The 220,923-nt window shown below is 33.5% G+C and overlaps 11 protein-coding genes across 18 annotated transcripts; 5 read left to right on the top strand and 6 right to left on the bottom strand.

Annotated features, from left to right (window-relative positions):
- The first annotated feature begins 3,206 nt into the window (after positions 1 to 3,206).
- Positions 3,207 to 65,712, top strand: LOC135133884 (zinc finger protein 260-like). 2 transcript variants are annotated; one of them, XM_064062411.1, is made up of 8 exons: positions 3,207 to 3,285; positions 59,186 to 59,253; positions 59,300 to 59,770; positions 59,821 to 59,993; positions 60,041 to 60,242; positions 64,121 to 64,301; positions 64,355 to 64,725; positions 64,775 to 65,712. In XM_064062411.1, the coding sequence occupies exons 1-8, from the start codon at positions 3,213 to 3,215 to the stop codon at positions 65,285 to 65,287; spliced, it is 2,052 nt and encodes a 683-aa protein (XP_063918481.1). In that variant the 5' UTR covers positions 3,207 to 3,212; the 3' UTR covers positions 65,288 to 65,712. The 2 variants fall into 2 exon arrangements, with proteins under 2 accessions (XP_063918481.1, XP_063918482.1); XM_064062412.1 differs by lacking the exon at positions 3,207 to 3,285 and adding an exon at positions 56,433 to 56,924.
- LOC135134611 (52 kDa repressor of the inhibitor of the protein kinase-like) lies at positions 9,762 to 14,071 on the bottom strand. Its single transcript, XM_064063333.1, has 3 exons — positions 13,861 to 14,071; positions 10,521 to 12,708; positions 9,762 to 9,861 (listed from the first exon to the last, which is right to left on the bottom strand). Exons 1-3 carry the CDS (start codon positions 14,069 to 14,071, stop codon positions 9,762 to 9,764), a joined length of 2,499 nt encoding a protein of 832 aa, XP_063919403.1.
- Positions 33,259 to 52,006, bottom strand: LOC135133885 (oxidative stress-induced growth inhibitor 2-like). The gene is made up of 5 exons (XM_064062413.1): positions 51,815 to 52,006; positions 38,363 to 38,429; positions 37,728 to 38,002; positions 36,222 to 37,283; positions 33,259 to 35,076 (listed from the first exon to the last, which is right to left on the bottom strand). Exons 2-5 carry the CDS (start codon positions 38,412 to 38,414, stop codon positions 34,660 to 34,662), a joined length of 1,806 nt encoding a protein of 601 aa, XP_063918483.1. The 5' UTR covers positions 38,415 to 38,429; positions 51,815 to 52,006; the 3' UTR covers positions 33,259 to 34,659.
- Positions 65,713 to 67,881: 2,169 nt separating the features above from the next.
- On the top strand, positions 67,882 to 118,031 carry LOC135133947 (oxysterol-binding protein-related protein 6-like). Of its 5 annotated transcripts, none has more exons than XM_064062512.1 (10): positions 67,882 to 68,083; positions 86,271 to 86,591; positions 101,596 to 101,890; positions 107,320 to 107,534; positions 107,580 to 107,756; positions 107,807 to 107,987; positions 112,150 to 112,379; positions 112,447 to 112,708; positions 115,602 to 116,281; positions 116,879 to 118,031. In XM_064062512.1, the coding sequence occupies exons 2-10, from the start codon at positions 86,292 to 86,294 to the stop codon at positions 117,335 to 117,337; spliced, it is 2,799 nt and encodes a 932-aa protein (XP_063918582.1). In that variant the 5' UTR covers positions 67,882 to 68,083; positions 86,271 to 86,291; the 3' UTR covers positions 117,338 to 118,031. The 5 variants fall into 5 exon arrangements, with proteins under 5 accessions (XP_063918582.1, XP_063918583.1, XP_063918581.1 ...); XM_064062513.1 differs by lacking the exon at positions 67,882 to 68,083 and adding an exon at positions 81,083 to 81,178; XM_064062511.1 differs by lacking the exon at positions 67,882 to 68,083 and adding an exon at positions 85,756 to 85,998.
- A 6,712-nt stretch (positions 118,032 to 124,743) lies between these two features.
- Positions 124,744 to 177,426, top strand: LOC135134758 (E3 ubiquitin-protein ligase AMFR-like). The gene is made up of 9 exons (XM_064063588.1): positions 124,744 to 125,315; positions 157,208 to 157,465; positions 157,530 to 157,682; positions 165,646 to 165,986; positions 166,041 to 166,151; positions 166,298 to 166,461; positions 166,510 to 166,625; positions 166,679 to 166,920; positions 176,117 to 177,426. The coding sequence occupies exons 1-9, from the start codon at positions 125,040 to 125,042 to the stop codon at positions 176,274 to 176,276; spliced, it is 1,821 nt and encodes a 606-aa protein (XP_063919658.1). The 5' UTR covers positions 124,744 to 125,039; the 3' UTR covers positions 176,277 to 177,426.
- On the bottom strand, positions 165,592 to 170,050 carry LOC135134759 (putative ankyrin repeat protein RF_0381). Of its 2 annotated transcripts, none has more exons than XM_064063589.1 (3): positions 169,900 to 170,050; positions 168,503 to 169,845; positions 165,592 to 166,492 (listed from the first exon to the last, which is right to left on the bottom strand). In XM_064063589.1, exons 1-3 carry the CDS (start codon positions 169,906 to 169,908, stop codon positions 166,438 to 166,440), a joined length of 1,407 nt encoding a protein of 468 aa, XP_063919659.1. In that variant the 5' UTR covers positions 169,909 to 170,050; the 3' UTR covers positions 165,592 to 166,437. The 2 variants fall into 2 exon arrangements, with proteins under 2 accessions (XP_063919659.1, XP_063919660.1); XM_064063590.1 differs by having other exon boundaries at positions 165,592 to 166,486.
- Positions 177,427 to 177,560: 134 nt separating the features above from the next.
- Positions 177,561 to 195,893, bottom strand: LOC135134760 (putative ankyrin repeat protein RF_0381). Its single transcript, XM_064063591.1, has 2 exons — positions 195,797 to 195,893; positions 177,561 to 178,614 (listed from the first exon to the last, which is right to left on the bottom strand). The coding sequence occupies exons 1-2, from the start codon at positions 195,803 to 195,805 to the stop codon at positions 177,610 to 177,612; spliced, it is 1,014 nt and encodes a 337-aa protein (XP_063919661.1). The 5' UTR covers positions 195,806 to 195,893; the 3' UTR covers positions 177,561 to 177,609.
- Positions 195,894 to 198,631: 2,738 nt separating this feature from the next.
- Positions 198,632 to 202,033, bottom strand: LOC135134371 (putative ankyrin repeat protein RF_0381). Of its 2 annotated transcripts, XM_064063025.1 has the most exons (6): positions 201,928 to 202,033; positions 199,616 to 199,916; positions 199,151 to 199,552; positions 198,986 to 199,027; positions 198,877 to 198,936; positions 198,632 to 198,831 (listed from the first exon to the last, which is right to left on the bottom strand). In XM_064063025.1, exons 1-6 carry the CDS (start codon positions 201,946 to 201,948, stop codon positions 198,797 to 198,799), a joined length of 861 nt encoding a protein of 286 aa, XP_063919095.1. In that variant the 5' UTR covers positions 201,949 to 202,033; the 3' UTR covers positions 198,632 to 198,796. The 2 variants fall into 2 exon arrangements, with proteins under 2 accessions (XP_063919095.1, XP_063919094.1); XM_064063024.1 differs by having other exon boundaries at positions 199,151 to 199,916.
- Positions 202,034 to 204,266: 2,233 nt separating this feature from the next.
- Positions 204,267 to 205,726, bottom strand: LOC135134316 (cyclin-dependent-like kinase 5). The gene is made up of 3 exons (XM_064062958.1): positions 204,936 to 205,726; positions 204,717 to 204,871; positions 204,267 to 204,659 (listed from the first exon to the last, which is right to left on the bottom strand). The coding sequence occupies exons 1-3, from the start codon at positions 205,528 to 205,530 to the stop codon at positions 204,513 to 204,515; spliced, it is 897 nt and encodes a 298-aa protein (XP_063919028.1). The 5' UTR covers positions 205,531 to 205,726; the 3' UTR covers positions 204,267 to 204,512.
- A 113-nt stretch (positions 205,727 to 205,839) lies between these two features.
- On the top strand, positions 205,840 to 206,403 carry Dad1 (Defender against apoptotic cell death 1). The gene is made up of 2 exons (XM_064062959.1): positions 205,840 to 206,149; positions 206,209 to 206,403. Exons 1-2 carry the CDS (start codon positions 205,942 to 205,944, stop codon positions 206,337 to 206,339), a joined length of 339 nt encoding a protein of 112 aa, XP_063919029.1. The 5' UTR covers positions 205,840 to 205,941; the 3' UTR covers positions 206,340 to 206,403.
- Positions 206,404 to 213,945: 7,542 nt separating this feature from the next.
- Positions 213,946 to 217,605, top strand: LOC135134112 (non-lysosomal glucosylceramidase-like). Its single transcript, XM_064062719.1, has 13 exons — positions 213,946 to 213,985; positions 214,049 to 214,350; positions 214,408 to 214,496; positions 214,864 to 215,044; positions 215,098 to 215,254; positions 215,306 to 215,429; positions 215,482 to 215,962; positions 216,010 to 216,132; positions 216,181 to 216,422; positions 216,471 to 216,741; positions 216,790 to 217,036; positions 217,083 to 217,271; positions 217,319 to 217,605. Exons 2-13 carry the CDS (start codon positions 214,190 to 214,192, stop codon positions 217,514 to 217,516), a joined length of 2,463 nt encoding a protein of 820 aa, XP_063918789.1. The 5' UTR covers positions 213,946 to 213,985; positions 214,049 to 214,189; the 3' UTR covers positions 217,517 to 217,605.
- The last annotated feature ends 3,318 nt before the right edge of the window (positions 217,606 to 220,923 follow it).

The raw sequence follows: 220,923 nt of genomic DNA, 5'->3' as shown, positions 1-220,923 counted from the left end.
TAAAAACCATTCAGATTAAAATAAGTATACATTCAATAAGTCACAAATTACAACTAAATGAATACGAAATGACAAAAATTTTTTAATTACTGTGATGATGGTTTTTTCTTCTGTGGCATATGTTTAGAGATAAAGGATAGAGATCCAAACAGTGTCAACACACCCCAGCGCTTTCGTGGGAATCGAACCCACACCGTTTCGGATGCAATGAGTCTAGCAGGAGCTAGCTCTCACTGCGCCAAAACGGCCGCGAAAGAAGTCGTTCAATAAATGTTACTTAAGCTAAAAGCTCCTGTAAGTCTGAGTTCGCTTTTCTAATTACTGACATCAAAAGTGGGTAGACAACTGTACTTAGAATCACAAAAACTGGATACATTTCGATGCATGTGTCCGTAATCGGTGAAAACAGAAAATTAAAAACGTGGTGTCGTTTACAATATTGGCGTGCTTTATTTTTAATTTGATAACATATTTTAAATAATGAAGTGATTGAGACAAAAATGGAATAATCACATAAGTAGCTCCATCTGGATACAGTGTAACCTAGATGCATCTCCTGCCGTTGCTATAACAACAGCGTAAAATCAATAACCAAGTGATTTAAATTCTGAAAATAATATGCACTTTTATGACATGACATAAAATTGATTTGATAATGTCTGTAATTTATTCGTTATACATCTTTGAACTTTTCTGTAGTTAAAAAGTTCACTGTTTCAAAATATTAATAAATAGCTATTTAGTTATAGTTAAGGAACTTCCTTGACTACTTTTCAGCTGCATTTTTAGTGCCTAATTTCTATGACAACCCTATGAGCTAGGGATTTTTTACATTTGCGAGTATGTAGTTTGTATATTTAATGTACATACATATTTGTTTTACAATAATTATTTTTCTCCTTACTGATAATTGTGAAAATTTTGTGTTAAAATAAACCTTAGCTTATTACTTTTTGTTAAAATTTCTCATTTAGGTCAAACTTATAATAATTATTATTATTGAATTAAATTAAATTAGGTTTTTATTTTATTTATAATTAAATTATTAGAAATAACTAGAGATGTACCGACTGTAGGTCTGGCCGACTAACCGACTAGCCGATTGTTCGGCCAGTAAAAACCGACTAGTCGGCCGACTGTTCGGCTTGGCTAAAACCGGTTTATAAATGCGACAGTGTGTTTTTTTTTTTCTATTTCTCTGGCTACCTTAACGGTTTGTTCTATTTTAATAAAATGAATAACTAAAGTTCCTTTGTTTTCCAAAAAATGTGTTAAATTTGTTTGGATAATTTTAACATTTTTTTTTTTAGTAACTCAGTACAAAAATAAAGAATAACACAATTTAGGGCCAGTTTATACAATATTTTAACTGAGTTTAAGTTGATCGTGCATTTAACAAAGTCATTAGCGACGTCTGATTGGCGTAGAGTCGGTCACATGATACTTTAACGCGGGGTTAAAAATTAAATCGCAATTAAATATTTAATTGAGGTCCTGTAAACCGGGTTTAATTGTTTTATATACTATATTAATTTTAATAAAAAAAGCCGACCGATCGGCTGTTTAGCCGACTAGTCGCCGACTGCAGCCGACGATGAAAAACGGCCGAACAGTCGGCTAACCCGACCGGTCGGCCACTAGTCGGTACATCCCTAGAAATAACTGATGTCGATGTGACCATATAAAAAATGTTTCATGTATGTTGAATATTATAATATTAAGTATATGATACCAAGAAACTAAAGACGACTTTTTATAATATTGGTTGTTAAAATCTTTTTGAAAAAGAATATATTCATATTAAAAAATAAAAAACAATATAAAATTTTGAAATTTAAAGGAGATTTAAGATGCGTAGAGAAAAGTGATAAAAAATTATTTCGACAAAACTTCCCTAGCCACTGACCACAATCAGACATCAAACAAAGCCAGTTCCTTATATGATTTGTAAAAGTTGATTCAGCAAGTTGAATTTTTTTATATTAAATATGTTATAAAAATATAAAAATTCAAAATTTTTGGCCAGAATTTAGTACACAACCCTCACTACCATATTTTTAACATAGGTAACATTAGTCAAATATATTTTAATTTTTGTACTTTACGTGTTCCGTCATACACAGAGTAAATTTTACTGTATTTAATGTGCAAGTGTTTTTGCTCCTTGACATTTGGTTTACTTGTATCAAGTTGCTAAAAATAGAAAAATTATTGGAAGAACATTAATTTTTCTAGTCATTAGGTGTTTATGGATCTCAAATCCATTAATTCCTTAGAAATTTCGAAGCCACGCCCATCCAGACGCAGTGAGTCTAATAGAACATTTGTTGCCATTACTCCAAAACGGTGCATTTGTAAAACCGCAATAAATTTTAATACAGCTCTATTCCTTGAAAATGCATACTGATTTTTCCACCTAGACTTTAAAAACTGTTTTAAAGTCTAGGTGGAAATTTTCAAGGAACATTAACTGCAGGTATATTGCAGAAATTTTTTAACGTTTACGGTAATATTAACAAAACAGGAGTATACAGAATTTCATGTTTCCTGTAAAACTGTTACAAGTGCATTTATGTGGTGTATACGATGTACTAAAATAAATCGTGGATTTTATGTCTGCTGCAACGCTAAATAGAGATGCACCTCGACGGACGTTACTATGACGACTAGTAAAAATCAATTGAAACCAACGATTTTAAAATATAACTGATAGTATAACTGTGTAGTTTTAAAATAAACTCATTATAGAAACAAAAAAAAAGTAGAAAATGCAAAGATTACACACTACACAAAGTGTACAGGATGTTATAGTTCACTGAAAATTTTGATATATGTATCATTAGAGTGACGGTTCTATACTTTTTCTACGATGTATACATTGTAACCAATTAATTAAATGTAACATGCTCTAGTATTGCCCTACACATAAAGTAAAGCAATTCTCTGTTAAGATTTCTTGAATTTTTCCTCTATATAGTCTGGTCCATAAATTGAAACACGTAACAGTGTATCATTTCTCATGATGTCATTTTTGCCTGTATTATCCTCTCCACTCTCATTCCTACAACTTTCCTCGAAATTGAATATAGCCTTTTTCCTATATTAGGAGCTGGTAGTAAAAACTTGCCGTCTACACGACACGTGTATATCCCCATTAAAAGAATCGATTGACAACAGTCTGTTGTTCACCGCAGCCTACTTAGCAACGGCGTATGAGTCAGCATGACGTCACCGAGGAGGGTCCAAAGAAGAAGATTCAATTTGTAGTAGATGCAACCTGTCAAGGTAAGTCCGACGACTACGAAAAAGTGGGCGTAGTCAAATTACCTATCCATGACCACTATCTTTGAAGATTACGTGAAAGTAACTGTATGTAGCGGATTTAATTTATTTTACTCATGGTTGACTGCTTCATTAAAAACATGACTCGAACTGTTATGAAAGTGGCATGTTATTAGAAGTAGTTTCGTCTGCTAAATATAATTCGTATGTAACGTGTACAGATGGGTTTTAATGGAATTCAATTGTCTTTTTATCAGTAAAGACCGTAATTGCTAATTACTCATCGTAATTTGTAATTTATGATGGTGGTTTTAATTGGTTAATTGTGAGTGAAGCCCAGATAGTGATAGAATAATCTGCCAATGGTCTAATAAATTTTGTTCGTGTTCGTGAGAAATTAATCGCGAAGTAGTTTTTCCATTTAGTTTTGAATGAATTGTTTCCAAAAAGTTTTACTTAAGTGATTTATGTCATTGTTTTAGGGTTAAAGTTTTTTCTCAGTTCATGTAAACGCATAACTTTGTCATAATATATCATTTTTATGTTGTGGACAAATGACACACAGAACTCAAGACACCCAATTTGCAGTTACAACTGACACAACAGTCATTGCATGTGAAAAAATCGACTTATTCGTAAATCTTGAACCTTAAGCACAAGTTAGCCAGCAAGAACTTATCGTAAAGAACAAACGTTTAACGATTGACTGATAATACCTACCCATTTTATGTCATTGAACCTTGATTACAGGTACGCCTTTCTCATTTAAATTGACATTGTTAAATCGTCTTGAATGATATGCATACAAGGTATGCATGATATATTCTGTAATTCTCGTCTTTATTGTGTCTTGTTATGTATTGTAATACTAATAAGTACACGGATGTGTCATAAATCACATAATGTTTTTTCTTTTCAGAAAGTTGTTTGTTTGGGGAATTTAAATAAGTGCTTTATCTTATTTGTGTATGTAATTTGTTATATAATATTTGCAAGGTTTTTACATCTAATATGATAAAAGATATGAGTCGCATTTATGTAGTAAACCAAAATTATTAACAACACAGTTTTCTCGGATCTATTTGGAGGGAACGAGAAACTCTGTCAACAGCTGTTGTTGTCTGATTAATTCTGTTGCCGCAGAAGATGACATGAATTGACTAATTATAAAGTGCGTACGCAATCGAAAAAAATTAAATAATAACGTTTCATACACAATGTAAACGATGCTTATAATTCTTTGAGTTCATTAAAAAATTTAAATTATTACAGTGCACCACGTTATTAAGTTACCACCAACATATAATAACGATTAAAATGTACAATGAAGTGACAGACAATAAAGTACAACATACACATGCAGGTTTAATCGAAGATATATTATCTACGTGTATCTAAATGCTGGTGTAATGAAATATTGTTTGTGCTAATTTAGGAATTTTCTCTATTAAGGTATTTTAATTCGAAATCAAAATTACGTTATATTGATACACTTTTATTCTTGTAACAAGAAAAAACACTATACTTTGAATGAAGAAAAGTCAAAATTTGAATACATTTTTTTTTATTTCCTGCGCGACAAGGGTTACTTAGTAGCCTTACAGACTCCCAAAATAGGGAAAGTAAAGTTAATGAGTATATTGCACTCTGGACATACATTTTGTTAAAATAGTTCTAAAAGATAATTTAAAAAACACAACTTAACAAAAACAAATTACAATATGTAATAAGTACCTGAGTATACACAACAGATTAAAAAAAATATGTATTTCTTATTTCAAAATTGTTCTCTTTTTGGCTTTTGAATGCATAAAACTTGATACAATATTTGAAATATCTATGCTTGTGACAATTTCATTTTCGATCGAAACAATAAATAGTGAACATAATCTATGTTCGATCATTGTGCTCCTTAAAAAAATTCTTGTTAATTTTGTGAAAAAAAACAGGTAATTCCATTATGGAATTAATTTTTCCGAATTTGTCAGTTCGACCACCACTTAATCCCTTTAGCTATAACCCAACGGATTAGGACTACCGGTCAGTTCGACCACCACTGATAATTAGGGTTGGGGGGTGGGGACTACCTGAAAGTTGGGGTTAGGCGGGCGGTATGTATGTATAGTAGTGCAGAAGTTGTAAGGTTATATGGCCATCATAAAATTATCCCATTGTGTCGAAGTTAAGTTGTTTGCAATAGAAAAGGTTTTGAGGTAGTAAATAACGTGTCCACTGCAGCTCAACCGGCTGTTGTCGTTTCGTTCACGGACGGCTCTCACTAAATATCTAAATCCACCACTTCGTTAATCGGCTACTACCTGCAGCCGCAGAGGGTTCCGATATAACCAGTCGCTTTGAAAGCCGACCGTGTTAAATGTAAGCAAGAAATGTTTAGAATACGATTTATTGCCAACCGGTAAGGCTAGTGCGAACCACACAAAGGGGGTATTTATTTGCGGTCAACTACTTTTATGATGGTCATATAACCTTATACCTTTTGGACAAGTATACTTAAGGTTATATTTTGGACTTCAATTCTTGGAATCCGAGGATATGATTGCTTTTTTTAATAATGAATTACATTATTTAATGCCTGCTGATGCCAGGGTTGTCCAGTTTAGAGAATAGTTATCTAACAATTATTGTGGTGATATTGCACTGTTTCCGCCTTCACTTTGGGCTGCTGGAGGCAGCTTTCCACACAGAAGAACCAACGCTTGTGAATCATTTCATTCCAGGTTCAATGCTTCTTTCTATAAAAGTCATCCTAATATATTTCAATTTACACAGGTACTCTTTATTTTTCAGACAGAAAATTACGTTAAGATTAGAAGCGTTAACTTAACTATAAAAAATCCAGAAAAACTGTTCAACGCAAAATTGACTTTGTGACACAAAAACGTAATGAATATGTCGGACAAGTTATATCTCGTTATACGTTTGTAAAAAGTGTTTCTCATATGTATACTAACTTCATTTGAGATACACCTGTTAAAACTTTTATGACTTAAGCGGCTTAAGCCAAACAACCCTTATAAGTCAAACTGGCTATTGTAAGCTTTGTGGACCCGAACCGTAAGATTATTACTGTCCATTGTTGGCATAATGTAGCTGTGAACTGAGTTAAGTAATACAATAGCCAGTATGAAAGATGATTTAATTCTTGCCAATTGATTTTCGAAATCTTAATTGATTCAATGTTATATTGTCTTTTTGACATTTATAAATATATTTGATTAATTGTAATCCATTTTTTGCGATATCTTCTTTGTTTGCATGTTTTTTATAAAAAATATTGGCCAAATTTGACAAATTTTTATCATCTGACTAGCAGACCCAGTGAATATTTTAGTAGTTAAATAAAAAATTAAATCAAAATAAATAAATAAATAAATTATAATTAAATTAAATTATAAATTATAATTAAATTAAATTATAAATTATACATAAAAATTTATCGTAGGACAATGATATTATATTCAACAGCCATCTTGAACCCTGCCTTGCGTATCTGTGGATGAAAGTAAAGATACTAATATCGTTACTACAAAATGGGGGTTGGTGGTAGAAGGGTGAAAATTTAGGGTTAATTGTATTTTTTGAAGCCAAATCTTAAAAAAATAAAAATAACAAATTTTGTCCGAAAAATAAAAAAAAATTACCTAGAATAAAAAATAGTTTACGACCTATTCTCAGACCTACCGAATATAGACAGAAAATTTCATAAAAATCAGTCAAACCGTTTCGAAAGAGTTTGGTTACACACACTGTGACATGAGAATTTTATATATTAGAAAACAATGAATTTACGATGTTTTTCTTTCCTTTTCCGGCAAACCCAGATGTTGTATCGCAACCAGAAAAATAATACAGAAATGCAACGATATTTTTTAAAGATTCATATTTGAAACTATTGGACGTGAAAAATAAATCTTTTACATTTCTAGAACTTGGTTTGAGAAAATAAATGTCATAATTATTTGAATTCAATTGATTCAAAAGGACCAAAATATCTTGACCCACAACTATGACAGTTTTATTGGTATCTCTAGCAGTTTCTATCGAGATCTTAATTATGTTAGCATCAGAATCTTCTTCTGCTTGTTTACAGGAAAATCCTTGTGACTGTAGATTCCAAAAGTTTCTTTTAAATAAATCAATTCGTCACGATTCTCTTCAAGTAACTCAGTCTGCACGTGTATTTTTATAGACGATGTTGTTCATTCTTCTGATGGGCTAAAATTTTCCGTAGGCCATTCAGGTATGTAAGTTATCTTAAATTAAAATAGCAATAAATAGGCACCTATGCATATAATTTAAAAACTATCCTACAACTTTAACAAAATATTGTAGATGCCTTATAAAGTATTAAATGTATTAACTTATTTGGTTGTTAATAGGGATGTACCGACTAGTGGCCGACCGGTCGGATAAGCCGACTATTCGGCCGTTTTTCATCGTCGGCTGGCAGTCGGCGACTGGTCGGCTAAGCAGCCGATTAGTCGGCTTTTTTTTATTAAAATTAAAATAGTATATAAAACAATTAAACCCGGTTTACAAAACCTCAATTAATATTTAATTGCGATTTAATTTTTAACACCGCGTTAAAGTACCATGTGACCGACTCTACGCCAATTAGACGTCGCTAATGGCCTTGTTGAATGCGCGATCAACTTAATCTCAGTTAAAATATTGCATCTGTAGGAACAAGAGTTCCCACAAAATCAGGTGTTCTACCTGAGGGCATTCATAGTAATTGTAAAAATGTAAATACTTCCGGTCTTTCGTCTACCTGCCCTACGCTCCTACACACTTTCTCTTCTCGCTTCTAGATTTTTCTATACTCCTTCTTTACCTACTTCCACCTCTTCGAAACCGAGCTTACCTGTGTACCATTTTAAAACACCCTTCCTTCTTCTCCCTGACACTCTCGAACAGTAAAGAACGAAATAAAATCTGAAAACCGTACCGTCGCTTTTAACTCACCAACAATACCCACACATCAACTGGCCCAAAATGGTGTTATTCTTTATTTTTGTAGTGAGCTACTAAAAAAATTAATTATCCAAACAAATTTAACACATTTTTTTGGAAAACAAAGGAACTTTAGTTATTCCTTTTATTAAAATAAAACAAAATTTTAAGGTAGTCAGAGAAATAGAAAAAAAAACACCCTGTCTGTCGCATTTATAAACCGGTTTTAGCAAAGCCGAACGTCGGCCGACTAGTCGGCTTTTACTGGCCGAACAATCGGCTAGTCGGTTAGTCGGCCAGACCTACAGTCGGTACATCTCTAGTTGTTAATTATAGTAGTATATTTCGATTTGCAATTTTTTAATTTATCAATGTAACATGAAATATTACGTTTTTCGAGTAATTAACGTGTACATTTTAATAAATAGCTCCAAATTTTACATAATAATTAAAAAACAAATTTTTGAATTCGAGTTTTTTCGTTTTTTTTTGCATTTCCTGTGAAAATTTGCCATAGTAATGTATAATTTTTTTTACACCTTCAGAAAGTAGAGATTTCAGCGAACAAAAAGCATACCGATTTTTTTAAAAAAGCAAAAATTTTGACGTGAAAATTTTCGATTGAAAATTAGAGTGGTTTTTCGATATTAAATCAAAATAAGGAAAAAAAATAAATATTTTGAATCAAAAAAATTACAGTGAGTTTGGGACATAAATAGGTAAGTTTTCACCAAATTTCGTGAAAAAAAAAATTTTTTGTGGGAGATAAAAATAAAAACCAAAAACTCGGTTATTTGCATTTTTCACATAAATTTTGAGGAAAGAAAGTGTAAATACAAAAGTTGTAGATCTTTTTATTACCTACAACTTTGCCATTTAACTTTTTGCCGGAAATCGTGATAAACCGTTTTCTACCCTTAAAAGCTCACCCTCTTCCCCTTCCGGACCTCAGATCGCCCTGTTCCCTTTATTTTTGTTACATTTTCTTCCTTTTCCAGTGGGTATCATCCTGTTCTAATTTTTTTTCACTTTTTACCATTTTCAAAGGCTTATAACATGTCCAGCTGATTTCAAAAAAACGGGACAAGATGAGCAATTCAGGTTCTCATAGATCAATGAAAAGCAATGGGAATATGACGTTTATATAACTGTAATTTTTCCCTTTTTTTTTAAATCAACTGTACATGTGATATGTAGGAGAAAGCGAGGCAGGGTGGGTAGCTTTTTGGAAAATATTATGCATAATTCCTGTTTCTGTGTTAGTTATTATCAATATTACCTAAACGTTTCCGTTATTATGCATAATAACTGAAAATTTCAGTTATTACGCATAATTCCTAATGTTTCTGGTTATTATGCATAATAACTGATAAGTTTAGTTATTACGCATAATTCCTAAAATGTCTAGTTATTATGCATAATAACGGATTTCGGATATTAGCTGTAACATATATAATAAACATGTTTGTTTCCATCTTTACCCTTTACTTAATCCTCTTATCTACTTAATCCCTCAGGTCGAACACCGTGACGAACTGACCGGTGGGTTTTATGACCACCCACCGCTGTGGTCGAACTGACATACGCCCAATTTTTACATATTGACTAAAAGAAAGTAGATGTTATCGTGTTCGAAATATCTTCGGAATATTTCACGTATAGTGTGCTAAGGAATGTAGTGGTTTTACGATTATGACTCCTTTACTACCCTTGTCAACGAATAATACAACTTATTTGTTGTATTTGCCTGGTAGGCTTTTCCTGAACAGGTTCGACTTATCTTTAAAGGTATTAGTGGAGTAAAGTACTTTCTGTTCGTAAGTTAGGGGCTTGGAAAAGTCAAAACAAAAAAATCACTATAATATGCTTGAGCATACTATAGAAGTCTTTATACTAACTTCATTTGAGATACACCTGTTAAAACTTTTATGACTTAAGCGGCTTAGGCCAAACCACCCTTATAAGTCAAACTGGCTATTGTAAGCTTTGTGGACCCGAACCGTAAGATTATTACTGTCCATTGTTGGCATAATGTAGCTGTGAACTGAGTTAAGTAATACAATAGCCAGTTTGACTTATAAGGGTGGTTTGGCTTAAGCCGCTTAAGTCATAAAAGTTTTAACAGGTGTGTCTCAAACAAGGGCGGATACAGATTTTTTTTCTGGGAGGGGCACAAGGGTGAGCCGGGCAAGGAGTATCTTCATAGACTTTTTGGGATTAATTGTAAAATAAAAACATACAATACTTAATAGAAATATAATTACATGTAACTTAATGACAGTTTCCTTTTATGTTTTCTGCTGAAGATATCAAGGACTTCTTCAGCGTTCATCGTGGATGCAATGTCTTGATGGATTTGCATTAAAGCCAATCCATTCAAACGATCTTCGGTCATTCTGCTCCGAAGATATGTCTTCAGTCTGCGTAAGGTGGAGAAAGATCGCTCGGCAGTGCTTGTTGTCACAGGAAACGTGCACAACAATTGACACAGGGTCCTAATATTTGGCAGCGCCATTGCTCTTTTATAGGCCTCTGCTGGAGAATTTGGAAGATTTTCTCTCATGTGTTGCCAAATTTGTAGCTCTCCCTTCAAAGCTAAAAAACAAGGAAGGTCACCTTTGTACAGTTCGGCACCTTGCAAAACATCATCTACATCTTCGTCACTGAAGTTATGCGACAGCAACTTTTGTAATTGTCCGATTCTTTGCAACTGAGTTCTAGGGAATCTAGAGGACATTTCTTTTAACAAATAATCCAGAAAAGGAATGTACACCGATACTCGGTAATACTCTTCAACAGATTGAGTCTGGATGTTGGGTCTGTTTGTTTGGCGGTTGGTTACTCTGCGGACCGTGATTTCTGTCCCAATTTCATTTGCCAGGCCCTCAACCTGATTGAAAAGTTTTTTAAATGCATCCGTGTTAGTTTCACGCTTCGTTTGGAGACTGGCTGTGGTCGTATCGAGAAGCTTCATTGCAGAAAGTATGTCAATTTCAGTGGCTTGTAATGATCGAGATAAAGGGAGTGTGATTCCCAAAATATCAGCGAGAATGACCAAGCTTACAAGAAATTCCGACGAAGTTATGGCATGAAGCAGCGAAAATGCAGTTGCAGCACGTTTGTCCCCTTTATCGGCCATTTTTTGCAAAATTACAGGAAGACACGGCAAGATGTCCAAAAATGTCAAAACCGCTTCATGTCTTTCCACCCATCTGGTCTCACACATTTTCTTTAAAGTATTTTGTTTTTCCTTGGGCAGATGAGCTTGCATTTCTTCTTTGAGGAGATGTGTTCGTCCAGCTGACTCACGGAAAAAGGTTGCTACGGTTGAAATAACCCCCACAGCATTTCTTATGCTAGGTACTGTGCAGGCTGTACTGATGGCCAAGTTGAGCCGGTGGCTTGCACAATGGGTATAAAAAGCTAAAGGCTCAACATTGGATACACATGCCTGAACACCTTTTATTTTACCGCTCATATTGGCTCCTCCATCGTATGCTTGACCCCGGCACAATGTAATATCTAGGTTCAGGTTTTCCAACGCCTGTAAAATATGCTGAGCAATGTTTTCACCAGTAAGATGCACAACTTCGACAAACTTAAGAAAGTCTTCTTGGATTTCACATGTAACTACATCGAAATAGCGAATACAAATGGACAGTTGCTCACTAATAGAAACATCTGTGGTCTCATCAGCTATAATAGTAAAATATTTAGATTTTTTTATTTTGTTTACTATTTTGTTTGTGATTAATTCCCCACAGCTATCTATCAAATCATTTTGTGTCGACTTGCTAATGTAGGAAGCATTTTTCGCACAATTGTTTACGTGATCGAGCAGTATCTCATCTCCAGCATCGATTCGGAATTTCAACAATGCTCTAAAGTTGCCTTCTCCAGAAGAACTTTCCGATTCTAAATCACCGTCATCCCTATGTCCTCTTAATGGTATGTTTTGCATTCCACATAATATGACTGTTTTTATAATGGGTATGAGTTTTTTACGATTCTCTTCAATAATTTTTCTTTCCTGAGATCTCATTTGGACAACAACGTCCATTGACTTTCCTTCCATCACCATCACGAAATTTTGAGATATTACCATATTAGCTTGCTGGTATTTCGTGTTCTCGTGGTGTGTGATTGTTTCAATAGCTTTTTTATATGTTTTCAGTGGTTCCGTCACCAACTTCCCTAGCTTCACATCATTTGTGCCCGCTTCACGCCATCCAAAAATAATGCACACTTTGCACAGTCCGCCACCAGCAATTTTGCTGTATGATAGCCATTCATGTCCCTTTAACCAGCTCATTTGAAAAGACCGGTTTTTTTTGCCCTCGCGAACCAATGGAAATTTAAAGTCTGTTGTAGGTTGCCAAGCATTTTTCAACCACTGGTATTTTTCTTCATCTGTAAGAACGTTTGAACTGTCCTGGTTGCTAAGTAGTTTACCTATAAATATAAAAATAAAATAAAATAAATAAAATAAAAAAATTAATTAAGACAGAAACATTATTATAGTGCATGCGTTAACTCGAGTAGGGTAGAATCAAACAAGTAAATAAATAAGATAAGATAAGATCTGGCGCGAAAAAGTTCGGGAAAATCTTAAAACAATTTTGAATTTAAATTTTATTTTTCAACCCTATCGTAACATAAAATTATTATTAATTTTAAAAAATCTCTTTAAAATTCTCAAACATTTTTGGTGGTTTGGGCACTTTTCAACAAAAATTTACCTCGCACAAACTTCATTATTCTGCGCAATGCATGTATAATCTTCTGTTCATAACTCACTGCCCAAAATCACAATATTTACGTAAAAGGACAGAAAAGAGAAAATATATATCTTTTTTTATAAAATGGACGTTACATTTTTTGTGAGATTTAACATTACTAAAAGATCAGCCCTCGATTCTCCTTTGATAACCATTTCATAAAACCCAACACAATTGGGGCCCATCACCCACCCACCCTCCATCACGCAGTGAGTGATTTGTGACGGTTTTATTGCCGTAAAAACCCAAGCCTGCTTCACTTGTGAAACCGGACATGCCATCCCTTTGTCGGCAGTTATTCTTATTAGTGTGAAAGGAAGTAATACTTTCCACTCTATGAAATATTTTTATTTACCAAATTTTGTATCGACGGCTGTCCAAATTTATTATCCTACATACGAATTTTTGTTGAAACTGCCTACAAACTTGTATGACTATTGAGCCATTGAGGCACAATTATATTTAGAGTAAATTCATGTTAAAATCTGTTATCAGTAATAAGAAGGTATTGCCCATTTAAATTTCTTCTTAAAATAAACGCTTTTTAGTGAAAAGTACGCCATATTGGATGCGCCGTTTTAATTAATTGAATTCTGACTACTAATTCGTGATCAGTGACTTTTAAAATGGATTTTCACCAGTTTTTGTAAATATTGAAACATATGTATCGACTTTTGGTAAGTTTTTTTTTAGATTTTGACCCACTGTGCTACGTACCAAATCTAGCTTGATTGGCCCAGTAGATTGAATTACTCAAAGTTTTATAGAAATGAAATCGGTGTTTTATCGATGCAAAATGGTAAGTGATCGATCAGCCGATACCTACCTATATCACGTTCTTGAAACATGTAACTAATAGAGGCTGATGTAGTTGTGGCCAGCGAGGATGCTGAAGCAACACCAACACCAGTTGACTCTTCAGGTTGCGTGGGCCGAAGGGTTTCATCAGAGCTTTCATTCTCTACATCGTCAATTTTTCGTTTTTTTGTAAAGAAACATGTTATGCTCTTCTGTCTTTTTTTGTTTTCGTCACTCATTATAGTATCACTTCACGTCTTCTCTACAATCACTGAACTACAAAATAAAGTTTATTTATAGTACACAGACCACAAGACAAGGGCACAATCGCTGTAAACTGGTACGGTTATCTGACGGCTAGACGCTGGACCAACCTCCGCCCACGCGTTTTATTCTTATTATTCTAACGTAATTACGTAATTATTCTGGAAGTTCTGGGGGGGGCACGTGCCCCCGTGCCCCCCCCCTGAATCCGCCCTTGGTCTCAAATGAAGTTACAGTACTCATTTGACGCAATTCTTTCTCAGGAGCGTTATTTAAAACATCTGAAGGCAAAATGTGAAAAATTCGGTAAATCTGATTGAGTCCAAAACTTCTTTTTTTTCACTAAGACCAGGACTGCAACCGAAAACACGAAAACAGAAATTTAGAAATTGGCGAGTTGGAATGTAACCGGAATCAGCAGCAAAGAACAAAAGCTACGCTACGAACTTGACAGAATAAATCTAGACATATTGATATTGATAGTAACAGAAAATAGTAATGGAATTATCTACGTACGTAGGAGAACTGAAGAGTGGAAAAGGAAATAATAGGAATGGAAACCGATTAATCAAATATGGCGTGTAAAATAGCTTTATAATTACAAACAACTTCATTCAGCACAAGGAACAAAGATATTCACAGATTTACGAAATAAAAACCTACAACCACTAACAGATCAGTTATAAGTTATGGTACCTATTAACAGAAAGACATAATCGGAACGATCTAAAAGACGTAAGAGTAATAAGAAGACCAGAAATATATAGTGATCATTACCTGCTGCTATCAAAAGTAAGGAAAAAACAACAAATGATGCGGGACAAACAAAGAACAAAGACGTACATACAAGACAAAAAGATTATATAAACTGAGGGAGAAAGATAGAGCAAGTAAATATGAAGAAGTTGTTAGTCAGGAAATTTGAACAATTCAGATTAACGGTAAAGGAGCTGAAGAATTAAGAATATATTTAAAAAATGAAAAAAAAATACAAAACAGCAAAATGCTACTGTAAAGAACAAAGACGATAAAATGTTAACCTGTGATACTGTAATCAAAAAAATAAAGAGAACACACGGACGCAAATGAACAAACAGAAAATCAAGATGAGCCAAGAAGAAATAGAGAACTGCGAAGAATTGGAAGAAATAACTAAATCTCAAAACAATAGGAAAACTCCAGAACATGACAGGATAACTGCAAAAATGCTGAAATATATGGGACTAGAAGGTGAAGAGTTGTTAGAAACGTTATTATTCAGACCTGAGAATAAAAAAAGATACCAAAAGACAGCAAAATAGGAATCTTAACGCCGATATGTAAATCAGGGGATACAAGAAATTTTAATAATTATAGAGCCTATAGAGGAATGACATTACTAAGCACAGCACTCAAAGTATACAAATGAATCCCTTACAAAAACATAAAATGCCTTTCGTATTGATAGAAGTGTAAACGATCATCATATATTCACAGTCTAACAAATTATTGAAAAAATAACAGCACACAAAACTAAGGCATACATTCTATTCATATATCTCTAAAACGCTTTCGATCATGTATGGAGGGATAAAATATGGCCCGAACTAAGGAAAAGGGAAGTTAACAACAAACTTAACAATCAATAAAAAGTCTACTTATATACAGAAAAACTATGTATAAAGCAGAAACTGAAAATCAGAGACATTTAAAGCACAAAATGAATTGAGGCTTGAAGCAAGGGCCTGTTTAACATCTTTTTGGATGAAATACTTAACGGGAGCTCCAAAAACCTAAATAGGATACAGTAAGTTCCAGCCAATAAATATAACAGAATGCGTGTTCGCTGATGATCTGGTAATTATGGCGAGTACACATATACGACTACAAATATACTTAAATTTTTGGGACGAAATACTTACAAAAATACTAAAAAGAACAAAGTAATGATGACAGGTAAACAACAAGAAAAAATACATTTAAGCATGAACATCTACAGTAAGCAACAAATTTCAAATACCTATAAACAAAAATTATTGAGAGTAATGGGAACAAGAATTAGGCTTAACACAAGGCTGGAGAAAACATTAAAAACTTACCACATTATGAGACAATATTTTATCAATAAGAAAGAAATCTCAAAGAAAATAAAAAATTACAACATTTAAGACAATATTTAGACCGATATTAACGTACGGGTGCGAAAGATGTATACTAAATACTCACATGAAGCACGAAAAGTCAAATTCAAACTACAGAAATGAAATATCTAAGAACCATTAAAAGAGTAACTAAAAGTGATTGAATTGAAAACGTGGAAGTCAGAGAAAGAATTAAGTACGGAAGCGATCCTAGAATATATACAACAAAAACAGCTGAGTTGATGGGGACACTTACGAAGAATGGAAGAAACAAGATTGGTACAAAAGATATGGGAGACTAAAACAACAATAAAACGAGACAGAGGAAGACCAAAAGATACCTGGAACGAGACAGTTGGATATAATCAAAGTAGTTTTATTTGTGTTACTGGTCGACCGTTTCAGTGCTAATCGACGTATATTTTGTGCCGGTCATTGCTTTATTGCTTATAACATTTATTTAGAACTAATAAATAATATAGCCATCAACGCTCTGTTTTCGCTCCTGACTTATTAATTTGATTATATTTATTTATAAAGAAAAGACGAAAAGCTTTTACGTTTATCGTCAAGAGGAAAAGATCCCTTGGTAGAGAGATGGTTTGTTTTTGAGTAGAAACCGTTTTTGGTCCGGCGTCAATTCATCTGTATACCCAATATTCTTTGTCACTTTTTAGAATATGACCACAATTTTCTCTACAATAGTAGTGATTGTTTTAAAATTAAACTCTGTGCTCTGTGTTGTCACCGATATCCAGAGTTGTCACCAGTATGATTAAAACTTACCAAATAGGAAACCTATTTTATTCATTTTTGCCTCAAGGGAAAAACGCCAGAAGCATAAAATGTCAGAATGTCGTCTAATTCGTAAAAAAAAAATATTGTTATAACTTTGTGAATGTTTTTATTACTATGACGCACGACGACGCCACTAAAAACCATGAACAACAAACAACAAGAAAAAGCGACAATAAAAACGCTACCAGCAAATAATTTATACTCCAGTTCAGTAAATTTATCGTCCGCGGAGCCATCTGACATAAACAGAACACGACAAATTAGTTAATTGCATTATCGTGTTGCATTGCCTTCCTACTACATTTACTATTACAACCAGCACAAGGTTCACCCCACATAGTGAACTTAGAACATTTTTGAATTATTTCCTGTAACCTTGTGTTCAACTAATTTCTACGCTGAGTGTAGGCACCGTCCCACTCGCCACGGCACTGTCGACTATCTCAAGAAAAAAATATATTTTTGTAAAAATCCGGCACCACGCACCTTGTTCGTTCCACAAAAAAGGAGCCGATAAGTTCACGGTCAAACTTTGACGTTTCTTGCAAAACGTGGCGAATTTTAATCTAGATGTATTATCATGAATGGAAAAAGTAAAATTCTAAGAACGCCCATGACCCTATATAAATTAAATTCGACGATATTTACATGCGAGCTTGTGCGTGTTATGGGAAGAATAAATTAGGGGTTGAAGGGAAAAATGGGGACTAAAATTGGATTATCTCTGGAGGGACGGGGTGGTACTGGGTGGTACGTGACGGTGGGGCATTGATTTAATAGAACATAATAATAATTAATATTATGTGGATAAGTTGGCTTTGTTGATTACTTTATCGAAAAAACGTCAGGTTGATTATGTATACATTCGATTTGTCAAAAAATCAAAAAATCTAACTTGTTTTTGAATATTTGTACATTCTGGAGGAATGGGAAGCCGTTTTAATTAATGACTTCACTATTAGGGAAAAAAAGTTACCCTCTGCCTGAAAGAAATACTAAAAATTTGAAATTGCTGAAATGGTTTGAGTGCCTGGCAATAGAAAAATCATAAAAAATGGAATTACAATAAAAAAAAAGCTCAGAACCTTATTATTTCAAGAACGTGTTCTTATTATTCAAATTGAATATTAAATGCTATTAAACATGATATTCAGATAATGAAATTTATTTTCATTGAAACCGTGTAGGATTGCGTGGTGTGGAGGCTTTCAAGTATCAATGAAATAAATAACATATTGTGTAGGTATCCTTTACTTTCTTTTTTATTATGATTTTTGACGTTATTGAGTTTATACTACTTACGAAGAAATATTTTCATACTCATAAGAGTCATAAGTTATTGTGTGAGATAAATTTTATCTTTTAAAGTATTCTTATCCACTTGTAGAACATAAGGTTTTTGGTTTTTCCAGTTGTGCTTATCAAATGAACAGTCTACAATCATGTGCATAAATTAAAAGAAAACATGTTGCAAAAAGGTGAAAATGACTTACTTTCCTAGATTGGTTGCTTTTATTTAATACAAAAAAAAAAAAAAACTACTCTGCAGTGTTTTATCTAAGTAATCACTAATCAGCTAATCACACTGGATGTCAACGAAACAGGTGTCGGTGAACTTTAGGCACGTAATGCATAAAAAAGTCCTAAGGGTGTAATTCAGAGGTTAATTTGTTAGCTTTAGGTCCAATATTAAATAGCCTTTGCATTAATGAGCTTGTAATATAAAATATTGTTTTAACAGGGTCCAATAGCTAACATTTTGGTCATTTTAGATACCGGAAATACTGGTCGTTGTGAAATTTTAGATGTATTTTCTCATCATCCTCACTAAGAATGTGATGACGTCATCTCAAAATTTCTCAAAATAAACCCTAATTTTTATAAAACCGCACGCTTGTGGTTTATTAGTCTGTCCTTATTTTTTACCTTCGACGTTTAAATTTTTCAAAAAAAAAAGAAATTTGCAAAATAGAATTGTACAATTTAACTTTGAAATAATGAAGCGACTGTTTTGAAATCCTGCAAAATTTTATTAGGAAAAACCCTCCGGGAACTCACACAGGATGATGGTGTAACTTAATAATCCACATTTACATTTTATTTTATCGTCAAAAACTGAAACTCGAAAATATATTTTTTTTAAATTTTGGGCTCCTGGTGGTCTCTTTTTGAAACAATTTGAAAAAATCTCAAGGACACTTGGCGTTTTGTTTGTAAGAAGAGTTTGAAATAATTTTTGGGGTCTCATGGTTTGTTTTGTGTTTGATCGAATATGAAAAAAAAAAATGGGCACCCCCGTCCTTTTGTTTTTCCGATTAGTGATTTTGAAAAATCTCGGGGACCTTTTGGGTTTTGTTTCTGGAGAAGTTTGAAAAAATCTGTGGGACCCTTTCATTCACTTTTAAAATGTGATCTAATTTTCGGAATTCTTTCTCTTTTATTCTTGGAACAATTTCAAAAAAAGGGGGGATCTGTGTGTTTTTATTTTGAAAGAATTTGAAAGAATCTGAAGGGTCCTTACTGTCTTATTTTAAATGTGAAAGAATCTTCGAGGTCCTTTATGTTTTGTGTTTGAGAGAATTTGAAAAAATCGTGGGTGGACCTAGTGTCTTTTTTAAATATGAGAAAGAATCTTTGAGGTCCCCTGTGTATTTTTTTTATGAATTTGAAAGGTTCTTCAAAATTTCTGTATTCTGTTTTTGAAAGTATTTCGAAGAACATTGGTGGATGTTGGGTCATTACAAAAAATCTCAGAATCAAATTTTATAATTGACTAAAAAACTGAACTTTTTTTATTATCCGTGCTGAAGGGCGAGGCAAGTTGTGTTTAAATAACTGTAGACAATTTTTTTTACATTTATAGGCATAAGAAATTGTTTCGTTGTATTTCAGAGAAGTTCTGTTCAATTAATTTGAGAGAAACTTTTTAATAATATTCTAGTCATTTTAAAGTGAAGAGATTGACGCAGAGTTTGTTCCTACAAGATATGATTAGAACATTTTAAAGACAGTGTTTTTTTTCATCTTGGGTGATCAGGGAGATACGAATGAATGTAAAGTCTTAATAGTCTTTTTATGACCCGAAATTTTTTAAGTATCCACAAAATTCTGAAAAATTGTTAATGCATGTTGAACCTTATAATTATAATCATTTCAGAAAAAAAAACATCCTGGAGCACATTATCTCTAAAAAATTAGTCAAAATTTATTTCCTAGCTCTTGAAGTATGTACAACTCCAACAAATCCCGCTTCTTTGAAAAATTATAAAATTAGATTTTGCGATGTTTGTTTTATGATAACTGCTATAAAATAATGACCAGTGGAATAAATAACACTCCCGCAGCACCGTGAGTAGTCAAATTGCACAAGTATGGGCAATCTAAAATACATATATGTAAAGTAGATAACCAACGGTAAAAAATGGTCTCTCAGCAATAATAACAAGCTTCAACTTCAAGTGTTTGTTTTTACATCGGAAAAATGTTTCATGTAGAAATTTGTTTGCTTTAAATGAATTTGTCGTCTCAAAACAGAGAACTAAAATGATTAATTAAGCTATACCTAGTGTTCATTTTTTTGTGAACATTTGGTCGTTTGGGGAAAAAATCCAAAACGGATTCGTACACCACAAGTATAGGAGTATATTATTGTATAACATTTAAAACATTTTAAAATAGAATTCTTTGAAATGATGTCATCAAATTGTTGGTGGGGATGATTAACCAAATTTTGGTTAGCGTTTCACTATTTACATAATATTCCTAATATACATACAACAACAACAATCGGTAGAGTAGTTTCGGAGATTACTTGTTTAATAAACAGACTACTTTTTCGTACTCTACGGGTCATCAAACGTCGAGGAAACATAAAAGTCGATCCATCCGATGGACTCAGTTATTACACTTCCTCAGCTTACGCTCAAGAAGTGAAAATTACTGATTTGGTTCAATGTACTAGCTTGTGAAAATAATAATAATTGTATCCTACAAACAATCCAGACTTGTTTCCAAATCTTTTTATAGATGTAAGAATCCTTATTTTCCCTTCACCTGTGTGTTGCTTCCGCTGAGCGATAACTTTCTAAGTTAAATTTAATAAAAAGCTACCTCAGATCGACTCTGGGTTAGGAGCGACTATCTAATTTCGGATTTTTTTCTAGTGACACTAAGTGTTTCTTTCAAATTTTTTCGAGATATTCGGAAAGTTTGGCGCTATAAAACATTATATTATATTAGCATCCTGTGTTATGTAGTTATTCTACATTTTGTATATCCGCACGGCACAGCTGTTAAATTTAGAACGTTTAAATACATACAATTATTTCTAAAGAGCAGATTTGTTCATAGATATATACAAAATTTTATCAAAATATGCACATAGACATGCACTGAAAAATAACAATGATAAAATATGTATATAATATGCCTTAAAAAAAAACAAATATTTTCAAAACGCCTCACAATTTAAAACGGTGAATTAACCAGAAAGGAGTCAAAATAACTCTTGCACCTGTTAGTAGTTATAAGGCCAGTATTTGTAAAATATGTAAAACTGAATTTCTTGACCTAAGCTCTTTTTAAAATGCATCCTTCCTGAACCTTTGTTAAAATCGACACAGATGTTCAGTCCGACACATTATTTGGAACTAGAGGTCCAAATTACGTTGTTCGTTGACCAAAACAACAAAAACCCCGAAGCGACCCATGTGACCCTTTTCACCCACTAAATTCGACACTTCTCCCTAATTTACATAACCCAGCTCTCCCAACTAACCTTTTAATTGACCCACCCGTACAAAAACCTCAATTTCGTATTCCGCTGTCTCCGTGGGCGGCTCCCAGCAATTCCTCTCGACAAATTACAGAACGAAATCTGTGGCAACAGGTCCTCTTTCCCCTGATTTATCACGTCGACGACGCCACAGAAAAGCAGCACCAAACCTCGTCAACCTCAACGTCCTTATCGAAGGCTGATGGGCGTCATCGAGTCGGACTGGCTGCCGTATAAGGAATCTGAAAGTGTTTTCGATCTTCTGTATGTGGGTTGAATAACATATGGTCAGATCGCATATGGTGCTGTCTTATTACAAGCCATACGTTGCACCTCTTACGTGTATGAATGACTGACGATAGACGTGGAGCTCGTTACCGTGCTTACCGAATGTAAATTAATCAAAAACAACGCCCAAGAGCTGATGCCTGACGTGCTCGTAGTTTATGGTCTATGAAATTGGAGAGCGGACGGAAGAAGATGGGAACGGATTGAGGCGTCGAGAGGAGGCTGGGGATAAACTGGGGCATGGTATCGATGTGGATTTTTTTTTCTTTTGTTTGGAAGTGGAGAATTCGGAGGGGTCCGGTGAAGGTCTCGAACTGCGGGAAAAATTGCGAAAGACGGACAAGATAATAATGGATGAGTCATTGTTACAAGAAAATGCACGTAATGTTTAACAAAAACTCGTCGGATTGCGATGTGACAATACGAGTTCTTGCACGCAACCAATTTAGGCTTTGCTCGAGCATGAATAAGCAATGGAGAAATCTACAAGGAACGCATGTATTTCGAAAATAAAAACTTTTTTTAGTATAATACATTACTAAATCTTTGTTTATTTTTCTATCCTTTATAAAATCAATTTTAAATCAAACGTTCTTCCGTACATCTTTCAGTATTATTGCGACTTCTTGTGTTCTCGTGTTCATACCTCATGTTTCTTGAGTTAATGCAATTTTCATAATAATAGTGATAAACCTTTAAGCAAAGTTTGCCGCTTAATCCTCTTCAAAAGATTAATGTATAATATAAAAAATAATAAGAATATATATTCTAACCTCTATAGTGGCTAACATAATAACAACTCGGTTTTGGATGTTAACGCCGCATTTGACATGTTTTGTGATAATATTTATGCAATTTTTAATGATTCCGTACCGAGAGTCAAAAATTACACTTCCAAATTGCAATAACTATTCGAATCATTTCTGGCGATTTATCTAAAAATCTAAATACCGAACTTTTCAAAATGCGCTACTTCTTATGAACTGCAAACTAACTACAATTTATTTTGCTTATCTTGTCTATAAAGTCGATGACGTCTCTGAAAATTGAACAGTTGATGCTGATTCAAAAATTCTTGCTTCAGGGTCATAGAAGTCACAAGTAGGTGTTTTTTCAACAACTTTAAAAAACTGACATTTTTAGATTACTAATAAAAATATATAACTTTATCTAACACAAAACTTTAATTTAAAATAAAGAGGATACAAATTTAAATTCTTCTAAAATTATTAAATCACATTTTGAAAAAAACACGTAACTACATCCTGAATAAACTGTATGTACGTTGTTACTTTCTGAACGTAAGCTAAAGAAGTAGAGTCCATCGGACGAATGATCGCTTTAAAAATTTTACATAGTAAATGTTATTTAAATTTTATAATATAACATACTCCTACATTTGTAGTTTATGAATCCGTCTTGATTTTTTTTACTAGATATCCCGATTAAAAAAAATCAAAATTGTATAAAAACATTTTATTTGAAACTTCAAAACTGAATGCTCTAAAATCTTGTAAACGTTTTAAGGTTGTCGTAAACATGGTAATCAAAATTTATCCGTTTATCTTTCCTCAATAAATTGATGACATTCTCTCAAAAGTTTGGCTAATAAATCTTATCTAAAAATTGCAAAATATTATGAGTCTTTACTTGTGGCTTATTAATGAATTTATATTGTTTAGAAATGCTTATACAGGTTGATTTAAAAACTCACATGTAGAAATGTACTTCTGGGGCTACGAAAATTCTGTCTAAATAACCATACACCTTTTTTTTTGTCATCGATATTAAATGAAGTGAAAGCTATCATACTGTATGTTAGATCTCTACGTCAGTGACGTAATGAGAAATTTTGTGTAGTGATGTATTAATATAATTTTAAGGTCGGTAACGCGGAGAGGTAATGTAAAATATCTATATAAATTTATTATTAACTGAATTGAACTGAAGGTTTTTATTTTATTATACTTTATTTATGGTTTTTATCTGAAACTATATGGGTTTCGTGCATTTTGTAGCAATTAAATATATATTGCATTTAAGTGTATAACAACAGTATTATTCATTTGCGTTGATTTTTATCCTGCTTTAGATAATGATACACAATTTATATAATTTGTTCCTAGTATAGTTTTAATTATAAACACGTATTTCAATGATGTCTGTATTGCATAACACAAAAAAAGTAAAAGAAACCTCCCCACTATAATTTAATAATTTGATATATCAAAAAATATATCTATGTATATATATTTATAAAAATAGTATTCACAATCGCTGACAAAGTATTCAAGTTTACACTCACCAAATACATACAGGTTTGTAATTCACTTCTGTCCCCAATTTCAATACTAATAATTGCTTCCCTTGTTTAATAGAATGATTTTTTGGACAGCCAATATAAAATGAAAGAAATGAATTGTGCTTTATTGTGGAAAGTAAACATCCAGAAAAACTTAGACAGTTTTTGTTCAACACGTTCACTAATATAATGAACGTGTTGAGAAAAACCGATTCAATTAAATATAAACTCTTTAAAATAAGACCGCAAAAATTCTGGAATATTTAGATCTCATTCCTTGTCACAGATCTGCGAATTGCATCTAGCGCGTTATCACTACTACAACTTTTTATAAATAATAGTGAACCAAGTAAGTTGTATTTTTGTTTATAACGTAAACTAATTTTTGTCAATATAGATTTGAGTTGCATTTCTGTAATTTTAACCAATATATTAAACACTTATTAGTTTAGTGTCGTTATTACCATATCCAACTGTGTTCGTCCCCTCTGTCCCTGCCCAAACTATTGAGCGCACGATTTGTAAAACTTCTCGCGCCCACTTATTTAAAACGTGGAATAAATTACCTTTTGTTTAGGGCAAACTTATCGTGAATTGAGTGTGAAAATATTAACAACAAGAATGAAATGGAAAAATAACGTTAGACAATACATGAAACAGTAAAATCTTCCATTTTTAAGTGAATTAAAAAAATTCAACAACTCTAATTTACGTGCTTTTTTTAATTACCATTTATGTTTAATACTTACACGAAGAACCTTGAGACTGTTATGGTTAAAGACAACGTCTGCAATCTCGAATTAGTGATCTAATGTGGCGCCTGTCGTCCGAGATATCAAAAATCCAAATCATTAACTCATCTAAGTTAAATTAGTTTTGCCTTAAAGACTTTATTGTTCTTCAAGTTGAAATTATAGCAAACATGGATTTTCGATTTGTTTTTGAAGTGAACTGTATGCACCACTCAGATTACTCTGTCTGTGGTGGTGGTATAATACACTAACTTTACTGAAAGCGGAATCTATCAGAGAATCATCTTTCAAGCACTCCCTTGCTTTTGGGGTTGTTTGTAGACTGATTTGTTTACAAGAAAACAGAAGCAAATGGGGTTAAGTGATGGCAACCAGCAAAAATTCAGTGGAATTAGAGTATTTAATTGCAAAAATTCGGACATGCCAATTATATGAGGCAAGGTTTACTTTTTGCTTTCGTGTTGTGCAGTTGCATAATAATTTAAACAAGTCTCTATTACTAAAATTAAACTAGGAATAAATTATGTATCATTATTTAGGATAAAAATAAACGCAAGTTAATTATATATTGTTTCTTTTTTTGTGGCAAAAAAATAATGAATTAATTAGTGTATGAAATGATATTTTATTATTTGCTTCATTTTAAAGTCAGGTTCACATTTTGAAACTTTACTTTCCAAAGTCTTCTACGTCAGTTCATTTTAGTTCAAAACTACAATTCTATAAGTTTTGGAAAATTTTTAGTGTTTAATTTATATAATAAACAATGTAAGTATTTGATTTTTTTTTCAAAAATTTGCTAGTTTTAAAGAAACAGTAATATAAATCAATTACCAACACAGTATTTAACCAATTTAGACGCGTATAAGTACATCGCTGTATTATCTATGGTCTGTCTATTTATCATGTCTTATTAGTTTTGTCACTATAATTTTTTTGAATACTTAGAAAATACAAATAATATGATGTTTAAGAAACAGTAGTCAAAAACATTGGCCAAATTCACATTAATAATAAAAATCATCAAGGAATTCTTCCAAACAATAATATGTATACATTTTTTAAGAGTTACTGCCCAATTGTTACTTAAAGATATTTGTGTTTGACCATTTTTGATTTTTTCCGTTATGCATGTATGATTCACTTACGGTTTTGTCTGTACTGTTATATATATGGAAAATAATATACCGGGCATTTTTTTTTAAACTGAACATAGGCCTATGTTCAGTTTTAAAACGACGCTGTCAACGCAATGGAGTTGTAATGTTGGTTGCAGTACCGTTGCAATTGACTGCGTCGTTTTAAAACTGAACATAGGCCTATGTTCAGTTTTAAAAAAAATGCCCGGTATATCATCTAATAATCTTTTTGCATATTTGTGCAGCTGCGAGGCATAGAGCTGTTTACACTAGTCTTAAACACTTTGGCACCAAATTCCAAATAATCATTTCGAGAAAAATATTATTATAAGTGATACTGGGTTAAAACTGAACCGTAAAACAGAAAAACTAGAACAATATAATCCAAAAATGTTACCACATTTTAATTTTTTAGTTAACTATTTTGGTAAGATTGCAGCCACTTCATGCTAGTTCTATTTGATTTAATTTTTTTTTGCTCAGATAAACCAAATGTCTACAAAAATTTGCGAAAATGATGAACTATTTTTTTAGTACCCTCAGCTGTTGCCTAAACTGTTAACTGTCAACGATAATAACATGAGTGTCAAGTTACCGTGCGCACTTTGAAAGTCAAGTCCGTTATTTCTCATGGAAATAACACCAGGCGGCAATAGAGAAGAGTCGACGAAAAGAACGTAACCCAAATTATGAAACTGTAATTGTGGGTGTACAAGTTTTACGCAGCCTTAGAATTAAAAACTCGAAATTAGACGACCTGTGGGTATAAGTAATAACATTATGTAAATTACCTTACAGTCAAGTTATTACCCTAAAAATAAACAAATTACACTTTCGTAAATTTACGAGAGAAAAATCTATTTAACAACACTGTAAATTTTATGGCTGCATTTCCTGTTTCATAACTTTTTTTTCTGAACTAACGCGAAACCCGTGTCAGGTTATGTCGTAAAATTTTCAAGTGACCTTTTAAAGAAGGCTCGCAACCATGGTGTCGTGTAAACTGAATCTAATATTTTACATAGACGGTCTTTAAGTGTTTTAGGCACCCTTAATAACTGAAAGAAACTTACAAGCCCCTTATATTGTGTTTTTGAAATACGATCTTGGCGATCCTTACATAATGTTTTTGAAAAAACTGAAAAGAATCTTAGCGGCGCGGTGTGGCTTTTTTTTTAACGAGAAAGAATCTTTGGGGCCTCTGTTTTGTTTCTGAAAAAATTTGAAAATATCGTGGGAATGTTTATGAAAAAATTTCAAAGAATCTGGTGGAGGCTTTCAGTTTCTGTTTTATAATAACTTATACAAATTTGTATAAGAAACTGAACTTGTCTCGTTACCTGTACTGCAAAACCGTTCTATCTAATATGTTTTAATTTTTTTACAAGAATCTCAAAAATTGGATTCAAAATTGTGTATGATGTTCTAGTTAATGGAGACACCACTGATGAGTAACCTTTAACTGCAATCTTAAACGAGTTCTATTAAATTGAATTTTTCAACAAGTCACAGTGAGTGCGTAATCTTCCATTGCCCGAAGCCTGTATATATTTATATATACTGATCTATAATGTCTTCTGACATTTTTATGGAGAAGCGAAAATGAAAGCTTAAAATTGAGTGCTTATATTAAATTAAAACGGTAGGGTGGAAATACCCACTTAGTTCATCAGATTCAACAATGAATATTTGCCTTTGGAATTCCATATTTAAAAAGGAAAGTCGTAGGACGAGATGTGACGATTTCAATGATTTAAAAAAACGTACCAGATGAAAACCAGCAGTAGAAAAAAAGCGACCAATATACAAATATGATATGTCAAAAAACTTGAAACATCGTGACGATTTTGAAATATATCGAGATATATTTAAATAAAAACTAAGTTAAAGTTGATTTATGTATAGCAACACACTTAAATAGATTCTTTTGTATGTGCATATTTTGAAGAATAATTTATATCCACCCAAGACCCGGCGAATTCTTCCTGCCAAATAACGGAAAAAGAGAAAGTAAAACTCTCAGGCATGATTTATTTCCTAGTTAACTTCCAGGAAACTGGTTCTTGTTTGTTTCGTGCATCCGCAAGTTCTAAACACAACAGCAAAATTTATGATTCCTATTTTTCAACCAACCTGTTCATATTTGACTATGTTTATTGATCACCTCCAACTCCACTAACAAAAAAGCAAACCATCTTAATTGTTCTCAAAATCATTACTTCTCTGCGTCCATGTATGGCAGCAAACAAAAGTTTCGTAATAATTATTCAACACCCACAGCGTCTTAGTCACCAATCGGTGAATTTCAATGAAGAATTTCCAATTTCTTGTTTACCCGCTTAGTAATTAGGTTCAGCGAATTTCTAGCACCTTGACTTTTCGTGCCGTCTATCGACCACTTCGACTTCTTATGTAAATACTTGTCGAAAATACAAAGAAAAATCCTCAGAAGAATTTTAACCTTTGAGAAGCAACAAACGGTACGAGAATTATTTATGCAAATGCGGCGCAACAACTTTATTACACGTGCAATGCACTAAACGCGATTTTATGCTTCAATTAGGTTTTATGGTTAGTTTGTTCGATGTGGAACGCTGTTTGGATTTACCAATTAGGCAAACAATTATTTATCACAAGAAAAGAGGTAAATGGATTCCCGTTGGTAGAAGCGGTCGTGGTGTGAATGACTTTCTGAAATGGTGTTTGATAAATAATAAAGAATCTCCGAGGTTTCATATATGGCATGGTGTGGAATGAAATCGTCGTAATGATACTCCATGTAATGATGGCAAGAATCTGGGTCAATTGAATGATTTCGTTTTTATGGGTAAACGTCGATTATTTATTGGGTTTGTTTAATTCTTAATGGGTTTCCTTTATTACGGTAATTTGGCTCTATGAAATATGTATGACGGATTAATGGCTTGTTTAAAGTTTCCCTAAGCTAGAATCGAGGTGCAAAAATTGTAAAGAATGAACTTACAGTTAGATGTGAGCTATTTGTAAAAATTGTGTTTCTAATAAACAAGGTTTCGGTACAGTTATGCTGGCAGAATTTACAAAGAAGTAGTCAGTCTAAAGTCACTAAAAGTAAATTGTAAATTTTCAGGATCAAATTTTACGTCTTATCCAAGAAACCAAATAATGAACTTTTTTAAAATATTTGATACGACAATAACTACTAATCCCCTATAGAAAACTGATGACGCAATCTCAATAAATTTATTAATTGTTTGTCCATCATTGTATATAATTAATTATATTGTTGTTATTTTAATAACATGCTGTTGATTTTTGCTGGACAATTGCTTATAAGGGATTTCCTAAAAAAGATGAATGTACGAACAGGTTTGTTTTCACTTTCCAGAGAAACATTCCATTTAAATCCATTTGCCAAAATAATGATTATGTAGGTATATACATTTTCAATTTACACGTATGCTTTATTTAACTATGTTTATACCCATGAGAAAGTGCCAGAATTTTGGATCAGCCTGAATTAATTAAGAAACACTATAATTTCGATTAAAATGCATTGATTTTGTTTTAAAAGAAGGTTTGTTAAATTTTTTGATCCCAGAATCGACTAAAATAAAAAAAAATCATTAGAGTACACAATATAAAAACTTTAAAATTCGATTAATATAGTTTTAAAAAACAATGAAACCAAAGAAATAATCACCCTAATTAAAAGAAATATACATATATAAGTATTTTCCAGAATGTAGAATATAAAATATTAAAAGATAAAGGAAACTTATAAATATACAAAATAAAATATAATAATAAAATACAGTCATAAAAAAGTAATAGGCAACCATTATAAATAATTATAGGAGTATTTAATATCACAAATCACTAGTCAGGAATCACTTTCGAAACTCATCTTTACTATTTCTTCATCGGACAAAATTGTAGAATCCCATTTCTCAATATTCTTTCTTCCATTACATTTTTCAAAAGTTGAGTAACGTCTGGTAGAATTTTTTAAAATTTCTTGATGCAGATTTGCCTTAAAAAGGCTATTAAGGAATCAAAAGACAGAAAAAACCTCTTTAAAAGATTCTGGTTCCTGTCTATTCTGGAAAACTTATGCATATTATATTGCTGCTGCTTTGAAATATGTTTATTTCTAGCTTCTTGTGGTTCTTCTATTAACTATCCAGTAGGAACCAAAGATGATAAAATAATAATGATTCTATGAATGATAATTGATAACAGTGATAACTTTATGCACCGTCATAGACATGTTAAACGATGCAAGCGTGTCCACAATTATTTTCGCCAATTTCAATGGTATAATTTCCTTTAATTTTATTTCTTCTCCATAAAAAATTGCTCTTAAAATCACACAAAGTATATTAATCAATGCTTCCCGTATTCTGCTGAAATTTTGGGATTATCGAAAAATCTTCTTGCAGTGTTTTACTAGAGAATTCAAATATATCTGAAAAGCACATCAATTAATTAGCTTAAAATAAAGCATATATATAATTATATAAATACAATTTCTGTAAACACATTTATTGCAAACATTTTTACAACTTGCTTAACCGATAAAACACCTTCATTTACTTTGTTAAATATTTCGTAAAGGGGTCATCAATAGTTTTCATATTTTGGGGATCTTATATTCAAGCTTTAAAAACACATACTCTATTTATAGGCAACGTGGGGCTTTTTTATAAGTAATTGAAAACATACAAAATTATTTTAAAGTTGACAAAATTTACAACAGTATAAAAAATGTTTTATTTAATTTAAAGTACACACACACAAGCTATATAATAATAATAAGTGCATGAGAAAATACTTACCATGAGATATACTTGGGTATAATTTCAAAGATATATTTAACACAAAGCTGAGGAGAGAATGAAAAATAGCAAGTATAGTTTTGGAAATTTCATTGTCCCCTATAAAATTTTATTGGCAATAACGAGACGAACAGTAGTACAATAGCAAGAGATATTTACAACTTAAGTTGTCGCGTGCCGGTAATCCACAGATGGTAGAAAGCAGAATAATCCAGGTCCGGACAGGGACCATCGTGACTCATGAACGGAAATGACCATTATTTTATGAGTACAACTACCTGCTAAATGTTCTCAGACAAATTCGAGTAAACTGGTGTGAGCCATAAATATTTCTTACTATTGTACTACTGTCCGTCTCGTTATCGTCAATAAAATTTTATAGGGTAGAATGCAATTTCTAAACTATACGAAGTTTGTACGCTCTCAGACAATGTGAACATTTTTAAAATCAGCAATAACTGTTGGTACACAACATTTAGACATTTAGGGCATCTAGACCTAGAGAAGGCATTATTATTGTAGTTGTATTTCCAGTTTCGGCCCACTGTGCGATCGTCAGTAAGTCAGTATAATTATATGTATTATGCTTATTCTCATCAAATGAGGTTTTTTCACAAATTATTATTAACATGTCGTTATTGAAAAATACTTATGATATTCACTGCGTCTCAGACGCCAGGAAATTTCCGTTTGCAATTTTTTCTTCAATTATATTTCTTATTCTCGAACTTATTTACACAAGGGAGCATTAAATTCACTTCTCTTCAACAGCAACTTTTTTAAAGAAATTTTTAATGTAAGTGAGCAATTCGTATTCTTTGCTATTTAAAAAATTCCTGATAAACGGGAAATTTAAGATTTTAAAAGTGCATAAGATTTTGAAAAATTAATGTCAGTGGAATGATGGTAGAAAATATTTTCCCTGTGATATGTTAGTATGAGTGAAGTAACACCTTAAATGTCAAGCATTTCAAACTAATGTTATGTGGTTGAAAAACTTTGACGTAACAAACAAGAATTAAATTTGGGTTTGGTGGAGAAAACAGTTATTGTTAATTCAGGAAATTAATCTTACAGATATTATAATCTAATACTTCATAATCATCATGTAAAAGAATAGGAATACTTCATTAAAAAGTCTTTACATGCAATTTTGTTTCTTTTAGGAATACAAAAGTTCATTAGAATTTCCTACAGGGCAATAAACATTCAATAAAATTTATTAAACATGCATTGCATTCAAAATCAGTTTGTGGCAAATTATTGATTAAGTTAATGAAAAGTTATTTAAACTTAAGTTAGTGATTATTGATTAATATTTAAACATTGAAATAAAATTTTATTTAAAGTTATTTTGTGGTTGTTACCTTTTTCCAACAGAAATCGAATTGGATATTTCAGTAAAATTTTATTTATTTATACGATGTTTCACACCTTTCACACATTGTAGTGGATTGTGGAATTTGCCGCCTACATTTTTGAGGGTAATTTGTTTATTTCAAGATTAGCTGATGTGTTTATTTGGTTGCATATATACAAGAGTGTATTTAAATAAAAATTTTAAAAAGTATGATAAAATTGTCTTTTGTCATAGACTGTGAACTCTTGTACACGAAATACAAACAGGATAATAAATTTTATTGAAAAGAAGTAGATCACACAATAATTAATTCAAATGTAAAATCTCAAAACGTTCACCCTTGTGCTGAAGCGAGACATATTATGTTTCCCTTTCTTTTCTTATTCTCAAAATGTTCTGCAATACTGTTTGACTCGCTCAGTGATACTCCTGATTCGTGGACTTTTTCCACTTTTTCCTTGAAATCCACGTCTTCAAATACTGAAACTGTCCCACTTGATTTTCTTTATTTACACTACCGACTACCGGTATAAATAATTTAGTTGAGGGTTATTTACGAGAAACTCCTAGCCTAAAAAATTCAAAACACAACCAATATTACAATGTGTTATTGATGCCGCTGGTTTTTACTTTACAGAGGTCATCACAAAACTGAAATCATAAAATAAAATTTTTATCATTTTTTTTAAAGGGCGAGGGAATTTCTGTCGAAATAGCCTTCGACCAATATCTGTACAGATTTGTATTGGTATCCCCCCCTCCCTGTAGCAACGTTTTAAAATTATAGACATTCACGACCATAAAAAACGAAATAAAATCTTCTCTTTTATTTATATATGTTTTGTAAATATCTACAAATAAAAAAATAAACAACTTTTTTCCAACAAAACAACTTGGTGAATTTCATAATATAGGACAATTATTGCTCATCATTAAAAATACGGTACCATCCTACATCTACAACGGAACGATAAAAACTAACTAAAAGTTTAACAAAAAATTTGCCACTAGCTTGCATATAAACCCTCATCGCACCAACATGGCCACTAATTTTGGCGGTAAAAGCTCATCACAATCTATATACAAATATAAAAATAATATAAGTAAAATAACTAACAGTTAATAATCAACTTAAGTCTAACAGTATAAAGATAAAAACAGCAACAATAAATTGCACTTACAAAAGAAATTTAAAAACAATATTCACAATTACTTATAAAATCCTTAACAGCTAACACTGGAATGATGCAAAATGTAAATAAATGTGATTTACAACTCCTTGTGTTATCACTTGCATTTAAAAGAAAAAATGTATAGAAAGCACCTATATAAAACAATATTTAACATTTTTTCTTTGTCAAGATAATGCATTGAAGGAATAAAAACGCTTTACGTATCACAATCTCAAAATCTCAGAATTTGATTCAACTCCATTTTGAATAAACATTATTAAACAGCTATATACCGGCTGTCTAAAATTTTCTTCCCGAAGCAATAGCATTCATAGAAATGTCATCATTAACACAAAATAATTTGGAGTTTAAAAATGCAACTGTTTTAGAATCATATTTAATTTTGGAAAATTACCATCAATAACAAAATGACATTTTTTGCTTAAAAAAATCTGAAAAAGGGGTATTGCCCGAGTACATTCCCAGACACTCGCTACAGGAACTCATCACGTACTATAGTAGATGGTGCTCTTAGGCTGGGGATATATAAGACACCAAGCACGCGACACACGGAAGGTATTTTTTTATCTCCATGGGCAATTCAGACCACGACTGCTGTAAAAATGAATATTTTGACTTCATGGCGTCTTGTTTTTAAGTTATAATCACAATAATACGTTATTATGATCTGTACATATGGTTTGAGCTCCTAGCTTGTGCCTACTTTTTAACATAATTCAATTCTTATTATTCTTATTGTTAATGTCATTCCACGTAGATCTACAGATTAGGCCGAATAAAAAAACCCTATGTGAGACTGTTTTTTGGCATTAGGATTATTCAAAACTCGATAGTTCTTTTTTTTTGTTTTTTTGACAGAAATTAAGAAAAAGCCGCGATCACATTGTCACTTATAACACGAAAATTTAAAATATTGTCAAAAACAATCGCAAACCCACCCCAAACTATCATAAACACTTATTATCAACATGAAACCCACAAAAGTGCCAACAAATAAAAGTGCTACATAAAATCTGACATTTACGTGTAACGACAAACGTAGTTGTTGTTCTTCCTGTACAGCTCAGAAACAACAGCCAAAGCACCTCCTGGTATAAATCTAACGAAATTATCTCCAGCCAGCGGCCCGATGGCAAACAAATTGTCAAAACCATCGACGTGGTGTGTCAATTTATCAATTTTCAGAGTGTTGGTTTTGCAGTCTATAGGGGCGTTTTTCTTCACGCCCAGGTTGTAGTCTGGGGGAAGGAAAGTCAGGTCGGGGCGGGACCCTATCAAGACGGCGGCAAAAGAAACCCGGATTTTTACAATGTCGCCGCTGGATTTCGATGTAAGAATGACTGATCGAGAGTTTTCATCGATGTCAGAGAGTTGGTATTCGGGGTAGGCTGTGTAGAAGGGGTAGGTGGAGCCGCCATCTTTCATCATTTGGTGGACCTGGCAAAAAAGAAAAATTTATAATTATTAAAGTTATTGCATTATCTTCACAAGTTCTCAAAATTTTCCAAATTTTTAATAATGTGTAATTTTTCAGTTTCTTGAATAATTATGTTTTTATTCGTATTTTGAAAAATTTATAAGTTATAAAATTTCGAAACACCTCGAAATTTTCAAGAAATGGGAAATTCTAAAAATCCTACACAATATAGTCCCGTTTGAAATCCTCAAAATTAAAGAAAAAGTCAATTGAAACTTGTTTTAATTTCAATTTTATTATATTTTAAATGTTGAATTGCAATAAATAATTTCTTATCAACGTGAAAATTAGCAATTTCTAATCATTTTTTAAACAGAATCTACTGATTTAATCAAGAAATTCTGCTGTTGATCCCTTCCATATTCTTTCCTCCATTAAAGTACTGTATTATACACTACTAGTACTCGTATGTATTAGTACAATAAAGTACTTGACCTCCATTATCCCGTCAGGTAACCAGTGATTATAAAGGAACTTTTAATTCTAAATATTTATAAAAAATAAACTAACATAAGGGACTTCTTGTAATAAGTTGCCAATTTATAAATTAAGAGAAGGCTTTTAACAAACCAAATCAACAAATCGTATATTTCCCAAAGCGTTAAAAAAAAACACGGACTTGGTCCGCATTCCTGCGATCCCGTAATTTCACAAAATGGGAAGATCGGTTTCACCTTCCACGAACAGAGGGCGCTTTTGTCTTATATGGGTAATCCAAGATTTAAAAATGCCTTATAATTACAATAAAATTTGTCGCTTTAGCAGTAATCGAGTTTCAGAGTCGTCGTTCACGCATTTACTTTGATAAAAAATATTTTATCACGCAGAGAACGATAAAAATTAACATAAAATACACAAAAACGTGAAAATCATGCACAAGCATATCAGATGTAGTGCATGAATCACAAAACAGAGATAATGTTTTCGTGACAGAGATATTTTTATCTAAATACTTTATCTATATACATGATGTCAAACGTAAGCCGACAAAAATAAATAAAAATAGTGGCTTATACTTATTAGAGTTGTTCTCTGTTTCTGTGCGGTTTTAAATTTGAACTATTACTCAAGTACTGTTTACAATTTTTTTCTTATATGTACTTACTTTATGGTACTCTGGGTACATATTTTCAGGCAACTGCTTGTTCAAATCCGCCGACTTATTCCTGAAGACGTGTACCACGGGCACGTTTCTGCCCCTGGTGGCAATTACAGCGTCGGCGGCACTTAGCCCGGCCCCCACAATCATCACCGGTTCCACCTCCTCCACCCCCTTCTCTCTGATATAATGGTCCAAATAGTACTCCAGGCTCCTCAGATCGTGGAACAGCCAGCTAGGATCTTTCTTGGTTTTGGAGAAATCCAGTCTATTCGGCAAATCGCTGGCACCGTTCGCCAGCACCAGGTACTTACAATGGTACGTCGTGCTTTCCCCCGACTCTACGTTCCGGGTTTCCACCGCCCAGTTCGCCCTCTGGTCGGGATCACAGACTGGGCTGATTCTGAAAGGCACACGCGAAGCACTCTTCAGCTCTAAACTACGGGAGTTCCTCAGGCTATCACTAGAAAAACTATCACATGTAGAAGAATCACAGCTTAAACTGACAGATCGGTCCGTGTTTCGTCTGGCCATGGGTCTGTATTGGGCAACTTCTCGGATTTTCCTGTCTGGGCTTAGGCCCTGACAAAGCGCTTCTCGGGGTCTCTTACAACACCGACTGGGCTTGAGCTTTCTGTGGCCCCTCGATAGAAGGTAGTTGAAAGCGTCCGAGATGAGGCAAGACTTTGGGCTGGGAATTGCCTCGATTTGTTCGTATTCCATGCGGATCGCCAGGCTTTGGCTCTCGGACACGTATATTTGATCCATTTCTTTCAGTCTTTCGGTTCGTTCCCTCTCCTGGGGGTCCCGCCGGGGCGGGATGAGCGGCGAGATGCCGGTGACGAGGGCGTTGTTATTGAAATGCTTTGAGAGGTTCATCTCTCGGACGTAGTTGACGTAGTAGTTGGCCACGTTGCAAGCGAAGGCCCGCTTTTCGCCGGAGTCCCGCGAGTGGAAGGGCAATCCGGGAAGTGCCATCCACGTTCCGAGGGACAGGGTAAGGATGTACGGGTCCATCTTGTGCCAGGAACCGCCGGGTGGACCCTTACCCAGTACTACGTGGTCGATCTACAATTAAAAAAAATGTGTTGAAGGAATAAAAACTAACAAGAGATGCAAACACATGCGGACTAAATATAAATCTATGTATGTACTAAGAAGATCTTTAAGTAAATCTAAAATAGGTTCAAGCATTTCTGAATTTTTATATAATTATTTTATACAGGGTGATTTTTTAACCTGAAATTTTCAAATATGTTATAAGTTCTCAGTACGAGAAATGGAAAAAATTGAATTTCCTTTATTAAAGTGTCAGCTGTCCTGAATCTAAAAAAATGTTGGACAAACCCTACGTACTTTAAAATCGAGGTTCCTATTTAAGATTTCACCTACAAGAGGAAGGGAGGGGGACTAATTTTTTGCACCAAACCGCATCTTCATCTACGTGACAGTTCGAATGGTAAAAGGAGTAACGCGCTAATTGGAACCATCTGTGGATATTCTCTCACCTACCTCCACTCCAACCTTTTTGAACTCCACCAATGGCTCCATCTCTATTCCGATGTCGGCACATGGATGCAGCAACGAGTCCAAGAGCAGCGACACCGGATTGGTAGACCTGCCTTCGATTCCCTCCGCTAGATGGCCCAAATTTTGTTTGACCAAGCACTCGTGCAAGCCCGACCTCAGTCTCATTGACAACATTTCGTCCGGATGCTGATCCGAGACCAGAAAAGGAAGATTTCCAGAGAGCATATAAGACAGGGCAATGCCGCTCGGGCCGTTTCCTGGAAAGTGACGTCGTCAGAGGTCACGGAATTCACTAGAAGGTCACGGCGAAGGTGATGATAACGATTGAATGAGTTTTATTTGTTTATGAATTATGGATGCGGATGAATCAGAGATATGTTGTAGTATTTTGTAGTAAAATGTTGTGTAATAGGACGCAGCTCCAATTCGATAATAGCTTCCAGTGGAAACATCGATTTATTTATAATTCGGTTGTTTGTCGGATGGAGCGATAAACATATTTTTGAATTGCGCTTGGTAACAATTCTTATCGTGATATGATGGTCGAAGAAGAAATGTTGTGTAAAGGGTACTTCCGTTTTTTTTTTTTGGTGTTGGTGAAAGATATGGCTACCTACCTACGATAACCACTTCCTTGTAAATAACGTCACTGGGATTTCCTGACTTCATGATTGCTGTTTTAATCTGGAAAAAAAAATTTGAACTAGTTTAATTGACGTTGATTCATTCAAGAAAGTAAAAAGTGGATTTGGATGGTATAATTTTGTGTTTCAAGGTCGGTGCAATCAGTAAACTTCCCGACTGGTGGGCAGTCTGAGAAAAAGCTCTTGGAAGAGATCCAAGTGAAGTAAAAGTCAATTGCTTGTCTAGCGCAGTCGTAAAAATAAATATATTTGAGGACACATTTAGCAAAATAGTCGGAACTAATATCCAAATTTGTAGCACACAAACGAGTTGCGGTATGTACAGGATGGTCTAATTTAGGAACATACACTGCATAGTATTGACTTGACTCCACGTGTTCAATTTACAAATTTCTTAACAAACAGAAAGAGAATAAATTACGCAACTGAGTTAAGAAAGCTGCATTGTTTATAAAAATAAATTTGTGGCTACTTTTGAGTTATTCAATGACATATATCGCAAATTGTAACTAGGAGGTTATCATCTTTTTAGGCTTTTTTAATCATATTTAGAACTTGAAAGATAACTTACACTTGCTAAGAGTATTCTTTTGTATTTATTTTAAAACGTCAAGTGGGCTGTTGTTTTTAACCACTTATATGATATGTTATAGTTATGAAGACTATATGTTATTGCCACAGAGCTCTTATTGCCGTGTGAATATATAAATATAATATAACTCTAATAAAGGTTAATAGGCTAATAGCGCGAAATTTGAATTTCTAACTAACATGCTGAAGTGTCAATAATTATTCTAAACAAACGTAAGCGAATAAAAAATAAAAGCAGGAAACCGATAGTTACTTTAGAAGTTTCAAACAATTAAATAAAGTTACGTTTTCGAAGACTTTAGAGTTGCCATTTTTATTTAAACCGAAATGAAAATAAGAAAATGACATTGCGGCGTTATAGTCATTCAATGGAGTGCCTGTGCAGCTAAAGTCACTAGATAGATTAAGTACCGCAATGCTCCTCCATTTTGGGACAAAAAAGCGGTAAATTTAAATGTTATTTATCTGAAATCTGAATTTTTCAAGGAATGCAAAAATATTTAGCCAAGAGGGCTATATACTTTGGCATATAATGAAAATAACAGACATCAACATATTATATTATGGGAGGTAAATGCTGAGAAGGTAATTATTTTTTAAACAAACAAAAATTGGAAATTTCCAAAGTTACCAGGTTTTGGGAGAACAAGAATATAAAAAGGGCTGGGAGATACGTAATGCAACTAACAATAAACTAATTATTATTTATTTTTTGCAAGATTACGCATAGCTACACTTCTGCTGCTCATCGAGTCACCCATTTTGGTAAACTCCTTCGCCATATTTTTGAGCAAAAAGTATAACCTACTTTTTATGTACAATTGAACAAATTTTTCCAGAATATTATGGCACAACTATAAACAATAAACTTCTAACAAAGGGTACAAAAACTATACACGTGCTATACACCACAGAACTCAATTTATGTGACGTAGCAGAGAATGCGTCCTTGAAGCACTTCTACCAGTAAACTTTTAGTAATGTACAAAAGACACTAAAAAGCGCCACCATTTTGGGGCAAAATTGACATATCTCTCTCTAACTCATGGGCCTAATGGATTGATTTTTTTTTTTTTTTAATTTTTTAAAATTAATCTATCTAGTGACTTTATGTGCAGCGTTTAAGCGACGCCATCGCACGGTTGGCCGTTGAAACAGAATCCCAACCTGTCAACAGCGTTACTTATTTATAAATATCGAAGGCAATGTAAAACACTTTTTTAAAATAGGTATATGTGATACAATTGTGTTTTTTTTAACTCAATCTGAGAATTTTTAAGAATACTAAGTTTAAAATGTAGAGCATTATATACTTTGTCAAAAAAGTTTTATGATGATGCTTTTAAGTAACTGCATGATCCAGATTTGAAAGACTTCAAGTTGTTAAGTGACCGTAGTAATGTTGACATCAATAATTTTTTCTTTTGCACTCACTTGTAGTTAAATTACAGCATGAGATTATAAGAATGTTACATGGCTGAAATATAATTACAACTTAGTGTTACACAAATGATACGTTACACAAAAATACAAAGTAAATGTTGGAACTACACGTGAAACTTCTAAATACCATTTCTCTGTCAAACACATGAACAAAGTGTAAGTTTAATTAATTCTCGACATTCCACAATTTCTAGAAAAAGACAAAAATACATAATTCATCTCAAAAATTTGTTAAAGTACATCTCAGTTGAAATTTATAGCTTATTTTATGTTGCCTTATCTGTGTTTTAATAATGTATCCATATTTTTAACCTTACGGGTTATCGTAAAAAAATAGATTGTATTAGAATTTGCAAAAATAATTTCAAAATTTTTAAAAGACGCAAACGTGATCACAGAACACCGATTGAAATTTATTCATTCACTCATTTCAGAACGGTGATTTTATGAGTCTTATGTAATTTTTCTGTTAGGGCAAAACAATAACGTTATAATTGGTATTACATTGCACGTGGCCAAAATAATACACTCATGGCAATGAAAAACTTTTTTCTAGAAAAAGTTTAGCAAAGATAAAATGGGTGTATTTCACTTCATTGTCTGTGTCATTGATGTCTATATACAATGACAACACACTGTAACATAACGAGAATATAATAAAACCAGAGCAATAAAACATGACATTTGATGTTACATAAAAGCAATGTTAAGTTTTATTACATGATAATTAAACTTGCAATGTTGTGTTACGTAAATGTAACAGTATTGTATTTGTGTTATAATACCTTGCTGTGCTTATCATATGAGCATATGAGCAATTTTCATAAGAAGTTACGTCGTCAACATAGTGCGCAACAAAAAAAATGCCAGTTTTTTCTTTTCACTTTAAAGCAAAAATTCGCCAAAATTATTCTTGCTTTGTCTTAAAGCTGTACCGCTGTACCACGTATATACAGTTTCTTATATTTACCAAGTAGGCCAACAACGAGGTAGACGTCACACTTGTTCGCGCGAGTTTGAACCAATCACAATCAAGTACCTTAAAATGTGCTTGAGTGCAGCTGATTTTTCTTATATGCGTTTTTTACATAAATTGGGAGAAGTGGCCGATTATTTTAAATCTGATTCGCTGAAAGTGCCCCGAAAGCAATACAATATCAAATATCGAACAAAAAAGAAATCCGATTTCTACTACAATCCATAAATTATGGTAAAATAAACGTACGTAAACGTAAACACATGCAAAAAAAAGGTGCAATACACATTTTATATAAAATTCTCGTTTTATTCACAATATTTATTTATAACATTATCAGTATAATTTTATATTTCTTAATGAAGCCAAACACTAACGCACTGTATTTAAAATTAGAATAAAAAATTAAATCCGAAGTGTGTTAGTTATTCTAGGCTTGCACCTGTGTATAATTTTTTAAAAGAACTTGTCATTTAAAAATATGTCACACTTGACAACACAATTTTACCTTTATTGCAGTTGCGATACTGACAATAACAAAAATAATGTAAATGCATAACCATATCGCAAGCAAAACTGATAACAGTCACAAATTTTCCTTTTCGGTTTTTTACGAACAAAAAATGACCTAGTTTTGTCAACCACAAATGACATTAACGAACAATGTAGCAATAACGATAATGATCTCCCATTACCTTTGCTGACAACTATCGATTAAAAGCTATTCCTGCCCATAGCATAAAATATAAATAAGGTAATAAATAGCAGGTTCCAACAAATGAAACTAATGTCAAATACACAATTGAACTTGAACTTTACAAGCGACTTCCACAAATGAACTACTTAAGCTAATAAAAATTGTTATCACAATTAGCTTAATTAAAGTGTGAAAAGTTTCCAGAGCGACACCAACTCATAAACATGTCTTAGTATCCTCAAAAGCCAAAACTGGAAAATCCCGCAAAATATGAACAGCTATTTTTAACGCAAAACTATTCATATTTTCGCAAAATGGGGACACATGGAAATCTACTTTCCACCAAAAGTCTCATTTGAATATTACCCAAGGATATATTTAAAATTTTGTGTTGTCATGTCATCCTTCATTCTAGAATGTGCGGAAAACGGAACGATTAATTTTTTAAAATGCAACTACTATTTTTAGAAGGACGAATATGCCGGTTGCTGACCTCAGGAATGTTCGTCTAGACAAAAAAGTATGTAGATATGGGGATATACATATTTCTTGATTATAAATAAACTACGCCGATGTAGCAATAGTTCACCCGGTGACTGTCTTTCTAACGATAAAATAATTATTATGTGGATGGCGAATGGCCCAAATTTGCACAACGCAGTTGCAAAAATGTGCGCTGCTCACTTTCTACAGCGAAATTTTGACGACTTTGAGGTATCGATCATTACAAAAAAAACGAACTGAAATTAGTCAATTATATTTTAATGCTAAATTTGATTTTAATTTATTGAAATAAATGGAAATAGCATAAAGGAGTCAATGTCAAAAATAAATTCATTAATATTTATGAAAGCTTACAGCGATTTTAAACTTTTTCCGCTAAAAACGACATACAGCATAGACAGTTTAGATTATGCACAAAAACAGAAACAATTCCGAAATGGTAAATATTCTTATCAAAATAAGACCGCACAATTCATTGACATTTCATGGAAAAGATGCGTCCTAGAAATTTCAGATGATGTTGTCAGGGCAATTTTTGTATGTTTTGTCTGCTATTCCGCCAATCTTGTAATTACATATCTTATCAAGTTATTGTTACATGTTAATAAAAGCTAAAAGTCACAAATCTATTTAGATAGGGCGGAAGATTGTTCTCCATTCAAGTACGTTATTGTCTGACTCCAAAGTGTTAATACAATCTACTGTTGACAATACATTTACGTGTTGAAGAGATTTATCAATTTTATCTAAAAACAATTAACTTTTTTAAAACACTATCAAATACCTGAAGTCATATCACGGTTGCTCTGTGCGTGTATTTTTTTTTAATTTCACTTTAGTTTAGAGCTTTATCTAGATAACGCCAATGCGGTTGGCGAAACGCACCAGCAAATATTTTGTGTATTTTTTGTTACGAGAATAAACGTTACATTATTATAGCACACCAAGTGATCAAAAAGATTTCTTCATAGATCTAAAATCTAAATCTATCACCGGCTTATACAACACGTCTCAGCAATTGATTCCTTTCTAGAATGGGTTTATCGTTTATAATACCCGTGAATAATAAATTGCATAATGATTTTCCGATATTTTACACTCAGAATAATTAATTTTTCTGTGGCATGTTGCATAAAGCAGCGTGAATCACTATGAATCGTAATAACAAAATTTGCTGTAATTTGCCGAAAACAATGGGAAGGTCGTTTATTCATTCTTGTAGCGGTTTAATTGTTATATTTCCTTCATTCTGGAATCCATGATAAAAAAAAAATTACTGAAAGCGCGCAATTATTATTCTATAGGGAAAATCGATGCAGTGGAATAAACAAATGGGTTAATAATATCAGCAAATTATATTTAGATTTATAATCTCAATTTATTAATGTGTGTTTACTTTTATATTGATCTGATTAGGTGAAAAATAAGTTTTTAAAAATAAAACAGTTAAATACGCTGTTTTACACATCGTACGAGTCAAAACAAGTCCGAACTTGCAAAAAAAGACAGGATCGGTTTATCACCATGACTTTGACCTGCTAATTTTTAGATTTTCCTTTTTTACAGTTCAATCCTCGTCTTTTAAGGAAGCAAAATTTAAATTGTCAAATGTTACCATGTTATGAGATCTCACTACAGTGTCAAAATTAAAGCACTTCTTGATAACATCTTAAATGGTACTTTTATATATAATGTATGTAGTATGTACATACAAATATGTATTATACGTTTACTTCTAAAATAATATTTAAAACAGCAAATTTTATTATATTTCGTTATCACGCGTTTTTTAGAAAAAAATGTTTCATTTTCAAATATATTCCATTTAAAAATTACGCATAGAAATTCAATTTTTTTAAACGGAATATCTACATATCATATTTTAACATGAAAAGGGGATGATAAAAGGTGTTTTTCTTGAACAGTTTTCAAATGAATTACATTTTATGTAAAAAAGAGGTCATTGAAAAATTGATAAAAATACAATCTGTAACTTTTTTTTCTATAAATTCGGCACACCTGTATTGTACCAATAACAATTTTTGAAACATAATCAACTTCTAACATTCCACATTCTTTTTTTTTATTAGGTACACAAAGAAATGCGTTCGCTAATTAAAATGTTTCCACTATAAATAATTCGCAATTAACATTATCAGTGTCAATTCACAATTGGCGCCCGAATGTCACGAGGTTATCTGAAATGTAAAATATTGACAAGTTTTCCGAATAAGTGACTTTAAGATGTTCTTGATAATACGTACGCTATTAGATAAAAAAGAATTGAAAACACACACCTTGATAATCAAACAATGCAACATAAACGCAAAAAAGAAATCATTTCAAATAAATTCAATAGTGAATAAAATGACCAGGAATGTTGCAGGGGGTAATCAACACTGCAATAGAATTATAAACACTTAGTGTAAAATGCACTGATAAATAAAACAATGAACTTGATTCGTCGTAAATTATCCCAACAACAATACAATTATTTTTAATGAACAATAACAGAAATAACAATTACAAGTTCTGTAATTGAAGTAATTTATGACGAGATCCATACAATCAAATTTGGAAAATTTTGACAACACCGTTATGGTTTACCAATTGCATCTGGTTAATGTCAAAGTGTTCGAAGGGTTAGAACTGAAGGTTGTTGCCGAGTAACAATCAAAAAGTCGTTACATGTTTGTGTAAGATACCGACGGAAATTATGAAGCATTAAGGAACGCAAATTGCTACTTGCAAGCTTCAATTAAATCGTTTTATTTGAGGTTGCCTCATTTGAAGAAAAATAAAATTGCAAAGAGATAAATATACCACCTATAACAATAAATACATGCATGCTAACCTTGGAATAGAACGGAATTCGTGAGAATTGAAAAGTTGGTTTCTGAGAAAAAATTCTTAATTACAATATTATTTTGAATACAAAAAATCAGTCTTGGTTTTAAAAATCGTTTACGTGAGGGATGTACTGCAGGCTGTTTGCCAATTAAAACAGGTTTGATCAACCTGTTGAAGCCACGGGGATCGCGTGTTTGAAACTATTAAAATTTAGGCAGTGATAAAGTGAAACTCCAACATTTCTCGTACTTCAACAAATTAATATAATTAAAAGTATTTTACGTCCTTGTGGAGTGTTTCATACAACAGAGAGAATTTTCAAATTTTAAGTATTGTGAAATTTTGGCAAGCCATCTTGACGTGAATTGCCATCATTTTAAAGTTTTAAAGAGTGAATTTTGTTCCGTAGCGTTTTCTATTTTCTATTAACGTACCTATAGGGTTAGAATGAGATAATAATCAACATTTACGTAAGTAAATTTGGGAAAGTAGTGACACTTATGTTGAATATTGTACTAAAAAAGTAAAATCATGAACACTTTTATTATTCATTGTACAACACGTGAGTGATAGTTACCAGTAAATAAACTGCAGTGACTAATTTTTTCCCACCAGAAAAAATTGGTCTAAAGAGTTTAGACAGTACTTCCCTCGCTGTCGGAAACTTGACGACTGCATGCCTATTGTGTTTTTTTTCTCATTACATTTTTGTAGTGGGAATTTAAAAAAAAATTGCGATGACGTCATCAACATTTTTGCAAGGACACGTATATCAGTTGGGATAGATGTAGTGTAATACTAAGAATAAAATTATTATATTCTCAAATTTTCGGGAAAATGAATTGGGTCGTTTGAATATTGATTTGTAATAATCAATAAAATAACGAAACAATTTACTCACGTATACCTACGTATCAGAGGAAACTGAAAATCGTGTATGTATAAACATTGTTAATTTAAGATGACAGGCGTAACAGCATACGTGAGAGCCAAACACAGAAACTGTAAACAAAACGACCGTCGGTTTTATTGCTTCGACTTCCGCTTATTATATAAAACATTGGGTTTTATTTTAATTCTTGACGGTGAAATTCACAATTGGTTGATTATAAACATGTCTATTTCACATTCGCGGAATCAAGTGAACGCATAAAACAAATGCAGGTCTGTAATGTTAAAGTCGATGTAAATAAGCGTGCTACCCTTATGTTTCAACCGAGTTTTTCCTTTAACAAATTTTGTGTCTACCAAATTGGGTTGGTTGGGGTGTAATACTAATAATAAGTGTTGCCTTTAATTTAATCAATAAAATAAATTGACTTCATTAATTTTTTTGAACCACCTCTTAAGAAAATCTAAAAAATATGAATGGAATGATAAATCACAAGTACAAACTCATCGTATTTTTTGCATTTTAGATAGGATTTATTCAGCAAAATTTAAGGGTGACGTCATCAATTTTTTTAGGAGGGATGAACAAATACATTTTGAACAAAAGTTTACCATGCTTATAATAACTTTAAAATATTCCCAAGATTTCAAAGCATTCGGTTTTGTAATTCCTGATTAAATCGATAAAATAAATTCACGCCTTCATTAATTTTTTTGAGTCACCCTGCATATGCAAATCCAAAAATATGAATGGAATGATAAATCACAAGTACAGACTCATCATATTTTGTACATTTTAGATACGATTTATTCGGAAAACTTTTGAGCTGACGTCATCAGTTTTTTGTAGAAGATAACCAAATATATTTCGACTAAACATTTATTATGCTCTTTATAACCTTAAAGCATCTGCAAGATGTCAGAGCATTCCGTTTTGTAGTTCCTGATTAAATCAATAAAATATATTTACGCATTCATTAATTTTTTTGAGTCACTCTGTATATGCAAATCCAAAAAATATGAATGGAGTGATAAATGACAAGTACAGGCTCATCATATTTTGTACATTTTAGATATGATTTATTCGGCAAACTTTCGAGCTGACGTCATCAAGTTTTTGGAGGGGATAAGCAAATATATTTTGACTAAACATTTATTATGCTCTTTATGACCTTAAAACATCTGCAAGATTTCAGAGCATTCGGTTTTGTAGTTCCTGATTAAATCAATAAAATATATTTACGCATTCATTAATTTTTTTGAGTCACTCTGTATATGCAAATCCAAAAAATATGAATGGAGTGATAAATGACAAGTACAGGCTCATCATATTTTGTACATTTTAGATATGATTTATTCCACAAACTTTTGAGCTGACGTCATCAAGTTTTTGGAGGGGATAAGCAAATATTTTTTGACTAAAGATTTATGATGCTCTTTATAGCCTTAAAACATCTGCAACATTTCAAAGCATTCTGGTTAGCAGATTAAAAATTAAATTTCAAAATGTTTTATAATTTTGATTTTTTTTCCAAAAATCTGGACGTTTCGGGTGAAAAGTCGATTCAGAGTTGTAAACTACATGTGTAGGACTATGTTATTTTATACAATTGAAAACCCATTTACTATGTACAATTTTGAAGTGACGTCATCGCTTTAGTGGTGGGGATGATTCGACAAATTTTGGTTAGCGTTTTGCCATCTACATGATATTCTTAATATAAGTACAAAATTTCACAACAATTCGGAGATTATCTGTCTAATAAAAATCCGTGACAACAGACGGACAGACGGACAGACGGACAGACGGACAGACGGACGGACAGACGGACAGACGGACAGACGGACAGACAGACGGAAATGGGAGACCTATTTCTTCGTCTTCTAGGGGTCATGAAAGATCGAGAAAACGTAAAAGTAGAGAGTCGGCCGACGGACTCGATTACAATACTTCCTTTGCTTACGCTCGGGAAGTAAAAAGAAACGATGCATACATTGTTAAACTTAATCTCTGTGTAAATAAACAATTTTCTAATGCGCTATTACGTAAATTGCATTCAATATATTCGAAAATCGAGAGTGTCGTCCTCGGACAAGGTCCTTCACGGTGAAAGTTTAAATAGTAAATTATCTTAGAGTTGGTTTTACCAAAAAGTTTATCGTAACCTTACAGTAATGTGGTTACTTTTTAATATCGATAGAAATTTGAATTATGACACCTTGCAATAATTAAGAATGTAGCGTCATTTTTTGTTAGATGCGTTGTAATACAAAGCATGAATTTCGCACCTTATTGGTATGCAATTCTACAAATTTACTGATTAAATAATTCCCAATTTAAAAGTCAGTTCTGATTTAAAATTGTTAATCTATTAATACTGTTTTTCCCATTTTTTCCTTACGCTTTCCTTAGTTTTTATTTTTTTTTTCTCGGAAAGACAAATCCAAGAAATGTTATAATTTTAAGTCAAAATAGACACAATAAGAAAAAAAGGGGACAAAAATCTATTTTATCTAAGTGAAAAGAAAACCAAAAACATGATGCATGAACAAGAGCAGAAAGTACACAAATTATATCAGAAGGAAGAAAAAAGATAGTTTAAAGAAGAATACTAAAAAATAGGTAGGTGGCATTATTAAAAGCTATTGAAAAAATCGAAAACACAAAAGGATACAATATTGAGTGCAACAACAGATAAGATAACAATCAGTAAGAAAAGCAAAGAAGTTGATAAATAAAAACTATAAGAAATGGAAAACCGCAGAGATAATTCTGATAAAGTCGCAAATGATACAGTATCTAGGTTAGGAGGGAATAAATGCGTAATGTAAAATAATAGAAACAGCAGCAAAAAAAATACCTGCTGGACCAGCCAGTCGTTATTGCACAAATATAGATATAAAACAATAAGAAAAGTAATGGACATATAATGAAGGTACCAAACGAACCATTCCAGAAATATATCATTCTCATAGATTTGTACTCTATTATTAGGTTATTGTTCAAAGATATGGACTACACTGAGAATAACAAAATTTAGTTTGAACGTTTTAAGATCACCAAAAGAATTAGGTAAGGTGGAGTTCTGAGTCCTATATTATTTATATTAATTATGAACGATTTATTCAACAATATTGAATACAATCCCAATAGATGGAATATCTGTATGTATACATATGTAAGTAAAAGTATAAAAACACAGGTTTGAACTGTCAAGCTATTACGAATATACATAAATTTCATATATGTATGCAAAATGAATTATCCACGATTATCACAAAAAAGCATATTTCATTGATAACGAACCACCGCTTTTTTTTTTAACATAATTTTTGTTGACTTCGGCATAAATGGTTGTAAAATATCACATTTCACGTGTAATAATTAATAATCCGTAATTCCCACACATTTTGTAATGAAAGAGACAAGCGAATCAATACTGTATTTACCTCAGCAGTTTATATTTATATCCACAACTTCCCTATTAATATCCTGTATTCCCATCAATTTTTACTAAAAAAAGATACCTACTAAAATAGTGTTTGTCAATAAAATTCCAAAAGAACACTCTTACATTGCGCACTTGCTAACTTACTTAAAATTTTTGACTAAAACTGTAGCAAAAAAAAAACGTTTCAAAACTTAGGTTTAATGTAAGCCAATCGAAGAACTGCTAGCTTCAATTTGACTTTTCTTTTTTCGTATCTCTGGTACAAGTAGCAATATACAGAGTGACTCAGCTCAGGTTTTAAAAATAAAGTCATTGAACTGATAACACGTCTTATCATTTTTGGTACTTACAGATTTTCATCTGTAGAAAATGAAATTCCAAGAAATTGTTGCACAACAGTACAATTAAATAATTTTGTAGCTGTAATAATGTTTATTTTTTTTTACATAACTACAAAGCAAACTAAAAAATGTCCAAAGCATTACAGTCGTCCATTGAAAATTGTTAACACAACAAAATATTAGTGTCTTATCTCGGTTTCTTCTGGTACAACAAACAAATACGCAATACGTTAAAAAAAGCGTTAGACTTTCGGATCATAAATGTAAAAGAATGTATGAAGAATGTACATGTATGAAAAAATACAGTTCAAAGTGTAACGATTAAGAAAGCTTAATTACCATGAGTAGTTTCCACAATGTATTTTAAATCATAAACGAGATTAAAGGTTAATAACAAGATAATGAAAGTTTTCAAACCTAGCAGCACGCGGCAAGAACCCGCAAAATTCTAATAAAATGTGCCATCTAATGACTCAGACTCCTGTCCAGAAAGTAAATAAACGATTTTCCAACGTGTTCCTATTAATTATTATTTATTTTTATAAAAAAAAAAACAATCCTTGAACAACACCCTTGACGTTGAAAGCTCGATTAATGTCAAATTTTTCTCGGCAATAATAAAAAAATACGTAAAAATAGATTACAGTGACCTTAAATGACGAGTAATTATTTCAGATAACAAAACTGGATTTACTGTGACGTGTGATAATTATACAAATTTTCAAAAGGAAATATTTCCCGATGAATTGGTAGCCTATTGTAGTACTATCAGCTAAGGCTGTTTATCAATTTAACTCCATTCTAAGCTTTTTCAGCGGTTCTATTTCTGCACATCATGCAATCGTATCAGTTTCACTAGGTACCTACTCTGAAAAATATAAACTTTCAGCAGTTTAAGCGCATTTATAATGTTTTTAAACTTTAAAACTTTTTATTTTAATATAAAAAAATGTGTAAAACTTCATTTACCAAAGTGTTCTAAATTTGGTAAGTAGGATCTCATTACTTACTTTACATTTAGACTTATGTGCGCTACGCGCACGACACGCTTATTACGAATGCATTTTTTAGTTAAATTACGTGTCTGTAAAAATACCCACAAAGTAAATTACATTTTGCAACATTTTTAATACTAATAAAAAAAAAGAGTAATTATGTTTCGTTTCATAGTGTCTACGAATTACACCACATGTCATGACTCATTAAAAAAAAAAATTAAAATAACTGTATGAAGGTTTTTGCTTATTTTCTCATTAAAAATGGTCATCCTTGGACAATATTCTTCACTTTGAAAACTCAATTAAGCTCGATATTCAAAAAACCGCCATCACAAGATTACATTGACCTTAGTGTGGTAATTTTTTAACAGCGACAAAAATTCGATTTATTGCACCTTGTAATAATTAAATATGCAAGTGTCAATGACGACCAAGGAAATGACTACTTCGGTAATAATGATAATAACATCAGGTGCTAAAGCTACCATCCACCTCACTTCCTGAGCTTTTTCAGCGGCCCCATTTTGCGCATCATGAAACCGGATCGGCTTCAGCACACATGTTCCGACAATATCAAATTTCAGTGGCAATTCCACAACATTTTCTAATGATTTTGTAATGACACGACAAAGCCGATCCAATCAATAATGCACCTCAGCAATAATTCATAGCAACAGCTCACCTATCAATAATCTTTTATCCTTCACAATCTGTCCTCAAAAAAAAGACCAAATCCCAAAAGTCGTTAAAAAAAAACGTTTTCTGTGACGAATTCCAAAAATTACACCGTTGTCGATCGCCACACACCTTTATCTACACTCTTAAAACCTCGCAACTTCCCTACAACAGAACAGCGACTACTACTACTACAAACTTTAGTCATGCCGGGCCGGCAAAGAATGGATTTTCTGCGCGCGCATCCATGACACTATAAATTACGTAAAGAGCGTCGTTAAGGTGAGGGTCATAAATATATGGCGTGTCTATGGCATGAATGTGAAAATTGGGTTTTGCGGGTACTTTGCCGAATGATGGGAGATAAGAGGACAAGCCCACTGATTGTAGAATGCGATGAATAAAACGCGTGTTTGAGCTTGTTCTTGGCCTTAAGACTCAAAGAAGCGCAAATTTTGGTTGCGCAATACTTTTTGTTGTGGCGTAACGCGAGAGGAGTCACATATATTTTTTTTTTGTAAAGGTCGGAAATTAAAATTGTGCGGAAAACAAGCAATTATTGCAATATTTTTAAATGGCCCTGGGGCTAATTTTGGAGAGTATGTGTAACACCAGCGGATGGATGTATACATGATGGTTCAATATAAGCGTTATGGGAAAGATAAATAATTATCTAATGCATATATGTGCGGTGAGTGGGTTTTATTTTGGTAGGGTTTAAAATTAACTAATAACGATAACATGGATTTTGGAAAATTGGCAGATTCATGTGTTATTTTATTTTAGCATTACAGGAACTTTTCCTGGAATCTTGATCACCATCAAAGTGTTTTTTTTATCAATTCTGAGATTTGTAAATTTTTGGACTACCTGGGTTTTCCAGTTTTTCATGATGTCGTGGTTACTTGGGTTTCAATTTTTAGATTTTTCGGAAAAGTCAAAGTGTTTGTATGTTAATTACCTACTTTTCAAATTTTTCTCGTACTCTCATTATTATTTTACAAGGGAAAAACTAGCAATAAAAGTCAGCCAAAAAGTTCCACCGAGTTGAATGGGGCTACTAACTCTTACAAGAAATAAATATGTAAATTTTAATAAGAAATTAGTATGTAATTACACACTAAAAATTTGCAGCGTCACTGTAACACAATTTTAAAATATTTATGTATTCATATTTTCTTTGATGATGTCATCGACAATAATGCACCTTTTTCTAGAATTTTAAATTGTTGTCATGTATCATTTTACAACAAAATGTGCGATACTGTATATGATTAGAATATAAATATTTAATAATGTTACATTAGTAAGAAAATCTAGGGTCAAAGACTAAAATCTTTTATTCGACTTTGAGATGTCATTTATATTAGACATTAACAAAAGTGTGATTCAACTGTTAAGATGTTAGAATTTATATAGTTCGATATAGGTAAAACATTAATAATAATATACAATCGGGGCCAGAAAATCTTGGACTTCATTTTCCTGCCATTTTGAAAATTTTGATGTAGCCCATGCTTTATTGTCACTTTGATATTTGAAGTTTAAAAGATTTGTCACGTCGCATCCAGTGTTAAAAATGACAAAACTAAAGAATAAGGTTACAATTCTTAAGGTGTTTCACATTCTGTGACAGAGGAATGAAACTGACTGTACAATCTATGTACAACAATGAGTAGACCCTTCCAGGTAGAAGGGTCGTAAGCTCCACCCCCATCATTTTGAGTCGGTCCAAGTACCTAAAACGACCATTACGAACCCACATTCCGACATCACAAGTTCAAGTTCGTACTGTAAGCGTAAGAGAAGTAAAGTGTTATTTGTTAACAAGGTGTTTTTAATTCAATCTATCAACATTCGACTTTAACGAGTCAAAACACTGACGTTCAAAATTTTCTAGCCGCGCCTGTATATAACTGAAACTGGAATATTGCTATGCAGTCTGGAAACCTTTTATTTATCTACTGTTACTACGTGCTGCAGAAAAGTATTTACTTTTTTAAACATCATAGCTATCGTCTTTAAGTCTCCCCTCATAGGGAATTGCTTACAGAATTCGAGATATCAGCTCTGTATAGCAGACATCACTAAGTTGCTCTTACATTTTCCTCAAATGCTGGCTAGATTAAATTTCATTGTAAAATCTAGAAATGTCCCAACATTTATTAATCTTATTAATCTTATTGTATGTGCTAAGAGCAACTTTTATATGAATGTACCTATTAATTATATGTTTTCCAAATTGTATCCAGCATGACGTATCAGATAAGCTCAACTACCATGTCGTCCTTTAGTTTTTCGTGTAAAACATATCTCATTTTCCAGTGAAGATTTATTTATGACATGTTCAATCATTGTATCGACTGTAAACATAGAATTTTTGTACACTAGTAAAATTTTACAACCTAAAAATTAAAAAGTCTAAGCTTCTAATCAGCAGACCAATAAATTATAGAACCTCGATGGAGGCTTAGTGGTCGTCACACGTTGAATAGGATGACATGTATTCTATTTTATAATTGATGTGGTCTCTGTCACTAATTGTTTTTGTATGTCGATATGTAGTTGATTTTTAACACGGTGAAATTATTTTATCTTAGCATTTAGCAATGAATCTCTAACTTTTACGAAAATTTCAAAATGATACTCGTCACTAGTTTGATGAGGTTCTTTAGCAGGTTGTTCAAGTATTTTTGGCTTATTATGGAGTATACAAAAATAGTGTGCTCCAATTTTAATAATTTTTGTAACATATAAAAAATTAGGATTTTCAGAATTTTGATCCGATCTTTTGATCCTGACTTTGTTTTTTTAATGTCATTAATTTATCTAGTTAAGCCCAACACAAAAGGTTTATCCATTTTTTGTCACTTACTTTTAATTAGAAAACGGTGATAGAGAAAATAAACGTAACAAATATATGAGAACTGATAAGACTTTCGTTTTCCTTTCACTATTTTGTTTCGTTCTTTTGTTAACCGCAATTAATTCTACAATTTTGTTGTATTTAAAATTTTTATTTTTAAACTATGTAGATGCTAAAATGTAGTTCTTACCAGCCAATTTAACAATATGGAGAAATCTTCTGGCTGCCTATTTCTGGAAGAAAACTGCCTCAGTCATTTTTAAAATCTTTTTTTTTTTTAGTAATTGACAAGGGAGTCAGTGGCCGATTTATTTTTAAGTCTGATTTCACCTGCCACTAACGAGATAAATTTGATGAATATTTTCACTCTCATTTTCAAAATTTTTGGCAACAAAACTGGCTTAGCCCGTATTTACATCTTATTGGTCAAAATTTGAAAGTCAAATAGTTTCACAGGTCGAAATAGTCAGCTTGCAGTGTTTTTAAATAATTATATATTTAGAGAACTTTTAAAGTTATTTAAAATTAAAAGTACTAATAAGAATATTAATGAACATCTCTAATTCTTAGAAGAGTCACTGTGTATAACGTAAACAGAAACTATTATTCAGCATTCTAGAAAACATGCACCTTCAACTATTTTAAAGTTATTTAAGTATGCCTTTGTAAATATGTTTACAGAGATATTTAAACATACAAAAATAAATCATTTTTTGCATTTGTACTTTGCCAAACTTTTATACGTTACAAATATTTCTAACCATTTTGAACACGGTTTTATTAATTTTATTAACAATTGTAAATAAATTTAACTGAGGCTACGTGGAAATAAAATGCAACATAAAATAAGTTTTTCTCAGCAAAAGTAGCTAAACTGTAGGATTCTTAACTTCTGCTGACAGAAATCAGGTATTGACACGTTTAAATACAATTAGAATTCAGTAATTTTAATATGCGCACCAAAAGTAAACATTACCAAAGCGCATTAACTAAAGTAGGATACCGATAATCCACGCTTTTATCCGCTACATTAACCAAAAACAATGTAATGATATCGAGATTTTGACGTTACCTAACTAACACTGACACAAGTTGTGTGGCTAAATAATTTCACTAAAAAACCGTAACAACGTCGTAAAACAGTGAAAATATAGAAACGACGTATTGGCAAAAACATGCTTAAATTTCATTCCTGAAACAACTGCTAACTGCAACAAAGTATCCTAGTTAAATATGAGGAGTGTTATTTAAAAACCAATGTTAAATTCAAATTCATGAAACAGGACATCGAAATATATATTTAAGGAACAAAGATGACAAGTTCTATTCTATGAGGGAATTTAATAGTTACTTAATAAGTTTATAAATAATGTTGATTAATAAGTAGTAAATAATTACCAACCATAACCATAGGGATTCTTTTAATAATATTTTTCGAAGTTTTGAGCTTTTAATTTTTATTAAGCTTTCATGACTTTCATCTTATTATGATTCAGTATTTGATTAAGCCAAGTTCGTGTGCCGTCATTTCAAGGACTCGTCGATAATCTTATAGTTCTTGAATATTGCGTAATATTACACTTGGATCCTATTACAAAACAATCATAACAACAGAATTAACTTAAGCTTTATTTTTTCCCACAAGTTTTACCTAAATCTTGTTTACGTCTGTAAATCGTCTAATAATGGTTTATTATGCAACATTTTTTTAATTTGCAATATTAAATTTTTCGCGTTTCGAAAGTGCAGTGTTAAATTTAGTAACTCGCGCGGCTATATTTGTAAAAACAGCTGGCAATACGGAAATGTGAAAACTATACGACCATTCTAATTCTGCCAGAAATCCTGAAATACTGACACATTTTACAGCGGAGCTTTCTCTCAAATTTCTGAAACCCGAGGACATTTTCTTACAATAAAAAAATGGTGCAGACGTTTTTAAACCAATGGAAAAATTAGCGAGATAAGTGATAATGATAACAAACAATTAGATATAAGAACTGCAATTTCATCGTTAATGGAATCTTTTCAATTAAAACTAGAGTAACTAAATGGCACAGCTTGTAATCACATAATATCACGAAACTTGTTTTAACAAATTGAATTGTATTGTACGGTTGATAAACGTTAATTTGAAAAAAACTGACACGATCGCATGTGAATTTTTCTGCAACTCATTGGATGATATCATCCTTAAATAAAAATAAACAGTGTGAATAGTGGGCAAGATTAGTTGTGAAGAATATAAAGAGTAGGTATTGTTATAAATGTGGTTATGTAACAGACAAGTTCATACTTGTTTTATGTGTTTTTGAATACATTTCGTTTGTCAATCATTTTTAATGAGCCTGAGGCGACGGTCACTAATAATTCGGAATATTTTTGCTTACGAATAGATAAGTAATTTAATGCAAAATATGAAATATAGCTGATGAATTATTAAGCACATTGTTATCGTGCTTTGAATATTTACTGCTGCGCCAACAGTGTTTATACTTTTTTTAATAAACTAATTGGGTTAAGTACCTATGGCTTAAATGTGCCGAAGCACTTAATAAAATTGATAGAATCGTTTCGTTCGTGTTTGTCTCTTTTGTTCAAGTATCTCATAATTTTTTTATAATTATTGCAACATAATGATTCTAGTGCTTCGCCGTTTACACAGAATATTTGTTCGAGTTAAACAAAGCCCAACTCTCTGTGATACACTATGTGTACATTTTAAAATATTGCCCCGCTATATGCAGATAGTGCTTAAATTTATGGAACCTGTTTCGAACAACGACCTTTTTATGTAATTTATTGTCACCTTTACAGCGTGTAATTATTCGAATCCTTCTTGCACTTATGCAAAATCGCTTGAAAACAAAGAATACAGCCTCAGGGTTTTTTATTTGTCCGGTGTTATTAACCTTGATATACAAAAAACTGTCTAATTTCGTTTTGTTTTATGGAGATTTTCAATTATTTTAATGAAATTTTCTTCACAATACTTAAATTGGAAGTCATACTTTTTTGGAGGGATAAATGAACCAATTTTGATCAATTTTTGATAACCTTAAAGCACGCTTAAAATTTAAGTAGTTCTGGAGAAGATTTCTCTGACATTGCTTAATAAAGACAATAAATAGTATATGTTTGTATTAATACCTTTAAAGTAGTCAGTTACCAAAATAACATTAGCTAACGTTAATTGAAGATTAAAATATGTATTATTTTCCATCATAATAAATCAGAGATATTTACAACGATTCGGATTATGATCTTTGATCGGCGGAGCAATTTTAATTAACACGACTAATAAACAATAATTATTACGACTGACTTAAAATATAGGACAAAGAGTGATGCAATGTCACAGTAAATTTCCAGAAAATGAAACGTATCATAAGCGTTCTTAGGAATCTTTTCTCAAATTTAGTACTCAATAATAGGAGTATATTTTTTTATTTTACGATGTTTTATAAAGTTATTATTATTAAATAAAAATCGAATCTATAATTTCCAGTTCTGTTGAATACAAAAAATCAAATCTTAAATGTACCTTTAGGGTTTCTAAACTGAGTCAACATGCAAACTATTTCAGCTGGACCTGCATTTACATTAATATAATACCCAGTAAACACGCAAGTTTACATACTATATACTTATACTTTATCTTTGTAATTTTTCTTATCTTATTAATTAGTCAAATTTATGTAGGTAAGCATAATTTAAAACTACAAACCATTTGCGACTCTTTTGTCAGAAAAGGATTAGCCAATCTCTAAAATAATCCCCTAGCCCTAATTGTATATATTTATCACTTATCAGTTTATTTCCAAAATGACGTTTCAAAATTCAGGTATGATAGTAATTCTAGACAAACGCTATCTTTGTAAAATAGTGTTAATTTTGGGTTTTAACATTAACTTGTCAAAATTTGTTTTGAAATTATGTACAAAAGACAGAAATAACATAATTTAAATAAATAAATAAATAAATTAATGATTAAATAAATAAATAAATAAATAAATAAATAAATAAATAAATAAATAAATAAATAAATAAATAAATAAATAAATAAATAAATAAATAAATAAATGCCCAAGACTATCGCGCCAATCGCGCCATCTATTGCTTGATACTCATGTACAGTTCCTACACTACATAAGTATCTAATAAAATTTTATTGGTATTTCAAAGTTGGACCCACAAAACCATGAATCACAAATTCAATGCAACCCTGGATGTTTCTAGCCCACTATACACGAGCGGCACGCTCCTTTTATTGGCGTCATTATCCCCCTGCATTCTGCATTGTCCGATAATCCCTCAAAGCAGCGGTTGTAAAATTTTACTAAATAGATACTGATGAAGTGTAGGAACTATAATAGAAAAAACCTTTAATTTTTTTATAGTTGACGTTTACCATATAACCTTACTTCATAATGTCATTCTTGACATTTCGATATTTGTTAACAGTTTCAATATGATTTTTTTGTGCCGTAACTGTGCATAGACCTTTTTTAGTTTCAGCAATGAGACACGTACGACTTACTGGTCAAAACATAAAAAAACTAGCATCATTTAAAAACCAGGTAAACCATCATATCCTGTGATTTTGTTATTAATATTGTGTTCTAGATCGGCGGCATTTTAAGAGAACTGAACAAATTTGACAAAAACGAGAAAACCGAGGCTGTGTCTTACATCCAAAGTTATATTGACAATGACTCGAATGCTGGTTGTTCAACTGTTGAAAGTGATTCGTCTAAACAAATTGCAAGAAAAAAGAAAGTTTCAGAGAAAGTTGATAAGTACAAGGTACAAAAAAAGAAATATAGGATGAGATTTTCTACAAATAGGAAATTAAGATACTCAGACGGTGGTGTTTCTGTGAGGAAAATTGTTTTTAAGTGTAAAGTGTGTGATGGCAGTGAGAAAACGAGGAAGCTTATGTTGAAGCATTTGCAAACTCATGTGGGGACTCCTAGATCATGTATTAAATGCAAGAGGACTTTCAATGGGAGTGTACCTTTTAAGTGGCATGTTAATTATTATTGTAAACCAATTTTTTATGGCAAGTGGAAATACAAATGTAATTTGTGTCCAAGGGTAAGGTTTTCTTTAATGATGGTGATCTTTTTTATTGAAGCTTTTTAAAGGAATTTATTTCAAAAAGAACTCTGGAGAGTCACATACAAGGGCATAAGAGGAATAGTTGTGCCTACTGTGATAAAATATTAACACGAAGGGTGCAATTGGTTAGACATTTGTTAGAAGAACATTCAATTAAACTTGAAAGGGATACTTATAAATGTGATTACTGCGAAAAAAGGTAGTTTTTATTTGTGATTTTTTTACAATCTAAGGAGTCTGTTTCAGGTACATAAAAAAATGTTCTTTATATTACCATTTAAGGCAGCATCTGCCTGATAAATATGTTTGTTTAGAATGTGGTAAAGTAAATAACAATACTGAGGAGTTTGAGGAACACAAGAAACAACATGATCTTCACAAGCACTTTACTTGTTCAAAATGTGGAGATAAGTTTTCACGGAGGCAGCAGTATTTGTATCATTTGAAGGTAATTATTAAAAAAAAAAATGAAGGTGTATTTATCGTTATTCGAATGTACTTGGACGACTTTTTTAATCCGTTGTAAAATATGCAGTTAATTAAGTTGATGTAGGCAACCAGTTATACACCAACAACGAAACTCAAATTACAAAATATCCGCAATGGTGCGCTGATATTTTCAATTTTTTCTTTTAAAGTTTGGTTATTTTGTCTTAATTTGAATTTTAATTGTATTATTGAACTTGTAAGTTGACAAAAAATCATTGTTTTACAAATATGGAACCAAATTCAAAAAAATGTATTTCTGTCCGGAAATCGTCATTTATTCAGTGCATTGTGAATCGTGTTGGATGTAAAAATCGTTTATGTGGTTTAGTTGCGGTAATGAGTGACGTGAGTTGCAGGATATTGTGTTATTTTAATGAATAATTAGTGAAGGTTGGCGACATTTCATAGCTTGTAGAATAGGAAAATCTGTCGATTCGTCTGAATTAAATACAATTTTAGAGTTTTATCCTGCAATCGGCGTGGTGGATACAACATCGAATAAAATTTACCAATTGTCCTCTCCATAAAGTTGATGACGTCGTCGTCACAAACAAATATTTAAAAAATTATCGCCTGGGGTGCAACATGTATTTATTTTTCTGAATTACTTACACTGCCTGCATTAAAATTAATTTTTTATCCTCGTAAAAAATTATGACATAAATTGCACCAACAAAATCTCACGTGGAACATGCTGCTTTTCCTGTGGTTTAACGATCTATATGTTACTGAACTGTAAGTTCTATCACGGTTTAACGGATATTAAAAAAACCTGGCTGGTAGGTTTGTTGAAGTTACGTCATATATTTTCTGGAGTAGATGAACAAATAAATTTTAATTATTGTTCTATAAGACGAAGACAATGTTGATGTATCTCCAAAATGTGATAGTTGTCAGTCAACTTAATTTTTGAGAACAACCTGTGCACATCAAGTTAGAAATAAGGGTAGTGTCCTAGTGTGATGTCCTAAATTTGAAATTTCGCTCTGAGAAAAAAAAGAACGTCGCGAAACCGCGTTGAAAAATTAAAAATAATAAAATTAGTTAATAACGTAAGCAACACCGTCGACTTTGTAGGGGTAGGGGGATTGGAATGTTACACAGGTAGATTTTTAAGAGTCCCTTGGTCACTTGTTTTTTTGTAAGTGCAGTGTAAACACGTGTTACTATGAGTACGTTTACAGCGGGCGCTTAGCCCGCAACCTAAACACCAAATTCGATCTAAGTGAGTTTAGTCCTCATGCTGTAAACGCAGACCGAGTAGTGGACTAATGGATAGGACAAACTTTGTTGGTTTGTCTATGATACGGACTAAGCTGAAGAAATGACGGTGTAAACGGAAAGGGACTGACCCAAGCGATTGGTACCTACTTTACCGACGCGGCTGCTATTTATCTATTTATGTCGTATTCGGTGTTCGCTAGTGTCGAATCGTTTGTTGTGAAATACCTTTATTTATTCATAATTAATACTGTTGTTTTAATTGCTGTTAAATAAACACCGATGACTGACGTTACTATAACCTCAATATAATCTTTAATAATACGTGGTGAGATGGCGCTTCACAAAATTTAGGCTAGGGCTAAATTCGACCTAAAAATGTGGTTGAGCAGCTTGCATTATTGCCGATATAAACGCAGACTATAAAAGAGTAGTACGTAGGTCGGATTTAGGTGAAGGTATGGGTCAGTCCACTACAAGTTTAGCACTGTAAACGTACTAATTTAGTTTATAATTTGATAAAAAGGGCATTTGTTTGAATAAAAATGAATCGCATTCGACGCCACAGTCCTCCGTAATGAGCGTAATTAGTCCAATAAAAGTTTATAAATGATTTTCTAATCTCAAGTGTGTAAAATTTTGACTGCTCCATAAATACGTATAATATTATTTGTTTTTATTGTATGTAAATTCAAAGTTAATGGTAATATTTTTAAGTGTTCATGGTTTTAATACAATTTAAAGGTAATAGTGGAAAATGTTCCTGTAAAAGACGTGGTTGCAAATTCACTTATTTGATCCATTTCGTGAGAAAGGACGTTGGAAATTATCGTTTGTTAAATTGATGCCACTCTGGACTGGGTATTTCATTTTGTATTAATCTGCTACTTTCTTACCAGCCTAATTATTCTCTCACAACTGGAATTTGAACATTTATTCTCTAATTATTATTTTGATTTTGACTGTTAATGTGTGGCTTGTTGTGTTTATTTCATATATGCTTTGTTTTATCTAATGTGTGATTTCTTTGAGTCCACTATGTATAATCTATGTACAGATTTTTTATTTAATTTTTAACTTGAATTAATGAATAATTTAACATCATGTAAATTCTTTGTTGTTTGAAATTTTTGATAGAGTATGCCGTAAGTAAATGTTGTTTGTTTCATTTTTTGTAATTTTGTAATTCAAATACTCATCCACAAAGGCATAAAATCGCGAAGCGGAACATGCGGTTTCTAGCTAACGTGAAAGTGTAGCTTGGTTAAATAGCTGGCTGTTTTGCGTAGACGGACTAGAGCGTATAATATGCGGCAGGTTTTTGGGTACAGAGATGTGGTGTGTGTTACACCGGTCAATAGAGTAAAATCATTGAGGAAGGTTGACAGACTACGACGAGAAACTTAAATTTCGTTGTGTCAGTTTAATGACGATTTCATTTTTATTTGTATGTTTAGATTTGTGATATTCAGATACATATTTGTACCGATTTGTAATATTGGATTTCACTTCTGAAAATTGCAAAGGGTTTTTGCAGCTGGGGAAATAATGGAGGAATAAACAATTTCCCCTCCGAACTTTGCATATTTTCTAATCTTGGTATTCCGCCATAACGAAAAACATCCAACGTAGGATTCCATTTTGTTGACAGTTCAAGTTGCGAATTTTTCGCGGTTTTTAAAAATTTGTACACATGTCTTATTTTGGCGGAATGTTTAGTTGTATTAGTAGTTTCAGACAGGACTTACCTGTTTGCAACCGACAAACAAGAATCAAAAGTGTTGGAGACGGGAAACCTGCATTTTCGTTTTCTGCTGTTTATTTTAAAGTGTTATTAACAATTTACAGTGAAGATTAATGCAGTGAATTTAGTGACGCTAAGTTAGAAACTATCTTTGAATTGGTAATATTTTGTCAATTTTAAATGTAGCAAATTAAAAATTGCATTTCTAAATTTGAAACTATGGGGAAAAAACGGGTTTTGAAATTCATATTTTTCTGATTTACCTCGAAAACAGTGATCCACAAGAAGGGTAGATGTTTTTGAATAAAATACCACGCGGTGAAAAATTATGAGTTGTTTAAAAACATCAGTTGGCAATTATGTTCCGTAAGAGTTGTTCTCAATGAAAGTAATACAATTTTGATTTGGATCTCCCTTTTCGAAGGCTCTTTTCCGAAAACTCTTAACTGATTTCAATTTAAGTCAGAAAAACCAAAATCCGATGCTAACTTCAGCGGCTTGTGGTATTAACTCTTATTTGATTCTCAATACTAGTTCGCTTTGTAATTTTTTACATTTGTGCTGTACAGACTTTATTATTCCAATTTTAAATTCTACAATTCTCCTAAGAATATTTTCAAAAATTTTTATCATTTTCTGAGACGTTTGATATTAATTCAGTACAAATACTGATACGTGGTGAAAATAAGTTTTCCACTATGACCAATATGACTTAAGGCACGTCATTATATCTAGACGCCATACAAAATTTCAATAAATTATGGACCTGTTTTAGAAGTTACGCTGCCATCTTCTGGAACTAAAATCGGAATAGAATATTTACTTTTATTTTATTCATGAATTATAACACGTTGATTTTTTTATCAATTTAGAGACACAACCAATATAAATGCATCACCTGCAACGAATGCTACGCGTCCAGACTTAAAGCCATCAAACACAAACAACAAGGTCACCAAGTAGAAGGCCTAAACCCTCGCTTCATATGCCCCCACTGCCCTATAGCCTTCCACAGAGAAAGTCGCTTCCACATCCACATGAGAAAACACACAGGTAATCGTTGATACCCTGTAACACCTTTTTAATAATAATAATTATTATTATAGAAGAAAACAGAACCGTAAATTGCAAATACTGCAAGAAAACTTTCAACTCTCCTTACGCCTACTACAAGCACTGCATCACCATCAACCACGAGAAATTCAGCCCAGAAATCAACGATATTGCTTGCAACAAGTGCGGCAAACACTTTGCCAAACGCTACGACTTGCGACAGCACATGTATCGCGTCCACAATATATCGAAACAATTTGTTTCTTGCCAGCACTGCGATTATAAAACTGTGCATAAGTGTAACATGGATCGACACGTAGCTCTGCATTTTCGTAAGGAAAATCAATACACGTGTGAGTATTGCGGAAAGAGTTGCGATAGTATTGCGAGTTTGAACGACCACATCACATATAACCACATACAGGTAATGTTAACTTAGAAAAAAAATGTGTTTTATATAGTTGTTATTTTAGACCAAACAATTCAAGTGCGATAAATGTGATAAAGCGTTTAAAAGAAATTCTGAGTTGGTGAGACACCAGGATAGCCACTCTGATGAAAGACCTCACGTTTGTACTTTATGCGGTAAGAGCTACAAGAGGCTGAACCATTTGAAACGACACGAACAGCAAGCACACCAGATTGTTAAGGAAACACGAAGAATTAAGAAAGTGGTGACGGAACCGGAAAGCTCGACTTCTGAAAGTGGTGTAGATCAGGTCTCAAACACTAAAGTTGTATTGTTGCAGCCGCATGAGCAAATGTTAAACTTTTCGGGAGTTCTTGAGATAAATGGAAGTGAGGCTATTAGTGAACATTTTGGTTATTTTTTGGCGGATAGGGGTTGGAATCTTGATAATGAGGATTTGAATAAGGTTTACAGCGATGTTTCTTTAAATTACGGTAATCACAATCTGTGTGGAAGTGAAGGTCAAGAAGACGGAATGACAAACATTATAAACAATGGAAATATTGCAGGACAATGATGATGGTGTGTTTGTTAGGTCAAATGAACGATATACAGGGTGTTTTGATAGAAATGAAATAGGTTATATAAAAATGTAGTTGTATTTTTTTTGTTATTATTATGTTACAAGACGAATGTATTTTAAGTCAAGTTTTTTTTATTAAACATGTTCTTGTATTTATTATTGAAAATAAGTTTAGTTTTTAAGCTTTTTCAATTAATTATATAATTTAGTCTGCGTATTTTATACGTTTGTAATAATGGTGAAAAGAAAAAAATACGCAACTATTCCACTATGTCGGCAAAATTGTAGTGGTTATGTTAAGTTTTTGACAGTGTCAAGGTTGTTATTATTATTTTTTAGTAGAGAATGAACGACAATACTTTTCTAATGTCTGACTTAATTTTATCAAAGACAGTGAACAATAAATCTTTGAGGATCAATGATTTTTATTTAATATTTCTTGCTCTGACTCACAATTCGTATCATTTTTTAAAATTATTATCTGTGTAGGAAATAAATCACGTAACAAAGAATATAAAAAAACTAACATTTCCTTACTGCGAACACGGTAACTCGCTAATTAGAGGTTATCTGTTCGTACCTTTCAAAAACTTGATGACGTCATTTCAAAATTTTTCAAAATAAATAATTTTTTGGCCCGATTTAGCGAGTGTTTAAAAAGATCTTGTGTCTAACTCCAACAAATTCAGTGACTGCCCTTCAGAACTAATAAATTTTCGCGTCAGATGAATTTAAGTTATTATTAGAGAGCGGATTTCTGTCGGGCTAGACAAGGCCAAACTCGGTACGGCTCGTACGGGATGGGAATTCATTGCAGTTACCGGCTGCACTTCGTTTATTTGAGATTAGAATAACGCTGCTTCGTTGCACTCTGCTGTTAATTCCAGTTCTCATTTAGTTAGCCGTTTGATTAATAAATCGTTAATTGTATTTATGGAATCAAGTGACAATTAAATTCAGTGATTACCTATCACCCGCTACTGAGTCCCGGCGATGCAGCGCGTCCCCACTAAAATCGTGACGTAGCCCGACAGAAATCCGCTGTCTAGTTATTATTGGTGTTAATTCGTACCTAATGCTGACATATTTCGACAATTGGAAACTGGATTACTTTTGATGGAGTGATAAATGTATCATATTTGGTTGATAAGAGTTAATAAGTTACGTTTCATTGTTCTAAACAGTAATTTGTGACCCTCTAGGTCAACGGTTTGAATTGAAACTTGAAAACTGATCAGATAATGCAGATTTCATCTATCAAACCGTGGACCTTGTAGTTGATTTTTGTCACTGATACAGAAGTTAGTTTCAAATTTAAATCTGGAACTTACCTAAGTAGACTGCATTTATTTTACGGTGGGCCACTGAAGTAGTGAATTCGTCCTATATGAAGCAAATTATATATAATTATAAAAAAAGAAAAATCGACTCCAAATCTAAATCACAAGCTAACTTCAGTACGGTTGAGATGAGTGTAATAGCAGTTTTTAATAGTTAATATAAGGTCAACGATGTTATAGCACGGTTTTATAACATTCTTACAACGAGGTAACAATATTTCCCTCTTTTCACAATCATACAACACTATTATAATATTATATAGGTATATTAAACACACCATTTTACCGTTAGGTATATTACAAATCGCTTAAAAAATATATTTTACTATTTTTGGAGTTAAGATTTTATAACAACAGCGTGTCCATGGTAGAAGGAGACATGGTATAGGCATACGCATCAGGTGTGACGTCAAGTGGGGTGAAATTAGCGCGAAATTTAAAATACAATTCGTTATCCGACAACTAATTGACGTATTGGACAGAGCAATGACAACTCAAGCTGAAATTCCCTAGACTTCCCTAGCGAAGCTCACGAGAGTCACAAGGTCGTTGATGCCACCTAACGTCACAAATGGATGCGCAGACCATTTTTAAATTGGTACATCGGATGCCTATACCATGTCTCCTTCTACCATGGTGTAAGCTACGGGCCTGACCTAGATTTAAACTTGAAGAGCTATCCTTTTAATTGTAAATTGGACGGCACTTAATTAAACAGTGGAACTTGACAACTGTCGCACCCCGCGTGTCCATCTCACTTGAGGTTATGTTTCATTTCCATTGCATTGATTGGTTGACGAACACGAACTTGTATAGATGGAACCGTTCAAAATTATCAAAAATTACCACTCCTTTGATAATTACCACATTATTGTAGTTTAATTTGTATAATGACATCATTTGAACATTATTCTCATAACAATTATATTTCAAATATACATAAAATAATTCTTGATCACAAAGTTTCTAGAGCGAGGCGCCCACTTGTCTAAAAATCCATAGCTTTTGCATTTAATTTTGTCTGTGTCAATTTAAATAGTAATTTGGCACATTTGTTGTCTCATAGTTATAATACGCAAACATCTTTTTCACCTTTCGTGTTTAATTATTAGAGTAAAAAAGAAAACAAAAATAAACCTGGCTCCACTCCTGTTTAAAAAAACTAAAAGTACCCCAGTGCTGCCAACCGCGCGCACTGAAATTCCCCGCCTCGAAATCCCGCAACCTGCATTATAACCTTGGCGCTGAACAGCGATGGTCAAGTAGAATCATTCTGTATAAAAAGTCTCGTCAACGTCGCGATAGTGGTCGGGTATTGTGTTTTGATTACAGTGCGAGCTCAAAATAATGCATACAACAATATAAAGCATGATAAACGCGGCGTTCCATTGTGCAAAGTCCCTCTCTGCATTGTTCACCGAATTTAATTGGTCTTATTGGATTTAACAAGGTATGCCAAAAGTTGCTCATTTACTAATTTTGTTGTATGAGGTAATCTCCACCGCCACCACTCTGCCAATATTAACACCTGTTAACACCTTTCCTCGAAGAAATTTCTTGTTTTCGTCGAGATCCTGCGGCCGAATTGCTTGATTGAAAAATCGTTAGCAGTTAACCTAAATTTTAATTTGATACCTGCAAGATTCAAAGGGGTGGATGTGCATTCGTGTGGGGAATTGCGTAATGCTTTTGGCAATAAGCGATTTTTGCGGAATCCTCGAGCCAAATTAACAGGTTAGTTTAATTTAACTCTTCAAGGTAGCCCCCTTTCGGCCGTAAATAAATATTGTGGGTTAAAGTTCGCTGTGGTGATTTGAGCACTGTTTTGACAATACCGCATGAATCATCTTTGTTCTTTACTCATTTATTTTTATCGCTGCATCAGATCAAGATACTGGACTTTTAAAAACAAGAATTATTTTTTATTTACTTTCGGATTAATTAAAGGTGTGAAATCCTAATATGTTGCAGTGGAAGTTCGCTTTTTATAAGTGTTAAGTGGGTCTTTTAAAACACTACCACTTGTCACACTTAATTTACACAATTTATTACGAGTACGTAAAGTGTGACGTTTATGGATAAGATAATTTACGAAATAGAGGGGAAGGAGATGGAGTGATAGGAAGTTCGGGGAGAGTTCGAAAAGTTTGCCGCCGAACGACCGGTCTTTGGGGTTTCTTTGAGTTATTCGTTTTGTTCGGCTTTATGCATGCATATTTATGTTTCAAAGAGTGTTTGCTTTGTTCGGGAATTATTCCACTTTTGTCTTATTTACTTTTCGTTTTGTTTGGGTGTTTAATTTGGACGCTGTATGCCAAGGGCTTTATATAAGGGACAACGATGGTATCTTTGCGAGAAGTTTGATGAAAATGATACAGCAAAGCATACAGCCTGTTCCATCTGAACTGATGGGTTAGTACCGCAAAAAATGCATTGTATGTTACAAAGTATTATTGTTGAGAAATACGTTGCTAAAATTCCAGTTTAAATCTTCTGGGAATTCTCCTCCTAGATAAATCTTCTATTTGTGATCGAAAATGTAATCATTCCAACCAATTTCCGCAGATACGGTAGTTGAGGCCATTTTTGATAAACCTTCAACACGAATTTACTCGAAATTTTGTTATGTAATCAACTGTATATTTTGTATTCTAAAAGACGTCGGAACCTTGTCTTCACTTCCGGTGAAATCTATGCTTCGATCAGTTTTATGATGTTCCTAAATCAGTAACGGAACAATTACTTTGTAAAGGTAGATTATCATTTTAAATGACTTTTTTGGGAAAGTAACGCAAAATTAGTTTGTTACTAGAAACATTATTTTTATTATAACTTATAAGGTGATTATAAAAAATCATCATGTCATGATTCATGATTGTGACTACTTGTTGTCACCTGTCATAAATGTCAATCATAATCTAACTTCCTTAAGCTTTTTTAGTGGGTTTGCCACCTGATACGTAGCAGCCAATCATCCCAGCTCGGACGATAGATTGCTACCTAACTCATGGAAGTGGCAAATTCGTACAAAAAATATAGTGACAGTTATAATCACTGTGTATATTATATTCAACTTCAAAATTTAATAACGGCTGACTCTTAAAATTATGTTTTTTACTTCCCGAGCGTAAGCAAAGGAAGTATTGTAATCGAGTCCGTCGGCCGACTCTCTACTTTTGCATTTTCTTGACCTGACATGACCCCTAGAGGACGAAGAAATAGGTCTCCCGTTTCCGTCTGTCTGTCCGTCTTGTCCGATTGATGTGAAATTTTGTATTTATATTAGGTATATCATGTAGATGGTAAAACGCTCACCAAAATTTGTCTAATCACCCCCCCCAACAAATCTGATGACGTCACTTCAAAATTGTACATAATAATTGGGTTAAATTGTATAAACTAACACATAGTAGTTTATGACTCCGAATAGAGTTTTTACCCGAAACGTCCAGATTTTTTGAAAAAAAAAAAAAAATCAAAATTATGAAAAATTTTGCAATTTAATTTGGAATCTGCAATACCGAATGCTTTGAAATCTTGCAGATGATTTACAGTTATGATAAGCATGATAAATTTATATTCAAAATATATTTACTTATCCCTTCCAAAAAATTGATGACGTCAGCTCAAAAGTTTGCCGAATAAATCCTACCTAAAATGTATAAAATATGATGAGTCTGTACTTGTGATTTATCTTTCCATTCATATTTTTTGGATTTGCATATACAGGGTGAGTCAAAAAAATGAATGAATGCGTGAATTTATTTTATTGATTAAATCAGAAACTACTAAACTAAATGCTTTGCTCATCCCCCCTAAAAAATTGATGACGTCACTCCAAAATGTTGCTGAATAAATCCTATCTAAAATGTACAAAATACGATGAGGCTGAACTTGTGATTTATCATTCCATTAATATTTTTGGGATTTGCGTATACAGCGTGACTAAAAAAAATTGTATTTCAGGAGCGAGGGAAGTTCTGTCGAAACAACTTTCGATCAATTTTTTTTAGGATGTGATCTCCTTATTTCAAAAATGCCCTAGTTTATGAACATGGTAAGGGCCACAGTGTGTAACTGTAAATACTTAATTTTTACTTCCTGAGCGTAAGCCAAGGAAGTATTGTTGTTATAGGGTCTAGTCGGCAAATGGCTACTTTTATGTTTTCTCGATTCATGACTCTTAGAATATGAAAAAAATGGGTCTACCATTTGTCTGTCTGTCTGTTTGTTTGTTTGTCTGTCTGTCTGTCTGTCTGTCTGTCGGTCTGTCCGTCCGTCCGTCCGTCCGTCCGTCCGTCCGTCCGTCCGTCCGTCCGTCCAATCGAAACTATCGGACAAATTGTTGTCGATGCATTTAGAAATATTGTGCAGATGGTAAAACACTAATCAAAATTTGTCTCATTTTTCTAATCAACAAATTGATAACGCAACAGGAACGTTTTGCATGGTAAATGCCATTTAAATTTTATAAATGAACATACAGTTCTATCACTTGAACAATATGTAATAAAATTTTATTGGTATTTCAAAGTTAACCATGAAGGTTGGACACATCTCCGGGTTAGACCCATAATACCATAAATCACAAATTCAATGCAACCCTGGATGTTCCTAGCCCACTATACACTGGCGGCACGCTCCTTTCATCATTATCCCCCTGCATTGTCCGATAATCCCTCAAAGTAGCGGTTGTAAAATTGTGGTTTATGAATCTCCTTGGATTGTTTACTTTGCGTATCCAGATTTTCGAAAAAAATGCATGTTGTATTATAAGATGTAATTACAGTGTGAAAAGAAAGCAGAGTAATGGTCGATTATAGTTTCCCCAGTTCTATTCGGTTTTATAATAGTACCCCATTGTGTAAAAGTGAATTTCCTTAACAATAAATCACTACTGGCGGTGATGGGACAGTCATAAATAAGGATTTGACCATGTCGTTAAAGTTGTTACAGTACAACAAACCTCATTTGACATACACCTGTTAAAACTTTTATGACTTAAGCGGCTTAAGCCAAAGCACCCTTATAAGTGAAACTGGCTATTGCAAGCTTTCTGGACCCGAACCGCAAGATTATTACTATCCGTTGTTGGCATAATGTAGCTGTGAACTGAGTTAAGTAGTACAATAACCAGTTTGACTTATAAGGGTGGTTTGGCTTAAGCCGCTTAAGTCATAAAGGTTTTAACAGGTGTATGTCAAATGAGGTTATTTTATAATGGTAACAGCATGGTTAAATCCCTGCTTATGACTGTCTCATACCGTCAGTAGTAATCTATTGTTAAGGAAGCTAACTTTTACACATCATAAAACCAAATTAGAAGTGGGGAAACTGCAGCTCAGTTGGTCGCGTCGTGCTAATAATACCAAGGTCGCGGGTTCGATTTCCTCATGGCAACTTTGTTTCTTACACTGTTTACGGGTTTTCAATTTTTATCTGTCTCTTGGTCGAAGATTTTTTGAACGAAATAGTGTACTATTTAGAAATGCTAAGTATGTATGTTTAAAATTTACGAAAATGACAAAATTCTACTTAAAATTTGTCAGAGTGTTCCCTTCAAAGATTTAATAACTCAACTCAAAACGTGTTTAAGTAACACTGTTCTTTCATGGTCGTTTCATAAATCACCCCTAGTTTTAACTTTGGGTAGATGAGTTGTCTTAAAAATATTGTACAATGAAAGTTTGCAATTTATCATTTGACATACTCCTAAACCTTTATTGAAAAGCTGCTCGTGTCTTCAATGATAATGATGATTTTGGAATTAATCTGCAGGGTATTTTAAAACAATGTTTATATTTATATTCACATCATATGTATGTTTCATTCATTATTAGAAACATTATTCTTCATGTGGTGTACAATTTTGTAGTTTTTTTTTTTTTTTTTGAAATAATTATGGTTCGTTTAAAAACTGTTAAACTTTGTTGATACATTTTCACATAAAATAGTCAGTGAAATGTTTACGAAATACATACATATAAAAGGTTAATTGACTTTAATATTCGAGAGTAATTGACTCGTTGTTTACAGCTTTGAAATGAAATAATTATCACCTGACCGTAATTAAATTATTACTTGAAAGTTTTATTACAGTGTATACAATATTAAATTTAAAGATAGACAAAATAAAGTTTTAATTTTATTTTCAAAATACGGAAGACAGAAATTTACATAAATACAAAATTGTAAACAGTAGTAATCAGAATGAGTGCAAATTTATTTTTTATTTATATTTAGATGGGTTTTTTCATGTTACTAACTGTATGAGTCTTTGGCAGTTGTCATCATTTGCTAATTCAGTAATATCAAGTGTAGGTGCTTCAGTCAAGGCCAACTTCGATTGATAATATTTTCAGTGGTGTGACATAATGTGTACCTTTGAATGTTCTGCAAAATTTGGGTGTAATCGTTAAATAGGTACATTGATTTTTGCTGAGAGATAATGGAATAAATTTTCCTACGAATTTCTTACATATTACATATTAGATATATTTTGCAGGACACGTCTATTCGAAAATATGAGCATACTTGTTTCTTGTGTGTTTTTTTTAATTCGAAAAAGTCACTGTATTTCCAGCATAAATATCCATCTAATCTCACTGTTGGACGAATCGGGAAACTCAAAAATAATTTTGTTTTACAGATGTATTTTCTATGTGTGTATATTTGTGAAACTCCACACTTGGCCAAGCCCAGTTCAAACATTGGTGTTTTACGATTTGTAACTGTTTTCGTTTCACCAGAAATAGAAGTTTTTTAATGGTGGCTTATCTTTTATGGGTCTTTTTGTGCAATATAGATATTTTTGGTTTCTTAAAGTCCAAATATTTTTTTATCGAAATTATATTCGTATTTAATAACAATTTAATAATCTCAAGATTATCATTAGCTTTATGTTTTTATGTACTTGGTTTGAGAAAATTGTTTTCATGATTGTTTGTCTTTTTTAGACGTTATTTTTTATGGTTATGATTTTAACGAGATTTAGCCAACACATCACGCACATTTTAATTAATAAAATGTATGCTTTTAGTACACACTGGTTTATTTTTATAAAAAAAGATGAATCAACAAATTACAAATTACGACAATTTTTTCAACATGACAGTGTTTTTTTCGTAACTCTTGAACTAAGCGACACGGTTAATTTAGTCGGTAATTTACAATGCACTGGTGGCAACGCACATTGTTATTTCATATTTATTTCTAAATTTAGAAGCAAAGTATGCACATTATCATTAATCCCACACAGTCTGTCGTGGCGTTTCAAAGCCCCCGAAAAATAATTTAGAAGATCATGAATAAAACCAAAAGGATAATTTCAGATGTACGACACACGCAATTAATCTATACAACAGTGTGGCAAATTTTTATAAAATAAATTGTTGTGTGGGCTTAAAAACATTTTCAAATAAAACGACTCGGTACGAATTCCTTGAAAATTAATAACCTCAGTTTGCGAACTGTGTTTTTATGATTTTTATAATTCCAGTTTGCGTTATTAAAAGCGAGCAATTCGATCTGGACGTTGAAATGTTTTAAATTGAATGAAATTGATATTGATTGCTGTTTCGGAAACAGCAAGTCCGAGCGATAATTATTCGTGTTATTATTTGCATGTTTTTCCAAATGTTTTATCCGTGTTTTGTCATCTCATAGAATTGAATTGGTATTTCTACCAAGCAACAGCCAACATTTTAGCGTTTTTCGAGTTGCTAACTGAGTTAGTGGTATTTCCATGTCTTCATGATAACGTTATCTGGAAAACATAAAATTGCATTGTTAAATTCAAGAAACCTAGTTATTTGTAAACCTTGAAAAATCCGAGATTGCTTCACAGTGATTCATTTAGTGGAACTCATTCATAATTGTATAGTGGTGATGCGCTTGTGATATTTATTTGTTTACTGGTTTACTGAGATTTACTGAAACCACAAAAAATAGTGGATACTAAAATCTTATGATGTGATTATGGGGGGGTTAGACCGCACAATAGATGGATGGGTTAATGAAAGACCATTGTAAATGACTCGTGTCTTCAGTGAACGTATAGGGGCTGAAATAAAGTGCTAAATGTTTAAGGGCACAGTAATTTTTAAAAGTATGCCCCTGGCCCCAAGTGGCCTGCCAGGACAGTATTTATATAATTCCTTGAAAATTGTGTACATATATAACGCTTACTAATTATAATTTTAATGTTTATGTCAATTTCTATGTACGTAAATGTAAATTTATTTTTTAGAAGTTTTTACTTTTTTGTTTATTTTAAATCTGATTGTAACACTGAAATGAGATATATCCTAAACAATGATCCCTTTATGATTTATGGTAAGGGTTTTTATGTTCACTGTGAGAGCTATAAAAGTGATTAACTCTGTTTCCAAATATTTCTAGAAGTAGGCTAAATGGTTATTACTATATTTAAAGTTTAAAAATGTAAACATCTTCATATAACGAGTACTTGTCAAATTTATGTTGAAGTTGCATTGTGATGCCTAAATTAAGGAGCCATGATCCAAAATTGACGAAAAAGTGCTTAGATAGATGTTTTAATGAATAAATGTCATTTTTTTGTGTCTTTTAATGCGAGTTAAGGATCTATTGAGGCTGCTATCGATGTAATCATAATGTGGAATGTATGATAATTTATTATGTAATAGCGCATTCAGACCTTTAACGAGCGATTTATATGTCAATACATACATGATTGTCCATAGTATACATCGGAAAAGAGGGGCGATTTTCTAAGAAAGCTTACTATATCTATAGCGTTTTCGCAATTTAAAAAAATATTACTTATTATGCAATTCTTCCACATCTTCGACTTTACTAACAATCTTTAAGTTTTTTAAATTATTCACGAGTAAGTTAAATACATTGAAATTCCTTCCCAAATCATTAATGAAAACAGATAAGAATAATGGTCCCAATATAGACCCAAAGGCACATACGTTCACGACCGACAGTAATACAATTTTTGAGAACTTGCTATTGTAAAACTATAGATTTAGAACAAGTTAAGTAAAAATGCAATCCCGGGCTATGTTCGCACACAGTGGCAGTTGTTTCTCTGTTGATACGGCTGTTGTGTTACTTCTGTACTGAAAGTTTATTGGTTGTAAAAACCGATATATGGAAATGCGAAATCTAACAAGGTCAGCAAGGAAACAATTGGATCTGCCGATTGTTTGAGGTTGTTCGGTGTTTACGTTTGCGTGTGAAATATGCTGCAAGAGATAAGAATTCGATTAAATCAGAAAAATAGTTGCGCTATTTGTGGCGGTTAAATTCTATTTCATAATTTCTTCGGAAAACTGAAATGCATCGTTCGTGAAAATTCTATTTTATAATTGTTACCTTATTTGGTAGCAGCTTACTACATGACAGAGTGCATTTAAAAAAATAAACTCTGCATAATCGTAATAGATTTCCGAGTAGTAAGGACTATTTTTTGCTTTTGTGTTTTTGAAAAGAGAACATATTTTAAATTTTTGGAAGTGTGCCATTAAAATTTTTCTTGAGTTATACATTTTTGTTTCAGTGTGGCAAAATTTAAAACAGACGTGAAGACGATTGCTCTAATAATACTACATCGTTTTTATGATTCCAGGTAGAAGAATTACTCTATAGCAATTGTTACCACAGTGGGGCACATTTTTTGGCGTTCCAAAGCTACGCTTAATGCCCAGAATCAGCATGATTTAAACGACAAATTTTTGTTCAAGATAATTATAAAACTGCTAAAAATATATAAAAAAAAAAATAGACTGCGCTGTCCCTTTCGTAATAATCATATGTCATACATGCGTTTATCAATCACAGTCATGCGATTTTACTAGATTTTTTACTTCCAGGCTCAAGCCAAGGGACATTATGTTTAATGAGATCATTCACGGATGTCTACTTTCATTTGTTATGTCGACGTATCACAATTTGTAGAATACGAAGATGTCGGTTTCCCGTTTCTGTCTATTTGTTGACGGTTGCAGTGAGTAAAATTTATATATCTTTCCTTGCGAAAAAATGATGAGGTAATTTAAAAATTTTGTTCAGTAAATCTCTCCTGAAATCTAAAATTTACAATTCATCTCCTCTAGAAAATGGATCAAGGTTATTTAGATTGAAGTTTCCTCGCCTCTCAAGTACAACCCAACAAATCCCGATCGTTTAAAAATTATAGCATTTTATTTGATAACCTGTATAAAATAAAAAAATGTAGATAATGATAGTCATACTTAAGAGAAAGCTCCATGAGCAGTTGTTTTGTTTATAAACGGTTATTATACAATTTTAGATGCTTAGAGGCGGATTCATAAACCACAAATATAATCCTATGTTATTTTATAAAAATTTGCTCAAATCTTCGTAAAGTTTTGTGGATAATTGGATATACAGTGCATCTTTTTTAAAAGTGGCCATAAGGATTCCCATGTTAAATTTTAACCCCATTTTAACTTTGGTTAGGGTGAATACCCAGAGATGATTTTTCCGGTGAAAATACTCTTAAGAGTTCTACTTTAATTTCCACTACCACTTTTTGCAGTAACTTGATAATTTGTGCTTTAAAAAATAAAAATTATTTTGATTAAAAAAAATTGTATATCATAGAAGGTTTTGACTTATCATTTTAACTTCTCATTTTTGATAGCATAATTTTAATCTAATCATAATATACCTTTGTTGCACGTTTTAGAAAAGAAACAGAATTATGGAATCAAATATAAATGAAAATAAAACATAATTTCATTGAAATTTTTGTCAACGATCGAGAAAACCTGTGTTTATAAATCTGTCATAAAATTTTTAAATTGTGTACTGTGGCATGTTGACGAATTTCGGTCACTAAAATCCAGTAATCGAACCAGTAATCAAATTTTAGAAACGCCAGGTATTTTATTTATATTTTTTTTTAAGAAATAAATCGACAAAAAATTACCCAAATTACATTCAGTACAAATTTCAACTCTGAATCTTTACTCAGACATAAGTCATGGGAATCCCTATGGCTACGTTTAAGAAATATGCACTGTATATTGTTTGTTTACTACTTCCAAAAAATGTATTTTCAATTCTTATTAAATCAAGCAAAATTTGATGATGAAGTTTCTATTTCCACCATCTTTTAAATTAATTTTTCTTATTTCATTTTAAAACTAATTAGAATAAAGACCTGTATATGATCATTATATATATTTGCCTGTTATTCAAATTAAGTATTTTTTATATTTTGTATTTGTGGAGACCTCCATGCTCGCTTTCCTCATTTATGGCTTTGAGGTAATAACTAAGACCAGATGCTCATTAAAGCTTTAATTTTTTTTTAACTTTATAAAACAAGTTTGTAATACCCGATTCGTCTGAAAGAACGACGTTGGGGGCTTTGAAAAATTGCTGTTTTTAACTTAATGGAAAAGAATTGTTGGACTAAAGACAAGGTCATTTGAGAGACAAATAAAGTGCTGATGCCGTCTGCTCGAATTCACTCTCCGTTTTATGAATCAGATCGATTCGGCTATTTTTCAGAGATGCAAATTTTTTCGATAAGATCCTTGTTAAGAGTTTCCTTTGCGTGGTAATTTGGTTATTCAACAGCCTTTAGCGAAGGTTGAAGGGAGCTTTGTTCCGAAATATGAGTTGAGAGAGGAATGGCACAAAGAGCTTAGTTGTGTTTCGTGAAATATTAATTCGCACGTTTTGGATTGATACTGTGATATTTTGTTCTTTGATCGGTTTGTCGGACGACTAAATTTTACTGCGAATTAAAAAGCTCGTAGCATTTTTTTTTTCAGTAAGATTTCTTTAACCCAGACGTTTTTTGCTCTAGTCATTGGGAAAAGTAATAAAAGGTGAGGTTTTTACAAATATGGGGAGCTCAGACTTTATTAAAAGTCATAACGGCTTAACAATTAAAATTACCAAAATGAAAATTTTTAAAAATTCTTTCGAAAATTCTAAACGTTGCACGAATATATTTTATTGAATTAAAAAAGGTGTACAGTTTTGTGTGTTTTATATTTCAGAAGTATTGATGTAAATGATGAAAAAACAAAAAATATTTTTTTTAATTCTAAGATTTTTGAATGAGATTTAAATTGTCGTCGTTTTGGTATAATAAAAAATAGATAGGCCCACAGGAGAATTCTCCGCTGCTTTCCAACGTGAACTCATTTTGTTATGCCTGATAAAATGACTAAGAGAAATGTGAAAATAATTTCCAAGAATTAAAAAAAAGTCAAAACTTGTCTTGATGCTACTTAAAAGGTATAATTTTATACAGCGTATATCATTGATTACGGATTTGGAATATGTTTGTTCTATATCTTTAAATAACCGAAAAACACGGCGAAAACATATCTAGATTGTTTTTAATAAATTTAAGAATTTTCCATAGATTACCAACTTGAAGTAATTTTTTATATACCACGAGTAATGGGAAATATTACAAAAAAAAAAGTAAAAAATAGCTTTATTCGACTGGAAAAGATTGCTGATTTATAAAGAATTCTCGACAGATTACGAATTTGAAGTCATTTACTTATGTTACACCTGATCAAATACCTAAGAAAAATGAGAAATGGGAAAATTACCTATTTTCAAAAAGTTTCCAAAAAACACAATAGGTTTTATCCCAAGTGGAAGCAAAGAGGGTTATATATGGAGAATTTTTCGTAGATTACAAATCCAAAGCCATTTTTGGTCTACTTCTTCAAATAATCGACGAAACTGAGATAATATTTCTAAAAATTTTGCAAAAATCATTTAAAACAAATCCTTTCCGAATGAAGCAAAGCACGATGTAGATTTATTTGATATCATTTTAAATAACCGAAAAAAATGGCAAATATTTCTCAATTATGATTTTTAGTAAAATTACTTAAAATTTGCGGTGTCACGTTGATATTAATTCAATTTGATTAATGATAATTTGCATGATAAATCTTAATTGAAAAATGTAACCTTTTTTACGAATGAATGCTATTTAGAAATGGCTTATCTAATTTAAAAATGTGGGTAATATTTGTAGGTTGCAGTGTTACATTGTACATTTCAAAATTCATTATTATTTCATCACCACAAAAACTTGATAACGCCTTTTTTTAAATAATGTAAAGTAATAAGCTACGGAAGTTCTGTGTAAATAACTTTTTCTGTCAAAAAAATTGTGATACATCGCTACAAAATTAGGTCACTTGCCCGAGATGTTCGTGTGATCACGTTCTGTGCGAATTCAATTTAATAATCGTAAGATTACGATGAACTGGCGTCTGTTACTAAGTTATAAAAAACTAATACATTAAGGCTGTTGCTACGCCGAAATGGGCAAGAAATAACACCGATCGGTTTTCCATAAGTCTAAATGGCTTACAATGATTACGTAAAAAACTAGCTCTTTACTTCTGATAAAACATGATTCATACAGATTGGTTAAAATATTGATTACGATTTAGCACTGAATTACAAATTAATTAATAAATAAGAAAGCAAGTGTTAATTAATAAACTTTGTTGAACGTTTTCTTTCAGTTTTATTAAACACTTTTAATAAAGTTAAGTAAAGAAGCAATTAGAAGCCACTATTGTAGTGTTCATTCATTCTTACAGAACTTCGGTCGGGCCTGCTTTTTATCCACTTTAGTGCAGCAACAGCCTTAAAAATACTTTCATTCAAGATTGATTGCAAGGATAGCACTTTGTTTGAAACTTTTAGCGATACAAATTTCAGTTATAAAGATTTTTACGCGACGCGACGATATTGATGTCCCTGAATAAATTCTCATTCTAACTGTTTAAGTAAGTAGAATTTGAAAAAAATCGACCCTTTATAGAATAGAATTTAAACATTTAAGGCATTGTTATTACTATTGTGCACTACGTAACCAAATTATAGTTTATATAGTTGCAGATCTATGAGGTTTATTTTTATCAGTAGACATCCTTCCGATCGATTCTTGCAACAAACTACCTAACAACTTTCAAAACTTTGATTGATCAAACCAATATCAAGTGGCGAAAAATGTATTACTGTCCACTTTACCAAACTCGTCGGACATTACTAAACTTACCGTCAGTAAATTTTTAAAAGCTGAAACTTCTATCATAACGACAATACAACTAAATTTAGACTCTCTTTGATCATCGAGCAATTAACATTATTCCTTGTTATTGTTAGAATTTTGCCGTGATAACAGCAATCAAAAGGTTGCTCCATAGCGTTAATTTGCTTCCATGTTTCATAACGTCCTTTCCAACAGATAAGGTGAAAAACCTCCGTAACGATTCTATTAACCTTTTTTATTTCGCGTTTGCTATTTGTCACAGTACACAGTCACCGGAAAAAAATAATGACCGATAAGACACACACCAAACAAAAACAACACTGCATTTGTTGAGGAAATTTACAATATTTGTTCATTGCTATTTTTGCGTCTTCGCATGGGTGTGCGGTTCGGTAGATATTATTTTAAATTTTACGAGCCACGTATTCCGTTTTTTCCCCAAGTACCGCGTTTCGTCGTAATGAGATTCCCTATAAAACAAGGGTGAGATCTTATTTAAATTTTAAACTTCCGTCGGTTGGGGTGAAGGGTTAATTGTGCGCAAGTTGGATAACATCTTGCATGCGGCCTCAACTACAGAATTCTGGTTGCTCGAAACAATGTATTGTCGGAAAGTTGGCAATGATCTTCTGTTAATAAGGAAAGTTTGGATTATTGGAACGTTTATTTTCATTATAAATTTTGTGTTTATTGATTTATTTGCTTATTTTTGGCATTTGGTACGCTCAGAGGTGATTTATTTCACTGGCAGAAAACCAATTCAGGATTTATGGAGATGCAGCTGACGAGTTTTTTTGGTTGTTTTGGGTTTAAGTTCTTGCTAAACACGGCTTGATATCGCTTATTAATTAGTTAGGTGATAGGGGTGAGTGTAAAAGGGGGTAAGTGCTTATCGAATGTTCTGCTAACAAAGTTAATCAATCATAATTAATTAAAAATATGTATTTAACTTAGGGACGTTTTATTGATTTAAATTCGTTAAGGGCGTGAAAAGGGCGTTAACACAGGAAGATATAGTCTTTAAATTAATTTTTTGTGATTAATTTTAACGAGGGAAAATAATATTAATTAATGGTATGCAGAGCGTAATTATAAACAAAGTAGGAGTATGTAAACTGATCAACATAGAGCTAGAGGTGTATTTGCGAATTCATCTTCCTCAGCTTTCACGGTTTTGAATGATGTGCGCTAAGAGCTTTAGCGACTCAGCGTGTGTATCAAGTTTGGAAATTATTGATGAAGATGCTTTGGTTAGCGTTTATGAATATATCTTGATGGTTGTTGTGTTTACGTCTGGTGAAACTATGACGTGGAACGTTTTTCTGTCTTTGTTCAAAGAACAAGAGCAACATCATTACTTATTACTTTCTTTGTTGTTAATTATTTTAATGAGTTTATACGTATAATAAACATTAATTGCGGCAATGGGTGTATTGATTACATAGTATTGTTTTTCTCTTCAGTTCACCTTAGCTTTTGTGTTCTATAATTTTTAAGTTTCTTTCTAATGATTATTTTTCGTTGCATATAGTTCCCTGTACATTGTTTTGCACAAAAGTTATTGGACGTTATTAGCGTTATATTTAAATGAATAACCTTAAGTGATCGGGAAAATAAATGAAGAGGTGCAGTTACGCCTAGTTCAGTTACACGCAGATAAACCGATTTTTCTCCCAAATTGAATAGAAAATATAGTGGTTGCGTACGTAGCGAACGCCTCGGTTCAATTTTACGATCTTCCACGACATGGGTCTGTTACAAATTGGACATTAGTGATAAAGTGGAAATGCTACGTAATTATTGTATAAAAAATTATGTCGGTGAAGATTACGCAGCAATAATTTTCGCTGTTTTCACAGTACAGCAGTGATGAAGGTTGAATTTAATGTTTGCAACTGCACGATTTTCACAGTTAGCACTAAAAAGACTTGTTATAATAGTGAAATGTTGTTGCTTGTTTGTTACCTTAAATTCTATTAACGTAGCTGGTTTGAATCAATTTCAAATATTTCAAGAAATATAGAACATTTTAATATATTTTTTCTGTTAACGATACTATTTGCAAGGTGATGAAAGTTGACATTTTTCGGATAGCAATTTGTTTACTTCCCGAGCGTAAATCGAAAGTTCCTAGAATATGCAAAAGTAGGTATCCAATTTCCGTCTGGCTGACGTCTGTTGACGACTTTATTACGCAGATAATCTCCGAAACTACTGAATTGATTGGTGTGAAATATTTTCATTTATTAATCCTACCTTACGCATTCTAACGCAGAAACTACACAACCAATTGACCTGCATTTAGAATTCATATGTTGATCCCTTGTAAAAGCGTGATGACGTCAGCTTAAAATATTATTAAATAAACTTAGCTTGAAATTTATATTTGAACAGTCTCCTTTACATGTTTTTTACAGCTGTTTAGGCAGAACATCTCAAAAAGATTAGTGTTGATCGAATCGGTTTATGTTATTGAAATACTTACTGTATTTCCGAAATTCCGTGTTACACTGCACGTATAAAAGCGATGTACTATCCCTTCTAAAAGTTGACGACGTCACCAAACAAATTTTATTAAGACCTCACTTGAAACATATAGTATATATTTTTGTTTTACAGTACAGACAGGTATTATTGCCAATAAATAAAATTTCAAATTTTGTAACTTATCTAAGAAAATAGACTTCTTACGTGATTGCATTTCAGCGGCGATGAAAATTCGGTCCAAGTATTTTTAGACCGATTTCTTAACTCTGTAGTTTGTTATTCAAGGTCAATAAAAATTACCATGCCGTGATAATTTATCACTGTTGGACTTGGGTCGGTAATTGAACGATGTGATATCTGTGGTTGCAAAGTTCATTCAATTAGTAACTGAAACAAACGCTCAACAATATACCACTGACGACGTGTCACAGAATATCACCGTTACAGATGCATTTTTCAAAATGAGACAAATAGTAACCATGAGTCTTCCTGTAATCAAGCGTATTCTTTATTTTTACAGGAGTATGTTCGACATCTAGATTAAGGCTTCTGCAGCAGAACTCTGATAAAATTTTTGTATACTTGGGGTTCTTCCCGCCATTGTAGTTTGCACTCGTAATTTCAAAATTTTAACATGACGGATAGGTTTTTAAAAAGTTACATTCTTTTTAAATATAAGAACATAAAACTACATTGTAGTACTTGTACGTTATAAAGCCATGCCGGCCCTTGTAATAATAGTTTTCTTTGGCTGTTTCCTTTTATATTTTGAATTAGTTTTAATTTAGCAATCAAAGTTAGTTATTTTTAAAAAGTAATTACCCCATAATTATTTATTGTTATGGTCAATGCGATAAAATCAATTAAATATGGCATATTTTATTGAATTTTATATTCATTTTGACTCACTTCTGATTTAATCGAAAATTTTAAAATGAACCGTCGAATCTAATAGAGGGATGAGGTTTATAGATGAAGTCTAGAGGAGACGGGTAGATAGACGGACAAAAAATGTAATAACAGTAGAATTAAGTTTGCAATATTTGCTGAGACATTGAAACCTTTCAAACATTATAGATTCTTTCTAACGTAGCACAATTATTATTAGACATGTGCGTGCACTATTTTATAAATGATATCATATAAAGATAAACGTGTTTAATTTTAGTACTGGAATACTAAATAAACCATGAATGTCCTGTGAGTAACAATAATTAAAACCGTGTAATATTAATTGAATAATATATTTACACACGTGTATGTCCATATAGATAGGAAAAACTTGTTCATCGTAATTTATTAATAAGTACTAAATTTTTTTATGGATGCCTTCCCAACACTCTTTATGCTAAAATAAACACAGTTTAATACAAGCAAGAATAAATAGTCTTTAAAAAATCAGGAACGTTAATTATTATTAAAAACAAGGTGAACAGATTATATAGGAATGTTGGTTTATTGGGATTCCTGTTACTGGACACGATTTAGGTTAAGAAACATCGGAGATCATAGGCGGCACTTGGCTACATAGGATTATTTTGTCATACGAAATATGGTTTTCCAAGCTTGTTTTAAGATTTTACTTAAAATTTTGTTTAATCTCACGTTTGTACGTTCCAAAATTTTGAGGTTCACTATATTGTTGGTCTTTAGTTGAAGTCAACGTGCCAATAAATGAAACAGTTTCGATTTAATTGTGGAAAAGAACAAAATTTCTTTAAGTAAACCACATGTAAGTTAAAATCAAAATTGCTTATTGAAAGCCCCCATGTGTTCATGCACATCTGATTCATAGAATCTTTGCTCCTTTCGGTAAGCAATCGGAAAAGAGGTCAGGACTGTCAACATCATTAGTATAGTCGTAAGCGGTTTATTGTTGACTTCCAAGAAACAGAAAGTCAATATTCACTGTTCGGCGGACTCTAATCGTTTGTAATGGGAAGTTTTTCGCCTTTTTTATACACGCTGTATATTGTAATTGAATATTGAGGTCAGCTGTTATCATAATTACAACTAAACGACAAATACCGGTGGCTATTTAAGTTTGGTATAAAAATTTTAAGGTCAGTTGTACACGTCGAGATGTATTTGTCAATGATGGCCGTAATTATGCACGAAACTTGTTCTAAGCTATTAATTAATGGGATGTAGATAAAGCCGTTGCAACACGAAATCGAATTTTTAAGACATTTACTCGTAATGTAAGCGTTTCTCGCAACACATCGTCGCAATTTTTCTTAACCTCGTAAAATCAGCTTTTGATAATTAGTTGTGAATGAAATTAACATGTTTCATTTCATCCGAATGTCATGTGTCAATTTTTTACCAAAACAAGAAGTTGTTTATTTATTTTAAAGCTTCCAGAAAACAGACGCTCATTCCACCATCTCGAGGAAGTCACAAATTATGTAAGCGATTTTTTTGAAAGTCGACGGTTTCAAGTTTCAATTCTCTACGGTTTCGGCCTCTACTGATCCATAAAATTATATTACCCAGAAAAATTAAAGTTTGCGTTTAGTCGTCGGTCGTCCGCCTAATGGACTCGATACTATCAATTAATTTTGTATGCCAGTGTGAATAATTTATCACTTTTTCGGTTATCCTCATGTACGTCCAAGATGTAAATAAACTTATCAAGAAAATGACTCCGCGGGTCACTAAACTTCATTGAAACTGCTACATAATTTATCAACTTCGTTTTGTTTCCTGAATGTTTGAGAAACAAAATAGTTGTGGACTGGTCGCGGAATTCGTCGGATTAAAAATGGTGTCCTTGTGAGAAATAGAATGACAAAATGCTCGCGTACACCTTCATGGTAGCGCAGAAACCCGCCCTAAAGCTGCGGTTACACGTGTGTGGTATCCGCCGAGCCCGTCTGGTAAGCAGTAAACGTTGATGCACAGTAGTATACAAAAATTTTTTTGCTAATAGATTTTTAAAATTTTCCTATATCTAGTTTAATAAGTTCGTGAAAACGAAAACAAAAACAAAAACAAAAGCTTCTCAATATTTACTGCTTTCCACACACGTTCCACGAGCACCACGCACGTGTAATCGCACCTTAACCTCATTTAAACTTTTTTGCAGTGCCGTAGAACCCGCAGGAGCATGGCCAGCGGTGACAAGAAGAGCCCCCAACTTAGTAAAATCAAAGTGAAAGTTGGTAACAGCACAGTGACAGCCAGCGACTCCGACGCTAGCGTGGAAACAAACAGTTTGAGTGCGGAAAGCGCAACCGAACAGAATAATGTCCCGCAAACGGAGAAACGGCGCAAGAAAAATAGAAGAGGCTCGGAATGGGAGATAATGGAGGGACTGAAGGACGGACAACGTTTCGATAACAAGCCGAACCCCTTCAATGGCTTCTTGCACAAGAAGAGGAAGTGGCCGTTGAAGGGCTGGCATAAGGTAGGTGACAACCGAGACTTCCTAAATTTCCACAGAATAATATTTGCACCACAACTGCTGCACAATGCTTGCCGTGTCCCTTGGATAAAGATTTTTGGTGAAGTGACTGCTTTATTAATCATCTATTTGTATCATTCAGTTGAGAAAATAGTAAAACTAGTACAACAGTATCTAACTGTCATTGCAAATTTAAGAAGTATAATTGAATTCTAACCTAAAAATTTAGAATATACTTGTCGTTTGAATAATAAAATTGGGATGTTAATTTCTTGCTTAATGCGTTGTATTGTAATGGCGTTTGTATAAACATGGAACAATATGATACAGTAGGTCATGCCATCGAACCAGTGGCGGCTCGTGACTATTTTGGTTGGGTCGGCCAGCAGTGAGTAACCCAAAGTTTTAAGACATAGAATACAAGAACCAGGGACCTCAAGTCAGTCATTATCTATAATTTGCTTCCTGTATGGTGTTAATTCATATAGTCCTAACAACTTGGTAAAACAAAATAAAAAATATTCTTCAAATAGGTATAAAGTAAAGCATATACTTATACAATATAAGCCATCTATAATAATAAAATAACGACAATAAACTCAAATAAAAATGAAAATAACATTCAAGTTATAAAGTAACACATTCTAACAAAAAATATAACATGAAACGTCAACAACTATTTATTAGTAAAAAACAAAATTAAAAAAGTAAATTAGAAATTTTTATAAACCAATTCAATGCGTCTTTGTTTTGTATTGGCAAAGTGGTCAATTACTTGATTATAGAACTTTTGATCTTCCGTTAAGTTTGTAAGCACTTCTTTTTCTATTGCTAAAACGAATAATTTGGATAATCGATTTTGACTAATGGAGTTTCTAGTAAAATTTGTAATTCGCTTTAAAGCTGAAAAACTGCGTTCAACAAATGCTGATGTGGATGGTGGTATATGATTAAAATTAAAGACAGAAATAATTTCGGAGGCTTCTACATTTTCGTAAGTAGCATCATCAGGAGCAGGGTTGAGAAATTAGGAAGATGGCAAAAGAGCACGGTAACTCAATATGTCAATCGTACCAGACGACCAGAGGCAAAACTCTTTTTCTGAAGTTTTTTTGAATTTATTGTCAACATCATATTCAAAAATTAAACAATATCAACAAAATAGTTTGTTTGTTGACTTGCTCCCCGTCAGCCATTCATAATTTTCATACCATGCTGTATTAATTATTAATTATTAATATGCTATTGCACCGGAGCTGACGTTATTATTGCTCCGTGCTTCGATTAAATGTTGCATGCGCGGCTCCGAACGGGTCATTTCTTTTATATCCCAGGAATTGATCATCGTATGTTAAAAGTCGAAAGTCATTATTTAATAGATGTGTAACAGCATCAAAATTTAAATCAGTTACTAATTCTCTTACCAACTGTTGTCATTGTTACTGAAATTAGAAACAAACCTAAACCAATTTCATCCACGTGAAGACTGCAGAAATTCACAATATACAGACAGCGGCCGGCCGGTGCTGGTAGTGGGGAACCGCATGGAAAAGTGCACGGCAGAAGTGGAGTGATGAAACGTAATATTGTACGGTTTCATCGCTATTGCCTTCTAACTTATACAAACAGAAGGTGATAGCGCTATAACAACTTGATGTACTGCCAAAAGGCCGGCCGATTTTAGCAGACATTTGACCAATCACTGCTCCAGGCGCGTTAATCAGAGGGTATCAGACACGTATCAGTCTTTATAGCTATTTCTCTTTAATTCCGCTAAACAGAGAGCGATAGCAGATATGACATTATTCGACGTTTATTCTTGTAGTCGGCCGGCCTCAGCTGCTGCTCCTCGCAGTAAAAATATTTAAACTTCCCGGCACGATTTGTGCTTCCGAACGAAAGTGAATAAATTAGATAACGCTTTTTGTAATTAAAAAAATAATAACAACAGTAAAATCAGGTGATTTCAAAATAGCTTTAAATTATATTCTTGCGTTTAAAATAAAAATGAATATCGCAAATTGACAAGTTCGGTGACAGACTCGGCCTGGCCTAACTGGCCCCCCCTGACGAGCCGCCACTGCATCGAACTATTGACTCCAAGGAAAACAGATAGAAATATATATTAGGAAAAGAAATATAGCGAAAAGCCGGAAATTTTCTCGAGACGGCTTCATGTGTGAAACGTCTGATATATTTAGTGGCAATATGGTTGGCAACTCGCGTTCGTTTTATTCCCAGAAGCACTGTAAAGATAAAAGCAGTAAAAAAGAATCTAGGAATGAGCGATTGGAAATTGTGTTATCTCGACTTAATTACAGTGTGCATTGTAATCAATAATTTATTGCTGAACATTCAATAGCGTCAATAAATAGCCGGGATCAGCATAATTTGAGGATTAAGTCGGTATTTGAAAGGTGCATCGTTCACCTTTGACATTTTTATTTTTACATTTTTTTGTGATTCGTTTTTCGTTTTGTGGTGGGAGGGATGCGTTGAGCCTTTTTGCTTGGATTCTGTGGTGTAATTCTATTTAATGAATAAATTATTATTTTCGGTTTTTCCATCAAGTACTTGACAATGTATCTATCAATTACTGAAGAAATAATTAATGTGGAGGTCACGATCGGTATTGTTTTAAAAATAACTGTAATCGTGCATAATTGATGGGATTTAACTAATTTTACTTTCGTTGTACTGGAGTTTGAAAGAAGATTTGTTGCTACCGTGTCATGTAGACATAGAGCGTTTTTAAGCGATTCTAACGTGTCTTGTAAAGCGTTTGCAAGCAATCACTGTACATTCATCAATCTACATTACGTTAGGTATTTTTGTCATTTACTTGTTAGTTGTTAATTAGATTCGGAATTAAAGTGAATCCTGAACGTTGAGTATTAAAAAATTAATTTTACCCTTGGATATTCTCAAGCGTCATAGACCTCCTACGACGGGCTTGTTTGAAATTTTGTGATCAACTTAACTTCATAGTTTTATCAAGTTTAAATCATCCATCTACAATTAAACAGGAAACAATCATACATAAAATAAAGATCACTCTCTATAAATGTAGTCTTTTCACCATTACGTAACGTCATGCAAAGATTTTAGTGAATAAGAATTTGCATGTCTCACAGTCTTAGAAAACTTATTGATAAGTTGGATGTCGTGCGAATTGAACATTTGCACTCAGATGCCATTTAAAGACGTTATATTTTATTTAGAACTGCATGATATATATAGTTTTATTATATGCTATGTTTCACTCGACTGCGCTCACAATTACATCGACATTACTATTTGTGTAGGAAACAAACATTACTATGTAGTACAATGATGGCCTTTTTAGATACACTATAAAATTAATAGTAGCGTTTTTTAGCCTTTTTCGGAAGGGCGATTTTTTAGTGTTATGACATTTCAGAATAAGAGGTAGTAGTTTTAAAGTAATTTTGATAAATCATTTGAGAGCTTTATTAATGTAGGTAAACTTGAAAATTCTTGACTGGCGCTAAAGTTATGACGTGAATTTTATCTTATAATATACGTATTTTAAAACAATTATTGCTAACTCGATTTTTTGAAAAAAGTCCAAAATTTTACATTTTACAATTTAACTGAGAAATTACAAAACCTATTGCTCGAAAATCTTGCATTTTAAGAGATTTACCTTCAGGATCTTTTTCTTCTCTCTGAAGTTTCCAATCTTTTCCTTCATTTCCATATGAAAGCGAGTAAAACGTCGACACCTTGCTGACTAAATAACTTTGGACAATTCTCTTGTATTTTTTTTTTTTGTATTTTGATATGCCCTTTTTAAGTTTTGTAATCCAAAACGTTATCACTGTTTTCGTTCTCACCTGTATACTCCAAAATCCAAAATATTTGCTGTTTTATGTATTTCTGGTTCAGCCCATAACGCTTCTATTTTTAGTGGTTTAAAACATTTTATATCCAAAATTTAAGTTGAAAAATGTTACTCAAATTAGACCACCATTGCTTTTCTACTGTATCTTTGTTATTTTATTTCATTTATTTTCACTCTAGTAAATCTTCATCTGTATATTGACTACTTAATTTCTCTTTGGTGATCGTATTATTATTTTTCATCACATTTGTTTCAAATTTTAATATGTTGAAATCGAAAACGCCCAAATTATCTGACATTGCTAACACAATAAAATTTAAAAATTGCCATCTTCTAAATTTAATTAATGTCTATAAATTCAAACTTCACTACTGTTATGAAAACAGCTTTCGTTCTGAATTGAAAGCCACGATTTTTTTTTACACTGACATTAAATATCGAACTTTTGATTAACACATTTTGAAAATATTTTAGAACGCATTAATCTACACTCAAACTGGTCTTCAAAACAATTTTTATCGATTTTTTTTTAATTGCCAAATTTTATAACTGAACCTTTCTTTCGGACAATTCTTTGAAAAAAGGCCTAAATTTTCTACTATTTTTGGCTTAGTTTCTTGAATGATAAACATGAGATTGACTCTAACTTGGTGTCAATTTTTTAGTTTCTGTAGTTTTTTCACAATTTTTAACCCAATCTTGCCAAAATGCGTCACTTTTTTTGTATCGTACACTTTTTCGTCGATAATGAAATAACTGAAGAGAGCAAATTTGCCTCAGCAATTTCACAGTATATTACTGAAAATTTGCAGAGTCACATGCTGTCGATGCATTATATTTTTCAAAATTGCCTGCATAGGTGGTCTCAAAAATTAATGTATGAACTGATTTATCTTCTCATTATCTCAGAAAAGGCTTACCTAGTGTTTCTGAAATTGTTGGAAATTAGTTATGTTCCAGTTCGTGTACATTATGTTTATAATAAAACAATACGTTTATCTTTACTAGGAAATGTTGTTACAATTTAAAACAATACTTTTCGCATACATACATACATCGAACTCCGATTAAGGTTAATGTTAGAGTTCAAAACTTTCTTTAATATTTTGTTATTGATATTTATTACGAACCGAAACAAAACAGAAAAACATGAAAAACGGTTTAATAATATGCATATTTAAAACGATTATAACATAAATAAGGCAGAAAAAAACAACTTTTATATTACAAATAAGGCAAAAAAAAACTTCTCAAATTTAAAGAATTACATGGGCGTAGAAAACAATACTGCGTTGCTTAATCCAACCAACAAACCGGATTGTTGTTTAATCCTCGTGTAAATTGAACCGTTTCGTTGCATTATTTATAATTTTTTTGTCCAAATAACTTTTAAAGTCGTCACTGATCTGACTGGTTTAAACGATTAAAAGATTCTGTAAATTAACCAAAAAAAAAAAAGAAAAAAATTCGAAGGGCGTCACTCGACCCAACCCTAACAGGGCCTGGCGTAATGAAAATGAGGGGTGTGAAGCAAATTGCTCTCATTTTTCCCCGCAATTTTTTATGAATTTTAATAACAGTAAAAAATACTTTTACATCATGATTTTATGCGTTACGACACCGTTTCAGAAATACCCGCTGATTTGTCGACTGAATGATTTACACAAATGTCAAATACCCGTAAAATATTTTTAGCGCGTTGCGGCAAAATCTGATTTATTTTTCTTGTGTTAATAAGACGCGAACGATTCGTTGCCTCAGAAATGCTTTTTATCGGATATACGGTGGAATAAAATCGTGTAGCAAAACGGCGTAACAAGTTTTGTTGGACGAGTTTTCTTTTATGTAGTTAAAAAAAGCTATATAACAATTTGCCATTCACTGTCACATCTACCTTGAAAAGTAAGTTTTATTTTTCCATCGTTGTGAGTTTATTTGAGATGGGTCGGACTGGTCGTTAAAGTTATGGAAGTCGATTTCGTGGAATAATTTTCTGACAGAGCAAGATTAATTGATTTCGTCTTGAACGTTAAGCAGTTTTTTCTGAACGAATTCAAGTTTGTTTTGGAGAGCAGTGAATGCAGTTGTTGTGTTTATAAACAGTGTTCTTTGTTGTTTGTTGGTTTGATTAAATTTTAATTGGTGGGTTTGTTTTGCGATTATTATTGTGTTTATCTTTGGTTTTGAATTGAACTTGTTGGTGTTTGTGTAGGGTATCATTCATGGTATCACTGTTTGTGGAGTTTTAAATGTTGTAAAACCACATTGTAGTGTTTATTAACATTTTAAAGGTACAATGAAGTTCGTTACAAATGATCAGATTTGTTCGGAGTAGATATTACTAGATAAATTCTTATTTGTGGTTCAAATAACACAAACAGTTGCCAGTTCCGGTCCTTTTCTTTTGAAAAGTTCACACAGTTTACGAATTCCAGGTTGATTTATTTCATATACAATATGTTACATTTCCTTGGGTTATTTTACTGTCGGAGCAATAGCTCCGCTTTCCTGTGTGGCTGTCGTCTGTCGGAAATTTATTGCACAAGAAACTCGGAACTACCCAACCGATTAGTCTGCCTGTTTATCCCTTCCAAAAAGTTGATGACGTTATCTAAAATCTCACCTGACTTGACTAATGCAGTTTTGTCATGTTTTAATAGTGCACTTTTATTTTCGCCTTTACGGATAGGAGTTCACCTAAAAAATCGGTTGTCTGTAAAGTCGGTTTACTGACGATAGTTGAACGTGACAACGTCTTAAGAAAATAATTTATTAAAATTTCTTAAATTTTGATTTTATTATTTTAATAATATAATTAAATTTTTTCAATAGTCACTTAATTATTTTTGCAAATTAAATTGTAATTTGTTATAAAAAAGTAATAATTTCAAATAATTCATTATAAGAATAAACAATGATTAAATTATTGTTTGTAAATCTTACATTTAAAATTTAAAATTTGGAAACATTAAGATTTTCGTAAATCTAGTGTTTAAAAAGCCCGCCTCAATGGGTTTGATATAGGAGAAAATGTTCCCTTTCACGGCTGGCTGGTCCAACCTGTAATTTCAGACACGTTGTTGTGATATGTGGAATATTTAATATTTATGTTTTAATTTTTTTAAATCATAGCTACGCTCGAAAATTATTTCGATTAAATAGTAAAGCCATCGATTTTTTACTCATCGTGAAATAGTTCTGTTAACTTATTGTTTTAATTTTGTCGCGTTCTCGCTTGCACTTCAAGCCTTACATGGAACGCCTCAGAGCGAGGTAACGCCGCATGAGTCACATGGAACGCCTCAGAGCGAGGTAACGCCGCATGAGTCATGTTTTTTCGTGCGTGCAGCCGGCTCAATCGAATTATAAGACGTTGTCACGTCAAAAAGTTTACAATCAAATTTGAATTAAAATTATAAAATATGAAGTTTTATTTATTTTATGATATCCCCTACAATTAAAAAAAAATGAGGACAAATTCCGTTTCTTTGAACAGTTATAATTTTTTTTTTGTAATAACCTCCATACAATAAAAAATATACTCTATACAAATGACAGTGTAAGAAGTGAAATGACTCCCCATATATTTTTTGACATCCTGTGAATGTGTTTTGACGCCCGATACATTTTTTTTTGTATTTGTCTACGACATCCATTTTTTTTAATATACCGTAAGTATATATTTTTTCAGAAATTCTTGGAGAGCGTGTTTGTTTAAGTTATTAATGTATCATAATCTGATCACCCATATTCAGCCACTGCCTTTGATTCGAACGCATTATGTTACAAGAACACAGTGAATTTGGTTGTATGTATTTGGTTTGGCGCGGAATGTAGTTCGTACGTATGATATAAAACGAACACTCGGTTAACAATAGGGTATTCCACGATTTTTTTTTAATGCACTACACGAAAGAATATCGTCTACAAAATGCGAAGATGTGGTCAATATTTTTTTTTTACTTTTGAATAACTCAAAAAAAAAAAGTTAAATTTAAACTGATTTTTTCCCGCGGTTAAGTTGTGCATTACGTACGTCATGATGACGTACGTAACGCTGACCAATGGGATCAGCGTAGCGATGAGGCTCATGCTGCTTTAAAGTGAGACGACATCGGTATTTAGCCATCTTGAATTCTTGTTTGGTTATGATAGGTTCGGTTTATTTATGTTTGGTCGATCTTAGTGTTAACGTTTTGTAATTTGCTCTCATTGAAGCTTAAAATAATTTAAAAAGTCAGTCGTTTCCATTATTTGACATTGTTTGTTTAAACACGGTGAGTAGAATTGACCGTTTAATATTTACCACTTACCAAAACCTTTTACAGCGACTTACAACTTAAAATTGTGTAGGAAGATTATCTGGGAAAATACGGCACAGAATAAATAGTCACAATGGAAAGTGAATATGAGCAAGCTACTTCTACCAATCTCCCTGTAGTTGATGATGTAATGATATGTAGATTTGTATTATCGAAGAAATGTGAATTTTCTGATACCAGGTGTTGAAAATGTGAAAACCGAACGGTAAAGTGTACAACGTAATAATGGTTTGATAGTAATTATTCATTGTTATAGTGGAGCTCGTGCAACTTACGGCGACGATGCTGTTGGTTATGTGCAGTTGAGACGACACGATGAGATTTGTACTGTTAAAGCTTTGATTGCACCAGAACATAAAGTTCGCCTAAAAGGCTATGAAGTTTCAGTAACAATAAATGAGTCTGAACAATGCATAATTGACTCAAAGTGTTATGACTGTGCTGCAAGTGAAGGTATGAATGATTTTATGTTGTATGAGTGTATGTATTACGTCTACTTTTCAGGTGGTTGTAAACATGGTGTAGCCTTACTGTTCTGGTTATACAGACGTACCTTGGAGCCTTCAGTGACTTCTGTTGAATGTTATTGGAGGAAGTCTACTCTGTCTAAAGTTGGCAGTACTATAAAAGGGCAAAGAATGAGAGAGTTGTTTAATTTTCGGCAAGTTCCTTCTTTACCAACAAAAGGAACGGCATTTTTGGACAAAGTAATTTCTACCGCATTAAAATCAGATAGTCATTCAATTCTTGCTACGATGTATAAGAGTGAAGTGAATATTTTGGAGAAAGCTTCGTTGTACCATTTATGTCTTTCTTACAAAAAAACGACTGATGCACCAAATGCAGAAGACTTCATATCGTTTTGCCAAAGTAATTTAAATAGTGAAATTTGCAAAAGTATCAATACTTTAACAATATTGCAGTCACAATCTAAAGCCTGGTTTGATGTTAGATATGCGAGAATAACAGCTTCAAAACTGCATGAAGTTGCTCACTGCAAAACTGTTGATGGAGCTACAACTGCTGCAGTTTTGGCAGCATCAAAATTTAGAGGAACAAAGGCCATGAAAAGAGGCCTTAACCTTGAAGATGTCTTAAAAGTCATAGCTGAGGAGAAAAATATTAAATTAGAAAGAGTAGGAATGACCATAAATGATATGTACCCAATATTTGGTGCCTCGGCAGATGCAATGTCTGATAAATATTGCGTTGAAATAAAATGTCCAATAAAGACCAATACTGTAAAAAATTACATTACGCCAGAGGGTGAAATAACTCCTAAACCATATGCACAACTGCAGCTGCAAATATTTCTTAATAAAAAACAATGGGGTTTATTTTGTGTTGCATCTCCATCTTTTGAAACGGACAGAAATGTGACTATAAAGGAAATTCCTTTGGATGAAAATTTTTGTCACAATGTAATGGAGCAGGCACAAGCTTTTTGGAAAAAAGCGATTTTTCCAATTTTAATTAACTGATGTTTTCAATAATTATACTTATTTATTTCATAATTATTTCTTATTCGTTTCAATAATAAATAAATCTAAATCCTGTTATACCCCAATCCCCTAGTATCAATGAGAAAAAAAGTTAAATGCTTTTATTTATACAATTAATTTATTGTTTCCAATAAAATACAAATAAAAACCATGTAAAAACTATTGTATTAATGGACCTTGCAAATTTATCAAACCACAAGCAACAATTACAATATGATCCAAAAGTGGCACCAAATTATGATCTGTGGTAGCATGTGGACCCAACATTCGAAATTCTCTGATCCTACGAAATAATCTTTCAATGTGGATCCTCAACGCTGCGACAAGTTTCGACTGACGTACCTCATCCTTCGTCATTTTTCTGGTGCTTGTCACGCTGGGAGGTCTGACTAGATTCACCTTTTTTTTCTGGAAAAGCCCTGCTACTTGCTTGAAGCCCCTATCGGTCATTACTGTTGTATTTTCAGGTACAACGGTCAAATACCCTGATTGCTTAATTAGTTCTACATCTGATGTGCGACCTCCAAACCCTTCTGATATAAAATTAATTAGCCCATTTGGAGTACTTGACACTAAATACTTGCATGTGTTACAAGTTTTATAATTGCTCCAGGTTAAAGCTTGCTGGTAAGCTGCACTAGGTCTTTCAACTTGTATTTCGAAGCAATCAATGATTGCTTCAACATCTTTATAATACGTCTGAAACTGCCTAGGTAGAACTCGCTGAATTTTACTTTTCTCAGGCCAAAAAATTAACTCGTTGAGTTTTGTAGCCATTTTTGGCAATGTTTTTGAAAATATATTACTGACACCACTAGTGCTTAATGCAAAATCTGTCCCTAATCATACAAATTGGTCATCTGTTCGTATTTTCTTAAGAACGATATAAATATGTTCTACAGGAACTTCTAATTCTTCCTGGAGTAATTTGATGAAAAAAAAATTCTGACTTGGGCAAGCCCAGATAAAATCTGCTATTATTTTCAATTTTGAATATTTCCACTTTCACCAATAGTTCTTTGGATATCATATTAGTTTCATGCAATGACTCCGATGATGGTTCATAAACACTTCCACTTTGGAGTGAAAGGGAGGATGATGACAATGATGTCGATGATCCCTGAATAGGTTTGTGGGGGCTTTGATATATTTGTGACGATAATGATCGAAGAGTGTTTGTGCTTTTATCTGCCACTTCAACTGAGGTCATTGATGACTGATCTTTTGTGCTAACTCTTGTCTGAGTTGCTTTTCTAAGAGTTCTCCTTTTTGTTCTTAAAGGAGAAACTGATTTTTCTGGCGATTTTGCACTAACAAACATGCCAGATGGTGAAGCCACTGTTTTTAATTGCAGTTCTTCTACATCCTCTGAAGTACCAGGTACAGTAGGTTCAGGAAACAGTTTCCTTCGAAGCCCTCTACTGTGCTGTTGTGTTTCCATCTTACGTTTCCTTGAAGTTGGTGTGAATTGGGACGAAGTTTCTTTCCTCACTATGCTTCTTGGAAACACATTGTCTTTTAACATTAGGCGTGTATCCATTAATTTGAAATGAATCCAATTTTCAGCATCCTTTTCCAACTTTATTAAAGAAAATTTGTTAATAAGGTGATACAAGTAGATACCGACATACAAATTTTTGAAAAATTTACTATACTTAGGTGCATCAAAATGATCTTCACAACAGTACAAACTTTTCCCAGGTATGTATGTTCTTCCCACAGCTTCAAACCATAACTTCCTCCGATCCACTTTTTGGGGAACAGTAAAAAATAATTTTTCTGGATTATTTGTAGAGTTATTATCACACCCAACGAAGAAACACTGTTTCGCCATCGTGCCAATTTTTTCTATTTAATTTGTTTATATGTATTTAAGGAATAAAACGAACAGGCCAAGTTGATCAAAAACACGTGCACACTCTGACCTACCTCAATATAATAAACCAGCAGGTTTGGCAACACAGCATCACTGCCATCGCTTCAAAGTGATTGGTTACACTTTTAACCGCGAAATACTGCAACTTTGAGCCGGTCTCTCACTCTTCTATTATTTTGACAATTTTTTTCAAAGCGATTATTTTTTATAAATAGTTCAAATTTGTTTTTTGTACATGTATTTAGATATTGTTTCAGAATGTTTAGTTAAGATTTGATTTTAAACTTTAGTGGAAAACCCTATTGCTCCAAAATATGAATGCATTGGTAAAGGGCAACGCTACGCCTGTGTGTATTTTTCCATTTGAAAATATTCCGATCGACATGTTATTAAGAATAGGTCAATTCTCGCCCGTGCAATGTAATATTAATAATGAAAGAATAACGTGTACCGTTCTTCTTTTAAATAAAAAATTATATAAATAACAGGGGTCACAACTTAAGGAAAAATTGGTTTAAAGAGTTTAGACAGTACTTCCCTCGCTATCGGAAACGTGACGATGGCATGCCTATTATGTTTTTTTTCTCATTACATTTTTGTAGTGGAGCATTTTAAAAAATTTTTGGGATGACGTCATCAATATTTTTGCAAGGACACGTATATCAGTTTGGATAGATGTAGTGTAACACAAAAAAAATAGGGCTAAGCGGTTGAAATTTATGCGCTGCGTATGGACCACGGCAGACTAGTGGCTCGCAACCGATGTTATGCATCGCGAAGAAAATTATGAGAAAACTAACGTTAACTGAACGTCAATTGATGATTTTAAAATCCATATCCACAACATAATAATAATAATATTTTTAATAATTTTCAAGTGTCGGTCTCGCTGAAAATAAAACTATTTCTGTAAATTATTAAAAATGATGCACAATTGGAAAGCGAGAAATTCGGCAAACTTTTGAGGTGACGTCATCAATTTTTTGGAGGGGACAAGTAAATATATTTTGAATAAAAACTTATCGTGCTAATCATAACTGTAAATCATCTGCAAGATTTCAAAGCATTCGGTTTTGCAGATTCCACTGCAACTACTTTTTTGTACTGTAGGGGTTATGAAACGTCGAGATATTTAATACGAAAGTAGTCATTCCTCGGAAGGACCCTGTCATACCACTCATTTTCATTAAGGAGTAATAAACACCTATACAAAACTCGCTTGACATACATACACCTTGTAAAACCCTTATAATGGACTCGAACTGCAAGGATTATTACTGTTCATTGTTGCCATAATGGAGCTGTAAAGTTTTACTAGGTACATGTGAACTGAGTTAAGTTATACAATAGCCAGTTTGACTTATAAGGGTGCTTTGACTTAAGCAGCTTAAGTCATAAAAGTTTTACAAGGTGTATGTCAAGTGAGTTTTGTATACATTTTCACCGTTTCGAAAAAACTTATTTCAACTTGTTTAAAAAATTAAATAAAAAACATAAAATGGATTGGTTTAAAATCTTGCCCGTGGATTACGTTAGGTATTGTATACACATTAAATGCTAATAAAAATTTATCCTTGGTGACGTTATCCTAGATAAATGATATCTAAAATGTGTAACATGTTACGCGTCTGCACTATTTATCAACGCACCCATATTTTTAACCTTAGTTATGCAGATTTTTGGACAAAATCAAAACTGTTTGTCTATCAGAACTTCAAAAAGTTCATTGGTTTTTCATTTAAAGTATTTTTATAATTACCATTTTTGATATTGATAAATTTTCCAATGTAACTTTTCTTCATTTAAGTATTTTTGAGTTATGAAGTTATTTAGACTATTCATGCAAATTTTGAGGCACAAGATAACATTTTTTCAATTGAAGCTTTCAATTTTTTAAAATTGAAAGACAGAAATAGGTTTTTCATATTTAGATTATAGTCTTAAATAACAGTGGCTTAAGCTCTGTATTATTCAGAATGTAGAATTCTTTTGACAATTTCAACATTTAAAATTAAATAAGTATTACGAAAATTATAAATTTGAAGTATTCCACACCGTCGAAACCACGTGTGTAATTTATTTATTTTGTACCTTTAGTTTTAATTTGTAATTTTAATTATCTATATTCTTTGTGCAACTTCTATTACTATAATTTAATGTTGTAGCAATTTTTCTTCATTTATTCTCATATTTATCATTTAACGATTTTCCAGTCACAAATTTGAAACCCATTTGTATTTGACGCAGATTCGTTTTGTCAATAGCGTTAGTTAGTATTACTAAACTAAAATAGAGTGTACCTATGTGCTACCAAAAATTAAAAACTGAAAAACACAATATAATACATTTCCTTCACCATAAAATAAATAAAATAATAAATGGATTTTAATTTGTTTAGAGAAGAATCTACTTAAAAAGAAATGTTCTGAAACCCGGTAGTAATGTTTTTAGATAAAAAGTTTAATTGTTCCTTGTTTGAATTTCAAGCTTTGAGTGTTTTAATAAACAGTGTGCTTATCGCGAGCATACAAAACATAAACATCGTGTTTAATTAAAGTGTATATTATTTTGCGGGTTCCGTCTCTGTTAACTGAAGATTGTTTGCATTTTTGAAATAATAAATTTAGTAGATAAAATTAGAGTTTACACTTGCATTCTACAATGCAGAGGGTTTTTTACTTTTGATTGTAACAACTTTGTGGTTTTATTTTTTATTTCTAGTATCGACGTTTCATGGCCCCTACCACATGAAAAAGTAGATCTTCCGTTTTCGTCTGTATCCGTTATTCGACAAGTAATCGCCGGACAGATGTGTTGTGAAATTTTAAATGTATTATTTTAAGAATATCGTTTACGTAATCAAAATTCATCTATTCAGACCACCAAAAATGTAATCGTTTTAACTTGTCAAGTGTGTAAAACAATTCGACAAAATTTCACAACTTACTTAGAAATGACAAAACCAAGAAAATTAAATCAACAAATACAAAAATGTGGTGTAGTCGAATCTCAAACATTAATATTTCAAGCTGTTGTGATGAATCACTGTTAATTTTTGTTTCTACACGTTCTGTTTGATTCGCCGAAATGAATATTCATGTGATAAGAAAATTAATTACGAATTCACTGCTACTCGTATTCACAATTAAAATGATTTATCCAATTCAACATATCTTCCTAAAATCAACGCTTAGTCTTACATGAATCCCAAAGAACTCCAAGCGTATGCAGCTCCTGAAATCTGACTAATTCATTTGACCTCCACATTATTAAAATTAATAAATGCCAATTCCCAATCCTAAAACATATCCTACTAAAAACGAAACTTTTCCCAAAGAGGCGTACCTCAACTCCCTATTGTTTCATGAATTTTTCATATACCACGTATGACTTGTTATTTTTGTATTAATTCCCAATAAAAATTCTCTTCTTTCTTTTCCAGAGATATTTTGTGATAGAAAAGGGTATTCTAGTATACGGCAAAGGCCCCAGCGAAATCAGTAAAGGAAAAATACACGGATCTGTCGATATTGGATTGTCTGTGATCACTACGAAAGCGAAAAGAAGACGAATAGATATAGACGCAGAGGAATTTATTTATCATTTAAAAGCCAAAAGCGACGACGCTTTTACGAGTTGGGTGCAACAGTTGACGGCTCATAGGTTGTATAGGCAGCATATTCTTACGTATGGAACGAACGTGGGGGCTTTGTTTAAACCGACAGATGGCCTGCACAGTGAGTAAATTTATTACTTGTAGTCATATGCCACAGAACTCTCAAAATGGGGAATTAATTGCCATGTTAATGAAATTTTCACACGAGAAGAGCTGTTGCGCCAAAACGGCCACTTTTACACACGATTTTGAAATATTCAGGATTAATAACCATTAAACGGTACAGAAGCTGTAAAGTGTTAACATAAAGAAATGTGTTTCCAGGAAAATTACTACACCATTGTTTGAATTATGGTTTAGAATTTTAAATAAACGTTTGCGTAGGTAATGGAGTAATCCTGAAGTGGAATGTGTCTTAGATTTAAGCCCATCACAAAATTAAATTGAAAAAACATGCAATTAATGATCGTTTAGTCGGCCACTAAAATATTTATCACCATACCTTTTATATATGTGTTTACGTGGTAAGCAGAAATTATGGGGCACATTTTCGGTTGAACCTATCGTTGATTTCTCAAAATCAGTCTGTAAATAAATAAGCAGGTTATCGACATTAATTCGGACAATACACGCTCGATATTGATGATATCAATAACGGGTGGTCTGTTTGTCTCTTTTTTTTATACATCTGTGATACTTTTCGAGCGATTTTGACTTAAACTGGAATTATTAAAAATAAGCTTTTAATGTATTTTCGTCGAAACCATTTATACAGCTTTTGAAAAATTCCATAAATTTTATAATTCACGCAATAAGATGCAATTAATATAAGCGGCATTTCGTAGATGAGTTGCTAAAGAGCAGTTTAATTATATAATTGCAATTTGTTTTAATTATGTCTGTGGTTGAGTGCGCACGGTAGCAGTTTCTAGAAGAAATCTAATGTCATACTGATATTTGCAGAGGGCTGTTTTTTTTATTTTCCCGTCCAGTATGTACGTCATATGGTTTTATGGAAATGTGTCTTAAACTGTATTCAAAAATAAAGAGAATGCGATAACTCAGAATTGAAACGAAATAATCAACAAATATTTGCTGTTACACAGAAAACAGTTTTGTGATGTAAAATGCATATATAAAACTTTCAGGTGTCAGATTGCACATGCTAATCGTACCTTTCCTGTAATAAAATTGTACGCAGTTGAACCAGACACATATTAAGTGTTTGTAATTCTTTCACGGGAAATGATCAAACTTGCTAATAACATAGAGCAGGGTGTAAAGATACGTACTATGCTCATAATATGAGCGTACTGAAAATGTACAAAATATGCTGTAACTATTTACACCTAAAGAATAGTCGTCTACTTAATTAAGTTTATTGTAAAAGTAATTGACGACTAAATGCTTTTCAATATTTTCAGCTAGAAAATTTTATCGTCGTGTTGAAAAACTTCGTTCAGCTTCAGCGGATGTAATTGGTGCGTATCAGCTTTTAAATTAAGTGCAGTAGTTTAAAATTTTCCGCTCAAAACTGTACTTGTTTGTTGCAGCAGTTAGTGTAGTCATTTTTTAGAATATACATTTTTTGTTTTTTAGTTAGTTGTCCGGAAGCTTTCATGTTTGCTTTAAATTATCTACCAAATTACCAGGTTATTGCGGTAACGGCAATTCATTTCCAAGATCTAAAGTTATATAAAATTTAATAAAACAAACTTCGTGATGTCACGAGTTTTTAATTGCTTTTTTTTCTAATTAATTTTTTAATAAAGTTGTCGTTTTCAACGTATAAATAGGCGACTTTTAGCTACGTTCCTCGCCTTGTGATTCTGCTTCGTGAGGTAAACCAGTGTGACGTGACAGTGTTGATATAAATAAATTCTTGGTGGAAATGTTTACAATATTTCTATGGTAATCTAATTTTAAGAACATACAATTCTTGAAATCCAATAATATAAGGGTTAACAAGTTCGTTAAAAAGAGAAAAGTATTAAAAAATCATAAAATCGAGTAGATCGAATTTTTTCGATTAATCACAAAAGTGTTTAATATTAAAAAAGAAAATAATAAAAACTTTGTTTTTATTATTGTCCTATATTTCCAATCCTGTTAATTAAATTACGATGTAAAAACATGAAAAACACTGTTATCATTAAATTCTTGTATAGCTACGAATACAGCAAATTCTTTTGTTTTAAAAGCAATATTCGAAGGTTTTAAATTTAAATAATGCTTTATTTTAAAAAGTATAGAAAATAATAAAATTCCTTAGTAACTTCATAGAGGAATTGTGTCACGTAAATAAAAAATTAAAGTACATATTTTAAATTTTGTAAACAAAGTAGTTTTTTGCAATTTTTTTTTCTGTTTTTAGAAAACTGAAATAAAGATTTTTTAAGTTACTATTGTGGAAAAAACTTCGAAAAAATAATATACATGTACTGAAGTAATAAAATCATCAGATCACCACTTTTACGTATATTTTATTTCATGTTACGCAGATATTACTCACTTTTCATAGACCTAATATTATCCCTATGCTGACCTTATTAAACCAGAGGATCAATACTGAAAAGTTTGTATAAAAATAAAATTGTCTTTAAATTAATGACAAGTTAGTTTGACGAAAATAAGTTAGCATTAAACTTGAACTTTGTTAAACTTTCGACCAACTAAAATGCTGCTTTATGGATTTTTGTTAATTAATATTGTAATGTAAATCCTATCCCCAATTAAGTTTTCTTAATTTCTTATATGACGTATTTATAATATCGACAATTGTGACTTTGTTGATAATTTATAACTTTTTTACGATAATTTTAAATTTCAAGTGTTGGATAAAAACACCAAAACGCAAAGATATTCCATTCCGTCAAAATCAATAATGGGTTAATATTTGTAATAAAGTAAAAAAATGAATTATTGTAAAATTCTACGAAAAATGTGTTTCAGTTATGACTTAATTGCTACTCAACTTGCGGTAATTTTTAGAGTTCGTCACCGTAGAGGTAGTAAAACCGCTTGACTGGGAAGACCTTCTTGTATTGTAAGAGTAATAAATAAAAAATATAATCTACTGTTATCTGTATAACGTACCATTGTATATTTCTTATAAAGTTTGTCTAAACTTATTAGTAAACGCCGCCAATTACTTTATGACGGGTTATAATTTTCTGACCCTCCTTGTACATAATTCTGTACATAAATGTGCAGAAAATATTACGTCAAACATTTAAATCAAACTTAACGAACCACGATTCTGACTGTTGAAAGAGAGTTAACCCCCTTAAAATTTGGCTGGTTTGTATGTAGTAAAAAAATCAAACCGCAATCAAGTGTTGAATTAGTATATTTTTTGATCTGTTTAGAGTTTATTAAATATTATATTTTACAATTTCTATGGATTGATTTATTAAACATACAGAAACTAGTAAGTACATTTAGACCCGGGTTATAGAAAGCGAAATTAAAATTAATTGGCGATTAACTTTTAATTGAGGTTCGTGCATGTTTTAACCAATCACAGGTTCATATTCCACATTTTAATCCTGTGTGAAATTAGTCGAGAATTAAATATTTAATTCGCTTTTCTATTAATCGGCTCTATATATTTTTTTTCATAAGGGAAGTCGAGGCTATCACTTGTACCATTAAAATAGTTTAATAATATTTTGCGATCCACGATTAACAATTAATTTCATAGGTTTTGTTTTATAGCAGTTTTGGAATTTTTCTTGTAATTTCGTAGGTAAATTATTGTAATATCTTGACTAACTATTTTATACATCCTAATTAGTAAAAGGGTGTTGTTTATATGCTACAGAAAAATAAAAACATCGTCGCAGATAAAATAGATTGCTTGAAAATAATTAAAAACCTTATTTTTATACAATTGTTTAAATTCAGTTTTAGAAATGAACCGTGGGAAAAAGTCGAGCATTGTTTTTCAATGGAATATTTTTTTCGCCTTAATAGATATTCATTTTATTTATGCCTTTAGTTTTTAAGTTAAAATCAGGAAAAACTTTGAAAAATGAAATAATCGTGATTTAATGTCACAACTAATAGTCTAGATACTTATTACAGAAACATTTTAATTTTATTTTACTGGAAAGATAATGTTGAAAACTAAATACAATTTTACTCTTTATAGTATTAATTGCTTTTATAGTTAGTAATATATACAGGCTTGCTAGAATGTATGGAAACGGTTAAATATCTTGAGAACCAATTGTACAAATCACCTGAAATTAGGTACTTATTATAGGGGTACAAGTTGTGCCCAAAAAAATTTTTTTCACAAGTAGCCATGAAGCATGCAAATATCGACTTGTTTAGAGGTATTACTTTTGCTACCAAGGTTAAAAAAGAAGATTGAGGTTATGTATGAAATACTTTATGTGATTATTTCTTAAAAAATGAATAAATGATAAATGTGCTACTAACATTAGTTGAGTATACGCATGGTAGTTGGTGGACGGTGAAAAATAAAATGATTAATTCAGCGACAAGTGTAAACGGTTTTCTTTGTGTTGAAGATTTAGGTTAAGTTTGATTATAAATCAAAACAAAATCATTTTGCATCAAAAAAATTGAAGGTTTTTTTTCAGTTTATTGTCTTACGGTTTCTACTAGTGAAAAAAAAATAGTATATTAATCATGTTTGTGAAGCCAATTATAAATAGAAGTACTATTTTTAACTTCATTTCTTTTCGAGATGCAAGCCCAACTTTTTTTTTTAATGTCACTACTACATAATTAATGCATTTTTGAATAGAGCTTTTTTTTCTGAATTTATTGATGTAGCACAATCATATTTTCTTTCTGATTGAAATGGCAAAATAAATTATTTTAAATAAGAATACTGCCAGGAAGTAAATAAGGATCATTTTTTATTTATTGTTTCAGAAAGAAAGTATGATTGTGCTATATCAGTGAATTCAGAAAAAAAGCTCTATTCAAAACTGTATTAATTACATATGTGGTAGTGTCATTTAAAAAAAATTAAGTTGGCCTTGCGTCTCGAAAACAAACAAAGCAAAACAAATTTTTGACGAATAATTAGAACACAACTTCTTGTACCCCTATACCTAATTTCAGTTGATTTAAACAATTGGTTTTCAAGATATTTAACTGTTTCCACACTTTCTAACGACCCTGTGTATGAAATTAGGTTTAAAAATTATAAGTAAAAGTAAAATTTAGCATATGTTATCCAAGATTTGATATTTGGTGTTTACTTGAAGTAAATGTGCCAATAGTTGTGAATCGTAAACACTGTGTGTTTGTGTAAACACTAATCAAATTGACAACAATATGATATCCAGTAGATAGTAGCGTGTAGAATTGTCCATGTTGTTTCTTTTCTGAATGGAAACTTTTTTGTTTTTGTTAATAAATACTACTGCAGTGTTCAATTTCGGCGATGTTTACCATTTTTTACACTTAATTCAATTTGGCGTGTAGCAGCTTTTTCCCGTAAATTTCATTAAGCTCACAACTTCCTCCACCAACAAATCCCATCCTGACTGATTTCGCATTAAATTGAAGGTATACCCAGAACACCAGAGATCGTAAGTCGTGATGGTAGCTTAACCCGGGGGTTGCAGCCCCCGCCGAGCTCGGGTCGGTTAAGCCTGTGGCTCCAAGAGTCCCTAACGTCCCTCGATCAGTTTCAAAGAGACGCGACAAGCTTAGAACAAAACATAACGAAGCTGTCCAGACTCCTGCAACAAATAGAGGCTAGTGCAATATTGGGAACGGAGGTTCGTCCTTCATAGTGGCTGCTAATAATAAAAGCAATTAAATAGCATTTTCAGTGTGTACCCGAGGCTCTCTCTCCCAACATAAAAAAAGACAGGAGGAAGTTCGGCTTGAAGAAGAAAAAGTCCGCGAAAGGCGGCAGCGTCGATTTAACCATCCAATTTAGTAGCGCTAATAAATCTTCAACTACTGGAACGGATACCGACAACACTTCTCCACTTTCCGTAATATTGGATTTACGAGGTTTGATTATTTTTTAAGTTTTGTGTTTCAGGCTAATTCGCTTTCGGTGCTGTCGACTTCTCCCCAGCAACTTGGAGTCAATACTGTGGCTAGCTTGCCAGTGCCTATTAATGCTACTACTCCTACTCCTGATAGTCTTAGTAACGTAGATGTTATTTCTTTGTCGACGGAAAATCAGCTGAGGGAGGATTTTTTGTCTTTGGCGAAATCAGGTAATGTCGCAACGTTTTATTGAACTCATATTTTAGTGCTTCTGAGACCATTAAATGTCATTTCGCAGACATTTTTTAAAAACTAAAACAATTATAGTGTGTGGTAGTAGGTGTAACACGAGCCAAAGACGAATGCCACAAACTATTTACATGGAAAAGATTTGTGTTCCAAGTAGAACAGCGGGGAGTGAATTAAAATAACTCTTGATAACAGTAAAACACAATAATTGTCACGTGGTAATATGTAATAAGTGCAGTGATAACATAATTTACTAATAGTCCAGTCAAATTAGCGATCAACCTCGGAATGAGAGATAATAAGCTGAATTTTCGTATATACCTTCATTTTAGCGTTCTAAAAGTTGTCTCAAAAATCTCATAAAATCTCGTGTCTGCGTCGTAAGTTATTCAAGGTCAAAGGTGAAGAAAAACAGTTTTTTGCGATTATCTCGGTTTCTATTGCTCCAATGATGTTAACATTTATTATCGTAATTGTAGAGCACAAAATTTGGGACAAATTTTATTTGAAACATTTTTTCATGCGCTCAATAGTTTTTGAGATAGAGGGCAGTGCGCGCGCAGCGCTCATCCATACGTACTGTAATGCAATCAACCGTGAATATCTGTGAATACTACCTTTAATTTTGAATAATTTGTATTATTTATCAGTTAATACATTGCATTTAATAACATTTTACATATTTTCAATACATTCATTTAATGATAATGATACTTACCTACTTTGTGGAATTAAAAACTCTTTAAATGAAATACTTATTGTATGTATATCTTAATTTATTGAAAGTAGATTTTAAGTAGAAAAATAATTAAGTACTTTATCTTTCAAATGTGTAAGTTTTTATATATTAGATAATATATTATACTTGTTATATTATTATATATCTAAAAGTTATATTAATTTTTTCAAAGTAAAAATTTAAGGAAGTAAAACGAGTTAATGTATTTTAATTTTATCTTTGTTCAGTACCTGTACATTTCTTACGATTGAAATTAAATTGATAGTGAAAATCTAGAAATCTTTAATAATTTAAAGAACAAAAGTATTAATTTTCTGCTTCTTCACTGTCATCTTCTGGACGTTCGGGAATTTCTGTTTCATCGTCATCATCTTCGGTGCCCTGAATCGTTGTTTCCAGACCTTCCAGTTGTAATCATGATAGAAAAATAAGTACTTAAAACCTTACACATTTTAAAGATATAAATAAATTGAGATATACAATAAATATTTCATTAAATGCGTTTTTAATTACACAAAGTAGGTAAGTATTATTCAATTAATATGTTGAAAATATGTAAAATGTTTAAATACAATGTATTAATTGATAAATAATACAAATTTTTCAAAATTCAAGATAGTATTCATAGATATTCACGGTTGATTGCATTACATTACGTATGGATGAGCGCTGCGCGCTCACTGCCCTCTATCTCAAAAACGATTGAGCGCATGAAAAAATGTTTCAAATAAAATGTGTCCCAAATTTTGTGCTCTACAATTATGATAATAGATGTTAACATCACTGGAGCAAGAGAAACCGAGATAATCGCAAAAAACTGTTTTTCTTCATCTTTGACCTTGAATAACTTACGACGCAGACACGAGATTTTATGAGACTTTTGACATAACTTTTAAAACGCCAAAATTAAGGTATATACAAAAATTCAGCTTATTATCTCTCATTCCGAGATTGATCCCTTTTTTATCCTAAAATGACTGGACTATAAGAATTAGTTTACATCAATATTATCGTTACCCAAATGTTTATATCTATTATTATGATTAAATGGACAGGAAAAATGGTATATTGAACTGCTTTTGGGATTATGTAAAGGTTATCTTGTTTCCTAGCGCAAATTAAACTTTTTAGACCACGAAATGAACTTCAGTTTTGATTTATGATAACTAGAACAGAAGTTGTATAACTTAATACATATTTCTGTAAATTAAAATTACAAATTTAATTATCTATTACATAAGACTTGACAATGCATTAGTTTTTTTTGGTTTTTCAAGTTATGCACGATTGTATGGTCAGTTTCACTTTATCTTTCAATTATGAGATTTAATTATTTGAAAGTTATAAAACGTTCACAATGGTAGATAAAGCGATGAAACTACCTACAAATTTTGTTATGATAGTCAATGATTATTGAAGCAATTATTTACGTAAAAAGTAGTTTTATTGTGATAAAAAACGATTCAGAAAATTTTAATTGAGTTCAGCTCAGATTATTATTGTTCCTGACGCAATTGTTTGCCCTAAATAAAGTGTGATTGATAAAGGAAAAACTTCGGTTCATACATCAAACAAAGCATTACGACATTGGCGTCTTGTGATATAACTTTCCACGTGGTAATAGGACTGCTGACAAATTTTAGTGGTTTATAATTATAACCTAACAAATTTGCAAATTGTTAGTGCTTTTATGTAGTACCTTGAGTTATTGCTATTGTCAGGCACTAGATGACTTAAAAATTCAATTCAATTTTGTTACATCATGTATAGTTCCTAAAGTTTTTAGGTTAAATTCTTTAGTTTTAGTAGTATTTTTATTTGACTAAAACAACAGAGTTGCCGTAGACGAAGCAAATAGTGACAGTTTTATCACTTAATATCTACTAGTTTCTATAGTTCACGTTGTTACTAACTTCAGGGTGAAAAAATAGATGTACAGAGCCCAAGGAACGTCAATTACTTATGAATGTAATTTTTGGGCCTCTATCGCCACGATCGTGTTAAGATGTATTGTTTCTCTCTCATACGTAATAGAATATTAAAACATTAAACAAAAAAATGGCAGCATTATAAAGCTCGATAAATGACTAATTGTTCACGATCATAAATAAATTTATGGCCAGTTTAAAAATAACTAATATTATTGTATCAAGTCTAACCGGATATTGTAGTTGTAAAGTTTTTTCTGTAAGTATTTACATCTGTGCACCTAATTTTTAGACAACATTTCATTCACGGCAGTATGGCATGCACTATACATGCCATATCTACGTTACCAAACAGAGTCCGGTATTATATGCATCAGAAGTTCCACAACAAAGAATGTGTGCATGTTTGTATGTATCTGCCATTAAATACGTTGCAAATGTCGAGTGACTAATAATGTTTGTAAGTTTTTTTGCCAGATTTGTAACGTATTTAAAATTTTATGATGGAGTACCTGATTGTCATATTGACATTTATAACACCAAATCAGTGCATAACTAACTCCATTAATCTCTAAAGAAATTGTCATCTTCTCAACACGTTTGTTAGGCACGCTCATGTCAAAATTGACAACTGTGAACTTACGTATATACAGGGTTTCTATAAATGATTATAGGGTCGCAGTAGGTCATGTAAACATGCCGCCTCTCAAATTTAACTGTACGGAGATCCGTACTAAGTGCCCAAGGACGCATGACAAAGATCACACATGTGTAGAACTGGTTGCCTAAACGCTTATTTTTAAAAAATAAAACTAATTCATTACGATTAAAAGAAACAAATTTGTTGCGGTTAAACATCACAGTAAATGTTGAAAATGTTCATCATTCTGTTCAAGCACATGTTCACTCTCTTTTTAATTTCAAATGTTCTGTAACATTCTTTCGTCAATACTTTGGACCCGTTGTTCAATTATTCAATTCTGCTCAAGTCGTCTCAAGTTATTAACCACTTCCCCAGATACGTAAAATCATCCACGAGAGTTCTTTTTGTCGCCACTGCCAGTTCGAACAAATCTGTTGATTACATCTCTAATGTGAGCCTTTAACGATGTTCCTTGAATTATTAATTCACGGTATTTGGGCAGATATTCGTGCTTACAAGCGGTCACAGAATACACACATTCTTCGTTTACGAAGTCCCATTGCGACAGCAAGACATAACGATGAAAGTGTCTTGTTCAACAGAATCAACCATTTTTCCAGGAACAGAGCGACAACTTGAGAGACGTCTGTAAGAGTTAACGGAATTATTTTCACGTAAAAACGTTTGTTTTTTTGCCGGTCAGTGTAGATACAGCGGAACGAAAACTTTTATGTTTTTTTTTTATATAATTTTGAAATTTGGTAACGTTTGTGACATTTCTGGTCGCAGAACGAATTCAAAAGTGAAGTTTTGAACTTGTATATTTGTTGCAGTTCTTGGTAGTATTAAGAGTCTATCGTTCGGCCTAAGCACGGAACGCGAAAGACTTAAGTCGGCTTTAGAATTAGAAGGAACCGTCAATGTCAATCAAAACGTAGTTAATTTAAGAAACAATCTAAATCAAGTTCTTCAACAAAACACAGAACTGAAGAGTAGACTGTTACGCATACACGAAGCGTCCGACTTGACGGACCTCTCCTCGCTCGAGCAGCTGTCGGAGAACGTAAGTGCCGAAACCCCAGCAGCTTTCCGACGACCGTTTTTCGTTTTGGTTTTGTTTTGTCTCACAGCATCGTCCCTATAACGCTTCGTTGAGCTATAGTTCCTCGTGTGTGAGCGCGACCGAATTTTTCGATGCCGAAGACTTGCCGACCGAGAAGCCCACGCTGGACATCGAAGATCCAGAAATACAAGAAGAGGAGTCTGAGGTGCGTACACGTTCTGAAAGTAGTTCGGAGGCGGGCTCACTCTCCAGTGGCGAAGGCAGCATTAGTTCAGAGTCGGAACTTGGTACTGAGCTGAACACGGTCAATAATTCGCTAGATTCGGCAGGTAGGTGGCTTCGGTGGTAGTTCTAGGGGGATCGAGACGTGGGAGGGGCGAAGGTGAGTCGGTAGATTGTACCCATGAGATTGGTAGTTTGTGAGTGTCCCCTTGTTCAATTTGGAGTTTTATGTGGCGTTTGAAGCCGTAGTGATTTTTTTATGATTTTGATACGAATCAGAAGTCACGAAAGTACAAAAAATGTAGGCAAATAATAATGAGAAAGTATATTTTCATAATTCCATATTTCTGAAAAGAATTGATTTTAATAATGTACGAAAACACTCAACTATGAAAAGACGAAACGAAACGTTATTAGGTTAAACCCCGAAGAAATTACAAAATAGAATGACGGTATGACCACTATAGTTTCTTATCCTAAATTCGCAAGTGAACCCGTTCGGATGCTTTTATGTCTGTTGAGACCTTCTATTGGTATGTTCTTCTTAAAGTATTTCCACTCCACTGCTAAGGGATACATTTTTTTTTCTAAGTAAGTTAAAGCTATTTTAAATTCAATTTATTAAAACTACGTTCACAGCAAATAAATATTGTTTGCGCACAAATTAATAATGGTTCCATGAAACCTTTAGCTATAGTATTAAATTTATTTCTAGTGTACAAACACAAAAGGGAAATATAATACTTTCTAACACAATGGTATGTGCATTGAGTAGAGTGAAATTGTAAAATGCATAAAAATCATAGCAAATTTTCATTTCGATTTTAAATAATGATTTTGTAACTAGTGCATTTGACAATGGCGTGAATGCATTTTTGTTAATTTCATGGTGCATTTAATACAACACTTACGAATCAGGTGGGGTCACATTATTGGCGGGAATTTTTAAACAAAATTCATAAATTGTTTAACGTGTTTTTTTTACGAAAGAGCATTTAAATCACTGTTCAGTGTATTTTTTTTTAATTTTGTTGTTAAGAAAATGGTTGAAGATTAATGATTTTTTTTAATGAAAAAAGCAAAATTTTGGAAAAAATTGTTTCCGGTACTAATCTAAGAGTGTATTTATTTGTATGTCTTTGCCAGATTTCTGACTGTTACAGTCATTTCCCAAAATTTGGGACAAGATGAGCAAGTCAGGTTCTCATAGATCAATGAAAAGCAATGGGAATATAACTTTCATGTCCTTGTCATTTGCCCGAAATTTTGTGGAAACAACTTTATGTTAGAAGACTTCTTCGACTTTTCATCTTTCCTGTCTTTTTTGAAAAGGAGGTTCCGAAAATTAAAATTAATTAAAAATATAGTGGCTTGTATCTGATAGAAGTATGAGTATGAGTACTGATTAAGAATCAAACTGTACATCACTGTTTTCTGCTTTCGGTGTTTAATAAAAATGCAGTTGTACAAATTTACTTCCCAAGCCAGCTTGAAAAATGTACACTTGACCAATAGCTAATATCATATTTTCTCGACGTTTCGTAGCTTGTAGAATATGGAAAACTAGATCTCCCGTTTCCATCTGTCTGGTCTGTATGTCTGTCTGTTAGAGATTTTATTAGATAAGTAATCCCCGAAAGTTCTGGACAGAAGTGTTTGTTTCTACGTCCCTGCTAAACATGTGCTGACGTTATCTCGAAATTTTGCTGTATAAATCCTCTCTAAAATGCACAAAATATTAAATATATATATTTATAGTTTATCAGAGTATTCATATTTTTATTGCCATTTTTGTCACCTTTTGTTGTGTTTTTTTGTTGCATTCTTGGTCTCTTTTTATGTAACCTTTTGTTCGCATTTTATTGTCGCTTTTTTCGCATTTCTGGTCGCCTTTTTTGTATTTTTCTTGACCCTGCTAAAAACTTGATGACGTCATCACAAAATTTTATTATGAAAACATACGCATATGTTTCTTCACCTGCAGTTTAACAATTCAGTTTATTTAAGGAACTAGTTTTGTTTGATTGGGTTTCAGTGGCGAGGAATATTTTGTCTAAATAACTATAGACCATTTTTTTCATAAAAGTAGATAGTGTGGTGTATCAAATGAGTGAGTTTGATTTACGTTAAAAAAATTCATTTTTAGGGTTATGAAATTCCTATAGTTATCAGTAATAAAAAGCCAAAACTACGAAGCATTCTACTGAGTTGCTTCAATTTTATCCTCAGTTTTTAACTGTAAGTAGTCATAATGTCAGTCATACATAGTTCACTTTTGATAAGTTTAAAAACTAATACTTAACAAATCATTTTTGTTGAAAATTAAAAAAAAATGAAACCGACAAACCACATTTTCGATATGTTCTAAAACATTACTACAATAATTTTAGAAGATATTAACATTTTTTTAAGTTATTTTTCTTTCATTTTTGTACACATCCACCCCCGTACGTCAGATTCATACAGTATGGTCAAATAATTTTATAACATACGGAGTTGGATAGCAAATTAATAAGTTTTTCATCGCATTTTAACATTTTTATTATACATCAACATGGATTGACAAAATGTTGCCACACAGAATGTAAGAAGAACACAAGTACAAGGTGATTACAAAAGTTACATAATCATAGGATCAGAGTTATACACAAAATTTCAATATAACCTAACTGTTTTCAGGTTTTGCGGAGCCTGATAAGTAGATAACCAATAATTAAGTTGGAATGCTTAATTTGCTACCGGCCTCAATGAAAGATCAACTTCTTATTAAAAATGTAATGGCATACTTTCCAAAACCAATTCGATGTACGATCTTTTATAATCACTTCGTACTAATTTAAATAGTTAATCTTACTCGTGTGGTATTTTTTTAAATTTGACCATCCTGTACGTCGTCCGCACTATTGAACAAGGCAACGTCGACATGGGTAACATCAACTGACTTAACTTCCCCTTCTACCTCATCAACAGTACTAACCCGACGCTCGTCCCCACTTCCAGGTTCGCAAGGACTGACCGGCCGAAGGACAGTCCTCCCCGCGCCCCGTCCCCACACTGAAGGTCTCTCATTGTGGAACCTTCTCAGCAGAAACATAGGCAAAGACCTGTCCCAAATCAGCATGCCAGTAGCCCTCAATGAACCCCTCAACGTCCTTCAAAGGCTGTGCGAAGAACTCGAATATTCCGAACTCTTGGACAAAGCGGCTAGCTTAGATGACCCTTATGAGCGCATGGTGGAGATCGCGGCCTTCGCGGTTTCAGCGTACGCAAGCACCTTGTCCCGCGCCGGCAACAAACCCTTCAACCCTTTGCTAGGGGAAACCTACGAATGCATTCGCGAGGATAAAGGGTTCAAGTTCCTGGCCGAGCAAGTGTCGCATCACCCTCCTATAAGCACTTGCTACGCGAAGAGCAACAATTTTACGTTTTGGCAAGACGCGAGAGTCAAAACAAAGTTCTGGGGCAAGAGCATGGAGTTTCAGCCGCTGGGGAACGTGCACGTGCTGCTGCCGAAAACCGGCGATTTGTACACGTGGAATAAGGTGACCACGTGTGTGCACAACCTCTTCAGCGGACAGCGGTGGGTCGACCAGTACGGCGAGCTAAGGATTTCGAATGGGAGGATCACGTGCAAGTTGACGTTTTCGAAGGCCAGCTACTGGTCGGCGAAGAGGCATGAGGTGAGTGTCGGAATTTCGTGTTCGATCTTTAAATGAATTTGTTAATTATTCTCTAAAATAAAACACAGTGACACGCCGATATTAATTTGACGGATTATAATTTACATTATTCTTTTTCTCAAGATAGATCAATGTTTAAAGATAATTTTTAAATATTATTAATGCATTATTTTAAAATTACGATTGAGAAATTACGAAATGTAAATAATAACTTAGGGAAAACCATCCAAAACTTTCGATATATCGTTATTAAAATAAGTTAAATTTAAATAAGTGCATTTCTACCACATTTACATTTGCAACAACGACGCAAAATTGCCCGTTTGCAAAATTTAACAGACAAAATTTAGCATACCGTTTCAACGCCAACACTGTCAACTCGAGAAGGCCTGCTCGTTCGATCCACAAATTCTATCTACTCTGCATTTCAATACTCTCTTCCACTATCAACTAAGGGTTTAATTCCGCTATTATTATAAAAGTATGGCGTGAAATCAGTGCTTAACTGTATCTAATTTTTTTATTATATTATGTTTTTCTTATGTGTATATAATAAAGGGGTTACGGTATAATATTATGATTATGAAACTCCTCCAGATCGTGGGAGCCGTCCTCGACGAGAACGGCAAGACGGTGCACCGCCTCTTCGGCAAGTGGTCCGAGTCCCTCTATTGCGGCGTGCCACCCTCGGCGCGTTGCATCTGGCGCGCTGGCAACTTGCCGCCCAACCACGAGCGCTATTACGGATTCACCCGATTCGCGATCGAGCTGAACGAGCTGGGACCCGACGCGCACGTGTTGCCGCCCACGGACACGCGCTTCCGGCCCGACCAGCGGGCGCTGGAGGAGGGTGACCTCAACACGGCCGAAACGCTGAAGATGCAGTTAGAGAGCGCGCAGCGGGACCGCAGGAAGCGCAGGGAGGAGCTGAACGTGCTGTACGAACCGCGCTGGTTCTCCAACCAGAAGGACGATACCTGGGAGTACAACGGAAAGTACTGGGAGACGAGGAAGAATCCCGGGTTCGCCAACCTGCAGTTCGAGTCGTTGTGGTAATAGGTAAGGTCGCTGCGCCATCTAGGGTTAGGTTTCGTTGTGCGATACAAAACCAGTGATCTGCATAGGAACTCGTGCAATTTGTATAGTGATTTGAGTATTTTTTCATGTTTTCTTGTCGAATGCCATGCTTGTGCCGGTTTCTTGGAGTTCGAGGATGTTTCCTTTTTCGTTCTTAGCAATACAGTTTTAAGATTTTAATGGAATGAAATGTAGTGATATATACGTTAGGTTAGGTAGTACGGCATTTTAGTTAGGTAGGTTACGCAAAAATCAAGTTTTAAATTGTGTATCGATAAGAGATAAAATTCCACTTTGAAACTTTCCTATCTAGTCACTAATTATTGTTCGATAAGGTTAAAAATGTATTGTTATTGTTGTAACTTAATATTTATTTTTATGTTAAGAGGTGTAACTTTTTTCAGTGGTCTTTTAAATGTTTCAGAGATGTAATTGCTACATTGTTCATGATTAAAGTGTCTTTTGGAATTATTGTAGAATTAGTTGGATTTTTAAGTCAATGAAAGAGTGACAATAATCACTACAACGCCAATTGTTTGAAATGCTTCATTTTATAATAAGCCTTGCTTCTTTGACAGGACTATCTAGACATGGAAGTTATCACTTGTTTAAATTTTGTTATTAGTAAAATGCTCTTTTAAAGGTGAAGGTTAATAAAAATGTTAAGCATTAAGCCCTTTATTTTTCCTTTTGCAACAGTCAAATAAAGCTGCGTACATCGTCTTTCTACGACTGTGGGTAGGTACGAATTTGTGTTATTTCTACGTTGGTTCTGAAATTTAAAGTTTATTATTTTGAGGAATATCGACCGTTTTATAGGATGGAAAAGAGTGTAGTAGAAAAATTTACTACTGGAATTTTGTTTGTATATAAAAAATGTTACAAGGTTATAGTAGTCCCAGAGTAAATTCGTTTTTACGACTATATCCTGTTGTGGGAGAGTTAACTTCTTCTACAATAGGCCTACAGGCGATGCAGGATAGACGGGTAAGCTAAGCCTAGTCTGTCACCCATCCAAGTCACCTCGGGTAGTGTAAGAATTTTTTAACTTACATGATCGCTACACCGGGACTTTAATTTGTACTGTACCGCAGCGCTATTTATTTCTTATTATTTTAACATATTCGAGGTTTGTCCGATATACATGAAATTATGAGTTGATATAAGCAAACATGTATCTGTTTCTAGTGTATTTGCCGAGTAAAAATTTGTGTTGCCTCATTATCGCCAGTGTATCGATAACAGAAAATTAAAATTTCCGACTTATATTTCCATGTGTCCCACTGATACATTTTCAACCTTTTTCCGTCCGGTTCGCCCAGTTTTACGGTTTTGTTTAAAGCTCATGTATACCTTCCATTGAAGTTTATATATTTTTATTGCTTCGTACCCTAGTTAACTTTTTGAATTGGCGCGCCAATCACTCAAGAAGATCTCAAATTAATTATTTAATACAAATGACCTACATTTACATATTCGCCTAACTGTCGTTCAACATAATGACTAACCTTTGATCTAGAGACTGAGTTAATTATTATTATTCATTTTAAACCTCACCAAAAGTAAACCAAATCACCATAGATCTTAGGCAATACACAATTATTCATCTTTCCCACAACTATTATACTGAGTCATCATCATACATACAACCATCCGCTCTGGGTATAGATGCCCCAAGATTACCTCTACGGCCGTTAAAAAATTTTAAGTACACAATCTTTATAATAGATACAAAAGAAAAAGGGAAAATTCCATTCCTAAGTGTTATACCACAACAAAAAATATTACGCAACTAAAAATTCCCATTTCACTATCAGTAACAAGCCCTAAGACATACATTCTTAGCGTGGTTATTTAAAATTTTCTTGTAGAAGTAATCATCCAAATAGACGGATTTGATTTTAGTTAATGTAAATAAAAATAATTGTAAACTTTGAATTCCAAATAATTAGGAGAGTTGCAGTTACATTTAATTTAGTATAAAGTACCAAATTACAAATTTAGATTTATTCCTATTACAGTTTATACAGTGGAGAGTGGAGGTCAGTGTGTGAGATTTTTTTTTACTCTACGCACGTAAACAATCATTTACCAAAAACTTGAGAAACATTCTGTGTACGTATTTTTTTACCTTTGTTTGCTTTTTATTAGTCCTTAGCAAAAAAGCACTGGGATAAGTGATAACTGATAAAGTGATAACCCAAACATTCCGCCGAAATTGTTGCATGTGAATGAACGGTGATCGTCAACAAGATAGAACCCTACGTTGCGTTTTGAAATGGCGAATTTGTTCTAATGCAAGTGGTGGATCGCAAAGGTGGAAAAGTGACCTTGAATTTACGATACAAAAGTATGGCGTGAATAATTTTATTAAGTTCTTTAAAAAAAACTGTATTATCTCAACTATAAAATCTCCTTGTTCTTTTCAAATGCAAGGTTACAAATTTCGATGAGAATAGATGGCAATACACACATCATGGTGGCGTGATGGTAAATTTTTCATTGACAGTCGGATGAAAAGAGCACGATTTAATTCAACAATTTAAGGGACGTGGAACGGGTAGCGCTACCGATTCTAGGCCCTGCCTTTGACTGTCTCTTTACACTAACCACAGCTACGTATGTACAACCATGCCACGGTGCCCCTGCAAGTGTCTGCTATCCCTACTGTATCCGCTGGCGCCTGCGGCAGCTGCTTCAAGTTTTATTCCCCAATTATACTCCATCTCTCGCGTGACAAACAGCGTTGACTACCCCCAGCAGAGTTTCGTCTCCCAGAAGGACGCCCTCCGAATATCTCACGTTGGTAAAATCCGGTATTGCGAAAAAAACAGTCTTCTGAATGAAAGGAAAATTATCACTTTGGATTTGGGGATAAAGCAAAATTAATGGGTTAAGACTCCATCGTGGATAAAATTCCCCATCACAAAAAAAGCATGTTAAATATGGTCTGCATCATAAAAATGTCGTTCGGTACACACTTCATTATGAGGAGAATAAATTATCCAAAATTCAAGTCATAGAACACATAAATCATGACACAAACTCCTCTTCGAATTCATGATGATATTTACTTCAATGATAATTTTCAAAGAGAGTCAGGGTTTTAAAATTAAATCGTGAATACTGCCAATTACTATTTCAAAATCCCCAAATGAGAATCTATCAAATTAATATAATATTTAAGTTAGGAAAAACCATCCATCCCCTTAGACATTTCACAATTTTTTGAAAACATTGTATAATAGTTATTTATCTTATTAGTGGGATAGAGCCATTATTACAGCATTACGAGTGTGAAGATTGCAGATTGTGTAATCACACGAGTTGCTGTAATATGCTCTAGCCCACGTATGAAATATGTACAAAACTGTCCAAAAATGAAAAAGAAAAAAAGCTAATCAAACTTTTTTATTAATTAAAAATCAAGAACCAAGAGAATTTTTGCAGTGTTATGACAACCATGTGACAACCGCTCAAATTTGTTGTAAACAACGCGTCAGTTTCTAGAAAAAAAATGTTGTTCAAATGAGTGATTACAGATTCTGAAGCAGAAAGCCTGCTTTTCGACACAGATCTAGTGTATTCATTGTTCCCTGATAAATCAAAAACCAAATATGAAAAATTTTATAAACGGTTCACTGACTGGTGTGCATCCAAGAAAATAAATAATGAAGCATAAGGGAAAGTGCTGCTGGCATTTTTTGAAGATTTGTCTAAAAGTTATAAGTACAGCAGCCTTTGAGCTGTATGTGAAGGTTATATCGACACCTCGATTGAAGACAAGAAAAAGACCTCTTTTGATATTCTTGGAGGTGAACCTGGAGCCAGAACAAGTACTGCCAGCAGCTACAACCCAGATTCAAGTATTGTTAGAAGAGAAGTCTTAAATACTAGAACTGTAACAAACATTTTTGTACGGCCATTGCTTTTTCGATCATTTACCGTATAGGTTTCCATAGCAGTAAGTTCAGTTTACGGGTTGGTACGACTAACAACTAATAGGCGAACGGTAAGTAAATTACTTACTGTTCAGCTGAACGGTAAGTAATCATGCATTCAAGATTTTTTTTATTTTAAACTCCATGCGTGTTCGACTTCGACATTTTCGCTTTCAGAATCACTCATGATTGATGTTTTAAGCAAATAAATCACTCACTAATAGTCGCGGAAAGAAAATTAACTCGAAATCAAGCCAGATCAAATCTAAATCGACAGCGGTCAAAATGGAAACTGATTTTTAAAATTGTTGTTTATATTAATCGAAACCGTAGTAACAAATTTTAAATTAAAAAACGACCTTGTTGATGTTTGATATAAATTCTTTCAATTTATGAATTTGATAAAAAGACGCAAAACTTTTGATGGTCGTACAAAAAATAGTATAAGCATCACGAATGTTAAGGGCGTTTACTGGTCTCAGACAAATTGGTGACGTCGCTTCGCTCCGTCTCCAAACTTTTGCCTTCGACCAGTAAACACCCCGTACCGTTCTTAATACTTAATATACTATTGCCAACAAAAGCATTATGGACAAAGATACAAATCATTTAATTTCATCTGGTATTAATATCAGTAATTGGAAGGAATGTATTATCGACGTGTATAACAAATAAGTTAACAATTAATAAATGTAATTTCTTGTAATTTGCATGTAAATAAAATTTAACTAAGGAGTGGGGCGTTCATTACACCACTAGTGGAATAATAGGGTTTATTACTCAACTCAAACAGTGCCGAATGAGTCCTGTAATAAGGCCGTTATAAAGCAGTTGTAGATAAAGTTGCTTATTTCTGTGGTGTCGCACAAGAAAAATAAAATGTATTATTTCGAGATACTGCGTGAAATAAAATAATAATTTTAATGATTCTTATTTAAACTGGAACAGTTAAAAACAGTTAAAAATCCTAACATGAACAGTGAATTTACAATCAATAAATTTACACCACGTGTTAATAACGTAATCAAAAATTCACGCATTTCCCATTAGTAAGACACCAATAATAATCAATTACGCTTGTGGGAAAAACTGTGGAGTCGCCGTCGGTACGATTAAGTTTCGTTTAAACAAAGGCTACTTTATGAAACTACCAAACCAAACTAAACTTAACCTACGTAATGCTTACCGCGTGGTGGCACCTAACCGGACAAACAAGTGACGCCACTAAACCAAAACGAGTCCGCTTTCTTACTACCAACCCTTCACTAAAAAAAATATTACCAACTTAAAGATTGACATTCACTAATTCCCTACACGAGCTACAAAACTACCAACTATAGCCCCTAGAAAACACATAGTATCGTCACCGTGGAGCAAACCTGGCGGAAACTTAACAAAACAAAAATTAATCACACCATTTGCAGACCTCGAAATTTAAAATGGTTTTATGTTGGATTTAAAGTTTGTAGTTTATATACAAAATATGGATTTTTAATTTGAATAAAATATAAAATTTAATCAATAAAATCTTATTTAATAACACAGTAGAACCAGTAGAACAGTGTTTTTGTTACATATATTTTCTAAACATGGTCGGAAAGGTAATTTTGTGCTGAACAACTCTTAAATAGATAATATACCCATGTCGTCAAAAAAAAAAAATTATTCAAATTTTTATTGTCGTCCGATGAAAAATTAGAAAAATGAAGTGAATTCTAATTTTACATAGAAAAACGCGCAAGAAGCACTAAAAAAATGTTCCACAGATTTCTGTCGACAGATATTTAATTACGTCTACGAATATTTAACCTGCCTAGAATATGTAGAAGGATCTAACTCTTTATAAAAGCCTCATGTATTCAGAAAGAATGGATACTTGGGTCTTTCTCTAAAATCTTTCTTCGGCTTTCTTGATTTCTCGATGAAAAGATTATCAGCAAAGAAATTTAAATGAGACATAATTTGTAGGAATGTTTGTTTCCTAAAACTTTACAGATCACTAAGCTAATTGATTCCCAAGTAAATTTATCCATATCATTCAAATAGGCGTAGAACATTTGATCCTTCATTTGAATTTCAGGCCCAATGAAAATTCGTAAATATAGAGAACGTACATAACATGAAAACTGAAATTCACTGCAATATTTTAGTTTTTACCTTGGTTTATGTTAGCAGCAGAAAGTTTAGGAAATATTGTTTTCATATGTTGAAATGCTTTCTCTCTTGTATTTCACTTGCATAAGAAGCACATATGTTTGGTATATCCAGATTGGAAGCCAGTTACTAAAGCTACAATTTTTAAATCGCCTATCAAATTGCACTCAAACTTTTTGTCGTTAATAAAGTTTAACAAGTGTTGAATATTCTCATATGTTTCTGTAGTTTGTATGGAGTATGCAGTCGGCAGTAGGTACTAGATATTTATTCCCATTATGCAATAGTACACTATCTATGAACAATCTCCAAAAAAAAAATGTTTTGACGACGTAGGCATAATGTCTTATTAGATAGTTATTCAGCACAAAATAACCTTTCAGAATACATTTTCAGAATGCTTGTAACAAGAAATTTTTCTAAAATTGTTCGACTGTGTAATTATTAGTTATATTAATTGACAATTAATTGACTTTAAACAAAAAGACTACACCAAGACCACGTGACAACAACGGTCTAGCGCTGTCAACTCTCTGTTGACACTATTTGGTTCCAAACCAGGGGAATTTTTTGCGTTACCAACTGCATTTGCCCCACTCGTACAACAATGGATGACGGTACTATGTATTTCGAGGGGCTATATTACCAACAAACAAAACTAAAGTTGCACATAGTTGTCTATGTTTACGGATTTTTTAAATTCATTTATCAAATTCAAATTATTCAAATGCAAACTGGTATATCACACTTTTAACATGTGTTGTTTGTTATGAAAAAGTCACTGGAAACATGCACATAGCATTCTTCTTTATCTATAATTTAACAGTTCAAACATATTTTTATTTTAACTTCTAGGTTGTAGGGGTGATCATAAAAAAAAATCGCAAAATCAAATTTTATAGTTTATGCATAAGACACTGGATTTGTTTGATTGTACTCCAAGCCTGAAGGAAGTTCTGTACCTAAATAACTTTGCATCAATTATTTAAACTGTTGGCTCTTTGTAAAATATGATGTCCCTTGTGTTACACCAGTGGAGACAATCGCCATAATGAATAAATTAAACGCTTTCACACTCTCACTCTTTCCTTTATTAGTTATTACATTCATTGGTTCATGGTTTAAACCAGGGATTTCACCGCACTCACATTTTCTTTCTTATAAAACCTTCTCCGAAACACTCCGAACCCCTCCGAACTGTCATTCTTCGACCAGTTCTCAATAGGTGCCGCCACTCATCCCTCCTCGCCCTTTACAGCTCCCTACCTTACCCGCGTCGTTGACAGCCCCCCTAAGCCGCCCGAACAGCTGGCGCACCACATGATCGATACACGTATAAAACCAAACGCACGTCCTCGCCAGTGTGCAGCCGAAAGCAACGTGTTCACAAGCCAAGCGCTCGCGACTGGGTGTGCAGACGACGACAAGTACCGGCGCGGTCCCAAGACGACCGCACGCACTATGACAGCCCCCTCGCGCCCCAGCAGCCGCATGCAGCACGCCGCCGAGCGCACGTTGCACGCATTCCGGGCGTAAATCGCGCCAGCGAATCCTCTTGACATATCGTGTTTACAAACAGTGACAATATGCCAGTGACTCTGCTCGACCGGCTCCCGATGCCCAATCTGAGGATGTACTCTTCGGGGAGTGTTGTGGCCCTGTCGGCGTGCGTCTATTACGCCACCCAGGTGATTAAGGACCCGAACTGGAGTGCCGCCGCCGATAGCGCGGACATCGTGGGCTTGCACAAGGAGGTGGTGGACTTGAACAAGAGCAATGCCTCGATGCCGGACGGCAGGAGCATGGGACAGTATGTTTCGGATGTGTTTAGTGTTATGATCAGGGAACCCGTCTGTGTTTGGGTAAGTTGAGGCTGGGCTGGGGACTCCCGTGGGGTATTAGCGGAGTGGTTGCACCCAAAATCCAAGGGGATTCGTAATCTGAATTTTGGGATACTTGGGAGTTGGGATACCCGGTGTAGCTGATTTTACTAGAAAAACTTTATGTAATGTTTAGATTTACTCATGTTTTTTTATTTTTGAAATATATACAGGCTGCCAAAAATATACTAGGTTTCTAACCTAGTTGGGTGCAATAACTCGTGGTTGTTAATGTTGGCGCAAAATCGATGTTAAAGCAATCGTTACGTTGTTGATTAAATAAACCCAAACTGTTTACGAGGGGTATTCGCGAAAGACCGAGAATGCCATTCTGCCATGCAGAAGAAAACTATGAAAGTTCTCGCAACCCTACATGATTAGATTACACAAGGCAGCAATTTTTGAACCATTTACTTAGTTTTTCATTATTATACATATATCTGCAAACCACTGGAATATGAAATCGTAGGTCCTCATTTCCGTACGTCTGCCTGTATGTCTGTCGCGATTTTATTGGAGAATTAATCTTAATTAATTCATTAGGTAATCAATTAATTCCCATGTAAATGGAATAGATTTCATAACATCATCTCAACATTTGTTTGAGTAAACCCGATTTAAAATGTGCAAAATATGTACTTCTATAGATACTATGGCTTATTGATTCACTGTTATTTGTAATTATAAACGTGTAAGTTTTTGGGAAAAATTTTAGTATTGTACAACAAAATTTTCCAAACTGTCTTAAAATTTCAAAACCGCTTATTCTGAAATTTTGCACACGGTTATTGTGAGCACGATAAGTCAGTAATCAGAGTTTTATCAGTTCATCTCTTCTAAAAACTTGTCGTCATCTTGAAAAGTTGATAGATATTTCATGTATATAATAGCTTACTTCTATACATGTGTGTCTTAGTAATATTCAGTAATTTGCAGAGAATTGACTAAAATTTATTGATTCCATTCTTTCCAGAAAGTTGCCATCACCAGAAAAATTAAATCAATGTTTATTAACACATATCCAGGTACATGATGTATCTTTGATGTTTGTTATTTTGGTTTAATTTTAGTTCCTAAAACGTGAACTAGGAAACTATTTTATTCGGGGCCAGTTTATGAATAGCTAATATTTAGGACACTTTACACGGGATGTCCGAAAATAATTAATGTATTTGGCTATAATTTTTTCATTTATTTCAAAAGCGACCTATTTAATTTCCCTGAAGTTCAAACGGTATAGAAATAACATGACAGCATTAATTATTATGTTAAAATTTAAATATTTTTGCTGAATAATAATTACGCTATAACAATGTCTATACCGAATTGATTGTGCTTCAGAAGGGCCACAAATTTTGTTTTAAATTGACCAATTTTTCTTATCGTTGTGATATATTTATTAAAATAAACCGACATTATGTGTGCTTCAAATTAAGGGTGAATATGGGTCTAATTTAATCTTCAGCATCCTTAATTCAAGTGCAAAATACAATTTTTATGCAAACTTGTGTGGTGCATAGGCTTTTTTCGCTTAGAGATTTTTTTTTTCTGCTATGACGTAAAAAATAAATGTTTTTACTTCCTGAGCGTAAATTAAGGAAGTATTGTAATCGAGTCCATCAACCGATTTCCTATCTTTATATTGGGGGTAGCCTCTTCGTTCGTTTAGAGCGTCCTCAGAAATGTATATGAAGTGTCACGACCTTATAATAGAAAGTTGGACGAATCAAAACTTTCCACTAAAATAAAAAGTCAAACAAAGCCGAGTTCATGGACGAGGATATATTTAGTAATTATTAATATTATTATTGAGAAAATTTTTGAAAGTGAATTTAGCTAAAATCTCCGAGTTGGAGTTCAATATTATTACACGCTTTGTGAATGTGACAGTTTGAAGTTTGTGTTCAATTATTAAAGCTCGCTGCGCTCGCTACTAGTTTTCATTTTAATATCTGCTGTTTCTTTAATTTGTGGTAATTTTACACGAATTTTAAATCAACTTTTTGATCTATTGGGTCAAATTTAAGTATTGAATTGATCTTGGTAAGTGCGACATAATTTTAGTTTCTGTGCGTAAGCTAAGGAAGTATTGTAACCGAATTCATTGAGCGACTGGTTACTTTTATATTTTCTCGATGCTTCATGACCCCTAGGGTGCGAAAAATAGGTCTCCTGTTTCCATCTGTCTGTCTGCTGTCTGTCCGGATTTTTATTGGACAGATAATCTCTGAAACTACTGGACCGATTGCTATCAGATTTTGTAAGTACATATATGTATTAGGAAGATCGTGTAGATGGTAAAACACCAATCAAAATTTGGCAAATTATCCCCACCAACAATAGGATTACATTAGGTCCAAAATTTACGTTAGTAAGTATTATTTAAATTGTACAAAGTAATATACTCCTGCACATGTGGTTTATGAATCCGTGTTGAGTTTTTACCGTAGGTATTCAGATTTTTAGCAAGCATGATAAATTGTTAATCAAATTTTTTTTGGTCATGCCCCCTAAAAAAGTAATGAGTAACAATGTTTTATAATTTAACTTTGCACTTGCAGAAATCAAATGTTGTGAAATCTTTTAAATTACATATTTTTAAATTATTGGAGGCATGGTAAATTGTTAATCAAAAATTTTCTGTGGTCTTACAATTTTCGTTAATTAATTAATCAGTCCTCCCTTCTGGGTTGGGGAGACAAAATCAAATTTCATTTTCTTTTAACCCCAGATGTTTGTAAACTGAATATGCTAATCGTCGAAGTTAAGCATGTATTGACCGTACTCCTTCGAAATTTGTGCCTTCAGGGGTGTAATTGCGCCACTGGTTTTTACCTTATAGAGGTTATCACAAAACGAAAATCGTAAATTTAACAATTTTTTAAAAAGGGATTTGTCAGACTATACTTCAAGGGTGAGGGAAGTTCTGTTGAAAAAATCTTCGATCAATTTTTTTCTTGTATAACTGATTCGAGTGTATAATACCAAAGTTTTATATAGAAATAAGTCAGGGTTTGTGTGTGGTTTTCACTAAATCCTAAAGAAAAACAGCTTAAGTTAATATATTTATGCAAAAATATGTATAATTTCAGCAAATATGATGTTCCGGCTCGAAGACCAATGTTTCGGCTCGAAGACCAATGTTTCGGCTTGATTGCCAATGTTTCGTACAACCCGAATCGTAGTACCAACGTTTTTTGTAATTGTTGATACGACCATGTATGGTCTTCCGAATTGTACCTTGATATTGCTCGAAGGACCTTTGTTTGCTATAATTGAAATAATGGACAGCGTTCGGTTTTGATGTTTAATGTAGGACGGTTACAGAAGTACTTAAATTACAGAGCTATTTACAAAAACAGGTAAAGATACCCAAAAGGGTCAGTGGCCGCTTCCGGAAATGCAACATATGATAACAATAATGTAATTATGTAGAGTCAAAATAATGTCTTATTTTTTGTCTTTGTATTTATCTTTTTTACTTGTTTAATAAACATAGAGATGGGGTTACGGTTTTACGAACTTTAAGGGCCGGTTGCATAAACGCAAATCAAATTTAATCTCTAATTAAGAACAATTGTAACTATGATAATAACAATCGTTACTATGGAGTTAATCAGAGATTAAATTTGATTTGCGTTTATGCAACCGGCCCTAAAGGTTACAACTATAGATTTAAGGAACAATGGAAGGAAATCAATTATAAAAGTATCTCATACACAGTCATACATAATAATTGATTGAAAAGGTCATTTACCAGTTGCAGTTTTTTTAATAAAAATTTTTTTGTAGTTTATCACTGTATTGATTCGTATCAAATACATCGGGTGTACTAGGGCCATTTATATCAGCATCGTAGATCAACACTTAATGTTAAAAGCGTAAAAAGGTTGACTTGTCAGGATTCGAACCATTGTGATAAATTTTTGAGCTACTAAGTAATCCAACTATTTTCCGAATTGAATTATTCAATTAAAGAGTGTAAAAACTCATTTTTTTAATAAATGTCCAATCTTAACGACATTTTGACATAAGATGGTAAGATCCCTGGGAAAAGATAAAGATATTGTAAAAAGAATTATTAACGCATCTGTTGAGAAATGAAATCCTGGTCCTGAATTTCTTGTTTTTGTTTTCAAAGACGTCTCACTTTTAATGTTTGTCAGTTTTCAACTAATGAGTGTTCGAACAAGTGAAAAGCGATTTTTAATCGGTATTTTACGACTTCGCTTATTACTGAGCTACTTAACAGGTACGTGTCACGGAGAACACGGTGACGATTCCGAGAATTGGAAGAAAGTTCCCGGAATTCTGAGTTCTGCAGGCGAATCTTTCGTTAATTGTTCGGAGAATTTCTGACATCTGCAGCAGAATGAAAAGCTGCTCGGAGGGATCAGTTTCGAGGAAGTTTCATTCATTTCGATACTTGAACTACGTACTTTCCAGCTTTCATGTTTTATATTTTACGAATTTGTATTTGCTGTTGAAATTGTAACAAGGTTTTTAGGAAAATATTTGCATAGATAATTGTTATTAATTTGAGAGGTTGCAACAAGAATGAACGACAGTTTTTTGAGACTGAATATTATAAAATTACCAATCGACTAGATGAAATTTAAAATTTGGGACAAACTTGTCAAATTGTAAAAAACATAAATGCTTAATTTTGTAAAAAAAAAATTTGAAGCCAGGTATGTTTACAGTCACCAATTTATCTTATCTATAGCAATAAAATATTTAATTGCATCCTGTATATACGTCATTAAGGATTTTCCAACTGGTTATGCCGGAAAATTCAAGGAAAGCAGGAAAATATGTAAACTGTTAACATAATTAACTATAACTGAAGTTCAACTAAACTAATTTTCTGTAATAAGAAAGAATGATAAAAATTATGTACATTTTTACATTAAAAAAAAAAATAAGCTTTTATACAGGGCGCCCAAAAAAAAACAAAAAGGAAGACCAACCTTCTAAATATATTAGAAGCTCCAATTTTCGGCCATTTAGACTGTGTCGGTGTGACGCCATCAATTTTTTTTTGGACAGTTAGATTATTTCGTTCTCGAATTTTGCTGCTTGTTCGGCAGAGGGAATTTAATCACTTTAATATTGTACTAAAAGTACGGCATCTATTTTTTTTGCAGTAATTTATAGCAACTGTATGAAATTTTTTAAATTAAATTTAACAAAACAAATTTTAAAAACACTTGGTGTCATCGTCGCAACACGGAAAAGTCGTATCAGTGGAAATAAGGTTTCTAATGTGTTTTATAGGGCTGTTTTACCTTTCGTCTTTATCTTGACGCATAAAGATTTTATTGCCTTTTGTGTCGTACTTTATTGCCAGAAGTTCTGTGAAACAAAATAAAAGGATTATAGAAGGAGTATGGTCATTATAGGTCCATGTAACAATAATCAAAGTTGATGTAACCCATTTTTTGAAATATGTATTGCATTTTTTAGAAAAAAAAAAAATGTATATATTTACATATAGTTCCGATTTAGTAGGATTATATGTGTTTTATACTTGAACAAAAATGGAAGCTGGAGAATTTTTACATTTCATGTGGAGTTTTGGTTTTTTATTTTTTAAACATGTCACCTAAATACTTTAAAAAGGTAAAGATTAGGCATTCCTTGAGCTTACGTTCGAGAAGTAAAAATATAGAAATGTAATAATAAGTGATTATACTTATTTCGAATACGATAATTAAAAAAAGCAGGTCCAAGCGCTTAGTTACACTCATAAGTAATAACTCATGGTAGACATTAATGATCTCTCGAAAAATTGTCATTATAAAATAACAGAATGTGAAAATCAACATTTGTTAGTTTACAAAATAATGATGATTTTGAGTTCAAAATAAAAACAATTTCGATTTCTTCCTAATTAATTGCTTGTAGAATTTATGCGTACACACTATAATATTGCATATGTTATTATTATTATATTTAAAAAGATGATGCATCTAAGTGTGTCAAAACGTGGAAGGAAATGTAGAAGGTCAATTGAGTTGAAATGATTGTAGCAAAAAAAAGAGAAAAATACACGAAAATCACATGATGTAAAATGTGTCGATGACTAAAAAACGATCTTCACTGCCACCACGTAATTAATTGTAAATACTCTAAAACGACATTAACGTAGATTCTGAAAAGGAAACTTCTACGTTATACCACTTAAAAAAACAATAGTGCAATCCTATTCATGTGGATAATTTTAGAGCGCTAATTTGTGCTCCTTCGAACTGGATATCCCAGACAACGTGAAATTAAATATTAACTACAAGGTGTCAAAAAACCGGGAAAATCGATTACAAATCGCCTTTGTATGCATACAGGAACGAAAAATCGGAGTCGCTGTTTCCGTCTTTTCCCCTTTTAATTCACGCATGCATTAACTCGTGTCAACACCGTTTGGCCTCAGTTCGTCACCTTTCCTGCTCAGTTTCGTTGAATAACCTATTGGTGTTTGTCCGTATTGATTTTTCATTGTCATTAATTAAGTAGAATTTTTTATGCATGAGAAACGACACTGAACAAATAACTTCATTAAAGTTTCCCTTATTATGGAAGCGAGTTCAGTGATTTTGATGCCGTTGTCTTTCATTAAATTATTAACGATCTTGTCTTTGATTGCTACGAAGTTTGAGCCCCCAAGTCAAAAAAGAAATTAATATTTTAAGCGGCTTAAAACCGAATTCGTTTGACGTAACACGATTTTGTAATTGTGGTTCAATCATCTCGGAAGAGTCAATATTTAGTTTGTTCTACTTATGAGAAGAGATAAGAGGATGGTGAATTTGATTCGTTGGATGTGCGTACGGGTAAAAACAGTCGAAATGGAAAAATATGGGAAATTGGGATTAAGGTAATCGGTCAACTTTGTTTATGCGTTGTGGTGTTGCAATTTTTGCTTTGTTATGATTATGACAAACCAGTTAAAAATTTCCAGATGTTAAAAATTTCCAGATGTATGGAGTAACTGCGTGTATCGACGAAAATAAAAGGAAATGTCGGTTTCTTTATGGCAATTTTTTTCTTTAAAGTCTGGAAGTCCGAATCGATTAATCAATTTTGTCAAGGTTGTCTGCTTTCTACAGTTTGGCACTTTATTACAATAAAATTTAAATATTGTTTAGTTGCTGGTAGCTGCTTCAGTGGTTGTATTTTTATGAGTTAAGCTTAAGTGGTCATAAAGTAACAAGACAACCTAATAACAGCCCGTGAAGAGCGCATCGTGAATTATTACACATCGCCTGACCATCCCTACGCTATAATTTTTCATACAGGGCAAAGTACATAAAATGTGCATGATTGTCGTGGTCGAGAACTTAACGATAAATCAATCCTTTATGGATTTTCCGTCTAATTTGTGGATGTTCAAAGTTCAAAGAACGCTTTTTGAGCACAACGTTCGAATATTTGGAGCGGCCTGCGATATTTATTTCCTACGTTTGGTTAATATTTTGCAAATTTAATCCCACTCATGAATATGTAACTTAATTTGAATTTTTATTTGGTTTATTTGAACATTAATTTCCATAGTCATAGTGTCTGGACCATAGAGTTTAAAAAATGTGTTTTTTGCTGTCGTTTTTTAATGCACAATTCGATTTTAAATTAGGTATGCTCATTTGTAAATATTCCAAAAAATCATGTTCGCTGTTCGTTGTGTAATAGTTAGTTACGGTACAAGTGAGATAAAAACTTTATTGCCAAACGAACGTGAAACTAGTCTGGAACTGTAATCACACCAGTATGATAACAAACATGACTACGAGTTCTGAATCTGTTTAAAATTATCTTAAATAAGTGAAAAATATTTATATGGGACTTAAAATTTAATTTAGCTTCTCTAGGATCAGCTAAATGAGTGCGTTAATGTACGTATTACTTAATTCATGTAAATACAAAAAGTGAAAATTATCACTACTGCTATAAACCATTAATTTAAGATTTAAATAACTCAGTTAATAATAAATGATTTATTTTAAATTATTTATTTTCGTGTTTGTTAAAGAATAACGAATGGAACGTCGTCGTTGGATTTCATTCTTTTCCTAGCAACCTTATATTTCGTATAGTATGTGGCATTAATTTGATGTTAATTCAATGGTGATAATAACTATGAGATAAAATTTGCAGGTTTAGTGTAAAAAAAACTGTTCATAAAATTCGTCTCTGTTTAGCGTTTGTATTTAACAAATTTCCGTTATTTTTTATGAATACTTGAGTAATTAATAATAACAGGTTATATGTTAAGTACGGTTATAAATTTTATAATTTCACCTTGATGAAAATTTAAATACAATTCATAGTTTTAGGAAAAAAGTACCTACTCCTTTTCATAACATTTTTGTTCAGCTAGGTGTACAGAGCTAGTGGGAATCGTCTTTTCAATCGTCTGTTAAAATATATTATTAGATACATATATTGAAAGCGTTTCTAAATACTTATATAACATGTTTGTACTTAAAATTGTGTTAGATGTGTTGTATCATTTAAGCATAGCATAATCAAACCGATATTTCGAAAATCGTGTAATGACCAAAAACCATGATGATCATAAAACGGAATTGCGTCAAAGAATAATTTCAAACAAAAAATATATTAGCGAAGCATATAATTATTTTTTTAGTGATATGTCAATACAAATATAATTACCAGCTCTCGCCGTAGCCTAAATTTTCGTGGTGTGACCGCAATTAATATTTAACTTGAATTGACAATATGATCCTCTTGTTATTTTTCTTACTGCGCAAATAACTGAAAACACGCAAAGAAAACAAGTTTATTAAAATTTCACGTGAGAACGAAGATCAAGAGCATCGTTCCCAAGAAAATCGATTCTCGTATACTTACCTTATTTATTCACACATTTCTTGCTTTGTTTTAGTTCCGACGGGAAAATACGCAAATATTCAATTACACAATCCCCCTTTCTGGAGTTTAACAGGCTTTGACCGAATGCGGGCGTAAGGAAAGTACTTTCACCTCGACTTGCACACTATTTTTTCTACGATCGCTATAAATATGTCCAGGCCTGGGCGTATTCACACATTTCTTGCTTTCTTTTAGTTTCGGTTGGTAATACTCTGAAGTTTTTCATGCACCGAGTGATTGCGCGCGTAAGGAAAGCACTTTCATTTCAAGTTGCACATTATTTTTTCTACGATCGCTATTATCTTATCTTTTTGCTTTCGTTCCAAGTATAAAAAATTATATGTTGCCAGTGGTAATCTTTGTAAACAGAAAGATTAAATTCAAGGAGAATTGAGGTAGGTTCAGGTCGCATTTTCACAGGAAATTAGTACGTGAAAGGGATAATTGTAATATAGCGTCAAGGTCCCTGATAGGGGGAATAACGTCATGATTTGTTTTTTCTTAATTTGTTACATTTTTGATTGTTGGTAGTGAAGGTTAGTGAAAAACGTTTTGTTTGAAATTTAAACATATAATCGCGGTAAAATCCTGAATGTAATTCACCGTGGGTGTTAAACGGCTTTTTTCTATAGCTGCACGTGAAGTGCATTTTAAGTTTGTTATGTCTGGTGGCTAAAGCCATAGTTAGTGTAAATCAGGTGTAAGTTTTTCTAATCACTTTGCTATTCGAAATGTGACTAAAAGAACAATTACTCTCATTTTAAAAAAATATTTTTAAAAGAATTGCTGCAGTTTGGATTAAGTACGTTATGGTACAACCAAGTAGTTTATTGTAAACGTAAATTTTTGATGTTGTTACTTATCAGTAGGCCGATTTGGACTTTAGTACTCATTGCACGTTTTGTTGTGGATAATATTCGGTGTACGACAACAGACTATTTATTATTTTCGTAATTATCTCAAAGGTAGACGTAAAATAATAGTAGCAATAAGTGCCTTTTTCTAAAACTGCAAATGTAGGCTTAATTGTGATTTCAGACAATACAAAATGTTTGATTTGTTTCGATTGCAGAAAAAATTGTAGGTGTATTGTCAGTTTTAATAATAGTGCATGGAATTCGTCGTCATTTTGCATTATGTTTTGTGATGTGTTTGTTAACTATTGTGATGTTAATCCTTCGTCCAGCTCTGATGATGGATTGTATCATAGTCTCGAATTTGCTCGGTTTTTCTCAAATTGAAAGACCTACGACACAACGGAAAAGTGGCAAAAAGGTTGATAATAAAACTAGTCAAGGTAATGATAAAGTTAGCAGTGAAATTATGAACACTGATAGAAAGTGAATGGAGACTTCGGACAATTATTAAAAAAGATGTATGTAATGGGAAAGGTCGCCAAAAAGGTGTACACGCTATACAAATAATTTGCTTTTACATTGCACATATACACAATAACTGCAATAAGTCAAGGCGATTTTAATTGAGCACGAAATGCTCGACCATTATGCACGAACATGACACGGTTATGACGACCAAAATGAGGCAAAAGTGCTAAATCGTGAAGTCATTGAATGGAGTGGAACGTAATGAGCTCTGTGAGCGGTTATTGTGCCAATTTCAGTTGAAGATTTTTTTCGCACAAGAATGATTAAAAGTGAATCATAGCCATTGGACACGTGGGTGCTCCGTTTCGAATTCATTATCGTGCAGAGCAAAATGACTAATGATATATTGTTCTCTAGTTATTAAATAAAGCAATGAAGTAAACGTAAACTGTAGGTGTGTAAACGTATTTAAGAACGATAACAGTATGTAAATAATCCTATTGATCGTTGATAAATTCTTGTGTGTCATTGTTTTTACGTTCGTAGATCCGGCTCGAAGGATCGAGCCAAAAAATGTACCAACAACTTATTGAGAAAGTGATAACTAAATGCAATTTTCAGACTAATTTAGGAAATTTTATCTTGTTATCTAGCCACAGCATTGCCATAACTGTGACGCTAAAAATGTTATCATAATTGTTTAACAAAAACATCATTTAAAAAATTCAAGGTGTGTGCGCAAAAAAGTGGCTAAAAAATGAAACGGAATGGAACCGTAACTGGGAATAGTTGATTCAAGGTTTCTCGGAATAGCCAAATTGTTTTTAATCCGCGAAAATTGATCTCTAAATGTGCTCGTCTTAGCGATTATTTACTATGTTATCCGATGTGGAACTCTTTATCACTTTCTTTTTGTGTTTGGCACACAATCTTTCCTTGTTTTATTATTGATCGCCCACAAAGACACGTCATTGTTGTATTTGTTTAGTATGCGTGTCATGGAAACTTTGTAATTGTTGCTACTGACCAAGTCTTTGGTTTGTTTATGTTTATTTGGCGTAAAATTTACGATGCCGATAAAGTGGTAAATGTAGTGCAAATTTGTAGTGTACATATTTTGGAGTTGTTTAAAAAACGCCGAATGGAGATAATTATGGAAGTTTCAAAATTGTGTAATTAATTAGAGTTCACGGAAGTCGTCAAAATGCACGTACATATATACAAATAGAGGAATTTTTCCAAAAGATGTCTACGTTCATGAAAATGTTCCTATATATATTTCTGCTTTTAGAAACAATAAATGTTGTATGTACAAGTATTGACAAAAAACATTTTTAACTCGCTACGCTCGGAGACTTAAGCCTCACACTCAAAGTTCTGGCTTAAGTTAAATAAATCAATAAAAAAAAAAATACATATATTGATATGTTGATCATATTGTAACAAATTTAGCCATTTTAAACAAATTTCGGTTAAATTTGACTGCTTTTAAAACATCAAATGAACCATTCTTTAACGAATTTTACGAGATCAAGAGGCTTCGCTGAACTTTCGATTTTTTCAAAATGTACTAAATTTATTGTTGCTTTAAGTAGTTTTTCATAATTTTTCAAGGCCTTCCAAAACTACTAGCGACGAAGAAGATTTACAGAAAATAAATAAATAAACTCAAACTTTAGTAAAAAAAACTTTTTAAAGTAATTTTCTTTTAATTTATAGTTGAAATTGGGGCTTTGTACATGTTAAGAGATTTATATAAAATTAAGACAGACGGAAACAAATTTGAAGATGGTCAATTGTGTCAAAAGGATTTTATGTTCAGAGCTGTGGTAAACTAGACGATTATTCAAATTGTGTAAAACTTGTCATATCGATTTCAGGAAATGACAGTTTGTCATGTTACCAAAGTCACATTTAATTTGAAAACAATTTTAGTTCTCAAAAAAAAAGTAGTTATGTTTCTTCGTAATTCTGTTCAAATTATGAGACGATATTCCGAGTCTTTAACAACACCGTTTACTCAAAAAAATGATAAATAATTAAATAAATACATACATAAATATATGTATAAAAACTAAGTAAAGAAGAAAGATACCAAAGAAATGCTTTCCAGACTGAATATTGAAACTACAACACTTATGAACTTGTTGGCACGTTGAAAAGCGAACATTTTGATTCAATTTTTGTACATGTCAACGTGTCATTAAATACAGTTTTTACTGTGTGCCAATATTTAAAATACTAATTGGTTCAAACTTTAAAGAAATGAAAAGTAATTTAAACTCCATTTTTGGGTTTACTGTTTAAAATCATTGCAAATAAAAAACACACTTTAGGTTTAGAAAAATCTCAACATTTTTCCAAATTGTAATAAATTTGATTTGATTTTTGATCTGGATTAAAAAGCTTAGTATTTTAGTTAAATTTTACCTGTTTTTCGGCTTCTTAAAATAACAAATATAGAATTTTATCATTTTAAGAAACATAGTTTTATTTCCATAGCTTTGAAAATATCAAACCTATAATATACTTTAACAAATTTATTTGATTCTTGGACGGTCGGACCATGACGCTTCTCTGAATTTTCGGTTTCTTAAAAATTTGACGTTATTTCTAGTTACAAATTCCGCTATACTATACTCATGGAACAATCATTATGACATCTAAATAAAGTATGTACCTACTTTTTAATAACTAACGCAAACATAGTTATTCTGTTTGTAAAGATGTAATAGTAAAAATGTTAATGATGTTTTTTCTTGTTTTTCCTGCAGCTATTTCACCTGATATCTAATTTTTTTATTTAATTGACTAAAATATTTACATTTAGATGCTGATTACAGATCCCCTTAATGACGTTATTAACTTAATCCCCCAATTAACTGATCGTCTCCTAATGTATTAAAGAGCAGTTTAACATTTTGTGAGAAATATACAGGGTGTTTTATTTTAATTATTTTAAGTACCAGACTAATAGCTACACAGCAAACAAATTTTGTGACGAAACATTGTTTTTTCTAATCTTTGTGAAAATATTTGCGAACAAATAAAGTTTGAAAGGTTGAAAGCAATGCTCGAAACTTTGTTGCGGTGTAAAGTGAGTATTATTTAATTAAAAAACACATTGTCTTGACTGTGATTCTCCAGTTACAGTTGGTTCATCTATTATTGACAAGACATTTCTAAATTTAGTCAACAAAATTGTGGTCTGAATTATTCCAAATTGTACTACGATTAATTTTATGACGTCCCTTGACGGTCCTTATATTGTAATTTCATCTACTTGAAAACACACAGTATATGATTCTTTTATTCTACAAGAGTAGCGATCGGCGGTGTGACGGCGCCAACGTCCAGGTCACTTGATCTCTACGTTAGTAACCTCGTCAATTCATCAGCAAACTGAGGTTTTTCTTCGAACATAAAATCTAAGACATATTTTATAGGGTGAGTCAGTACATATTTTGAATGAAATTTAAAAAAATGTGGATTTCGATCATCTAACCCAGAAGGATGTAAGTTTATTTTTTGCTACATATCCTTAGGGATTAAATAAATGATTGTCTCAATGAAAACATTAAAATTTCTTAATGTTATAATTACCAAAAAGCAAATAATAAACTAAACATCGTAAAATTGTTCAAACAATGTAAATATTTTGGTAGATACATTAATACACAATTTTATAGTAATTTTGTTAAATGTGGGTCAGTTGATTCCAAACATTTTTTTTAGATTTGAGTTTGAAATCATTGTAAAAGTGGTTGGATTTTCCACGGGTCAGAGTAGGTTGATTTGTAATAGTGTGGTTTTTCTAGAAGCTAACACGGTTTGCGACCTTTAGCTTACATAACATGCAATGGTACTTGTTTTGCCGATAAAGTTCTTTACTACTTCGATTAGTACACTCCAGGGACCGACTTTGTGATATTGATATTATTATGTTTTATAAATGAGCGGTAGGTTTAGGGGTAAAGAGTCCTGAAGTAATTGAATTAAATGTTGATAAATTGGATAATTTATGAGTCATTTTCAGTGGAAATTATTTCCTTTGATATAGTTAAATTTAATGTTTTGCTTAAACCAAGATGTTATTTCAAAAACTGAGGAAAAAGTCACGAGAGTTATTTTTGCAGTTTGACTTTTTTTTTTCAAACGCTTATGATAAATTTGTTTACAAACTGTAGTGATCTGAAATAGGAAAGCCTTGAAGTGTTTGATGATTTGTTATGTATTATTTGATTGTATAACATTTTTTTTTATAGTTTTTTTTTAATAGTCAATATTTTGATCAGGTTCCAGTTTTATAGTTACCTCGACAATTTGCGTGTTTCAGTTTATTACACATAATTAAAAGGAAAGGAAGTCAATGATGGACACTGTTCATAAACTGACAACATGTAATTTTTTCAAAGTAAATATGTACAAATGATTAGGACTTTGTCAAAACACAACTCATATTTAATAATGCACAAGGGATTTACGGGTGTTTTTTTTTTTTTTTTTAATTTAGAGTCAAAGAATAAGGCAAAAATAGAACATCCTTAAAATATAATGTTTTTAAGACGTGTCACCATTTTAATGGATGTTTTGGAAAAAGCCGAAATTTAAATTAGGTTGTTGGGATACAGTATTGCAGTGTCACAATGTCACTATTTTTATCCTGCGTTGACAGACAGAGTGTCCTTTCGTTAAATATTTAAGTGCGGTAGGAATTTTTGTTTTTAAGATGTAGAGAATTGATGATCTGGGAACTAGCGGTAATTCGTCAGATCTCGAATTTACAAATTGGCTTTACGTATTCATAAAGCTTCACACTTGGCTTAGGGTGGATACATTAATAAATGTATGTAATTTTCTTGATGTGCATCTACCGTCACACGTTGTAATCAAAATATCAATAAAATAAATCGTGTGCTTAGACGATTGGTTTATTGTTTTCAGTAGTCGATATTTATTATTTTTTAGTATTGATTGAGTTTAATGTCATATAGAAGTCAGAAATATGTCGAAGTCAGTCTGCAACTCGTGAATAAATAAACGAAAAAACCACGGTTAATGTTATATTTCGGGAAAATTTTATATTACTCAGTAAAACCAGCATGGTATTTTATTGGATATTTTAAACAAATTTAATAGTCACGTAATACAGTTATTAAAAGATTTATGAATAATTTGTTGTTCTCTACAGTATTATAATCGGCTGTTAAATTTATTATTGAGGTAGTCGTAAACTTCTATAGGTAGTTTTAACTTTTCACTTAAAAAAATACTCGGTCAATCGATACGTCTCAACCTACGGCAGTAATTTTGTAATAAAGAAACCATCAATTGCGTGTGTTTGTTCGCTTTAAATTATGGCTATTTTAACTTCAAAGGCCTGATAACGTTATGCAAATACGCGCCAACATAATTCGAATTTTTTGATAACGTCGTTTTGCGCTGCTGTTTCGTAAATGATTTAAAAATTGCGACCACGATAACGCGACAAGCTAATTTCATGAGTATTCGCTAATTGGCCCCGACGACCTTAAATTAACCCATTGTTTGGTTTACAAGTTGCACTTTTCTCAGCTGAATTAGAAAGCCAAAGTTCAATATAGTTTACTCAACGTCAGTATTGTCTACGGCAAAAAAACCCGGCTTTTTCGTGTTTTTTGTCGAAACTTTCTCTAACCCAAAAGTGTCGATTTGGGTTTTTTACGCTTGTAATTTATGCATTACAAGAACTTACATAAGAAGTTATCTTCGTCGACTTTTTTCGGTCGGTTCAAGATCCGAAGCAAAAATGTGTAGCTGCAATAGCGCTGGAGCGCTGCCAAAGTCTTCGTTCGATATACCTGCAGCGAGTTCCAAAAATTCTTGCTAAAGACGAACGCAAATATAAAATTTCTCAAACTGTCGCTGCTTTGGCGCTGCGGCCGGCCTTTGAATATTTTTAGATGCCGCGGTTTATAAATATTGCCGATGTTTATTACCTGCGGTTTTTGCCATATTTTTGGATTCCGCTATTTAGATGACCTAATTTTTGAGCGATGCAGTCGTTATGATATAATACTGCTGCCGCTGGGTTTAACGATGGATAATAAATCGTGAAGGGTTCATGTCTTTGCCAAAGGATTTTATTTACGTTTGTTTGCCAATTCAGGATCGTGCCAGCTCAAGATTGGGACTGCGTACTTTTGTTTTTCTTGAGGCTTTTACGAGATAGACGCTAGATTTTTTGGAATTAATTATGAGGTTTGGCTATTATCGGGGAATGCGGTTTTAAAAAACTGCATTTTGATATTGGTTTCGGCGAAAGTAATACCGGTTTCAAGGGCACCTGCATGAAAAAAATGCATCGACGATGTTGCATGTAACTGTCTAATTTGTGCTTCTTGGTGCGTTTGTTGCTGTTTTCAAGGAGTTCGACTTTTTCTAAATGCAAATTTGGAGGCAATCGATGGAGATATTTTTATGGTAACGGTGGTTTATGATGAGTAAACAATATACATATAACGTAGATATAATTTGCAACAGATTTTGCTTGGGGTGTTTTTTATTCTAATCACATTTTTGGTATTCTACGAATTTTGTATTTTGGTTACTTTGATTGTTGACAGGGACATACAAGCTTTAATTATAATAATGATAAGGCTGTTAACGGAGTCCTTGTACATATACATAATAACTTAAGAATACAAATTTATGTTTTATAGTACATAAATCTAATCCATGATTTAAATTCATTGATTGGAATGCCCAATATGAGTTAATTTTTTAAATTCTGTCATGAAAAGGAATCTGAAGCAGTGGGTAGTTGATATTGTATTATTTGACAAAACTGTGAACATGGAATACATGTCGAAGTAAAGAAAAATATAAAAAAGATTAATCAAATTTTAAAAATCATACATTCTACGAGCTTTGGATGTGGTTAGTCTTTTGAAGCAATGTAGATTCAGAATCAGTTGAGATTACTCTTAATAAGTACATATTTCAAATCATCCGATAATTTACCCTTCTTTAAATACTTTGTTACGTCACTAGTGAATAAAGAGAAGATAATTGGAGTGAGATGGGAATCTTATGATGACACACCGGATGATACCTCAATGGAAGGTGATTTCATACCAAATAATTTAACAAATTGTTGATGGTTGCTGACAATAGTCCGGTCAAATTAGACCAAAAAATTGGGGTGAAATTACATAAATTCGCAACAAGCTGAATTTTGGTACAATTGTTCAAAATACAATTATAAACAAAACCTGAAAGTTCCCCATCATTCCCGTGTATGGAAAAATTTTTATTCAAGGTCAAATGTCAAAAAAATTAGTTTTTCACGATTTTCAGCAAAAGGGTAAGTTTTATCATAAAAATACCTCAGACTAAAATTATAGACCATAATACATATTATCTATGAAAAATGTATTTATACTTTTTTCCTACGAGCCACCGTCTCCGAGATATAGCGGTGCAAAAAGTTGTAACAGTTGTAATCGTCATAACATGCATGAGTACGCCACGTATATTCATCTCTAGAATTGTAATATTATATAGTATAGGGTAAAATACTACATGCACTACTTCAGCTTGCTTTAGCAATTACAATATTAAAAGATCGTGAAATTGATGACATCTTGAATGCAGATCTAATCATAAATATCGAGCGTATATTAGAAAACACTTTTTCATACAATGATATAGAAAATGATGATGAAGTTTCTGGAGTTTTACTTAACAGATTAAATCAAAAACTAAAAGAATATGAGGAACGAGGACCAACTGCAAAACTTTGGATTCAATATTTTTATATGGTTTCCATTGCTAAAGAGTTTCTAAGAGCTGAGCGTATGGGAGATTGGGAAGCTCATTTGAACTGCGTCAAAGAAATGCTTCCTTATTTTCACGCGTCTGGACATTTTCCTTATGCTAAGTCTGCACAAAGGTGTGCAGAACACCTTTACTTGCAGCATATGCAACAATTACAAAATTTGATTGATCCTGAAGTTTACGCAAAACCTCCATCTGTCTTCATAGATTTCATCATAGACTGTTCGATTACCATGTCTGTTGCAGTTCTACAACTTAATTTGTCTGAACGTCTAACTGTGAAAAATCCTTCCGAAAATTTTGCGTAAACTGCAGGATCCATCAAATTTTGTAACTTGTTGCATATCCTGCAAGTAAAGGTGTGCAGACTTACCATAAGGAAAATGTCCAGATGCGTGAAAATAAGGAAGCATTTCTTTGACGCAGTTCAAATGAGCTTCCCAATCTCCCATACGCTTAGCTCTTAGGAAATCTTTAGCAATGGAAACCATATAAAAATATTGAATCCAAAGTTTTGCAGTTGGTCCTCGTTCCTCATATTCTTTTAGTTTTTGATTTAATCTGTTAAGTAAAGCTCCAGAAACTTCATCATCATTTTCTATATCATTGTATGAAAAAGTGTTTTCTAATATAAGCTCGATATTTATGATTAGATCTGCATTCAAGATGTCATCAATTTCAACGTCTTTTAATATTGTAATTGCTAAAGCAAGCTGAAGTAGTGGATGTAGTATTTTATCCTATACCTATATAATATTACAACTCTAGAGATGAATATACGTGGCGTACTCATGCATGTTATGACGATTACAACTGTTACAACTTTTTGCACCGCTATATCTCGGAAACGGTGGCTCTTAGGAAAAAAAGTGTAAATACATTTTTTATAGATAATTTTATGATCTATAATTTTAGTCTGAAGTATTTTTATGATAAAACTTACCGTTTTGCTGAAAATCGCGAAAAACTCATTTTTTTGACATTTGACCTTGAATAAAATTTTTTCCATACACGGGAATGATGGGGAACTTTCAGGTTTTGTTTATATTTGTATTTTGAACAATTGTACCAAAATTCAGCTTGTTGCGAATTTATGTAGCACCGAATGTCTAATTTGACCGGACTAAAGGATTACATTCTTTCGGCAAAAAGCAAATAAAATACAACATAATAATGACTAACTATGAATGACATTTACACTAGAAAGTAGGGATGTACCGACTAGTGGCCGACCGGTCGGATAAGCCGACTATTCGGCCGTTTTTCATCATCGGCTGCAGTCGGCGACTGGTTGGCTAAACAGCCGATCGGTCGGCTTTTTTTATTAAAATTAAAATAGTATGTTAAAGAATTAAACCCGGTTTACTGAGAACCTCAATTAAATATTTAATTGCGATTTAATTTTTAACACCGCGTTAAAGTACCATGTGAATGTGACCGATTCTACGCCAATCAGACGTCGCTAATGGCCTTGTTAAATGCGCGATCAACTTAATCTCAGTTAAAATATTATATAAACTGGCCCTAAATTGTGTTATTCTTTATTTTTGTACTGAGTTACTAAAAAAATTAAATGTTAAAATTATCCAAACAAATTTAACAAATTTTTTTGTAAACAAAGGAACTTTAGTTATTCCTTTTATTAAAATAAAACAATTTTTTAAGGTAGTCACAGAAATAGAAAAAAAACACACTGTCTGTCGCATTTATAAACCGGTTTTAGCAAAACCGAACAGTCGGCCGACTAGTCGGTTTTTATTGGCCGAACAATCGGCTAGTCGGTTAGTCGGCCAGACCTACAGTCGGTACATCTCTACTAGAAAGTCTTGTTTGGGCAGCAAAAAAGCAATAACTAAGAGTATTGTGAATTAATAATTTTTAGTTTATAAGATTGCGATAAAATAAAAAATTGGTCTAAAGAGTTTAGACCGTACTTCCCTCGCTGTCGGAAACTTGACGACTGCATGCCTATTGTGGTTTTTTTCTCAATACATTTTTGTAGTGGGAATTTAAAAAAAAATGCGATTTTTGCAAGGACACGTACATCAGTTGGGATAGATGTAGTGTAATACTAACAATAAAATTATTGTATTCCCAAATTTTCGAGAAAATGAATTGGCTCGTTTTGAATATTGATTTGTAATAATCAATAAAATAACGAAACAATTAACTCACGTATACGGCGCGGCGCCGGCGTGTACAAGGAGAGGCAACTGAAAATCGTTTATGTATAAGCATTCTTAATTTAAGACGACAAGCGTAACACTTGCTGAGACTGTATACGTGAGAGTCAAACAGAGAAACTGTAAACAAAACCGATGGTCGTCTAGAGATTTTTATTGCTTCGACTTCCACTTATTATATAAAACATTGGGTTTTATTTTAATTTTTGACGGTGGAATTCACAATTGGTTGATTATAAACATGTCTATGCCACATTCGCGGAACCTAGTCAGCGCACAAAACAAATGCACGTCTGTAATGTTAAAGTAAATGTAAATAAGCGTGCTACCCTTATGTTTCAACCGAGTTTTCACTTTACAAAATTTTGTGTCTACCAAATTGGGTTGGTCCAATGTAATACTAATAATAAGTGTTGCTTTTAATTTAATCAATAAATAAATTGACTTCATTAATTTTTTTGAGCCACCTCTTAAGCAAATCTAAAAAATATGAATGGAATGATAAATCACAAGTACAAACTCATCATATTTTTTGCATTTTAGATAGGATTTATTCAGCAAAATTTAGGGGTGACGTCATACATTTTTTAGGGAGGACGACCAAATACATTTTGATCAAAAATTTACCATGCTTATGATAATTTTAAAAATCTTCAAGATTTCAAAGCATTCGGTTTTGTAGTTCCTGAGTAAATCAGTAAAATAAATTTTTCGCATTCATTAATTTTTTTGAGTCACCCTGTATATGCATTTCCAAAAAATATGAATCGAGTGATATATCACAAGTACAGACGCATCATATTTTGTACATTTTAGATAGGATTTATATAAGTTTTTGGAGGGGATAACCAAATATATTTTGACTAAAGATTTATGATGCTCTTTAGAGCCTTAAAACATCTGCAACATTTCAAAACATTCGGGTTAGCAGATTCAAAATAAAATTGCAAAATGTTGTTTTATAATTTTGATTTTTTTTCCAAAAATCTGGACGTTTCGGGTAAAAACTCAATTCGGCGTCGTAAACTACATGTGTAGGACTATGTTATTTTATACAATTTAAGACCCATTTACTATGTACAATTTTGAAGTGACGTCATTGCATTAGTGGTGGGGATGATTAGACAAATTTTGGTTAGCGTTTTACCATGTACATGATATTCCTAATATAAGTACAAAATTTCACAACAATCGGTCCAGTACTGTCTAATAAAAATCCGGGACGGCAGACAGACGGACAGACAGACAGACGGAAATACAGACAGACGGAAATGGGAGACCTATTTCTTCGTCTTCTAGGGGTCATGAAAGATCGAGAAAACGTAAAATTAGAGAGTCGGCCGACGGACTCGATTACAATACTTCCTTCGCTTACGCTCGGGAAGTAAAAATAATGGAGATTTGTTTTATAATAATTGTTTTAAAAATAAGCCTTATAAAAATCAATTCGCGGAAGCCACGTTCAGACTCGTATTTGATGACTCACCACGTTATTCTCAAATTATTTTACCTCTAGTAGAGAAACAACAGTTGAGGTATAAAATGTTTGAACGAGATGATTAGATTATGAACAACTTTAACAAATTTGGGGACTAAAGTAAACTAATTATGTACTAATTTGTAATAAAATAAATATATCAAATTTTCGTTATGGTAAAAATGAATATGACAAACAAGTGTAGAACGTTGTTAGCTTTTACTGCGAAAATGCATGTACGAGACATGTCACACATAAATATATCAGTTACTCACCTTGGATCCAATTGGATGGCTTCCAACTTTAATTCAGGTGATACTTATATGCTGCTCAGTTTCGAACTAGGCAAATTCATACATAATAATTGAAACGAGTAGAGTTTCAAGAAATTGCTCATATCTTTCGGAACTTTCCGTTTTGAAAAGTTCCAGGCTAACTAATTTTGTTCCAAATGTACCAGTAAAGTGCAATGTGCTAATAACTGCTGTTAACAAATAGTAATTGTACTAGAAGTGGTATTTAATTACACTTTTAGACAGAAAAATGATTTTATTACGTTAATAATTATCACTTGATTAATTAAATGCCAAATGGTAAAGCTACCAATGAGTGACGAACGTCGGAGCTTCTTTTCGTGCAAGATATATGAAATAAAGTGTTTGATGAATGTAATAAAAGTTCATTACAGTCATATTACTGTTAGTTAATTTGTCGTAGTTTTTTGTGAACCGTGCTATTTTTAAAATTTCGGTAAATAATGGTGTAGTTAGAAAAGTTTTTGATCACACTTCGTCAGCTTAGATTTTGGTAATTACAATTCCAGATTTTTCGAAAAATTATAAGATTTAATTTTGCGGTTGCGAATTTTATTTTTTTATATTAACTCTTATAAGTTAAAATAAAGATACGTACGTCATGTTAAAATAAAGGTAAAGAAGTGTGCTACGCGTTTGTTTTAAGTGAGTTATCAATTTGAATATATGCAGTGTAATACTAATAATAATAGTAGTACTATATTCTCAAATTTTCGGGAAAATAGAGTGAGTCGTTCTTAATTTAATCAGTAAAATAAATTGCCTCTTTTTTTGGGCCACCTTGTATAAGTAATTCTAGAAAGTATAAGTGCATTGATAAGCAACAAATATAGGTGATAATATTTTGCATAATTCAAAGAGAATTTATTTGGCAAAATTTTGAGATAACGTTTTGAATTTTTTATGAGAGAATAAATTAATAAATTTTATTGATTTACCATGATTACGGTAAGCTAAAAACAAATTTACTGTTGTGAGTTTTGAAGATGACTTCACACCATTGGTGGTGGGAATGATTATCCAAATTTTGGTTAGCGTTTTACCATCTACACGTAATATGTACATGCAAAATTTGACAACAATCGGTCCAGTAGCTTCGGAGATTACGTGTAATAAAAATCGACACAGACGCTAGATAGACAAAGAGAAACGGGAGATGTTTTTCGTACTCTTGGGGTCATGAGACGTCGAGAAAACATTAAAGTGACTATTTGTCCGATGGACTCGATTACTATACTCCCTCAGCTTACACCTACGAATAAAAATGTATTAGCTTTAACACATGACTTGCATTTATGCATATTTGCAACAAATTCAAAAATGTGTGCAGTTGAAGTCTTTTTACGAATCCTATTTAAGCTTTAAGAGTGAAATGGAGTAAAAAGCAAGCACATTTTTGAGTTGTCACATATAAATTTTAAATTGTAACTCTTTGAATTCATCATAACCCTTATATTACTACTTATTACTATTTAAAACATATGGATTAGCGTTCAAATGATGCTGATTGCGCTCATAGTGACCCCCGTGCTATGTAAAATTTGTTACCCATATGATAGAATTTTGTCATTTCAAGGTCACAGCGCGTCACTAAAGGCTTAATCAGTACCAGGTAATTACACATTCATATGTGTAAATTTCAAAGCTGTACTCCCAGCGGTTCCAAAATTATATGGGGCGGCCTGATTTTAAAACCGCGCGGTATCTACAAATGCAAAACCGTTCAGCTTTTCATCGCACTTTACGAGTTGACGTACAATTGTTCATGTTTTATGAAGGAGGTGTGCTCATTTGACAGCTATGTGACATCAAAAAAACTTGATGATTAGATTAATATACACCTCATTTGTTTAAATAGAAATTATGCAGTCGCATATTATGCGAAAAATAGGTTTGCAGAGATGCAAAAAGTTGTAGAATAGATGTGGTGTTAAAACAATAAAAGATAATACGCGCGCGTTTTTTTTTTTTAACGTTTTTTATGTTATCCTTGCGTGTTAATTGTCTGAAGAAAATCTCAGCAGATTGTTACAACTGCGCGGAAACTGCTACTTGTTTCACAAACCGGTTTTTTTTATGAAGAATGTACATAATAAACTGTGTTTATCTTCTATTGTAAGATTGCCCATAGCGTAAACAATGTTCGTTTTTTACGCTAACTGTTCTATTTTTGACTTTTTAAAAATTATTCTTTTCACATAGAAGAGCAGGAAAAACCAGGTTATATAACAGAAATGACCCCTAAAATACGAAAAAAATAGGTCTCCCGTTTCCGTCTGTTTGTCTGTTTAACGTCGAGGCCGATTTTTATTAGACAAATAATTTTCCTACTATTAGACTGATTGTTGTGAAATTTTGTGTGTATCGTTCACCAAAATGTGTCTGATCATCTTCACTCACACTGTGACGTCACCTTTCAATTTTATAAAATAATACAATAATATAGTAAGATTAATAACTTACGAAAGAGTCGAAAAGAAAAAAAATTCTGCTGGAAATCGCTTTTGTACACATCTGTTTTATATTGACGTCAACACAGAACTTAGAACATCAATAAGCATTTTTACTCTGATCTGATAGAGTGGGTGTAGTAATTGACATATTTTGAGTTTATTTCTTGCTGACGACTTACATCATAGTCTTTTATTTCAAATATGAGTATTTAGTCATCTCTCAATCAATCAGTAAGCAACTACACGATTTTAGATTACATACGTTCACACTTCAGCAGCCGAAAACTAATTCACGAATAGGTGTGAATTTCTTTATAATTAATTACAAAATGTCAAGAGTATGATGACGAGTTTTTTTTTTGCATTTCCATATATGTATTTCAGTTAATATTTCTAACTTGTCCAACAGCTTTGCAGAATACATATAATTATGTTGAGGAATTTCATTTCAAAGATAACAGTGTTATAGATCTTACACGTGTATTTTTTCCAGTATAAATATCAAGGAAGCAAATAAAAAAATTGCATAGTTTACTGCAGCGGGATTTAGAGAATATAATTGGTTAAACAAAATCGACGTCTTCAAGGTAGTTGAAATGACGAATTATTTACACTGAATTGTAGTAATTGTGATATTTTATCATTCTTGATAATTAAAACGGAACTAAACTGGTTATCACTGGTTACCATTTATTTACAAGTTTTTTAAGTACTAGCTACATTAATTTATAAACTGAGCAAAAAGTATGTATTGTCCGGTTCGTTCAATAAAATTAATGCATCTTGGTTATGTTGACGTATGATCAGAAATGACTGAGACTGTTGGCAATCCTGGATTTTTAATTGAAATTGGTAACATGGTGTTTACAATAATTTTCGGTTGTCAGCTGTCAAGATTGATAGATTGTTGAGATTTTTAATTTGCAGAATTTGTCCAAAATATAACCTAAATTTATCGAATGTCACGATTGACGGATCTGTCACACAATTACTTCTGTTATGCCAACATAAACGCAAGTTGACATTTTTGTTTGAAAAGTACTGCCAACAGACTCGGTCATTTCTGATCACACGGTATATTTAATTGTCTAAACTTGTTAAACTCATTTTTCGCCAAATTGACTTCAACCACACATTGTGTATACTTGATTGTACTATTCGCCACAAGCTTCAGAGATGGGTCAAGCGCTACTTAAATAATTAAAATTTATTTGAAGTCGTCTTCAAGCATAGAATACTTTGTATTATTTGCTACCATCTCTTTAAAACTCGATCGCATTTGTCTTGGTCTGAGACAGAAATTACATCTGCCACATCACGCTTGCAAATAGCAACTTGACCTTTGCCTTATTTGTGCTTTCAGGTCAGTTATATCTTCATCCGTCGATTAATCACTTGCGATATTCAACTGATAGATTTTCTCCGTCCATCCGTTATCATTAATAATTTATATTTATTTCTCTTCAACTATTTCCACATCAATCCATTGTTGCCTTTAGTTACACAACGAGTCCAACTTTTCCCAACATCCAAACTAGGTGGCCAGAAAGCTGTACTAATTCCGGCTGGATATCCACGTGATTCGATTCATCTGGTATGTAGTAAGTGCTCGTTAACTTATGGGTTTAGCAACTTTTCAGCCATAAAATCAATTCTTCGTTCACAATCAACGCGGAAACGCTTTGTGGTACTTCTCGCGTGAAGGTGGTACGTGATCTTGTTCGCGTTGCGAAGCGAATTTCAAGGTTTTGCGTTTTGCAAAAGGAGAAGATGGTAATTATTGTGGGTTTGCGTGTGCATGCAATATTTTTAATAAAAAAATGTGCAACTGACGGTTTATAATGAGTGGGATTGTTTCCTTAAGGTCGTCAAGAATCTTCTCTACGTGAACAGAGTGATTTCGTTTTGGGGTGTTTTCAAGCGAATTTGCATCGAAGTGTGTTGGTTGCTAAGGTGTATTTTTCAAAAAAGTTTAAAAACTATATTTGAAATTTTTTTGTTCACTTTATTCAATTGATACTACTTTTTTTTCTGAAAATACTCAAAATTGGTCAGCAATCTAGTCCAAGGTACTGTTACGAGAAATATGATTCAATAAAAAACTTTAGTGGTGCAGAAGAAAAACCCACTATTTGATATAAAACATATTTGCAAAAAAATACGCCATTGCGGGTAATTTCACCAGATCGAATTCTCAAAACAGTTTTATGTCACATTGAATATTTAATAATAGTTTTGTTTGAAAATTATTTCATGTTTTCTAAACGTTTCATAATCCCAGTGTCTAGAACTCTGGAGTATGAAGAAGTTGGTCCCCATTTTTGTCTGTCGTCTGTTGGCGGTTTAGACATAATCTTCGAAATTGCTGGACTAATGTTGTGAAATTTTAGATGTATTTTAGAAATACCATATAGATGGAATGTGGAACACTCTTGATGTCCGTTAGGATTTTGTTTTCGAAAAAAATTAAAGAATCTTGGGGACTCCAGCTGTTCGAATTTTTGAAAGAATCTGGGTGGCCTATGATATTTTATTTTTGAAAAAGTTTGAAAAAATATCCATAGGGTCTTTTTTAAGAAGGTGAAATAATTTTGGAGGACTCCGTTTTTTTTTTAAGAATGTGAAGGAACTTACATGGCCCTTTTGTGTTTTGCTTTTGAAAGAGTTTAAAAGGATCTTGGGCACTTACTGTTTTTGGAACAATTTGAAAAAATCAGGGTTCTGTCGTGTCTTTTGTCTTAAGAAGTGCTCTATTAAAATAAAAATTAAACAAGCCAAATTCGAATGAAATTTGGATGCGGCAGTCTTAAAACAAAATTGTAGTTGTCGTTCCGTTGAAAAGTCCACGTAACTCCCATACGTTTCACCTTCGATTTTCTTTCTATTAAATAATCCATCGTTAATTACACACACGGAGAAAAATCGAACTCTTCCCTACAATTTCCGGCGATTCCACGTATGTCACGACACCTCTTCCATATTCTCAAGCGGCTCATTATTTTTCGATTAAGTGCAAACATGACCTAATTTACGCGATGGTGCTCTCGCCAAATCCCTTCTAGAACCTCTAATGTGATAAAATATGTCAGGCGTGGTAAAGTTAGTGTTCGGTTAGGATAAAAGGGGATGACAATTGTCGGGTAATCTCCGTGGACTTTTTGCTTCTGGATGCGTGATTTAGGAGGATTTTCACATTGTAATGAGACGACGAAGGTGATACGTAGGAATTCCTTCCTGCAGCTATGGTAACGAGCGTTGCATCAGTTCAAGGTTTGCAAAAGACCCAGTTCTTCAAGTTTCGTTCGTCGCATGGGTGGACCTCAGTGAGGTTGCATAACTGTCTTGGTATTCTGGGACCCTACTGCCTTGGCTGAGTTGCAAATAATGCACAAAATTTTGTTAAAATGTGCCATAAAATGATAATATATGCACACATCTCCGTATTGTATGCTGTGATTGGGAATATGTGATGCATTACTCACCACATATGCAGTGTTTTTTTTTCTTTGATTAATTCTCGACTTATTCGAATTTATTTGACTTAAAAAAAAAAATAGTATCAAAAAATTTTAAATGATCACATTTTGTAATATTCTACGTTTAACACCCTGAGAACACGGTTGTGGCTAGTTTTCGGAAATGACTGTTACATAAGGTTATATTTAAATGACAAACTACTGTTTGTTTTCACACATAAAAACATGTTAAAAGTTTCGCGTTTCTCATGAACGTTACATAATAACGAAACATTCTTCAGCCGGCGTATTTTGGTGAAATTACAGATAGGAAGTGAATTATGATGAGGAACCGGACGTAGTACAAAAAAATAAATCGTCGAGAAAGTTGTTTTTTGTTACTGTGTTAATAAAATATTCCTCTAAGGTGGCTTCTTTCTCTTAATTTGATACTTATTGGAAACAGGAAATTGTGCTCTATGTTATAATAAAATTTATTTTTTTGAGACTCGTGGTTCTCTGGACGATGAAATTTATAAAATAATTGTTTTGAAGATCTTGTGGATAAATATTTTGCGGTTGTGTGTGAAATGCTTGTATGGTTACTTTTTATACGCGCGAAACTAAAGCTATAAACTGCCGTGGAAATTTTGCAAAATTTTTTACAAATTACGTATCAGCGCATTCTTTTTTTGATTAATGCTAATAATAATATACAGAATAATAGGTGTGTTTTGTTTTTTCCAAAAGCATTCAAATATGGCATAAAAATTAACAACCTAATTAATATTTATTTTCAGAAAATATATGTATACGTGAAATACTAATATTATGTATTAGACATACAGGTTTTTTTTTAATTTAATGTTATTTTTATGCGCATAGTTTTGTGATTACGTTAACTTTACAACATTTCGAGATTTCGTAGTAGTCAATTTCAAACTTTTGATGTTTTTTTCCAAAAATTTAGACATCCTAGGTAAAAAACAAGGGCATATTAATAAACCACAAGTGTAAAAACATCTTACTGTATAAAATCTAAGTAGGATTTACTTCGCCAAATTTTGAGATGATTTCATCAAATTCCACACATGGTAATCTTTTATCATCTATAGAATATTGCTAAAATACGTGATACTTTTACACAGACCTACGTTTTCATACTGTGAGTGTTATGAAACGCCGAGAAAACTTAAAGTAGCCATTCGTTAGATGTAAATTAAAAAGAAAAAAAAATAGAAAAAATAGGCCAGAATTGAGTCGAATAAAAGAGTTAAAAGAACGTCTGCAATTTTCTCTGGAACTTTTCAGTTCTCTTGACTTATTTTGCGACCTGTTCCGAAATCTTGGCAAGATATTAACATTAATTTATTATTATTAAGTGATAGCAGAACATGGAAATCTTGGTTAAAGAATGGGTACGCCTCAAAAGATAATGCAGTTAGTGCTCTTGTAATAGATTTTATTTTGTGGAATTGTTAAATTGTTTAATTAACAATCTTATTCGATAAATTTAAACAAGTTTCAAACTTCTTAAAATTTTAATGACGTTTATGTTGACTTTTTTCAGGTCGAATGGAACGTTGCTTTCCACACATAAAAAACGATTTGTTTGAAACTGCCAAAAAGTCATTCTTACTGAATATCCAGTCGTTTTTATGTCTCAAGAAAGAACTAGGCCTTTTGGTGTTCTAACAATAATTATGTTTTTATAAGTAAGCTAAGTGGTCTTAAACTAGATCATAAAATAAGGTAACTGACCTTTAGGCCAGTTCGTAAACGAAAACGAAAGTATTTGATGGGTGCCAGTGGTCGCAGTAAAAAATAAATGAAAGTGCGCGTAACGAAATATGAAGCAAGACGACTTAAAAAATAGTGTAAAAGTTTAGAAATAATTTTGATTTTTTTTGTTTTTGACTGGTATATTTTTATTTGACGTTTAATTTGTTACTTTTTCTACTTATCGCTAATAAGTAATAAATAATAAGCATGACTTCGGGTTACAAATGTTGAGATCAGATTCATTGTTTTAAAATTTTCTTTTCCAGAATTCGGATTTTATTGTTATTATGCGACATTTAAATATCGTGTAAAAAGAATTAAAATATCACGCAATACCTGCTGTGTCATGTAAAAGTATTTTAATGTTAAAAAAAAGTTGGAAAAATTATACACGTTACTTAAAAATTAGTTTGCCTATAGATGTACATACCTATACATATACATAAACATTTTTTATCGACGTGCTAAGTATATGCAATATATATAACATTAATCATTTGTACATATTTAACTCCGTACATTTATATTAATGAATAGCGAGAATAGTTCGAAACGACGAATTGACTTCTGAGTTTTATCCGTGGTTCTATAACAACATTGTACAATTGTGACAACTCATTTAATGTCTAATATCCAGAAGATTATACATAATACAAATTTTCTTCAAAGTGTAGACTACACAACAACTTTGGAAAATATCAAAAAGATATACATATCTACTCGACAAACTGGTCCTTATCAGCCGTGACCTTTAAACTATTTTTCCATAGTGTCGAGCAATTTGACTTACCTAAAAACGACGGGGAACTCGGAAATATTATTTTGCCTTGGCCGTCACACTGACCTGATCTCGATCCCACTGAAAACTTGTGGGTGCGTTGGGAATGTTGGGATCAACAACTCGAAAAAAACCGTTATTATAGTGGTTTATCTTTGGTCAATTAGCAAAATAAGGAAGGAATTTTACATATGTATTTTATCGCATATGCTAAACTTGTAATTATTTCTACAGTTTTAACTACAGAATGACCTAATTTATTTACAGTATTAGTGTTTTTTTTTTACTTTTCAAATTTCAACACCGATAAGGAGTACATTTGAAGGCAATTTGCCAACCACTTGCGTGTGCGTTCCATTTGTGATATAATAAAGTCCGAGTCAAAATCGCTGAAATTTCAAAATATTTCGCTCTCATAATTCACCTAAATTTAAGATTGCTGTTATGAGTGTTAGACAACTAACAAAAATACGTAACCAAAGTAGTTGTGGTTCATTATAATAATGTGAAATTACACTAATTTATTTATTTAAATAGTTGATTTAATTATCTTGATAGTTGTAATTGAAATATGTAGTTATTTATAAATTAAACGAATAATAATTGTAAAACTGCAGCCAAGTTAAATGAACTCGAATTCCCTGACCCACAAGCAATTACTTTAGACGAAACAACAGTCATTAGAAAAATAACGGATAATTTAGAGATTTACTTGTACGACTTTGCTTACCGTTAGCGTAGACTTTCGAAATAGTTTATTGCACTCGTCTCGTGCAGAATCTGGTAGCGCTAGAACATTTGAATAATTCTTCCCCCGAGGGCACACTGTTTTATTATTATCCAAACCAGAACTCGTAAGTGTGTTATTGGTAAATTTAATTTAATCACGAAATGACTGGAAAAAAAATCTTGATCTGTTTTCATTGTAGTGCGATTTCCACGGTTTCGTTATTTCTATATATTTTTTAAACGATGTGGAAATCCAGAGTCTATTTTATGTAATGAATGCAATGCGAATGTTGGTGCCAGAGCTCCAGGCTTGAACCCATCATTGGAAACTTAATTTCCGACGATCTATTTATAACTTTCAAAATAAATATGTAGGGTGTGCTAGATATTCTTTCGGGATTATAGCTTCCCTACTAGTTACGATATTAGCGTGAAATAAACGTCAATTTTAAGGATACATTATTTGCGGTACAAATATGTAGTTAGAAGCGGTGTCAACACGGAAAACGCCAAGCATGCTCTGGAAACGGTCGAGTCGAGAACGTTTTAGTGATGACTGCTGATGAGGCTCGGACGACAAAATATAATATAATAATTAATATAAATCATTTAAAGATTTATTTGTTTAATTATTTTTAGATTCCACGAATTAATTCGATTTTTCTTTTCAGACCATGATTAACATGGCCTTCTGCTGGTTGATCCTCGTGGGAACGGCCGTCCAGAAGCTGGTTTTCGGCGAGCTAAGGGTCTCCGAGCAGCAGCACCTCAAAGACAAATTCTGGAACTTCGTATTTTATAAATTCATTTTTGTGTTTGGAATAATAAACGTTCAGTACATCGACGAGGTGCTGTTATGGTGCTCGTGGTTTTCCCTCCTGGGATTTCTGCATCTGCTTTCGCAGCTCAGCAAAGATAGGTTCGAATACGTAAGTTTACAGAGATATAATAATCGAAGCGGAAAAAATATGAGGATCTTTTTTTTGCTTTCAGTTATCGTTTTCGCCGACGACGCCGTTGTGGAGTCACGTGAAGCTGCTGGCCTTATTGGGTGCCATTTTCGCACTGTCAGGTTTCATGTTGTTGGTGTCTGTCTTTGTGGGGTTCTTCGGGGGATTTAATACATTTGCTTTCATGTCTGCTGAGGTATGTAATTTTCTTATATGTCGTATGCATGTTTTATTATATTGGGCGGCGGCGGGTGGAGCGGCGGGCGTATTGGACTTATTGGAGTTGTTTAGTATTTATCGGAGGAGGATATGTCACATCCCTGCGAGGGACTTTGTGTATTTGTCGATATTATTTGTATTAAATTAATTGTAACGTAATGATGTCTTACAACTGTGTAGAGATGAAGTAGGGAAGATACGTAGAACTTATTTATAGTTTGAAGGAATGACTTTTGTGAGAAAACTTCCAAGGTTTATTAAATCGTTTAAAAGTTATCAACATGAATAACGTAGTGCTGTAATTTTTTAACGAAGTTTATTCATCAAAGCTTTATAAATTGTATATACAAGAGAATATATACGGATTGTTTTTTTTTTTTTTTTTGTAGAAATGTTATTGAAATGAGTTACGAACGGTTTTACCTTTTGAAATTTATCTTTATAAAAAAGTTTGATTGGATTTAACGACTTCGACGTGATTAAAAGAAGAAAAAATGTAGGGCTCAAAGGGAAACCTAGAAGAACTTCGAAATCATACGTGTGTAGTCGTTTAAAAAATCCATACAATTAATTTTAATTTTTTTTTGATAAGTTGATAACAGAAAGCAATAACACGTATGACCCAGTGCGTATTATTATTATTATTATTTTTAATCATTACATATTAAATAATATACATCTAATATTCGGAAATGTTAAAAACATTATAAGAACAACTAACGATGTTTTTCCCTAAAGGCGGGCGTATTTATTTGGTAAAAATAATTTTATTTTTAAGTTTTTCTTAAACTGGCAACGAAAATATCAACTTTTCACATCCGTAATTGCATTTTTATACCTCTGGCGCCAAACCAAAGAATTTTTATATGCAGTTGTTATTCCGATTCTCTGAACAGTTTAGTTACCTTACTGAAGCCAAAAAACATAGGAAGTCAATTGTATTTCTGTAGGTACCTTTTTTCTATAGTTTGACCCCGTTTTCATGTCTAACTTATGAAAGAAAGCAAATTTTTGTTTGAGTAGGCGCCACTAGTATATATTTTTTATTTTTCTTTAATTCTCAACCTGTGCTGTTTGTAGATATCTGTCGCTTTAAATTTCGCTTGTCTTAGGTGCTTTGATGCTAATATTTCTCAACTATTTCACTACGTTCATTACTTTATACAAAAAGTGATATTTATTGCGTTTTTTAGAAGACACCTTAATGAGGGTATCTTGGTAGTTTCACCATTTAAAGAGATCAAAAGTCGTATCCTCATGTGATTATTATTTTAATTTGCCAGAGTGATGCTTTTTTCAAAAAGATTTTATTATGTTTGAATTAAATAAATTAGACGATTATGGAAAGCAAACAGCTACAGCTCTTCGTTAAAATGGGAGCCTTCCATATGGTATTTTACTTTTTAAATAAGTTGATTTACATAAAAGTGCATTTATTGAAAACTAAACATTGAAAATGCTCTATATCTGTTCGCGTGAATGTAACGATAAAAGGCGAAAACAGTCGAATCAAACATACTTGTTTTGTTTTCCTTCACTGTTTCTGAGCGTATCAGCTAATTGCCACAGCTCATCCAAAATTATGGAATCAACATTGCATTTTTACTTCTCGAGCGTAAGCAAAGGAAGTATTGTAATAGGGTCTATCGGGCGACTGGCTACTTTAATGTTTAATCGACATTTCATGACTCCTAGAGTGAGACAAAAACTGGTCTCTCGTTGCCGTCTGTCTATCTTTTGTCGTCGATGTCGATTTTTGTTAGACAGATATTCGCCGAAACTAGCAGACCGATTGTTGTCAAATTTTGTATGTATATGTATTAGGAATATCATGTAATGGTAAAACACTAACCAAAATTTGGCTAATCATTCCCACCAATAATTTCATGACGTTATCTCAAAAGTGTCTAAATTAAAATAATTTAAATGTTATCCTACACTTGTGGTGGATGAATCTGCTTTGAATTTTCCCCTAGCCAAATTTACGCAAAAAAATTCACAGAGTACATATATTAAACTTGTACGAACAATGCCGACCAAGACGCTCCGTGGTGCGGGCGAATACGCGTCCGTATTCGGACTTGCACCTCGAGAAGCGGTCGCATATTTCTTTTGCACTGTGTGTATTATCTGTATTATTTTTACTCTATAGTATTATAATATAATTTTTCAAAGAAGCTTCAATTTTTTTTTATTTTCAGTTCAGTGCGTAGAATTCATGTAAAAAATTCCACCAAATTGTCTACTTCCTACATTTTTTGGTGATTTTTATGTGAGTTTATGCCAATGATATATTTTTTTGGACAAGTTCAAACGACGATAAAAATAGTTGCATGTTCTACTCCAATCCGAAAACTTGTTTCTCTTCTGGAGTAATAATAATCTTTTTTCTTAGAACTTTAGAAAAACCATAATCACGTAATATACAAATCAAAATCGCAATTTTAGAACATGAATTGCGTGTACACTCTCAGAACGTTATTTTTGTATTCACTAGAATTTAATGATGTGATTATGAGGGGTTGGAGAGCGGTGAAATTTTAAAAGTACGTCTCTGGCACGAGATCCTACCTGCTATTGGTACAGTGTCATTTAAGTTCTGCTTATACAGTTATTACAGTGGATTATAATTTCATTGGACACAAATAACGTTGTGAGAATATTGTCATATAGATTTTTTGGGACTTCATCCCTAAATTAACAAGTTTCTATTTGTCATGTCTAGGTGAAACCTATATGTATTTAATAATTTTGGATAGACTAAAATTGTTTAATATTTTAAGATATAATACTCGTAAAATAGTTGTTTCTCAAACATACAATATTTTAGTTATCCTCTAGGCGTGACTTTTCTAAGTTATATCGAGCATATTGGTATCTATACACCCATGATATTTCACTACAGTTGGTGTTTTACTTCATCAGTATCAGTTATGTTTTGACTGTTGAGATTTTTGTACTAAAATGCATAACTATTTTTACATAGTTTAGCCATTATAATACTGCTATCACCACATTATGTATGTATTGACGTATGTGTTTGATAAAAGGCGGAAACATGGTCCATGTAATCAGTACCTGGCGAAAATTATTATCTTTTTAATATAGTCGTTGCAGTAGCCACAACTTGTCAAATCCTTGTTATCATGCATAAACGCACATAAGCGCACTCAGATAAGGCTTCATTCCGCCATTCGGTCTCGTTTTCGTTCACCTCGACATTATTCCACTATACATGCTGTTTACTTTTACATTATTCATGTGCCACAGCCGACACTAGAATCGAACTTTAAAATGACCACGCCGCATTAACCCTTCGGTAACACCAACAATCAACTATTCTTAGCCGGTTATATTTGTGTGTAATTGATTCGTTCGATTCGTCTTTAGTGGTCACTTGTGTTCTATAAAAAGCCAATAGTGTGCGCCAGAATCATTAGAACACAAATTCATGACAATAAAGGACACCGATGATAGTCAAAGTCTAGGTCCAAATATTTGCTCCCGTGAAGGTGTGCGTTTATTATATTACGCATGTACGGGGTCGTGGGATACAATGGTTTTCTCAATAAATCAGAAATTAGAACATTGACGTCAATCAGCCCAAGACGTGGACGTTTTATTTCATTTTAACTGCGAGAGTGATTGAGGAGGTTTTAATTTTAATTCTATTTTCGTTGAAATGACAGTTCGAAGACGGCGTTGCTGAATTGAGTTTTAATGCGCATCACCAATTTTAAATTGTTAAATTAATCGATCTTTTGTATAGTACAATCTGTAGAGTTTTGTATATAAAAGTTCCGTCGCCCCTGAAACAGTAACGAATAAAACACAAATGTGGTCTCGGCCCATCGGACGAAACGTGTAGTTATCGTTGTCATCAGTTTATTAACCCAGCCTAAGCGTGCAACACTCCCTTAACTAATAACCGCGGTTTTGGTTTGGAACCCAATCTTTCAAAGAAAACAAATCATAATCAATTAAAGGGAAATGCAAATTTTGTTAATAAGTTAATATATAATATAACGTCAGAATTTTGTTGATGCAAGGAATTTTAAATTAAATTTTTTAAATTAAAAACAACAAACCACAAGCATTTATCTAATGCTATGATTTCATTTGCTAAAAAATAACTGTATAAAAAGGTACTGCGTTTGATCTGCACGCTGTAGTACCTGGAACATTGTAAACTTACGGGCGTGATTTCCAACTCGCCGCTACCTCACTTAAAATTCAAGTATTGTTTTTAAGTACTCACTCCGTCCGAAAATATGGTATACATTTGTAACTTTATTTAGAGCTTCTTTTCCCTCACGTCTAAGTTTGGATTTATTACGATGAAGAATTTTATACTGAAAATTAAATAAATAAATGAATTAGATTATTATAATATATTATTATTTATTATAATAAATAATTTATTTAATTTAATTATTCTTTCTAAAATCTTTTATTTTTTACATTCAGCGGGTGTCGATTATTGTTATTGTAGTAATTTTCTTGGTCACTTTTTTAACAGAAACGAACGTAGATCTCAGTCCACTACTTATATGATATTCCATTATTATATGTATAAGTTGCATACAAAAGTACTTGATTATAATTTGCTGGTCATCACTCGTTAATTATAATCATGTTGTAAAATGTATAGGTACCATATTTTCGGACAGAGGGAGTATGTTTTAAATGATAATAATTAATAATTAACAAGTACTACAACTATAAACATGTTTACTAACAACCGTCTCAATGTCAAGTTGTCATGCCAAAATTTTGAAAATCGTAATGATAACTACAGTTTGGACGACTTGAAATCTAGAAGCACTCTTCCGTGTAATTTCCGTATGCACTTAAAGGCTAATTGGTCTTACCAAGTGAAGCAGGCAGAGATTCGTTATATTCGAAATTGTACGTTACCGCAAGAGCATATAAAGGCGACCCGATTTTAATATCGGGACCTTGTGAAAGTGTTGTTCATGCAAAGCGGTTAGTTAAAAATGCATGTGTTGTTTTATGCATATGCACTAGTAGTATTTACTAAGGTGGTCGTATTTCAACGGTTCTGTAATAATGTGTTCATCGATGAAAATACATACCTCCATTGTGTTTATTTTTATTTCATCTGCCACGAGGCTGCCAAGAGAAAAACACTTTTTCCTAGTTTTTGTTGGGAGGCAGAATGCAAATAAACATTGTGTAGAATGTTATAGACGTTCTTTGTAAATTTTGGCGACTTTTCTCATTCTGCCAATATAAAATGATGTTTGTGTTTTTTTCTACAGTGAGTAGTACTTTTAAATACATGTTTTAGACAAGTACCCTATTTTTTGTCGTAACTCAGATATTAACAAATTTTTATTTTGAGCTCATGATTGCGTTGGTTCAAAAAATATATACAGTTTCAAAATCACTACAAATCGCTGAACTCAGGTAGTATACAGAATTGAAGAAAGAAATACATTGCTGAGTGGTCAGTAGTAATGTTATTAGAGATTTTAACTAAATTCTAAATCTGTAAAAGCTTATTTTGCTGTATAGTATCCTATTAAGTTGGCTACATCTTAAACAGACATTCTGTTTCTGAAGTAATGCACGTTTAAAAAACAGTCCTATTCATATGTATAGGTAATATACCGGAATATTTTTTTAAGTCTGAACATATGTATATAGGTTTAGTCCTTAGATTCTTTTTTAAAAAGCACGCATCAATGCGTTGGAAGTACACAACCAAAAAAGAAAAAACTAAATGTCAACTTGCCTGAATTGTTTTAAAATATTTCACAAAAATGTAAACAATACTCGTTGCGTCAAATATAAACACAAAAGGAGATAAATACTTACGCTAAGAAAAAAACCCAGAGTCTTCATTAACTTTATTCCAACTATTTTGACATTTCTTGTTCTGCAAAATCAGGTCTTCCAATGCATTGATGTGTTCTTTTTTTTAAATAACAAAGAATTTTTGGTGTATGTTAGATTTAAAAAATGCTCCGGTATGTTGAAACCCCCCAGAATTTTTCATTCTGTCAAATATCTCTACTACATAGGATTAGAAGTTTGTAAGAAAACATTTAATTTTGTAATGACCGTTCAAATAAAAACGACGTCAAGTTGGCTTTGGAAATATAAACGGATCATTCACTAAGCCCTAAATTCCCATTTACAAAGCCAGCTTGACGTCGTTTTTATTTGAACGCTCGTTATTTGCAGTGGTCGTATTTCTTATAAAATTACGCGGGTGTATTGTTAGTTGCATAATCAAGAGCAGATAGTGTCTGTTCATTATGTAGAATAAACGAGGCTGCAACAAGTTTACTAAAATATATAATAAATTATAAACTTTTTGAGAAAAGTTGAATTTAATAATGTTGTTATTCAACACGGTGTTAAATAATTGTTCGTATGGAAACACAGTTGTGATTATTTTTTTGCACAATAGCAGTTTAATGTATAAATCTTGATTTTTTTAATAACATTATATGGATTTTGTGTATTATGTTAAAAAATCTAATTAACTATTCAATACTTACCACACTTTTCGAGCACAACCAATGTGTTGCGCGTCAGTGTTTTTTTTTTCTTTGAGAACTAGTTATTTATTTTTGAGGTATATTTTAACTTAATATATCCATTGGAAGACCACATGGCATAATTTCAAAATTATTACATAAGCCATGACGTCAACATTTCGATCAAGAAGTAAATCTGAAATTTCATGGTAATCAATTCTATAGTTAAAGTAGATAGATAAATAAAAAACGGGAACCGACATTTTCGTAATTTACAACCCGCAAAACATAAAATTTGACGTTCGCTACAATTTCATTTTATGTTTTGTTAAAGTAATAATAAGCAGTTTCTTAAAAATAAGAAAGATAATCTGAAAAAAACAAAAACAAAAGGGGTAATTGTCGACGCAACCTGAAGTGCTACTTTTTTAATAAAGCTTTATTTAACTGTGGAAAATCATGTAACACCGAATTGAAACTTCGGTATTAATAGTATTCGTATATCAGATATACCATATATTTTGAAAATATTTAAAATTACATACTATAGGATTCATCTCACCTGCAAGATTCATTAGTTTGTAAAAAATTTTCTAAACTGGTAAAAGTCGTTCGTACACAAAAATAATAAATGAATTTTAATGAAGAACCACTGTGTTGTTTTTAACTAAACAACAAAAGCAGGAAAAGGAGTGAATGTAGAAGTCCTATTTAATACCTTTGTGTGTTCCATTGAACGCTGTGTGCTCTCTTACTCGGTTGAAAGCAAGATGATTACATTGAAACGAGTCGTCTTACACGATCTCTCAAAGTAAGATTAATTAAACAAGTTAAAAAAATTAAATTGCTAGATTGAAGCAATTAAAAAATTGTTGGATAAATAAAGCGAAAGCGCAAAACAAAATCATATCGATATAATTAATACAGATGAAATACAGGAGTTATTCACGCAAAGCTTCAGGCCTAAAAAAGTTCAAATTCAACTCACAGTACAAGTGTATAATAGTGTAATATTTACTATATGTTTCTTTTTAAGTGAATGATTTGGAAATAAATCTCAATTTTTAGGTAAAAAGCAAAAACAAACAAAATCAAAATCAGAGCTCGTTACGGTGTCTCCTATACAGAAAATGTTCTGTATAGCAGAACGCAGTTGCCGCATTTTTTCTGATCTGACCTAATCAATTTTCAGATAATAAGAGATATTGGTAATAAGTGTGTTCTATTATATTAGTAACAACTTTAGTATACTAGTTAACTTGTCTTTAATAACTTTTACCGCATATAGGTCCTGTGACACTTGGTATTTTAATAAATGTCAACTTTTTTTCTCTTTTGTTATGACAGTGTATGAAAGTATGAAGATATCTAAATATGTATATGTAAAATAATTCTTTATTAATACAAGTATGTTTTTCTTTTCTTTTTCAGGTGGTTCTGTTGAGCATCCGCACCCTCCACGTCATAATTAGATACGCTCTCCACCTCTACGACATGCGTCAAGAAGGCTCATCCTCCGTAAGCACAAACGAGGAAAATCGCGTATGGGAGAAGAGAGGCCCCATCGCCTACTACACAGAACTAGGGTTCGAACTCACAGCGCTAATCATCGACTTCGTTCATCACCTGCACATGCTGGTGTGGAGCAACATATTTCTGTCGATGGCTAGTCTAGTCATTTGCATGCAGTTGCGATATCTTTTCCACGAAATACAAAGGAGATATAAAAAACACAGAAATTATCTCTGGGTCAGAAACCATCTGGAACAAAAGTAAGTCGAAATTTTATCACTCCAATAAACAGAATACCGAGTTTCATCTTTCAGTTATCCGATGGCGTCGTCCGAAGAACTCGTAGAGAACTCCGACAATTGCGCAATCTGTTGGGAGAAAATGGAGTCGGCCAGGAAGTTGCCGTGTACACATTTGTTCCATAAGTAAGTGTAGATTAATAAATTACTGCTATTACTTCTGAAAATTTTGAGGTGACCTCATCAAATAATTTTTAGTGGGGTATTGTTTTACAATCCACACTATTAAAATGTCACTACAATTTATGTTACGTATGTAAAATGTTTTCCAGTACTTGCTTGCTGTCATGGTTAGAACAGGACACCTCCTGCCCAACGTGCCGCCTAGCCCTCAACATCCAGAATCCATCGACCTCAAGAATAGATCCTCCAGACTTACAAGTCGACGTGCCGCAACCGCAGCGTCGGCAGCTCAACCACTTCTTTCACTTCGACGGTAAATCCCACTGACTTCACCAACCCTAAAACTAAAAGTGAGTTTCAGGTTCGAGATATGTCTCGTGGTTGCCGAGTTTCTCGGTCGAGGTGAGCCACAATCAGCTGATGAGACCCGAGGCTGCGCCTGCGTCGAATTCTCAACTAGATGCAATGGCGCGGCAGGTAGGATTTTTTTTACAATTTGTAAAAATGTATACTCATTTTTTTTTTTGTAGGTTCAGCAGTTGTTCCCACATATACCGATTACTACGATCATCAATGACCTTAGGGTGACTCGATCTGTGGAAATTACTATCGAGAATGTGTTGGACGGGAGGTTGGTGGCGCCTGCGATGTACAGGGAACCTGATGTTGTGCCATCTGCGAACAGACCGATGTCGGTTTTGCAGACTAACTGTGATACAAATTTGCAGCAAGAGAGGAACTGGGATGAGTTGAGCACAGATCCAGTTGAAACGTGAGTGTTTTAGAATATTTTTCATTTAATTGTTATTCCCGTTTATTTTTGAAATTATTTGAGTTAAATACGTTTTTATTAAAATTTCCATTCAGAACTTGTCTATTTACGTAAAAAAATATACCAAATATTTCAGGACCTTTCGAACTATTTGTTGGTTTCTAGCTGTTTACTTTTTTCTAATTTAACGAAATGAAGTAGTTTGTTCAAGTTTAAGGAGGATCCTCAAAACTTTACATTCACAAAATTCTAATTATAAAAGAAAATCTGTATCCTCAATTAAGTTTACTTGAAAGTAGTTTTTCAACAATACCAGAAGGAATACAATTTTTGTAATCTCAAAACTTGACATTGTCTGTAGCGTTTGAATCCACATTAATATTATGTGAAATCTATGATTTGACCCCTATACAATGAATTTAAAATAAAAATTGATACAGTTGCTACAAGAAATCCCTACTTCATGATTTTATTTTTTTTTTTACATATTTTCAAGCAGTTCAGACTTCCTCCTTGTTTCATGTTCACTCCAGGGGCAAGTTTTGACCTACAGAATTCTTTTTTCAAATTCAAAGACTTCGAACATCGAAGATATCGTCTTAGATGACGACGATTATTTTTTTCACTTTGAAAAAAAAAACGTTACTGTTATCTCCACAAAATCCAAAAACAATATAGTGCTAATAGTGTATGTATTTTATAGATTTCTTTGCATTAATTAACCGTTCTAAATGTCAAGCTTCAGTCTTTTCAAATTACTAAGATATTGGAGTCGAACAGGTAAACAGGGATATTTACACCTAGTTTAAATAAACAGCAATCTCTTCCGCTTTCATGATTTTGTCATAATAAATAAATTATTATAAAATGTAATAGATAAACTTGTTGTTAGGAGAACTCACTCTTCGCCCTAGCGCTCATATTGTATTTTTCTACTCTTCTTCTTCTGTTTTCCAGAAGTCCATAAATTTGCCTAGATATACAATTACTTTTTTATTTTGTTGTAAAAATATTACACATTATGATTTCATTATTTATCATCATTTACCATCAAGTACCTAGTAAGAAGTTAATCTTTATAAGGTTGAAATATAAGGTGATTCCATAACCCACTCAACTTCCAGACACTTGGGTGCCGTCTATAATAAAATTTATCTTTTCATTTTAAATGTTTTCAACGTTGTTAAGTGTATTTTCGACTGCAGTATCATCTAGTCTCTTTAATAAACAAACCAGGTTTTAAAAGTAAAGATTCATGATTTGGGTGCTAGTGCAATAAATTTTCAAAATTCTATATTTCTAAAAGTTCATAAATCATTTCGCACTTTTTTGTTACTTCATACTTTGAGAAAAGAATCAGTTTTCTTTTATGTTATTATTGACTTGAAACTGTTTATCCTAATTCATGGAGTTTTCATGTTTAACATTTTTTGGACTTTGCAATTATTTTGATTTAGGCGGATCTGACTTTTTGTAAATAACAAATACGAATTTTTGTTTTGACTATTAAATTTATTTCGATTAAAATAAGCTACCAATAAATAATAAAAAAATTAAAATCACCCAACCTTAATAGTCGTACCTCTTGATCCAAGTGGCAAAGTTTTTATTTTTCTGCGCCATCTCTTTGATTTCTCTGTTCAGTTGTTCGCTCACGTCAGCCTTGGAAGCCACCAAATACTGAAAAGTCCGCCAGTCGTGATTCGCCAAAGCTATAGACAAACCATTTTCCCCGGATCTATCGTCCGCCAGGATTGCAAACACCGGACTTTTCTCCTTTTTTCCGTCTTCCTCATTCTCCATATCCGTAGCCGAACCTTTTCGACTACTCTTTTCGCTCTTCTTACTGTTCTTACTTTTTTTCTTACCGTTCTTTTTACTTTTCTTGTCTTTCGCATCCTCGGAAACCCTTTTTTGTATGATTTTTTTGCGCACTTGGTTCACGTCGTCTCCATTACGCACCAGACACTTCACCATGAGGAAATTTTCCTTTTGCACGGCTCTTAAAAACGGGCTGTAACCCGCGTAGTCATAGACGTCCGTCGTTGCGCCTTTCCTGATCAAGTAATCCAACATGGCGCAGTTCCCAAGCTCGATGACTCTCATGATGGGGTAGGTTCTGTTCAGATCTTGTTTGTTCACGTCTGCGCCGTTCAATACCAAGTGCTTGACGAAATCTAGGTTGCCGCTTTCTAGGGCCTTTATCAGCGGGGTCGTGCTTTGTTGGTTCGCGCACATGTTTACTTCTGCGCCGTTTTCTATCAGAAATTTCGCCGTTTCGAAGTTGCCCATTTCGATGGCGCAAAGTAGAGGGGTTTTCCAGCTCTGGTTGGGCCTGTCGATGTCGGCGCCGCGTCGTACCAGCTCCTTGACGATTTCCAGGGTCCCGGCCTCTGCTGACTTGATTAATGGCGTGTACCCATTGTCATCTTCGAAGTCCAAACTAGCCCCTTTGTCAATCAGCAGCTTGATGATATCAAGGTTGTTCAAAGTCACGGCGTCCACGAGGCAAGTGTGCATGGTGAACTTGGCCCCATTGTCCAGGAGGAGGTTGATCATGGGCACGTTTTGTGTGGATACGGCCCACGATAAGGGCGTGGCACCACTTCTGTCGGGCTTGCAGGTGTTGGCCCCCACGGATATTAAATGCCGCGTCATTTCTAGCTTGTCCTTCTGGATGCAGAGGATCAAAGGAGTGGTGCCATAGCGCTCCGTCATGTTGATATCAGCACCTCGGGAGACGAGAATTTTGAAAATTTCCAGTTGATCGTAGCGGATGGCCATGGTCAAAGGCGTCATTTTTCTCATTCTTGGTCCGAGGGCGAACGCGTTAATGTTGGCACCGTGGTTGAGAGAGGTCTGCACCAGGGTGACGTTGCCTTCGCTTACCCCTTGGGAGAGGGCGTCGTTCCATTGTTCGAGAGTCTAAAAATGTCGAGCGGCTGTTATATAGAATGCGTTTTTGTTTCTCATACTTGCCTTTGACATATTTGTTGGTTTGCCCCAACGGCAACCTTTTTTTTTTTTTATTTGTTTGAAGTGTGTTTCATGGAAGCTACCAAGCTCTAATGATTTCTAAAATTGATGAAAAGTGAGTAGAAATTGACGTTGTTTTCATTCCGAGAAGCAATAAAGCAATTACAGATCAGATAAAGAACGTCAAGTTTTTGCATTAAAGGTATTTTTCGTCAAGTGATAAGATTCTGGTTATCTATAGTTTTATGGGTTGATTGTAATCTTGAGAAGTACGCTGCATCCGGAAATTTCTCATTAATTTGAAATTTTTAAGTAATTATTGTCATTTCATCGTATCGTATTTGGTTGTTCAAATTATCTTTTTTAAAAAATAACATCTTTGATGAATCTGTTTGTTTACTTTTTGTGTTATCATCGAGATATTTGTTTTAAGCCAGAGCCCACTTCATACACATTCGGTATTTTATGCGCTATACAAAACTGTGCATGTAGAAAGCACAACTACTTTGGGGACTGTGTTTCAGGACGAACAAAGTGTGATCCCAATTGCAGTTATTTTTTTTTCTGTACTTATGAATGATTTAACAGTAAAATCTATAAAAGAAAATATATTTCACAGAGTGGAAATACTATAAGTAGTACATGTTCTCTGATATTCCATTAATTATTACAGATGGAAAAAATTCAGAACAAAGTATGCGCGGCTCTTTTTAATAATAAGACTTCTTTTTCTAAAACCCAAAATATATACAAATTTAGTTAGTTTTATTAATGAAACACTTTCTGTATTTTTACATGCCCTGATCGACATCTTAGCTTCTACAAACATATTTTATTTTTGAAATGCTAATGTGGCACACATTACCAGGTTATATTCCAATTTTCCTGACTTTTGTAACTTCACAAAGAATCACCGCCGCGGTCCGACGGCTATGGGTTTTTTCGAGGGCTTTCTAGTATGTATCAAATCATTGTCAGTGATGGCGGCTGGGCGGCGTTCTCTAAAGAAAAGCATGGAAGCGGAAATCGCGATGGGTACTCCGGAAAAACCTCGATCGCGAAATATCTAGATAGGAAGAATGGGTTTAAATAGAGCCACGATGCATTCAGTCACCGAGAGAATCCAGTCAAGTTGCACCGGAATTATTTTGTACATAATCGCTGTGTCGTGTAAATTTGTGTTACTGAGAAATAAGTTGTCGAGTTTTACCTACGCCAATTTTTAATTACTCGATCATCATAACAGTATTATAATTACATTGTAGAAAATACCGGATGAGCAACAAAGTTTGAAATAAGGGGAGACTGTGATCAGCACACTAGATAGAGCTAATATTTATTGGAAAATGCAGTACTCAAAATACTGAGATATGAGTATTTGAAAAGTGTAAATATTTTATATTTTTTTTTAATCACTGCGTACTAAAACCGAATTTTATTGGTACTGACCTTTTTGTGGCGTCTTCTCATTGTATTTCCACTGTACTGCTTCAAATGTGTATATATAATACTTGATGTGCAAATAAGCATTTTTTATGATACCGTTAAGTTGATCAGTAATTAACATCGGCGTGGGTAAAACTCAACAATTTATTCTACAGTAATACAAAACTGCAGCGATTATGTACAGAATAATTCCGACTTGACTGGAATGGATTTGACAGGACTCTATTTCTCTCAATGAATGGACTCGACTGCTCGTTCTCGATACGTTCTTCTAGAGAATTCGCGAACGCCGCTTTCGAGGTTGTTCAGAAGTCCGCCATCGAGACTTTCGGCACCGTATTTTTTTACGATAAACCCATATAAACGAATCTGTCATGCTATCAATTTTGAGTTAAGTTTACTTGACAAAATTTTGAGATGTTAGAAATTTTGGTTAACGTTTTACGGTCTATACAACAATTCTAAATTATTTCAAAATTTCAAAGTAATTCCTTGCAGTGTTTCAAAAATTAACTGTTTAATAAAATCGTCAACAGACATACAGATGACACATGCGACATGAACAAACTATTATTCTTACCCTTGCTTTATCTTATACAGTGCATCTTTTTTAAAAGTGGCCATAGGGATTCCCATATTAAATTTTATACCCCATGTTAACTTATGTTTGAGTACAGATTCAGAGTTGAAATTTTTACTAGATGTAACTTGGGTTATCTTTCGTCGATTTTATTAAAGGTCATGTTTGAAATTAAAGGATATTTCTCTAAAAAAATTAAAATATTTGGATATTTTTGTCGGTAATGTTGTAGGCAGCCATGTAAAAACAGACATTTACCTGACGTTTCTAAATTTTGATTACTAATCGAACGAGTAATCAAAATTTAGAAAAATGGTTTTTAGTGACCGAAATTCGTCAACATGCCGCAGTACACAATTAAAGAAAAAGTACAAATGGTCACTGATGGATACATTAATAAAGCCTTATCGACAATAGATAAACTGCGCAAAATTTTGCTGCAGCGTTCCCACATCGTTCCGTACCCGGCAAGAGCACATTTTGAAAATTTTGTGGCAGATTTATAAACACAGGTTTTTTCGATCGTGAACATTAAAAACGCAATTTCAGTGAAATTATCTTTTATTTTCTTCATTTATGTTTGAACTCCATCATTCTGTTTCTTTTATAAAAACTGCAATAAAGGTATTTAATGATGAAATTAAAATTATGCTGTCAAAAATGACAAGTAAAAATGATAAGTCAAAACCTTCTATGATGTACCAAAATTTTGTAATCAAAATAATTTTTATTTTTTAAAGCACAAATTAACAAATTACTGCAAAAAGTTGTAGTGGAAATTAAAGTAGAACCTTAAGCCTATTTTCTTCGCAAAAATCATCTCCGGGTTTTCACCCTAACGAAAGTTAACATGGGGTCTAAAATTTAACATGGGAATCCCTATGGCCACTTTTAAAAAAGATGCACTGTATATGTATATGTGCCTAGGCATACTAATTTCAAAAGTAATAAGCATTCACGTTCGGTAGAAGTAGCTGACAGAAATTTTTCTGTGGTTAAGTTGCAATCTTAAGATCACTAGAAATTAAAGATTGGTATCAACTGTCTAATTTTCTAATTCAAATGTCAAATCTGAATTGTCTGGAAAAAAACGAAGTTTTTCTAATTTCAACACGCTTCGTTTGAAGAAAATCCTTAAATACAGCGTGGAAACAATTTCCACAAAAGTAGTCACGAAAAAGCGCATTTTAAAAGAAAAGAAACAAGAAATATTTCGTGGTTTTGAAAAAATTACTGGAAAAAATAGACAATGCTTTGGTAAAACAGAAACAGTTAAACTGGTGGCAGAAATATTTTCAGTAAAGTTCGCTAGTGTTCTCGAGTGTTTTTCGAATTTTAAAATAATACCGATACAACGGCGTCGGTGCCGTTAATATTATACTCAGAATCGGAAAGACGACTGCCCAGATTTATATACCTACATGCTTTGTTGGGTCCGCTCTACAATTGGTTTTTTAGTTTTATATAATCGTTATTGTTTTATAAAAGGGAAAATACTCGGCTTGGAGAATAATTGTACGTAATACGTACACGTATAAATTTAGGTTTCCGAAGGCGAAGGTTTTCACATTAAATAGGTACCAGAATCAAATTTCTAAAGCGGTATCTCTAATTGCGTGATAGTGGTGAAGATTTACTTTTCATTTCCTTGGATGAGACATGGATATACCAAAACGGATCCATGGTAAAATTGCGGATCCATGATGATGACATCAAAGCTTGTCCTCCTAAAATAACTAGTGAAGGGAAAAGATTCACAATTTTGCATGTGGGTTGCTCTTTGGGCTTTTAGAGGGATGCAATTTTCTCCTGGATTCAAAAGTAGATTCAGCAGATCACCACAAAACCATCACATTTTCGATATTTGCCATTTACTTACTTACATGTCACATTTTTGATACCTACTTTCTGACATTCCAGTTATACATTATACACTGGAACAATTATGTCCGCAGTTACACAGCTTAAAAAAAAAAGTTACCAAATCTAGTTACATCTACCGAACGTGAATTCCTTATAGGTAATAATTTATCAAAACAGTCACTGAACGTGGGTTTTAATGACATCTTTGATGTTTTCAAAATGTGAAACAAAAAGCGTATCTTGACCCTAAAAATAGCAACGAGATCATTTATTGCCTTTATCGTTTTTTTTTTTTTATAACGTTTCCTTTTATGGCGATAATAATTATTGTTCTTATTAAAAAAAGTAGAAATAAAATAAAAGTCAGATCTAAGTAATTTCTATTTAATCGCGGAAATGTAGTCATGATGGTGTGAAACAATTTCGAAATGTGTCATATCACAGGTTTTTACTTTTTCAAGTTTTTAATAAAGTGATAAACAGTTACTATCACACACCTTAAGTATTTAATTGTTTATATATAGCAGCAGATAACACAGGCCTACAAAAAACAAAAAAAATTTTGGTGCAGCGTTTTTTGTATTTGTCATCCATAAGATAGGTACAGTACAGTATATTGACATTTGTCATTTCAACCCATCAGCTCTTGTGTGCCTACCATCCTCATTTTCATTTTTTTCCCGGTTTTGTTCGAAAGAGTCAATCTTACAAGAGCACAGATAAAATGTATCTACTTATTTCATTATGGGTAGTAAGTTTAGACGTTGTATGAACAACCCTGATATGTTTTGTTACGTTTGTGGTGAATACATATTCAATAATCAGCGAAAATCGATTACAGACTCTGTGATCCGCTTGTATTTTCCTAACTACGGTATCTAAATACGGAACCAAGATAAACCGTGGGTGCCTCATAGTGCATGTGAAATGTGCATTGAACATTTGCGACAATGGGTGAAAGGAACACATAAGTGTATGAAGTTTGGAGTACCTATGATTTGGCAAGAACAAAAAAATCATCATGACGACTGTTATTTTTGTATGACCAATATAGTGGGCATCAACAAAAACAATCGACACTAATGGAAATATCCCAATGTATCTTCAGCAGAAAGACCTATTTAACCCATTCAGAAAATGATAATAATAATAATAATTTCTTTGCTTTAGATACTTAACCCAATGACAGGAAATATAAAAGAATAAGTGTTTACAATATGAAAACGAACAACGAGAACCAACGGAACTATTAACTACTAAACAACTAACCTTTGATCTTATTAACGAACTAAAACTTTTTTGAAAAGCTAGCTTGTACATATTGTTTTTGTTTTTACAAAAATTCTTTCAATAAAGTATTGTAGATGTTTTAAACGAAATGAAAATTTGCGAAAATTATTATTTTTTTTGGTTCATTTGAAGTCCGAATTCAAAAATATTCGGCCTCAAATTAGAATGTTTCAAAAATTATAAAATCGGTTTCGATTATTTTCAGAATTGATCAAAAATTTCATATTGGAAAATCGTCATTTTGAAAAAATCTAAAAATCTACAAAAAATTTTGGGATTTAGATCTGGGTGTGCTTATTCCAGAAATATAGCGTGTTCAAAGTTCCAAGGGAACATTTTACAAATATCCGGTTTGACTGTCCGACAAAATCACTTAAAAGACAATTTCTCGAACTATAAATTGAAAATAAACCGGTAGTTCTGTAAAAATGCATTTTTTTTTCTATCTCGTAAACAAGAGCTGATACAGAAAAATAAGTAGCAATTTTGATATCATTTGATAAGACATATTTAAAATCAGGTCTAAAATTCTAGGCACCAAAATGTGTGTAGGCCAGTGTAATCAATCCACAGGATTAACAAAGCGATCATAATCGTATCCATTATAGTTCTTAATGATTTATAAAAATTGAAACATTGCATTTGTCCAAATATTCTTTACTTTACAAATTTGATCTTAATGTTTAAATTTTTGTCGAAAAATTAAAGTATAAGTGAATGAATGTAGGAATTCTGATATAGACCTTCGTATTTATTGCTTAAAGTGACACTGAAACAAAGAAAAAAAATTACAATACAAAAAATAATTTGCTTGAAGTCTTCCGTGTGCCCACCTCATTTTTGGTGATGGAAATGTCTGCTACAGAACACATGCTACGCATCAAGACGACAAAGTACGTCAGTAGTTTACAGCACATTTTAAAAATGTCTAAAAGTAATAAACTTTTCACCTGATTATGTCAAGACTGCCGTAAAAAATAAATGTTCTTTCGATTGAAAGTTTTGAAGATTTATTTATTATATATATTTTTTTAATTTTAGGGAGGATGCTAGCAGTCTGGGGAGCCGCTTCTCGAAATCCTCATCCGAACGTGAAAAGATTCTGCACAGACGCAAGGAAAACCTGCTCCAAACAGCGAGAAAAAAGTACATCGAGAAGCAAAGAGCCGCAGCTGCCGCGAAAGCAGAATTACAAAGTTGAAGTATTTATTTAGTAATATTTTTTGGGATAAATCTCTTTAGACATGATATAGTTGTCCCTGATGTAACAAATTGTTAAAGTGTACATTGAAGATTCGCAGTTATAACACTGATATATTTAGATAATAATTATTATAAATGTCTAGTAATTAACCGCAAAAGTTGTTTCGATGAAATTTGGTTTGTGTTTGCGAGATAATCATTTGTTTTATTTTTGAACGCCAGGAATTCTTCAAAAACTTTAAAATGTGGGAGTGTATTCGAAAATTGTCTGTAATAGCATTTTAGGTATCAGTTTCTTTGGTTTGTTTTGTTTATGTTTTAGGATTATTAGCGGTCCCTGGTACCTAAACTGTTACGAATTCTTGTTGTAAAAAGTAATTTTGAGTTTAATTGTGTGTAGAGTAAGGTTTTCAGTCAATCCAAATTGACAAAATTAGTCATTCGAACGTGATAAAATTTTCTTTGTTCTGTTGTTTTTTTAATAGTTTATTTAAAATTATTTACTTTTATTACAGTGAATATAAAAGTTATCATTAAACAAAATGTTCCTTGAAGATAACTGAAAAAAAGATACGGTACGGTATCGTGGGCTAGTCTCATACATTGTGGATTCCACTATTCTTAAAACATCAAAATATTTCTTATCAAGCTTTGTTCAATGCACTTATGACTTACTTGAATACTTTTTCAAAATGTAGTGTACATTGTGATAAAAGACTGACTCTTGGTATTTCTGTGTGATAATTTCACTGTCTCTTTTGTGTTTACTTGTAGTGTATTTCCAGCTTTATTTGCTTTTGGTTTACTTACACGCATTTTTTACAGTTTTCAAAAATCCGGCCTGAACTTTGCGTATAACGAAATGCTCAGATTTGGAAAATCGTTAATGTTGAACATGTATTCCATACTTAAAAAAGAAGAAAAAAATAAGTGCATGTTCTCTTATTATACATAGAATTGTCTAGTTATATATTTCGATATAGGAAATACGTAATTGCCATGCAAACATATATTGTGTGCCAGATATCTAAGGGCCAAAGTTGTATATCAGATACTTATTTCACTGTACTTACGTGTCCCGTCAATCTCCTAATCTTTGTTATTGTGCTTAGTATTGCTGTATAAATAAATTATTTAAAAGGAAGAAAGGTGGTTTTAACAGTTTGGCCGAATTTCTTACAATGGTAGGACGAATCCATATATGTATACAATCATAAAACCTGAACAGGCAAAATCAGTCTTAACTACAAATAAAATAGGTACAAACAATAAAAAATCAAAAAACGGCAGTAACAGTTTTATTTACAATAACAAATATTTATCTTTTGACTTCACTTCTTATTTTTTTGTCTTTTCATATAGATGTCAAAATCCGGTTCATCTCGAATCATTTCTTCAATAGCCCGAGATGCTAAATCAGGGTTAGCCCCCGCCTTTAACAAAAAATCAAAAGTACGAAAATTGAACTCTCTCAAAGCTATCTCCAACACCGTATTATTAAAACGTTTGCTTTTTTGATTCAAGTCGACTTCTCGTTCTACTAGATACTCCACCATTGCAAAATTGTGTCGACGTACGCATTCAAATAAAGCATTTTCTCCATCACTATTTGTCGCGTTCACTTCAGCTCCACTCTTACACAAAAGTTCCACAAATTTATAACTTTTCTTTGCGGCACTGATGATAGGGTAATTTTTATTTTTATCGCATTTATTAACGTCTGCCCCTTTTTGTATTAGTTGCTTCACGACCTCTAAATTTCCACTTTCTATAGCTGCCAGTAAAGGTAACCCTTGTGGAGTAACCATGTTAAGGTCCGCACCGTTTCCAATTAGTTCATTCATAATTTCAAAATTCGGTTCCGCTTTAGTCAAACACAGAAATAATGGTGTCATCCCATTCTCGCCCAAAAAATTTACAGTAGCCCCTCGTTTTATTAATAAGCGCACTACTTCCAGATTATGTTTGTCTATTGCTCTCATTAAACCTGAGTGAATCGTGAACTGGGCCCCATTCTTTAACAAAAGCTTGATAATTTTTAAGTTTCCTGTAGATATTGCCAAGGACAGGACAGGTATCTTTGATTTGTCTCGTTGACAAGTATTTGCACCTTTTTCTATTAACAACTTCGTTGCCTGTAATTTACCTTTCTGAACGCATGACGCAAATGAGCAATTAGGATCTGCACCCATGTCAATCAGAGTTGTCGCCATTTCCATATTATTCTCATTAATAGCTCGTTCTAAACATACATCTAAGGAAGCTTTCTCCTGTAAACATTCGCTTATTTTTTTAACATCTTTTTTCTCCATGGCTTGGAACAGTATGTCGTTTATCTATAAACAAATAAAATCAAGATAAGAAATTAAATTTCTACAAAACTGGTTCCTGCAAAAAAAATTAGCAGTGGCCAGGGGCGGCTCATGACTTGAAAAATTGATGAGGCACAGCACAAAACGCTCTAAAATATAAATAAATCAAGTTTACTTAAATATTTTCTATTTAGTCAAATAAACAAATTTGTAAACTCATTTAACTGTCCACAAAGGAGGTCTTGCAAGGAAAGGATGAGAATGACAGGACAAAAGGAAAGGGAAGCGTGGTCAGAAAAAACTAATATAACTTCTAACAAAAAACAAAATTAAAATAAACTTTAAAGGAAACATATCGAAAAAGATCAAATACAACATAAAATAAAGCTAATTTGATTTATAACAAAAAACAAAATGAAAAAAATATAAAATATAAATACGGATTTATTTTAAATTTTTTTTTATGGATCAATTAACGATTTACTCAAATCAGGAACCGGCGGTTTTAATTCCTTAACTACATACAATTTATCATCATACGTGAAAGTAGAAAAAACAGAACTGCCATTGTCATTTAACGTTAGTAGAGAAAAATTCCGATTTACTCGTAATCTTAAATAACGATTACCGAAATCAAATTATGACAAGCACAAAGCACTAACGCGACCCACGCAAACGTAGGCACTTTTAAGACAAAATTCTGTTACCGAAATTTTGAATCAATTTATACACACACAGATTTGTGGCAAAACAATCAACGGCCTAATTTTGAATACTCCTGCGAATGCAGACTGCATTGCAATCGCACGTTCCCAGCGCGCAAATAATATAGTTGTCCATCTCTTTTGCAAGCACGGAAATGAGGCTAGCCTCAATTTTGTCTTTTTTCAACTCATACCGCTTATAAGTGTATTGCAGGTTGCTTGCCTATTAACGACATGATTTCTATATATGCTGTAGAGGCAAGCTTCGAGTCGGCCTCATTCGCGTCACAAAATACATGTTGTGCCGAGTGTTTAAGCGCGCTGTTTAATTAAGGGAGCAACGAGTACCTACCGAGATAAAAATAAGAATATAATTTTCTATATTTATTTTTAAAATTTTAGAAAAAAGACACAAATTATTGGCCGAAATGTGTCCGTATAAAATAATAAAAATCCTAATAAGGCGTAAAATTCATTGGTGAGGCACTGCCTCACCTGCCTCATAGGACAAGCAGTGGCGGTTTTTAACAAGACTTTTAGAGCTGCATTTATTTTTTTTTAATAATGGGCTCAACTTTGGTTTATGTGTGTTGTTAAAGTAAACTTAGTTGTTTTACTACACAAGTGTTACTGAAAACTGATGACTTTGCATTAACTAATCAGAGTCGAGGTATACGAGATGCTAAGGTGAAACTATAGTTAAAATGCAAATTGAACCTAACAAATAAAAGTACTTGTAGCAGTAGCTTTTTGTGCTAGAACAAATGTAATACGTTTAAATGGCATGTTGTAACAACTGTAAAATTACAAAATAACAGCTAGGAGAAACAAAGAGAAATAGATATCAGATTATTATCATAGTAGTAATACAGAAAAAAGTAAATTATACATACCACCCTAACACAAACATTAATACACACTTACAGCATACATCCACTTGACAAGACAAAAATTCAGATCCAGTCAGTACCTACTAACAAAATACAAGTTATGATCAACCAGTTTGTAGAGCACAATATTTATCATAAACTATGACAGACACAAAATCAAAACAAAAAGTAGCAAAGTATACTATTTATTCTGAGATAATCAATGTAGGAAATATGTATATAACAAAAGTAATCAAAGAAACCTGTCTTTCATAGCGTTTCACATCTCCACTTAACCCTGAAAGAATAAGAGATAAATTTGAGCTAGAATATATAAAATTATTATATTCACTCGCAATTTGAGTGCTACTTTCTTGGCTTTCTTTCATTTTTGATAGGTAAAGTGCCACATCTGGTTGGTTTTTGATCGTTTCGTTAATAGTTGCAGATGCTAAATTTTGATCTACCCCGCATTTCAATAAAAAATCGACCACACGAAGATCACAGTTATTTAAAGCTGTTTCCACAGCAGTGCCTCTACATGTGCTTTTTTGATTCAGATCAATTCCGTGTTCGGCGAGATATTTCACCATTTTAAAATTTTATTGATATGCGGCTTCAATTAAGGCAATTGTTCCGTGTTGGTAACAGTTTTAACAACTTGAATTTGTGCTCCGTTACAGCCCTAATGATCAGATAATTTGTGTCGTTGTCAGGTTTATTAACATCTGCTCCACTTTGTAGTAATTTTTCAGCGAGCGACAAATTTCCTCTGTTAACAGCTTTAGTAAAGGAGTCCCCTCTGGAGTAACCGTATTCACATCAGCACCACTTTCAATTAACTCGTTTACAAGTTTTAAATCAGGGTCTTTTGTTAATCTATGGTGTGGCACCATTTCTAGTTTGAAAATTGACAGAAGCTCCTTGTTTTAGTAAAAAGCGCACCATTTCCAAGTTTTCTTTCTCAATCGCTGTCATTAAACCAGAATTAATGGTGAACTGAGCACCGTGATTTAGTAAAAGTTTAACTCTTTCTATGTTTCCCTTGGGCACAGCTGACACAGAACATGCTTACTTTTCGCCTTAATATGAGAGTGCAGTGCAGATGTGTTTGCAACTTTTTCGATTAGATACTTGACCATTTCCAATTTACCCTCAAGAACGCAAATGTCGAAAACAGTTTTCATTACTTTCATATTGTCAGTATCTTTAGCTTTCTCGAGGCAAACATGTAAGAAAGCTTCATGACTTAAAGATATATCAATTTCTTTGGTGTCTTTCTTCTCCAGGGCTTTGTACAATCGGTCGTTCCACTAAAAAAAAAAGTAGCTTAATTCTTTCATTCAGCTTTTAACAACTTGTCTATGTTTTCTCTTCAGTTGGATTTGATTGAAAGAACAATATTTGTTTATTTTTTTGAATATTCGTTATAAAAATCTTTTTTTCCATTATCTTTAGCACATATGACACTAGTTTACAAACAAATATACTTTTTGGAGAGATCATAAATTTCAATTCGTATTCAGGAAAATTCTACCACGTCTGCTGTGATAATAGTCAAACTCCGTCAATTTTGATAGCATATCGTATTATTACGATGAGCGGGCGAATAAAATCGGCCTAGGTTAAAACTCAACAATTCATTTCTTACTAACTAGAATTTACACGACCAACGGCGATAAAATAATTCCGGCGCAACTTCTCTTCACTGAACTAGCTGAATTCGTTCCCAAAGGCGGCCTCTATTTAAACCCATACTTCGGCGATCCAGGTCTTTCTCGAATTGGGTATTCGCGACTTCCACTTCCAGGCTTTTCAAACACCGCTGGGCCGCATTACCAACGATGCGTCACCTGTCATTGCCGTCCGTCCTAGAAAGTTCTCGACGGTCCATAGGCGTCGCACCGGGGTGGCGTATGGGTTTATTTCGTAACATTGCCCCCTCCTTAGTTCTGATCGTCCCGATCAGAAACGTCGATGGTGTCACTGTTGTATTTCATGAGGCGGTCTAAATGAACGATCTTCATTTTCGTCTTCGGCCTTTGTCGAATTCTGTAAACGACATCGTTGATTCCCGTCACGACAGTATATGGACCTTCCAAGTCTGGTGACAACTTCGGGCAACGACCTTTCCTTCTTCGGGGATTATAAAGCCATATCAACTCCCCTGCCTGGAATCCTAATGAGTTACTCTTAAAGTCTTAGCGTGTTTTCATTCTGTCACTCGCCATCCGGATCTTGTGGCGCACCTTTTCGTGAATTCTCAGCAGCTTCTCCTTCAAGTCATCGACGTAATCTATGACCTCCTTTGGTTCTTCACTCGGAGAGCCGAACGAGATGTCACAAGGCAGACGAAATTCTCTTCCGAAAACTACCCGCGCCGGTGTCTGACCCGTCGTGTCATGGACAGCTGATCGATGAGCCAGTAGGAACAGTGGAAGCTGTCGATCCCAATCTTTCTGGTGTTCGGCCACCACCTTTGAAAAATGTCCTTCCATGGTACGATTGAACCGTTCTACCATTCCATCCGACTGCGGGTGCAACGGTGTAGTCCGTGTCTTTCGTATCCCTACTACTTTAGTAACCCTTTGGAATACGTTTGACGGTTTGGCTCGAAGTTTCTGCCTTGGTCCGAATGGAGTTCCATTGGAACCCCAAACCTGCTGATCCAGTTGTCAATCAGCGTTGTTGCAACCGTTGAGGCTTCTTGGTTACATCATTTAGTTTCCTGTAGTCTACGCAGAATCTCGTCGACCCATCTTTTTTGGTGACTAGCACTACAAGCGAAGACCATGGACTGTTTGATTCCTCTATAACGTCATCGTCCAACATTTTCCGCACAAGTTTCTCGGCCTCTTCTTGTTTTGCCAAAGGTAGTCTTCGAGAAGCTTAACAGATCGGTTGCGCATCTCCAGTGTTTATCCGATGTCGCACTATGTTTGTGCGCCCATAGGACTCCCCAGATGTAAACATTCCGCTGTGTTTCTTCTCTAGGGCAGGAATTTCTAAGTTGGTTTTTATTTCTTCATCAGTGTTGTCAGGAAGTCCTCCGTTATGATAAACTATCTTCGTGACTGCTTCACAGACGGCAAGAACCTCCCCACTCTTGATGTTCCTGGGTTTGGGAAAAACATTTGCGACGCGTACAGGTATGTCATTTTCGGTGATTAAAGTACTAACAATCATGAGATTCTTCTTGGGGGTGTGTGGTGGTTGAATAATGCCGAAGCCAAATCCGGGTTCGATTTCTGCTCTAACTGGAACAATCGTCTCTGCATTCCTTCTGACTTTGACATTCTGGTACACGATCAATCTTACAGGCTTGGATTCAATACTGCGTTGATTCAGGATAAACTCTTCATTGCCAAAACGTAGGACTTTCTCCACTGGATCGACCGTCAATCCATGGCGGCTAATCAAATCCATTCCCAGAATGAAGTCATCTTCGATGCCAGCCAGCGCGATGTCTTGTCTTCAGCTGACCAATTTAGATTTCTACTTTTGCCTGGCCCATGATTGGGGCCGACTCTCCAGTGACTGTCTTCAATCTGATTGTTTCGGATGAAGTCGCTAGGTTTTTAGCTCTCACGAGTCCTCGACGTATAATTGATACCTCAGTGCGAGTGATCGAGCACGACAATCGCGTTTGAGATGTCCCTGGCACCCACATCTGTAGCATTCTAGGTTTCTCTTCCGAGGCACACCGTTCTCTAATCCTTGAGATAGCCCATCTAGTTCTATTATGCGCTGTGAGAATATTTCTGAGAATTTTACCAACAGCTTTTCTACCTTGTCGTGTTCTTCTGTTTCCAATTTTGCTACTTTAACTTTGTACCAGGTTCTTGAAGCATTGTACGCCGCCTCCACTTCCAGCGCACGAATCAATGCCTCCGATGATGTCTGGTACCTTGATTGTTGTAGGACCTTCTTAACTGCACCGTCGCGATTGCCATTTACGAAGGTTTCTGGCGCAAGCCTCTCCAGAAAAGTTGGTGGTGCGTCGATGTACGCAAGACGTACCAGTCTCTTGACATCTGCTTCAAATTCTTGAAGGGACTCTCCAACTTTCTGGGTTCTTGTCTTCACTTGAGCTGCAAAAACCTGTCTCAGATGTTCATCCCCAAATCGAAGTTCCAGAACAGCAGGGCACTATATCTGTTTCTATCTTCTTCAGACAGAGTTTGGAGTATCTCTAGCGCTGCACCTCGCAAAGCTATCACCAACGCTGTAGCCTTTTGTTCTTCTTCCCAAAGGTTCGCCGTCGCTGCTGCCTCAAACTGCTTTTTGTACGATGACCAAGGTTTCTGATCATCATATGTGGGTGGTTGAATCGTTCTAGGGGCCGACGTCACATAACATGAACCAGTGGTTGCTGCATTTTTCATCATCTGTTCAAATTTCTTCATTTTACTCTCCACTCGATCTTCTATACATTGAATGTATAGAAGATCGAGTGGAGAATACATTGCACTGATTTTTCTAACTCACTCTTTAACTGATGTTCCATTGAGACCATTTTCCGTCCTACAATATTTTCCATATTTTTCAAATTTGTTTTTACGTCCTTCACTTCTTCTTTGATTTCTTTTATTTCATTCTTGTTTGCTTCCACTTCCTTTTGGAATTTTTCACTTAAGCTGATTATGACATTTTTTTGCTTGTCTATTTTTGTGTCCATCATTTCCATTGTTTCCTTCACTATTGTTGCCTTCGTTTTCTCATCTCTTGCATCCATTTTTTGGTTCATTTCTTCCATGCGCCCATTCTTTCCAATCTTGTGTCCATTTTCTCGTCCATTTTTTCCATTCTTGTGCCCAATTTCTCGCACGACTTTCATACCTAATGCACCACCATTAGGCATTCTATGATATGTATGTATAATATACCAATGTTGTAAGTACATATATAAATAAATAAAAACTAATTATGCTTTTGATTCATTAGGAGGGGTTCACTATTTTTTTATACGTGTAATATATAGCCGCTGCCGAGACCTACATTTACAAAAAATGCGCTATTTAAGTTTTGTTTTAATCAACAGTGTAACTAAAAAATATTCTCTACACTCTACACTGTTAGCTTTTTAGAGCGCAAAATACGTTACAGCTTTGTCTTAAAAAGAAATAGTATATTAAGTATTAAGAACGGTAAGTGGCGTTTACTTACTGGTCGAAGGCAAAAGTTTTGTCTGAGACCAGTAAACCCCTTAACGTTCGTGATGCTTATACTATTTTTTGTACGACCATCAAAAGATTTGCATCTTTTTATCAAATTCATAAATTGAAAGAATTTATATCAAACATCAACAAGGTCGTTTTTTAATTTAAAATTTGTTACTATGGTTTCGATTAGTATAAACAACAATTTTAAAAATCAGTTTCCATTTTGACCGCTGTCGATTTAGATTTGATCTAGCTTGATTTCGAGTTAATTTTCTTTCCGCGACTATTAGTGAGTGATTTATTTGCTTAAAATATCAGTCATGAGTGATTCCGAAAGCGAAAATGTTGAAGTCGAACACGCATGGAATTTAAAATAAAAAAAATCTTGAATGCATGATTACTTACCGTTCAGCTGAACAGTAAGTAATTACTTACAGTTCGCCTCTTAGTTGTTAGTCGTAGCAACCCGTAAACTGAACTTACTGCTATGGAAACCTATACGGTAAATGATCGAAATAGCGATGGTCGTACAAAAAATTAGTTTTTTAGTTTTTATTATTATTTTTTAAACGAAAGCCTTTAATTCATAATAAAAATTATTTCCATGAAGATTTTTGTGTTGTCATCAAGTACATATGCCGCAAGTATGAAACTAGAAAAGATGTTTTGCGTTATTTTGGCATTTTTTAATCACTCTAAGGAGAAGTCTTGCAAGGTGCACTGATTTTTTCAAATAACAAAAGCTGAAGGTGTGATTCCCGGGAATCAGAGTATATTGGTTAGGTTATCAAACTTTTTTTTTCAAAAAAAAAAAAAATCTCCAATGACGACAATTATTAAATATCAAAGTTGTCATCTCAGACGATATAAGCGGTTCTTTTTTGAATGGTGAAGTTAAATATTTAGTAATTCTAAATGTTGTGAGAGGGTTTTAAATGGATACGATTTCTAAAGATACTAAATAAGATCTTATCTAGTAACTCTAACGATTTCCTGGTAAATAGATAACATTCAAGGTTAGACTGTAGGATTGTAGAGATTAGGTATATGGTTGCAGTGAATTTGTGGATAACTTCCTTATACATAAGAAGGGAATGTTATACAGTGTACAGTGGTAACGTAAAAAGCACCCAGATAAATATATATTTGGTTATTTCTAATTAATTTTCAAGAATACAAGAACTAAAGCAGTTCGTAATTGGGAACTGCACCGATGTCGGAAACAGCTTTCACAACTTCCATATCAGCTTCCTTAGCTTTCCAGACACAAACTATTAAGTTAGCTCCTAGACTCAGAGATCCTCAATGTCTCTGGTGCCTTTCTTCTCCAAGGACTTGTATAGAGAAACAAAAATGTTCTGCCTATTGTTTAATTTAAAAACTAAAAATGGACGGTAATTTAATATTTCCTGTGCTTACACTCGGAAAGTAAAAATAAAAAACGATAATAATCAGTTGAATTCATTTCGACAATTTAACATTTTGTCATATTTTCAGGTTTTCTAAAAATCGGACCAATAAAAAAATGTTTTCCCCGCCATGAATGCCGGTAAAACCCTAGATTAAACTATTTGTAGAAAAATACTGAAAATAAATATTTTTATTAAAAAATTGATTTAAAGTTATTTAGACAAATTTCCCTTGTCTCTGAAGTACATTCGAATAAACAGCATCTTCGAAAAATAATAAACTTTAATTTTGTGAATTTTATTTATTGTTTAGAACAACCCCTGTGACTCAAAAATAAAAACATGTTTGGACTTGGACTGTTGATGTACAGGTAAAGAAAAAGAAGAAGAAGAGAGAGCGCGGTCCACACAACTAGAGATAATATTAAATAAATTTAAAGCAGGTAACCAATGGAAAAAATATATTATCACTACATGCCTAACATCGGTTGTTTATTTCTATTCATCTGTCTTCAAAACAGTGGAGGCGACTAAAATGATTAACTTTCAGCTACGATATAATAAAATCAGTAATTCTTGTTTTATTATTATTAAATGTAGGCGGGCGCAACATTACAGTATTCTCAAATTTCCCAAATAGGGTGAATCATTTTTGATTTGATTGATATGAAAGATAGATAAATTAGACTCACAGTTGAAGATAAAAAAAAAAAACGCAGAGCTTCCGGTTACAAGTCCGGGATGGTCTTCTTACTGCTATGGAGAGACCTGATTGGCGTGCCGCTTATAGTGTATAAGTAAAAAAAAAGTGATCATATAATTTGCATTTTTTTTTTCGAAAATTTGTAGGTCAAAGGAAAAACTTAAAGCGCATTTGTACACCACAAATGTAGGAGTATATTATTATATAACATTTGAATAATTTTAATACAGAATCTTTTGCTATGGCGTCATCAAATTCGTGGTGGGCAAGATTACTCAATTTTGGTTAGCGTTTTACACAATCATGGTATTCCTAAAATACATATAAAATTTGACAACAATCGGTCCAGTAATAATAACTTCATTACAGTATACCCCGGGTATAAATTTGTCATTTTTGCAACTGAAGTACACAACTAAAATTCCCAAAATTGTTTTAAGACATAGGGACCGCGAAATATATTTGAACTAGATGTCATGAGTAAAACCTGGTGTCGATAAACAGACGTTTAGTTTTAGAAAATTAGATTACTACTACAAAAAAAAATACACACACATACACAAACTGCCTATTGTCTTGGCAATTGTTTCTGATTCTATCTCTCCTTATTTTACAATAGAGGGTATTGATAATGTTAATGATATTGAACAAAGGGAGTACAAAAACCGAACTGAAAATATCTCGTGTAAAGTAAATACAAACATGGAATTTAAGAATGGATCTTAAATATGCTATATAGGACTGGTTTAGGTTAATAATAAAGTGATTAATGATTAATTAATACAATATAATAAAGGGTGTTTCAAAATGATTTTCATCTAGTTAGCTTTGAAATCGCTTCAACTCCTTTCTTTCCCTTGATGAAAATCTGCAACCATAGGCGACTGGATGAAAATCATTTTGAAACACATTGTCTATATGTTGTTACGATTTTTTTTGGAGTCGAGGGTGAAAGGGGCTTAGACGAAGTCTCGCTCGATGGTTTTAATCGGTCGTAGCGAACGCCTGTCACCGATCTCGACCTCTTTTTTTATTGCGGATTGTCGCCGGCAGCTCCGCCAAATTTTGAGTTTTTTTTGCCTCTACGAAGTAGTACTGGCGGGGACGGAGACGGCCAAGCGAGAGGTGGGGGTGCAAAGAGAGAGAAGAGTGAGAGTTGGTGCCGAGAAGAGGTGATTTGAGTTTGGCGAGGTTTGACCTGATGGTTTCCTTTCTTTTTTTGAGAGTACTCAGTTCCATAGATTGATAGTGAGGCGTATCCCTTGTATAAGGTAAATTTCGTGCCTTTTGCCGCATGTAGGCTTATTGCTCCACCTGTAGGGTCCACGCCAGGGGCGAAGTTTCGGAGCCGTACAGAGGCGACGTAGAGGGCAGCGAAACGAGGGAAATTTGCTGGGCGTAGCGCCAGCTAGGAGACCCGGAGTTTTTGGATGATCGCGACGTCGAAGACGCGGACCTGGTGAGTTGAACATCGGGGGATCCAGGCCGCGGCAGGACTTGGTCAGCGCGTCGCCGTCGTCCTGTGGGAAGACTCCTGTTTTTTTGAGCTACGAGTAAAAGAACACGCCTTATCGCGATCGGAAATTTTCTTATCGTTTGTCGCCAGACCCAACCGTTTTTTTTTGCGTCTCTCTCTTTCACTCTTTACATGCTTTTCAACGTTTTTTCAAATTTTCACGTACCCGCATAAATTTGATGGCGCCCAATTTTTTTATTTGTGAAATAGTCAGCATTTCCTGTAACTAGCTAGTAGACCGTTGTTGCGTAGTAGTTCGTCAGTTCATTTGTTATGGTAATTCGTTACTGACATTAGTTGTAGTTTTGTTACCTTTTACTAACCTAGATAATATTTCTTTTTGTACTAAAAGCCCTAAATATTTTAATTATTATACAGCTCGCCAAAATAATTAGCCTTTCATTCTGAATTAAAACCTCGGATCCACCTACCGGCTCTCCCGGAAGTGAGCACGGGCAAGTGTATCTTCCCTCGCTTTTATAGCAGAGACGACGTTTTAAGGTAACACAATTGGCGCCCAACGTGGGGCGTTCTTAAAATTATTTTGGCTAGCTGGTGCGTTTTCGCGAATTGAAAGAGAGAGCAAACTATTGTTTGGCGATGGAAGCATTAGGAATTATTGTAGATTATCTGTCAGACTACGAGGTAGAATATGAGTTGCTTATTAGGCGTGTTAGGACTAGTAGGCCCGTGAAGGAAAAGCGGCGACTCTTAGAGCACGAGTTCCTCAAAGAAAAAAGTACTCCTCTTAATATCTGTGTGGAGAGTTTAGATTTTGAAACTGATCGGGGCGAAATTGAGACCACTTTGGAGTCAGTAACGACATTGATTTTGGAATTTGAGTCAGGATCCATCACCGACTCTCTTTGTCGGCGGATTGCGTCGCGATTGAACCATGTTCGTGGTCGTATTATGCGGATGCCTACTTCGGAGACAGACCTAGATACTACAAGGGGGGTGCGAGACGAGTTGTATGCGACATGTTTGACTTTGGAGGCGGATTTGCGAGATCGCATCGTCACTTCGCCCGGTTACAGTCCTTTATCTCTGCTTTGGGTTCCTAGCTCTCCTGGTTCTTCAAAGGAAAGCACATCGAAGGTAGTTCCGGTCTGCAAATGGGGCCTTACTTTTTCAGGGGAAGCTTCCGATGATTTGTGTGCGTTTCTTGAACGAGTTAAAGAATTAGCGGTTGCCAGGAACGTGTCTTCCCGTGATTTATTTCGTGATGCTGTAGATCTCTTTTCTGGTAATGCTCTTATATGGTACCGCTCTGTGCGTGATCGACTTTCGGACTGGAATTCCTTAGAAAAATCTCTCAAGAAAGACTTTCTACCTAGCGACTATGACGATGTGTTGTGGGCCCAGATTAGACAGCGGTTTCAGAGAAACGATGAACAGGTCGTTATTTATTTCGCGTTAATGGAATCCTACTTCGGTAGGTTGTCTGAGACCCCTCCTGAGGAAGTGAAAGTTCGGTGGCTACGACGTTTGATCCGGCCCGAGTACGTCACTCCGTTGGCGCTACACGATGTCGGGACGGTACAACAACTTCGTGACCTGTGTAAGAAGCTGGAATCATCCTCTCTTTCCCACCCCGTGTCGAGACAGATATCGAAAACCCCAATTTCTTCTGTAAGACCAGGGTTATCACTGGTGGATGCAGTAGGTCCTTCAGCGTCGTCTGAGAGTACGTCGTCAACTAGAGAGGAGTTAGATAAACCGAAGAATGAGGGCAAACATCGTTTCCGGAAAGCAGGTAGGCCTGCGAAAGTCAGTTCCCAGACTGAAGAACGAGTGAGGTGTTATAATTGCGGGGAACTTAATCATTTCCATGCGTATTGCACCCAGGAGCGTACGCGTTTTTGTTACAAGTGCGGGACTAAAGGTGTTATCACTGCGGACTGCACTAATTGTCAGCCAAAAAACTAGGTAGGGGCGCCGTTCCGGCTGGTCGTAACCACGCACCCCTTATCAAGACCAGCGAATCACCTCGACAGTGGACCCGTTGGCTCGATTTTGTCAGAGCTTTTTGTAGGTCGCCGACAATGACTCAACTTAATACGGTCTGCCTGGACAACAAGGACGATCATCGACCACGTATCGGGGTACGTCTCGGCCAGACAGCGTTGACCGCCCTTCTAGACTCGGGAGCTACTAAGTCTGTCATCGGTGCGAGATGTTCCTTCTTGTTAGACCACCCTCGCGTAGTAAAGCGCCAATCTAGGTATCGGTTTGTTCGCACTGCCGACAGACAACCACATGTTGTTGACTGTGAGTTGTCACTGGATGTTTTGTTTGATTCCGTCACCAGAAGTTTATCGGCTTTGTACGTTCCTTCCCTAGCGGTAGGATTGATCCTAGGGAATGATTTTTGTGATGAATTCGCGGTAAAAATAGATTATCTCACCCACACATGTAGTGCCCAGGTAAAATCGTTACCCCAAATATGCGCTCTTGGACCTGACACGGGGGTAGTAGATACCACTCATGAGGCCCGCATGATGAAGGCTATCACAATGTTTGGAGAAATTGGCGGCCCCGAATTAGGAAGAACAGATAAGCTGTCGTTGTCCATCGATACAGGCAACTCACCACCTTTTAAACAGTACCAATACCCTCTGTCACCCTATCTTCAAGGCATTTTGAACAAAGAGATTGACGAGATGATTAATCTTGGCGTCATTGAGCCGTCCCAGAGCCCATGGTGTTCGCCAGTGCTGCTAGTTAAGAAGAAGTCCGGGGAATATCGCTTTTGCTTTGACGGTCGGAAACTAAACAGCGTGACGAAGCACGACTCGTATCCGCTTCCCAGGATAGACCGGATCTTGAATCTTCTACGCGATGCGCGGTGGATCACTACTTTAGATTTGAAGAAGGCCTTCTGGCAGATTCCATTAGATGAAGCCTCAAAAGAGAAGACGGCTTTTGCGGTACACGGTCGAGGTCTTTTCCAATTTTGTGTTATGCCCTTTGGACTACGAAACTCCGCCCAGACCCAGCAGCGTTTGATGGATGCATTGTTTGGTCCACAGTTTGAACCAAACATCTTCGTTTACCTGGATGATCTCATTTTGGTCACCTCCACATTTGAAGAACATTGTCGCCTGTTAGGGGAAATAAGAGGACGACTTAGAGAAGCCAAATTAACGATTAACGTTGAAAAAAGTAAATTTTTCCAAACCTCCCTCCGCTATCTTGGGTATGTCATTGACGCGGAAGGCCTGCGTACCGACCCCGAGAAGGTTTCCGCCATGTCCTCATATCCCCGTCCGAGGAATGCTACGGAGATCAAACGCTTCATGGGACTCTGTAGTTGGTATCGCCGCTTCATCCCCAATTTTTCGTCGCTGGTGTCTCCGATGAACGACCTGTTAAAAGGGAGGAAGAAGAAACAAGAAGTGTTGTGGGACGACCGAGCGGAGAAAGCTTTTACCGCCGTCAAGGAAGCTCTAATTGCAGCCCCAGTTTTGTCGCCTCCAGATTTTTCTCGGCCTTTTACAGTACAATGTGATGCTTCGGATACGGGTCTAGGTGGTGTGTTGACACAGGTAATAAACGGTGAGGAGAAGGTAATCTGCTTTGCGAGCCGATCGCTATCTAAAGCGGAGAGGAATTACTCGGTTACGGAGCGCGAGTGTTTAGCCGTCATTTTTAGCATAGAGAAGTTCCGGCCATATGTGGAGGGGTCGGAATTCACTGTCGTTACTGATCACCACTCGCTGCTATACTTATTTCGCATGAAAAACCCAACAGGTCGCCTCGCCAGATGGATCCTCAGATTACAACAATTCTGGTTTGAGATCGCACATCGTAAGGGACAATTTCATATCGTCCCCGACGCCCTGTCACGTAGTACACAGCCCCAGGAGGGAGGTCGATACCAAGAACCCGACGTCGCCCTTATCGACCTCGAACCGTGTGAGCGTGACCAGTGGTATCGTCGCATGCTACAGAGAGTAGTCGATCACGGCGACGTTTACTCGAACTGGGACGTCATCGATGGTAAACTGAGGAAGTTTATTCCGAGCAAAGCACCTTTGGAAGCCAACGAGAGGCAGTGGAAATTGGTGGTGCCGAAGTCTCGAAGAAGCGAAGTAATGAGGTCCTGTCATGACCCGCCAACGGCAGCACATTTTGGGGTCTACAAGACTCTTCAGAGAGCTCGAAGTGAGTATTATTGGCCCGGTATGCGCCGAGATGTGGGCAGGTATGTGAAAGGTTGCGGCCCGTGCGCGGCCCAGAAGATTCCCCGAGCTGCCCCGTTTGGTCTCCATGGCCGAGAAAAGATAGCGCGTTTTCCTTGGCAAATTATAGCCCTGGATTTCAAAGGTCCTTTCCCCCGTAGTCGTTCTGGCCATAAATACATTTTAGTGGTAGGTGATTGGTTTTCCAAATATACTCTTCTTCTGCCGATTAAGAGAGCCACTGCCCGTCCCGTCTTAAAGTTTCTAGAAGAAAAGGTTTTTCTCGTCTTCGGAGTACCGCAATGCATCATTGTGGACAATGGGAAACAATTCATTGGAAACGCTTTCAAGAATTTTGCAAAGTCCTACAACGTCCAGAAAATCTGGTATAACGCCAAATACCATCCACAGGCCAATTTTGTAGAGAAAACCAACGACACAGTGGGAACGGCTCTGCGTATGTATGTGAAAGAACATGATAATTGGGATCTAGAGATACCGAAGATCCAGTGTGCAATCAACACCTCTTGCCACGAAAGCACACGCTACACCCCGTCATTTTTGAATTTTGGAAGGCACGTTCCTTTGTCTGGAGACTATTATGGAGCCCTGTCGGCAGACGAAGGCGACGAAATCGATTTCACCGTGGCGGACCGTCGCGATTACGCGGATAACTTGGATCAGCTGAAGAACGTCTTCCAGGAAGTCCGAAGAAACCTCCACAGGGCCCATGTGAGACAGTCACTACGTTATAGTACTTCTCGGAAGGACATAACCTATGACGTGGGTGATAGGGTCTGGAGGAGAAACAAAGTGTTGTCGTCTGCAGGACAGCGTTTTATGGCGAAACTTGCGCCCAAGTACGTCTTAGCTACGGTTACGGCGAAGGTTTCCAATTTAGTGTATCGTGTGCGAAATGAGGACGGCTCGGATGCCGGAAATTGGCACGTGAAAGATCTGAAGCCTTTCTATGACCGTACCGATACAGAAGATGGATCTTCCTCTGAAGACGAGGAACGAGTTTCTACCTCCGGAAGCAGCGATTAGTACACGAGCACATGCAGCATTTTGTCTCGAACGTACGACTCCTTACAACTCGTTGTCGGTACTCTTGGTCCTGTTTATTAGTAATCAGAAAATCTCGAGAGTTGTTGATTGGGTTTGGCTTTGACAGTAAGTAATTTTAGAAGCCATTAATCTGTTCGCTTTTTACCCCAGGTAGGGATGCGCAGTAAAAGAAAAGCCGTCGACTTTTCTTTCCTTTTCGGAGAGGGGCCGTGTTACGATTTTTTTTGGAGTCGAGGGTGAAAGGGGCTTAGACGAAGTCTCGCTCGATGGTTTTAATCGGTCGTAGCGAACGCCTGTCACCGATCTCGACCTCTTTTTTTATTGCGGATTGTCGCCGGCAGCTCCGCCAAATTTTGAGTTTTTTTTGCCTCTACGAAGTAGTACTGGCGGGGACGGAGACGGCCAAGCGAGAGGTGGGGGTGCAAAGAGAGAGAAGAGTGAGAGTTGGTGCCGAGAAGAGGTGATTTGAGTTTGGCGAGGTTTGACCTGATGGTTTCCTTTCTTTTTTTGAGAGTACTCAGTTCCATAGATTGATAGTGAGGCGTATCCCTTGTATAAGGTAAATTTCGTGCCTTTTGCCGCATGTAGGCTTATTGCTCCACCTGTAGGGTCCACGCCAGGGGCGAAGTTTCGGAGCCGTACAGAGGCGACGTAGAGGGCAGCGAAACGAGGGAAATTTGCTGGGCGTAGCGCCAGCTAGGAGACCCGGAGTTTTTGGATGATCGCGACGTCGAAGACGCGGACCTGGTGAGTTGAACATCGGGGGATCCAGGCCGCGGCAGGACTTGGTCAGCGCGTCGCCGTCGTCCTGTGGGAAGACTCCTGTTTTTTTGAGCTACGAGTAAAAGAACACGCCTTATCGCGATCGGAAATTTTCTTATCGTTTGTCGCCAGACCCAACCGTTTTTTTTTGCGTCTCTCTCTTTCACTCTTTACATGCTTTTCAACGTTTTTTCAAATTTTCACGTACCCGCATAAATTTGATGGCGCCCAATTTTTTTATTTGTGAAATAGTCAGCATTTCCTGTAACTAGCTAGTAGACCGTTGTTGCGTAGTAGTTCGTCAGTTCATTTGTTATGGTAATTCGTTACTGACATTAGTTGTAGTTTTGTTACCTTTTACTAACCTAGATAATATTTTTTTTTGTACTAAAAGCCCTAAATATTTTAATTATTATACAGCTCGCCAAAATAATTAGCCTTTCATTCTGAATTAAAACCTCGGATCCACCTACCGGCTCTCCCGGAAGTGAGCACGGGCAAGTGTATCTTCCCTCGCTTTTATAGCAGAGACGACGTTTTAAGGTAACAATGTATTTGGTTTTTATCATCTTTACAACACGCACTATAAAAGTATGGTCGAGATTACAACATTATACTTTGTAATTTGCAGGAAATTTGATTATAAAGATTGTTAAAAATATGTTTCTATATTATTTGCAGCCCACACTTTTATCATATGATAAACATACGGATTTTGCTTGATCAATTTTATAAAATATTACGTACTTCGTATATTGTAAAATTCTCAGGGTATTATTCTTATGAGTAATACATACATAATTAAAAAGAAAAGATAATTAATACTTACATCTGTCATTGTAAATTTCTACAGAAATATATATGTAACCAAGTTTAAGTTCACAATTTTCACAAATATATTTTACAAGTTCGAAACCAAGCAGATAACGATTACTTGATAAAGCAAAGGCGGATTAGTACCTATGCAATATTTGTGTTACAGAAACACAATTACGTGTTTTTCAGCGGCGGGTGTATGTGGGAACATCTTTGATAAATAAAACACCTCAAAAAATGTGAGAATATATAACAACAGAAATCTTAGATTGTACTTACATTCTTTGAAAACTGTAACGAACAAAGTACAGACCTTAATCCGTTTATAAAAAAAAAAAAACAGAATTAACGACACACAGATGTAACGCCACTGTATAATAATTTGAGTGTTCGGTTAGAGTAATTTACATTAAAAATTAACACAAATTATGGAAACCGATCTCTTCACAAAAAAATATTGTGCATTACCGTATTTTAATTAAAATAATTAATTGATAAATTAATATAATTAAACTTAGAGCATTATTGTGATTTACATGCTCGAAATTCTAAGTTGGGTCGTCAGTTCAAACTGTTTCAGTTCGTCCATTCTAGCATTGGTATTCAGAGAACCGCACAACTTTAATTTTTGACTTGTTTTTCTGTTTTTATTACTTCATGAATAATGAAATATCAAGGAGTGCAGTACACTTATTGACTCACCATGATTAGGTACTTCTTAAACTTCAACAACCACATTGTACTATAGTGTTTTAGGGATTTTAAAAAATATTACTTAATTATACTAAATCATTAATTTCGCATTTGCACTGAACGAAACATAAAAACAAACTATGAATGGATTTCCTAATAGGGTAATAGGTTTCCTTCTAACCCATTTTCGTGTTACCACATATTCCTTCTAACCCATTTTCGTGTTACCACATATACTTTCTGATGATATATCGTGTCATGATTCCTTTTTGATGCATAGGACGCAAATTTAAATAAAGATAATAAAATGTGTTGCCCTGTCATGATTTTATAGCACCAGTCGTAAAGGTAAAAGGTAGAATAGAATTCAAAAAGATTTTCAAAACCAGAATTATAGTTTAATTATCTGCATAGATACTAACTTATATCTATGTAAAAACAAACATCAGTCTTGTGATAACCCAAACATCCCGCCTTAAATTGACATGTGAAAAAAAATTGAGGGGGCTAAAAATCGCATCCCGCTCTAGGAGGAAAAGGAGCTGCGAGCGAGGGCACCTCGTGACTTGCCATCAGGCTGCCCAAGGGGGCCGAATCGCATTCACTTCTCAGCTCCAAAAACCCCCTATGGTTTATTCACCCACATAGATTAATACTTGCCACATTTTATCAACGATTCAAACAAAGAGTTTACATTATGTCAAATTATGTCATGAGCCAAGTAATTGGTTACTTAAAAAACAATTTACTTTGAGAGTTTATAATACCGTGAACTGGTTACCCCAACAAAAGACATAATAAATAAACACAAAAATATCCAGTCATCGTTGCGAGGAAAAAGCGTCTCGGTGATGTAAATTTTAGCGTTACGAGGAAATGTCTCGGTGATGTAATTTTTAACGTTGCGAGGAAATGCCTCGGTGGTGAAATGATTTTAACGATGATAACTGCCTAAGGGAAGAAATTATTTTAACTCCCCGCCAGTTCACGGTATGGATTAGTTAATTTAACTGCCGTAAATGCAGTATTAGCAATCTTGTGTGAAGAATTATGAAGTGTTATAATGTAACACTTACGTATTAGCATCCAGAAACCTCATTCATAACTTGTAAACAAAGGTTGTTATCCTGACTAAGTGAATTTCATGAAATCTCCTGGTATATGTGTGTCTAAGCAAATCTAATGTCTGTTAAATTGTTTTAGAACCAGTTAATGATTAAAAACCTAACCTGATCGGTGAATTTACAAACAATAAAACAAATTTACAGCAGGTTTTTACCGATTAAAAGGCCGTAAGAATTAGCTGCACATATTGGGGAAAACTTTGACGTCATCGTTACGATTAATTTACATTAAACAAAGGCTTCCTCCCTTTTATTAACTACCAAACCAACTAATTTAACCTAGCTATTTATAGCGTCTTCTCACCATGCATCCACTACACCGAACCAAAACATAATGACAACGCTTTCAGCCATGCTCTCGCCATTTTGTTTACCAACCAAACCTTTAACTAAAATCTCCTAGCGAGCTACCAACTAGCAGGAAAAGAACTAAACGTGCACAAGGCCCATGTTTAACGATTTTTTTGATTGAAATTATTTTCTCAAATTCAAAATATTTAAATGTGATTTCGCGCCGTTGTTAATTAATTTCAGCGCGAAAATTTGATTCAAATTCGGTCACCACAGTATTTTAATTAATGTTGTATTCAGACAACGAAAATATATGATTTTGGTATTATGGTGAATGCGTCACGGTTGTGTATAGAACATTATCCGTACAGGAGACACCCTGACGAGGTCTTGTTTTGAATTTGTTTTTTTCTTACCAAGCCGTTGACCTTTACTTCCAAATTATCAAAACCAAACAGCTATGTTTTACTTAAAAAAAATAATGATAGTAAAAAATATCGACTGCTAGTAATTGTATTATTGGTTGCGTTTTGAATTTTTCAAGCGAAGAGCTTCTCGTGAATAAGCCTGTATATAGGATGTTGATAAATGATTCACATTTAGAAGGCCGCGAAAACGACTTGAAAAAAAATTCGTTTTTGAAAAACACAGTTTTTGGCGGCAGAATTTGAGTATTGCCATTTCCCATCAATTTCTTGGCCAGACCGGAAACTGGTTTCAATACCTAAACTCAATAGGTGTAGTGTATTAAATTATTTAATTGCTTAAATTAGTAACCTAGTGCACATTATATTTGTCAAATTTTTGTGTTTAAAGTGATGTGCTTTTGTAGAAATAAGCGCATTATGAAAATTAATAATAATTTTCCCTCATAAAGTTATCTTCTTGTACATATTCAGGAATAGTTATTTTTCTGGCGCCTCTTCGTGACCTGTGAATTCTAAAAAAAATTGTATTTACTTTATTTGGTTTTAGTTTATCTTACTTGTTTCAAGCCTGCTGAACTGATGTAGTAGCTTAACGGGGGTACCATGAGAATTAACTTCTATAAAAATATTTATGAATTTTATTACATTTCAAAAATCGACACATACCTTTTGTGGCCACTTTGGTCGTACCTGTTCCCTTCTTTTTCTCTACAAAACATAATTTAGTCAAAGTTTTGAGATAATAGAAAAGTCCACAGAATCAAAGTCATCATGATAGTTATCGCGTTTTATGTTTTAACTAATTTTATAATCTAAATGTAAATATTTTACCTTCGCCGACACTGATGCTACGTGCTGTTGTTAAATTTTCCATGTAAATTTCCAAATCTTTGTTTTTCTTCACCATCTCGTCGATCTCTTTAGACGCTAAATTTAGATCAGCTCCAGATTTAATTAAAAAATCAAACATGCGAAAATCTTGATTTGATAAGCTAATCGACAAAGCAGTTTGATTATCTTTACTCTTTTGATTGATGTCAACTCCTCGTTCGACTAAATATTTAACCATGGGAAAATCCATCAAGCGAATTAATTTTAGAAATGGAGTGTACCCATTTTGATCTGTTACTTTTAAACTGGCGCCTTTTTCGACCAAAAATTTTATCATTTCGGCGTTTCTTGTATCGACTGCCGTTATTAAAGCTGTGTGAATCGTAAAATCAGCGCCGTTATCTAGAAGAAATTGAATCATTCCCATGTTTTTGTTGCGTATTGCACAAGATAATGGAGTCTGACCTTGTTTATCAGGCAGACATGCATTTGCACCTTTATGTATCAAGTATTTGGCCAAATCGAATTTATTTTGTCTTATGCAATAAATCAGAGGGGGTTCGTCGTTTCGTTGATTTAGATCGACACCATTTCGGATCAGAATTTCAAGGACCTTAATAGGGTTTGTAGAATACTGTAAGGTATAGGCTAATGGTTTCAATCCAGTGTATGGATCAGTTGCAGTGTTTACATTTATGCGTTTCACTACTTTTTCGACTTCCACGCAACGTCCGTCACCAATCTCAACGAAAAACTTCTCAAGCTCCTAGACGCAAAAAATAAAATTATTTAAATAACATAATACAACATAATCAGTTATTCCGCAACAGAAAAGTAGAATATGGCTAAAGATATAGGGCAGTTATGGCTTAACTGCTAGGTATTCAACTTGTAGTTTTTACTAGTACCTGCATATGTCACAATAGACTGCAATAAATTCCCTTATCTGGCAAGATTATTTCAATACGGCCCTTTGCCCTCCCAGCCGTCTACTCCACCTATACTAAACGCAAACATTTAGTGCGTTTATGCCTTTGACGTTTAAAGTGCTTTACAACCCACCCCGCATAAAACTTGGCAAATGCAAACCATGCCACGTGTTAGGGACGGCCGAGACAGTACTGCGTGTGGTACTGCCGTGTACGTACGTGGTTTTACCAGAAAAGGTCTTTTCAGGTAGGTTATCAGTAGAGTCCGGAATTTATGAGATTTGCATATTGATGACTGTTCATACTACACCTAAATGCTTTCGGATCTAGGCGAATTATGTAAATAGGAATTGATTGACGCATATTAAATTTTGCATATTTTGCATATATTAATATTTTTCACATATTTTCGTATCTTTTGCATATTTTTACATATTTTGCCAATTTTTAGATTTTCAAAGCATAACGCGAACTTTTTATTGCAAGTGTCGGCGTTTTTAACTTCTAAAGGTCGAAATCTATATATAAGATATATTGGTTAAATTTCGAAAATTGTCAAAAGCAATCGAAAATTTCAAAATAGGGTGTATTGAAAAATTGAGTTTTTGAAAAAGTTACTTAAAAAATCTCAAACAATTCTGAAATATACATATATTTTAAAAGAAACTAGCCCCGCCCACTCGCCCTGTCTGTTCTTAGAGGTATCTCATCTGCCAAAATCAGTTTTATCTTAGCAGGTACTAGCCCTCTCTTTTTTAGAGGCTATGTCATTTGCTAAAATCGATCTTATTTTAGCAAGTACATACTAACCCCGCCCACCTACCTTCTATTTTATTAGAGGGATCACATTTGTCAAAATCAGTCTTATCTTAGCAACTACTAAGTTTAACTTTTTCTTACAGAGTTCTAACTTAACAGATACTAGCCCCGCCTACCGGCGCTGTTCTCATTCTAACGATTTTATTTCTGTTGAATATAATTCCAAACAAGCATTAAAAAGGGGGGGAAAATAGGACAACTTATCTATAAATAAAAAGTTTAAGGAAGTACATCACTGGTGAGGTTAACATAGAACCAAATTTAATTAGCGCTCTTGTTTGCACCCATTACATCAGTGGATGTAGAGAGGAGTTTCTCTACCTATAAACAAATTTTGTCTGATAGGCGGCGTAATTTTTTTATTGAAAACATTGAGAAACATATAGTTGCAAGTTATAATGTTAATGCCGACATTTAAGTGTTTTTTAATGTTTCATTGTACTCGTTCTGTTTAAAAAATATTTGTTATTTAGTCGTGTGTTTTTTGTAAAATAAAGTTTTTCAAATATGGCAAGCACAATATTGTTTTAAATTTAACCTACTAGACTCATGGATACACTACCAGTTTATTGTATGCTCAATAAAAAAAAGTACAAAATGTGTGCATATTTTTATAAAAAAATTGCATATTTTCGTAAAATTAAAACATATTTTCTTATTTTTCTGCATATATATGCACATATTTTGGCCAAATTTCGTGCATAAAATTCCAGATTCTAGTTATCAGTAAGTGGGTTTAAGACGTCGGGCTGTGACGGCCTACTTAATTATATTGGGAGTTAAATTTGTGTGAAGCCATAAACGCACTAAATGTGTGCGTCTAGTATACCACTGCCTTGCATTTATTGACTTTTATGAGGGATCCTCTGTAAGATTTTTGCCCATAGTCGTAAACGCGCTATATCATTAACCAAACTTTACCCTCTACTGTCCGAGAAGTATGATATATTTCTAGATAAGATTAGATCCATAATAGTTATTAGTGTTATTACAAATATATTTTTTAGAATGTTCGTATTTAATACTTACTGACATTGGTGTTGAAAACATTTTACAAATACCAATTACCAGAATACGTAGCGATTTTATAACACCAAACTTAACCGATAAAATACTGTAGAGTTAATGAGATACCACAAGTTACTTTATCTTTCTTATCAAAATTTGAGAAGCGTACCTGTATGACAAACATTAATAGGAAATTTAGACTTATATAAATATGTATGATTTTTTATTTTAAACTTTATTGTAATAAGCATTAAACTATCAATTTCCTTTACTCAGTCTCATTTAATTTGTAATAATAATATCAATAATGTTCATTTTTAACAAGTGTGAATAGTAAAATATTTTTCACATTCACAGGGATAAAAGAGTGAACAATAAAAAAAAATATTTGTTTACGTAATAATTATTTAAATAATACCACTATAATCTTTCATAGAACTCGTGGTAACTCCAAGATCCCGCTAAAATTTGGCCTTGAACTGTGATCGTCAACAATGGCGGCATGCGTTCAAATGCAGAGTGGTGAACTCCAAGGTTGGAAAAGCGCCCCCAAATAAAACAAAATATTGAGGACACAAAAATCATTTATTCCTCCATTCTAGAGAGGTAAAAACCATTACGAAATACGTCGACCTTAAATAGTGGATTAGATATTTGAATATCATAAATTAAAAAAAAACAAGACAAAGGAGTGTTCTAACTTTGAAGTCTGTGTCTGTTTGTGACATTGTAGTTCTCAAAGGGATGAACCGATTCCAATGCGTTCTTTTCTGTTTTTTTTTAAACTGATTTAATTGCGATTGTTCTTAGAGATGTTTGTTGATAATAACTTCAGTCATTTCCAGTAGCGGCTCGTGACCTTTTGCAATGGGAGGACACAATTTGATTGATGAGTTAAATATGAAGATATAAGAGAACAGGTTGTATTACCAATTACTAAACGAAATTGTGTGACGGAAATAAATACAAAAATACATCCAATAAAAGTAAAAAAGGATTTCTCTACATACCTTTCTGCCTTCGGTTAAAATTTTACGTACATGGCATATAAAAGTTCATTTTGAACAGTTTTATGCGTTATTCCTTTAAAAAACGTTGCTTCTTTCAAATGATTTGATAAAGCAGAGTCCAATTCAGCTGTAAAATCAATCAGGCCTCGAAATATACCTAAATTTTGTGATCCCCTACTTCTGTCATGTCCACGTAAAGCATGTTCAAACACTCCACAAAAATTTATGCGATTATCAATCGACGTAATATATGGCGATTTTTGTCGACCCTTGCGTTATGTGCCCGAATATTATTAATATAGGCGGTGTGTAGTTGTTTCCGAATGTCTGTCCGACTATTACCGAGAGGATTATCCAAGAATATTTTATCATACGTGTTCGCGCAGAATAAAAATTAAAACCCGCGATAGTGACTCAATCTACTGCCGAGCACGGTCAGAACGGGCCCCCAGTTCAGTTTTATCAGACGGCTACGACGTGTGGTTTCCACGGCAACGGTGTAAACAAAACATCTAAATCAGCTATGATTCGGTCTCTGTGGTCTCTGTGTCCAGGTCAGCAATAACATATCATATATCCAAGACACACATCTTTAGATGTAAGTGGATGTTAGTTTTTATACATTTTATACAAGTGGAGCGAGATAAAAAAATCAGTTTTGAAAATTATGACACAAATTTCCGGATAATTTTTTAAATATTGAAAATTATTATTTTACCATGTCCAGTGTGTTTGTAGACGTTGTAATTTTGGGGGGGCCACGTGCCCTTGTGCCCCCCGGCACCAGCCGCCCCTGGCCATTTCAGGAGTATCAGGTCATAACTAGACAGCGGATTTCTGTCGGGCTACGTCACGATTATAGGTGGAGACGCGCTGCATCGCCGGGACTCAGTAGCGGGTGATAGGTAATCACTGAATTTAATTGTCATTTGATTTCATGAATACAATTAACGATTTATTAATCAAACGGCTAAGTAAATGAGAACTGGAATTAACAGCAGAGTGCAACGAAGCAGCGTTATTCTAATCTCAAATAAACGAAGTACAGCCGGTAACTGCAATGAATTCCCATCCCGAACGAGCCGTACCGAGTTTGGCCTTGTCTAGCCCGACAGAAATCCGCTCCCTAGTCATAACACACTCGGCGGATGAATCAGCTTCGTTCACGCGTCGACCGTCGCAACGAGTCTTTAACCACAGCTTTAACCAATTTCAAAGTTTTTAAGGGTTATTATTATTTTTTTGTATCAGGAGTTTCAAGTATTAATACTTGTATTTAATTTTACAAACGCCTTTTTAAAATCATTAAAATTTACTAATTTACCTTTCTAATATAAGAAAAACACAATATAGTATTAAATCGTTTATTTCTATAAAAGAATGAAAAATGTTTGTTCCATATAAAAACCACAGTCATAAAAATTAAAAGCCAACTAGGACAAATCTCAAAATAAAACACTTTGCATATGAAACACTGGGTACACAAAGGAAATGGAACTTGAATGTCCTCTAAATGAAAAATAAACATAATGAAAATGAGATATGACTAGAAACTGGACGTTTTTAAAAAACTGTACTTAGAATAAAACAAAACATCTAACACCTTTCATTCTTAATCGCTGGATTAAGATCACTGAAATATGCATGTGCCATCGCATCATCCGCAGACATTCGTCCCATAGGGTTACAAACCAGCAATCTTTGCAAAAGGTCTCTTCCCCTATTCCCCAGTTTAGGTACAACCTAAAATTTAATACCAATTTTAATTACAAAAATCAAACCATATATTTTAATTTTTACCTGCGACAAACTCATATTAGGTTGATACAGAGGAAATGGTTTGTAGTCTGGTAGTTGAGACATGCCACTCCATGTTTCCTCTGTGGGAGTCCCTAATAACTTGAATATTCGTCGCAACTGGTCGTCCACGTCAGACCCAGGAAATAAAGGTCGTCCTGTGTGATAAATTCTTTAAATTAAAATAACAAAAATTAGAACAAGTGAAACCACAGAGTGTACCTGCGTTTGCCAACTCAGCAAATATGCACCCTGCCGACCACATATCGATCGAAGTTGTATATAACTTGGCCCCAAATAGCACATCTGGCGGCCGATACCACAAAGTGACCACCTCAGCAGAGTAACACTTCACCGGGATCCCGAAAGCCCTCGCCAGCCCGAAATCGGCCAGCTTTAACTCTCCATTCTTATTAATGAGCAGATTTTGCGGTTTCAAGTCTCTGTGTAGCACGTTGTGACTGTGGCAGAACGCTAAGCCGCGTAACAACTGGTACATGAAGGATTTCACTACATCTAAGTCTATATCACCGTTCAAGCTATCAAAGTACTTCTTCAAATCTTGATCACAATGTTCGAAAACCAGTGTCAGTTTTTTGTCACTGTGTAACACGTCGTATAGTCTGACGATGTTCTTGTGTTTTAGCTCCTTAAGTAAGCAGATTTCGCGTAGCGCTGACGAGGGGACCCCCTCGTCGTCGTCGTCCAGTCTCACGCGTTTAAGGGCCACGATTTCGTGACTTTCCCGGTTTTTCGCTTTGAATACCGTACCATATGTGCCTTCGCCGATTTTTTCCAGTTTTTCATATTTCTGCATAGCGAAAACGCTATCACTAACTTAAGTTATACACTAAGACTAAATTTTAGTCAAGACTTAAGGTTATGTCCGTTATGTTTACTTGTGGACATTGACACTGACAGCAAAGGAAATGTTACCGGTGTGGGGAATTTGCGCATTTCATGATGGCACTGCTGATCTTTCCCAAAGTGCTTTTTGTTTTAAAAATGAAGTCAATGCGATTTATCGCACGTGTAGATTGTAAATTAGTTCAAAACAACAATTTGGGTTAATTTTAAGAATAAAAAAAATATCTTATTCGTGAGTCTTCAGAAGCGCTCTAGGGACTTTTTTGGATTGGCGACAACGTCATCGCCGACTTGTCAAATTCTGACACGCTGTCACTTTTTGGTATCGTTCCGAAATTTTAATTAACTTTTTCAATAAAAAATGCCTCAAATAGGTTCCGTAATTTCTAAATTCTATACGGAATATAATACAAAAACTCCGAAGAAACTTAAAGTTATCGATGCGTATTTATTGTATATTTTGCTTACCGGTATCGTGCAGTTTGTTTATTGCTGCCTTGTGGGCACATTTCCTTTCAATTCCTTCTTGAGTGGGTTTATTTCTTGTGTTAGTAGCTTCGTTTTAGCAGGTGAGATATTGGATTTGGTTTTTTGAAGATGTGGCTAATGATACGTTGGTCTGTTTCAGTATGTCTTCGGCTGCAGGTCAATCCAGAAAATAAAAGCCAGTTTTCTGGAATCAGTCCAGAAAGAGGATTTGCTGACTTTATTTTTGCTCACGTTGTGTTGCATTTAGTTGTAATGAATTTCATTGGATAAATTTGTGAAATTTGTTTTGATTTTTGTATTAAGTTGTAATTAAATAAATGGTTAAACGATACAAGTGTTAACAAAAGTTACATAAAGGGAATTTGTGAGGTAGTCTAAACGCTTCAGCAGAGAAGCTCAATATACTGTGAATTTGTTGGAAGTTATTTAAAAATTATAAAACTATAAAATACATGCTTAAATAAACTTTACAGTAATTAAGAATATAAACTGTTACGTTTTTTGTTTGATATCATATTATTTTTGGAGAAAAAGAAAAAAAAACCAAATAAGTAATTTTTGTAATTTTATGTTTTAAAGATTTTATTTCCACAAAAAATATCGTTGTTTAACCTCTTAGAAATGAGCTTTAAATTAACCTGAAATGTATATTTACAAAAAAATCTGTATGGAATATACACAGGGTGAGTCATTAAGAGCATGTTAATTTTTTAGTGTAAAATCTACCCAACCCAATGGACAACAGATACTTGTCTAAAATTATTTATACTTAAGGCTCCGCCACACAGTCATTAAAAGATGCCATAATAAGGCAAAACGCCAACCCATTTTGCACCTTTATTTTAACAGTTGAAGAGCAGGGCGATACATGTGCGTGCTCATGACATACAAATCTTTAAGGAAGCGTCTTGTATTTTTTAAAAAACGTAGCAGTTTTTGAAATAAAAAATAAAGTGCGTAAAACCCCAGCGGATTTTTAGCGAAAACTATAACTCGGTGTGCTTTTAAAAAATATCGAGGTGATAGAGAATTTTTTTCTACTTTAGGCGCCACTCTTCGTTTTCTGTTAAAATTTTACTTCTTTTAGTTATTGTACAAAAACTGCAAAGCATTTTGGGCAAATTTTGCTAAGTTAGGCAACCCAAAATATTAGCTGAAGCGGTAAGCTGTAATTTATGGCCCACACAATAGAGCACCTTTTAAATACCTTAAGCTTATTTGACCACCCTTTGAAGTACCTGACAATAGCATTAAGAAGGATATATATATCTTTTAGTTATATGCACTGGACCCTGTTATACCTGATACATACCTATAGTTGTGGTTCGGGTTCAAACTAGGTAATTGTAATAACTGCATTTATTGAACAATAAATTAATGATTTTATTTTTAATAGCTCTTTAATATTTTTACTGCAAGCCGCATATGAACATTTAATCTCTGCAATTGAATTAGAATTTATTAACCCATCTGGGGAAGCTCCTAAAATTTTTTTTCAAATTTGTTAGAGCTTCAAATTTTTCTTTGGCCTTTTCTTCATTGTCAATAGCAAATTGTATAGACTTGGGCAATTTTTTCATAAAGTTTTATCGGAATGCACAATACTTTTAACGGTATTTGCGATGTTAATTCCGTCTCTCATTTTGTCCTTTCTTTACTCCATTCCCTACACATTCGCTGACCACAAGTACCTTTTTCAATAGCATTTACAGCTTTATTAATAAATCCGATTTTTTTCTTTCATACACTTCGTTTTCGTTTGTTCATCGTTGACGATATTATTTTTACGAGAATCCAGAATTCGGATACGCAATTTTTTAATAGAGGTTTTAGTTTTATTAATCGTTTTTGTTTTTTTCAATTTTTGTTCCACAAACGCCTTCGTATACTAACATTGGCCTCCCCATTTTTTTTTTTTTTTTGAATAACGGAATTAGGAACGTACCCTTATTATTATAACTTATTGCCGCAGCAAAGCATCGCCCTTGATACGATCCTCGTGCAGAAAAACTTATTCTTTTTCCTCCCACAAATTTATTAACGACAGAATTGTAGCATTCCGCAGCATTGTTCTCAATATCAAAAAGTAAACTAGACGACAAAGTTGCAACTCTATTTAAAACTTGTTTGTAAGGTTCGTATAAAATACTATTTGCGAAAGTAGAAAATAAAATATCATTTGACTGTCCACTTTTATAACAAAAAATAACTTGCACATTGTTCGTGATTGCCAAATATATGCTGGAAAAAAAGGAAGAGGCTTATTTTTGCTAAATTTAATAGCACTTATAATAGCTGTTCTAAATTTTAGAATACTATTTTTACAAACATTTTTAATAGTGATATCTGCTTTCGTTGTTTTAACTATTTCTCTAATTTTGGAACAATAATTACGAACTATGTGATTTCTACATTCAATTTTTTCGATAAAATAATATGCACCATATGGTTTTGCAGCCCGAACTTTTTTTAATACGCTACTATCCTCGTCGCCTATAATTCTCCTATAAAGTATCTAAAGTAAATCCCTCTAAGATAATTAAAGCTTCCATGGACATAGATGTTTGCTCCCAGTTTTTAAAACAGTTATGAGTTTGATTTTTTTTTTCTGTTTCATACAGATTTTACAGAAACTACAAAGTTTGTTTTTGACTCCAACATAAAGTATTTTTTTAGTTCTGGCACCAATTTTGCGTCCTACCCCAGCCAGTGCATTGTAATTGGATTTGTAAGAGCATTTGTTCCTAGCTCCATCGACAATAACGGTAATATATGGGACGCAATCATTATCTACCTCCCTCGCCTTCACAGCTAATCGGTACTCTTCTTTACCTGCGTTTTGGTTTGTTCTTCGAAAAGTGCTTCGATGCTCTTTAGAACTCTAACTTCGGCTTTACGATATGTCGCCTGGGGTATTTGAGGGATATCTAGAGCTGAACAAAATTTTGATATTTGAGAATAACCCACGCCCGTTGATCTAACTCCACAAATAGCTGCATAATTGACTTTGTATATATGATTTTCAGGTTCTGTACAAAAATTACCGAATATTCCGTACATATTACATTTGTAGTAGAAAACACGTTTTAAACCATAACAATTTTCGTAAGTTATTTCAATATTGTCTAAAGTACAGACCAACATATTATGACTGATTGATTTCAGTGTTGTTAATAAGTGGTCTATGTCAACAATTCTACGTCCAGTACTAATTTCTCGACGTGTCATGACCTCTAGAGTACGAAAGAAGTGGTCTCCCGTTTCCGTATGTCTGTATGTCTGTCTGTCCGTCTGTCTATCTGTCTATCTGTCTGTCTGGAGTCTGTATCCATTTTTTATTAGACAAGTGTTCTTCGAAACTACTGGATTTACCATATTTTATATGTATATTAGAAATATCATGCAGATGATTAAACGCTAACTAAAACTTGGCAAATCATCTCCACCACCAATGGGATGACGTCATCTCCAAAATTTATAATACAAAGTTTTTTAAATTTTATAAAATTAGATACTCCTGCACTTGTGGTGTGTAAATCCGTGTAGAATTTTCACCCTAGACATCTAGAATTTTTGGAAAAAATTTTAACTTATCCGGGTTCTCACAAAAAAATAAAATTTGCATAATCAAATTTTATAATTTTTCGAAAAAGCTGGGTTTGTTTTATTGTATTTCAGAGGCGAGAGAAGTTCTGTCGAAATAACCTTCGACCAATTTGCTTCATTCAAAATACATTCCGAGAGGTAACTAGGTATGTACCTCCCTAAATTTCTAAGATTTTGGGTTGAAAAATTCCAAGATTACTAAGAAATACTCACAATAACGTACCTTCGTACCTACAATAAAATATTCTTGGAAATTTAATTTCACTTTTCTACCTACTTACAGAATATGCCCAATGCGTACGAATTTTTATGGAAACAGGAATTTAAAAATAAGAGTAAGAATTATGGTCGGAATTATATACAGGGTGTTATTGAAAGGTACGTACAACAAAATGGACAGTTCTTCTCAAAGTCTAAGAAGTCGGAAAAACTTATTTTGTGTTATCAAAATTATAAGGGGAAAATTAACCCTTATCCAACCTTTTTAGACGCTACTGAAGGATAAATAGGTAAAATTAATTTATTTTAGTAAATTCTAGCAACTGTAACAATAAAACTTTTGGCAAGACTAAATGTTGCTATAGAAACGAAAGATGATCTTTTTATCAGAGGCGTACAACGAATTTGGACATATATTTTAATAATTTTTATCTCTAAAAGGAGAACACTTTCACCTGAACTTTTTTTTAACTTTTAGCACCCATACTTCGAGACCAATTACCGATTTTATTTTGTACGTACCTTTCAATAACAGGCTGTATATGAACAAGCATTTTTTTTGTTGTGTGTATTGCGAGTAAAGATCTCAACAGTCTCTGACAATGATTATATTAATTTATTTTAAAACACACATTTGGCTTTTTTCATTTCTTATGACAGTAAATTAGGTTAAACCGCATATCAAAAATTCTCTTTCAAGGGACTTTATGCTAAAATAAAAGTAGGAGGTGCTATTTAAAAAATTATCGATGACGTCATACACCTGTCAAATGTCGCTCAAAACTTTTGAAACTAATATTACAAAATGGCAATTTTTATATACCAGTAGACGTGTTTTTGCGTTTTTACTCTCGAACGTAAGCTAAGAAATATTGTTTGTTTTCTTTCATAGTAGATAAATATTTTAGTTCCTTACTCTGCTCTACCTGCAAGCCGGGATACACTTCCCCCGCTGACAATAGCAGTAATAAAACTAGTTATTGTAAACGAAGGTGAACGATTTTAACCCTTAGAGATGAGTGGCAGCTGTCATAACGAGGTAGCATGGGTGTTTTACAAGTTGCATATCTTTTAAAATAGAAATTTTCTTGAGGTGTGGTAGAGCCTTAACATCAAAACTGATTTTATTTTTTTTTTCATCAGTCATGAAAGTGATTATTGTTCAAAAAGCAAATGCTAGGAAACACCAAACGAATGAATTATGGATTATTTATTTAGTTTATACCTTGGTTAGAATTGTTACATCATTGATTTTTTTTTAATAATATTTTATACAAGATGATTTTGATTATTAAAAATCATACACCAAGCTGATTTTGTAATTTTACCGCGTCATGAGGAGTGAAGTATTCATCGTGTCACAGAGTCCATCATAATATGGTAGAATAGCCAATGATAGATATCTTGCAGTAACAAATGTTACAAAATTATCTTGATGTAGGTACCTATTATCTGATATCTTTTATATATTTTACGAGTATTTTAAGATGATGAAAAAATAAATAAAGCAAATGAAACAAATATTCTTAAATTAATTCGGTTATCGACAACTCTCGATAGTACCTACAGGCGAACTTTCAGAAGTCGAATCTGTAAGGGATTCTAAGTTAAAGAAACTTAAAAAAAAAGAAATAAAGTTTTGTTATTACGGTTATTTACAAATTAATGTATGTAAATTTAATTTTGTTGCCGTGTGTTATATATACAGTTGGTTATTAAACTTTGCCGCATAGGCTTTTTAGTACTTTTTCGTAATTTGTTTATGTTCAAAGACTGAAATGAAATCCGTGTTACCTTCCTTCCTCGTAAAAAAGAGTTTTAGGGTTTCAAATGCATTCTTCATTTGCAAGGCTTTCTCCTGTACTGGCTATACAATTTTCATCTTTACAGTGCGCAAATTGCAGCATTTTTAACCCGCAATCTGCAAGGCTGTTTTGGGAGTAGTTTTTACGGTTTCACCAAACGGGTTGAACTTTTGCATCAACAATCGTTGTACTGAGAAATAAGCAAATGTGGAGTTTTGACTTGTTTGGAGTACTTTTAACCCCCAGTCTGCAAGTTTGTTTTGGGGGTAGTTTTTACGGGTGTCACCGAACGGGTTGAAATTTTGTATCAACAACCTTCGTATTGATAAATAAGTATCTAAATGTCTAGTTTTGACTTGATCGGAGCATTTTTAACCCCCAGTCTGCAAATCTGTTTTGGGGGTGTTTTTTAAAGGTTTCTTCATACGGGCTGAAATTTTGCACCAAAAATCCTGGTATTCGAAAATAAACACAAATCGAATTTCGGGTCGATCGGAGTATTTTTAACTCGCAGTCTGCAAGTTTGTTTTGGGGGTAGTTTTTAAGGGTTTTTCCAAATACCCTAAAATTTGGTGTCAGCAGTTCTCGTGTCGAGAAAGGAAGATGAATCACATTAGGGCGCGGTTCGAACATTTTTAAGTGCCAGTCTGCAAAATAAACTGTGGTCTGCAAATTAGAAACGCCTTTCTACAGTTTCTGCAAATGTTAACGCTTTTTATTGATTGAAAATGGGACCATTTACAGGTAGATCATTGTTTCTTACAGACGACAAAACCAGTTGAAAACGGTTGTGTTCACACTTTTTCGTGGTTTATTTCGTTCAAATTTGGTGAGGTTGGGAATTTTTTCTACGAACTGCTCAAGAGATGCTCGGTTTGAGCATCGTGGATAATACTTGGTATTTCGTATTGCTGAGCAACGCTTTTCTTTTTCACACCACTTGACATACCTACACCTAGTAAAACTTTTATGACTTAAGCGGCTTAAGCCAAACAGCGAAACCACCCTTGTCAGTCAAACTGGCTATTGTAAGCTTTATGGACCCGAACCGCAAGGATTATTTATTACTGTCCCTTGTTGTCATAATGGAGTTGTAAAATTTTACGAGGTCACAAAATTTTGTTAAGGGAAAACTCATTTGGAACGTAGGCCTAGCACGATTCTTTACATTTACTTTATTAACTTTACATACATATCTTTACTTTAACTTTCATAAGGGTTCTCATAAAAAATGGAATTCCCATAATACAGTTTTATCATAATCTGGATTTGTTTTGTTGTATTTCAGGGGCGAGGAAAGTTCTGTCGAAATAACCTTTGGCCAATTTTTTTTGAAGCGTGAATTGGATTGAAATGCATGGGAAATACAGTTAAATACGAGTTATAGAGAAATTCGACTAATGGAGCTTGGAGTTATAGAAGTTCAACTGTACCAGATTTTTAAATGATGCTAAAGTTTGCAAATGGTGTACATACTACTTTATAGTAATCTGCAACAGTTGTGCTTAATAAACGCATTTCAACAAGTTAAATGTCACTAAATACATATTCTTAACGAATTTTTATTGGAAATATCTAAAGTTGGTATCAACTTCTCAGCAGTTAAATTATTATTTACAATTCTAATATTCTTCGTTGAATAACTTAGAATGTTGGATAAAAATTTATAAATGCGAAATATTTGATAAAGATCAGTTCATTTTTACACATTTTACATTTAGTACAAAATTTCCTCTAATTAACAACCCTCATTATATGTTTAACGATTGTTTCAGAATACGATAAAAACTAGACTAAAGCTATTTAGACAGAACTTTCCTCATCTCTGAAACATTCAAACAAGTCTAGTAACTTAGTAAATTATAAACATGTGTTGTTATTTTTTTGAGTTAACTCCTACACATTAAAATAAAAAAAAATAAACTGCACGTATATAGACGCATATCATTTTATAACTGTTAAGTAGTATTTACTTATTAAACTTTGAAGTCCACATTATCATTTTAGTGGGAAATTTTAATTAGCGATCTATGAGGCTAACTTCGAGGTAGGTATGTGGTAAATTTCCAAGATTACTTTATAGTGGCTATCAAACGATCTTGCTAAATTTTGGAGCACTTGCTTTGGTGGTTTCAAAGACAATTGTCTGATTTTAGGTGTTTTGTGTTATCAGTTTAGTCGTTTGAAAATGAGTAATAATGTGACATTTATTCATGTTACTGCTGTTAAAGTAAACATCGTCCACTGTTGTGGCAACAGTGTACTACCTACCTTGTATTTAAAACAGTAAGTAGATATAATTATTTGCATTTTACAGTAGTAGATATGTGATATATCGTCATTTTTAAGGTGTTTTTCGGTAATAAACTTGGTTAAAGCGTATTACTATAACAGTGAAGCGCCCCATTTCGTTTTCAATGATAAAACAACTTTCATAATATGGATCTTACCGATACTTTAACAACGTGACCATTTGTTTCCTGTTATATCATGAGTTCATCATATTACACAAGACTTTCCGAAAACCAGGAAACCAAAGTTCCTAATTATGGACTCAAGGTGACCTTAAATCATACTTATCCAGAGAATCGATCTCAAGGATATGTACCTGGTATACGACAAGCCTGGCCACTGTTGCCACAAGCTTTACGGTAACCTAGAGTGTTTGAGTGCTTTTTTTGGAAAATCAAGGTAATTTATTTTTGCAGATACACTTTCTATTATATTTTAGACTATATCAGAAAAAAACCTGTTGTTATGGATTTCATCTATCCTTTAAGATCTAAAAGGATATATGGTGAGTAATTCGTGGCAAGGACTAGCTATAAATAATGACGAAATCAGAAGTGTGGCGCTATTTTAGAGTATGCCAATGAGAGTGTCATGACCATGACATAGATTTGTTTTATTACTGTGACTTATTTCGTTATGATATAAGTCGACTTTTGCATTTTTAATCTCTTATCTTTCCTCTTTCACTTTATATATCATTCAGTTCTAGTTTCTTCTTCCTCTGTGTATTTGCTTCTATATTTTATGCGTTTGACATATATGTTTCACAATCTATGGTTCTACAGTATAGTCGTTAACTTTACAAGGCCAAGAACCTATTTATTATTTTATTTGCTTCTTGTACAAAGATGGTGTCTGTTACACCTTTGTAGGTGTACCAATTGGAGGCATTGGGTGCGGTACCATCGGAAGAGGATACAGAGGTGAATTTTGCAGATTCCAAATGCAACCAGGTGTCTACGAATATAATACAGTTGACGCAAACCAATTTATGGTTACCATTAAAGACAGCCACCAAGAGACAATCTTCCATAGCTTATTATCAACATTCCAGTACGTATTTTCACCTTTTTTTTTTAATTCTGATAACATTGTTTTTTAACAAGAAAGAAAAGCTTAAACACTTGGGAAAGTTTAATCGATGGTTCTAAATGCTTTTACACCGGATTATACCCCAGATCATGGACGGAGTACGATTTGTCCAAATTCGGAGTTTTACTAACTTGTAGGCAAATTAGCCCCATCATTCCTCACAACTACAAGGTAAACACATTTCTTTGGATATCAACAATATTTTTTCTTCTTTTGCAACAGGACAGTTCTTTACCGTGTACCATATTTGTGTGGGACATTCAAAACATTGGTCACGAAGAAAGAACCGTAACAATTGCATTCACTTTCAAGAATGGTGTGGGAAATAAACACAAAGACAGAGCTTGTAATTATCACTTTCAAAATTACTTCGCCAAAATGCTTTACATCTGTTGTAGCAACTTGCAGCTCCACAGACTTCGTTTTCGGTGAAGCAGAAGGCGTGATTCTTTCTCACACCATTGGAACGACGCCATGTTCTTATATTCTGTCAGCAAGGGCCAATCCTGACGTTAAAATTTCGAAATGTCTATACTTCGACCCAAATTCACCTGGAAGTGCACCTTGGTTCCAATTAAAAAATAATGGTTGTTTTGATACTAGAAGCAAGGAGGTTGAACACATTGTTGGAGAAATGGCTTGTGGCATTGCTACAAAAGCGTTAGTTCGTCCCGGTAGACCTGTTACTTGTGAAATGAGTTTGGTTTGGGACATGCCGGTGGTCCACTTTCCGAAGAAACTGAAGGAATATTCTAGATATTATACGAAGCACTTTGGCAAAGAAAATGCTGGGGTGAGGATTGTTCATTACGCTTTTGAGAATTATCCACGATGGGAACGGGAGATTTACAAGTGGCAGAGTGAAGTTCTCGAGGACAGGTATCTGTGCTTCTATTATATCTTCTTTTGATCATTATTATCTTCAGGGATTTGCCCGACTGGTATAAATCGGCGTTGTTTAACGAAACGTATTACGTGAGTGATGGTGGCAGCATTTGGGTAACTTTGGACAAAGGAGAAACCCAAAATTTACCCCAAACTGACCCAAGGTGAAGCATGATCTTTACATAACTCAAAAAGTATAAAGTCTTCTCCAGATTAGAATTTGGAAAATTTGCGCTTCTGGAGGGTCATGAATACAAAATGTACAATTCCTATGACGTACACTTTTATGGGTCCTTCGTGTTTGTTGTGAACTGGCCTCACTTGCAGTTCGTGGTGCAGTATGACATGCGAGATGCCATTTTTAATGAAATTCCAGATAAAAGAAAATCGTATGACGGTGAAGAATTTGAACGGAAGAAGTCTAACACGATACCACACGATATGGGCGAACCTGGTAAGTAATTTCGGCTACAACTGCTTGTATTATCCTGAAAATTAATAGGTGAAGAACCCTTCACTCTAATAAACTGTTATCCAACACACGACGTGAGTCATTGGAAGGACCTAAACTCCAAGTTTGTGTTGCAAGTGTTCAGAGATGCTTTCACGGGGTGTTTAGATGATGATTCTGTTCAGTACTTACGAGATATGTATGAAGCTTGTTGCGTATTGATGCACAGAAGTGAAAATTTTGACACAGATGGTGACGGGTTGATTGAGAATTCGGGAAATGGTGACCAAACTTACGACACTTGGTTTATGACAGGACCTAGGTAATATCTTGCTAGTTGTGGTACCTTTTTTTAACTACACTGTCTCAGTGCTTACTGTTGTGGTCTTTGGTTGGCTGCTCTTTTCGCGATGACCAAAATTGCCGAAGTGTTACACAAACCTGAAGACAAGAGGAGGTTTCAAATGTTACTGACTAAAGGCAAATTAGCTTTTGAGCAGAAGCTTTGGAATGGAAGGTACTACAATTTTGATTCTTCGACTGATGAGGGTTGCAGTATTATGGCGGATCAACTATGTGGTCACTGGTACTTAAGAAGCTGCGGTTTTGCACACGAGGTACTTGTTTTAATTAAAAATGGTTTGGTGGTGAACTTTTTTTTAGGTGTTTCCTCAAGGTCACGTTCGAAGTACCTTGAAAACAATTTTCGAAAATAACGTTCTGTCCTTTTGTAATGGCAAGATGGGGGCGGTTAACGGTTTTAAAAATGGTGCTGTTGATAAGTTCACGGTGCAGAGCGTGGAAGCATGGACTGGGGTCACTTATGCCTTAGCAGCGACAATGATTCAAGAGGTAAGTTGGACAAAATTTTGAGCAAATAAACAGCGCGGTTGCTTTAGGGTATGTGGGACGAAGGATTTCTTACAGCTGGTGGTATGTATAAGTCTATGACTGACCGTTTTGGACTTGCGTTTGAAACGCCTGAAGGGTTATATGCTACGGATTTTTATAGAGCTATAGGTTACATGAGACCGTTAAGTATATGGTCCATGCATTTAGCCATTAAGAGTTTTGAAAAAAATAAGAGAAAACAATGAGGACCAAAGCAAGGGTAGTTTGAATACATTTAACGTGTTACGTTTTTGTACATTAAGAATTGTAAAGAGTAAAACAGAGTTAGTTTTTATTCCTAGAGTTTTATAATTATTTATTACTCCTATTTTTTTACGCGTGGTTTATAAGTTATCTATGTACAGTAATGTACATGGTGAAAGGCAAATTCAAGCCACTAAAAAAATATTTGCATGAAAATCAGCTAATAAAATTTTTGTGCGTCTTAAATGTTGAAGAAAAGTTTGTGTTAGTGTGTGTTAAAAAAATTACTAATGTTAATTTAACACAATGATATGTGGGTGAAGAAAATCCTCTATATAGAGGGGCCTGTCTAATTTGCAGACCACAGTTTATCTTGCAGACTGGGGGTTAAAAATACTGCAATCAAGCCAAAACTCGACATTTGCTTATTTCTCAATACGAAGATTGTTGATAGAAAATTTCAACCCGTTCGGAGAAATCGTTAAAAACTACCCCCAAAACAAGCTTGCAGACTGGGGCTTAAAAATACTCTAATCAGGTCAAAATTTGACATTCGCTAGTTTTTCAATACGAGAATTATCGATACAAAATGTCAGTATATTAGAAAAAACCCTCAAAAATCACCCCTAAAACAACCTTGCAGACTGGAGGTTAAAAATGCTCCAATCAAGTCAAAACTCGACATTTGCTTATTTCTCAATACGAAGATTGTTGATACAAAATTTCAACCCGTTCGGAGAAATCGTTAAAAACTACCCCCAAAACAAGCTTGCAGACTGGGGCTTAAAAATACTCTAATCAGGTCAAAATTTGACATTCGCTAGTTTTTCAATACGAGAATTATCGATACAAAATGTCAGTATATTAGAAAAAACCCTCAAAAATCACCCCTAAAACAACCTTGCAGACTGGAGGTTAAAAATGCTCCAATCAAGTCAAAACTCGATATTTCTTAATTTCTCAATACGAAGATGGTAGATACAAAATTTCAACCCGTGCAGAGAAATCGTTAAAAACTACCCCCAAAACAACTTTACAGACTGGGGCTTAAAAATACTCTAATCAAGTCAAAATTTTATATTCGCTAGTCTCTCAATACGGGGATTATCGATACAAAATTTCACCCTATTTGAAGAAACCCTCAAAAACTACCCCCAAAACAACCTTGTAGACTGGGCCAAAAAAATATTATTACCAAATCGAAACTTAGTGTTTAGTTTTTATCTATACGAGAAGTGATAATGTAAAAAAAAAACAGCCTTGTTTAAGCTGCTCATCTTAACAAGTACCCCAAAGCAATTTTTCATAATGGAGCTTAAAAATACTCCAATTGAGTCGAAAGTTACCACTTGCTGAGTTCTTTACACAAAAAATTATCATGTTAAATTTTAGTCACCTTGAAGCAACTTATAACAATGATTGATAGTTCACATTCATTTAAAGTACAAGTAGCAGACAAATTTTAGACACATGTAAAGAGACAGTACATATTTCTAAAGTAGGTGCGCACCATAGAGGTAGAATGAGAGGAGGGAAGATAGTTTGAAAAAATGCCTGGTGCCGCGCTTTCTACTAGGGTCATAAATGGTTCTTCCAGGTCCTCCGAGAAACTGGTTGTTCCAGTGGCGTGCTCGAAAGCGTTTGCGGGATACTAGACATAAAACAAAACTAATTTCATAAGAAAGCATATAAAAGCAGCAGCAGCAAATTTACTTGAGTTTTTAATTGGTTAAGATTCGTTGCTACGGTCGTCGTGTTATCTCCATCTTCGCGCAAAGCGAGCTAATTCCTACAACAACTGCGGCATCACCTAATGATCTTAATATGCATTGTTAATTATGAAAAATATTGTTTTGTTACCTTTTATAACTTTATTTTAATGCATATACACTGACCGGCAAAAACCGGCCACCCTGAAAAATTTCGCAAAACCAAACTTTAAAAATTATTAATTTAACTAGTGAACGTTATTTCATTAAAGAACTATTCACTATTGACACATTGACACATTGACATGATATATAAATTAGCAAAAAAAAAGACAAATAAACACAGAATTAAATTAAATTTAACAAAATAACAGAAACAGAGCGACAATTTGAGAGACAGCAAAAGAGCTAAATGTTCAAAACATACAGCATCGCAGTTAGAGAGAATTCTCAGATGTTGCCGACTATTGAGAATTCATCATTTTTTCGACAATCGTGTGGTTGTGCTGGGCGATGAACGTTTGCCTATTTAGAGATGGAAGGATGGATTTTATACAAACAATATAGAAGAAATTACAAATAAAATTAAGTCGAAGACAAAGTTCAGCACCATTCATTGGCCGTATTAGAAGTGACGCGGTCAATACATAACAATATGTATATGGGAACACCATAATAACGACGATGTAATATTTTGGCCAGATTTAGCAAGATGCCATTATACTACAATGTCCATTGGGATTGGTTAGAAAGAAATAATATAAATTTTGTATCTAAGATAATCCCCCCATAGTGGCTCCCGTGCGAACAATCGAAAACAAAATTTGGGCAATACTAAGTAGAAAGGTTTACAACAACGGCTGGGAAGCCTATTTAGAAGAACAAATTTCCAGAAAGTTAGAGAAATGGACGTGGACACCATCCAAAGGCTGTAAGACCTACATATGAAGACAATTTTGGGTCGTATTGAATATAACGGATCTTTATCTGTTTTCCCATTAATAATAATTAATTAAGAAATTTGCACTTTTCTAGGTTCTTTTTGAAATTCAAATAAAATTAAGTTTGAGCTTCTTATTATTACTTTAAACTTTCTCTCAAAACGTTTTTTTTTACGTTAGGTTTCTCAGAAATTAAAAATGTCTCTAATTTTCTTTAAAATATCTTTGAGATTTTGTTTCCTATGAATTTTAAATTTTCTCTTCTGGACACCACTTTGTATTTTTTGACTGATGATGAAAGTTTAATTATACGTCAAAGAACTCAAAACCAGCATATAGTAGGTATGTACTCAATGAACCAAGTTATACTATCCTCAAACATATTTGGCGTTTATGACTTCACACCAATTTGACTCCCATTATAATTCAATAGGCCGTCACAACCGGATGTCTTAAACCCGCTCACCGATACCTACCTGAAAAGACCTTTTCGACGTGCCAGGGACGGTCGAGACGCGAAGGACCGGACTCAGAGTAATTTTGTTTGTTAAAATTTTCAAATTTCAAAATTTCCTTACAGAACATGATTTATACTTTGAAGAAAATTACACAAAGACACAATTATTAGAAGTGTTACACACTCGAAAATTTGAGAAACAATATAAAATAGATGCTATGGCGCGAGATCGTGGATTTAGGGTGATTAGACTTCCGCCGTACCATTGTATATTTAACCCCATCGAACTAATCTGGTCGCAA

The sequence above is a fragment of the Zophobas morio genome, unplaced genomic scaffold (assembly GCF_036711695.1).
Source record: "Zophobas morio isolate AGI-343-1 ecotype UQ-CSIRO unplaced genomic scaffold, CSIRO_AGI_Zmor_V1 ptg000023l, whole genome shotgun sequence".
Taxonomy (NCBI): domain Eukaryota; kingdom Metazoa; phylum Arthropoda; class Insecta; order Coleoptera; family Tenebrionidae; genus Zophobas; species Zophobas morio.
Note: the sequence above shows the minus strand (reverse complement) of the source record. Positions and strands in the feature narration are given on the sequence as shown.

Coding starts and splice junctions, on each gene's coding strand:
- LOC135133947 (XM_064062509.1), top strand. CDS start 85,978: ATGCTCGCGTACACCTTCATGGTAGCGCAGAAACCCGCCCTAAAGCTG. Junction 101,891..107,319: donor ACCGACAGATGGCCTGCACA/GTGAGTAAATTT, acceptor ATTAAATTGAAG/GTATACCCAGAACACCAGAG. Junction 112,380..112,446: donor TCGAGCAGCTGTCGGAGAAC/GTAAGTGCCGAA, acceptor TTTGTCTCACAG/CATCGTCCCTATAACGCTTC.
- LOC135134112 (XM_064062719.1), top strand. CDS start 214,190: ATGAGTTCATCATATTACACAAGACTTTCCGAAAACCAGGAAACCAAA. Junction 214,497..214,863: donor AAGATCTAAAAGGATATATG/GTGAGTAATTCG, acceptor ACACCTTTGTAG/GTGTACCAATTGGAGGCATT. Junction 215,255..215,305: donor TCATTCCTCACAACTACAAG/GTAAACACATTT, acceptor CTTTTGCAACAG/GACAGTTCTTTACCGTGTAC.
- LOC135133885 (XM_064062413.1), bottom strand. CDS start 38,414: ATGAAGTCAGGAAATCCCAGTGACGTTATTTACAAGGAAGTGGTTATC. Junction 37,284..37,727: donor TCAAAAAGGTTGGAGTGGAG/GTAGGTGAGAGA, acceptor TTTTAATTGTAG/ATCGACCACGTAGTACTGGG. Junction 35,077..36,221: donor TGTACCCAGAGTACCATAAA/GTAAGTACATAT, acceptor CTTTTTTGCCAG/GTCCACCAAATGATGAAAGA.
- LOC135134316 (XM_064062958.1), bottom strand. CDS start 205,530: ATGCAGAAATATGAAAAACTGGAAAAAATCGGCGAAGGCACATATGGT. Junction 204,872..204,935: donor TGCTGAGTTGGCAAACGCAG/GTACACTCTGTG, acceptor TTTATCACACAG/GACGACCTTTATTTCCTGGG. Junction 204,660..204,716: donor CTAATATGAGTTTGTCGCAG/GTAAAAATTAAA, acceptor ATTAAATTTTAG/GTTGTACCTAAACTGGGGAA.
- Dad1 (XM_064062959.1), top strand. CDS start 205,942: ATGCCTCAAATAGGTTCCGTAATTTCTAAATTCTATACGGAATATAAT. Junction 206,150..206,208: donor TAGTAGCTTCGTTTTAGCAG/GTGAGATATTGG, acceptor GGTCTGTTTCAG/TATGTCTTCGGCTGCAGGTC.
- LOC135134759 (XM_064063589.1), bottom strand. Junction 166,493..168,502: donor TTTGCCACTTGGATCAAGAG/GTACGACTATTA, acceptor ACTCACTTTTAG/TTTTAGGGTTGGTGAAGTCA.
- LOC135134611 (XM_064063333.1), bottom strand. CDS start 14,071: ATGAGTGACGAAAACAAAAAAAGACAGAAGAGCATAACATGTTTCTTT. Junction 12,709..13,860: donor GTTTCAAGAACGTGATATAG/GTAGGTATCGGC, acceptor TTATATTTATAG/GTAAACTACTTAGCAACCAG. Junction 9,862..10,520: donor AAACTGTCATTAAGTTACAT/GTAATTATATTT, acceptor ACTTTCTTTTAG/TCAATATGTAAAAATTGGGC.
- LOC135134371 (XM_064063024.1), bottom strand. CDS start 201,948: ATGTTTTCAACACCAATGTCA. Junction 199,028..199,150: donor TAGCATCAGTGTCGGCGAAG/GTAAAATATTTA, acceptor TATGTTTTGTAG/AGAAAAAGAAGGGAACAGGT. Junction 198,937..198,985: donor GACCAAAGTGGCCACAAAAG/GTATGTGTCGAT, acceptor ATATTTTTATAG/AAGTTAATTCTCATGGTACC.
- LOC135133884 (XM_064062411.1), top strand. CDS start 3,213: ATGAGTCAGCATGACGTCACCGAGGAGGGTCCAAAGAAGAAGATTCAA. Junction 3,286..59,185: donor AGTAGATGCAACCTGTCAAG/GTAAGTCCGACG, acceptor GACCTTTTTTAG/TTTCAGCAATGAGACACGTA. Junction 59,994..60,040: donor TGTGATTACTGCGAAAAAAG/GTAGTTTTTATT, acceptor AGTCTGTTTCAG/GTACATAAAAAAATGTTCTT.
- LOC135134758 (XM_064063588.1), top strand. CDS start 125,040: ATGCCAGTGACTCTGCTCGACCGGCTCCCGATGCCCAATCTGAGGATG. Junction 166,462..166,509: donor CCACTTCTTTCACTTCGACG/GTAAATCCCACT, acceptor AGTGAGTTTCAG/GTTCGAGATATGTCTCGTGG. Junction 166,921..176,116: donor AGCACAGATCCAGTTGAAAC/GTGAGTGTTTTA, acceptor TTTTAATTTTAG/GGAGGATGCTAGCAGTCTGG.